The following is a 288,358-nucleotide window of genomic DNA, read 5'->3' on the forward strand; positions in this document are numbered from 1 at the left end:
AAGAGATTAAAAATAACATGGTTAAAATTAAACTCACAAAAACTCTGCTTGTATTTATACTCATGAGCAGATCACCACTGGTCTTATTTTATCCTATTTCTGAACTGCTTTTTAATATGTTATAAGATCATGAAATTCAATGAGACCAAGTGTGAGGTACTGCACCTGGGTCAGAGCAATCCCAAGCACAAATACAGGCTGGATGGATAATGGTTTACGAGCAGCAATAAGGAGAAAGACTTGGGAGTGTTGGCTGATGAGAAGCTCAACATGACCTAGCAATATGGGCTTGCAGCCCAGAAAGCCGACCACATCCTGGGCTGCATCAAAAGAAGTGTGGCCAGCAGGTCAAAAGAACTCTTATGTAACAGAAGCAAGATTTTAAAAAGACTTTCAAAAAGTTTTAGGGGATTGTCTTTTTCTTGCAGGAATATCTATTCAATATTTTTGTGTTTATATGCTGAAAGATGCTAAAAGACCATCTCTTCCTTCTCCTTTGTTAGAAAATAAATATCCATTTAACAAAAAAACCCTTATTTCTCTAATCATCAACTTCATTACTTGCTCTGAGGTAGTATGGAGCTACTGTGATATATTTATTTACATAGTTCTTTCAGATATATCAGAGTGATATCTGAGGTCCTGAATAAAATCATGCTCATGTTTCAACACTATCAGCGTATCAGGTATTTTGCTATTCATAAATTGGATCACTATCTTTACTGGAGGAATATTATATCACATTAGCATTTTCATTCAATGAAAGGTTACTGTTCTTGAGCATGTCTCCCACTTGTTGCCATGTACTGTGCTCATCTTCACATTATGGAACTGGTTTAGAGTGCAAAATCTGCATTATTTTCAGATAAAACTAAGCCAGAAGGTTCCAGAAGCACAGATAATAGTGTCCACTCCTGGCCAGACAACTAGGACAGGGGCCAGACTGCAGCAAGCCCAAAGTAAACCTCCAAAAGTATAAATAGGAACTTAAGACACGCTCACCAGGGCATAAATCTATAGGTTCAACAAGCAAAGCCACTTGCTGATGTGAACACAGCCTTTCTGTCCAGAAAAGCGCTATAGGAGGTTTGATGTTTAAATGTACAAATCACTCAAAACCAAGATTTTTAAGAGAAATCATAAGCACTATGGTGACTGAAACAGATGAAGGAAGTTTTTCTCTTCTTATGAGGTATATAATAATTCAGCGGAACATCAGCCCTTGTCAGTGGTTCACCTTTATGTGTTTCCCAAAATATCCAGTGATAAGCCATCCTTGAGACTTAAGCTTCCAGGTTATCTCTAACAAATCCCTCCTGACAATGCATCTTCACCTCTTAAATAAGAAACTCAACAAGATGATCCATACTCCACTGTTGGCTCCATCTGCAGGGATTTAAACCTCTCCCTCTCAAGAAATATCTATAACCATGAACCTCCGGGTGATCTGGGGGAGAAGGTGCCTTCTATCCATACTACTGACACTGTGACATCATGAAGAAAGGGATTTGTCATAAACTGGATAGGAAAGAGAGACCAACTTCAACTTATTGATTGAAACATTTCTGTTTAAGACAGGAATACTCAATAGCACTGCAGGTAGTTGTATCTGCCATTGCAGAAAATGATCCCAAGCACTGGTTTAGAAAAAACATTATAACTGCATTTTGTCAGGGGCCTAATCCTGTGTGCTCTGAGAATACCTCCCAGATGACATTGCTTAGAGGATTTGGTAGAAAAATAGTTCCCAGATCACTGCCAGACTGAGGCAGAACATAGGAAAACTTCAAGCAGCCTTGGACATGCACAAAAACAACGGTCTAGACACATTTACACATTTAAAAACAAAGAAACAAATAAAGTAGAGAGTATTTAGAATGAAACAGCTACTGAGTAAGCTACTGAGTAAGGTCTTTTTGGATCGTACTTTAGGCTTCATAATCATAAGCCTTTTATTCGATCTACTACGCAAAATTCCTCTGATTTTGAGGTCTATTAGTACTTTTCCTACAAAAGAAACAGCAGGACCTTGAAAAAAGAAAGAAAGGCAACTGCTCTGCAGAAAACAGAGCAGATGAAAAGAAGGAATCGTATATACTGCAAACTGCATGACACAACAGGCTTTATCAAGGCAGCTTGAGCACTGGAGGCAAGGCAGTGAATTGACCCCGAGTGCCCGGCAGCTGCGGTTACAGACCATTTCCAGCCCCTGAGCATACTCCTTTCAGACTAGTTCAGATAGCTCTGTGCTCTGCTGCAGTCAACAGGCACAGCATAAAACCAACCCAGGAAAGAACTTTTGGTATGCACTTAAGTTCATACTTAGGAAAGTGGGTAAGTGGCTTGAAGTTAATCACCCACTTAAGTGCTTTCCTGAATTGGAGCCATATGCTGGCATAACTGATAACTGTATCTTTATGTAGACTTGGTTTTATAATTCTATACAGAAGCAGAGAAGGAAAGTATTCAGGTTAAAGGAAGGGGAATGAAGCTGAGTAAATTCTATTCATGCTAGTTTTGTTGACTTTTTTCAATGCTGTCATACCAGTTTGATCTTTATTTAGAAATCTGTTTGATTTTTGTAATTTGAGATTGATATGTTTCTAAGCAATAGCCTAGTTATAAAAACATATTTCCTCATTTCCCCCTTACTTTTTGTTTTCCCTCATATTATAACAATTTGTACCATTTCTTACCTCTATTGCTAAATAGATATGGTTGTTAGGTTTGCAGTAATTCCAGCCATAACTGTTCAGTGTATACGGCAGAGAGCTGTTTCCTGTCCCTCACCCTGGTGAACAGCATATCTGAGTAAATATTTACAAAGAAATAATTTCAGTGCAGTTTAATTAAAATGTTCATTTTTAAAGAATTGGAAACATATAAAGTTGATATTATTGAAGTAATTTTAAAAAATCAAAACAAATAAGAAAATGAGCTAGAACTAGTATAATCCTATTGTTAATTGTAAACGACAGGACATTTATTCTTGGAAACAATGATTCAGCACAGAATATTTTATGTTCACTGAATTCAGAAGAAAACAGTTCCACACCTTTGTGTTTACTAAACATTTTCCAACATATGTCATAAAGAGTGGAAAAAATATTGTTAGCTATTCTGAAAAACTCCTAGGTTTTCATAAATGTAATTTATTCTGCTCACACAAGAATTGAGCCAGATGCAGTTAGAACATCAGCAAGGGCATCAATCAGTCCAAAGTTTGATCTTTGCTTTCTGAAAATTGTTGTTCATGTTTTTAAATACTCACTCCATTTCATTTCAGGGGTAGGAAACTATCCCTGTGCATATTATATTTCAGATTTGGTGTTACACTTTTTTCCAGAACAAAAAGATACTTTATACAGCTTCAGTCTTGCATAGTTTAAACCAAGCTTTACTAAAAATTCACCTGTGAAAAGTGGCAAAAAATGGTTACAGAACGTTACAGAAATAATTATTTTGCAGATACAGAGATGAGTAATGAAACAAGAATACAAATATCTTCATTTTTTACTTGCAGTCAAGTAAAAAAGATGGAATTTTTTGAATTCTAGGATGGAATTTTTGGACCAGCCAACACTTGTCCACATGAATTTTCTTACAGCATCAAGGCCTTAAGTTACACAAAAAAAAAGAACTCAAATTCAGCCAGAAGCATGACATTAGTTCACTTTCCCCTTTTGTAAAAGATCAGTTCACCCAAAGATGCTATAGATTCGTAATCCCTAGAAAGAAGTTCTTTTGGATAAATAATAAAGCAGAATAAACTATGCCTGTAACTAGAGCAAATTCAGAAATATTGAGACATGTTTATAAAATGACCTGAGAACAAACCTGTCCCCTACCTGCTAAGCCCCTAGAGGCTGTGACTTTCCTTGCAGTTCTTTTTCCTTACCCCAAAATTTCCCAAACTGAATACACCCTGTACAACCTTCTCAACAGAGACAACTTTTCTATTCCCTCCAAGACTTAACTATTTGAGCATTAATGGCACTGTAACTTAATCCTCTTTTATAAATTTGTTTCCTGTAGAAATTCACTATGTCCTCTTCTTCAGACTCTTTCTCAGTCTCCTAAAAAGGCAAGAGTTTTTCTCATCATGTAAGAAATCACTTATTGTAATTATTGTAATAATCCTATTATTTTACACCTACACCTTCTCCCGAGTGAATGTGGTTAACTTTTCCTAGGGCAACTACCTCCCTCTCCCCCGTGGACTTCACCTGAGTAGAGTGCAACACCCAGAGCAGTACACACAGGTAGTTGTTCTCTCTGTGCCCAGTCACAGCTTTATTGACAAAGCATAACATAGAGTAAACTATGTACAAAAACTTCAGTTGACTATCTGATAGACCTGGTTATAGCTCTAAACTTGGGTGATTAGGTTAGCTAAAAATAGCCTTTGTGTTTTATTTTCTAATCTGAAATGTATCTCTTGTAGAAAAAAGGGGAAAAAAAAGAAAAGAGATGTTGATTTATAGCCCTCATTTAGGGAGTGATTAGCTTGTGTTTTGCATTTCTCAGTTCTTGTACTGTGTAATTATTTGAATATACTTTCCTTTGCTCTGATTCTTTTGAAGATGGCATAGTACAGGTGTTTTAATTCTGTTTTGGGTTTGCTTCATTGTTTGTTGGGGTTTTTTGGTGTGGTTTTTTTTTTTTTTAATAAAAGATCTGCTGGTACTGCCAAGAAAGCCCACAGTATGTGCTGAAGACAGAAGCATTGGTTATGTTAGAGGCAAGCCAGCAGATCTTCTAGGAATCTTTCCATAAATTCCATGATCTCCTCAGGGAGAGATGCAAGATGACTACTAGATCAGTTAATATTTTGAGGAAAGATGATTTCTAAGTCATCATTTCTTAAGCAAGCTATATCAAAATTAAATGAAAGCTCTCTAAAATTAAACTTCTAGAAGCTTATGTAGCTCAGAGGTTTGTATAACTCGTACCAAGCAGATTTCCTTACAACCTCTTCCTCTAGCTACTCTTGCCTGTCACTTATACATAGAATCAACATTTCTTCTCAATATGCAGTAGGAAAAACTTGTGGTAATGGCCCTTTCTTCACATATTTTTGCCTCATTGGTAAGACCACATTCACCCATCTCTAATTCTGCCATATTTATATAAGAAGCAATGTGAAGGAAGAAAAATGTGTAACAATATGTTTCAGTTTTGCTTTGCTTGCATGACAAAGGACTGCTACTGGGGTTTGTATATATATATGGCTTTGGTTCTGAGAGAGGAAAATCTGTTGCAGGTGATCTAGATTCTGCACAGAATTGAACTGTTTCTTCACTTTTAAGGTTTGTTTTTTTGTTTTCAATGCTATAAACTGGCATTTTAAGGAAGCATATTGGCTCTAAAAGATTTGGTTTACATGCATTTCCCTGCTCCAAGGCATGTTATTGCTTGGCTGAATACCTCTGTAACCAAGAGGAAATGTCTTTCCAGATAATCAAAAGGGTAATCATCTTCTCATGTCTAGAATCTCCACCATTGTTTAAGTTTCTGTCTTTAGATAAACCTACTACATCATCTTTTCTGCCTCTAGTCAAAGCACAGATGTGCTTCCAAGAGTAAATTCTAGTGTAGATGATACAGCCAATTCCTATGTTGGAATTGTCTGACCATCAGATACTATATGGTAAAAGTCACTATGAGGTGTACAAGAGAAAAAAAAAAATCAAATTAAAAGTGGTGCCTTAAACACCTCAAGTATACCAAAACTTTTTAATAAGTGGTAGAGGAAATAAAGGGAAGAAGAAACTTTACATATCTGTACAGGAGAAGATCTTGACAGATATTGAATTAATTTACCTCCAGAAGCTCAGACTTTCAATGGTGACTGAAATTTTGTGTGTTTTATGTTAAAGTATTTTTGGACTCTTCTACATTTTGGAAATCACTTAATGTTTTTTTAATTACCGTTCTCTCTACATTGAGCCACATAAAAAGTTATTGACTGCTGAAACAATGAGTGAATAATTTATAAATTGTGGCATTCTATAGTTCTGCATTTGATTTTGTCTTGAGTGACATTATTTTATTAGAAATATAACTAAATATTTTTAATCCTTATTTGAAGATGACAATGTAGTGGTCAATAGGGAATCCTTGCTGAATAAGTTTGTTTAGCATGCATCAGAAAATGTCGACAGAAGACTCCAACAGTATTTGGTACTTCTAAAAAATGGTTTACTATTTTGTAGTTTTCTTTAATGATCTGAAAGTAAACAGAAAATCCAAAATATGAAAACCAGTATCTAATGTAAAAATTGCTCCATTTGTCAAGGGCAGTGAGAATGAACTTATTGCATTGCATTCAGTTGATTACATAAAATACGGGTCTTAGTGTAGCCAAATGAAAAGCATTTATAGGAAAAAGAAACAGGTATTTCCTACAAAATACCATATTCTAAGTGACAATTGTCAAAAAAATCTGGAGACAACAGCACAGGCCCAATGAATTCCTCTAGAAAGGCTTCAGAAAGTTATGTTCAAACAGAGAAGAAATTAGCATGCTTTAACTGAAGTGATTTCACTTCCAATATCTCATTTTTGAGATTTTAAAAGCATTCTGCTGCCTGTTCTTGTTTTTCCTTTTTAAGTGCATTGACAAGCCAGAAAACAGGCCAGCAAGAATCATAATAAAATCAAAATCGAACTCTGGAATATGGACGGATTTGTGACTGCAATGTAGAAATACCTCTTTGTTTCCTCTCTCACTTATGATAGGCTCTCACTTATTACTCTCAAAGTATTTCTGAGGCACCTATCAACCCTGACTTTTTTCCTCTCATTCACTTAATAAACATGACTTCAAAATATAAAAAAAATATATTTCATTGTGAAGTACATTTCTTAAAAGAAAGTTGCCATTGCTTACTCATTAAAAGAACATGATTTTGAGGACTATCTGGAAAATCTCACAAATGTTGATCATATCCATTAAGTATTTTTGGCCCAAGTGTGATGATGTTCCTGAAACGATGCCATCATGCAATAATATTGAACACAATGTTGAACTCTCTTCATATCAAGACATCCTTGGGTACCATTGATTTGTCACATGTTGTGTAAGAGTTTATGACAACTCTGACCACAAGTACTCAAATTAAGAAACAACCAGGCCACAGTTGATAGTTAATCTAGTCTTTGACTATATTAACTTGTTTCATACTTGGGTACACATGGAGCTCTTTAAACATTAAGCACAGGGCTCCTGAGGTATCTTTCACGAGAAAAAGAATGGCTGTTTTAACCAAATCTTTTGAGAAGCTGAGAATAACAGGAGAGTGTGTGTCATAGGGAAATAAAACAGAATGCTGTGACTGTATTTTGCTCTGCAGAGACAAGAAACAGCAAGATGAGAATTGGCATGTTTGGTTAAATTTGAAAAATGTTTTTTAACTGCACAGAGGTAGTAACCTTGTTACTGTTATCCCTTCACTGGGTACAGAATTAGCTTAAGTGTTTGAGAGAGAACATGTTTTATCAGTCCCCTACCTTTAACCAACTGATCATCCACGTATGAAAAAAGGGGTAGGAGGAGTTTTAGTTTGTAAATGCGCAACATTTCTTGTGCTGGAGTGTGCAAGTCTTATTGAAGCTCTGACACATCTACCCAGGGACCTTTTGTGGGGAGAATGGTGATAACTGGGGTGAAAACATGACAGCTGTGGTAAGGGAAATCTGATAAGTACCAGGATACCAGTGAGTGGGAATTTTGCACTGGTGAATTTGTACACTAGCATAGCACTCTATACATAAAGATACTTGTGCATCATAGCAAATTGTGCTGACCTGGACTGGTTTTACCTGATGGGCCAAGTCTATCTTAGCTCATCAGGTAGTTTTGGGGAGATAATTTTTCACATATGCACCAGTTTCTGTCTATCAACCTACAGAGCCCTACAGAGCTACACAGGAATTTCCCAGCAGCTGATGAAGCTCCTGTCTTCCAGGTCAGACCTGGTAAGGCTATATCAAACATAAAAGCACCTCCACTAAAAGTCCTAGTATCTCTAAATGCACAGTGAAAATTCTGATACTCAGACTCTACTTTATTCTAGTTAGTGTATTCTTCTTATACTTTCCTTTCCTAGAAAGGAAATGCAAGATGTTTTAAAATATAATATTTTCACTGATAAGAAATACTGATCCTAGCAGTAAAAGGATGTTATTTCCAATAATCTGTTGCTAATAACCATGCAAAACAGTTGTACAAGGTCAATGTTGAAATGAGCTGAGATTTATTTTAGAAGTAGCCCTCCATGCATAAAAGGAGCATTCACAGAGGACAAAGCCACTGCTAAGGAGACTAATGAGTTCTTTGCATCAGTGGTGGAGGTGGGAGAAGACAGGGAGATCCTTATGCTGAGCCCCTTATTCTGGGAGGAGGGAACCTGGCAGAGGCATTGTCTGAAATCAAAGTAGCTATGGAACAAGTTGATAAAATAAACACTAAAAATAAATCATCATGACTTGAATATTTGAGTTCTAAAAGAATTCCAGATTGAAATAGCTCAATTACTAGTGGAAGTGCATGAGCTCTTACAGTTTTTTGGAACCTGATGTAGAAGATCTCTAGGGATGGTATCTTCAAAATAAATAAAAATTGAGAAAATCAAACCAAACAAACGAAACACCAAAAACACCACTAGCCCGAAATCAAGACTTTGGATCATAAAAGCTTATGCCATTTCTACAATGATTTTGTAGCTAAAGCTACTCCACTTTCCTAGTCCTGTAGGCACAGTGATAAAAGACTAGAGCCCACCTAAATCATCAGCAACTGATCCCGTTAGTTTAAGACATTCCTAGCACCTCCTTTGACCCTCTTGTCTAAATGACTAGTTGAATATCACTGGAATCTATATTAAGGCAGCAACACCTGATTGATAAATGTTGAGGAAAAGCTGGTTGTGCAAATACATTAAAGGCTAACAATATGAGAAATAATCTAAATAGGAAGGGCTTATTACAAGAGTATGAAAAGTAATCACTATGAAACCTTGTCAGCCAAATGACAATGAAGTGATGGTACAGCCTTGGCTTATAACAATATTTGTGTAACACTTAAGTCTGTGGTTATTTTTTTTTATTATTTTTAATAGTAAAACACTACTGATAAGATAGAATTTCTATCTTAAAAAACAAAACATTGCTAGCTGTCACACTTGCATTACAAATTTTGCTGTGCCTTTAAGTCCAACAATGTAGAACCCCTGAAGACAGGAGCCTCTTAGGTTTTCTTTGAAAGAAATTGCAAACATAACAGTGCAGAAAAGATTGAAAACATACCTTGATTCAAACCTAAGCAGAAGGGTAAGAAAAAATGCAAAATGGAAAGTAATAGGATAGAGAGACTGAATGAAGAAGGAACAGATGTGAATGACTGTGGCACTATGCCCAAACCAGAAGGAGCAGGATCCCAGCATTGCTCTGAATTGCTCCACACCAGTTTCTTAGCCATCTTGCTCTGCACTGTGGGGAGGTATTGCCAGGGAATATAGATATCTAGCTGTGGAAACATCCTTCAAGGCAAATGGTAGGAACTTAAACACTTAAATTTTTAAACAAGAGGAGGAAAAGGAAGAAACAAATGTTTGGGGTTTTAGAGGAAGCTGCCTTGCTTAAGGTAGAGAAGGAAAATATTAATTCTATTTGCATCTGAACCCTCGTGAATACTTGGAATGAAAAAAGCTTTTCCAAGGATGATCAAATTATGGGAAAGGACAAGAGCAATGTTATGTATTTTCTTATGATGATCTGCAGTAGATCTTCTCTGTTTCCTTTTCTCAGCAGGAGTCCAATGGGGAATTGTTCAGTCTGTCATATTCAGCCTAGTGTGACTTCATTTTTTTATTAGCTGAGAGATTACTTCATGTAGTCCTAAAAAGGAATACTTAATATGAATCTATAACTGTTTTGTTAATTTGTTAGAACTGACCTAATACAAAAATAGTCTTTAAAAAATAATGTGAAAATGGTCAGACAATGTAAGAAAATAATAAAATAAATTTTAAAAAATGACTTGAGAAATAACATGAACAAAAAAATTCCATATGTTTGATTTTAAAATCTAAGTATGAAAAAAAGGGACAATACAAGAATGTCTTGGTTATGTTGAATTAACTGCCTTTGCAAAATAGAAATGTTATCTTCAGTACTTTTGCAGCACTACTGAAATTGATTAAAATCATGTGAAAAGATACCTATTGAGAACCAGAAGACAAAACCCAAACATTTTAAGAATGCAGTTATATGAAGCAACATAATGCCACAGCAAAGTAAACCCCACAACACTGATCTAGCTAGTAAAAGAGTTGCATTTCAATAATAACCAGGTCCTTTTTTCAAATTATTTTGTGTCTGAGAAATCATGTTGCTCTCTATTTTGCTAAAAGGGTGGTGAATTTCATCCACAATGTTTCATCTCTCTTTCTTCTACTTTTTTTCAATTCAAGATGTTTAGCTTGAAAATGGAAGATTGTAGGAAAGGAGGGGAAGGGGAGCTGAGTGGGGGGTTCAGAACATAACCTAAACCAAGTGCAATTCAGCTAAAAGAAAGTTACACATAAAATTGATAACATGTAATAAAAATAGTTGTCCTAAATCAAACCATGAAAAGTTCTACTTCAAGAGGCAATAATTGTGCAAGTGATGTTGCAGGAAATAAACTGCTCTACCCAAGTGACCAATGAGCTGTTCAGTCTTATTTCCCACCACCCATGGTGGATACTGCTTAGGTTGATTAAAAAATTGCAGCCTATACTGGAAATTGCAGCTGGAAAGAGGTGCAAAGGATTCAAAAATATGAATTTCTGCAGTAAAAACAAAAACCTATTACAGGCATATCCCTTCCTCCTCAGAGAATCACACACACATCCTCTCCTGGGGAGATGCTAGAGACCTAGGAGGTGGTACACTATGCTCTGCTTCTTAGGCAATGATTCTCTTGGAGAGCAGAAGTAGCAGTCCTTGTCTTAGCTTTAAAAAGTTCTTAGCTAGTGTAATTGTAAAAGTCATTCATGAAGACAATAAACAGTTCTTTGTCTTTTCAATAATAACATAATTTTGGATTACCAGCGCATGCTCTGATGGCTGGCTCAGTATTTCATGTCTATCTCTAATATTAAGCTGCAATTAGTGATCTATTCTCTCTGGGTTTAATAGCAGTATATTTTCAGCTGCAGAGTTGCTCTGGTGATGGCATACTTAAATTACTTGGCCACATGGGAAACTTTAGAGAGAGTGAGTGACATTACTCAGCTGTGTGGAATATAGGATAACAGTTTAAATGGAAGGAAAAACACAGCCATATTTGATAGATAGCGCTGTGCAGGCATCACTTAGGAGTATATATTGGATTTTACCTTCCCCCGAAATTTAATTTTAATAATGAAATAATGACATGTTAAACCAGTGGTCTAATCTATACAAGAGTAATTTGTTATTTTTTGGCATTTCAAGCTGACTCCTTTCACTTACACACCTTTTTCTGCCAGGCTAGTAGTGTAACATAGGATATATCACCCTCATAAGAACACTTTGAGAAAAATAAATGTTTTAAATTAGTACTGAACAAAAATTGATATTCTACTTGTTTTTTATAAGATAAAACCACAGAGCCTTTCAGATAGTTGCATATTAACATTTGATTTCACCTTACAAGCCTGTATTGTTTAAAGCCCCATTTTTTTCTACCTCACCAAAATGTAGCTCTGCTTTGAGGAGTGATTCTGTTAAGCAAAACGATTTTGCTCTGATCAGATGTGCTCAGCTCACCATAAAAGTTGTGATTGGTTTTCTAGCTCTAAGGGTTTGTCTAAATTTAATGTAGCCTTCATACATCTGTGCTCTTGCACAGCACGACACCCGCGTGCTGAGACCGTGGCCCTTTGGCCCCAGTATCACCAGACTCTTGGTCTCCAAACAGAAGCGATAAACAAAGACCTGAAAACAACCTATGAAAACTTCACTGTGTATTCTGAAATGGTATAAACTGAGAGCTCTATTTATGTTTTAGTTATCCATGTTAAACCAAGAGCATCTATTTTATAAACACTGTAGAGTTTCATTATCATGCTTGCTTGCTACAGACAAGGCTAGTTTGATGTGTGGAAGTGACATCTCTATTTATCTATACTCACTGATATAAGTAGACAGGACATGAAGAATACTGGTGTTCTTGAAAGCCTGCCTGCTTTTCGCTAAGTTAATTAGATGATGTGATAAGAATGCATCCGCTCAGATACGAACTTTGTTTTACCTCTTTAGATGTTCACAGATTTAAGAGCACTAATGGTAGAACACAAGAATCATTCTCCTATCTTTTACCTTCCTATACAAAGGACAAGGATATTTGTAAAAAATGGTCATCTCCTCCAATAGTTATGTTTCATATACTTAGAATTAGGTCAATAACAGGGGCACAGCACTGGCTTGGTTGGCTTAGTGCTGCCTTTCTATCTGAGGATAGCTTCATGTCATGAATTTCCAGGTACTTTTCTCTAGGTAGAGAGATTAAAGGAGGTTTTGGCTAAAAAATGTTATTGTGCACTTAGAAATTCACTTTGTAGAAAGATACAGTTTTACACCTGCATTCAAGGGTACTAGTATCAGCTAATTCTGATGAGATTCATAAAAGCAGCCCCTGCAATTAGGAGACAGCAGTACTTTTAATTGTATATTCTGCTGAAATACGTAGTCACTGAACACTAAATATACACTCTATATGGGTGGTGTGATTTTTGGGGTTGTCCTGTGCAGGGCCAGGGGTTGGACTCAAATATCCTGTGGGTCCCTTCCCACTCATGATATTCTATGTACCCTGAGATTTCAGATGTAAACAAGTGCTATTTCTTTCTTCATCTGTAAGATATTAGACATTAAATTATAGTCTCTCCGCACATCACCATTTGTAAACTGTTTTGAATTTTTTATGAGCACAGGGAGATAAAAAGTCTAAACCTGGAATGCTTGCAAATCTTACTTCTTCCTGGTGATCCAAAAGCTAATGAGCAGACCAGAAGCTGCCTGACTCTTCTAGCCTGTGAAAAAGCTCATCCTTTCACCTGTGTTTGAAAGGGAAACATTTCCAACTGTTTCTATTAGTTTCAGCTTTCATTTTCTCTTTGTTTCCCCTCATTTTCATTTAGAGATTATGACAACGCAAGGAAACGTTTGGGGGTTAAGTTTCCAGGCTCACAGGGCCCCTACTGTAGTTGTCAGCAACATCTGGATTTTAAACATATTTTTGTGTATCTTCACATTGACTGAGGTTGTAATGAAAATTTGAAGTCTAAACTTTGGGATAAGCTTTTCACCCGGGCTGTGCTGCCTGCCACCACAGGCAGGGCTGGCCCACTTCTCACAGCGTTCACAGCTGGTCCAGTTGTTTCTGCTGAAGGAAAAAGAATAATTTGTACATCAAACTTGGAATAGCAGAGGTATCTTCTGTCTGTGTTTGTATTTGCAATCTAATATTCACACTAGTTACTAAATAACCCTTACTTACTTTGTTAGATCCTGCATCTAAATGACCATGTTAGTGTTTATGGTGAAATCTCCTCTAGTGTCATTAATTTTACCCTTCTCTTTTTGATTTTTCAAGTATCAATCATTATCTGCAATACTCATTCATAAAGTTATCACACAATTCATTATTTAACCCTTTCTATTTTACCAAGGCACTGACAATTTCAAGGTTTACAAATTGCATTTTTGTGAGAGAAGGAGCTCATTACCTCAGATAGCATCTGCAGAAGTCTTGCTACAGGGTTCTGTTCAAGTTAGACTGCTTTAATTACACTTTATCCTTGCCCCCAGTTTCCACAAAGCAGTACTTATGTGACAAAGAGCCATGCAAAGCTGTCTGTACTGGAGTGAATTTCACCTTTGGGGATTAATTATAAAGAGGTTTCTGTGATGAACAATTTTGCAATGTTTCAATAAGATAGTTAAATCTCCCCAAAGTGTTCAAAAATTAATTCAAAATGTCAGATTTTGATGGGGTGGTGGTATCAAACCATAAGCATCCATGACTATTTTAATTTCTCTTTACCCACAAACAGATATGAGATAAAACATACAGGAAAAACAGCACTAATAATTCCTGTAGCTTGAAACAAAATTGTACTGGACTTGGCCTCCAGAGCCGTTTCTAAGTAACTGATACTCTGATCCCATAAAAATTAGCTAGGACAGGCAGCTAAGATTAACTAAATCAAAACTATCCCTCGCTGCTCCAGCTTCTGCCCTCAATAAGCTTTGGGGTTTTGATCCAACCCTTGTTCAGAAAAGTGGAAATGTTTCTATAAAATCAAGTACAAGTCCACATCAGAAGTAACCTCTTTTCTGGGAAGTAATTTTCATAGAGAAGAAAAACCAGTACTGTTAACGTAAAAACAACATCTCTGAAGCAGGATCCTTGGGTTACCTGTTTCAGTTTGATGTTTGGAAAAATGAAGCATCTCAAAAGGGAGGGAGTGGTTCAAAACTAGTCTCTACAGCACATCTGATTTCTAGGTAGTATTTTCAAAAGGACTAGGAGTTCAAAATCTAGGCAAGTATAAAAATTCAGTGGGAAATGTTTTCTTTCCCCTTTCCTCCACCCGGTCTCTGAAATCTGCCCACCAGCTCTGTTAGTTTTGTTACTTCTTTTTTCTTTCGTGCCTGGAGAAGTCTCTCAAACAGGAGGAACCTTAAAATCGCAACAAAAAGTATCCTAAATTTGCAAAATGGAGGAGGGTGGAGAGTTATTGCTCCACTCTTTATTTAATCATAGACATCTCAAAATAAAACTCTTCAGACTCAGGGCATTTCTGTCCCTACAAAACTGATTCATGTCACATAACCTCAGGGATTCAGTTAAACACTATTCATTTAAAATTCCTGCGTGTTGAATTCATTAAGCTCAATTAGCTGTTTTACAGAAGTCACATAGTTTATTTTTATGATATTTCTTCACAAAAAAAGATGTGATCTGCCATCTGTTACCAAAGTTTTGTTCATTACAGTGGAAGCAGAACTGATCTTCAGGGCTGTGCTCTACAAGCAACCCCTGAATATATCTGTCACCCACAAAATAAAAGAACATCTTTATGAAGTTCAGAAGGAAATATCCATCATGCAAGGTTTGCAGTAGAAGGCAAGGCATGACAGATTATTTTTTTTAAGCCAGTTTTATGGTCAAAAAAAAAATCACTGGATGGTATTATTAGTTTGAAACCGATGCATTCTATCCAAATAAGGTTACATTTTGGTTTGTGTGGGTTTTGACAGCGACTTCCCAGAGTTACCTTGGGTTTTGCCATTTCTTTGAGGCACAGCTGACCATTTTTGTGGCTATTTGGAAGGCCATTGCAAGTAAGAGACCCAAGGTACTCGTAGTAGATTTGAGGTGAAGAAGGAGGCAGCCAGGAGACTGGTAATCTATGCTTGCTATTTATTGCTGGCTACCATGCTGAAAAGCTAGAGGAAGCAATAGGCTGCCTTTTTACCTGCAGTCTTGCCATTCTCCTGAAATTCTCCAGTGAAAGGTGGTAAGGGCTCCATTCCCAAACAGCTCTGCCTCTGACAGTCTACACAGATACACAGAGGGATGAATGAGTGGGGAATGGCTTCCTATTCATTGTTTAAAGTTGAAGCTCTTCTGCAGCTTTGACACAGTATTGCTGCTGTTAATTCTGCTCATATGCTAGAACAAGAGAAAAAAATGGATATATATGGCCTGACATGGTTCTTTCCACCGTTGTTCCTTCAACCCATATGGGGTAGTAAGGGGAGAAGCAACATTGTCTTGTCTTTTCTATGGCCTTATAAAATCCTGTTTTCTATCACAACCTGCAAATAAGCACACAAAACGTAATTTCTTGCTGAAGCAACACTGCTTACAAAGACTGTTATGAGAAGGGGAGCATGGAGGAGGCACTCAAAGACGCACCAGGATGTGAGAAAACAGCAAGATTTTGTTTTTTCTGTCTGGGCAATTAAAATCTGCTAATTGCTCTTTTGTAAAGCATGGGTAGCAATTGTCACATTAGACTGATGTGGAGGGATGTCTGTCTTGTGCTGGAGGTACAACCCGAAGGGTAACTGTGTGCAGAGCAGCACAACCAACCGTCCAAGGGGTTGTCAAGTGTTCCAAGTAATCCAATGTGACGTTTGTGTGTTAACTTTCTTGCAGTTACCTTAATCTGACTTTAGTTCTGAAGTCATTCGTAGGTTGATAGTAAGTCTTCTCAGGCGTGTTCCCAGATACTGAACTAAACCGACTTGGCTCCCACTTTTCCACGCTAGTCTTTTCCAAAGGGAGGGTGGGGGATGAGGCTGTGTGAGGCCAGTCCCCAGCAAACCTCCCCGTCCCGCTCTACATGATCAACACCCCCATAAAAAGTAGGCTGAAGGCAAAGCCGTGGAAAACAGCCTGGTGAACCGAGCAGGAGCTCGGAGAACTTTGAAAATCTCCGCACAGAGTGAATCTGAGAAGCTGGCTCAGGAGGCACAGCGCTGTGCGGTGGCGGCAGGGCCGGAGGGAAATCGGGCTGGAAGTGGTCCCGGGGGTAGGGTGGGCGAGGGGGGATCTGAGCCAGGAACAAGCCCTGCTCCAAGCAGCGTCCGGGGCAGCCCAGGGGATGAAGAAGAGACCTGCGCCGCTTTTTGCGATGCTCTGAGCGCGAGGCTGTGCGGCGCGGGGCGAGGGCGGCCCTGCAGCGCCGGGGCCTCCGGCAGGGCCGCCGCGCCGCTTTCCCCGGGGAGCAGCCTCGGGGGTGGCGCCGCTCCCCTCCCTCATGAACTACACTTCCCGGCGTGCCTCGCCGCCGCCCGCCCTGCCCGGGCGGGAGCGGGTGGCGCGCTACCCTGCGGGAACTGTAGGCCGGGGGACATCGATGGTCAGCGGGGCGGTGGCAGGCAGGGAGCGGGGGTCGGTTCTCGGCCCGGCGACCGGCCCGGCCCGCGGTCCGCGGTCGAGAAGCGGGTCCCGGGCGGGGCGGGGGCGCCGCGGGGACGCGCGTCAGTCCCCCCGCCAGGCGGCGCGCGCGCTCCCCGCGCCGGATGCTGAGCGGGGGGGGACGGGGGGGCGCGGGCGCGCGCTCAGCGAGGCAGAGGGGGGTGGGGGGGAGGGAGAGGAGCCGGGGGAGCGCGCGCTCGTATGTAAATGAGCGGGCGTGAGGTCAGAGGCAGATGGAAAAGGGAACAGAAGGAATGGCCGCCGCGGCTCCCGCTCCTCCTGCCGCCGCCTCCCAGTGCCGGAGCCCCCGCTGCACGGCGGAGCGCAGGGGAGTCCGCCGAGAACTCGACTCCTGGCGGCACCGGCTCATGCACTGTGTGGGTAAGAGAGGGGGCGGCGGCGGAGTCCCGGCTGCCCGGCGGGACCGGGGGCGGCGGACGGGGCGGCGAGCGGGCTCCGAGAGAGGGACGGGGAGCGGGGGCGGGCGAGGCACCCCGAGCCCGGGGCTGCCGGGTGGGCGGAGGGGGGGAGCGGGGATGGAGGAGCGGCCCCAGCGGCTTTCTTGGAGAGCGGGAGCGGAGACAGGGGCTGCGAGGGGGAATGAAGGTCCTAAGCCGCCCCCGGGCAGCGGAGGGTGGGTGTTACGGCTTTGGCTACGGCCGCTGAGTCTCTCCTTTCGCCGCCGACCGAGACCCGTTCTCAGCTCGGGTCCTTTTGTCTCGGCTCCTCGTCCTTGGCGCGGCGAGCGCCGGTGGCTGCCCCCCTCCTCTCCTCCTCCATCGCCACTGCCTGGGGGGCGGAGGGGGGAAGGGAGCCCGCCTCTGTGTGTCTGTCTGTGTGTGTGCGTGCGCCTTTAAGAGGGAGCCGCTCCTGCACTGACGGTTGGGATTTGAAGTTTTCCCTCCCCCTGGAAGTTGTCATGGCGACGGCAGCTCTCCCCCCGCCCTCCCCGCCCCGGGGCTGTCCCGGTCGCTCTCGTGCCGGGAGCTTCCCGGGCTCACGTGACTCCCCCCGCGCGTGTCCGGCGGGCGGGGGCGCGCGGGCACCGGCGGCGTTCCCGCCCGGAGCAGCCTCGGGAGCGGGTCTGCTCCCGCTCCGCTCCGCCCGGGATAAGGCAGCCTCCCCTCCCCGCCCCTGCCCCTGTAAGCGCTGGCACTCCGTACGTGTGCCGCCTCGATTGGGGTGGGTTTTGTTTGTTTCTTTCTTTGTTTGGTTTTTTTTTTGTGTGTGTGTGTGGGGGTGAACACTGATGCCAGGAACTGCTTTATTTGTATTGTTTCAACAGACGTTTCCCTTCTCGGGGAAGTAGATAAGATCCTTGGTCTCCAAGTAGCGCGTTAGTGTCAGTGCCTATCCTCCCCGATGGCTGAGCAGGGAAGCACATCCAGTGTGGCTGGGAGGGTTCATTCAGTGCTGCTGAGTGCACTCGAGATCAAAGTAAGAAGTGAATATCTAAGTAGATACACTTACAGGCAGTTAGCTTTGTTCGAGTGGGGGTTTTTTTTACATTTTTCAGTAACCTGGTGGCTGCTTCATACACACGAGCTTCTTGATCTTGCTGTGTTGCCCTGATAACTCTTCTAAACACCTGTTATAACACCTGTATGATATCGTACTTGTATATGCTTGCACTGTCCTTTTAATCCTCCAAGTATAATATTGTATAGGAAAGCAATGTTTATGTATTTCCTTACACAACTACACTAGATTATACTTCTTGCTGAAAGAATGCAGTTTAATTGGAATATACAGGGAGAGCCAGTTCATTGGCTTAGATGCTGTGATAAGCTCTTAAATCTCATGGACAGATATCTCTGCCAGTATGTAAGTGGCAATTTCGGTGGTTACCCGTTACTTAATGGCATTTCTCTTACAAATTTAAATTAAATCTCAAAAGTCTGCTTGACACAGTGGATGACTGAAGAAACATTGGGGAGGTAATTGCATACTGCTAGATTTGTTCAGGAAATGCAGTTGTGCAGCACAACCAACAATGAAAAAGAGAGTGCAAAGAAATATCACACCTTGGGTTCTCTGCTGGGCAGATCTGCAGTGTTTGGGGAACTTCTTAGAGTTGCTTCTTTGGTTGTCCTTTCACTGAGAATTGTAAAGTGCAAAACTGTCTCATAATTACTGATATTTTACACTGATTGCACTCTAATGGTGCTTCTCATTCAGCTTTCTCTTCATTGGAATAAAACTTATTTAGGGTATGATATCTTTGTGTGTTCATGATGTAGAATTCAGTTAATTCAGAAGGGAACCCTGACATGATTAGCAACTGCTAAGGAGGAAGGACATTGATTATGGTTTAATAGTTAGTCAAGAGCTGTCTCAGTTAAGAACTGTTACTTGGCATGCCAGTTGAGCAGCTCTTATCAGAAAGTGTCAACAAAGTGGCAAGTGAGTAGTCCTGATAGTGGAGGTAAAGTATGCCTAACAGGTTTGGGCTGGGTTGTTTTTTGTTTGTTTTTTTTTTTACCTCCTTCTTTGAAATCCTGTTGCATTAAGTTCTGTAAAAAAACCTCCCACAATAGCCCAAAATAACTTCCAAAGTAAAAATGGTTCATTGTACTCACTCACCCAAGTATTCCCAAGGATTTGAAGAGTCTAACAAAGTATTAGTGGGAAGGTCTGAGTGAAGGTCTGAACAGTTGCTGGGTTGATGGCTGAAATGGCAACATGGTGGAGGGAGGAGTGATGAGTATGACAGATTTGGCATAACTTACTTTTTCTTTCTCCACTTCTTCTCTAGAATCGTATTTGTAGTAAGGTGAGAAAAACAATGTGGTAAGGCAGTAACCCCCCAATTCTTGAATTAGCTTACTGTCAATCCTAACAAACAAAAAACAAAAAAAAAAAAGCATCACCAACAACAGATCATTCTACCCTTAAAATTCTTTTTAATTTTGAAAAAAAATGTAGAAGGGTGATATGATTCCGTGGACTATCATTTGTGAAGGATTATGGTCAGAGAGCAGAGCAAGAAAGTACAGACTCCTTTAACAAGTCATACTGTTTCTGCTACATTCTTCAGATATTCAGCAGTATTTTGATGTCTTGTGTCATTTACCGTATTGATATTAAATTTTATATTTGCATTTCAGTAGTATAATCCTTTATCTCTCAATGATTCCTCACCCACTTTCTTTATGAAAGTGGTAAACTGAGTCAGGGATAATACCTCCGAGACAGTGATTGAGGCTCACAGTTGACATTTTTATCCACAACAGTAAGACTGAAATAATATTCAGTGGAGGCCAGTGGTGGTTAGGGACCTCTGCTCAAAGAGCTTAATTGCTGAATTGTGTGTTGGTCAAAACCTGGTTGCAGACTTAACTCTAAAGCCCATGCATATATTTAAAAGCTTGGGTTTTACCAGCCTAATATGTTAATTTGTGTCCTGCAGAATATGATTTAAAATCTCATGTCAAAATGTTCAAGTATTTAAAGAATTTGAGAAGAAAAACAGTGATAAAATTTCACCAAAGTTACTGAAAATTTGCTTATTTGATATCTAAACATATTTGAAGGTACAAAAGACTTCACATTGTAAATGAATGGAATATATTAACAGAAATTCGAAATAGGTGTTCAGTACAAAATGTCTGTTGAGCTGGTAATCTTTGTGTGTGTTATGTTGAGCACTAACATTCCTAAGATGCCTAGACTTGTGCTTATTGGATGTTCCTAACTCTTGCATGACTCAATCAGAGTTCAAAACTAGATGCTCTTTAAAGGCACCTAGAGATCTCCATTCTCTTGATGTTCTTACAGCATGCATAACACAAGCTAACAAGTACTGTTTATAGCAGTGCTCACTGCTATGTTTTGCCCTAGGATCAGTCTTTGTGACATAACATCTAAAGTTCTGAGTTTATAGAAAAGTGACAGAAAGCTCAGATTTGAAGTACCTGACTTAGCCAGTAACTGAGTTCTGTGGTGGTTTAAATTGCAAGGTATTTTGTAGATGTGATATCGGAATGGTTAAGAATTGTTCTTTGGTGCTCTTTGATTAAAACTTTGTAATGTGAATTGGTTAATTCTGTTCCATTGGATTGAGAGGCTTTGGCAAGTCTGAGTCTTTTGTAAGTCTAGCTTTGTGGTCAGCCTTAAGAAAAAGGATTTATGCCATTTTTTCCAGCAATCATTGATCCTACTGCCCAGTTTCATTTCAACTTTACAGGTAGAGTGTTGGCAAGTGCATTGAGTTCCCATTACTTTCATGAATAGGCACAGAGGAAAGACCAAATAATTGCTGGGGTGCAAGAAAAAGCTTCAAGCATAACGTTGTGCTTTTACTATATTATCAGAGTATCCTAGGGGTGAAGTTTGGGGCAGTAACACAAGGCTTTTTAATGCGAAGTGCCAGGTAACTCCAGTCATGGATGTTGAAATCTTGCTAGGGCCTTGCAGTGTGTCATGAAAATATAACAGTAAAATTTTCATTTTCAGTGAAAGATTAGATTATTATTGCAACTACTTTTTGGAAAAAAAATACATTGCTATTGGGGGGAAGGGCAGAAGTCTTACTGTTCTGCTGCAGCTCAAGGGCACACATTTCACAGGAAATAGCCTTGGTATTGCTTTCTTATGAAAACTGAAATTTGATCAAAGCAAAAATCCATTTTTGTGAAATCAAGCATACAAATACTCCTTTACTCTTGTTACATTTTTCCAGACTTTTTTTCCTTCAAAACTAGGATATTAGTGCATCTAATTCTATTTTGATAGGTCTAGACCTTAAATTTTTTTTTAAGTGTTTGAACTTCTGCTCCAGCTGACTATTTTTGAACAAGCTGTCTTGCAGGTGCACTTCCAAAGAGGAGGAATTTCCCTCTGAAAAAAGATTTGTAGCAACTGCATTTGGTGGCATCCCCACTCTTGCAACACTCCTGCATTAAGTACTTTGTATCTTTATTCCCACAACACTAGCAGTGTTCTCACTTTCAGTGTGGCTGTAAGTACTTTGCAGCAGGTTAGTGTCACTTATTTTTTTTTGGTAACGCTGCTGCAGTTTTAGGTGATTTTCTATAGTTGCCACAGTAGTAGTGGGAGAACTTTATTTTACTAGACATCTATAATGTTCATGAGTATCTGCTAATGATCTTTCTGGTGGCTCAATGCTCTGTTACTTGTCAGGGTACTAACAAATTGTGCAAGAATGATTTCGATAGGATACCTGCTTTGAACTCTTTTGCTTCCCTGTCACTCCAGCATCTTTAACCAGTGAACAAGCCTGCTGTAGTGCCATCGTCCATGTGATGGACAGTAATACCAGTGTAAGGTGTTCCTGTGGATCTGTTGTGCTTTGAGTTATTCCAGTGTGAAACAGATCAAGGAAGTAATCTCAGTATTACTGCAAATGTTGGAAGAAGAATGGGCATTAAATCTAGATCAGAATCACAGCACAGGTTCACAGGCAGTTTTTGAGGCAATGAGGGTAGATGGTATCATGTAAGGGAACAACTCAAACTAGTATTACAAAGGCAAGTGTGCAAGTCAGCATTAGCATTGAACACTTATTATGAAACCACAGTTTAAGAATGCAGTGAAGTGCCATTTTGCATCATCAAGTCCTGTGGAACTGTTACCAGACTGGAGAAATTGCAATTCTGACTATATGTTCATACTCCTTGGATGCTTGCATCAGCACTCATTGGTCCTTTGTCTGATCTGTTGTAACTCAATAGCTGATCAGCAGGCTGTTGAGAAGTTGGGGGGTTGCAGAAAAAAAATCTGGATGCTGCTGTTAACACAAGGATAAGGATAGGACTGTGTAAAGGAAGCAGGATGGGTGATAGCAGAAAGGAACCATTGGATTGGTTTAACTGCCTGTGGCACTGTCAGCTGCCAGGAATGGAACACAGCCTTAAACATGCAATCCCAATTTCCCCAAACTAAGCAGGTTAACAAAAGAGGAAAAAATGGTCAGTGTGTGTATATAGGTCAGTGGAAGTTGATGTGGTATATGTATCACGTTAACTGTTTTTAGATTGAAATAAGAGAAAACACATGGTGTTTGTTTTGCTTGTGTTGGACTATCTTTGCTTCAAATATGTAGTGTTAAATCGGCTTCTTTTCCGTATTCTCTCACAGTTCGTTTCAACTCATCAGCTTTTTTCTCAGAAAAAAGTAATTGCCTACTGCTGTCATTATGTGTTTTTGGAGGGATGTCTTAAAATTGGCCCTTGAGAGAAATCTTTACATGGGAAACAGTACAAGAAAAGTTAGATAAATGACACCCAGAGGCTTAAGTTTAAAAGACAGAGGGAGGAAATTCTGTGTATTTAGCAGTAGATGCAGCACTAGTTCACTGATCCCTTGTGAATCTGCTATTGCAAGGATGTATGGAGCATAATTTTTATGAAAGACAAAACTGTACCTGCTACACAGACTAATCCATGGATTGTGCCAGATGCAAACAGTGCTTTATTTGAATTCTTTGCACTTGGAACAGAAACATGTTGCAGAGCATGCAAGTAGATACACATATTCAGTAGTGTTGATAAAACCTGTGATTGTTTTTGGTGCTCCCTATGTCTAGATACTGGTATGTGGAAGCAGTTCAATTTTTAAGTGTTCCAGGAACTACTGTAATCTATGTCAGTGTTTTTAGGCATAGCTTGAACTTTCTTATTGTATGTTCTTATATAGTAGCTGTTTACTTTTTGTGTGGCTGATAGTGAGCTGAGAAATTTAAACTCTGAGAGTCTTTCTACACTGAGAGTTTCCTAAGCTGGAACTTGTGTAAACCAAAACCATGGAGTGCAGATAAAGTCACTGCAACTCCATCTCAGTTCTTCCCTTGGTTTGGCATTCAGTAACTGTTTAATATTTGAGGTTGGTAACTTTCAGGGGATTTGTTGTTGTTGTTGATGCATAACACAATTTTATTGTTTTTCTTTCTGGACTCACTGTACCTACCTTCAAGATTTATGTGGACTGGTATAAGCATTCATTTATTAAACAGTTCGATAAACTAGACTGTAAAACTTATCTAGCTTAACACTAACCTAGAAAATAGGAGAGGAGACATGGCAGGAGGATGAATAGGAAAGAAAAAGTCAGATCTAGTCTAACTTGGATCACTTTTCTGATCAGATTTACTACATACCTGCTTTTCCTCCTGAATCAAATGTAAGTAGCTTTACTGATTTTTAGCAATTCCTTATTTTAGCAAACAGTTTTTGTGGATTTGAAGTGAGCTGAAAAGCGCAAGTTGGCTGAAGAGTGTCCTAACCAACAAAACTGTTGATGAGAGAAAGAATACAGTACCACTAACAAGATCTTTCCACTTGATCTCCCTTTGTAGTGGAACTTGTCTGGTGTAACAGTGAACTGCCCTTCTGTTTTAAGTTAGTCTGGGAGACCTACTGTGAATTTTTTGTTGTTGTTGCTCTGGGTTGGTTTTCTGTTAGTTGAACTGTCTTGCTGTGTAAGGGAAATAGTAATATGAATGTGTCATGCTGATCAATTTATCACATCAGTGTAAGCGGTTGAGGAGCTATATTCCAGCTACTAGCAAATAGACAGTGCTTATGCTGCCTACTGCTAAAATGGGAAAAATTAGTGCCTCTTCCCCTTTTCCATGCTTGCCTTTATTTTTCAGCTGTATTATATGGATGTTTTGAATAGATAGTTACAATGGATCCCTTCTTCTTGAATATGACTCAAGTATCAGGGCTTCAAACAAAGTTATTATTCTAACCTTTAGAGTTCAGTGTGTTTATGTAAAGTGTAGAGGTCAGCCAGAGCTTTATAGACTTCACTAACTTAAAATTCTTTGTCCCAGTTAAAACCACTGTCTTTTATGTTATTCTTGAACCTTGCTCTCTTCAATGTGCTTGGTGGGAACTTTGATAAGATAGGTTGGAACATTAATAGAGGTTGGAACAGAACTGAATTAGTGTGACTCACATGTCTAGTATCTAACTTCTGAAAAGTAGGATGGCATTATAAATTTAGCTCCCATACGTTAGGAAGAAAACCCAGAGAGCACAAAAGCAAACAAAACCAAGCACAACCTTGTTGGGGGAGTGATACATCTCTTCTTTTACCACTGCTAATCTATCACTTTATCCTCCCATTCTCTAAAGGTGTAAAGAAGACAGGAAGAAGGGAGGAGAGAGTAGGGAAGGGAAGATGGATGGTAGTGGCTCGTCTGTTTGACAAGCCACTACCCCCCTGTAAGGGGGCAGAAGATGTATTGCAAAGAGCAGGGAACTCTGAATCTGTAGAAATGCCTTGAGTGGTAGAGATTGAATGCCCTTTTGTGGGGTGTGGTCTGCAGCATGTCACTCTGCTGATCAAAGAGCCACGTGTCAGGTTTTTTTTTTGTTTCCACTTTGGCACAGACCAGGTTCCTGCATAGTATCTTGAAAAGCTGGATTAACTCCTTCTTAGATAAACATCCTATTCTTCGCAAAATTCTTGTGGAGTCTCAGCTACCGCTCTTGTGTTTGATTCTCAACATCCATCCAGGCTTATACCTCCATTGAAGCATGTGTTGTATTGCAGGAGTGAGTATTGCGTAAATGTTACTAAATGTGATTTCTTTGGGGTTGTTTTGTTTTTTAAATTAGTTGGTTAATGAAAGCTCGCTGAATTTGTGACCTCTTTAACTATGCTCCTCACTTTCAGTTTCTGTATAAACTTGCTAGGGTCCTGGTATCCAATTATGAGACACCCTAACTTTTGTGGCACCTGGGGATTGATTAATCTATGTTCGAAGTGCTGTTCAGTGGAAAAACAATTTTTGTTTTCAGCGCTTTATTCTAAAATGCTAGTCGTGGCTGGGCTTCGCGAACGAAGATTTGGGAAGGCTCTATCCACATTTGTTACAGGCACATGGGTGACTTATGAGGCCAATACGAGATAGACATATCTGATTGCAAAAGGCACAGTAGAAAGACTCTTTAGATGGTATATTCTGCAGAACGCGGTTCTTTCTGCGCTAGTAACTTCTTTTAAAAATGCTTAATTTTCGGATTAAAAATATTTATCTTCCCTCTTCCACCAATTCTCAACTTTTTTAAATCATCTTAACTATAGGCTAGTTAGTCTTACTTATGAATAATAGTTCTCACTGTCATAATTCCACTGCTTTATAAACTAGCTATAGTGCATTTCTAGTCTACTGAGCCACTAATAGGTCAGAGAGCCGTTTAATTAATCTAGGGTTGAATATGCTACTGCTTTTCGTAATTATTGTCAAAAAGCTTTGCACATCTTATTTAAAAGTTTCACTTACCATTCTAAAGGCACTTCTCCATTTAGGAATGCCAGGTTAAAATATTCCTCATGCAAAACTACTGGATGTCTTTTGATTAACAATGAATTAGTATTGCTGCCATATATAATGTAGATTATAGAAGACTGCTTTAAAGGACTCCTGCTTTAATTCAGCTGTCAGTTTGGCTCACAGGACAGAGACTGTGCTGTAGCAAGGCCAAGTTAAATGCAAAGATCTGACTTTACCTAAGTGTAGCTATTAAGCCCCCTAATCTGAAAATGGGGGAGGATTATCAAATGGCTACTGTTTTGTGACCTATAGTTCAGATGTAGGTCATTCTGGTGTTAGCCATCTGATGAGTGGGGGAAGAAAAACAGGATCGACTTAGGTTGTACTGCTGTCTTAAACTGTTCTGTGTAAGGGTTTAGTGCTAACTGTGACAAACTGTTTCAAACGTTTGCTGTGCTACCAACTGAATAATGCAGTGATGGTGGACTTACCTGTGATTCTGGTACATACTCCTTCAATTTTCTTATTCTTCCTGGACCATCTTCATCCCTTTCTCCATCCTTCAACTTTCATAAGTAGTATTTAACTGACTAAAAAAAAAACTTTAAAGTGATACAGTACAATGGCTATTGGGGAAATATGGTTTATAAACTCACTTCTGCCATCTTGAAAGGTGTGCCTGCCCACAGCAGGGGGACTGGAACTAGATGAGCTTTAAGGTCCCTTTCAACCCAAGCCATTCTATGGTCTTACCTATTTACTTTGGAATTTCACCACCTGTTGCATGTTCCACTCAGTTGTGGTACCTGGCTTGTGAGGTTCAGAGATCTTCTGGTGATGTTTAGAGAGTTTTACCATAAGGAAGAGATTCAGAAGGTTTTGTTTCAAAGCTCTCCTGATTGAAGTCTTGCCATACCTATTTCTGTTGATGCCTAAATCTGAGAAATTATTCATTTGTAGTTGTCCTGTGATCTGTCAGAAAACGAGATTCTTTGGTCAAAGTAATTTCAACGGTGCAGCTCTTGATGGGTTCTTTACTTGTTTACAGGTGTGTTCCTGCACATCATTTAATTCGATGTGAAATGAAATGTCATGTGTTTATCTTTGAGGCCTATATCACATTCTCTGCTGCTGCCATCAGTCAGAACTTCAAGTGTACTTGTATGCTTCTTTTAATTGTTGGTTAAATGTATTTAGCAAAGTAGAACCTACTCTTAAAGAAATTTTGTTCTCCAGGCTGGATCATCTCCTTCAACATTACTTGTTGACTTCCTCCCTTTTTGTCGGTTCCATGCCTATTTTACGTCAGTTGTGCAAATTCCTCTCAGGCTTGACAAAGTTTTGTCTTGAGATGCCAATTCATGTTTAAATTGGTTAAACCACCACAATACATCTGTCCTAACTCCAACTGATAAGTGTGCTATAGGCACTTAATACCAGTCTGCTATAGTGGTGTACTGAAACATGCACTCCTATTCCATGTCACCAGGTCCTCACAGCTTTCTAATGAGGAGCTCAGAAATGTGAGGTGGCTTTTGATTTTTGGCCTTTCCCTTTTTCCTTGGGTGCCTTACTGTAGTTTCTTTTAATCCCTTACTGCTTTTTAAATAGCAACAACAAAATCTCCCTAAACTGATACTGGACTTCTCTTCTGGAATGCCAGATGTTAGTATCTTCTTAGAAAGAGTTTCTTCAGCAGCACCATCAGACTGGTCAGGATGTAGTGAAAAGTACCTTTATTTCCCATCTGCACCCTTGTCAAAGTCTACTGACTCCTGAACAAATGTGTTCTGCCCCAGTGAAATAGTATTTAATAAGAAATGCGCAGTTTAGAATTTTTGATGTGGGTTCTTATCTTGAAATGTTGGAAGTGTCCCGAGTGCCCTGAGCTTAGTGCTGATGTGAAAAACTGCACTTCGGCACTGACCCTAGATCCACTTCTGTGCACAGTCCTCAAAAGCAATGGTAGACAGTTGAATCCTGGATACTTAGTACCTCGCTATGTCACTTGCACAGAACAGGGTGTTTTCTTAAAGATAGGGCTTCCACAAGCCATGAGAGTTTCACTGGAGAATTCACATTGGAGAAACCTTTTAGTAAATCCTAAAATACCAGACTTTTTTTTATGTCTGAATTACTGTTGACATCTCTGGCAAGCACTCTGTCCCTTGGAAGAGTGAAGTGAAAGTTTAAGAGATCATCGATTTCTTATTGACTAGTCAATGCTTTCTGCAGTTATACTGCAGGATAAAAAGCCAAAATCCACTGTAGTGTATCTTGAGGAAACTTGTGTGAAGATTTAGGTTATTGAAGTCTGTGGTGTTACTTGCTACATTTCTGTTAATTGGTGACTTTAAGAATACTTGTCCAGTGGTCCAGGAAGGGGGTTTGCTGGCCCAAGCCTGACTTTGTAAGGCCTTTACTTCAGGTTGTCACATATAGTAATAGTTTGATTGCTGCTACTTGATGTAACTTGAAATCATTTCTGGCTCTTCTATGTCTGAAGAGAGCCTGACATCTTTTCAAAATCTGTCTTCTGAGGAATTAAATCACTTTGAGGAGACCAGTATTAACAGAGCATCTGAAAGGACATAGGGTGACTGCTTGTTTTCTCAAGGCCTTTTTTATTAATTTCCTAGATAGGGACAATAAATTGCTTACCTTGTCTACCTCGTTCAACCACCAGCATCACAAACTCAGAAGAGCCAGAACAGCCTCTTGTACTGTTGTCTGAGAGCATAGTTACTTGGTAGTGATTTGGGTGGTGTGTTTGAAGAGCTGTTAACTGTCCTTGGCTGTGTGCTGCTGCACTTCTCCACCTTGCCCTTAACTGACCTGATTACGTGGTGTACAGGATAGTTGCAAACTGGATATTTGACAGCTTCATGATTTGTACATATTGAGTGGTAATCGGGCATTTTCTCCTCTTTCCTTCTCAACCTTGCTGATAAGTAATAAGTACTGTTTTGCTCTTTGTGTGAGATATGAGTGATCTTGACCTATGAGACTGATAAAGAAGCTTACCAGATAAGTAACTTTATATGAAGTTTTCCAGAATGCTGGAACTGAGATTTATCTGGTTCCTGCAGAAGTTTCCCTCTTGCTGGAAATGCAGACTGTAATCACACCTTTCTTTTAAGAAATTCTATTCATGTATTCTTGACCTTGCAGTTCACTTGGCTTCCCTAAGTGGTTGCTGTTGTCTTTTTAAATTGGTTCATTAGGAGGAAAAAGTACCCTAGTTAGAGATCAGCTCAAAGTACTGAAGTTTCCTGTTTTGTCTTGCTTGAAATTTGTGGGAAGCAATGGAATATGGCTGTCTCGGGTCAAAGAAACTCACTAAAATGTGAATGGAATAGTGAACTCTGGTAAACACTCTACCTTTTCTATTTATAATTCATGGTTCTTGTGAGAAAAAAAGAACAAACCCAAAACAACTGGTTCAAATGCCTTTTTTTTTTTCTGTTTAAACTTAGTACAGAATTTTGCTGAGGAGTTGTTTGTTTTAGGCGCGAAATAGGGACATTAACTTTTTTCCTTTTTTGCACAGTATAAAGTGAAGAGGTATCTCATTGTTTTTAAAGCAGACTAACAAATTTAGAAGCGAGAATCACTGTCTGTCTGGAAATAATGAATGTTTGCTTCTGCTAAGGAAGAGACAGTGCTGGAATACAGAAGGAACAGAGTGTTTCTAAGACAGGATAGCTACTGTTTAAACCCTTCCGCCTTGCGTAAGAGCTCTTGTCTGTTCTCCACATGATTCAAGTATTCAGAATCTTGCCACTACTTAAAAAACGTATCTGGTTTTTCTTTGTGGAGTTCTACGTCCTGCTTGCCAGCTCAGGTTGGACAGTTGATAGTAATGTGAGCTTTGTAGAGGCTAATCAGAAATTCATTACAAAATTGTTACAAAAATCTCCCAGTAAATTCTCAGATCTAGTATATGGTTTCAGTTGAGTACTGTATGAGTTCTTTTTCACAGCAGATCAGAGTGTGAGTCCCACACTTTGAATCTTACCGTTTTGTGCTTTATATTGGGCCTTTTAATGACTGGGAGAAAGTTTATCAAAAGTTTTTACAGATGCATGCTAATTGATTTAACTTCCCCAACTCCCCCCCAAAAAAAAGAAAAAAAACAACGAAAAAGCACCCCTTGACAAACCAGCCAAACAAAGAAAAAACCCACCCAAACACACCTTCTTAATCTTTGAATTGTGACAAATGCTGAAAGCAAAAGCCAGAGACTGTCTAACTTTTTCTTGTTCTCTTCTTATATGTGACATTTTTTATCTAATGAAAGTGCCTAATGTGAGACTAAACTTCGTATATAAAGTCTGCATTTCTATACTTCTACTTTTCCAATCTCCAGTGGGAAATGAGGGAATTCAGCCTCAATCAGATGTTAAACAATTAGAAACCTGTGTCTGTTCTTTCCAGTATATTATGCAGGTTCAACAGATGTTCACTTAATGATGCAGATTCCAGGTGGTTTGTCCATGAAGTGGAAGCTGAGATACACTGCCTACCTACCTTGAGCAATGTCATATTTTCTTTTAAGCACTGAGCATGTTTAAGAACTGATTTGAAATCACAGTTTATCTGAATTTAGAGTTCTTTGAACCTAACTGGAGCATCTGAGGCACTTGCAATTTTAACCTTGAGTACCGGAAAATCTTTTAGAGAAAGTAGGCATAGTTAATAACTTTTATTTGAAGTTTTTGCATAGATGAGATAGTCCATTTATTGTTAACATGTTGCTAGCTCTAAATTTTGTCTAATGTGCCTAGCCAAATGGATTTAAAAATGATGACTGTTAGAGGGGTTTGGGGGTTTTGTTTATTTTTTAAAACAAGGTATTTGTAAAAATAAACTGTAAATTAAAGATGCAAATACATGGTGTAGATATTATAAAGTGCTTAAAAGTGAACTTATGACAAATTTAAGACATTACCTGCTAGTATAAAGGTATGTTCCACTCATTTAATGGTAAAATTGTGGTATTTCTAGGATTATTAAAATGTTTTTTAATAATATGATTTTAGCATTTGTGTTAATGATGTGTTTATAAATATTTTGAAGAATGCGGCATTGAGATTTATAGGGTTGATAGTGTTATTATTTGGCATCTAGACACAAGATGCCTTTCCTTCTGTAGCTTCAACAGATAAGAGAAGTGTAGATTGATTTCAGGAACCCTATATTAGTGAAGTCTAGTTGCAGGATTTCAGTCAAACTTTTTTTTTTTTTTAATGATAGAAACCAGTAAATAGTTTCTGAATAACAAACAGTCTCTGAATATGAAGAAGTTGGATCTACTGGGAGAGAAGAACAACTTTTCTCCAGTTCATAATTTCAGATCCATTTGTGGGGAATAGGCAGGTTGTTTGAGTGACATAGAAATTATAATTGAAAAGAAGCCTTCTGAAAATTCCCATGAAACTCTGATTCTTTTTGGAAATTTCTCATACTTGTAAAACTTAATGTCAGGCATTGGTTTCATGGAGTGCTCTGAAGGCTTGCAACTTCATTAGCTTGCAGTAGACACATAATGTAGTAGAGAATCCTGAGCTTCAGTTTCTCAAAAGCCCATCAGGGTAGGTACGTTTTGAAAATTTTTTCTTGGCTCAATGAACTGGTGTTTTCTGATAACTGCATTTTTCTCTAACAGCTTTTCTGTGCAGAAAGGTAAATGTTCTTCAATTCTGATAACCCAGGAAGTGTGCCAGACCAACTTCATTTGTTAATTGACTGCTAGACTTTCTCCCAGATGCTGGTTAGATGTCTGATACATAGATGTCTGATACTGCATAGTAGTAAAACAGTGTTGTGACCTATTCATTGCTACAGATTCACTGTGGACTTCACTTTTCCATGATGATTTAGTGAACATCTGACTAGGCCTTCATGTAGAAAAGAAGTCTTTGTCTAGCAATTCTAAACCTTTTAGATAAAATAGCCCAAATTTTCAGTCTTCTTGTACATCTTAAAGTTATGATTAAGAAACAAGAACATGCTTCAGGCACATGATCTTCTGAAAGTGACAGTTGTTCCTATGTTTTACTCTTGGGCATTATTTTCCTCATGTTGCAAAACACTTAAATTGATATCAAATGAGGAAGTCGTGAGCATTTTTCCAAGCTGGATGTAATTCTCTTTTACTGTGAGTTCTTCTCCCTGAATTTTCTTCTCTAAGGGTCCAAACTGGTCAAATTATTGCCAGCACTTTCCTGAGTAACAGTTGGTATGTATAGCTAGCTCTGATGTAAGAGTCTGGAAAAAAGAAAGGCAGTAGAATAAGCTTAAGAGCCTGAAGAACACTGATTTTCACACCAACTCCATATTGCATTGTTCCTGTGTGGCAGCTGGGATTGGATCACTGTTCAAAGAAAGAATTTTTTGAGAACAGAAATGAAGTTCTGGTAACTGTCACTTGGAAACGTTTTTCTCTCCCCCTACCACAGAGCAGCATAGTCACTTCTGAAGTGTTTTACTTATGCCTTTTAAATTATAAATAACACAACTCTCTCAAAATATCTTGCCACTACTACATTAGAAATTAAATCTTCTTTTAATTTTGACAGTGTCTGGAAGGTACAGTAAGAGGTGTCATGTGGGCCTTCCTATTTACAGGTCTGCAAGGGCACATTCTTATTGGCATAGATTACTTTAGAGTGTGGAGATGCTTCCTTTCTTATTGAACCTCATTTTTCTTGCTGTGATTTTATAGTACCCGAATGCAGAGTTGATACCAATTGCAATCTTTATTTAACCCACAAATTTTTTTTTCCCTGTTGGCTGCCACCCTTTTCTTTAAAATTGTGAACAACTGGGGGGGAGGCACGACATTTCCTCATTTTGTTTTGCCTCTGAGGTATGGCCAGTGTCAGTCTCCCTCTTTGTATTCTGCTTAATACTTTTAACTGCTTAATGTTATAGCTAGTTCTTTTGATGTACCTATTAGTTTTTGGAAACTGTATTTCATAACTCTTTTAATCCCCACAATAAAGCACAGCATAAAGGGTGAAAACAAAGATTTTTATCCTAAGTGAAAAGTAACCAGTTAAAACTGAAGTTGTTCTGTAGTCTCATTTCAAGTTTTGGTCCTCCTGTCTCATTGGCAGCAGCAGTGTCCTCAACTACATTAGTTCTTGGAGTCGAGATTTGCAGAGAAGGACAAGCATCTTTTTTAGCTATGGTTTGGAATTTGTATTGGAGTCTAAATAGAGGATTTCCTCCCTTTCATTTTGGAATCTCTGGTATGTTGGTTCCTGTTTGCTTAGGGAACTGAAGCAATATGGTAAAGAAAATGAGTGTTTTAAGTTAAATGTTTAGAACTTTCTATTATAAGAATACTTTTCTTTTTAGTGCTGTAAGCAAGAAATGGATTCAAGTTAGACAACATATTCAATAGAAGCTCCCGCCTTACTCCACTCATATGCAAAATTTTCTTAAATTAAGTCTCAAGAATTTTTCTGCAAGGAAAATTGGCTGCTTCTTACCTGAGAATCTGGCCAAGATTCTATCAAATAATGAATTTTAGGAATAGATATTCTGTAGTGATATTACAAACCAGAAAAATAAAATCTTTGAATAAATATATATATTAATTTTTGCTTCTGTTGTCATGCTTCATGTCTTGAGTATTCTGTCTAGCAAGATAGTTTATTTTTTTTCTTGCCACTTCTATAAATGAAAAAAAGGTGATTGAGTGTTTCCTTATTGTTTTGTATATTTTATTGGGTTTTGTTTTTTTTTTTTAATCTCAGTGCTTCATTTGTTTCATACCACGGTCAATCCTTTCCAGATTGTTGTGACAGTAGATTTTTTTAAAAAATTAATAGAACCAAACCAAAACAGACCACATCAATAGCAAAAACTCTGTGACCTGGAGAATTATGTCAATATGTCAAGACTAAAATTATTAATCCATCTGTGGCTGGGGGGCAGAGAGGACAGCTGCTGAACTGTGGAAGGAAGGGAGAGGCAGAAGAAACAGCTAGAGATGTTAACACTTAAATTTTCTCTGTTAAACACACTGCTCCACTCTTATAAAATATTAAAATAACTGTCTTCTTTACAGAATATTCTCCTCTAACAAATTGTACAGGAGTTGCTGCTTGTATCCTAATGGTGGGATAAAGATGACTAGGTGTAGTAAAAAAAAAGGATGTAATTATTTAATACTTTTGATTCAGTGCTACAGAAAGCTCATAAAATTTTTTCTAAATCAATTGAGAGTGGTCTGTTGTATCAAAGGAACTTGGTGATGACTGAGTAATAAACACAGGTCTTCTAAGGGTTTTGACTTTCTGATGCAAATAATTTTATTTTCCTGTCACTTGGAGACAGGAGACCATGTCTTTATTTGGAGACAAAGAAATGCCGTTCAGAGCAGAAAACAATTTTCCAGGAAAACCAATTGCCTTCTGTAGTGGCACATACAGTGGACAACAGATTGCAAGTAGCACCTGTAAAATGAATGTGTATACTTCAGAAGATTGTAAGTTAATATGATTAGAAACTGAAAGATGACTGAACACTAGCTCCAAGTCCTTTTCCTATGAAAGGGATAACCTATAAGAAAGGCAGATGACTTTTGCCTTTTTAAGTAAGACAAAATACTGCTTCCTACTCTTGCCCCTGTATTAATGATAAATAGTATTTATCAATAAATATTGAAGCACTATTCACAGAATAACAGAATATGCCAGTTGCAAGGTACCCACGAGGCTCATTGAGTCCAACCCTTACCCCTGCACAGGACCATCCCCAAGAGTCACACCATGTGCCTGAGAATATTGTCCAAGCCCTTCTTGAACTCTGCCACTTCAAGGCTTGGTGCTGTGACCACTTCCCTGGGCAGCCTCTTTTAGTGCTCAACCACCCTTTGGGTAAAGAACCTTTTTCTAATATCCAAACTAAACCTCCCCTGACACAACTTCAGGCCGTTCCCTCAGGTTCTGGTCACCACAGAGAAAAAATCAGTGTCTGCCCCTCCTCTTCCCCTCACAAGGAAGTTGTAACTGCAGTGAGGTCTCCCCTCAGTCTCCTCCAGCCTGAACAGACCTAGAGAACTCAGGTGCTCCTCCTACGGCTTCCCCTCAAGGCCCTTCACCATCTTTGTTACCCTCCTTTGGAAGCTCTCTAGAGACTTAATGTCTATTTTATATTGTGGTACCCAAAACTGCACACAATACTCAAGGTGAGGCCACACCAGTGCAGAGCACAGTGGGACAATCCCTTCCCTCGACTGCCTGGTGATGCTTTGCCTGATGCTCCCCAGGACATGGTTGGCCCTCCTGGCTGCCAGGGCACTGCTGACTCATATTCAACTTGCTGCTGACCAGGACCTCCACGTCCCTTTCCATGGCACTGCTTCCCAGCATCTCATTCCCCAGCCCATACAAACGTCTGGAACTGCCCCATTCCAGCTGCAGAATGCGGTATTTGCCCTTGTTGAACTTCATATGGTTTGTGATTACCCAGTCCTCTGCTTTGTCAAGGTCTCTCTGCAGGGCCTCCCTGCCTTCAAGGGAGTCAACAGCTCCTCTGAGTTTTGTGTCATCTGCAGACTTACTTAGTATCCCTTCCAGTCCTGCATCCAAGTCATTTATGAAGATGTTGAAGAGCACAGGGCCCAAGATGGAGCCCTGTGGAACCCCACTAGTGACAGGTGGCCAGTGTGATGTTACCCCATTCACCATTACTCTCTGTGCTTGACCCATAAGCCAATGGCTCACTCACCACATGGTGTGTTTATCCAGCTGTGTGCTGGACACTTTGTCCGGAACGATCCTGTGAGAGAAAGTATCAAAACCTTTACTGAAATCCAAAAAGATTATGACTGTCTTCCCTTGATCAGCTAGTTGGGCTACCTTGTCATAAAAGGCAATCTAGTTTGACAAGCAGGACTTTCCTCTCATGAAGCCATGCTGGCTGTGACCAATGACTGCATTTTCTTTCAGATGTTTTTCAATACCTTCCAGAATAATCTTCTTCATAACTTTACCAAGCACTTGAAGAGAAGCAGGTTTTTTTTCAGAGAAACTGTGACTGGTGCTTTGTCTGCCTGGAGTACTTGTTAAAAAAAACCTAAAAGACATCCTAATACTTGATGAACCTAACGAAGCTGAATTTTGTCTGTGGTATGATTGTTTTAATCCAAGTTCTCATAGCTGACTTAGTAGTGCAAACTACAAAACTTCCTTCAGAAGTACTCTTGTACTGGGCCAAACTTAATAATGCAGTAATGAAAATGTATAGAATGGAGAGACGGAGAACTGAAGTTTGTCATTTAGATATAGTAGTTTTCTGAATTACATGTTGTTTTCAGAAGGGATCACTTTTTAGTTAAGCAAAGGAGAGCAAACTGCCAAGGCAAGAGGGGGAAATCTTGTAAGTCGTTGCTCTGGTGCGGAAGAACCAAGCTTAATGTTTTTAATTGCTTATATATTTTCATATATATACATATAAGTAATATATATATATGAAGGGAAATTTTTACTTCTCATGGTATTGTCAGTTATGTCAGTGAGTTTTAGCTCAGAACTGTGTGTTTGTGTGTTGTACCTTGGCATGAAACAAATAAAAGTGTATGAGGGAAAGGATGCTAGTCATTAAGGAGGTTAGCCCACTAGTTAGGGCAGAAACCAGTGTGCAGGATCTGTCTTTCTGTCCTTACTTGTGCATAACCCAATGTGATTTTAGTTTCTGAAACTCCTCATACAATTTATGTAATAGTCCTCGTAGATTAAGAAATACCACCTCAAAATATGGGTTATATGACTTCAGAATGGGAATAGAGTTTATATGAGAACTAGGTAAGTGTTCCTGTGTTCAGAGGCAAGTGCAGAAACAGGAAATCTTAGTTCTTATCAAATCTAACAATTAAGTGAAGTAATGGTAACTATTATCACACCAAAAAATAAAAGAAGGTAGTTTCATTTTAATGCTGTGTCTGGCAGTACTCTGCCCAATCTCATTAAATGTAATCCTGTTCTTTGGATTTTCCTAATTACATTTTAAAGACCATTTATTAAATTTTAGAGCCTTCTAAGAATTGAAATCAGCAGCTCTGAACCTACTTTCATATTAGTTTTGATTTAAAAAGCAGCCTTAATGGGCTAAACTCTACACTACTTAGAATGTGCAATTTTTTTCTGTTTAACTTTACATTGTTTTCTCTGCTAAGATTATTGAATAAACTCAAAAAGCAAGGAAGATACATACAACTTCCTTGCTGATGCTTGTTACTCACCAGCGTCTCAAATAGGAATAGGAGTGAGGACTAATTTTACTTAAGAAGCTAAATAACAAGTGTTTTGGACTTCAGTAAAAAAACTTGAACTACCATAATTCAGATGTGATTGCTGGTATAGTAAGCCACAAACTGGAGGGTGATGAAAGTTTCTGGGATAAGTTAATTTTTGGACATGCAGAAGTTATGAAGATTTCAACAAACGCTTCTGCTAACTTTGTTAGGTGAGTTAACAAAGGTATGTTTTACAGAGTCTCAAGATCCTTTTCTTCATACCTTGCCTCCAGAGGCTGTAGTGCTTAAAGCTTATGTCTTGTTTCATTGTAGCAAAAATACACCTGCGTGCCCTGTCCTTCAAAGTGGTGTGCAGCAGTCTTACCCTGTGCCTAATTCAGGATATGCTGGAAAAGAAGGGAAGAAGCAGAACTTAATTTGCTCTCAGAATTTTCCAAGTTCTTTAACAAGTCTCCAAAAAGTAGTTAGAGAGAACAGTAGGATCTCATCTAAAAGGTAACCTTTCAGCATTAAGATGAAAACTAGAGCAGTAAATATGAATAAGATGAACAGTATTGTTAAGCATTTGCCTCTTCCATTTCAGTTTTTTCTATCTGTGTGAGGAGCATTCATCTACAATTTCTGGTATGCATCCAGAAGTATGAATAAAACAGTCATTATGGCTCAGAAAAATATCAAATCAAAAGTGAATTTATTTAGAAGTATTTTCGCTGAAAGCTTTTATCAGTTCATCTGCTCATACTTTCCTAAACTGGAAAAAGCTGCTGCAGATCAGAGAAAGGGAGAGCAGGTATAAGTGAAAGGTTTTTCTAGGTGGCTTATTGTAAGGTCATTGACGTGATGACAATCTGAATTACAATGCTTTTAATAGGATTTTCCATCACCTTTTTTTTTTCTTATTTTAAACTCAGTGGTTACATGAATTCCCAGTTATCCTGTTACAGGTGCCTAGGCAAGTACTCAATATGGCCCTTACAACAGTTGTCATTATTATAGTTTGCCTAAGTCTTGTGAGGCCCCTCCTTGAGATTTAGTATTATTGTATTCTAGCACTGAGTTAAAGAACAAGTAAAAAGCTTTAAAAAAAAAAAAAAACCCTAAAAATTACTAAATTTTAGTAAAATGTCTCGAATACAGTAGACTTAAAAAAAAAAGTCTGAGAATCGAATTACTTCTGAAATAGAAACATGGAAATGGGAAAGGAAAGAAAAGATTACTTGTGAAAGAACGAAGACTCAAAGGTTAATGAAAATATATTTCCTTTTATGGAATGGACTTGCATTTGAAAAGAACATGCAAATACTGGAGTTAATATGGCCATATACAAGACTAGGAGAATCAAGAAATTAGTATGACGTAGAGTGTACCGAGCCTATCAAAAGCTTTTTAATACAACCTGTGCATATACTACTCTTCTCTTCCCAGCTGTATAGTAATTACCCTTCCTATCTTCAGACCCACCAAGTGGTGCATTTGAAAGCAGTACTCAAATGTCAGCTTGCACTTATGACATGATATTTATTCCTTTTTTGGCTATTCTCCTAACACACAATTTGAGTCATTCAGATTTGTTGAAAACATACTTGCAGTCTCAGTTGTGATCACCTAGAGGATGTGGGGAGGGAAGGAGGAGACAGGCAGTTTGAGAAGGTGTTGAATTCAACTCTGAGGCTGAAGTAACTATTTTGTCTCAGAAACATTATGGAGATAAAGCATTTGGAAAAACAGTAGCCAATGTATAGCTAAACCTGTCTGACCTCAATTTGTATTTTATAATTGTTCAGTTGCTACATCTGTCCAAAATTAACCTAGACCAACCTTGTATTAAAATTTGTAAGTGTACCTCATGATTTTCTCTAGACTCAGTGCAACGTAGAATATCGATAGCTTCTGTGGAGACAGGGACCACTGGGCTATTTACTAGTTTCTGAATGGAAGCAGCTTTCATAATAAACAGCCACACTGCTCCTGCTGCTGAGGAGTAGAATGAAGAATGGCACTATCTGGTCATGCAGTGAGAAAAGAGTCCTTGTGTGTTCCTTGAGTACCTCTAAGTGTGTATAACGTGCACAATCTGGGAAGCTTCCATGGAATGTATACATTTAATTATTACTCTGTTTCAATGAATTTTACAGCCTGTACTGTTTATACATGGCAACATACACTCTAATGCAGACAGACTTTTAGGATGTTTCAGACACTAAACAGTTTACTGTGATAAAACATTAGGGGAAACTTAAATCATAAAGCTCTGTGAGCAGCTGAAAGGTAGCTTCTCTTTAAGAAAATTTTATTTTAAAGTTGTGAAGGCTTCCTTTGGATTTAATAATCATGTTTTAAATCTAAGTAAACTTGTAGAGACACTTAAAATAACATACTGGAATTAATTCACAAAGTATTGGTTTTTAAATTACTCAGCAGTGGTAATTGCTCTTCACTTTGCAATTTCTCTGACTTTATAAAATAGTTAGTAGGATAACTCAGCAAAAATGTTGCCATAGGCCCTTGGCCCATTTAAGGCTTCCCTGGTTTAGACAAGATAGTACAGCATCCTACTTCTAGTTCCACTGCAGTCCCCCTGTCCTGGGGGAGGGTTGTAAATCAGTGACTGCTAAGCCCAGGGAAATTATTCAGCTACTCAGGTTCCTCACTTCCCTTGGGATCTTAAATTCCATCCCATGGTTGCTGTGACCAAGACCACTGTTAACTGTCACATCACTGATTAACTCTTCCTTAATGATGAGCAGCAGCTAGCAGGGCGCATCTCCTGCTGAGCTTGTCCACCCCCTCAGGCAGGTTTGTCCACCAAACACCAGAGAATCTTCTGTGTTGCTGGTGCACTACCATGTTGCATTTCCAACATATGTCTTGGTGACTGATTTTTTTATGGGAGCTAAGGCTGGTGATTGTGGAGCCTTTTTTCTTCTTTACCCTTGATTGGCAGTCTGTAAAGTCTGTAACAGATGTTCACCATGATGTTTGCCGGTTGAATCCTGACTGGTAGATTTTCAACTGTCCTGTAGCCCATTCCACACTAAGGCTCCATTTGTTCAAGTTCTTTGTATAAAGTCTGAGCACTGTCCTTGACTTTCTCACTTCTTTCTTAAACTGCAGTTGAGCAGTTGTGTGAACTGTCTCACTCTACTGTGTACTCCCAGTAAGATCATTATGTGCTCAGTTTTATAATCCCTCATGCTTGCTTCCTGTGCTGAATGCATTCATATAGAGCTGCTTAAGGTGCGTCCCTGCTTATGCCACTTGTTCAGGGGGACTCATTGTGTCTTGTCCTGTGCATTTGCCCTTTCTGCCATTCTCTTCCTTTCTAGGCTTCAGTCTCCACTTTCCTGGCAAACCTAGGTTGAAGACCTCATTATGAGGCAAGCCTGTTAGCAGTGATTTGCACAGTCAAATGGATCCTGTCTTTCTCAAGCTTTCTGTTTCTCAGAGCTGTCTTAAGAGATGAAGTCCCTCCTATAGCCACGTAGTCAGATGTTGATCCATGGGATGTGTTTTCCCTAACAAAGTGTTCCCCCTGGATCAGCACTTGGGCTCTGTTATTTATTATATTGACACCTGGTGTCATTCACCATTGTCCGTGTGCTCCTGTAGTTAGCTCTGATCTGCTGAAGATCACCTTTGGCAGTATCACAGTGGCCAGGTAGATGGGCAACAAATGATAATATTGCAATGGCCAGATGAGCCATAAAAGTTTCTCTGCAACATTCCATGTTTGGACCACAGGCAAACAGCTGAATTTGTGAGACATCCAGTCCAGCTGCTGTGCAGAAGCCTCATGGGATTCTGCAGTTACCGTCACGTGTTGCTTCCTTTTAGTGACCTTGGCTGTTGACCCATGGATCAGGCTTAGATGCCAAACCTGATGGAACTTGTTCCTGGGCTGTTCACCTTTTCAGGCACCTGAATAGCTACCTATGGAAAAAGAGAGCCCCCTTCCTGTTGCTGGAGGTCATAGCTTCATCCTCCCAGCTTCTGGGAGTCCCTGTGAGGAAAGAGTAGAGTGGGTAGAGGGGGTGGTGGGGCAGGGTGAGAGTTAATGTAGAGGATAAAAATCTGTTCACAACTTTGTTCAGAGAAGCAAACTGTGGAAACTTCTAACTGGGTTAAGAGACTAGCTGTATCACAATTTCTGCTTATGAAGACTGTTGCAGGAACCTGTCTTGGATCTTAAAGGGTTTGACTGATCTTCTTTCTATATGAAGATATGAGAAGTGAGACAACAGAAGAAATTTATTAGAGATAGGAGTTGGACAGATTGGAATATTGCAAGTTAATAGAGCCAACAGTGTTGCTTTTCAGTTCAGAGCCAGGAAGTGTAAGATCTCAAGTAACACTTTTGAAAGGCAGTTTGGAATCAGAGAGGCAATCAACCACAAAGAGACAGAAAATTCTGTAAAATTACTTTGGAGAAGATTTTTTTTGTTAGTGAATCATGAGAGGTATAAGCAAAATGTGTTTCTGGCTGGTTTCTGTAGGCTTCTCAGGTTCTGGAGAGTTCCAAAACTGCTACTACTGTTTGCATATGCATATTGACTCAAGAAGGAGAACAAAGGTTTATTGAAATGCCTGTGTTGAGGTGGTTACATTTTATGAAACAGTGCCAGCACACATTTATCAGTAGCTGTACTAGAAACTAAGATTGTATCTTCATGCTTAGGCTAAATTAAACTTGTATCAATCCTACTGAAAGGCAGCAGAAGTACTTTGTGGAGTGTGGAAGTAATACAGGTGTTTTCTGGGAAAATTTTAGAATAAGGTGTGGAAGAAGATTCTCTCGATGTTGTTAGATTGTAAAACTAAATGTTCTTTTAAAAGAAGGCATCCAGTATCCAAAGGTGAGGAAGCAAATGATCATGCAGAGTAAATCTATTGTGGCTCCATGGAGAAGTTCTGTAAGACTTGGAAGAGAAGCAGTTGGGTAGGATGGAACTAAGTTTGGTGAATTAACAGAGAAGTGGGTTGGTGTGTCCTTTGCTCAGGGTAATAAAAAAATAATGTTTTTGCATAGATAGGAGCAGGCAGTAAGGCAGGGAGATAAGGACAAAAGTAAAGGCAGAAACAAGTAACACCCTCCACGGGGTGGGGGGGGGGTGGTAGGTGTCCAATGAGCAAGGAGGTTTTGGATGCTGGCTGGGATGGTAAACAACCTTCCTGTTGTTTGATTGACAAAGTACTAAGAAATACGTGTTGGTGTTTGCTCTTTTGAAATAAGCAGAACTGTCTCTAAGGGATGCTTCATTCATTTCTTTACCCAGTGACAGTAATTTGCCAGAACCTAACTAGCTGCTGACCTAAAGTGGCTTGTAGTTTATAACATTATTGATCATAGCAATGCATAATAGTGTGTATTATATTTCTAATCTGTTATGTCTGGAGAATTGCTATCTTAACTTCAGACTTCACCTCTCTTGCTTTTTTTTTGTCCATAACGCTTTGAAGTCAGAAGAGAGAGGAATTTGTGCAATGCTAATATGATGTGAATTTGTATTACATTGATTCTAAGAGTCTGTGGATAATGCTTTAAGGTAAATTTTAGTATAAGCTTGGGCCTTGGATTTTTGCTTTGTGGGTTTTTTTACTGTTTAAAAAATGTGTGCATATATATTTGTGAGTGGACAGCAGGTTTAACATTTAATTTGTGTCCTCTCATTAATATAATTGTATAATTGAGTATAACTGTAATTGATTGAATTTCATAATATATAGTCCATATGTTAAAATTATTTTATAAAGCAAATTTTAACAAAATCTAACCTGTCAATCTGAGCAGCTCCAATGTGTTAAAATAGCTTCCCTTTTCTACTCAAGATATGGTACTTACTTATTTTTCTTATACTAGTGTGCATATGGCCTAAACCAAAGAGATAATGTAACTTTTGACGAGAGAGCAGGATTTTGTGTTGTCTTAAAAGGCATCACATGATGAGTAAATTTTATGATTCTAAATGTTCTCTGTTGATGGTAGTTGTTTCCTGAAGATTTTGGTGTCTTTTATGTGGTGTGATGATAAAATAGTCTTGCAAAGTTCTGTTAAATAGCTACATATATAATACAGACAGGCTTTTAGTATAAGGAATGAGAACCTTCAAATGCTGCTTTGAATTATCCTCTTATTTTCAAGTAAGCTTATTATTTGGAAGGAGGAGAAAGGGGGGCACTTGGAAACTGTTTCTGTATTGAACAAAACTTCTGTTATATTGATGATGTAAATTCTTACCATATTTCATCAGTTGTCATGCATCTCTTTTTTGGTTTTTTTTTGGTTGTTTTCCATTGTTTTTTTTCCAATCATTTGATTTGCTCTGTGTCTCTTCTCCCTTATTGCAGTATGTGATTTTTACCAAATACCTGAACAGACTAGCTGGTAAATCTGGAAAATAATTGGATTTATCTAATCCTCAATTTTAAAACATTTTTGTATGGATACAGAGGACTAGGGAGTACTGTCATGGTATCAGAAGCAAAATAAGCTTGCTTTTTTATATTTGTAGGAATATTAGCCTACTCAGATTATGTAATTTCAGGAGGTCATAAATGAGAAATTTCTGATATTGAAGGTTTCCTTTTTTTTTCTCTTTCACCTCTCCATGCATGACTCTGATTCCCAGTGTAAGAGAGAGACTACTTCACTTGTATAGAGCTATGAGGCTAATCCTCCCACCTTCAAGATTCTGTGGTAGTTATTTTAAGTCTAATGAGGTTGTTGGGGCACGGCTTAATAGGCTGATTGTGGGCAGATGGCAGTTGCCTTGTCTTATTTTTATCTCCTAATTCTGTTGAGTAGTACTATAGTGGAAGAAGTAAATATTCGTGTCATAAATTTAACAATTTTGGGGATTGCTCTCAGAATTTGAGAATGTTTGTTGCCAGTGCTCTCGAATTTGCTTTATTTGAAGATATTTTGATTGACTGTTTTAAATGTTTCTTTTGTCTCCAGGTTTTGAAAGTATTTTAGAAGGGCTTTATGGACCAAGGCTACGAAGAGACCTCAGTTTATTTGAAGGTAAATGAGTCAGCTTTTAGTGCAATGACCTTAACTTACTGGTTTTTCTTTTAGCTAAAGGTAGTTTAAAGTAGAAATTGAATTCTAAAAAGGAACTCTTCCTATGCTTTTCTTTCCAATGTTCATTTCATGATCTTGTCAGTACTGTGCATAAGCAAAACACTCGGTAAAATGATACCTAGGTTTTGTTCCCGTATAGGGAAATTTAAGATTAGCTAAGTTTTCCTGAGAAGTTCTCATGAGAAAGATTTAGTCTTCTGCAATATTGCTTCTCCTACTTTGTTTTTGAACACCTTTTAGAAAGGGAAGACAAGCTATTCAGCTTCCTATTGACATTAACTGTGAAAAGGAAGGTAGTGGATGCTAGTTTGGTCTTTTAGTGGTCAAGACAGTCTAGGCTTTTTATATATATATATGTGTGTGTGTGTATAAAATGTCTTTGTTACATATAAATCAAAGGTTTTATTTTTATATACTTTATATATATATGAAGTCTTATCTATACTGAAGTGTGTTTATATATATACCTTTACCATTACCCTTATAAGACCTAGTCTTAGGCCAAATGGGTTTGATTTTGCTGGAATAACTGTCAATAACATCTGAGTCCTTGATTAAGTATGAAATGATTTATCTCTCTTTGACAAGATGAGGACTATCCAGCAAAAAATTGCTTTGAAGTGTTGAAAGAAGTGTTTTGTCAAGTTAATTTTTTGGCTTAAAAAAAAGTTCTTTCTGTGTTCATACCTTCAGAATGTTCCATCTCATTTCTTTACAGTTCATTATCTGATAGGGTAATTTGTGAAGTATGTAACTTATGTAGTGCTAGTACATGAGGCAGAGTGGCATGTACTGTATATCTTTCCTTAGAAGAGTTTTGGAATGATTGCTTTAGCTTGGTTATGGTTTTGTCCTCTTCATAATGTGCAAGTTCCTTGGCCTGTATCGTATACATAACACAGTATTTTCAAGGGGAAAGGGAAGAACTTGAAATACTACTTTGCTGATGTTTTCAGAATATTTTTTTCCTGTCTCTAGCTAAGCATGCTGCTAGTAAGACATAAAAACATTTAAGAAATGTATAAATTTGGATTAAAGCTTGTTTTCATGAATAGTACTCCCATCTGCTGTGACAAGCAAGCACATTTGAAAAGGGAACAGAATATTGTTATGTGTGCACTATCTTTTCTCTTTTTTTTCCTGGTTGTATGTATTGGGCTTTAAAGTGATTAGTGATTAAAGTTTTGGGGCTTTTGCATCAAAGGTTTCACATTTTTTTAAAATAGTGTGCTGATTTTTTTTTTTTTTTTTGCAAAATTCAACTGCTACAGCTAAAGGAGCCTGATACACTACACAGTAAAGTGTTATATTGCTCCTTCAGAGCTCATGAATGCTTGTATTTGAGCTGTCTTATGGGAAAAGTTTTAACTTATTTGTCTCACACTGTTGAAGATTTCTTACCTATTTAAAATCTGATATTTCCATTGCTTGCAGATCTGTGATATTCGATGCCCCTGTGACTTTATCCTGCAAATTAAATTCATGTTTATCTAAAATGTAAAGTTTCAAAGCTTTTTTTCTTCCAATTTCTAAGAATGTGTCAGTAATGTGCAAGAGTTTTTTAACAGTTAAAGCCTATTTCTGTGTTTGATGCATCTGTAAAATTGATTTTACTTCTAAAGAAAGTGCAGAGGAGATAGATGGCATGTTAGGTTGGGATGCCCTCCTTACCTTACTATTTTTGGTTCATTTTTATAGATACAGTATCTGTAACTTCAGTAATGCTGTGTGAAATTGTTTGTACAAAACACAGCACAGTAGAGGTCAACTTTATCATCAGTATAGGATGCAATGCTATTTCTGATTTGAGATCTAACTTTTCATATAAAAATTAATATAGAACTCTCAAGTAAAATTTGTATCAATCTTTCCACTGTCATAAGTGCCACTTTTCACTTTACAGATAATGAAACTAAGATACAAAGTAAATAATTTGCCTTGGTTAAAAAATACAGCTGGTAGAATCAGAACCCAAGGTTTTAGACTCTTAGCAATGTGCCTGAATCACTGCATCTTTTAAGATGTTCATTTTTCCTCATCATAACCACTAAACTAATACTGTCAATGTGCAATGTTGTGGCTCATTGGCAAGAGTATGTTTCCTCAAATGTACCTCAAGAAATTATGTGGCTTTCTTGTGCAGAAGTGTGTGAGAATCAGCTGAAATACATGCTACTTAGCTACAATAGCATTTTTTTCTCTTAAATTGTTGGCTTTATCTGTGACATGAAAAAAAATCAATAATGTGCATAAAATGTAACATGACTGATATATTTCTTAGTTTTGTCTTGAAATAGTATTTGATCTATAGATTAAATTATTGTATTGTAGTTTCTCAAAGTTACTTGAGCAAATAATAAATTTTAATGAAAAATTTAAATGGTAAAAGGTACACTTCAGTTTTAATAAGTTTTTATGCTTTTCAAAGAAAATAACCTTTTTTCATATCTTGAAATTCTTGTATATGTAGGATTTATTTTGGTCTTGCTTAAATGGTTCTCGTTGTCACCATTGTTCAGCACCAGGTTTGTCTCCTGACTGCTTTGATAGTGCAGCTTCTGATTGCAGAGGTGTCGAGTTCTATATCTTGGCATCTGACCTTGGTCACGCTCTGAACTGAGGTTTCTTATGTTATTGAATCTTTAGGGCTTTCTAATCCTTTGCTTATACCCATTTTCAGCTAAGTAGATTCACATGTAAATTGTTATTCTTTACATTCTACTTATGGATATTTAGCTAAACTGTTAGAAAGCTTTTCCTCTAATCAGCTGGTATGTGTGTACTTTCTTTTTTTGGGGATTAGGTGCTGGGGTTCTATTCTCTTAACCACAGAGTAGAAGCAGTGTCTAGTGGGAGAAAAGCAGCTCTCATTGTTCTTTCTCTTTTTACAGGATGAAAGGTTTGAGAGTGTGTTTTACCTTTCCATACGTTGATCTGGAGTATTTATAGTAGTGAACAATTATGTTAGAAACACAAATCTAATATAATTTGAGTATTTATGAAATTAAAAATATGAAGGAACATGATAAACACCTCAGATGTTTTAATGTACTTACTAGGAAGCAGTAGTGCTATATAAAAAGAAAGAGGGTATTTTGTTCAGAATTGTCACAAATAGCTGGAAAAATTCTTGGGATATGATTATAATCAGAAAATACTGGAAAGTAAGGGTTGAATTTTTTAAGCTATCTTATGTTCAGATTCACTAGACAACTGTTTCATATTTTAAGAGGTAAACATGGAATCTGTTCAGCATTACAGATGTCTGAATTAATTTGCTTAATTTGGCATGACTCCTTGGGAAAAATGGTTTGGGGAAACAAAGGTTTGAGTGCCCTAAGAAGCGTAAAAAGGTAGTATTTTTTTTGTCAAAATTGTCCATTTTATTCTTAAGAAACGGAAACAGCTTTGTACTAAGTGACTTTGGTTTCAGGTAATAATCTGTGCTGTGTTTAGTATTAAAATGCTCTTTGCACAGTGTTAACTTTTTCTCGTGGGCTGACAAGCACTGTAGGTTGTCTGCACATCTCACATCATTTGACCCCAAGCAAGATAAAATGGGGCAGGATGATCGTCACCCTAAATTGAATGCAGCCAAGGAAAGTTTGTTCTGCTTCAAGTTCTGTCTGTGCCTCTGATCTTTTGAAGATGCCTATCTGTAGTTAAAAACTTAATACTGATCTCAGGATGTTTCCTGTGATGGTGACCTGAGACTGTTAGATGTCTGGCATTTGATATATCTTGTATATATCTGCTGTCTGATGTCAGTTTTGCTTAGCTCACTGGCATACTTGATTTATACTACTACATGATTTATACTACTTTGAATAAGTTTAATGTTATGTAGAGCTGATGTTTCTCAAGGTTTGTTTTTTTGGCAGTACACAAGGATCACTCTTTAGTTTGACTTTTAACAGTGGAAATTCAGGATTCCAAGACAGAAGAATTTCTCTGAAAATATGAAACCTGTCTTAGAGTTATGTGTAGAATCCCAAGGTTCGTAAATAGATTTTTCATGGTTGCAAGGAAAACCCTGAACTTTGTATGAAGGAATAGTGCCGGTTTTTTATCTCTGTACATCTTAAAGGAATAACTCTAACAGGCTGCAACAGCTAGATTAATTCAGCAAAAATAACTCAGTATCTCTTATTACTGTCCAGTCAAGAAAAATCCCATGTCTGTTTCTTGATAATCAGCTGTCCAACCTGTAGAAACTGCTGACTTGCATCCCTGGAAGCATATAACATGTTAAAACAAAATTCTGTTCTTAATTAGTATTTTAGAGTTGAGTAAAATAGATTTTAATAATAATATGGAGTTACTTGGGTTGTGTTCATACTCAGCTGAAGAACCTACTTTTTTCAGGCTCATTTTATTTCTGATGGTGCCTCTGTAATAATATCTTTAAGAAAAAGTAAAAGCTCAGCAGTTGTGAGGGGAAGGTGGGGGATGATGAGCAGTGGGAAACCACCTACCAACAGCAAGGTCAGAGAAGGAAGAGGGGAGAGAATCTGCTCCAGACGCTGGAGCAGAGATTCCCTTGTGGCCCATGGAGAGGACCATGGTGAAGCAGGTAGAGCCTGCAGCCCATGGAGGACCATGTTGGAACAGATATCTGCACTGCAGCCCATGGAGGACCCCACACTGGAGCAGGTGGAGATGCCATGAAGGAAGCTACAGCCTATGGAGAGCCCATGGAGCAGGCTTCTGTTGGGAATTGCAGCCCATAGAGAGAAACCCATGCAGGAGCAGGTTTTCTGGTAGGAACTGTGGGCCTGCAGAGTGATCTCTTCCTGAAGGACTGTGCCCTGTGGAAAAGACATGCTAGAGCAGTTCATGAAGAGCTGCAGTTGTGGGAAGAACACTGGAGCAGTTTGTGAAGGCCTGTAGCCTGTGGGAAGGACCCTAAGCTGGAGCCAGGGAAGAATAATGAGGAAAAGCAATCAGCAGAGAGGAACTGTTATGAGCTGAGGACAGCCTGTTTCCCATCCTCCTTGCACTGTTTGGGATGGGGGAGGAGGGGGAAGACTCAGAAATGAAGGAGTGAAGCTGAAGCCTGGGAAGAAGGGGTGGTTAGGTGGTTTAGTGTTTTCCTTTTCTCATTATGCAATCTATTTTTATGGGCAATAAATGAAATGGATTTTCCCCAAGTTGAGTCTGACTTGCCTGTGACAGTAATTGGTAAGTGTAATCTCCCTGTCTTTATCTTGACCCACAAGTTTTTTTCGTATTATTTTCTTCCTCTTATTTTCTCCCCTACCATCTTATTTCCCCACCCCTGCCCTGTTGAGGAGGGGGAGTGACAGCATCACTGGGTTGGGGGTTGGCAGCCAGCCAAGGTCAGCTTACCATCATGTGCTATTGAAAGCAGATAATCTCAAGAACCTGCCTAACAAAACTGTGATTGTAATTTAGTGGTACAGAGAAAAGGAGGAAACATACTTGGTAATTAATAATGGAGGATGAAAAAGTTGTTTAAGTTGTAAGTGCATGAACTGGAAATGAGCAGGATGGAGAGGACCTTGGTGTATTGGTTAATCATATTTGTATTCACCTGCCAAGACTCTGCAGCAGTGATAAAGACTGCTGCATAACTAGGCTACTGTGGGAAAAGTACTGCCTACAGTTTAAGGAAGTCTGATCTAAATGTAAAAGACATCATCTTGAGATCTTGGTCACCCCTGTTCAGGAAACAGGTGTTCAAGTGAGACTGGTGCAGAAAATATGGAGTTGAATCTCATGAGAGAAAACCAGGTGGACTAGATTAGCTGCAAAATTAAATGTAAAGGGGATAATGGTATTCTCTGTAAATACATCAAGGTTCTAAATGCCTAAAGTTATTGTTCATGGGTATAAGAATAATGTTGCCACAAAACCAAACTGCCATGTGTGTTAATTTTAAACAAGAAATTAGAAACTTAATTTTAACTATTAGCACTGTTCATTTGGGAAAAGCTTTGAAGCAATTCCTGATTGGGAAGAGAAGAGTATAGGTGGAAAACTTCTTTATTTTGAAATGAAGCTCAATAACTTGTTTAAAGGAAGTAGATGATGTGTTTCAATTCAGTAGAAGACTGGATCTGATATAGGCGATGTAGATTTAAGTCCTATATTCCCTCTAGACCATTTCTGACAAAACATATAAAGTTATTTTTTCTAGATAAATCAAGTGCTAGAAGTGAGTATATGGCTTGGGTTTACCTATGGTGATGGTATCAAGTCAATTAAAATATTATAAGTAAAATTCATGTAGCTCAAATGGTGAGGAGTTCATATCCTAATTCCTAGCTTAGTTTACTACAAGTTTGCACGCTTTGTTAAAAAGAATAATGTCTGCAATTCAGCACTTTATTTACAGTATTCAGATGCCTTCAGTAATTATGACAGGTAATCAGTTGAATTGCATGAGTCTGCCTTTCCTTTTAAGAAAGGTGCTCTCTGCTATTTGTAACTTGAGCTGTACAAGTCAGACAAGACTTTGGAAATATCTGAAGAATAGAATAATACTGAATGCATTGTACCAATAATTATACCAGATTATTGACAGAATTTACTTAAGTGAATTGTAGGATGTGTATTTTGTTTTTACTTGTTTAAAACATCTAGCTTTCTTTTCTTCCTTTAAGACTGTGAGCCAGAAGAGCTAACTGACTGGTCTATGGATGAGAAATGTTCCTTTTGTAATTTACACAAAGAAACAGCCAGTGTAAGTATGAACATGATATTAAACATTATTCCCTAACACCCATTTTTTGGTATGAAAGTAAGAATCAGAGAATTTAATTTTGCAGATAAGTTAATTCTGCATTTTGATTCAAGATAGAACCAGTAAAATCAAACTATTTAATTCAATAGCTCAGTAATTCATTGTATGTTGCACTACCAGCAGACTGACTTCTGAGAGATGTCATGATCTTCATATCTTTTCTAGGATCGTGCATCAGTTATCGGTTCTTCACAGTCAACGCCTACAGAGGAACTGTCATCTCAGGGCCAGTCCAACACTGATAAGATTGAATGCCAAGCAGAAAACTATCTAAATGCACTCTTTCGAAAGAAAGGTAATAAAAACATGTCTTTTATATTAAGAAATATGGTGAAAATCTAGAAGAATCAAATTATTCGGGGTTGATTTTGATTCTTAAGTATTTTTTTATTTATCTATTGAAATAAATGTTTCTGCTGTTTCTTTTCCTTATTCCTTTGGTTTTCCCTAATCTTTTTCTTTGCTTACTAGAATCACCAGATGAAATACTACTCTTCCTACTTGCCATTCCTCTTAGTCCTGTTGCATTATGTGTTATTCTCTTGAATCCCTGTTCATCAAATTGTATTGGTTTGGGGTTTTTTACCATGAGCTGCTACTTTGTCCTCATGCCAACTTCAGGTGCCATTCTCTGGAATTTTAAGTATTTAAACATTTTCTGTTCCTAAATTCTCACTTCTGGTTTTCAAAAGGAAAACAGTTTTAGGTGAGAAAATGTGTTTTGCAGATTGCAAAATGGAATTTGGGATCTTCTTGTACAAAAGCTGCTCCTTCAAATACATCCAAGTTGGAGGTTGAAACTTCTTGTCAAAATATGGTTTTTAGTAGCTCATCAATTCTTTGACTGTTCTTGTTCTTTGGAACTCAAAAAGTTATAGAAGTACATGAGTGACTGACAAGTCAGCTTGGTTCATGAAAGTTACTTGGTTATTCACCGTCAGCAGCAGCAGAAATACTCATTTTCTTCCTTAGCTTCCTGTGAATGAAGAAAGGTGAATGAAGCTTTACTCAGTAACTACAATTTTCACAGGTTTTTCTTGGGGTTAGTGGGTGCACTTGGATGTCAGAATAGCTGAGTATGGCTAGGGCGAAAGCCCTCTCTTGCTTTTAACAAAGAATTAGACACACTCTCTTCTTTCACATAAGTGGGAGAAAAAACCAAAGTTGGTTTTCTCCCTTTTACTATGCTGTAGCAGGAGAGATTATTATGCCCTTGAACCTGGGGTGTATGTACTGTGTGTCTATTCAGTCTACATTTTGCTTTTTTGCATTTTAAAGAACTTTATGTGGAGTGCAACAGCATTTTGAGTCTATCTTTGTTCCTTGCCTTTCTTTAAAACAAGCTATTTTCCATTTGAAATAAAATGTCCAGTGAAGATGGCACCTCATTACTTCTGAAATTCTTATTATATTTTCATCACAGGCCCAGTGGCATGGCATCTCCCTAGGCAGGTATTTTAATTCCTTCGTATTTCTGCTTTCTCAGATCTCTTCTTGGTCTTGATGTGTACAGTGTTTTCGAATGTTTGCCTGCTTTATGCTTCTGCTGGAGATGCTGCCTTTTGATACTCCTTGAGAGGAACTTTTATCATAAGAGAAGTGAAACTTGGCATGACCTTGCCTTAGTGAAGTTTTTCACAAAGAACGTTTGGCTTTTAGCATCTTCCTTAGGTGTTTTGATCTGCCAGGTCAATCATGCTACATGAAAAAGGTTTTGTCTATTAAAAAACAAAACCAGTCTTTTCCAGTTATTTTTTTGATTCTCTGGAGGACTTCTGTATTCTTGGTTAGGAATTTTCCAAGAATATTGCTTCAGTTCAAGTCTTAGCAAAGTCTTTTAAGTTGTTTAAGTTACAGGAAGCGAAAAGCAAAAAATATTGTAAAGGGCATGTGAAACCAATTTATGAGGTATTCAAGTAACTGGTTTGGATTTTAGGAAGGAAGATGAAGATTTTTACTAGAGAAAATCTCAGTCTGCTTTCTGAATTTATGCAGGTTTTTGAGTTCAGCTATCAACTTAGGAAAAAAGGAATCAAAAAATTGCCAGTAACTGCTTAGCTAAGGAACAGATCTTATACCTGGTACTAAACCAGATGTCCTTTCATTGTCAAAAAAATTCAGAATTCTTGTTTGGCTGTCTTTAAAATGGAGTGACACTTGTTTGGATTGCAAACTCCTCAAGATGATATACTCTCTTACTATTATAACTACCACAGTTTCATTTAGGCCTCTGTGAACAACTTCTAAGACTAGTGAGCAAATTTAAGAGTTGGATTTGTTGGTCTCATTAACCTTTTATTTTAGAACAAATTAGTATATGACTGGATTTTTTCATTTGCAGACTAGTTTTGGGGCATTTGGTTGTGGTCTTGGTTTAGGGTTTGTTTTTTTTTATATCAGGAAACTAGTTCAGAAGATCTCAGAACATGCAGCCACGTTATATGATTGTCTGCAGCATGTAGGCTTCAGACATTCTTAGATGACAATTTGTCTGTAGAATCTGGGACAAGGGATGGTAGAATTACTGCCAAGATGTGTAAACTCCGGAGATGCTGTAAGTGACAGTGTCTTCCTATTAGCAACCTAACTTCACTGTGTGTTAGTGAAAGTCCAGTTTGGTAGTTAGTTGTCTGTAGAAAAGTCCTATGCTCAGCAGACACCTCAGCAAAGCCAGAATGATTCTTGTCGTCAAACATTGATTGTTCCCATTAAAAAATGTATCTGAAACCCAGATGCTTTCTTCCCAAGTATAACATCTCTTTTTACCCTTTTGGTCATGTAAGCACAGTAGACTGTGATACTTTTCCACTTACATGATGTTAAAATACAACTGTTTTCTTTTGTTAAGGAATACGTATTAGCCTTTTTTTTATAATGAATATTGTAGAATGTGACGTGATCATTGTTTTATAGCAGAACCTTGGTTGTTTAAGTACTTAATCAGACATTTTGTTCATAGACTATTAATTTTCTGGGTTTCTAGTATTCCACATTGTGTGTTCTTAGAAGCTCATTTTTCCATGCAGTATTAATGTGACCTCTTTAAACAAAAACAAATTAAAAAGAAAGGGTTATTTGCATGCATTCATGGTAGTGAATCAGGTTCTACCTTCAGGACATGATCCACCAAGAGAAGACTGAAATATGAGAAGCTCTTGTAGAAGTTAAGGAATTATGGCACAAAATTACAGGGAGAATGTTTGGGATTACTTGAATCTTCCCAGATTCTCTGGGCTGCTCTGTCAAGTATCTTCATTGCCACATTTCCCAGATCAAAATAATTTCCCTGTAAGCTTTATAAAAGTTCTTTATTAATAGTTTCTAGCTATCTATTTCATGTTGCAAAATATTTCCATTAATATATATGACTTTCATACATCATACCATATCCCTGAATTTAACTTTGAGTTCTCCTGTTCTTTGCATAGTTCTGTCTTAGTTGCATAGATGTCATAAACTGGTTATGCTTCTTGGACAATGTATATATAATTTGACAAACCTATGAGAATGTAATTTTGCACACATAATCTCAGATTTGGAAAAAGAAGTGTTACTTTCTGAGTTGGGGTTTTGAGATGTACACACTGCTTCATCCAATGCCTGCAGTTCCTTTTTATTAATAATTTTAAGAAATCTAATTTGTCCTTTCAAAATCTGCAAGGTGTTCTGTAATCTCTGAGAGCTCTGACATAGCTTGTGCAGTAAGCTTATATGACAGCCTTGCTATTCCTCTTAAAGTTCATCAGGAAAGAATGCATAGCAGGGTTTCAGCTGCTTTCATAAGGAAGTAAAGTATAGTTTTTGTGTTGACCACCTGCCTGCCAATGTTACTGTCTTCACTGACTCTGAATTTATTGGTCATTTTCAACTATATTTAAGAATATTCTTAAGAGATATGACTGTATATAGAGTAATGAGAATTGCAACCTGAGCAGAGGAAGGAAAAATGTGGAATGTTTACAAGAGCAGAAAACTAGAGTGGACTTGGCCTTTATTCCTTCTGTTTGTTGATCAGTCAAGTTAACTAATTGTGATACATGGCTCAGAATAAATTGTTGTACTCTGGTTTTAACTTGTCAGTGATCTGACAGTGACATGAACAATTTTATGAGTACAGCTAAGAATATTGCTGGGACAGTTTAGTGGCTGTTGAGGCGGGGTTGTTCTAGAAAACATGACTTTTTTCTGAAAAGAGGAAAGGCGGAGTGAATGCAGGGAACACGCTGATAAACAACCAGGTGTTCTTAGTCCTGCTACTCACACAACAGCCTGGTAAGGTACAAAGAGGATTGTGATTCCCTGCTGCCTTTCACTGCCTTTTGGTGTTGTATCAGGAGAAAAATTAAGTCATTAGTTTGACTTTTTAATGAAAAATTACACATTTTCAATAAATAGAATACTATTGTGGAACACTATTTTGGGAGCTTTTAACTCCTTGTTCGTTGTCCTGCCAAATACACGTGTAACTCTGAACTGTCAGTCACATCAGTCATTATATTGTACATTGCATGCTAATAATCACACATAATGTACGGAGTAGTTAAGATTATGAATTCAGATAGTTACAAGCTGTTGCAGCACATAAACTGAGTAAGTATTAATCCTAAACACGAGCTTTGAATTAAAATAAATCATTGCAATTAGTCATAATTACATGATGTTTATTACTCTTCTCTTGCATTCTGACTGTAATCTTGAAAATCACAAGCAGAAAATATTATAGTGTACAAATGTGTCATTTAGCCATCTTTTATCCTAATAACATCAGGTTACAGTAATCTAAGAGAAAATGGAGGAACATCGGAGCTACTTTTTACTCCAAATCTTTAGAGTAAAAGATCCATGGACTAAATACAGATACCTTGTGTTTTAAATCAGCTATGAAAAATAGGAGTTTAAACAGATGTAGGCATGTAGATTTAAAACTTTTTAAGGACCTATAATCATGACTCCTAATGAAACATCTTAGAATAAAGACTCTTTAGGTCATACAAAGTATATCTGGTGCCATCTGCTGATAATAATTAAGAAATATTTAGTAGTGATACGAAGGCCAGAGATCTAATGCCTCTCTTTCCCCAGAATATGTTTCATTGCATTTAAAAATTTTATATGACTTATTACAAATTTCTCATGTGTAGCGGAACTTTGCCATTGTGAATCACAGAATGGGTATGGTTAAAAAGGACTACAGTGGGTCATCTGGTCCAACTTCCCTGCTCAAACAGGGCCATCCTAGAGCACAATGCCCAGGTTGCATCCAGATGGTACTTGAATATCTCCAGTGAGGGAGACTCCAGAACCTCTCTGGGCAATCTGTTCCAGTGCATGGTCACCTGCACAGTAAGGAAGTTCTTCCTCATATTCAGGTGGAACTTCCTGTGTATCACTTTCTACCCATTGCCTCTTGTCCTTCTGCTTGGCATCACTGAGAAGAGCCTGGCTCCATCCTCTTGACACACTCCCTACCAGACACATATAGATAGTGATGAGGTCCCCTCTGAGGCTGAACAGGCCCAACTCCATGTCCTTGTAAGAGAGATGCTCCAGGTCTGTTTTCATTACAGACTTACAGCCATTGAAGGCAAGTAATTAGACTTTATGTAACCTACTTCAAGTGTGTATCTTTTGATAACTTGAGTGTTACATTGATAAAATATATAAAAGTTGCCTTTACCTTAGTCTTTTTTTTTCAGGAATGTACAGTGTATAAAAAGAATATAGTTATGAAACTGTATAACTTTCTTCTTTCCTTTGAGATCTTACAGCACTCGTTTGTGTTCTGTAACATTTGGAGAGCTGCGGGAAATTATTTCTGACTTCAAACTGCTCTAAATTGCTTCTTCCTCGTAATAAAGTTAAGCATCCACAGCTTCATTCTCCATCAGGAAGCAAACCAGCATTAATAGTAATGGATCAAGAGCAGATTTCCAGCAACTCTGAATATATATGCAGACTGAGGAATGAGAGGCTGGAAAGCAATGCCACGGAAAGGGACCTGGGAGTCCTGGTCAACAGCAAGTTGAATATGAGTCAGCAGTGCCCTGCAGCCAGGAGGGGCAACCATGTCCTGGGGAGCATCACCAGCCGGTCAAGGGAAGGGATTGTCCCACTCTGCTCTGCACTGGTGTGACCTCACCTTGAATATTGTGTGCAGTTTTGGGTGCCACAATATAAAATAGACATTAAGTCTCTAGAGAGCTTCCAAAGGAGGGCAACAAAGATGGTGAAGGGCCTTGAGGGGAAGCCGTATGAGGAGCACCTGAGTTCTCTAGGTCTGTTCAGGCTGGAGGAGACTGAGGGGAGACCTCACTGCAGTTACAACTTCCTTGTGAGGGGAAGAGGAGGGGCAGACACTGATTTTTTCTCTGTGGTGACCAGTTACAGGACCTAAGGGAACGGCCTGAAGTTGTGTCAGGGGAGGTTTAGTTTGGATATCAGAAAATGATTCTTCACCCAGAGGGTGATTAGGCACTGGAACAGTGAAGTGGTCACAGCACCAAGAGTTCAAAAAGCATTTAGACAAACTCTCGGGCTCATGTGATTCTTGGGGTGTCCTGTGCAGGGCTGGGAGTTGGACTCAAGGATCCTGATGGGTCCCTTCCAACACAGAGTATTGAATGATTCTAAGACAGGGTGAAAGCCTTTACAATGGTGCATAGCAGGATAGTGACAGATTACAGACAAGTTGAAATTAGAAGTTCTTTTTTGTGTAAGGAAAAATGAGGCCAGGCAAGCAGTGGAACATGCTACCAAGAGAGGTTGTGCAGTTTCCATCCATGGAAGTACTCCTGACCTAACTACGTAAAATCCAGAGAAACCTGATTTGACCTCATAGTTGACCCTGCTTTGAACAGGCAGTTTTACTAGAGATCTCCCTAGGTACTTCCAACATGGTTTTACTAGAGATCTCCCTAGGTACTTCCATTTAACGATTTACGTTATAGGAACAGTCAATGTGATAGCAACACCATTTGCATTTATGGCAGTTAATCTTAGACTACCTGAGTCTCACCCTGTAGATTGAATTTGCATTAGCAGCAAGACCACTTCAGATGCATCCCTGGAGCATGTCTTTCAGATCATATGCTCAGAGATATACACACATCCCAACTTCTGTATTACCTTTTTAGAGTAAATTAACTTAGAATCTGTAAACTACCAATAGCTATAGCAGTTGAATATATGAGGAATTCTGCTGCATTTATTTTTCCATAGGAAATATTTGGAAGTTAAAAAAAAATAAAACCTAACACTAAAAAACTTGTTATAAGAACAAAAAAAAAAAAATCCTTTCTTATTCCAATTAGGTCAAAAGATGACTTTTCTACTAATGGAAAAGTTGACTTCTCCTTCAAGTGTCTAAAAGCAATATATGCTTGGCTATTACCAGTGTGAGTAGTCTAAACTGGAATAGGAAGGCAGTAGAAGCTTGACAGTTCTGAATGAATTTTGTTATGCAGTTTTATATTAACTGATGTAGGGGTTGGTGATTAATAAGGAGAAATTTGTTCCAGGCTTTTGTGTTTTCCAGCTAATGGCAGGTGTCCCTTGCACTCTATGGTCTTTTGCTTGTTACATCCTGGTATGATCTGTGCCTTTAAAATAACTCTTCTCTCCCATTTGCAGTGATGGTCCCCTGTTATCCAGAAGCCATCAAAGTAGTTTTTCTTGGGTGCATGCAAAAAACTAATTTCTGATATAAGCAAGGGTCATTCCAGACGAGATATCTGGTAGACTATTCAGTATAATAGTGTGATTATATTATTCTATATAATATGATAATGTTTTGTATAATTAATTTTGTATGAGTTTCTTGATTACAGACTGTCAGACTTTTGTTTTTGTTTGTTTTGGTGGGGTTTTTTTAAGCTAAGCTATTGATCAGCAGTTTTCATTGTCTAGAACTACCATTCCCATCATGCAAACACTTTTGTTCCTAGATAATTCAGTTATTCAGTTTTATCTCTTAACTTTCCTTGTTTTTTTGTTATATTTTATATATATACATTAGCACTTTTACACCTATTGCCTTACTGCTTCAATATCTATTGAATTTTTTTCTTTACTTGTGTCTCTAGGATGATAAAATTCCAGTTGAACGTTTTCTGGATTCATTATTTAGGATCAGGAAATAACAATATAAAGAAAGAATACTAATGCCTGGATGTTACATGGCAGGGAGAGATCTTTCTCTTTTCTCCATCTCGAATTTTACCTCATACCTCTCTTAAAGAAACACCTGTCAATTTTAGATACTGTGGTAGAGATCTGGTTGAAAGGTTGTCAGAAGATAGAGCTTTAACCATAAGCAGACTTGTTTTGTTATGCCTTGGATAAGTTCCCTTGAACCCAAGATGTCTAGCATGTACTCAGTCTTTGGAAATCTTGGACCTTCACTTGTACTTCATAAAGCACTACTGAGAGGCCAACCAAAAGGTCTTGAGAGGAAGCATCTGAACAGTCAGCTGCCCTCTCATGTGCTTCACACAGCAGATCTCATAGGTGTGTGTTTGTAATTCCTTGCAATGCTCTGTTGGTGAAAACGATCCTCCAAACTGTCTGTTAGGAAATGTACACTTCACATGCAAACATCTCCCCAGTCCAGGCCTTTCACTTTCTCCATTTCCATGAAAACAAAACTCAACTTATCATCTGTCTTATCTGTTTCAGACTAACTTTAGTATCCCAGTAACTACAGAATCATGTCCTTTGGTATTCCTTTCAGGCAATCAAGATAGACCTAAGAGCTAATTCTCCTGTATCACATTCACACTTTTAAATCTTTAAATCCCTGTCCCTTCTGGATTGAAAACTGCTTCACTCATTACCTGTGAACTCAAGGATGGACAGGGTTAAAACATTGAAAAGGATATTTGGTGTGGGGGGTGTGTAGAGTTGAAGGAAAGAAAGAAGAGTGGGATAGTGAAGTGAGTACTACTACTGCCACTTCAAGGAAGACACAGATCTCTGAGCATGGGCAGTTTTGCTTGTCTTGGGAAATGAAGTATTGCAGTCATCAGTGTAGTAACACAGCTTATTTATGTTAAGTTACACATCTTTGTTTTGTTCTATCTGGTGCTTCTGTTAGGATTCTTTTCGCTGATTCACAAATGTAGTTTCATCTATGTTTGTTAATAAGAGGTTTAACTTTTTTCTAGCTGACAGATAACATTAAAATAAAGTCAGAGGTATCTCATATTTGATCCTTTAATTGTTTTATTGGTTTTGTTTCTAAAATGAAATACTACTTTCCATGGGACTGTTACATACACAAGCAAAAAATAGAGTACACCCAGTGTAGAAGAGGAAATAAAGCTTTTCTTACAAGTGTTTTCATTGATAGCACTTAGGAAATATCCTGAAAATCCTGTAAGATTTTACAATAAAAATTTACAGCTTTATTTTTGTATTCAATTGCTTGTATTACCTTAAATTGTATGGGATATTTTAAGGAGCATCATATCAGTTTTGACATTTCAATCCTGAACCTACAGTGGGTATTATAATCTAATATGAAGGTGAGATAAATCTCTCTTCTTATTTTTTTTTTCTTTTTAAGGTCAATTCCTCAAAAGTCCAAGTGTTCTATGTTATGTTACTCTATAGAACTACACTTTACTACACATTATTTTGTTATGGCTGTTCTTTGAAAGTAACTTCTTTCTGTATTAATTCACAGCTCATTTAACTTTCACTGGTTTTATTCAAAATTCTTTATTTTCAAAACAGGAAACAGTCTGCAAGTGAAAATTCAACTTACTGCCAACAGTAAATGCACATTCTGACTCCCATAAATAATGCAACCCGCATAGTCTTACTTGCATGCTATGATAAAGGAATATGGTAAAAATTGCTGATCTGTGCTAAATATGTTCTTGGAATGCTCATAAGAAAAATTTATTGGGCATCTGAATTATTATGTTCATGACACATGTACTTGTTACGCACATTTGTGTGCTTATGGGAAGTGTTTATTACAAGAAAAGTAATTAAGCTTGACTCTTAACATATCTGTTGCCTGTGTTTTTTTTATTCCTAGATCTTCCTCAGAACTGTGATCCTAACATTCCCCTAGTTGCTCAGGAATTAATGAAAAAAATGATCCGTCAGTTTGCGATTGAGTACATTTCAAAAAGTAGCAAAATTCAAGAGAACAGAAATGGTTCATCGTTTGAACCAAGTCTGATGTGTAAAAGTGTCCAAATGAACCAAACGGAAAACTCCCTTCAGGAAGAACAGGATAGCCCTCTAGACCTCACTGTGAATCGAACTCAAGAGCAGAATACTCAGCAAGGTAAATTTCTATATCTGCTAATCTGTGTTTTGCTGTCATTTGTTACTTAATGCATCTTATTCCCTTAAAAAATAAATGTCAATGTCTAATACGTGTTTTACCTTTCCAAAGTAGTAATCAGTATACAGGAGAAAAAAAATTATCCTATGTGTTTAAAAAAAGGTTGAAGGAAAATTGATATGGCATCAACTTAATGCTGAAAGAAAGTTCATACATTTTTCCCTTAAACACCAGGAAAAGTGTTATAAGAGAACTGTGTTAAAAAAAAAAAACAAAACAAAACAAAACACACTACAAAAAATCTCTCCATTCTTTCTAGAAACATTTTTCATCGTGTGTGTTAGCAGATAAATATTCTCCTTTCTGAGTGCCTGGATTAAATAAGTGGTATTGGAATTTCACAGCTTTGGAATACTGAATCCAAGTCAGCTCACCTGTGGCTGTCACAGGTAACAGTGATTCTGTTAGAAGCCTGAGAAAAGCAAGAAGGATACTAGAATTTCAGAGAGCAGATGTCACTCAGTCTGCATCAGCCCTTGGACACTTTGATTCTTAAATACAGGCTGGTTAGAATGATGGAAAGAGAAGATTAATTTGGAAGGAAATTTCCATACTTCATACTTTAATCATTATAGATCAGTGCAGCTTTCTTAATTGAGAGTAAAGCTAGAGAAATAAAGTCTGTCTCACTATCATTTTCATAAGGGAAATGATTTCTTTGCCTCAAGGAATATTGCTATCCAAAACTGATAACAGTATAATCACAAGATTGTTTTGGACTTTGAACTAGATTTGGATTAGCAGCAGTTTTCAGGAATGGTTGTGACTGTCATGTGCAACTGAAAGCAGTGGCAAAAGCAGCTTTTGTCTTTTACAGATATAAGGGTCTGTGTTAATCCTGTAATACTGCCAACCAAAGGGAAAAGTTGACCTTTTGTCACTTACCATACTAAAAAAGTTGAAAGAAGGCAGAACTAAGTGTTTTGGGTTTCATTTGGTTTGGGGTTTGTTTTTTTTTTTTTTTAATATACATTGTCAGAATGAGAGCAGATCTGGTATGTGTGTGCTGACATGGATTTCTCATGCTAAGTATACCTATTCTAGATGAAATTTCAAACATCCTTTCTCTTTGACAGCAAAATCATTAAGAAATAGTGGAATTCCTGCTTTTATTCTGTGTGGTTGGCAGAAACCCAGTTAATGCCAGGGTTTAGTAAATACCTTATGCAGATTAAATCCTGAGAAAATGTCTGTTGTGCTTTCTGCTGTTGGTGAATTACCAGATTTTAGAGATTTATAATTGGCCAGGTTGAGGCACGTTTCTTTTGCAAGGACAACAAAAAACACTTTCCTGATACCAGCTCTATTGCCTTTTGCTTGCTTCAACAGCTGCTTATAAATAACCGGTTTTAAATGTCCATGAGGGAGCAAAGTCCCCAATGACAGGTTCTGGTTGTTGCTGAGCCCAAATAAATCTTTGAGGAATGAAAGGGAAGGCAGAGAGTGAACAGAGCAGGGACAGGAAGAAGGTTGTGCTGCCACCCTCAGCTGTTTGAAAATCCATTAATCTTTTATCTAAGAAAAACCTGAAATATAGAGAAATTAAGTTATTTAATTTTTTTTTTTAATATCTTTGTAGTTTTTTTTTTACAATCAGACTAAATAACAAGTTTAGAAATGTGCACCTTCAGTGAAACAGCTTAGGCTAGAATAGTTGCTCAGCACACATAGAATACAACTTACACAGTAAACTATATAAGATGCTGTAGATTCTCAGAACTTAAACTACCGTGTTTGCTGGAGCACTTTGCAGATGTTAAAGGTACTGGTCTTGCTGTGAAATTTAGAGCTGCTGATGAAATAAGACTGTAGTTGGAGAAAGGTGGCTTGAACATCATACCTATCAGGAAAGTTGTTTTGTGCTTCCTGTTTCCCATTAATATACCAATTTTGAGCTGTTTTAGCTTTTCACTGTAGTGATGGCAGCACAAGCAAATAAGATCAAGATGAAAAAAGTCAGCTTCCTCGTTTTATTTGCATTGTGTTCTATGTGTAAAGATTAAAGAAAAAGGTATTTCAATTAGCTTTTTTTTGTTATTATTCTGCCTGTCTCTCACTTCTGTATTTGCCTGAAGGAAGCTTGTTTATAATGAAGTGTCACATGTTTACAGTAGGAAATTATGAAGGTTTTTTAATTGGATAATATATTTTTAAAAATATATAGTTCTGTATCTAACATAGTATACTTCTTCAGTCTGGAGACTTATAAAAGCTATACCAGGATGCCCTTCTTAGTAGTATTGTTTAACTGTCATGCAACTCTTTCTACCATTTGCTATTTGTAATTCCTGTTAGGATTTCCAAATGAAGTGGCAATAACAGTAGGAAGTTTAAATTTGTTCAGATTTGGTGGATCCTCAGTGTTAAAGTCTTTTCAATTCAAATCCTGTTAAACAGATAATGACTTAAATATAAATGCTTTAGGTTCATTTTCTGTTTAGGCAGCTGCTTTGTATTTACAGTAGTTGTCTTTGAAATCAATGATCTAAATAGTAAAACAGACAGTCTTGTTTCTTTACTATGGCAGTGATTCTTGCACTTGAGAGGAAGGTGTAAACTGTTTTCCAGATTACTCGAAGCAGTTGCTTTTGCACCAAGCTAAGTGCTAGCTCAACACTGGAAAAAGGTTCTGCCACCAAAGTTCTCCATTGAAGAAAGCTTTTTACTTTCCTCCAGTACCTACAGGCCATCTCTGAAGCACTCCAAAAAAACCTCGCATCTGTCACTTCCGGATCTGATACCCCTGTATGTTGGGCTTATATGACAAAGTTTTAGTAGTTGGGGAGCACTGTAGGGTGGCATCTACAAGAATGTGTCAGGGCTTCCCTGTGCAAGACACAGCCAGCTCTGCAACAAAGACCCAAGTGGAGCACGTCAGGGAGAAAGTGCAAAAATGCTGGACAGGCAGAGGAGTGAGAAACAGCACAGTGAACAACAAGATGAGAGAAAGGGGAAGGGAGGTGCTCCAGAAATCAGAGTGGGTATTTCCATGGAGCACAGCGAGAGGGCCACAGTGAAACGGGTGTTCCACTGCAGCTTATGGAGCAGGTATTCATTCACACTGCAGCCTGTGGAAGACTTCACATTGGAGCAGCTGGATATTTCCTGAAGGATCTGTGGCCTGTGGAGAACCCACAATGGAGGAGGGGAAAAGTGTGACGAGGAAAAGGCAGTAGAGAGGAATTATACCCATTACCAATCCTGCCTATGCCAACTGGGGGTTAGGGAGGTAGAGGAGCTGGGAGTTAAGTTGAGCCTGGGAAAAGGTGGAGTGGGGAAGCACTTTAATTTTTGTCTTTTTCTCATTATCCAAATTAGTTTTAATTTGCAATAAATTAATTTTCCTCAAGTCCATTTTGCCTGTAATGGTCATTGGCAAATGATATCCTGATATTTATCTTGATGACCTTCATCTTATTTCTCCCTCCACTGAGAAGGGGGACAGAGAGGAGCTGAGCTGGGGACTAGCTACTGGCCAAGATCAACCCATTGCACTCCTAGTACTGAAGCATTTAGTACTGAATACTGGTATTTAAGCACTGGTATCCAGGTATGTCAGTTTGGCACCTGACTTGTATTGGAGTCTCCAATTATCCTCTGCTTTCCTCTGCATATGGACGTGGTAATTTAGCAGGAGGCTTTAATTCCTGTGCACCTTAGTGGTAAATAATCAGGCAATCATCTGTAAATTAGCAGCAACTTTCTCCTGTATCTTGCTCTTTTTTTCCTAATCTGTGTAACTCATAAGACTGTCCAGGCCTTGAAAAGAATATTCTGTACAGTGAAAGAAAATTTGTTTTTCATGCACTGCTCCTAACAAAAAAACAAAATTGTGTACTTTTGCAACATTGCTTGTCCTCCAAACTAAGCCAATGAAGAAGCAGTTCACAAAGATAAAAAGCTGTAAATACATTCAAGAAACAGTTTAATACTTCTGCACAAAAAGGGCACCGTAAAGAGGTACATTTTTGAGGCAAGTAGGTGTATATTCCTTGGCTGCCAGGGTGTCTAACAGCCAAATTCCTTGTTAGATGCTCACTTGCTTGCTTCCCACACAATGGCACAGGGGAGAAAATGGGAAGAACAGAAAGGAGAGCGTGTGAGTTAAGAACATGGCCACTGCTTACCACTTGCCATCATGGGCAAAACAGACTCTGTTTGGGTAAAATAACTCAAATTATTGCTTATTAAAATAAATATTTAATTATTAATTCAGGTAGTAGAAACAAAAAGATACATTACAACACTGCCTTTCCTCTCTCCCAGGCTCAGTGTCGCTCCAGGTTCCCTTGTGACCACCACAGCCTGCCCCTCTGGTGCAAGGGTAGTGGGTGTGCAGTGTCCACAGTCTGTACCTAATGGTTTCTCTCTGCCTTTGGGCTTTCCTCTCCTGTTTCTTCATTCTTTTGGTTCCTGTTTTCTCTGTCCATCTGGCACTTTTTCCCCTTTCTTAAATGTGATTTCCCAGAGATTCAGCCCAAATGGCTGCTGGGCTCAGCTGTGCCCTGCAATGGTCTGTTGGAGCCAGCCAGGACTGTCTGTGTCCAGCACAGGGCAGCCCCTCACCTGTCCTGACAGATGCTGCCAAGAGTGTGCTGTGGACACCCAATACTTGGCCATACAGTTTTCATCTAGCAGTTTTTCATGTTACAAGATACCACATCAAGTCAGCAAAAAGGTGTTAGTCAAAGGTGTAGTTAAGAATTAATAAAAGGCTTTGATGTTCTTACTGACAGTTCCATGAAAAGAGTTTCTGTGTGCAGCAGCACAGGAAATAGCCAGCAAAAGGCAAGACACCATCAGGAAAGGTATGGAAGGCAAGACTGTTGTTTTGTTGCTACAAAAACCTTTATGGTGTGTGTGGGCAAGGTAAAGGGAGAGTTGTTATTTACTAAATCTCACTATATTAGAACTAAGGAAGGCTTGCTGAAACTTCTTAGAGGAGGAAGCGGGTTTCTAAACACCTACAGTTTGTAAACACCAGGAACTGCTGTGACAGGAGGTTGTGAAGAGGGACAGTGTCAGTGGGTTCACAAAGAGCCTTAGACAAGTTCACAGCTAACAGAACCCAGGGCAGAAACCAAAGCTAGAGTAGGCAGGGATGTATCTCTGAGATCCCTAAGCCAGTGATAGCAGCTACTAGGAGAGTAGGAGAGGAAGGAACTGCAAGTGGTGACCACACTAGTAGAGTGCTTGCCATGTCTGGATACTGAGAACTCACTAGAGTAGGTTATCTGATCCAATAAGAAAGTTCATAATAGCTAGTGAAAGATCTCCTGAAACCCAGAAATTTGCTGAAATCAGTGCAGAAATACCAATTGTAAGAACTCAAGGTTGACACATATGGTTTCTGTTGCTTCCCCTTCCCCTCCCTGTTTCTCTAGCATCACTAGTCTGGAGGAGTTTCAAATGATTGTGGTCCTGATTTTTTTGAAGATGAACTTTGATCACACTTAGTTATGTGATAATCACACTTAGTTACCTGATAATCTGGTGCTGAGAAACAAAGGGCAGAGGTTGAGCCATTTCTTTGAAGATCAAAATGATTTAATTGGCACAGAAATAGCTTCATTAGAAGATCATGAGTAGCATATCTGAAAAAATCAAAGAATTTTTCTATATTATCCAGTGTTACATAGTATTGTTTATGAAGACTGTCATCTTAGTAGTCATGGCTTTAGCTAAGAGTGGAAGTAATTTCATGTCTTTTATTAAAACCACTTTAGAGAGTGGTTTTTCTGTTCCTGGTATCATTCAGTTCCTATTCAGAATTCTTGTTTTAATACCTATTTTGAGTGATTTGATAAGAAATAGTAAAAAGTTTTGGCTCAGTTTAGAGAAAACTACTCCTACCTTGCAAGTAACAAGTTTTCAAGTTTCATTGTCCACGTGCAGGATGCCCCTTCGCAAACTTTTTGGTCTTGTACCTAATGTACCAAAGTGAACTTTGGTATTACTGTGTATATATACATACATTCCTTTCATTAGGTGGGATTTTATTATATTTTAAGGTTTTGTAGCAAATGCTCTCACTTTCCTACCAATTGGAGGTGGTTTTTTGTGAGGGTTGTTTTGTGATTTGATTTGGTTTGGTTTTTGCTTTCTGTTTGTTTTTGTTTTTTTTTTTAATTCAAGTGAAATCACTGAATAAAAATCTGGAGTGCAGTGACTTTATCTGATATGGATATCAAATTTCTTGCATGGTTCTTTTTACTGAGTATCATCTTTCCATAAAGCATTGTCTTCAGGGAAGTGTCATGTACTTAATTAATGCATTTGCTGAGTTGGAGGAACTGTTTTGAATCTGAAATGACTTCAGTTCTGCTTACCCTTTGGAGGCCCAAAATGTATCTAATTTTTGGTTTCAGAAGCCTGCATTTTCAGTACTGTGTTCTTTTAAGTAAGTTTTCAACTTATTGCTAGCCTTGTATTGTCAAAGCCAATTCTGAAAGATTGGAAATGAAAATTATTTTGGTTAGATTTCATTATGGAATTTTACAAGAGCCTTTGGGTTTTGTTTGTTGGGGCTTTTTTTTTCCTAAAAATCTAGTTAGCTAGAATTTTTTTTTTATAAATTGGTTAGAGATAATTAGCTCTTCATTACTTTATGAGTTGTCAACTTTGAAGTAGTTTTTTCTCCAGTGACTTTCTCCAGTGATCTCTTCTAAACTTTATCATATCGCCAATGAATATGACACTGTAAATGTAATAAGGGGTAGTATGAGGGTGATTGTAGAGTTGAATGTTGAGCTACATGTTGAAACTGAAAATTGAATTCGCAGAGCTCAGGCACACAAAACAGCCCAAGTTTGAAACAGAGAACCAAGGAAGAAAGGTATGAAATTAAATATATTCAGGGGATTTAACTATGATTAAAATGTGATTTTTTTTTTTTTAAAGAAAAACCTTTAAGCTAAAAGTAGTATTTCAAGTGCTAATTAGTTTCTTTAGTTTTCAATGTTTTTAAATACTGATTTTTAAAAAGTATGTTTTCCTGTTTCAGTGCTTCATAGACTTCAACAGCCAGCTATAAATCTTGAATTTAGCGTTTACCAGTGACTTAACAGAGCAGACTTCCACCCCAGACTCCCACCTCTTCCTATTTCTCTAATTTCATTATTGCATATATGTGGAGGCAGCAGGAGGAATCTCTATAAATAAACTGTTAAAACCTTTAATGGCATAGGTCTCATTTTCTTAAAACCCTGTACTGGGCTCAAGCTTGCTTCTCAGTTGCTGGAGTACTACCTGCTTATCCAGTTACCTGGTCTGGTCTCATAGCTGACCCTACTCTGAGCAGGAGGTTGGTCTAGAGGCCTCCTGAGATCCTTATTAACCTGAATTGTCCTGTAAGCCTGGGATTTAGTTAGGTGAATTTTAACTTCACCATCAGACTTGTTTGTTTACAGTATGTAAATATGAATAATAATAATAGTAATATCAAGTGCATTGTTTGGGTTGCCTTGAAAGTAAACAGTGCAATATAGATGCATACGTGTTTTTGAGGAAAGCAGTCAAGTTTCTGTTCAATACAGATTCTTATAGATTTTATTCTCTCTGAATGGGTATATTTTTTATTTTTTTCCGTATTTTAAAAAAGTGGTTTTCCAAATGAAATGTACAAAATCATTTGCTGATGGCTGACATTGTTAACGGAATATGGTGTCAGAAATTTTAAAAAATAAAGTAGCTGCTTGAAAATTGTGCCACAGGTAAAAAATATTTGCTAACAAAATCTTTGAGATCCTTAAACCACTGTTATCATCACTGCTCGTTCTTTGCAGGGGATGGAGTGCTAGATCTCTCTACAAAGAAAAGCGCAAGGTTGGAAGAACCAAAATATGATCCATTGTGTTCTGAAAACTCAGTGTCTGGGTAAGCAACATTTAGGACTCTCTTTGGCTTATCTAAAAGACAATCCGGGTTTCTCTTCTCTGGTCAGGTTTTATGTTCATAACATACTTGTATATACTGGCACACACATGTGGTTCCTATTTTGCTTTCAAAAGAATTTTTGTCACTCATAAGTGTGTGTCTATGTATATATCATATGTTTCATTTGTCTTTTTCCTTTTTTTCTGTTTAAAGAAAAGTTATCAGAACAATCACCAAACTTTAGTTCATGTTACTAAAAATTACCTGAAAATTGATTACATAACACATTAAAAGTAATAGAATAGTAGAAGAAAATGCAAATAATTCTTTTAGAGTTTATTTAGGAAACTTCAATTTTGGACAAAAATGACCATGTTAATAATTAGATGTAAAATGTTCTTCAACTAACATGAACAAGTTAAATGACTATTATCTATAAAACTCCTTAATAAGAGAGAGAGCAAGCGCGTGAGAGAGAGCTCTTAATCATCATACTTAAACTTACATCATGGTTCTGACTATGGTGTGTGGTGGCAAATGGTTAAATGTCTTTATTCAGCATGGAAAATGTTATTGCATCTGCTGAAAGCTACCACCAAATTAGTGAAATGCATTGTTTTGTTGGATTTTATGATCTTGGCATCCTCCCATCCACTAGCCATAGCAGGACCCTTTTTGTCACCTGTACGTCTTACCAAATAACTTACTGCAAATAGGACTACAGTAGCAGTATTTGTTGAATGATGTAGAAGTGCATTTTATTAATTTACTCATACGAAGAAGTTTGAAAATGAGTATGACTTTGTAACTAGTGAGCTGTAAGTAGTGACTAGAAGTTTTTTAAACTGTGTCTTATTTTGCGAAAATGGACTTGATTGTTAACAACAGCACTTTTATCTTACTGTTGTAGAAAGCCTAGTTTTGTGTAAGTCTGGGATGTTTGTGTGTAGTTATGTACTTATTGCTGCAAATTTTCTATGAGGGGGTTGACTCTTTTATTACTTGTTTAGCGGTAACGTCACGTTTCTACTAACAAAAACTCCTTCAGGATTTGGGTATTTAATGGAACGTTAATTGTATAACTAAAATTATAACAGTGTTGCTCTGCAAGCATGTGAACAAGGGAATATAACAAGCACATGAGACTATTATCAAATACTGAGCTAGGATATAAAGTTCTTGGAAGGGCTGCTGTAGAAGCCACCGTATGATTTTTGACGCACTGTCCTACCAGAACTGTAAGTTTGCTAGGATAATCATTTAACTACCACATCTCAAAGACTAAAAAGTATCAGAAGCAGTGATGTTACCGAAGCAAGGAGTATAATAAAGGAGTGGACCCTTCCCTTCCATAGCTGTGTGAGAGTCTCTCATACATCAGTTTACCATCGTTTCATTCCATCCATCCAGGAGACTACACAGAAACAGAGAGGACTATGTGGAAAGAAGTGCTGAGTTTGCAGATGGTTTGCTCTCAAAAGCTTTGAAAGACATTCAGTCTGGAGCACTGGACATAAATAAAGCAGGCATACTTTATGGCATACCTCAAAAAACTTTACTTCTCCACTTAGAAGCCTTACCAGCAGGAAAGCCTGCACCTTTTAAAAATAAAACTCGAGATTTCAATGATAGTTATTCATTTAAAGACAGTAAAGAAACTTGTGCAGTCCTACAAAAAGTAGCCTTGTGGGCAAGAGCTCAAGCAGAGCGCACAGAAAAAAGTAAACTCAGTCTACTTGAAACCTCAGAATTAAAATTCCCAACAGCTTCCAGTTACCTCCACCAGTTAACTCTACAGAGAATGGTCACTCAATTTAAAGAAAAAAGTGAAAATCTACAATATGAAACTTCAAGTCCTACTGTACAATTAAAAATTCCTCAGCTAAGAATAAGTTCTGTGTCCAAACCACAGTCTGATACTGCTGGTCTTCTGGATGTTATGTACCACGTTTCTAAAACCTCCTCAGTCTTAGAAGGATCAGCTCTTCAAAAATTGAAAAATATCCTCCCTAAACAGAACAAAATTGAATGTTCTGGACCTGTAACTCACTCAAGTGTTGACTCCTACTTTCTGCATGGGGACCTCTCTCCTTTGTGTCTTAATGCTAAGAATGGGACAGTAGATGGAACCTCAGAAAATACAGAAGATAGTTTGGATCGTAAAGATAATAAGCAACCAAGAAAAAAACGTGGCCGCTATCGGCAGTATGATCACGAAATAATGGAAGAAGCAATTGCAATGGTAATGAGTGGGAAAATGAGTGTTTCCAAAGCACAAGGAATTTATGGGGTACCTCACAGCACTTTAGAATATAAAGTAAAAGAAAGATCTGGAACATTGAAGACTCCACCGAAGAAGAAACTCCGATTACCAGATACTGGCTTATTTAATATGACAGATTCAGGGACTGGCAGCTGCAAAAATAGTAGCAAGCCTGTGTAGAATAATTGTTAGCGAATTGTTGTGTGTGTGTGTATGTATGTCTGTATACACACACTACGTGAGAAATACATATGCTCACTCTGACAGAAGACGTGAAACTATACAGTTCAAAAACCACATACATGCCTTTTGAAAAATAGTTTTATTCAGGGTTTTCACTGTGGACAGAATTATAGAGTTGCTCACTTAATTCTGATAGTGTGTATTTAATATAATCCTTGTATAAATAGGTGAAAAGATTCAGGTTTTATTTAGTAGTCAATAGCATAAAGATGTTTTGGGAAAAGAAGTATTTGTCATGTGAAGCATAATTTTTAATTGGTGGAGAACCACTTTACCCATTCAATTATCCATCTTATTATGGAAATACACAACCAAGGGTTAGCAGACTTTATAGTTCACAGAATACTTGCAATAAATTGTAAGTAACTCAGATTATACAAAGCAGTGGATTTAAAAAAAAAAAAAGACTAGTTCCTTACAAGGAAGTGGATTTGTGAAGTATTAGTAGGATATAGTACATTCTGTGAAAAAAAAAGTTTATCGTTACTTAAATATCCAATACAAGTAAGAAAAACATTTCATTACTAAAAATGTGTGTTTAGCAGGCATAAACTGCATTTTTTTATCATTTTAAGAAAATTTTGTTGTTTGTTTAGAAAGAAATTGGTGTTTACAAAGTGTACACTTATGAAATCTGAGAAATTACTGTAGTTATAGAATTATTAAATATGAAATAAGATGGAATACTAAGAGCATAAAATAATTTAAACTTTAACATAATTTTCCTTTTTAGTTTGACAATTAAGGTAACTTGTAAGGTTTAAAAAGAAAGTTGGAATGCAACTTAGAGCATGTTCATAATGTGCACAGAATGAGCTTAAGAATGGTTTGGGTTTGTTTGGTTTTTTGTTTAAACGTGCTGGTTAGTTGATGTTATGACTACTTAAAATTTATTTAAGGATTGTGTCACACTCCTATTGAAAAACCTCACTGTAACTGTAATGTATTTGCTGCTGTGACATTTCAAAACATTTTCAGTTTATCAAAATGAATACCAAGTTACATTATCATTTTGCTAATAACCAAATTTGCAGTTCAGGGTCTTGATAGAAATACAAATATTAAACAGTGAAGCTGTTTTGAACTTTCAATAATATAAAGTCTTTATAAATTTGGTAGTTAGAAGTTAGTTCATTTTAAATACGTAACTTTTAATAGAATTTAAGGGAGACCAATTACCTTCATATTGCAGTTTTTACATAAATTTCAAAGTATTTACATTGGACTTTTTATCACACTTAATTTTTTTTATGTAATATCAAAAACATGTCTACATACGAATGGGGGCTTGCTTCATACATTCACTACTGAACATCAATGCCCTTTTCCTCTCAACATGTATTTTTTTCTGTATGCATCTAATTTGGCATAGAAAAAGACTTTTCTCCAACTTTTATACGTGTCGTACACATGCACATATTTTTTTCCCCACTTAAATTTGCATGTGTATGGGTTAATTATATACGTGAATTGGTACATTGGATACATATGGGCCACATCAGGTAATTTTATTTATAGATAAACTTGCCATTAAATTCAGTGGAGAGCATACTGCAATACTAATGGTAAAATCTAGCCCATATCTATTAACACTACTAAAAAATAACACCTTCCATTTTAAAACAGAATAATCCTTTGAAACTGCACAACCAATATCTCAGTTCTTTGGTCTCTCAGATCTACACTGAATCTCCTTCAGTCATTAAGGTTTACTTGCATATTACAGAATGAATCTCTCAGGCACATGGTGTGATTCTTGGGGTGTCCTGTGCAGGGCCAGGAGTTGGACTTGATGATCCTGATGGGTCCCTTCCAACTCAGCAGATTCTATGATTCTAAGATTTTAAGCAGAAGTGTACCTGATAAAGAGTTTGCAGAAGAGCAGGTGTCAGGGTCATCTTTCATTTTAAAAGAATTAAGCCATATTTTGTGAGGACCAGAAGGAATAATTTGTGAATATATCCCCACTGAAAAATGCAGTTGAAAAAACGTAAATGTTTCAACATCTGTCTTTATACAGTTTTACTTGCAAAAATCTGGGGCTTCAATACATTGCCTACTATTTGTACCATACTGATGTTTTCTACTCCTCAGACAATGTTAGAAATTTGAGTCAGAACTTTATATTGAAGGCAAGTAACAGTACTCTTTTTATATCATTTAAAAGATGACCTGACCAAAAATTTAACAGGATTCATAAAATCAGGGATCATTTTACTATTGACTTAACAGTACTCAGTAGTTTTGTATGTAATATTATAATTAATTTTCAACATTTTAGTACTTGTATTTATTTTTTGGTCAGAAATAGTAATTAAAATATTTTTTGATAGTTTATAGATGATACTCAACCTGTAAGTGTTTAAAGGAACAGAATTATTTGTTTCTAATTATTAGGCTAACCTTTAATTACACAACTAAGGAAAGGCAGGGAAATGTGTAAATTCTCCTTCCCCAACCCCTATGTATTTCATTAATTGTCATTTAAATTATACATTTTGAACTGTTTTATAAATTCAGTTACCAGTCACTACTTAGTAATTGACAATTTCTGAAAATTCCTGTTTCAGCAGACTTTTAAATGAAGGCGAAAGCAAGCCCTACATGCTTTCTACTTATTTGAATGTTTCTCAAGTATTTTATATTAAAAAACAGTGCCTCTGTTTTTAGAACTACTGCTCAGTAAAGCTGTTTAAACCATTTCTGGTAGCTAATGACAATTTTATATTAAATTGTATATTAACTTTAGTGAGACTGATTTTTTTAGTTGTTTACAGTACAAATACTTGTATTTGTTTTTTAATTGCAGTATTTCCATTGTCGCAGTAATTTAGTAAAACTCTGTGGCTGCCTTGATTTTTGACAGATTTTTGTTAACAACTGATTTTTAGGCAATTAGTTATATTTATGCATAAATCAATTGCACTATAATTCATGAATTATTTATTACAATATTTTCTAATGAATTCCATGTATTTGTCTTGTGTTGTAAATGTACTGTAATTCTGTTTCTTCTTTGTGTTGTTATATTCCTAAATCTGATTGTATGAATTTAATTGTTTAGTTAACGTGTTTCTACGTTGTAATTTGTAGTAAAGCACTTCAATGCTTTTGCACATAAATTTACAACACTGATGTGTGATTGATTTGCTCATTCAGTAAAAAAAAGAAAGAAACAAAAACCTGTACACTGACTTATTTGACTTATTCCTGAGGCACAAGTTTATTAGCAGTGGCATAAGATCAAGAACTGTACAAATTAAGCACATAATTACTAATTTACTATGAGAATTTCATCAGAAATAGTAGCTTTAAGGAAAGATGCTTTCTTTTCTGATTGATTCATTGTTCATTAAGGAGAAGAAATTCAGAGAACTAATTTTCTAACAGTTACCCCCTTTAGTTTGCAGCTAAAAATTATACATTATGAATAAGATATAGCTTTTTTGAGGTATTTATTTACTTAGTAAAGTCAGAAAACAAACATTTCTGTAAGACAGATTTATATTTCTATAATAGTTTATGCCGTTCATTTGAGTACTTGAAAGTATGTTTTCTGTTCTGGTTTTGTTCCTGTTCCCAGTCTGTAAAGAACTTGCTAGATTGATCTATCTTATCTCTGGCTCGAGATGACAGAAGACAGACCTCTAGGGAAGGACCTCTTTTGGGAGTCATCTGATAGAGCTCTTTGCTGATAGTTTTTGTGGAGCAGGCAAAGTTTTACTTCTTCTATACATAAAATAATACGTTGAAAGGCTGGTAATGAACCTTATCATGTCACCGCCTTTGTGCCAGTTTTGGACTCCAGCCAGTCCCCGCTCCGTGTCACTAACTGCCCCTGTCCTCCAGAAAGGAAATAGTGTCATTCCATGTTAACCCTTGTCTGCAGTGATGCCTTGCACAAAGGTACAGGGGGAGCAGTGCGTATTGGTCCTCTCACCTCAACCCCTCCATTTCCTTCCCACTCTCTCCAGCCATCTTTCTGTCTGTGATTTGGAGGTGTAAGACAGTTCTGTGAAGGAAGCGTGCAGTTGTGAAAGTGATAGCTCTTCCCTATATGAAATTATTGTTTAAGCCTTTTATCCTGAGGATAGTCTAAACTACTGTATGACAACACAAATTTAAAGCGCTGTAGGAAGGAATTACAGGAGACTGAAGTATAATTCCATACTTTTATTGAAAAGCTACTAATAATGAGTTTGTTTAAATATATTGATATCTCTTCAGAAAGACACTTCAAGGAAAATGTATTGCTTTAATGCTTGAACTTGTTTGTGTAGTAAGCTCTGCTCCCAGATGGTGATTGAGTAAGGGCTTGATATGTTTCCACAAACTTGGAAGATCATGTGGAGTGTGGTACTATTGCAATAGAACAGGTGAAGTTAAGTTGTCTGTCAGCTTTAGAAACTAACTCACGCTAAGGGAAAGTAGATCATAGACGTCACACAGGGGTAGATAACCAGGAAAGATTTTGTTTTAGAGAAATGTCCAGTATGTCTGTGATAACCAGGATATTCCTTTATACATACAACAAGTTAATCTTCACATAGCAAATGCAAAACAGTTTTGAGACGTGTGGAAATTTTGGTTACTGACTTTGAGAAGGTTGTAGGGCTCCAGAAGTTTCTTTCACCACTGAACAGACTTTAAGTAGCAGTTATGGATACAGGTTCTCTACAATTAAAGCTCTCCAGTGAAACTATAGACCTACCTTGCAAGTCTAGACAGACAGAAAGGTACCTGTTTAAAGATTCATTTTTAAAAAGACTGTATGGTAGCTGTCTTTAGCAAATTAGTACTTAAAAAATTTAATATTGAAGATGAAGACCTGGTGCCATGTTAATTTTTCTAGCAGGCCTTTCAAAACATTGTTTAATTAAACTCATGGTGGTGGGGAGGGCAATCCTTTTTATCCTTTATTGTATTACTAGAATAAGCTTTGTTTTCACAAGTGTTGATACATTTCAGCACCTTGTGACTCCTGAATTAGTTAAGAGTAAGTCAGACTCTTCTCAGAGTGGTGGTATTTCAAAAACAGTTAAATCCTGACAATGACATTCCCTTGAATAATACTGTTTCTACTTTAGATTGCAGGTGCAAAGAGGATTTTAAGACTTAAGGATTTCAGTTTAAACATAATCGCAATTTCAACTAATACCAGCACAATTATCTTGCACTTTTATGAGTTAGTATCACCTAGATGCTTGATTTTGAATATATACCATTTCATACAGAATATTACAGGAGAAGGAAAAAACACAAAGAATTATTATGTAGTGTTGGCTGGTTTTAAGCTCTAAACTTTAAAATCTGTGTAGGACAATAAAAATACAAATTTGTATGTCATAATTTCTATTAAGATACTTGAAGCTAAAAGTTATTATTGATGTAATAATTCTGGGTATGTGTTAATTAATGAATAGGTAACTTTATATAAATACAGCACATCAAATTTTAAATATGTTTGTTCATTGATCAATATAGTTGTAAACCAAATCAAAACGAATTTTTTTCAAAGTATAGGCTTAAATGCGAAAAAAATTACAGGGGATAATAGGGAAAAAAGTTAGTGTCATGTTCAGAGTTTGGTGATATGTTTAAATAATATATACTTTTCTAAAACAGAATTCTTCTAACATTTTCTGCTCATGCAATTGATTTCAATAAAACATTTGAACTAGGTGTTAACTATCTGTTGATAGTTGCTATCCAGCATAAGGATTTTGTATTTAATTGAAGAAATACTTGTATTAATTTCTACCATGGAAAATTTTCAGCTTTTCAATATAAATGATTGATTAGGTAAGTAGTGACATTAGTTTTAATAATTTATAAGAAATTGATTAAATAGTTAAGATAGTATTTTATAAGTTATTTTATTTTTAGTTAATATCTTTGAGAACAACTGCTCAAAAGTCCTGTCTAGATATAGGCCTACCCTGTATTTGAGATTTAAAGGATATTAACCTTTATCACAGAAGTTACTTATTCTCTGTTTTTGTTTAACGAAGGAATCTGTGTGTGTGTGTGTGTGTGTGTGCACACGTGTGCGTGTGTGTATTATATTACAATTAAGAGCCTGTGATGCACCACTGCAAACTTTTACCTTCAAAGAGCAATAACAGTAGCAAGTGGCTGTTTTTCCCATTTTCTGTTAGCTCGCTAGGTATTCTTTAAAAATAAATAGAGAAATAAAAATGTCCTTAGAAATATCTTCAAGTGTATCCTGAAAAGCACTCAATACACTTGGATATTTAAATATTTGAGAGTGGGATTTGGGAGAGATGGATCCATTCTTTCTTCTGCCACAACCTTGACCTTAGTCATTTACCTTCTCTGTGCCTCAGTTAGTGAAATGGGAGTAATATGAAGCTCACCAGGTTCTTGATAAGGTTTTCCTTCATTAATGGCTAAAATCGTTTGAAATATCAGAAAGTTAACATTATTGTAATTATATATATAGTTCTTTTTGCCCCTAATTTCTTCCTGATTATTTTTCTTAATGGCAGTGCTGTCACTGATAAGGTACACATCATTGCTAGTGACACTTGCAAGTGTGATTGAATAGTGCAAATAGAGCAGAACTGTTTTGTAAACTTCAGGTTTTTAGGTTTGAGTTTAACCATTATAAAAACCATTAGATGTGGTGTTTTACTGTAATTTATATTTTGTTTTGATTTGTTTTCATTTTCAGTTCAAGCTCAACAGCTGATGCAAATTCAGAGGAAACAGCTAATTTGGAGAAAGGAAAATCAACATTAAACAAAGTTTTGGAGTCTTTTTGTTCATATCACTGGCAACAGACTCTGGCTATGTTAAAATTCTTAATACAAGATGAAAATGTTCCTATAGTTTGCAGTTGCAAGCAAACACATTTGGTCCACTCTGAAACTCCCAGTTCCCTTACTGAAGAGGATGTTCACGTTTCATTTTGCAGTTGCGATGGACATGTGCTGACGAAAAGGTGCTGTTTACAAAATCAAAGGCCAAACACTTGTTTACCACCTCTGTCTGTTTGTATTAAAGATTTCCATTCTTTGTCATGCCAAGCTGTAACGATTGGATGTATTAAGACAATGGTGAACAAAGCATGTAGTTCTCCTAAGTATTGTGCTGACCAATTGCAAAATTATAACAGGCATTCTGTGAAAGCAGCAGCATGTACATATTCAGCTAAGGACTGTGATCTCTTAAGCAGCATTAAAAATGCAAATAGATCTCGCAGCCCGTCACCACCTCCACTGTCACCTGTACACAGCAAAGAATTTGAATCACTGGAAGGGTCGGTTATGGATTTTCCAACTTTAGACAACAACAAACTTGAAATATCCATCAACCAGCCTCCAGCCCTCCTGCCAGCTGAAGGAAGCAAAGAAGAATTTGAATATGGAGGTAAAACATTCAAAGGAAAAGAGACCGAATGTTCAGATGGAATATGGATGTCAACAGACACCCAAAGCAGTGATGATTACATTAGTTCTGAGAAGTCTGAGCAGGGTGAACATTCCGCCATTTTTCAAGGTTTAATGGACCGCATTAATGAAAAGCTGAAATCAATAGACACTACAGATATAGCAACAAATCTCGTAAAACTTTCTAGCAGTGACAGGGCACCAGAAAATGATGTCAAATTGGGAGACTTCGTAACGTCTCTTTTGCATAATGCTAAGGCAAGTGATTACAGCTTTATGGAATTACTTCGCCAACACGATAAACAAATGGAAAATAAAATTATCCAGACAAGATTTCGCAAGCGTCAGGAAACTTTATTTGCAACATATAATTCTCCTGATTCACCAGTCATTCGCCGACAGTCTTTGCAAATCAAGAGAGAGCTTGCAAGCCTTGATGAAACTCTTGTAAGGAAAAAGTCAGTTTCTGAGAGAAATGCAAAGAAATCTACAAAAAAATTTGATAAAATACATCCAAATAAAAGACATAGTTTTACTGTGATAGAAGATGAGGCTTTGCAACATCTTGAAAGCAACCCATGTGTGAATTGCCAAACCAAACCAATGTGCTTTCCAGTACACCAAACAGAGTCTTTCAAACTACCTCTTACTAATTTTCAAACCAGCTCTGGCTTTTTAGTTCTTTCAGAAAACAGTGGTATTGCAGCCAGCCAGGCAAAACTCCTAAATACACAAGGAGATGATACACCCTTACAAGAGACTGGTCAGATTCCTCTAAAGGATGAGAGTAATGAAATCTTGGGCAGAACTAAACGTAACATTGTGCCTCCTGGATGGTACTCTGTGTATGTAACAAACAATATCATGTTTAGAAAGTCATCCAGTGCAAAAAAGTCCTTAGAAAGTTTGGAAAACATTAAAATAAATGAAGATGCTGAAAGATGCAGTGACATAAATATAAGCAAAATTGTGAGAGACACAAATCTGCAAGTTGTTGTGGAGCGTTTAGAAGATACATTAAACTTAGCCAGAAAGAGTAACAACTCATTATTGGATAGTTACAAAATAAGCCAAAAATTAAAAGATAATGCATACGAACAGGTTATGAACCCAGCTGCTAGAAGGGGTTTACCCTTCACTCTGAGTGAAATGGGATGCACGGGACAAAGCTTCCTTTCACATTCACATGTGCCAAGCAGCAGTAAAATCAGAGCAATTTGTGTCACAACAAACAAACAAGAAATGGTTATAGATCAAGAAATTAATGATGGCCTTTTGAGATCTCTGACCTTTAATTCATCCAGCTCAAATTCCAATAATGGGGACTTGGATGCAACACCTGAAGCTGGGGAGATCTCATCTCCCTTAAACTACTCTAGTCCTGTTAAGCTTATGTTTGTCTCAGAGGTCAATAGTCATGAAGGAGTCAAATACACTTTGACATCTGCAGCTGCATCTCCTAAAGGAAGCACAGATCTCTGTCTGTTTCAAGGGCACACCAACACTTCGTTAGACAAACAGGCCACAGAAGACCTTTCTCATGCAGTCTGTGTCAAGGACTGTGATTGCAGTGAAAATGATACCAAGGAGGAGTCAAGTTGTGTTTATGCAGAAGCAATTACAAGCTCTTGTCCAGTTGGTCAAACTAACATAAATGACTTGAAAAAAAATGATGAAGTTGTGGAGAAATCAAGCAGTAGCAGTGAATTGGTTTTAAAAAGAAAACCGGGTAGACCAAAGAAAATAGGTCCTCAAGTAGTTAAGCAGGTTAAGAGACCTATTGGACGGCCTCCAAAGCCAAAAATGGATATGAATGAAAGCACAAAAGCTAGACCTGAACTTAGCAGTGGTGGTAAAAGCATCAAGTCTGATGCAGCAGTATTGGAAGAAGCTAACAGCAACAAAAATATTACTGTGACAGTTGTTTTTGGAAGGTCAAGAAGAACAAAGAGACATGTTTCTGAAGGTAATCTAAATGTGATTAGTGTGCTGCCCACACAACATATTGATTCTAATTTTGCCAATGACCCCAGCAAAGTGAGGCACAATACAGAAACTGGAAATGCTTTGACTGAAATAGTAAAAGCCTTTCAGAATCCTGCTACTGAAAAGGAGGAGGTCTCTGGTTATGACTATGTCAGACCTATCAAGAGTAACCCAGCATCGCCACATCCTTGCAGCAATGTCATTCGGCAGATTAAGAAACCATTAACCACCGTTCGAAAACCTGGTAGGCCAGCAAAAGTAAAAATTTCTGGCATATCAGTGACTGTTAGTAGACTTTCACCTCAGGAAAGAAAAGTAAGCATTAGCAACGGTTTGCCTCCTTTACAACAGCAGAATGTGTTAGAAAAAAACATACCACAGGAGAGAAAAAATCAACTCTGCAATAATATGGGTCAAGTAAAGAACATGCAGAAAGATTCTAGAGAGGATGGATCACCCAATGTTACTGCAGCAATGTCAAGAAAACGTGAAATTCCATCAAGACATTCTGCTAGAGACAGAAAACCCTCACTGCATTTTTTACATTCATTAGCATCTTCTAGTGCATTTACTTGTAGAAGTGCCTTACTACATAAGTCTTATAAACTCCATTTGAAAAAAGCTAAAGAGCGAAAGGAAAAACATGCGCAATCAAATCAGAGCACAGCATCCAAAGATACCTCAGAGCTGAGAAATTCGGGAAATGCTAAAAAGGATCTTAAGGATGGTGAATTCGGACGCATTAATGAAGTGTCATCAGATCCCATATTTTCATCAAATCCCTCTCTCAGGTGGTGGCCTACTTCCACTTCGAGTGACACTTTGTTGGAAGAACTAAATAATAGATTTGAACAGATAACTAATACCTGGTTGCGCGTGGGGGGAAGTGAGTCTGATAAATGTGTATGTGAAAAAAGGGATCCCATTGAACAAGACTGTAATACTGAAATGTCAAACCCTTTAGACTCCTGCCTTGTAGAACTTGAAACATCACCTGTAAAAATGCTTTTCCAGAAAAAGTATAATATGAATGAACTCTGCACCTGGTTTATGCAAACTACAGAAACACAGTCTCTCTCTCTAGTGAGAAAGGCAAATGCTCGCAGTCCCTTAGAAGTAGTTAGTACTAGAGAGACAAAGACAGAAACTAAACAATCTGATCTTAGTACTTGCCCTTTCAGAAAGCACTTTAAAAAGTTTGCACTATCCTCCCCTTCAAAACCAGCAGGGAAATTGCAAATATTGCATAACATAGTGAGGTCTCCAGTCTTAAACATGAAAAGTAATTTCACATTAGCCAGATTAAAAAGGAATGAATTTAAAAAGTTGCAGCGTGATAGTTGGGGACAAACAAAAAAGCTCTATAATGCAGCTCCTGGAGGCTGGAAATCAAAAAAGAAAAATTTGCAGTTATTTTGCCAAAGCCAATTGTTTAAAAGTACAAGTGGGGAAACCAATGATGAAACACCCAAGCTCCAGGAAAAAAATATGCTAGAAATCCAGCCCGCTCAGACTTTGTTAGAGTCTCAGAAAAGCCTCTTGCCAACTGAAAATGAAGCCAGAGATGCATTTGTTCAACAGATGATGGGATCTTCTGACTTTAACCCACATCCTGGTATAGCAAGTATACTTAAGTCACATCCAGAGACGAATGGAACAATTTGTTGCCAGCAAAATGTTAGAAAAGAACAAAGCCAAGATAAACTGTTTCAAAATACTTGGAAAGCTAAAACTTTTAAAGACTGTAGGATATTTCTGAGAAAAATCAACCATATTGAGCAGCACAATTCATTTAAGCTAAATAATGTCATTTATTCTCCTGAAGCTGTTGAGAGTAAAAGCACTCAGGCTTATATGGAAGAAAAAAGACATCCTCTTTTAAGGTCCCATTCTACTAAGCAAAATGCATTAAAGAAACAAGAAAATGAAATGGAAACATCTAAAGGATCTAATTCCTCTAAGGTGACTGAAAGGCTGGATGACCAGTTTCACAGCAGAAAGTTAAATAGCAGTGTAAACCAGGACGATAATCCTGCTGGTAGTTCTGAAGTTCTTATCAGAATAAACAAAAGAAAAAGTCCACAATGGGAGACCACTGATACAAATTTAAGAAAAAGGCATAAGAGACAATCATGCAATAGTGGACAAATGGCACCTTATTACCCAAAGTACCAAGTAGGTAAGTTCCTGTTCCCCGCTTCATCTTGAAATTGAAATCTTAAGGAATTGGAGAAGTCAAACAACTAAGCACTTTAATTTTTTTTTTTATTGCATGTCATTCATTTGAATTTCAGATAAGCCATGAAATTAAACATTATATAACATCAGAATAATGCAGAAAGTGCAATTTTAAAACGTGCATAGTATTTTATACCACTCTTTCAGCTCCAATAAGCTAACTAGTATAGTTCAGACAGAAGGAAATCAAGCTCTGACATTCTGAAGTCAGTCAAAACTGGCTATTGCTTTCAAAAGGAGCAGAATTTCATTCCATTGTGTCGTTTCTCATATTGTGAGGAAGGGTAAATTCTGAAATGTAGCATAAATTCAGTGTTATTAGCATATAGCTGTTTTTTAAAAAATTGTCATTGAATGATTTCAATTGCAAATCTGTAATGGTTTTATAATTATACAGTAAAAGATAGTACTTTGTACTTTTGGGAATTATTCATTCAGAGATCCGTTTTAGTATCTATTCAATGCCAGATGAAATCTGCTGACTCTAAGGAGTTTGCACATTGAATCTTTACAGAACTATTTCAAATGCAAAATTATTCTTGACAAGTACAATATACAGTTACTATGCTGAATACCTTGGCTTGGACCCTTTTTAGGCTAGTGTGAAATAAAATCAATTTTTAAAGCTAGATATTTATAATACAACTGTGATCTCAGAAAGGCCATTATATTACTCAGAAAGAGGGTACTATTATTTCTTCTGTTGGGTGAAGAGATCTTAAACAGAAGTCTCAACTCATTTCAACAAAATAAGGTGTGAAATATTCACAAAATAAAACTTTTGCAATGTGATGTAAACGACTGCAGAAGTTTTCATTTGTAGAAACAATATTATATTAGCTAGTCTGATACACTGCTCAAAAAAACCCCCCTATTCAAAATATCAAAGTCACAAGTCCCCCTTTGTATTCTATATTGTAGAAAAGGATCTCTGATAATAAATGGAAAAGTTAATTTAAGTTGTAGTATAAACAGTATTATGGCTCTTGTATGCGTTATTTCTTTTGTACTTCATGTAATAATATAGAATTCTTCATATTTAGCTCATTTGGTGTAACCCTGCTTTCCCAAAATACAGCATTCTTTTATCTTTAGACTACTATTTTGTATTTTAATTCACTGATTTGGGGCCAAGCTCAACATAAATAACTTGTTTTGAAGAAGATCAAGCCTTGACACAAGATTGCTGTAAAAAAAACAGAACTAGAAAAGGAAATGGGTAGCATGTATCTGTTTCTATTTTGCAAATGAAGAAAGAGCTCTCTCATACTTGTAACTCATTGAGAAAATGTTACATTCCAATTCTATTTATCTGTAAACATTTTGTTTCTACAGCAGTGTAAGACCTATTACTGTGATTGGTCTCATGTTAGTTTTAATTGGGACTCAATTTTATTTACCTGATAACTTTCCTCCTTTAGTTTTGGATCTTTAGGAAATCTGATAACTATTTTGATATTTTACATTATTTCATTTACAGTTTTTGTTATTTTCCCTTTTGCTCATAGTTTCTCATATCTATCATTGTCTTTAGAAAGGGTATGACAGAAAGTTCATTGATAAAGGAAATGTTAAAAGACAAAGAATGATGATTTTCTCCACGCTTGTAACCCCAAATCTTTTTTAGGGGTACTGTTGCATTACCAGGGGATTGTCTGATACAGAAATGATGTCTTGTTTTGGCATGTTGATTCAACATTGTGTATTCTTCACACCAGCCAAGGAAATCATACAACCATTTTTAGTTGGAGTACAGCTACTGCCCAAAAAGAAGGAACATGATTTCCAGCTGTGCGTGCGTGTGACTTTAAACATAATTCCTGCATCTGGAACTTTAATGCATATGAAAACATCATTATTTGTTCATATGTTCTTTGGATTGTATTTTTGTTGATGTGGTACCATAAACTATATCATTGTTCTGTTGTCATGCTTGAAATGTTGTTATATACACATTTATGGTTAATATTTGAAGTTTTTCTTCAAGTTTTACTGATCTTGGGGTCTTACCAAATGTTCTTGAAAAAGACAGGGTTTGTGATGATGTTTTATTGTGAAGCATTGTGGCAGGTAGGCAGAATGTTGTTACCAAATTTTTATATATACTCAGTTTTCGTTGTCATGTACAAGTGGGAATAAAGCAATTGAGTTCTTACAGGTCAGGGCAGTATCAAGCAACCATGTACTCATTGTAGCAACAGAAGAGAGTTAATCACTTTTTCACATTGCCTGTTGTGTTCAAGATAAGGTGGCTGGTAGATACATACGATATTTGTTACTACTTGACTTCTGAACCGTTGCTTCAACAATGCATTTGATGTGTTGAGGAGCAGTTCCCTTTTACTGTAAATCTATGTTCTGGCCATTTTAATCTCTTCAGCAACACTGAAACACTGTTATTCTCTATGGTGGCAAAGAAAATTACGTAAGCATGTTTTTAGGAAAGCATCTATGTCTTCTTTTCATGAGAGCAGTTCACTCTTTTTCCTTGTAACACTAAAGGTCACATTCATGTGCTTTGGACTGGGCCAAAAGGCTTCAAGAAAGCCAAGCTAAAATAAGAGAAACTGTTATCCAACAATAAAACTGGGACACTGTAAAATACTTCATTTTATGATCTTACAATGTACTGAATAGTTTAAAAATCTGCTTCAGGGGATGTGGACTTTAAACAGATGCACAGGAGGCTGTGGACCTTCTATGGTAGCAGGCAGTGCTGTGCTGACATCACCTACCTGTTCACTTGCCCTTCGTATCAGGGTGGGACTTTTGCATAGAAAAGCTTTTAAAAATAATTCCATTCACTTGAAGTTAGGCTATTTTCTTCATCTAAAATGAACTTTTTCATTTTCTCCCTTACATTTTGGCTTTTCTTCAAGTAGTCTGGAGTTTTAGAACAGAAACCTGTAAGATTTGTCAGCAGAGAATACGAATTTTCAGTTTTAATTTTTCATCATGTTTAAATGTGGTTTTTAAATGCTATCTTAATGAAATCAAATTAGTGCAGTACTTGAAATGAGAATTTGCTGATTTTTATAGTCATTTCAAAGTTGACTGCAAGAGTTAAGAATCTTAACTATGAAACTTCGTGAGTCTAATTGATCTCTTCATTGTGCACATAAAATAACAAGGATGTTAATATTACAGACAAACCTTTTCTTGAGCTTGACTCCCATTACCATAAATTTTCTTAAAATTGGGGGGGGGGGGAAATTTTGTGAACTCTTTTTTACACATCTATATTAGTATAGCTTTAATATTCCAGTATTGTTGAGTATTTGTCACAGGGTAGTGCAATCCAGTAGTGATAAGGCTACAAATGGGAATCACTTCTCTGCTACTGTGGAAGACAGCCTCACACCAATGATCTTGTGACAAAATTGATTGTCTTTAGCAGGGCTGTTCAGCTTTCGCTTTCATGAAAGGAGCATGTTCTACAGTCCTAATTAGGGACAAATTTAAAATAATAGGTAAATTGCAAAAGAGACATTGTAACAGCCTTTAAATCTGTTGATTTTGAGAAAGCTCTTTTCACAAAGGCTCTTCATTGGAGGGTTACTTGGCTCTAAAATAAATTTCACCTGTGATGCAGAGTAAGCAAATAGAAATTTTCAGAACTGTAGTTGCCGGACAAGAGGTTACTTTTTCACAGTCAGGCATTAAACAAACTAAGAACATTAATAGAAATGTAGGAAGAGTATGAAATGAATGACTGTTCTCATAAGTGGGCCATTTTTAATGCAGATGTATAAGAGCAGAAAGGTAGACTTGATAAATAGTTGACTATACATGTACAATAAATCCTGACTCATTTAATGAACTCATTTAATAAGGTCTATTGCCTTATTCCCCATAATGCAACAACAGCAGCTTCAATACCACAGGTTAATGCTCCATTTTCTTTTACACTCTGGAATTCTACTTGCCAAATGCAATTACATAGAGTCTTTTCTTCCCTTTTCTTTTTCTCACATCATGTGATCTAGTGTAGAGTGTAAAAGTTTTGGATGCTATTTACCTTTAAACTGTAGTTATTTACATATTGCCTTAGGCTATGCTGTTCCTTATGTTCTTTTGAGGGTTCTGAGCTAAGGATTTTTACTTTTGCTTCTTTGAATGATAGACTTCTTTCAAAGAACTCAACTCTGAAATCTTTCATTTCCTTTGCCTGCTAGGAACTGTCTGTAGTTTAGTGCCATGATCAGTAAGCCTTTGTGTAGCATTTATATACCTAGTTTTATACCCAAGTTGGGGCTTTTTTGTCATTTTATTCAGTATTGTTTTGTTATCATCTTTTAATTTTTTCTCTTCAAAAACTGAGGAACTCATACTCACGCTTTCCCATTTGTCCTCAGTCTTGAGGAAATGAGCAAAATTTTCAGCTTTCTTTAGGGAACTGGTAATACTATATAAATAAAGACCAGCTTCCATCTTTCTGCTTAAGTCTTTCTCTAGAAGAGAAAATAGCAGTTTTTCAAGGCCTGCTCAGCACTTTTGAAAACCTGACAATACGTATCCTTTTTAAAATCCTCTTTTCTCTTAAGAGTTTACAGCCTTAAAGCAGAGCTTCAGTTGCTGTTAGATAGAAAAGGATAGAGGTCAATCAACACAGCCTGTGAAGATGTAACTTGTAAATTAAGTATTAATGTAGTCTGACTGTCACAGAGCAGGTTAATTATGCTGAGACACTTCCGCATTTTGGTGTTGAGCTCTGGGAAAATAGTCCTATTCAAGAAAGGTGCTTTAATTCATAGAGACCTGTGCACTGTGCCTTAGTTTGCACTCCTCTATTGTTTATATACTAAAGCTAATGCTGCTTTTTTTCTTTCATCACATATTTGTCAGTGTCTTAAACTAGAATCATCAGTTAGTTACATTCAAAAAGTGCAGATTCTGATTCCAGAATTGAGGGGGGGAATTCAAATGACTGAGCTGTTGTTTGCATGTATTCTTGGGTAGATTTTCCTTCCCTAATTCCTTCTTCGTTCATCAAAGGATAGTTTTAGTCTGACCTTTGATGATTTGAAACCTTCTACAGATTTTCAAGCCAAATATAATGCCATGTATTTATTCACTGTTTATCCTTTCACAGCAGGGTCCTTTAAGCTTGCTATGATTACACAATTGTGCCTTAAAGGTATTGTTTAATACCTTTGAGACTAATAGAAGTGTTTTTTGTTATTTTAAAGTATCTTGGGAAAAAGCCTAAACATTTGTTTTCAGGGCTATACAGAGTGGTGCTATTTCTTACTAAGTTACCTAAAATTCTCTTTCAAATGTAGGTTAACATTTGGTGGCTGTTAGAAATCATATTTCATTTTTTATGTTCCTTTTTCCTTGTGTTCATTTGGTAACTGTATATTAATTTAATAGAAATATGATTTTTGCCATGTTTTAAGGGCACCATTTTCTTTTCATAAGCCTTTTTTTCTCTGGTGTTTCCTGTGGTCAACATGAAAATGAAAGGCCCTCTAAAATGGCCTTGAGCCTTGGGTGTTCCCAAGCATAACTGAGTGTTTCTGAAAGCTGTTGACAGCCTTCAGGTTCTAATTAAGACAGATATTTTTGCAGTAATCAACAACTAGTTAGATGGATGTATCTGAATGGAAAATGCTTTATATGGGAAGCTCAAGATTTTAAGAGCAGCATTTTGCATTCACATGCACACAGCACAACATCACAGCTTGGTGTCGTGCTTCATGTTTTCAATGAAATATAAAATATGATGGTGTTCTTGGTGTGTAATGCAGTAAAGCAAATTTATGGAGTCCTCATTAACAATGTTTACTTCATACTTATTTAAAAGATTTTATTATATATTTTAAAATAAATCAGAAGAAAATGTTTGGAAATCAACATTATGGTTTTTACCAAATACAATTTTATGGAAACGTATGATTTATAGACCTGTACCTGAATGTATTTGTAAGGGATATGTGCTACCAATGAACTGTGAACCTTTCTAAGGTACAACTTTAAGAGAAAATCACTTCTTTGAAATACTGCAAATAGAACTGAGATTGAGATCCCAATTGAGAAGTTATTTGGAATTTTTTAATTACTTTATTGTTCACAGGAGTTTTTTAATAGTGCTTTATAAAAAGCTAGAAAAGAAAATATTAATTATTTCACTGCTAGTAAAAGAAAAGATTGAAATTACTGTAACTTAGCAATAATTAAAATGTGCTCCACACATTTTATTCCTAACCAGGTTATGACTTGATGTTTTTGATTAGTTGCAGTATACCTTGATAAAATAATGCTGTTCTTGAGACACATCTCTCTCCATCTTCTTATTTTAATGCATAAAGTATCACTTTGAATTGCTGCAGTTTTCTTATCTCCTCTGTCTGTTATTTCTTTTTTCCCCTTGTTGGATTGCCAGCTTTCAGCTGAATTGTTTTCTCGTCTAAGTGCTCACTTTATATTTCATTCTCAGTGTATGATTTTTCATGAACTTTATTAATTACTCACTTTAATAAGTCAGATGATCTATGTTGTCCCTGCAGTTTCCTACCTTTTTTCCTTTCTCACAGAAGCACGGGAAGTGTGCACACTTTTTGATGAGCCCAAACAGGATGTCAAGCCACTTCATATCGACTTAGCTCCTGTAATGAAAATTACACCATTGCCATTGGCTGTCTCTTCCAATATTAGCTATCCCACTGCTTTTTGTATATCATGATACTTGTATTTTTACAGCAGTATAGCATTGACTTGTGCTTCATCTGTGATCCCCAGTAGCTGCCCACCCTTTGTTACAGAAGTGCCCAACCTGCCCTGCTGCAGCACCACGGTCCTGCAGAGCTGCTGTTTATTCCACACCATTGCTTTTATTCTTTTAGTTTATTCAGAGCCATGTCTGAACCACTGTTCAGACCATTTAGACCATTACACTCTGGTTTTTGCACATTTATCTGCATCCTCTCTTCATACTTTGCTCTCCCTTAGTACCAAACTGTAACTAATTCTCAGATCACTCATCAGCTTTCCTTTTATTTCAATTATAAGTTTGTGAGTGCCAGAGGATGCTCTGCAGAAAGTGAGTGCAGCCTAGTTTTATTCCTGTTTTGGTTTTTACTGCATATTTCCCATTGTGTACTAGTGGTGGTCCATACTGTCTCTTACACCTGATAAGAGATTTATAATACTGTGAGCAAGATGTCAATGAGCCTTTGTCAGATTTCTTCAAACCCAGATGTGGAAAATCCTTTATAAGTAGCCATACCTACTTTGCAATCCTCTTTTTCTTACTGAAGACCAGGTAACTCAGTTTTTTTCCTACAATGTAAAGATACATGTTTTTTCCAAGATCAGGATATTTAAACAGATTTTGTCTTCCCAGCTCCATGCTTTTGGGCCAGCAGCTCTGGATGCTTTATAACTCTAGACAAGTTACTGTTTCCTCTGGCAACTTACACATTCTGTTCTTGTGAAACAGGTCAAGCAAATTTTGTTTCTTTGCATTTTTTTCATAACTCAAAAATGGTTTTCATGACCATTTTCTGATGCTGATTCCTCTCATGTTCTAGGCATCAGTAAAGGCTGCTTAGATTATTCTTCAACTTCTTTAGTGTACAAATAAGGGTTTCTCTTGCTATGTGAGAAACTTCCTGATTTATGGAGATCTAGGTGAGGCACTTTTTGCTGTATTCTTTTGTTTAGTTTTGTCAATCTGACAGATTATACTGTTTGATTTTTTTCTTTCAGCAGCAGAAATTCACCCGACTTATGTCTGCATTCAGATTTATTGGTTCCTTACCACAAATTAAACTTAGACAGGCATTCCACAAACTTTTCTTTCAGTGGCTGTGCCAGCTCACCTACTCTCAATCCTCCACTTCCTGCCACATTCTCCTTTTTTTTCTCCATGTCAAGGCATCCATAAAAGGAATCAGTGCTTCTGTCTTTTATCGTGGTTTGTCTGTAAGGGGCAGGTATCTTAACTTGGCTGTAGCTCTTTCTTCAGTGATCAGCTTTAGATCTGCTTCACGCTTACTGGTAGAAATGGCCTCAAGATTACCTTAGGACTTAAAATCCTTTCAAAAGCATAAGTCTATGCATTTCTACTTGGTTTGGAATGTTTTATGTCAGTTGTCAAGCCATCACTGAGTAATGTGACTATATTCATGTTTTTTATGTATTTCATGTTTTTCCAAGCAGGTCTTATGTAGGTGTTATTCTTTGTTTTCACTTCGTGGCTCAGGGAAGAATATTTCTAAATTGAGGTCCTGCTAGGAATTAGAATAATGAGACTTTTACATTTCATATTGAAATACATGCATACATGAAAATTCAGATGCTTAGAGAAGTTAGTCTTTTCAAATGGATCTTGTCACAGGTTCCTATTACCTAAGGTGTGGATTTCACAAATATGCAGAGGTTATACTTGATGTTTTACTGACACAGGCTTGCCCTCAAAGCTCTCTTATTTACAAATGTTGAAATCTTTGTTTAAACAATGGATTATTTCTCTGTACGTGAAATGGAAGCAGAGCTGAAAAATTCTTGTCTAGAAGCTGTAAGAATGCCTTAAGACGTTTTTCTTAATTAAAAAAAGTTCTTGTTCTCACTTAGGTCGTGCTCTTTTATCTATATGTGAAGTTTTCCATTTGGAATAAAGGGTAAATTTTAGGGGGGGAAAAAGAGACTTAAAATTAGGTTTCAGTACTTTTATTGGGGAACTTAGCATAAACTTCAAACAGTTCAGTAACAATAATTTAGTTTTAAAATTTAAGAAATTGCAAGTAAATAATTAAGAGCTATACTCAAATTATCAATTCTTGAAATTGTGCATTTTGTTACCTGTCTTTCTAGTTTAAAGTTCTAGAGATGTGTGTTTGAAGAAATTCCCTTGTGTATCATATTTGTTGCTGACATTTCCTATTTATCAGTTTACTACTCACAGCTGGTTTTAAATTTTATTTAAGTAGTCGAAATCTCAGAAAAGGAAATTACTTATTTGCAAATTGCTGTTTGACCTTCCTTAATTCAGAAGTCTGGTGGGTTATAAACCACCCAGGGACTGTCTCATCATATTTCTGAGATGATCTCTCTCCATAACATAATTGCATTTATAATGTGAAAAAACTATTATGGATTAAAGATTTGAGCTTAAATGACAAGATTTCCATAGCTGCATTCATCACAGCACTGAGATGGGGGCATTCTGCTTCCTCTGAGAGCAGCCTGAACCAGCAGCATGCGTAGTTCTGAACCTCCAACCTTTGTCTTACTGTGCCTCATTCAAAACCATTTTTAATTATGATTAGGTAGAATAAAGATAGCAAAACCTTTTTTTTCTGTTGTGGTATACTTCTAATGCTAATACAACAGTACTCATCTGCACTACAGATGTTTAGGGGATTTTTAATTTGTTTGTATGCTTCTAACTTCTAGTAATGACTGGAAATTAGGTAGTTTCCTTTCATGGAACTGATGGTCAGAGGCAGACTTGTTTCACTAGATGCTAAGAATTCATTATGTCTATCATAAAATGAATGATGCTTCCTTTCAACTGTTAGACTCTTAGCTGCTTTCTGTTTCCAAGATCTTTTAAGACAGAGTACTATGAATGATTTGAGGGATAGAATTATTATTTTCTCTATCAGATTATATACTATCATCACTAGTAAATTATGCTTCAAAATTTTATGGCTTCTTCATGCCCAATTCAGTGACAGTTTACAGTAATATTTTACTTCCTTGTTCTTCAAGAAGCCTGTGCCTTCTGTGGACTGCTAAATAATCTATATTAACACAAAACATGAGTGATTCTTGTCAAAAAGATCACTGTTCCATATAACTTTCTCAGGCTGCTTCAAATAATTATAACTTTTAAAGGGGGAAGCAATGTTGTCTATATTTAAACTTGTCAACATATTCCAATCTGTCCTGTATTTCAGGGAGCCATCCGGACAAAGCTCTGTACTTCCATGGCTGCACAAGTCTGATAAATTTCTTTTGTAAAACAGTTTTAGTTCCCAATTTTTGCAATGAAATTGGAATTTAAACCTTTTATGTTCTCTATGATCTGTTACATGTAAGGAAGTGAGAACATTTTCTGAGGCTGACTGGTTTTGGGCAGAAAGTCATGTTATTTCTGTAACTGTACTCTGAAACTGTTGCCATCCATTCCACTTGCCAAAAGTTTACCTGAAAATGCAACCATCTGCTGGTTGGTTTATAATTTTGTCTCTGTGCAAGTTAAACTTAAAGCTTGAACAGTGTGTGGATATCTCAATATATAGATTCAGAAAATAGCAACCACTAAGTAATTCTCTTTCACTGATGTGCCACAAGTGCTCTCCAATTCCTGCTTGCCTCATTTTAGCTCTCTTTCTCATATGTTTTGTATTTCATTCCTATTTTCTTTCTTCCTATCCCTTTTATTTTTCCTCAGACACTTCTGAGTTTGTCTGAAGAGCAAAATAAACTTTCCACCGTAACTTCAGTCTGGGATTATGGCTGGTTCTGATTTCCATCCCTGTCTTTCTGTCTCTATTTAGTTCACCACCTGTCTTGGTACTCTGCTGTTTTATTTGTCTTAGTATTCCAGCTTTGTTAAACTCAGCTCTTATGTCTAATTTTTAAGACTCCCTGAATCTTGCTTATCTGCCCAGCTTGCTTTGATCGATTTCCAGGGCATTTCTTTCTCTCTCTCAGATTTCCAGATGGGATTCCATCCACTCAGCTGAAATATATTATTACAATGAGAATCCATTTGGTAAATGGAAATGAGACACTAAAATTTTCCTTTGTAGATTTTTTTGTTATTGCATTTTGGCATTGTGGAAAGAGCTTAAATTTTAGAGACAATCAATCAGACTCTGCGTGCTTGGATTACTTTCCTTTCAATATATGTTGCATTATCAAATCAATCTCTGTTAGAAATCATGCTGAGACTACTCTAGTCATTGTAGGTTTTTACCTGATGTATTCCACTATTTCTGGTTTTGGGAAATGTTAGAGTACTCTACAGAGAAAATTTTTTTATGCTCCTAAAGTTTTACTGTTTCTACTCAGTATTTTGAAACCTGTAAAAGCCTCAAATCAGTGCTGTGTATCATGGATGCTCTTATGCTTTCCAAGCTATCGATTTACACATCACTGTTGGTGGCCTTTAGCAAGTACAGTTTGCAGAATTTTTGTCAGACAGGAGGGTATAAGAACCAGTTTGACCTTGCTTTCAGCTTGTTCAGCAGGAGACGTTTTTATCTGTAAGTGTTGCAAAAGATTTAGAGAAACAGAACCCTACAGTGATACTTTCATAGCCGTTTTACAGCATACAAAGACACAGCAGTAATGGTAATCTCTGATGGGAAATGCTGAGGGATCACCTAACAGATAAGAGACATTTTTCCCTATTCCCACTTTTTATTTTTCCTACTTTTTCCTTTTTTCTTTTTTTGACATGCTGTGACATGTCGTAGACACAGATTAACTCAGCAAATGTATGGATTCAAGCTAGCCAGATTTTTTAAAAATTCCTGGTTTTCCTGAACAATGTGGCTCCAAACTGCACAGAAAGTACACAGCTCAAAGAAAATTATTTTCATTTTGTGCTTGGCAGCCTGTCAGCTTCTCCTGTGTTGTTCTCCCATCCTGTATTAAAAATCTATTTCTATTAACACGATGATTTGGGTAAAACTAAATAAAGAAATGCAAAATTTCCCAAAGAAATATTTGTATTTGTACAGCTTTAGCAGGAAGTGTAGAAAAGAGCAGGGTTTTCTTTTGCACTTAGGAGCATGGGAAGGCCACTTGTTGCTTGCTTTAGTAGAAGGTTGAATTCAAAGACCTTTCTATTAAATTCTTTTTGCTTTAATGATAGCAGGAAATTTTTGAAGGGAGAGATGATCCTTTAAGGCCCTAGTGGGCCTGGAAACACAACCACAGACAGGGTTGTCTGCTTAGCCAGGGAGACCGGATAGGACTTCAGAGGCCATCGGCAGTACTCTGATCTGGCTGCTGTGATTTGTTAGAGTAACAGGCAATTAACTCTTTCTTCAGCACTGTTGAAACAGAGTAAATTCAGAGGTGATTCGGTTCTGGTGATATGGGAACTTACAGTTGGAACACACAAAAAAAGACCCCCATGGAGTCATCAATGACAGTTTTCTGGACCCACTGGTTTAGCGTGCAGCAGCATCCAAAGAGAGCCAAGGGCACAGGAGGGCATCCTCAGCTTGCATTTTTTTGATTGCTCTTCTTTCAGATTAAAAAATATAGTCACATTTCCATATTCTTTTTTCTCTTTACTTTCTAAGAAGAGACAAGAATGATCAGGTGAAATACGAAATCTTTAAAATGAATCAGTAAATATGTGACCAGCACTTTAAGACTAGAGGCAAGGGCTAGTAGAGAATAGTGCAACTAAAGATGGAGAAAAACATGTGAATTTTCAAGAAACCTCACTAGTTTGTCATACAAAGATTTATGAAAAAATGGAGCCTGTTTTCTTTTTTACTGGGCTTTTAGCTCAGTTGGCCTGTCTTCAAATTCCCTAGTGAAAACAAAGCTATTGGATATGCTGTGGCTGGAGTTGATGTTCCATGTCACAGGAGCACCTGTAGCTGACTTCCAAAAATCACATGCATGGAAGCTGATTAACTGAGTCAGTCTCAAGTGAATAAAACCAAAAAAAGATAATCATTGCTGGAATGGTAAACAGATGGCTTCAGAATTGGAAATTCTAACCTTTTCAGAGACCATTATATAAGATCAGTAAATGTCTGCCGTATTGGAAGTCGGAGACCTCCATCCTCTTACTGGTACAGGCTTTGGTAAAGAGAACTCCAGGGAGAGGTAGAGTAGGGATACTCTACAGCCTTATTCCAAGCTCTACTGAAATAGGCTTCATGGCTTCTGGTAGCATCAGGCTGTAACCTGCAGTTCTTCCTGAGAGGAGGGTTGCTGTGTGTAACATCTCTTTCTTTTACAAGGAATGCTTCGTGCACTGTGGAGCTTTTGCAAGCAGAGTGGAATAAAATTTAGAGTAGAATCTATTGATGGATTTGGCTGGAGAAATTTAACTGCTTCTGTTTAACTGTATTCCTTTAACTACATTCTCTGATTTCAAAAAGGTTTTCTTACCTTGTTACGTCAACAACTAGAAAATAAATCACTACAGGTAAAAGAATGAAAAGCAAAATGAAAAACTAGGTTCTTCTCAGTTAACAAATATCTTAATGCAGATCTCTGACCATATTTTCCACTTCATTTTTATCAAGGTAAAATTTTCTAAAACAGTTAAGCTTTTTGTATTGTACTGGGAACTGAAAAAAAAATAACATTTTTCTATTCCTGTTTTTATGCATTCTTTTCAAAAGCAAAGTCAAAAGAGTTCTTCTATGAGAGGTAAATAAATCACTGCATGACAATTATCAGCACATACTTCAGTTTAATTTTTGCAAATTCAGTCCAGCCTTTTACACCTTGTACAGAACCCTGTAAAAAACTCTAAAAGATGGAGAGTAGGACAGTCCCTCACAGAGTTGACTGCTTGGAAAGTGCTGTTTGGTACTATTATAGCACTCAGCATTTTCTTGGGAAAGAATGATGGTCCAAATTCCACCAAATCCTGGTAATACACCAAGTTGGTACAATTCCCAGTTTATATACAGAAGTAACATGCCAGGTCATATGAGAAGCCCAAACCTTTCGGTTTTTCTGTCTGGCATTTTCCCAGCATTAAACAGAGATTATCTGCCTACTGCTTTAAAGACAGTAGAAATAAAACCAAAGAACACCACATACCAAAACCACCCCAACCCTCAAAAAACCCCAAACCAAACACCACCATTCATGCCCTTCTCGCCATTTAGCTATTGATTAGTTGTTAGGAGTTTACGTTTTGCTGGAAAGTACAAAATCAGTAGGGATGAGCAAAGCTGCAAACTTGAGAAGTCAGCTTGAACACAATCTCACATATGCACTCAATCCCATGGTCTTAACAAAAAGCTTTGAGCTTCTAAGGGCAAATATTCAAGTCCGAAGAGGTTGTAAGTTCAAGAAAGCAACCTTGCTGGCTGAAGTCGTCTCCATCACTTACGCTTGCATTCCATTTCCTACAGGAAGGAAAAGATCAGAGCAACCAGAGGAAAAGAGTACAAGGCAAAAATGAGACAAAAGATAGAGGCTGAAGAACAACACAAGGAAATGCAGGGAATGGGAGCCATACACCAGTTACAGAGTGTTGGGAACTAGGGTTAGGAAATGAGAAATGCCTCTTCCACTGCCATGTCAGAAAGGCAAGGACACAAGCCTTCTGGAGAGCATACATCAAAATGTAAAAGAATTAAAACCATGTTTCAGATGATCTGTGAAAAATATCATTGAATTGTCACTTTAGCTGTTACATAAGCTGTCTTTCCCTCTTGCCAGGACAGAGGAAAAGATTTAATCAGTCAGTCCATGGTATTTAGCAATGCAAGCCAATATGTTTTAGGTTATAGCCCTATACTGACTGTCTGTCCTCAGCTACCCTGCACACTCATGTGAGCGCTACACTACAGCAGATTCAGTCCTTCAGAATTTGCACTCGAGTCCTGTTTCCTTAAATGCAGCAAGTAAAAGCCATTAAGAGATATTTTTTCTGTTTAAATATTCCTTTGATAGGAAACTGTGTTTGGACAGTTTTTAGCATGGTGCTTACCTCCTACCCCTAATTACAGTACTTAGGACATTATTTTTTAGTATCTCAGTAATTAGAAATATTTTCAATTTTGTATCATTCTTGAAATCTTTGAAAAGGATGGTGAAAAACGATGAATTGCACGCAGCAGGTAAATCACTGCAGGAGGTAGACAATTAAAAAAAATGTAGGGATGGAGGGGTTTGAAATTAGGATTGAAATTGTCTTCTGATTGTGCTTTATATGTGAAGAAAGACATTCTTTATGATGAAGATGGTGAAACACTGGAACAGGCTGCCCAGAAACATTCAAGGTCAGGCTGGACGGGGGTCTGAGCATCCTTATCTAGTTGAAGATGTCCCTGCTCATTGCAGGGGGAGGTTGCACTGGATGGCCTTTAAAGGTCCCTTTCAACCCAAACTATTCAATGATTTGATCCACATGTCTCTCCTAGTCTGTTTAGTGACCCCTACAAAGGGCGGCGTTTCTTTCCCTTCTTGTATTACTTATTTTCCTAAATTTGAAACAAAATACTGTCTATGTGTTAGACCTTTCATGGCTGTACCAAATGAACATTGTCAGCGAAAAAACAAGCCCCAAACTTTTGCCCAGGTCCTGCTCTATGCCTTTACAGTGCCAGCTGGAGATAATTTAAGCAACAAAACCCTGTTATTGCACTTCTGCAAAGGAACAGTGTGAGCAGAAGACTGACGTGGGAGGGGCTCTGAGATCCCAACACAAACAAGCCCAGTCTACTTTACAACACAGAGCACAGCACAGTCAGGTTCTAATCTCAGTGTTTCTGGAACATAGTGCAGTAAAACAACAAAAAAACCTCCACCAGAATGCACAATCTGCCACCACCTCATCTTGCCTCTTATCAGCTTGTTTGCAGGGGAAGAGGAAAGTGTACTAAACTTTTTGTCATTTTTTTCCCCCCTCTCCCACCCCCACTTCTTTTCTCACAGCACACTACAAGTGAAAGTCTCGGAGCCGCAGAATTCAATAGACATGAACACAGAAAATGAACATTTGAAGTCCATAAAGATGTGCCTTAATCAGCCCACTGAGTGGAATCTGAGTTTTTCAGCAGCATCTCTCGCCAGCTGTAAAGTTTTTAACCAAAATCTCAAAACTGATGAGAACAAATAGATTGCAGCTGTTCTTGCACTATTATTTTGTACATTGTTTCTGATTTTTTTTCTGCAAAATAATAAGCGTTTATTACATTGATCTTGAAATGATCTTGTGTGATTTGGCTTTATATACTACTAGCATTATTCAGTTTGATGTACTTTTTCTTTTTTTAAATACAAAGTTTCACATCTGACCATCATGAAATTCTTGCAGTACAAATTTATATCAGAATCGGATGTTCCCCTTTAATAGTATTGTGATTTTTCTATGTTCTTTAAAGTTAATTATTTCCCAATTTTATTTTTGTGCACGAAAGTTAATATATTATGTAATTTGTGGCATAGGTCACCATGTAAAGATTTATGGTATTAATTCAAACAAATCTGTAACAAGTGGAGACCGACTACCTCGAAGCAAAGCAGTACAAAGGTAAATTATCTGAGGAGATCTCCGTTACCAATGGATTGAAATGTCTGGAAGCACCAGTTTGTTTCTGCAGTAGGCTTTCATCTTCACTTCCCTTGAGAACTTCTGTGTGACAGTGTTTAATGACCGTGATGTCTAAAAGACCAAGCCTGGTGGAGAATCTCATGAGATTGTCATTCAACAAATCTGTATCTGCACTTTTTGAGGTTTCTGCTAAATGGTCTTTCTTTCCCATTCGTTTTTATGAATTCATGCCTGCCACCAATTAAAATGGATGTAAATGCTCTTCCTATTTCATTTTTTCTGTGTACTTTGGAAATGCAATGTAAAATCAAAGTTTTAAACTCTACTCAAAGAAGTAGTAAATGGTTGTAGCTGACTACATTGTAGACATTCCATGCTTAGATGATCTTTAGCAAGGTTCATGTACTTCATTCATCAAAACTTTATTATTAATAGAGCTATAACAAAAGTGTTAGAATAAAACCATATGATATATTTCTCTTTTCTGGAGTCATACATTCAATAGCTAGAGTAGAGGTTTCTTAATTCAACTTTGTAATAAGTTCTCTGTCCTTTGCTTGCCAAGAACAAATCTTCCAGAAGGAAATTTCCTTGGAAGACACTATATTTTATAAAACAAAGGTTTTAAGGATTCACCTGAAAGTGAAGATGCAGCTCCTCTTTACAGAGGTTTCTTGGTTTGCAGTACAATCCAGTAACTGAAATAAAAAGATTGTTACGAATTCTGGTAAGTCTCCCAAAGATCCTAACAGGATATTGAGGCACTGAAGTATCACACAGTGCAGAACATGATTAAAAGAATAAACATTCATCATCACACTGCACCGTCTAGCGGGTCTTTATGTATCTCAGCTATTTAATGTGTGTGGATTCTATGTGGCAAGAAAGCCAAAAGGGGAATTAAACTTCCCAGGGGAGAGGCACTGACTCAGTGCAGCCCCACCAAAGCACAAGGAACAGTAAGGAGTGAGGAGGGACATCAGAGCCAATGCAGCCGGTATCTTATTCATGTACCCACAGGAGGAGATGCCATGTGGATTTTCTCATTTCAAAGACCCAGTAAATACCAGAACTTTTCTGTTTTGGACATGTCTCCCTCAGCTCCAAGCAGCAGCCCGGTTTTGTTAACTATCAGCAATTATTATTATTTGAATCACATTGACTTTTAATTGGCTGATGACACAAAAGTGGTCAGAGGGGAGTTGGTTCAGGCACAACCCAAGCTCCCCAGGTGCTGCTGGAAGTCAGACAAAAAACAACACCACTACAAAAACAAACGTTCTCAGTGCAGCCCTTACCCTTCAGCTTGGGAGAGTGACCAGCCAAAGGCCTGTTCTCAAGAGAAAGTGTTTTAGGGTGTAGTCTGAAGAGACAATCACAAAACTGGTTTTAAGAAACAGAAACCAGTGTGGGAATAAACAGGATCGCTTTAAGTTTGACAAGTGACCACTACCATTTTATCATTAATAGGGAATCAAGTCTAGGTCTAGTGTGGCCATGTTTCACACCCTGTTGTGTTTAGCCAGCAAAAAGAGAGAAGTCACACTGTAATTGGTCCAGAGCAACAAAGAGGCTGTTTTTAAACCAATTAGAATATTTTAGGGATTAAAATTTTACTCTTTAATTAAGCAGCCAGGAAGTTAGGTACTCAACCCATAGAATTAAAGTAAATAACATTATTTTAGTAAAAGGAGTAATGCATATGAAGTCAAGATTTTTTTCAATGCAAGTAGTAAGATACTTCCAGACTTGGGTCCTTGTCACCTTTGGATGTACTTTTGCTACCATGTGACTTTCTCCGAAAGTCAGCTGCATGCATTTAAACTGTGATTATCAGTTATCGTGAGCTTTGAAGAAGACAGCAAACATCTGATCATCCCATCCTGCAATTATGCAGCTACCCTCTCCTCAGTAAGTGAAGTAATTTTGCAAGAGCACACCACATTTTCCATCGCAGAGAAATCCCTTCCCTTTACAGGGAGCTGGGCGGGTGAATCACCCAGAGAGGCTGGAAATTCAGTGCCAGTTGCTGGTCAGGTTTCCAACCTGAAAGGATCACAGGGTAATTCAGGCATAAAAGGACATCACAAAGATCCTGCTAAAAAGGCAGACAGTTGTGATGACTTCATTCAGTCATGTCTTAAACTAGGACAGAGCCTACATGGCCTTTCCAGGCAACCTGTTCCAGCAGTTCTCAACCTGTTTCACTGCCTTTTTCACCTTATATTCTGGTCAGAGTTTCAGTCTACACCCACTGTTTTTTATCCTCCCACCATATGCAACAACGAGCCCAATTCCATCTCTTCATCAGACTCCTTGCCAAGTAACTGAGGTTCCTCCCAGAGTGAACAAACCCAGCTCCCTCAGCCTCTCCCCATAGGGCAGGCACTACAGCCCCACACCAGCCCAGGTGTTTGCTGTTTGCCAAAGGCAAACTCTGTTTCCTATTAACACACACCAGTGAAGCCACATCCACAGCACCTATGGATAATGCAGGCACCAGATGTTGAAAGTGTATTAGTGGCTGAAGAGCAAACCACTCAAGAGAATGAGGATGAGAGAGAACTTGTAACTGAAAAAAAAAACAAACCAAACAAAAACCCCAAAACAAGCAACCAAAAAACCAACCAACAACACTTGAAAGCCCCAGGGAAGCTCTGATTGACAATCAACTGAGAAAAACTGAACTATATACTTTGCCCATTTGAATTATGTTCAGGCAGCATTCAAGGGGGGAGAGAGCATCTCTGATCTCAAGTGCCTGCATGTACACAAACACCCTACAACACAATTTGGGGATTTGAAAAGAATTATCAAAAGAGGGAGTTCAGGGCCTCAAAATTCTGTTTAAAATTACAAATATAAATAATTTATCACAGTTACAGAAGCTTCTGAATAGCAAATGTCAGCAGAAAAGCATGTTGTGGCATTTTGCAGGTTGACAAGTTTCCAACAAAATCTGCAAAGGAAGAAAAGCAACACAATCCTGTTTGTTTCCTATAAGCAAGCTTGGAAATAACATAATAGTTTGGGCATTACACTTTGGGAATGCTACTCTTCACTTGTGTTCCTAAGTAATTTTTGAGAATCACCAAAGATCTTTTATAGTATATTTACCTATTTCAAATGCAAGTTCCACAGAAAGCTGCATTTGGCATCAGTAGTTGAGATGCACCTGTCAAGCAATCAACATTAAGATTTCTCCCACTGCCTCTGAAATTATCCGTAATGGAACACAGACAGACATGACCAACCAAGTGTTTCCATCTCCAGAGTGAATCTGCTCAGCCACCAGCGACTACTACGTGCAGTGTAATCTTCTGTTGTCCTGTAAAACTCACGACCATTCCTAGATATGTCATTAGAAAAAGCTTTTGAACTGCAAAGCTACAAAGAACCCATAATTGGATGCTACTTTAAAAAGACAGAACATGGACCTTAAGAGTATTTCATTTTTTACACCTCTCTGTACTTAACTATTCCTTTCCTTACTGGATCTTATTTTGTACAACAAATGTTTTTATGCTTTTCTAAAAGTACATCACTGATTTTATATAACAAGGTGAAGATCAGTAGGAGACTTCCAGAGTTCAGTTTATAAAATCAGTTACTCAGTTTTACCACTTTCACATTTTTCAATAAAGTGGACACATATCTGCAGGAAGCAGAATTCACAACTAAGATCAACTCTATCTTACATTAACATGAACAGTAAATATGTGCATCTGCTGACCAGGTTTTATTGTTATAAAACCTTATAAAAATTAAGAAAGTGGGTGCCACAAAGGTATGTACATTCAAAATTGCTGCCATCACAAGCAACCACTACAGGTCAAACCCTCTGCTAATGTTAAACACCAAAACAGCTTTAACTATTGAGTAACTATTGAGTACTTAGCACCAACAGCAATTTTATCTGCAGATAAGAAGCAGCATTCTCTTTAAAGTAAAAGAAAAAAACCTCCAAGTTTTGTTCAGGTAATACTTTATTATGTTTTTAATACATGAATGAGGGACTTATTGGGAAAATAATAAAAAAAAAATAAAAAGCATTGTTTAAAAAAAACTAATCTAGAAATCTAAAGGGACTTCATATTGGGAAAATAATAAAAAGCATTGTTTAAAAAAAACTAATCTAGAAATCTAGAGGGACTTCATATTGGGAAAATAATAAAAAGCATTGCTTAAAAAAAACTAATCTAGAAATCTAGAATTATCAAAGGAGTTAAATATGACTAACAAGAAAAAAAAAAAAAAATCTCATTTTTCAAGTCTGATGTTAACTACCAGCATTGGCAAAGGGCACTTTCTTTCCTTTTGTCTTCAATTCTCCACTTCCTCATTCAAAAGTCTTGAAAGATTCATTCTGGTTTTTTCAAGTGCCAATGTTTTTGCTCGTCTTGGAGGCCTTGAACTTGACACTGGGACCGATTCTGGAACTTCATCACAACTGAAATGCAGAATATTTAAAAGTAAGGCCAAAAAGACTAACCAAACTCAAGAGTTTTTATATTAACAAACTTGAAACATGGTCTTAAAGAACAAAAAAACTTCTTACCAATTTTAAACTTTTTATTTTTTGAAAAGAATATATTGTTTTCCAAGTGATATAGCAGTTGCAAAATAAGCATAACTCCCAAAAATTAGGTGAAATCAAAATAAATACACCAAATAGGCAAAAGGGAGTGGACTGACCCTAGTGACCCTGAAGTCCATAGATTACTTGCTTGAGAAAGAGTGAGCACAGCTAAAAATTACAAAGATAATGCTGTTTTAATTCTCATAACCTATGAGATCACACAAGAAGAAATCCATTGTCTATATTCACTTCTCAGAAGTTTATCAACACATGTGGGGAAAAAAGCAACAAAACTGTGGAGAGGGAAAAAGAAATAAAATTTACTCCTCCACAGAACATATTAAAAAAGCAGAAAAAGTGACTGGAAGAAGAGCAATAATGTAAACCAAAAATCTAACGTCAGCTAGAATATATGTTGACCTTACACCCCAAAGGTATGCTACAGAAAGGCTACAGGCTCTTTGACAAAACCTGCCACTGTTTCAAAAGTACTAGTTCAAAGAAATTTTTTTTCTAAAATATTTATCTGTGTTTTAGGAACAGAGGATATCAAAGGTAAAAGTCTGGGAAAGAAAAGCATTTGAATTAAATTTCCTTGCTGGAAGGAACATCATGGTGTTGATGGTGAAGAGTCAAGGACCTACCTTTCAGCACCACGTTTTACACTTGTGCCAGCTTTTCTTCTGCTCACAGACCTCCCTTCTGCTGCTGCTTTGCGCTGTCCTAAGTATAAGCAAAAGTCTCTTTTCATATCATGATACCATTTGTTTTCTTAAGCTAGTTTTGTATCTTTCTTCAGTGTTTGATATTGCATTGCAACACAGAAATATGCAGTCAGCACAGACAGAATGTGATTACAACACAAAAGCAACAATAAAAACCCCACAATTTACCACTTCTCACAGAAACAACTGTTTGTTACTGTCAATGGCTGTGACCAGGTTCTCTGGAAATCCTGTAGTCAGTCTTTCCTTCTTTTTTTTTTAAATCTGTGTTACTGGGAGAGGCTGACAGCAGAAAAATTTCCACAGAACAGACTACTTTAATCTTTTAACAAATAAAACTGTAAAAACTACAACGGAGTATGAATGGCTTTTATATCAATACATTCATAAAAAGCATGAAATTTTTTTATTAAAAGCAACTAATATTGTTGCCCATGTACCTTTGCCAGTTTTGTTCCTTGTGGATTTTAATTTTGCCGTTTCTTTAACTTCATTAACTGGAGTATGAAGAGCATCTGTGTTATTTTCTGTTAAAGAGAATAGCACAAACAGAAGTCATAGAAGTTAATTATCTTAAGTACTAATATTTTAAATTTTGGCGTTATATAAAAAAGCCACACAATCTAACCCCACTTTATCTTTAAACCAGAAACTACATATTAAGGCATGCACTCCCACTTTTCTGGGAGAAGAGGCCAACCCCCACCTTGCCTTTCAGGGAGCTGTAGAGAGCAATAAGGTCCCCCCTGAGCCTCCTCCAGGCTGAACAACCCCAGCTCCCTCAGCCACTCCTCATAGGACTTATGTTCCAGACTCTTTGAAAATTTGAAATCTCGCAGATTTGAAGCGGTAAATGCTGCTTAGTTTTTAATGATCCCAAATGTATTGAGGGAGGGAGTGGGAGAAGGAAAGGGAACAATGCTTTTCTCCTAGAGTCTGCTTTTAAAAAGTGCTCAAAAATTCTTTTGCATAACAATTTCACACCAAAAAGGATTATCAGATGTTAGCCAAAAACATTGCAACCATTTGCTCAAAGCATACTTCCAACTTCCCATCCAAGAAGTATTTGAAGACATAAACATAGAAGATAAAAGAAATTAAACTATTTGGCACTTCTGGAAAAAAAACAGTTAAAGCCTTTAAATAACCTGCTAAAAATATAAATAATTAAAAGAATGTAAAAGAGTACATGATCTACTTCAAACAACTGCCTGTCAATACTTTTGCTTTGCTTCTGGCAAGCAAACTTAGTAAGTTTCATCCAACTGCTTTTCTGCTGAATAAAATATTCTCCTTTGTGAGCCCCCAGCACACCGTACACTGCTGAGGCACGTGCAGCTGTGCACACTCTGCTAGAAGGGCAGAGTCTCCCAGCTACTTCCACTTCAAACTCTTAAATAGCAATAGAAGGAAATGTGGCTCCCACAGATGAGTTGGCAACAAGGACAGACTGGAGTGAACACTGAAGGTATCAGCTCTATCCTGCTGTAACACAGCCTGCAAGAACCACGGGCATGATTCTTATACTCCAAAGTATAAGAACCCCACCCAGCACTTCTTTCTTCCTCCAAGTTAGCAACTCTTGTTCTAAAGATGAGTTAGTCAGCATCAGTATTTCGCAGGCACAGGAGTGTGTCAGACATTTAAAACAAACCAAAACATCTTAATACTGTTTTTGGTAAAAAGAAAGAGCTGCAGGGCAGAGCTTAGGATGCAGAATACAGCACTATTCATACCAGAGTAATATGACAGAATTTGGTCAAAAAGCACTACAAAATGTAAAATATTTCAGTACAAATATTTTAAACTGCCTGCATATTTATTACTACATGTTACCTTTTCCTGTTTTTTTCCAAAAAGTAGATTAATTTAATAAAGGAAAACTAAAACTCATTTTCGTAACATCCAAACAATTCACTGAACTGTACACCTGCTACTGTACTACATGTCTTCCGAATTACCTTCTTCATTGTGAACACTGTTTTCAGGCAGTGGGATGTCAGTGTCCTGTGTCCTTCCAGAGAGACCTGTTTCCTCGGTTTGTCTAGAGTGGTTTTTGCCCACATTAGGATCCTTGGTCAAGTTCATCTTGATCTTCTCAATAGTTTTTTGACACAGTTTATCTTCCACTTTCTGGAGAAAAAACATTTAATGTTAAATGCTACTTAATTTTACAACTATTTATTTTATCCATTAAATTTACCTACTAACAGGATTATTTAAATTTACTGCACAAAGGATACAATGTGTGACATGAAAATGATCAGTCAAGCTGAAAGTAGAAACTTTCTCCATCAACATCAGGCACTGAAATCCCACATTTTTAAATTTTTAATAATTTTTTAAAGGAAACCTGAAAAACATTAAAGCAACTGGACCTGAAGTGTAGCTACCTCTGGATGATATACCCATAGTGGATTTGGCATTCTTTTCAACATTTCTATATACCATGGTGTTCATCTGTCATACTCCCAAATGTTAATTTTTTTCCATATTAATAAAAGCACCGAAGTAAAAATTCTTGTAATCAATCCCTTCCCACTTCATCTTAAATCAAACACCCTTTTCATGTTGGCTAATGATCATTTGTAAGTGTATCAGAATATTAGATTGCTAATGAATAAAAAGGTAAGAACCACGTTATTTATGTACTACCTCTAGAATCTCATTGAGCAACACCAGAAGATTCTCTGTGGAAGAATTACTGAGTTCTAGTGAACTTAAAGCTTTTGCATAAATACGGACATCTGGTGCAGTTGGGTCTGTCAGGATTTCATTGCAAATCTTCATGGCTAAACTATCATGCACTGTTAACTCCTGTAAAGGAAAGAAATTAGATATCAGACATTTTGTTGGGAACTATTTACAAGAGACAGCAGTGAGAACATTCCAATTTAAGCCGTTAATTGTCTTATTTTACAGAGTAAACATCTTCCTAAAATGCAGTATTTTTAGTATGTACACCAAATGATTTTTATAAATACTTTTCCCAGTATAGACAATTAGCCATGGTGCAAGGTCCTAGTAGCATTTTTTAATTGTAAGAGGGAGGGTAGACTGGGGGGGAAGGAAGTGGGAGGGAAAGTGTCAAGCTATAAGATTTCATTACCTCATTTAATCCAACTGCTGGGAGTCTCAGAGGCCCAGACAGGTAGCAGTAAGCAAGAGGGAGGGGCAGTTCTTAATCTCTAGACACAAATACTATTTTCCTACAGTTTAACACACTGTACCTGGTAGTCCTGAGACTTTTTAGACTGAAGTTTCAGTCCACTTGGTCTTGTCAGGTCCACTAACAGCTCAGAAACATTAGTGATATCTACTTCAGACAAAGGTGACGTTGCAGGAGCATTTAACAGTGTTTGCAGAGTTGGAAGATAAGCTTCTTCAAAGCATTCTTGGTTAGACCTGTTTCAGTGGTGTCAAATATTAGTAGCATAACAAGACAAAACTGTTTTCTCTTCCAGGATGAAAGTTCTCCGACCCATTGCAAAACATCAGTCAAAGCAAAGTGGGAGCAGCCAACCTTAGTAGCAACAGCCAGCAAGATCAAGATATCAAAACTTGCTTCACAGAACTGATTAAAGTTTTAGCACATGGTATTTCAAGCAAGTTTTAAGTAACACTTCCTGCCTCTGAAGAGTTTGAACATTCAAACTTACTACTGAAAACCTAACTGATATGTCTGATATATACAGACATATTTGCTCTTAAGGACAAGAGAATACATTTACATAAATACATTTCTCTCAGGTTTTTTTTTGATTAATCTTGTCTTCTGCTCATTCCTCCTTCCCGCTAGCCTTTTTCTTTGTGGGTACTTTTCATTGTGTAAGAAAGCAAGGAAGCCTGGCAAAAAAAATATGCAGTGGCTAACAAGATTTTTGGAAGAAATACTCATGCTTTTTTCTCAGAAGAGTTCATCATTCCTGCTAAGCAAGCCTAAAAAAACCATGCTGCACTCGGTTCTGCAGCAAGTTGTCTGAAAGTGTAGTTCCACAACATTTTTCAAAACAATTTGAAAGACAAGGTGTTGCAAAGTACAGGGTACTAACTGAAGTGAAGCCTTTGCTGTTTCTGATATTTATTAACTTTTGCATCTCCAACAACTCCCGTTTGAACTACACCCCTTAATGTAGCAATGTACTGGCCACAAAAATTTAATTCAATTTGGCTGGAAAAATAGATGAGGTAACATATAATAGAAGTAAATTAAATATTAACCATAAAAACAACCAGATAAATACTCAGTTCGTTCTAACTCGCTCAAACCACTGCCAGCAAATGTTAAACAATTTAACAAAATTTAACAAAAAGTTAAACAACTTTTTCATTCAGCAGGTGAAAGGAGATGAGAGTTGCTCCTTTGTCCACTACCAAAATAAACAGGAGATTTTCAATCTGCTGTGAATTTAAATTGGAGTATTCTTTGGTTCAAAAACAAAACAAAAACAAACCCCAAGCCACAGCCCACCAACCTGCTTCTTTGATATCTGCTGGGCACTGATTATTTTCTTTTGAAGCATTCCTGCTAGCTACTTTTTAGTGACACTTCAAAGCCTACCTGTAGTGCTCAACAGCATAAATAAGTAAAGCACATCTTTTTAAATTAATATTTTATTCAGTATCTTGGAGAATAGTTTCAATTATAGGCTTAGGAAAGAAAAAAAAAAGTGGAAGGCCACAGGGGTAAAAGGGAAATAATGGAAAGGCGTCAGAATAGTCACAGGTTGAGATTATGTACTTTCAAAAGCAATAGGCATAGGAGGCTGAATTAAACCTTTAGGTCTAACTTGCATTTCTGCAATTTCTACTTGTGCAAGACCAAAAAAGGTTCCTAAAGCTGCTAGATAGATATATATTGTCACATAACAAATTACAAAGACCATTACCTGTTTGCATATGCAAATAAAGGGAAGAACACTCCTAGACAGTGTCGAAGCCGAGTATCCTCTTCAGTCACGGGGTTGTACCACAACAAAACAAGGCGAGAAAGGAGCTTGGCACTGATCAGCCTCCCAGAGAACATCAGTTTGGCAATGCCTTCTGCAGCTTCTGTCCTAAGCTCTGAAAACTGAAGGAAGAACTCATCACAAACACAACGCACCAACCACAGCCTTTTGCACTAATACTTGAGTAATAGTCTACACCCTATCTTGCCAATCAATTCTCTACATTCATATATTTGCACGTGCACAGAATTCAAAGCCAGCTCAAGAGTATCGTTAGTCTGTATCAGTGAAAAACTTGCAGTCATTTTCTAGGACTATTTTAACATAAGACTATTGATTTCAGTTACATATCACGTAGTAGTCACATACAACCTAATGGGATGGTAAGCCATCTGCAATAATAATTTTAAAACAAAACTAAGGCATATTTTATAGTATTCCTTACCTCACTGTCTAAGAAACCAGAAAGTAGCTTCAGAAGGCTGTGAACTGTGGCAGCGTCTTCTTCATCCTCTATTGTTTTGCTTTCATCCTCACCATTTTCAGTTCTAATGTGTGCACTTTCACTTTGAGAGTCATTGTCTCTTCTGCTTTTAAAAGGCTCAATTCCAAACAGCATTAGTTGATCAAAGATTGCCTTTAAAGCACTGAGCTTTATCTTCATATTATCTATTTGTAAAACCTAGATTTAATACGGAAAATACATCATCTTCCAGTAGATCACCAATGTTAAAATTCAGCATAAGATTTTTTGCTCTAAGACAACTATTAATTTGGGAAACTTTCTATTGTACTTGAGACAACTTTCAGATTTTAGGAAGATGTGATACAATTTTAAACCTGGATTTATAATACAGTCTGGGAAATAGTTTATCAAGGTATCTATGCAATTTGCATTACATAAAATCAACTGAAGTTCACTCACAGAGGAAGCATGCATGTGTGAGATGTAATTTTATTGTTCAACTCGTAAAGAGACACTGGACAAACAAAGTCTGTTTGCCTGTAGTAGTTCCAGAGTGTTAGGCACTACAGAAACACAGCTTAAAAAAAGTACAGCTTAATTAAAATCAACAGTATTTAAAAAGACAGCAGGAAGCAAGATAACAAAGTCAAAGTTGCATAGGTTACTGCATGTATTAGAGTTCAAATTAGCATTCAAGTAAAACCATACATCATGGGTGGGTTAACCTAGAGATTCTAGATCTGTTTAGCCCCACACCCTGCTTCTGATAGCAGCCTACAGAAAGATTGTGGGGGTTAGCACCTATAGAAATAAGTACTCAAGTCTAAAATCTAAGTTACTAAAACAACTGTAATCTTCCCTAAACAAACTTGTTTTCTAATGAGACATACTCAAAGGCAAATTAAAAACAATAATATATGCTAACTTTTTAGTAACCCAAAGTTCTCCTACTATGGTGCCTGACAGCTCTACCATCTTGTCTGAGCCCAGCATCTCAGCTCAGCCTCTGCTGACATTTCTCAAGTGCCTACATGAACACACCTTTAATAAAGCACAATGGCCACCTACACGACTCTCAAAGCCAGGGTCAAAAAAGTTAACAGGTGTGATCTTTGATACAATTAGCTCATCACGAGAACATGTACCACAAGGGTGGGAGATGCGGGTGTTATGGCATCCAACATGTTCTATATCCATAGATGTTTGGCCATGCTACTGTTTCTTGGCTTTAATGTTGCTTTATCCTCTACTTAACAACTCTTTCTTAATCCATTAAAAAAAAATAGTAATTCAGAAATTATATCAGACACCCAAGATCACAGGTAAGTGTGTAACAGAAATATGAAAACAATCACAGTCCCATTTTTACTTTGGTTTCCCAAGGAAGGCTTAAAGGATACTATACCTTCTCTTTTCTATACCAGATAACAAATACATGACTGATTATAACCAGATTTGGAAAAGAAAGTGAGACCTTTCAGATAAGGAATTCCTAGAAACTTTCAAGACAACAGATGACCTTACAAAGGAAAGGCATGCTACTACCAAGATAAAATATAAGCTTGAATATTATTAGACATCAGAAAAACCTAAATGAAACCACACTCTCCAGAAAATCAGGAACCACTGGTTCTCAAAGACCATTACTACATATAATAGCTTGTTATGGATACAAGACTAGTTTTATTTACTAAGTTACAAAGACCATTTCCGATCAGACATTTTACCTGTAACAGCAGTGGAAGATGGTTTTGGGCAAATTCTTTGTTCTGAAGGGTACAGCAACCCAAACACAGAACTGCCATATTTCTCACAGCTGGATGAACATTAGTTACGCCAGGAAGTATCTGGAAAGAAAAATATTACACTTTATGGTTGAAATATATCAATTGAAAATAAAAAACTGACTACTAAAGTGTGTTTACCCTGAAAATAAAAATAATTTAGTTTGATACAGGTTTGGAAAGTGGCAACTACCAAATACTCTGTTTATCTAAACAGAAGCAGATTGGGTATGCTGTTCGAAATCAGCAATAAAATAACGGCAAAAGTCACATGAGTGTTTTCCTTTGTGGGTGTTCTTAATAAATATTTGTTTTCAAACAAAATGGAGTTGATCACTCTGAGATAAAAAGACAACACACAACAACAACAAACCTACATATTTCTTTATAAAAGACATTAGCATTCTTGCAGAGAAACCATACCCAAGTTACCAAATACAGATGCCACTTCGATGTACTTGGAATAGCTTTGAGAAGACAATTGTAAAACTCTACACAATAAAAAAGCCTGACTAGATTCAGTGGGAACACCACATTGGCATCTTTTTATATTTTTGCATTTAGTAAAACACAAATAAGTATCCCAAATCACTTAATACATGACAATCCAGCAGGAAAATCAATACAAAAGCATGATCTTGGACAAAGAAAAGTGGAATAAACAACAAATGTGAAAATTAAAGAAAGATCAAGTTAAAAAAAAAAAAAGGTTTCTGGGATGCACAACATTAATTAGGACTTCTAAGAATACTTCTATACATCTGCAACAAATCAGGTGTGGTCGCACTACATTTCAGCAAGTTTCATTGCAGGCTGAATTCTAAGAATTCCCATTCTGAGGTTGTCCAGTCCATTTTCTCCTTATCAAAAGACCAAGTTCAAATTCCTATGAAGTATTACATAAACAGACTAAATAGATATGTCCTAAGAATTCTTGTCAAGGTCCCAAGAATTTGCAGCTGAGATAGGAATAACCAAATCATTCCGTAATATTTATTTTTCTTGAACTGGCTCAGTCTTCCTTGAAATTTGTACAAGTGTTCACCATCCCACGACAAGGAATTCCACAGATCACACTTAGGTGACGAAGCAACACATTAGTTTTTCAAACTATGAGTGTCTTCAAAATGGAAACTAGGAAGTATACCTTGTAGACTACAAGAGGCCAATAATGCCACTGCTTTATTTTTCAACAAAAATATTTTGCTCTTCAAAGGTGCTAAGAAAACAGAGTGGGGAATCTTTTCTTGTACATGGAAGGAAAGAAAGAAAGGTCTACATGAGTTCCAGTCTTTCCGAGATAAAAAGCTTTTGACTAGAAACAAACTAAAAGCCAAAACAACATCAACAAAAAAAGCCCCAAAACATTAAAAGTTCTCTATTAGAGCTCTCATAACTTTGGCTGATAGAAAATCCAAGTAATTAGAGGCAGTAAGTAGACATCTAAGCACTCCACTTGGCACAGTACACCTCAGCCCTGTCCAGCATTGTCATACACAGTAGTCAAATATTTATTATATTCTTATTGTATTTTAGTATCTCTCTGCCATAACCAGTTCTGGCATAGGAGCTCAGAACAGCATTATCTGCACTCACCTCCAAGACACTGGATTCTCAAAAGGCTTAAAAGCACCAAGCACAGCACTACAGATACAGCAAAGTGATTGTGAAATAATCACAAACCACCCTGCCAGCATCCAAGGGCCAGCTACAATGTATCCATTTTCATTATAATGTAAACAGTATTTTTATTCCTACATACCAGAGATTGAATGATTTCAGTTATGGTTGGACTGAGTCCTTTAGAAAGGGACATGACCTTCAGAAGCTCATAACACATCATCAGACACTTCAATAGTGTTTCAGGATCACTCTGCAAGTGGGTCAGGGAAAAGAGAAACATTATCAATACAAATGGTGGGTGTAATAAGAAGAATGCGGCCATTAATCATAGTTTGTCCCTACCCAAATAAACATGTCCACTACACATTTGTTGTGCAAGAATATTAATCATCATCTGATGATGAAAATAGATCCCTTTTCATGTTTTCACCTAGTCAAGAGTAAAAGCAGTAAGAACATGACCCTTTTAGAATTCTTTAGTTATTTAAGGACAAAAGAACAGTTTAACTGCAATTAATTTTTTTGCTAGGGTATACCATCAGCTTCTATACTTGCAGAAAGAAAATACTAATACCATAAATGTTTGTTTTCAATATTAAAAATGTAGATGAGACAAGGCCAAGCTACACTTTCATTTAAAACTAAGAATAAATGTTAAAACATAACCAGCACTTAGGAATACAGGAAGGGAAGAGACCTTCTCCACATGCATTTCTTGAATTTCACATTGCTCTCCTGCTTTTATCAGATCATTTTTTGTGTGTTCCAACTCAGTTATTTGCTCTTTTAATACTGATGCTCTATTAAAATCCTGCAGAGTAATGCATTCTTCCAAAGCTTGCTTTGCTTCAAAAAGCTTCACTTTTATTTCAGCCAACTGAAATACAAAGTAAAAAGAAAATTAATATAATAACCTTTGTGGTATTAGCCAACAACACTCTATTGACACTACTATATAAAACTCTAGATGCATAAGCTTAAAATAATATTTTTTTTATTAACTAGCTTACCTTAAGCTCCCTCCTTCTTATTTCATCAGCACTAACAGGCTGCTCAACTGCAACCATTGGCTCACGAACTTCTGATATAATTTCTGCAATCTGTTGGTACAAACAGTGTATTAGTGCCACTAATTTCAGCTCAGCTGTCATATACTAAGCATTTAACTTTTCCAAATTTAAAACACTATCCTTCTGAAAAAGTATTGCACATCTGTGCAGCTTCTCTTAACAGCTCATATTCCCTGCAAATAAACCCTCAATTTGACAATACATAGTGTGACCATAAGTCTGGTGTTTTCTTCCAGTCAGCTGGGAAAGCAAAGAATGAGAAGACCACATTATCCATGAAGTCCAGCTGTTTCTACACCAACAGTTCTCTGGCACTATCTTTCTCCTCTAGATATGAACACAAGCTTTAAAAAGAATTGCTGGTAACAAGAGTAAGGCTTTTCATCAGCCAAAATAGAACACCATCATTTAAAGGTCTATAAACCACCATTTGAAGTAGAAGAAGGAACATTAGCTATTTAATTTCAAGCCAAATATGCACACAGAAGTAGAAGCAGAACTAGGCTGAGAGTTTTTCAGTGGGTTAGGGGCTTCCTTCAAAGTCAGTCCCATTATGTAAATACAAAATGAGATGAAACATGATGAAAACTAAAGACTGAATGAGACAGGATAGTCTTAATTTGATTTATCTTGTATCGGATCACCTAAGTTTAACCTTCTCTCAAGCTGTACTAAATCAATGGAATGTATCAAATCAGTTTATTTCACAAGGATATCAGAAATGCACACATTTACCATTACAATTGTATCATAATGCTACAATTACCATAGTTCTTCCATCGTAACCATGGAACAGACCTGTATCCAGATTTACCCACTGGGCTGAGGTTTTTCCAGAAATTATCTCTGTCCTCAAGTCCCAAGTTCATTTAAAATATTTGAGTAAAATCAAGGGTCCACTTTTCCAGTGTCAAGTTTAAATAATTGCACTACATTTAAAGAGACTACTATATAAAATACTTTTGTTATATGGGTTTTTAGTACCTATCTAAACTACCAGGAGGGAAGAGAAATACAAAACCGGAAAATCTACATTATCCTCACTTTGAACGTTTTAGTCAAAACCCTTTGGATCTAAATACAATAAGGTATTATGGAACAGGCTGTTGAAGTGTAACACTTTTCTAGTTAGAGCATTACATTTACAACAACAGTCAAATTTCCAAAGATAAAGATCTCGAGACAACCACAAAATGCAGGTATGCTAAAAAAAAGAAAAAAAAAAGACAAGGGGGAGGGAGACATAAATGCTTTTCCAAGCCAAAATATTTGAGCTCCCAATATTTCTGTTACAATGCTTCATAAAAGCTGTTTGATATATGGGAAGACAGAGCCTAGAACAGTATAAGCTTTTAGAATTACTTACTATTTGAATCCTTTTGTCATCATCCTTAATGATACTGAGCAATCTTTCAACAAGCAGAGGTATAAGTGCTGCTGAAGTTGCAGGTAGAATGAGAATCTTTTGTAAAATAACTAACAGATGCTTTCTGCATTAGAGAAAAAAAAGCACAAACAATGTTTGCTTATTCAAGAAAATGGAAGACATGAGTTAATATTACCAACTTCAAGCTAGTGTGATGAAAACTTTATAATACATTATGAAACTTCTCCATAGCTATATCAGCTGCTAAATATATTTTTTTGCTTAGCAATGTTTGTCTTTTCCTGATTTTACCTAATTTTTCTTGATTAGAAAATGTTGGATTTTTTAATCAGGTGTCACTACTGTTCAAAAAAACAGCAGAAAACAGTCAGAATCAATACTGTAGAATGCTTTCATAGAAATTTTCTGTCTGAAAACTCAAAAAAAATTACAAGTTAAACTATCCTGCCAGTCTGGCACACATATATGCATTCCACTGAGAGCTTGGAATTATTGCTGTGTTTATACTATCACAACTGCAATTTTTCACAAAATGCCTGTGATGGTATGAATTTCCAAACTTATTCACTCTTCTTACCTCACAGCAAAAGGCTGTTCAATTATAGAAATGACTCAGTTAACAGTCCAATTTAGCCTGGCATCTAAGACCCTTTAGGCCTTAGCAGAATAAAGCTTAAAAACATGAAACAAACAGGCTACTTGCTACAAGTCATCTGTTGCAAAGTAATCCATTTTTATCCTTTATTTTTTTATACACTATGCTCCAAATAAACAGTCTTGTAACTTCATAATCTCAAGAACACTTTATGAAAACAACTGAATTTGTTCTCCACAAACAATGTCGAATCTGCATTAAAACTTACTTTTCCATAAAAGTAAGCAGATACCTTTTGACCAATTCCATTAGAGAGACTGTGCTTTTTTTCCAGCTAGCATTAGGACTGTATTTTGTCTGACTGATCATGTTCATTTCCCAGAGGTTCTATGCTTGTACACAGGCATGAGTGTCATAAGCTTAATAACACAGATTCAATATTTAAGTTTACCTTCCTCCCTCTTCCATGGTATCCATGCAGCCAATGATAAGAATCAGTTGCTGGCCTATAAATTCTTTTGTCATCAGGTTTTCAAAACAATTAAAGTCTTCTTTTTGTTCTTCAGTAAGAACTGGCATAGTTTCAAGATAACTGAATCCAAACAGAATAGATATACTTACGTTCAGAATCACTGTTGGACAGTAAAAAATTTAAAAAAAAAAAACCACCCCAAACAAATCAAAACCAAATACCCAAAACCACTCCTCTCCCTCCCAAAAAAGTCCCACCACTTTCTTGTCCTGTATGAACAAGTGGTTACATTAGTTACAAACCTTAAAACTTAATGTTTGTGTTCTTCTCCTCGATTACTATTTTCAGAAAGCTATTTATACCAAATAATTTACAGTTTAAAAATAAAGCACTTCATTAAAAAAAAATCCCATTTGTCAATGTTAAACAGTAAAAAACATAAAATGACAAGTTATGCTTCTATGTGTGATTTCAGTTCTGTACTAAAGCATAAAGCCAGCATCTTGGGAATAAATGTACAGATGTAGCATTTTTCTTATTATTTTTCTGCATATTTAGATACTATGTATTTTTTTGCAAGTTCAGAAGTGTTATATTGCCTGCAAGACCAAATACAAGAAAATCATGAAAGCATACATGATCAAATATGTCATCCCAGAAGAACAATCTGTTATCATATACACTCAGCCTTATAGCATGGAAGTGTAACCAGTTTGTTCCATTTCTTTATTTTTCTAGAATCATTGTTCTCTTATCAAAATTCTATCTGAGTTATTCAAACCACCACAGTTATGCACGTTCAGAAAATCAGGAGTGAAACATATAATGTAGAAAATCCAGTAACGAATAGAACGTAATAAAATGAAATTTAAATATTGATATGAGCTGAGGAAAAGATGCTTTTTTCTACCCCAGCTTTACAGATACTTTTCAGCAGCAGCTCATTATTTTTAGCAAATTGTAAAAATTTCTTCAAAGTTAGGACATCTGAAATGAAAGTAAGTGTTTCTGATCACTTAACAGTAATGTCACCTGCACCAGATCACACTCAAATACCTAAGGCAACTTGCAATCCTGCATTTTTTCCTAAGTACCAGTGACTTGCATTTTCTTGCTCCTTCTGATACTCACAGTGCACTGCACAACTGGACACCAGAGGACTGCAGAATTGCAAATCTTACCTGAAACAACTAGTAGCAAAGCTCAACAATGAACAGTTTTTCAGTTGATACCACAAACAAGTTCTAGCAAACCTAATTAATCTTACTCAGCCTCACCCTGAAGAGGAAGGTAACTGAAGGCATTTTAAGTAAGATCAGATGGAAAGAGAACAAATGTTCTCTCTTGAAGAACAAATTTTTTGGAGAACAAATATTTTACGGACTGTTAAATTAATTATGAATGAATTTACACCCACCAGACTGGATACACATTTCAAAATGAAGCAAGCACAGATGCTTCATTTATCAAATATTTATGAAACATGTTAACACATTCCCCATTGAAAAGTAGCAATGATTTCTGTAAGTACCAGTAGTATATACTACATCCAGTGAAGTGAGAAAAGAATATGCACATTTTTAACTGCAAACATCTATCAATACAATGCATTTTTCAGCAGATACGATTTTTAATCATTTCAGGAAGCTTCACTCAACGTTTCACAAGTACAATACCTCAGTTAAGATTTCTCAGCATTCTCCATGCTCACAAATGTGAAGTCTGTTCAAAATTTATGTTAATACCATCCTTCACTTTGGGGAAAAGACTGACTTCACAAAACATTCATTTCCCCACACACACCCCCCTCAATGAAATAAATGTTCTGTAACTGGTTCATTTAGCAGCTCTGCCACTGCCTTCAAACATAAGTTTTTGGGAAGCATTCCTGCCTGAGCAGGCAAAAAAGAAGGGAGGTTTCAATTACAAAACTACTTCTCCTGGAGAGAGCAGACAAATTTTACTTTATTTTCACAAATTACAACGAAAAAAGTATCAGTTTCTGCAGCCTCTAAAAATCTTTCTGCAAACACAGTGACCTTGATAATAACACGTACACAAAGGATAGCTGCATATTTCAGAACAATGATTTTATTATCTTAAATAACACAGAATTATGTGCTATTGATCTAACAGTCCCATCTTGCTGATAATTCAGGAGAAAGGGCATTCCAAACATTGTTTTTAGGCTACAAATTTGCTGTTTACAGGTTTTGTTTAAAAGAAGTAAATCCTCTCAAAAGTCTTTTTTAAAAAGGGAAGAAAAATTAAAATCATTGTTCAAGCATGAATTTGGGTTTGGAGGACACCTGAACACTTTGAATAAAAGAAATATTCTTTGCTTAAAAAAAAAAATAAATCAATTTTAGCAGCAAACAATTTATTTTTAAATGCAACATACCTTAATAAATAATCTGCATATACAGCTGGTTCTGGCAACATCTCCTCTAGTAAATCTTCACCTTCTTCACCTTTTGATTTTAGATTTTCACAAAGACATCTCCAATGTAACACATTCTCAGCTGTTAAGTCTTCCAGTGGAATCAGTTTTCTAAACAAAAATCAACAAACAAATACAAAGAGATAAATAAAATAGGGTCAAGGACAACAAATGCCCAGAAATATTAGAAAACTAGAAATAAAGATTACTTCCTAAGATGAAAATAAAACCCTGTCAAAGGTATTTCCCACAGAATTACTTATAGATTGACAAAAAACTTCCTCTCTTAAGTGAGGACACAGAGCTCCCCAAACCTCTTAGTACATTGCCCTTCTCAGTATTTTAACTCAAGACTATTCACATCAGTTTGCATAAACATTCTGCTCAACCCTTCAGACCTCCTAGAGCAACTACCCAGTACTTTAACTCTAGGAAACATTTTTATCACTGTACAAGTCTGGAAAACTGAACACCATTTATCTGCAGAAATGCAAGGACTGCATTAAAATATTTTTCAGCTTCTGTTTATGAATTGCTTCTTCCATTCTTAATACAAGACCTTCACTCAATATTTGAGTAGCAAACATAGTATATCAAACACAAAAAGTAATACAAGTGCTTCTCAGCATATCTCTAAGCTCATCCTCCATTTACTAGTCACAGGACCCCCACTGCTCTTTAGGTTCAAGTCTTTTCCATGCCAAACATGGCAATTAGTCTTCATTTTCCAAAGCAGAGCATTAAGTTGTGCACTAATTCTATCTCAAAATGGAAAGGACAGTATCACTGCAGTGGTACTTTTCACTCTCTTGAATCCCATTTTACTGGCAAACTATGAACAAAAATTTTGGTTTTGTTTTAGGTCCCTCACATACAAAACAAACAAACCCGTGCAACATGTAGATGAAAACTGATCATTTGATGGCTTCTCATTAATCTGAGAGGTCTTTATTTAACATACAGAAATCACAGAACTTCAAAAATCTAACCATTTATCATACTGATACTGCATCACTCAAGCTATTTTCAGGAACATCACACAAGAACAACCCTAATATTTTCCATAAATTAAATAACTTCATTATGAGCTGAATAATTTAACTTCTCAAATTGTCAATAGTCTAACAGACCTACAACTTAAAATTCTCAGACACCAGTTTTTCAGAATGGAAGCCTCATTTTGTGCAGGATCAAAGTCAGCCCGAGAAGCCCATAACTATATGTAAGTTCTCCTTTGAACCTCTTAAGACACTGGCACATTTCCAGAGGCTGTAAGAAAGTTATTTCATCATCATTGATTCTTTTAAAGGCAAACAGGCCCACATCTATAGCTTTGGAGTGCAATGCATAGAGCATCTACTGATTTCAAAACATCTGTCATGCTACTACTAGAATGCAAGACACTTCATACGATCATATTATACATTTAATCCCAAAGTACAAAGATTTTGTTATCACTTTTTAATCAGTAACAATTTCTCATTTAATTTTATCATCTGACACTAGACTCCTACCACTGTTCATTCCACTCTCATTGCCTCAATTAACACAAGACATTTCTTCTCACACCTTTTTGCCCCCCTTAGCAATTTCCTACAACTTAAATTTCTAGTTTTCTTCCCTCTTCATTTTTGCTTTACAGATCTTAATATGCATCACACTATCTTCTTCAAGGCTTAGGATCTCAGCCAAATTCTACCAAAAAGAAGACCAAGCAAATTCTGTCAAGCTGTTAAAACAAGTAAAATACCTCCAAAACAAGACTGACACACAAGTCCAGTAACTCCATTCCGATTGATTTGCCAAACAGGTCATGGATAACTGAACCGGTCCCAAATTGTGCTGCCTCTTAGCTCAGCAAAAAAGCATAGCAGGAAGTCAAAGAGTAGGAAATGTGGGAGAAAGACTAGAAGCATTACTAAGAGGGAGAAAGGAAACAAAGGAGCTTTTCAGTATCCCAAGCTAAATGAAGAGAGGAAATCAGAGTTGTGGGTGTAAACTGGAGCACTTAAAACAAATTAGACTCTAAGCTGTTACTCATAAAAGCTTTTTTAACTGATTAATTTACTGCCTACTTTTAGAATTTAACAATGTGACTTTTGGGGTATTCTGGAATTGAGAAGTCAAATATATTTTTCTCTTTTTTTTTCCCTCTTGCTTATCTGGGCACAGATAAGCTGGTGAACACAGCTGGTGTTTACAGATCTTTTTTTCAAAGAAAAAAAGCATATCCAAAACACTTAAGCATACCAACAGAGCTTACACCACAGTATCAGTCTTTATCACAGGCAGTAGTTACTCCGCTCCCCATTTAGATATAATCTTTTATATTGTTATGCAAAATATTCATCTTTTGGATACCTGCTGTCAAGGTATTTACATTCCTGAACAACATCATGAAGTGGAGATAATGAAAACAGAGCATTTAGTACTGGGATGGCCACTTCTGGGCAGTTTTCTACATCCAGCCGATGAAGCAATTCTAAAACATCCCCTTCAGTGACTCGTAACCAGACTTGAAGTAGCTTCTTCATTACCTCCTTAACAGCATCTAATAATACAGGAATTTAAATGGTTTAAAACAGAGGTCAAAAAATATCAAGTTTTCAACATATTTTCACAAAACAATTTTCTATAGAAGTCCTTTTGCAAAGAAGTTATTATACAGTTGAATGTAACATTACCTTAAAAAAAAACCCAAAAAACCAAACAAGAGGTTAACAAGAACTACCTACAGCACACCACATTTTTCAGGCAATATAATTTTCCCTCTCACAGGGAACTAAAAAAACCTCTCAAAAAAACTTGTACACCTAAAGACAGCATCTCAACTCAGAAAACCTACAAATCACAAACTCTTGTAGAACAAGGAAATATTCACAGAATCAGAACTATCAAATGGGTCAGGCTGGAAGGGACCACATTGGGTCATCTGGTCCAATCTCCCTGTACAAGCAGAGTCATCCCAGAGCACATTGCACAGGATGGCATCCAGATAATTCTTGAATATCTCCAGTGAGGGAGACTCCACAACCTCTCTGGGCAATCCAGTGTGTGGTCACCTGCACAGTAAAGAAGTTGTTCCTCATATTCAGGTGGAACTTCCTGTGCATCACTTTCTGCCCATTGCCTCTTGCCCTATTGCTTGGCACCACTGAGAAGAGCCTGGCTCCATCCTCTTGACACCCTCCCTTCAGATACTTATAGACACTGCTCTCAGTTTTCTTGAGGCTGAATAGGCCCAGTTCTCTCAGCCTGTCCTCGTAGGAGAGATACTCCAGTCCCAAACATTCTAAGTAAGCATTGTTATAAACTTGCTCTGTTTCAGGAATTGGCCACTTTTGGAGTCAGGATACTACAACTGAATTGACACAGAATTTTTGCACTAATTCAGTTATGCATATGGATTATGACATTTACATAATGATACTTTAACTCCCTCCTCCCCACAGCCACAAGGAACAAATAGTTCCTGGATCAATGAAGTACTATTTAATGAAAGCAAAAAGTATTTATGGCAACATCCAAAATACACACCATTACTACATTCACACAGACTTAAGCAGGGAAGTTGAAAGGCTAAATAGTCTGGTGGAAGTAAAAACATAACTCAGGAACAATACAAGTATGTTCTAAGGATCTTTTAGAAAAGAATATCCAATATAAGGGAAACAAAATCCACATACACTGACAAGATTCATCTTTCCTTTATATGTAACTTATGATAATAAATACAGCACTTAAATATAGTCAAGAGTTCAAAAAGAGCTGCAAAAAGGCCTTGAAAGAGCTAAATTAAGATCCTAAGAACAAGAAACCGCTCCAAGAAAGTGAAAAGCATAAACTAGTAGAACACAGTAGAACGAGAGTGGAGAATTGCCAGCTGAATGCGCCCTGAAAAGTAGAACTAAGCAGAATCTGGAGTATGTATTCCAGATCACAATTATAAGCCCCCGTTCTGAAGTCAATATGGAAAGACATTCAAAATTTCAATGCAGAAATTGTGAATGAGCAGGTTCCTCACTTCTTAGCTTGGGAGTTACTCAGATAAGCAAATTCAATAAAGATACACATAATCAAAGCTATAGCATGTGCCATATTTGTAATATTGAATAGCCAATCTGGAACATAAACCCATTTTACCCAGCAAAGATCACAACATCCATTACACCAGTCAAACTACATACCCTGGCAGATGTTTTTCCCTGTGATTCTAGGTGTCAACAAAAAGAGCAAGTTCTCAATAGCTGGGATGCAGAATCATCCTAAGGAAGAGACTGACACTAACCCAGAAAGTATCTGTCCTGGATCATAAAAGGCGGCACTTTTTTAAGGTTGAACACCTTGATGTCTTTGAAAAACAGGCCATGTAGAAAGGCTGTACTTTCTCTTTTAAGGGAATACAACAAATCCTTGTTCCTGACAAATGAAGGATCACAGGAAAAATTAGTGCAGGTAGCTTCCTCCCCAGTTTGGAAAGATTACTAAAACAGGAGCACATTCACCCTAAGAAAAAGAAGTATTTGTCAAGACCAAGCATTACTGAGTGAGGTGGCAACCAGCAACTAGTTAGGCCAAACAACAAACTAATATGATAATAGTAAGTCATAACTTGGTTTTTCAGGGCTAGACTTGAGAAACAGAACATGACAAACTTCGTAAGACTCCTACAGAACAATTTAGAGTAGGTGGGCAAAGTGCTAACTCAAACATACAGAATGAGAGCTTCTTCTTAAGTGTAGGTCTATCCAGCGTAAGAAAGCACTCAGCTGATTCTCTCTCCCTTTCCCATCAAGAACATACTAACATGTTCTCCAACTAGCCAATAAAAAAATAAGGTAGATCAACAAAAACACATGCATGCATAATACACCTTGAAGAGCTCTAGTTAGTAATTAACACATTCTTGTTTTCTAAGTGAACATCCACATAGATCATAATTCTTACCATTCCCAAGCAGTACATCACTCAGCAAGTAACTTTCTCAGAGTAAAATTCAACAGGGCTTAGTACAGACTTCCCGAAGAAAGTATATGGATTACACATCAGCATTTAGCAAAACTGGCAGCTTTACCGTGAAGTTCATCTATATAATTGCTCCTTCTATGTAGGCAGGCCAAAATTGTCTCACTCAGATGCATATGACCTTTGATCTTTTGGCAACAACCCCACACCCAGTTATAGGTACATTCTGAATGATACAACACAAAAGATGTTAAAAAGAATAAAGTTGCTTCATGATGAAATGCATAAGGGTCAATTGAAGATTCATTAAAAGAAAATTCAAGCTAGTTAAAGGAAAAACTAACCAGCTGAGCTTTCTCTCTGAAGCACAAGGGAAACATATTGATGTTCACATTTAAATTCTTTAATGTATTAGTTACAAAAATATCTATAATGAAAAGCTTCCAAATACACCAAATTAATTACATTTTTCTACTTCTGTGTTTAATTACATTGTTTTTTAATTTTAATAGCATTTTGCCCTATTTTAAAACTCAGTGGTTTTCAGGTTTTTTTAAAAGTGCAATCCTTTTCTGGTTTGTCCACTATAAGGAGACTGGAAAAATCAAAGCAGCAAGCAAATTTCATGTGCTTAAAGATTTCCTGGTATCTCACTACTCCCTCTGAGCTCCTATTATTGCCATCACAGCTTCCACATAAATTGCATGAAAACATTAGAAAGTATTCTCTCAAATATTTGTATCAAGATGTCAAAAAAGATGATCTCTTACCAGATCTGTCATTAAGTCCTTGTTGCAACAATTTTACTCTCTGTGCTATTGACAGAGCTCTCATGTGAACTTTTTCTGCCAAAACCTTAAAAAGAATTAAGATACGAAAATACATTTCTATGAATGATAACAACTGAATCCACTAACTACATGTTGTTTTATATTCTCACTTTTATCCACCCACAGAAATCCTAAGTCAATAAAAGTCTGTAACAATATATTAACAAGCAGACCCTTGTGCATGGAAAAAAATGTAAAATAAAATAAAAAGTTAACACACAGCTTAGAAGCTTGTCAGCTCTGTTTGAATGCAACACCTGGATACAAAACCTATCCTCTCTCTTTAAAGCACCAAGCGCAATCAATACCTGCAATAAATTACTGAAGTATGTACTTTTCTTAAATCCTAATAACACGGATTCAGTTAAAAAACATAATTTAACCTAAATTAAGAAAGAGCAGAAGATTGTTCTGTGTGAAAAAGTTGAACATTTTGTTTCAAGATCTTGCCTAAGATGCCTGCACAAGAAACAGACAGGTTAGCACACCTTCTTGCCCCTACTCTACATATAAACAAGTAACGGTTGATACTTCTCAAAATGGGAATAGCAAAAATATGTAATTTTTTACTACTGCTGTGACCTTATCTTTACTTAATATCTATTATGTAATAACAGAGAAGAAAATTTGTTTCATAAACATCACAAAAAGCATAGATAGAAAACAACAGATTGCATACATAAGTTATACTTTTACTGTCTGATCCTCGAGAGATGAGTTCTATCACAAAAGTAATTTTTATCAAACAAGTTCTGCAGTCAAGTTCAGGGGTTTTAACTAGAAAACTTGTATTAGATCACTGCCCCTCCAAATTTTTGCAAATGAAAATAAGTTATCTAACTGTTCTTAGTGTTTAACCAGTAAAATACAAAAAAAGGCTTTAAAACTTTTATTAAGTCAGCCCTTGAAATGAACGTTAAGTGATCCAATTTACCTCATATGCCAGCTTCCTGACAGCTTCCTTTACATCCATAGTGCGCCCTACAATCACTGGCAAAGTCCTTGCTGAGGGAGCAATACATGACAGCACTGCACGTCTCACTTCTGAGTTTGAATCATTTTCAAGCAATGTGGTGTAAACTGAAAATAAAATAGTAATAATAATGTTTTCCTAAGAGTTTGAAACATTATAGGAAAACAGAAAATACTAACAAAACAAAACAAAAAATCAGCAGCTGTTATTAAAATGCCTCTCCTGCCCCTGCAGAGCTGATAATTTAGGAAACAGTTCAGGGTCACAACCCCAAGATTTCAGGGCAATAACATGCTGAGCTATGATCTCAAAAGAAATAACGTTTACAATTTTAAGAAGGAACCTCAGTTAATAACTCCAAAAATTGCTACTCCAGATCCCATCCATAAATAACCATTTTGTCATTTACTGGGGAACAAAATTTTCCAAATGCTGGCGCTTTAAGATCTCTACCGATTAGCTGTATATCCTCATTACCTTTGAGGCAGTTGCTCAAATTTTCCTATAAATGGAAAACTGCAACCTCCATTAAGCCTACCAAAACTCATAGAGTAAATCCCCCTTGCAACTTTCTTTTACTATATTCTTGACCCTTCCTCAAAATTAAAAGCAACTATAAAATTAATTTACTCAGAGTATATATGAATTCATCTTCTTGCTCTGTGAGACAACGATTGACTATGAAATTTAGGTACTCCTAAATGAGCAACCTATAAATAAACACTTAGAAAATAAAATATCAAAGAACGTACCTTAACAACAGAAAACCTCGTCTAACTAAATTGTCACAAAAGACAGCATGTGAAGTTTAATGGGGGCACAATTTACATAACAGCTGTGCTGGTACAAACCTACACTCTGTCTACCTGGAGGCAACAGAAGTAGCAGCTTAGTCAAGAATCACACCATATACAAAGAAACCCACACACAGCATCAAGTCACCTGTGCTGCAGAGGTGCTGATCTCTTACAGAAAGTGATGATAATTAGAGGTAATAATAGTTTTTCTTTACCATCCCTACTGCTTCTTAGAGCTTCTTTACTAATTCAGTTCAATTAATAGTACCAAAGGGTCCTTAGAGGGCAAGAACTGAACACACTACTTTCACTATCCTATTTCTACATTTAGTTCACAGAGCAGCCCAAGCCCAATACAATTGTCTAGAAAATATCTCCTTCAAGCAGTTCTGTCTTTTCCCCTTGAACGTATGCAACTCTTGCATGTACAACCTCCTCTGGCAAAGAGTTCCAGTTTATGAATTATTACAAGAATACTCTCTAATATTCATTTACTTGATGCTTAAAAAAAAGAAGCTTAAAAATGCTTTAAAGTAATGTAAATAAACAAATGTTCTTAGAGAAAAGAAAAAGACCATTACTACTTACTATTAACAACAGGACAGTCTTCATCCTTAGGATCCTGAAGTCTCGCCAGGGCCAAGACAGCTTGAATTCTCACATTTGAAAATTTATCTTTAAGTCTAATCAGCATAGCTTCATTAATTTTATCAAATAGGTCATCATCAATCTGGGCATTTTCTGGCATATTTCCCAAAATCTTACTAACAAGCTGACATGTTCGAAATCTAACTGCGTGGCTGTTCACATCATGAGACTTAGGAAAAGAAAAAAAAAAGTATTCTCATAATCACTCTTTCTCACATCCGACATAAAGGTCCTAATACACACATGTAAGTAGCTAATATTTTAATAAAGTAAATGAAATATGCACTTCTATGTTTCAAAAGCTTTTCCTACTCATTTTTAATAAGATTAAAAAGTCACATAACCGGAAAAAAATTATGGCCCATCACCTGTATCAGTGGCCCTTTAGAAAATCAGCACTTCCTTCACAAAGGAAGCAGCATGTTTACCATTCCATGAAACCTGCAGTGCACTAGCCAACTTACTGCTTTGCCTCCATAAACATTAGAAGGAAAAAAAGATGTTAGCAACGATAACTAGTGAACTTGGCCCAATCAGTAATCTTTCCATGACAAAACATTAGTCTAAGAAAATGTAATTTTCTTAATTACATTTCTATTTCTCACATTTCTTAATTTTCTATTTCTGTGTTCATGCTATTGGAACCATTGATTTTTCTATGTAACACTTCCACTAAGCAGAAAGGAATGAATACATGTCAGCCTACTTGTATGGAAGATCTTTTAATATTTTTTGTTATCAAAGAAACAGTATAAACTCGTTTCCACACCACCTCCCCGATTTCATGCTTATAAATGCACCTATGGTGGATTTTTTAGGGTTGAGGGAGTGGTGGTGGTGTTACTCATATAGCACTATCTTTGCCTTGCTTTCACTTTCTAAGTTCCAGTTTGTATCACCTCGAGCACCAGCAAATTTTCCCTACTGCAGGAAGTTTGTTTGTTATGTCAAAGATTTAATAATAACCATTACTGTACCTCAAGCAGAAATTTAAACACATAATTCAGAAGTAAATTATCTTCTTCTCCTTCCTCACTATCATCTTCTTTCTCGGTCTGATAGAATGAAGTAACAAATTTAGCCACAAAATTGATCACTTGCTCCACTGCTGGTTCCCGTCTGTAGATTATCATAGCATACTTGAGGAAATGAATGAATTTTTCATGAAAGTCTTCTTTATCATCCATCTGGGGAAAAAAAAAATCAAACCACAACAAAAGATAACTGCCCGTTTCATCTTTCAAAAGCTGTACCACAGAAAAATAAAATAAATGTGCTTATACCTGACAGCTTCCACTTAAATTTTTAAAGGGCTGCAGCCAGCAGTTAGGGCACACCCGCTGTCGTGCGCCCCTCACTGAGGATTTTCCTTTAAGTGCACAGCAGGCACGTCCCGACCACTGGGCTCCACCCTGGAGTTTACATTTACCTGCTGACAGGTTTCAGGATGGCAATCGACACCCCCATCTACTACCACCCACATCTCGGGGGTCACATCCACATCTCGAGGATCCAAACACCATCAATTCCTGACGCGGGCAGTTCTCACAGCCGCCTTCGCGGGAGGCAAATGCGTAGAATAATTCAGCGGCTTGGTTTGGGTGGGGGGTTTTGTGAGGATTGGGGGGGGGGGGGGGGTATTCCGGTTTTTTAAGTGGCAGGGCTCTCCTTAGGCACACGGGCTTCAGTTTCAGTGGAGCACTGCGGAGAAGGCCCTCGCGGGAGCAGCGGAGCAGCCGCGGAGCATCCCCAGCTCCCCCCGGCCCGGGGCCGCCCCAGGGCAGCCGTACCTGAGTATAGGTGCCCTTCAGAGCCACCACGAGCTTCGCGTGGTTCTGGTGAGGCTTCTGGGCCAGCTGGAAGGCCTCCTGGACCTGCAGCGACTTCTTTCTCACGCCCATGGCCGGGTGGAGGCTGCGAGCGGAGGCCCCGGGACCGGCCCCTCACACACAACGGCCGCGGCGCCCGCGCGCGCGGGGCTTCAAACCAGGCGCGGGAGGCGCTCCCGATCTCGCGAGAAACGCGGGCGCGCGCTCGTGGCCGCGCCGCTGGCGGGCGCGGCGGGAGGCGGTGGTGAGAGGTCGTCGCCATCTTCGCACAAACGCGGAGCTCGTCAGGCTGGGAAAGAGCCCCGAGATCATCGAGTCCAACCCGCAGCCAAAGCCCACTATGTCAGCTATACCGTGGCACTGAGTGGCACGGCCAGTCTTTCCTTAAACACCTCCAGGGACGGTGACTCCACCACCTCCCTGGGCAGCCCATGCCAGTGTCTAATCACCCTTTCTGTGAAGAAATCCTTCCGAATGTCCGAACTAAACCTCCCCTGGAGCAGCTTAAGACTATGTTCTCTTGTTACTTTTTACCTGGGAGAAAAGGCCAATCCCCACCTGGCTATAACCTCCTGTCAGGGAGTTGTAGGGAGCGATAAGGTCTCCCCTGAGCCTCCCCCAGGCTGAACGCCGCCAGCTCCCTCAGCTGCTCTCGTAGGACGTGTGCTCCAGACCCTTCACCAGCTTCATTGCCCTCCTCTGGACTCGCCCCAGTTGAATAAGCCTGACAAGCCGTGGTACTGCCTTCAGCCACTCTCCCAAAGTCCTCTCCGGGCGCGAGTATCTGCGAGAATGAGTACAGTCGCATTTTGTAAACAGGAGCCTTACACCACAGCATGTGGGGCATCAACCCGGAAAAGCTCAGCCGGTGTCAGTAAGAAAAAATAACTAAAACAGCCTTCTTTTTGTATCCGCAGTGAGGGGGGCTGAAAAGACAGATAGTATGGATAGCTGACTTGTTGGAATGTCTATTTGGGCTCCTTCCAGACTGAATCCCTTACTAGTGTAAATTTTTTTCCCAAATTTTCAAGCATTTGTTGTGAACCTGATGTTTTTTTCCCCGGATATTCTTTAACTGGAGACTAGTAATAAATTCTGAATCTCATTAAAAACTGGCAAGATAACTAAGCTCAAACTCCAGAGCTGTGTCACTGCTTACAGAATGTATGAAGAGCATTTAATGACACTTTTAATGAGAAGCAAGGCCACAGATGATTAGCTGAGGGGAAACGTTCTGAGCATATAGTAACTACAGAGTTATAGACAGTATTCAAAAATGTTAATAGAAGTAAGCTGTGGACAGTAGGAACTTAAGGTGTTTGTCGTCCATGTGTGTTTGGCCTTTAAAAAAATAAGGTGTCTGATTACCTCAATTGATGAAAGCTATTTAGTAAGGACAGGTGACAAACCATCAAATGACAGTAGGTCAAATAGGCAGGACCCGTGCTGAAGAAGGGTTATTTTTTCTAAGAAAAATAAATAAAGACACATAAAATAGCAAAACACTAGAGGTCAGTCTTGTTTCAGATCTAAGTTTTCCCAGTGTTTTCTTTAAGAAGCAGATTTTTATCAACGAAATAATAGAATTATTTTCTCCTTACAATGGTGTCAAGGATTATGGGATATAAGAGCTGGATGTGAAGGATGGAGGGCAGCAGCAGGAGACAAATTATTATATTTTATAGATAAAAATAAATTTTAAAATAATTTAAACATGAGGCAGAGGGGTTTTTTCCTGACACATTATACTACCATACATCTGTGTATGTTTAAAACAGATACCTGCTTTTTAAGGGTGAATCGTTTGTATTTTGTATTAAGTTTTAAAACATATAGATGTGGCCTAATCCCTTTCTGCTCCTAGACAGTGGGAAAGGGATTCTATATGCACAAGTAGAATAGTAACATAGAATCTTACATGTTAACATTTTCCTAAAAGTTTTCATTTTATGTTAAAAAAATAGTCACTCTACAAAACCACTGTAATCAACAGCAAATCTTCAGTGAGTCTGCATTTTTTAAGGTTATATTTTCTAGGGAAATACAATGTGTAATAATTTTTCTATTTAATATATTTTTACTGGAAAGTTAACTTCATCTAGATTTTTTCTGCAATAGGACCCTGTTTGTGGAGAAGAAGATGGAAACAGCAAGACAAGAGCAAATAAAACTTTGTGATTCTTGTGGCATTAAAAACCCAGGACTTTTATTTTAAGTGAAACTAATAATGCAAACTGAACTATTTTTGATTCACATATGTTTAGTAGCCCATTTGTACCTGCTTGTGTCTCAGGTCTACAGATGAGGATCTTTCCTGGTGAATACCTTATAGTCCCTTAAATTGGATTTCAGCTAGGATATGAGATTTATTTCTTCCAGCTGCTTTAAATATTTCTGCTGGGCTTTGTATTTATATGTAGAAATAAAAGATTCCTAGTATAATCGATATTTAATGTGTAGGTAAATAACATGCTGAAGTAGGATCACAAATGCTGGCCATCTCTTTGTGATACCAGATACCTTGTTCAACTGATAGAAGTGTTGCTGTCATAGTTTTTACAGCTTATGTTTCAATGCCTTGACTGCACTAATCAACCTTAATGAGCCCTGACCAGCCTCACCTGGGCCTCCAGCCTCCAGGAGCTCCATTCCAGCTCAGCCCTGAGCTTTCAGTCCTTTGCTGAGCTAATCTCAGGGCTCAGTAAGGGCCAGCTACTTCCTGAGGGATGGATATGATGACTGACTAGAGGAGCAAGGCTCTCTCCACCAGTGTAGGCCCAGAAGTTGTGGCTAGTGGGTTTCACAGTTCTATCTGAAAAGGAGAAGAGTGATGAAACTCAGAACTTTGGATGGTGCTCCAGGCTCTGGAGGGAAGTGCACTCTACTAATTAAAGCTTTTTTACTTGTCCTTGGAAGTAGTGACTTTATCTGCTATGGTCTACTTCTGAATCACTGTTCACTTCTCTTTCCTTTGTCAGTCCTGTTATGTGAGCAAATACAGTGGCACTGGGTAAGCCAAGCTTGCTGCATGCCAGTTCCTTTGTGGAAATATTGGATGTAGGTCACTGGATAAAAAACAGGTTACAAGAAATAGAAGATGTTGCTAGCCCATTTGTTAGGTGTTCAAGGGCTTTTATATCTGATGCATTTTGTTGGTTCCAGTTTCCATATTTAAAATACAAGCGTAGTAATGTTTCATCCATAATTAGGCCATCGTTATGCAGTAGTAATTAGAGGTTCTCTTCACCACGTTACTCCAAAACTTGCAGTTATATAAGTCAGCTGGAAAATTGTATATACAGTTTTGAATAGTTACTGTTTTCAGTGAATGAGGAAATTGGCAGCAATTCTAGTGGTTTTGGAATCCTGTTTGCTTTATGAGGTGAGAAGAAATTAAAATTATAAAGTAGTTATATATAACATTTTTATATATAATTATATGTAACACAGGTAATTACCAAGGATGTAGCAGTGGTAGCACTTTATACTTGTCATTTTTCTTGTGTTCAATCCCAAATTAAGTTTTATTGGAAGTAGGATAGTGAATTAGGTGAGCAGGATAACTCTTACGAGTCTTCTGACTACATTTTTTTATCCTTATTTCCTTTTTTTTTTCCTCCTCTAAGAAGGAAAAAAAGTTCCAGAATTCTCTATTCTGGGGTCAAAAAGCTACTCTGGGACCAAAGTGAGTGTAAGTGGAAATCAATGAGGGTAGTAATTTATGAATTAAATTAGAATCTCACTTAGGATTGCATCTTCCTTTGTTGACACACCAACTTGAGAAGTTTTAAATCAATTTTAGTAATAAGGCTTTGTCATTTGAAACATAGAATTGTTGGAAGGTTTGGGTTGGAAGGACCGTTGAATATCGTCTAGTTCCAACCCCCAGCCCGGTGCCACCATGGGCAGGGATGCCACCCTCTAGATCAGGTTGCCCAGTGCCCTATCCACTCAGTTCTGACATAACATGACAGTTAATGACTTACTGTATTGTTCTGCCATTTCCAAATGCAAATTTTATTGGACTGTAAAACAGCAGTAGAGTGTAATCTGGGAGACAAGTTTAACTTTGTGCTCATGTATTAAAAAAGAAAAAATCCCACTGACCTTGGTAGTACTGGTATTCAGACAGAGTAAAAGAATTGGGCTGTATTAATTGTTTTGGGAAAGCTGTTTGTAATGTGTTAAATAAAGGTGCAAACTTAGGTATTAAACATTTGCAACAGAAATATCTTTTTTATGACTTGGAATTTTGGGGGAAGGGGGTGACTTTTAATAGTAGCTAGTCTGAAGATTTCAGAAGTTATATAGTCTGCATATTCAGCAAACAGGAGGCACCAAAAATGGGAGGCTTATAGTCTTTTATGTATGTATGTCTTATCATGTATGATTTGTCTTTTGTAATAAAAAGGTTAATGCACCTGAGCAGCAAAGCTATATAGAGTTACTCACAGACTTTTAGAAAGATGGTAGTGACATGACCACCTTCTCTCATAGTTTAGTGAAAACTAGTGCAGTAATAATAATTCAAGCAGAAGTTTATGTATTTTCTGTTTAGACTTCTAATTTTTATTTTAAACTGTCTTTCCTGTTTACTGCCCCAAGTTTATAAACATTCTGTAATCCACCTATGTGTTCCATGTCATTCTCACAAACCCCTCATTTGTGTACTACACATTTATATTATGGTTTGTGATGTCCTTGCTTTGTCATCTTATGTATAGGTGATCCTTAGATCAATGAGAAGAAAAAAAAGATGTTAAATGCTCATTGAAATGCTCTGGCATTATCTGCTGAAATTCTGTTATTGAAACCAAGTGGAGTTTTTGAATAATGAGACTAATGAACTTGAGTCATCCATGAATTTATGTTCTGTGGCTGCATTTTCTGGTGCATGAGAACTGACTGAAACTTTTCCAGTGTTTGAAGTATTGTCTGAAAAGTCTTGTCTGGACTCAAAATACTTTACCAGTGACAAATTATGTTCTGCTAAAACACCATCTTGTACCAAAGCCTCAAGTTTTTCCCTCTAATCCCCCAAAATACAAAAACAGCTTGAGATATCTCAGTGGTTTATTCCATTTACACTGTCCCTGATGGTCTGTGCTCCTCTGCTCTGCCTGTGCCCATGTATGGGTCTCAAGTCTCTCTCCACCTGTGCTTCCAGGTCCAGTGTGTCCTGTGCTGTTCAGCCGAACAACCATACACAAGTAGACTATAAACCTTCCACTTTTGGTGCCATGTTACTGTCCACATAGTGGAGTGATAACACAGGTAACTTATTGTGAGTACTTTTAAAACATTTTGCATTTTCCTGATTTGCTTTCTATTTTCACTTAATTTTGGTGTTTTTTTTTTTCCCCCTGAGGAAACAGGGTGCTAGGATATTGCTGCAGCTCTTGCTATTCTCTTGATTGTCCTAATAAGCTTGCCAATTTAATCAAAATTTTACATATAATTAAATTTCTACACTTTTTCTCAAATTGATGACTGTGTAGAGAAGATATAACCATATTAACTGAGTTAAATTTAAGTGTCTTATCAGATATCAGACAATTGACAATGCCATGTGCCTGTGCCCTAGTCACAGAAGAAGTTCCAGCAGCATCTTGGACATTTGTGTCAGTGAGTGAAGAAATTGTACTTTGGTGTTCCTTTGTGCAGGGATCTGTTTCTTACCTGTTCTTACTAATGTTCTGTCTGGGCTAAACTTCTTTTGCCTACTTAGAATCTCCCAGCAACTGTGATTATCTTTGTTTTCTATTCTACATTGCATTCCTAAGTCCTCATTTCCTCTCATTCTGGAGTGAAGATTCTTTCTGCCTCTGGATATTTACAGTCTCACCTTTTCTCCCAGCAATTCAAGGGTTTGGTTTCCCTGTCCCGAGGTCTTCTTACTTCTCCCCACCGCCTGCAGGCATTCTTCTTCTGCCCTGATCCTTTTCTTCTGTGTTATTCTTAAAAGTGCTTTATCTCTCCTCGACCTCATCAAGGCTTTCCCATTTTCCTTTTATCCTGCCCTTAGCCGACACCACATAATCCTCCTTTCCAATTCTGATAGTCCTCAGGAAGCTCTTTTTTCAAACCCACCACTAGCAAAGCAGAAGCTTCTTGCCCAAGAAGGATGGCAAGTACTACCAGGTGGTGAGACTGGAAAGCTGCCTTAGCTCCATGGGGCAGGAGGAGGGAACAGGCTCACGAGTCCCTCTGGCTGCAAGACAGTGTGAGCTGAGGTGGAGCCCTTGACCTGCTCCGTAGGGTCTTGTGTACTGGCTAGTGACACATCAAAGGGGTGTTGAGCAGCTCTCAGCTTCTCTTACCTGTTCTTTCTCACTTTTCCTTTTCTCCGCCTCTCTGATTTCACCCTGTTTCGCCTTCTCCTCCTTCCTGTTTCTCTTCTAGACTTGTTTAAACGTGTTCACTAACCAGTTTATTCTCATGTAACAGTTGAATCATTCTTTTTTAAAATCCCATTATCTTAATAGCTTGCCTTTTTTTTTTTTGTGCCCCTTTTTCTGCCTTTTCTATCCTTTTATTTATTTTACATGTATAGACCTGATCTCTTTGAAACAATGTGCACATTAAAAAAAAAAAAAGACCTGCAATATTGTCAGTTTTCTTCAAGCACCTTTCCACTGCATTTAGTGTAACTGAGGGGAACTGAGTCGCTTTGGATAAAGCAGGCAGACCGGATCCTGGACACAGCTCCAGGGCTCAGCTGTTCTTGTGTGCCTCTTGGCTCCGTTCTTTTTTCAGTGTGGCAGCAAAAACTGAGCAAAGGTTTTCTTCATCACTTAAGTGGTCTATCCAGACTTAAGAGAGGATTGCCAGAATAACAGAGCTTATGAAAGGTGCCAACACTGCCTTCTCTGATGACTTCGCAATGCTCTGGCAGCCCAAGAAGGCAGCATGATTTAATCTTCAGGCGATCTATGCTCTAACAGATCCCCGGCAATGCCTGTGCTGCTGCCTGTATGGCTGGCTCAGTGTCCCCGCTGGGAAATTTGTAGCACCCAGCCGCTGGCATCTTCTCCTGGCGGAAGCTCAACCATTTGAAGAGAAGGGGAGGGAAAAAAATATCCCCATCAGGCTGTTTGCACATGTTGTTCTCTGCCTGCTCGCCTGGGTGTTTTGCTGAAGGACTGGGACATCTGCAGAGAAGGGAGAGCGGCGGCGGCTGGAGCGTGCCCTGTTTGGGGCTGAAGTTCCTCCAGCGCCGGGGGCGGCGAGCAGCGGGGACGGGATCGCGCTACCCGAGGCGTACACACAGACCTGATTAAAATTCAAGCCTAATGGCCTCTGGCATAAACAACGTTCATCAGCCCGGGACTTGCAATGGATCTAAAGCCTCTCGCAGCGGCTCGGCAGAGGAATGCAATCGGGATATGCACATGAAAATGTGCAAGAAGATTGCCCAGCTCACTAAGGTAAGTCTCGCTGTTGCAGCCTTCCCAGGGAGGTGAGGCTGCCCTGGCCGGGGCGGCGGGGGTGCCTCGGAACTGTCTCTCTTGATGGCCCCCGTCTGACAGGAGGGAAGGGAAACGGGTCCTCTCTCTTAGGGCGGCTACTGAGAACATCAGCGTGCTCAAACTTCCTTCCAAGCATTTCCCCGCGAGGGTGCAGCCCAACCTTGGGGGCTGCCTTTATGGCAGACGATAGACGCCTCGCAGTTAACTGCTCTAATTACCGTGCGACCATAACGAGAAGAGCTCCAGCTCTGCGAAGCCACGGGGTTTGCCCCTGAGCTGTTCGGAGGGATTGACAGTATCCGGGTTTTCCCCTAGAATTACGAAGACGGCAAGTAGTTTGCATTTTATAGGTTCGCGAATAATATTGTTGCAAAGCTGCAGCCGAAGCGAGGTACTACAGTACAACAGTACTTTGACTCGTAGTTAATTGTCCGTGATGTGCCTAAGTAGCGACACTTCAAATGACGTTCGTAAAAGGTAGGAGTTGGAGAAGAGGCAGGACTAAATTGCGTAGTATATTGTACCTAAACTTTTGGTCAATACTGAGCTGCACTATATTTCCCACACCATGTTAAGAAATAAGAGAAAATATGTAGGAGATGGCAGTTTACCTTTTAACATATGTGTCTTTGTCAGCGAGAAAAACCTATTTACTACCCTTGTTTACTAACACAGCTTTTGCACGTCCTGTAACCTCACTGCAATTGATAGAGACGTTTTAACAATGAAAAAACACTGACAAAATACAGGTCAAACAATAGGAAGTCATTCAGATGTTCAAGTTAGAATGGCTTAGTAGTTACAGTGCCATCATTTTCATCTCACGATAACTGTATGTGATAATGTACATCATGTGTATCAATACATACAGAAGGGCTACTATATATGCTATAGTATACTCACTGTACTATACCAATACTTACTTTACAGGTGCTTTGTTTCTATCTTTGTTAAATAGGATTTGTACACAATATGATCCTTACTTTTTGCCTGTGTTGAAAAATTTTGTTGCAGTGTTTTTTCAAATTTTTTTTTGCTAAATTTCTACTGTTAAAATGTGAGAGGGTTGATTTCTTTACTTTTAATAGAATTTCTCCTCTAGACACTTTTCAGTCATCTGAAAAAAAAAAGATTATTTATATCTGGAGCTCAAAAAAATATGTACAGAAAGCAAATAATTCTGTTTTGGAATGTGGCCTTTAAGAACCAATTTTCTCTGCAATAACACTGCACTTATAGAGAACTCACGGTAGAATTGGAATTTAAATCATATGCTTTCCCTTCTGAATTCTGGGTAGACTAAATCTGAACCAACAGTAAACAGTAAGAAGCAAAATATGACACCAGATTAGCTGAAAAATGGCTATATGGAAAATTTGTTGTAATCATTTTTGGCCTAGGAACTTTGAGAGCTGCCTTTCAAATCACTGTTTTCTTGGCTATATTGCAGTCGAGATGATGATAATAAAATCCCTCCTAAGTTTAAATGGCTCATAGTGCTTTCCTTTCTTGTTTCTAACCTAGTATGCAGTAATGCTGTTTGTTGTTGCACAGCTGCAGCTTCCTGTCTCAGTGACTTTAGATTTTCATTGATGAGGAGATGATGATCTCATTACTCATCCACTCAGTGTTGTGCCAGGTGAGATGAATACATAATGTGTAAATTAGGTGTAGGATACAGATCTTGACTTCCATTCTGTTTCTTTGTTACATAGTCAGTAGTGTTCTCCTCCTACTCTCAAAGGCAAAGCAGGGGTGTGCAGAGGTATCAATGGAAACCAAACTGGGTGAGATTTCCATTGTTGCATGTAGTGGTGATTATGTTTTAAAGGCATTGGTTGGTGCAGGGAGTCTCCACAGGTAATCTGGAGCCAGAGATCTTGACAGCTGCTCCCATTCTACTGCCCTGGTATTTCTGCTTTTGGGAATAGGATATAGGAAGGTTTCATACCTTCAGTCATGCATTTTTCTGTTCTGCATATTTTTGGCTGTAGCAGCAAAAGTAATGTTTTGTTTGCTTTGAGCAGCAAACTACTGGTTTTTGTAGCCCATTTGTTTTGAAGTCACTCTTCATATGATTGAAGCAGCATGTATGCCTTTCCACTAGTAATTCAGTGTTTGATGGAGAAGTTTAAACTTGACTCTTGGAGTGCTGTTTTCTGCTTGACGGTTCTTCATAGAGCATAATGTGGAGTTAAAGTGCATGGTGATTTTTATAAGACACTTTGGGTTTCACTCCCTAGTGCCTCAAGCTACAGATTTCTAACAACCATTGGCTATTGCAGGATATGCATGTGCTTATGGATTCTTAGGACAGTCCTTTTTATTTGAAATAGGATGAAAAATACAAATGAACTTTTGATGAATGTTGAGGAAAGTGGATCAACTTTCATTGCCGAGGTGGTTCGGGAAGTGCTGGCAAGAACTAGATATGCTGCAGATATCCATGTTATTCAGGCTTCTTTTCAAACCTCTGGCAATGGGACTCAAAGTAAATCTGCTGTTCTGGACTGCAGTTCTGGAATCAAGCCTAATATGAATAACTGGGAAGGTGACATTACCTGGTGATCAGAGAGCTACCTAAGCCACAAAACATTTCTGTTTCCTTCTTAGAGACAAATTCCTGGATACCAATTGAGGGATTTTTTTTTTTTTTACCTTCGAACCCTTCTTTTTCCCGAGGGGTTCATCTGACTCTATATTGTGAATTTGAGAGCCTTATTGTAAGAAGCATGTTTTAAATTGCAGCATTATGGGTCAAGTAGATTGTTAGTAAAAAAAAAAATCAAGCAGTTTGGCAAGAATTTTGTGTGTATATGTTGGATACCATGAGTCAACAAAGGAGGAGAGTGCTGATGCAAGGAAAAGTTAATTGCTGGTAAAATGCACTTATGAACCCTTTTTATTCCTTCAGGGGAAAGAAATGTCAAAGGGAAGCAAGTGTGTTCCTCTTCTAGAAGCAGCAGCATAGGCAGATGTTCCTGAATGACTCTGTGTGGAGCAGTTAAAAATGTTACACTCTGACTGCTTATCACCACCAGTCTTTAGAAGCTTTAGCCCCTCAGCTCAGTCAGCAAGGTAGAAAATATGAACTTTATATAATAAGCTTTGGTGGAAAATCAGCAAGATAAGCAAAACCCACTTTCCTTAGTTATTTAAGGAGGGATGGCTGACTTTTGCATAAAAAATGTGTGCTCATATTGATTCTATGAGCTTTCACTCAGTGGGTGGAAATTTACCGAAGAATTAGCAAATGACCTGGCATGTGTGTGAGGGCATAGGCTTTTTACACCACTCCAGTGTCTGTAGCATGGCTATATATTAGATCTTTTAACCTTTGCTGTTTTATTTGCCATAAACATATCAGCTGATTTTTGTTTATAGGAATGAAATATGATCAAATTCTAATAGTTTATTCTGGAAGCACCTAACAGCTGAGCAACTGTAACAGAGCACTTCTGTGGTCTGCTCATGTTCCTGTTGAAATATGTTGCCTTTTTCACATTGTTTAAGATAAGTTTATTGACCTTATTTACTGTGATGTGTTAGCTTAGAGTGGTTCAGCTGTTGTGGATTAGTTATTATGCTGCCTTGGCTCTCCTGTGTGCTTGAGGCTTTTTGATCTCAGTTCTCTAGAGAGGTATTCAATATTCTACAGAAATTAAGCAAAATAGAATAGCATAAAAACTAGGATCATGCTTTTGGAGCAGCAATATTTTTCCTTTGGGCAAGGAGTATAAAAAATATTTCTATATAGGTGAAGAAAGAGACTTTTTATAAAACTGCTTAAATTATGTGCTAACGAGACTAATAAAACCAGCTACCAGTAACTCCATGTGCTTTATGATGTATTTGTTTTCATGATTTTTGAATACAATTTTCTATCAGGATTTAAAAACTAGCATTATCTTTGCCTATGAGCTGACAAGAATGTGCAGGCTGAGATTTCTTAACCTGTCCTCACTATGTTTTCCTTGCAAAACTAAAAGGGAACTTCTGGATCATTAAGTATATGAGCAATGTTGTATAATTGTGTTGATGAACTAGCCAAAAGCAGTATTAAAGCCACTACTTCTATTAGGAAGGAACCTAGAATCTTATATTTTAATAGATAGAAGTTATCATTTAAATTAATTCAAGGTATAAGAATGATATCTCTGTGTTGGAATTACCTCCTTACCGTACAAATTTGTCACTGATTATACCAATTTGCAGAAAATCTGACAGCCTTAGTAATCAACAACTCAAAACTACTTTATAATGGAAAGTACATAATAAATTCAAGTCTCTTTATCAAGGAACCCTAGATAATGTTTTTATACAAAATGTTATGTATGTTATTAATATGCATATTTTAGGCAGTAGATAATAAAATATCTTATGATTGTGTAATTTTTATATTTTTTTATGATCTGTCTTTTGTTTGTGGGTAATATTTAAAAATATCTTTTTCAGTGACACTATAACTGTACCTCTCTCTTAACATTTCCTTTAACCAGTATGTAGATGCCAATGTTTTACAAATGTGTAAAATTATCCCCCAATTAGAAGTCAATGCCAACTCAGCTGAAGACATTCTCACGTAAATATTCTAAAGCTGTGTATTTTAGATTTTTGAACGCTTCATCATTGTGTTTTATATATAAAATACTTTTTTTCCACAAAGTTTCATGTTCTTTTCCCCCAGTCACATTTTCATTAGATAAAACAGCGTTTATGTTTTATTAAAATATCTGTAACACTAAGGTAGAACTCCCTCTGTTGCCACCTTTATAGTCACATCTTAAACACATTAACTGGCTCACTGTAACAATTCCTTTGTTTTTCCTGCCTTTACACAACCAGTCTGACTTTATGTGGTGCCAAAGAGCACTTAACCTAAACTTTTAGTAGACACAGATAAGGCATATGAGGGTTTTGTTTTGCTTGTGCTTAAAGCCATCAGGGAGTGTGAGAATGTAGTTAGTACAGTAACAAGACTGAGTTAATTTATCCTACCTCCCGGTGAGGCACAGGAGCTCAAACTTTGCTGTGCTGGTTCAAACTTGGCATTTTACTTAATATGTATTCATTTGTCTTCCAAAGGATTTGGAGACAGCAGAATACACATAACCCTATTACTGAGGAAATACTACCTTTATTTTATAACGAAACTACAAACTGACTGACTTTTCAAATAGAGATTTTTTTTTTTCTTAAGTTAATAACCTTGATGAAATTCCTCTGAAGTAACATTGCAGCTTTTTAATGCAGTAGTCATTCAAAACTTTGTATGACTTGGTTCTTAGGAACCTAAACACAATTTGAAGTTAAAACAGTTTACTGCCAAAGAAGTCTTCTGTTTTAATTATCTTCGGAAGCTACAGCATCTGGTTTTGACTATGCACGACTAGTTGTAACTATATAACCCTCTTAGAGGATTATAGAAGAGCTACCTTTAGATGTAAATATGAGATTACAGTTGAATATATTTTGCTTTTTTCATTCAGGAAGAGAGAACTACTAGAATTTGATAACAAGACTGTTAACAACTATAGCTGGTAATTGTAAATATTTTTACAGTGTTGAAATATTTTTACTAAGACACTGATATGCCTTAGTATTTCGTAAAAATATTGAATTGTCTCAAGACTATGGGACATTACAATGCAACTACAGTGCATTGCCACTGCAGTCATCACAGACTGTTTGCACTTTTTCTGGCAATAAATGCTAGTTAAGTTTTCTTGGGTTTGTGATCATTGATACAATCCCAGGAGATATCCAGCATATGCTTAATAAGAATGCCTTCCTGAAAAGGGAATGGGAGTAATGGCTGTATTCAGTCTAGTTCTACTTTACAGTTAGGTGTATTTGGGTAAAAATTTCATGGATATATGAGTAATAGTGTAGTATTATAATGCGTACTGTTATGTAGTCCTGTAACTACATAATAATATGTTGACTCTGGCTCCAACAATGCTGCTTTGAAAGTGAGGGGGGAAGCTGAAAGAAAAATATCTTTTAAAAAACACTGTATGCTGAGGTCCATCTGGGCCAGTAGCTTGGTTCTGATTGTGCCCAGTGAGTTACAGGAATATGATGTGCCTCTAGTGCACTTGTGTAAAGCATTCTCACTTCCTTCAGTGATCTGTGAGATTTTCCAGAGGCAGGTGAAGTATCTTAGTATTTAATATCTCTGAGTGGATTTTTATTCAGTATGTTTCTCCAGTCACTTCTTGAATTCATGTGACCTTTTAGTTGAATTTGCTTACAGCAGCAAGAACTTAAATTTTGGTGCATGCAGTAGTAGAAATTGGCATTATTAATTCATGGACACCTGAGGGTTCTGATGGTTTCTTTTCTTAATTAGCAAAGTATCTAGAATATATAAAGAAGTCTTATTAAATTTTCAGAAGTCCTTTATGTGATTTTTACCTGCAAACTACAGGATAGTAAGAATTTGATTCAGTCTTAATGATCCTTTGTAAGGTCTTTGTCAACTCAGAAGAAACAGAGCTCATCTATGCCTATCACAGATCTACACTGAAGGCAAAACATAGAGATCAAGCTTCTAGGATACAGACCTATGAGTTTTAGATATGTAACAAAAACCCAGCCAGCTAAATTATCAGTGAATTACATGGAAATAAGGCTTTTTTCCCCGTTCTATTCACACAGAATTGTTGACTTGACTTCTGTATTAAAAATTCTCCTGGACTACAATAGCAACAATGCACAGACAGGACACAGGTAAAAATGTGGCTCGTGTCAAACAGATTTTCTATTTTTTGCACATCATCCATCTGAAAGAGCTTCATGAGATAGAATTGAACTCATATAAGACTGTAATAGCCTAAGATTTGTGGGGATATTTGAGACTTTAAGCAGTTATGCAAGAATTTCACCAAGACAGATTGCAAAATGTGGAGAGAAAGTACTCTGAAATCAAATAATTTGGCATTTCTGCTTGCCTACATATGTGTGTTAATTTACATTAATTGTCAATGTTTAAGCATAATGTTTTAAAGTATTTTCATCTAGTTCTGTGGTTTTTAAGAAGCAGAAATTTTACCTAATCTAATTTTTACTGAAAAGTAACGTGATCCTCTGGCAATATTTTAATACAGCTTAACCTGATAAATATGCTCAAGATGGATTTGAATCACCTCAGGGAGAACAAAGAAATAGAAATGTATTTCATGTAAATGTCATGCTGACTGATTTTATTTATTCTAGTTCTTAATTGCACACAAAATGTAAAAAAAAAAAAAAGTAATAGTGCTTTTGCTATTTAAGCTTTGCAGAATTATTTCTAAGTTATGTAGAAAAAGGTTTTGACAGATAAGATACAACATGAGTCAGGAACCGTAAAAAAAATTTTAAAACATCCTGTTGTGGGGAGTCAAATGCTTCAAAGATCTGGGATAGATCTTGCGTTATTTTGCGTATTAAGTAATGACCTGGAAGTAAAAATAAACAAGTTATTATAATCTAATCTATTATAATAGATTATATCTAATTATATCTTATTATATCTAATAATATAATCTATTAACATATTAAAGTTAATAGATTATACTGATTCAAAGAGAGTCATAAACATCTAAAAAAAATGGAGATAAATAAGGAATATAGATGGAACATTAACTGCATTCAGTTAATAATCACCTAATATCTGTTTTGGTTTGTAAAGTGTTGGTAAAACAGGATGAAGTGGGTGTATAGATATGGAGTCAATATGAAGTTTGGATGTTCAGAGTGCCAATTTTTTTAAAGCTTCTCTCATACTACCCATTTATATGTTTATGTTATCAACAGTTGCTGAAACTATTTGGACACATAAAATTATTCTTGAACTTTCAGGAAGCAAAGGACAGTTCATATGTTAGAGCAGTATCATTCAGCTGAAATCAGCATAGGTGTAGAACAGGATGAGTACTGTAGGTAATCATAGCCTAGGCTATTACCTCAATTAAAAGACATTCTTCTTCAGTGATAGAAAAAAAAAGAGAGACTTGTTAGAGTATTAATTAATAAATTGTGGGGGGTGGTTTTATTTTCTAGAGTTAGTGACAGAGGAGGCTGAGGGATAGAGGAACCAACTATTCATTTAAATAACTGAAATTACTTGTAATAATTTCTCTACCCTTTGCTTTTAAAGAGACCCTTTTAAGACTGGCATGTTTATAGATACCTTACTCTGCTCTCATCTGCTTGGGAAATAGATGAGTTCAAAGAAACAAATTCACGTGCCAGTGAAGACAAGATGCTGCTACCACTGGTGAAAAGGAGATGACACAGTCACCAGTCACCAGTCATCTAGCAAACTATAAATGAAAGCTTGTCTCCTCCACTGCTTTGTTTAGAGTGCTGTCAGGAGAACCCTGTTTGGCACCCCCATCTGGGGCTTTTTCTCCATCTTGTGTTTCTTCTTTTTTACTTCTAGCCCCTTCTCCATCAGGAAGGATTTTTGTCCACTAGCTTGGGCCTGAGAAAAGAACACTTATGATCTTTTGCTTTTCTTTGATTCACCTTAGCATCCTCTCTCCTCACCTTCCATACCAAATTGTCTTCCTTCTTATTCAGCTAGTAAAGCAACCTGCTAGAAGAATTTTTTTCATTATGATAGTCAGGTTCCTATAAGAGTAGTATTTAACACTACTGTAGGAACAGAGAACTGTCTTTTTTGGTTTGAGTACTTTAGCTTTTTTTTCACTGATGAGGTGCAGTTGAATGGTTTTGGGGTTTCTTTTTGTTGTTCTATATCACTGTAAATAAAAGGAGAAAGGAAATGCCATTTATATTTACAGCATTTGGAGGATAGAATAGGGCAAATAAGATGTATTCATATTCACTGCACTATTAATACTCAAGTGTATGTGTGTAATAGTGTTTATATCAATCTGCCATACAACTCTCAGGTGCTATAAATTCAGTACAGTGTTTCCCAATCCATTTAGTTTTGGAGAATTGTAAGAAGACAGTAGCTATTGGTATTATGCTGGCAACTCCAATAGTATTGAAGTACTCTTTTAATTTGAAAGAAAATCTGTCTGTATTGTCATATGGTCAGTTTTAGAGCTGCTTTTAAAAAGCTGTTTATCAACACAACTGTTAAGGGATTTATACCACATTACCCAGCTGTGTGTACACTCACAAGGTACAGATGCTGAAATAATTTTTCAGTATTTTTCCTTTCAGCACATAAAGACCCAGATTTGTCCCATATAACTCCAGTCTCTAAAATGAGGTATCTTGAATAGGAATATAGTAGCTATATTCAGTAATCTGAACAGCTTAAATTTCATGAAGTACAGAGCATCAGCCATGTAAAAATTAAATCTCTTAAGAAGGTTAAGATACTGAGGAGTCAGTTTCAGCACTCAAGCTTGAAGATTAAATTTAAGGTCATGCAAGTTAAAGTTCTTCATTGTGGTTCTAGCCACTATTGAACAGAAGTGTAGGAATCATAGATAGAGCAGAGAGGCCAGTTTCTTCCATTCTTTTAGATAACTCCCTTAAGGTGATGGTGGTGGTCAAATGCTTAGTGGATTTTGGGAAATCTCTATGATTAAATCAGACTGTAGAGGAACCCAGATTCCATTGTCAGCCTGAACACAAAATAATATGAGACAGGCCGTGGTGATTGACTAGATAAATTAACCAATAAGAGCAGAAGACTGAGTCACAAAGGTGATGGATGTTCGTTTCTGTTTTATGGATGGAATGAAATACAGAAATATGATCATCAGCATCTGACCTAGCTAATTGAAGAATTGCCCAACCTAATTACTGGTCATTCAGTGTATAGAATGTGGGCAAAATTAATCTTCTCCTTGTAGTTTTTATGTCTGTCTCCTGAACAGTTAAGAAGTACTGCTAATAGTTAAGAAATCACTGCTCATGGAGTGATTTTAGTTAGTGAAGGAAACTGCTCAGTATACTACAACTATTTCAATTTCAAGGAAAAGTGGTTAAAAATAACAGAGAATAATTAACACCTTGTAATCTAAGGTCCAAAAATATACATATCTAAATGTAGACAATGACTTCTTGTCTGACATTTTTCAGGAATATAATGCTGTTATTCTCTTTCGTGACATATTTATCCAGAAATATATCCAGACCACATTTTTCATTTGTGACTTTTTAAGGCTTCTCTACTTAATTCATTACTGCCAGGGAGAAAGTTGACTACATATGAGATGTATTTGTTTGTTTGCTTTCATTTATGGTTGACTGAAATTCAATATGTTATTCATATACAGATAGCACAAAATGTGGTTAGACATAGATATGCCAATTCAGTAGTTCTGGAGACATCTTTGGGGCTTATACAACATGTTAGAGGCTTGTGACACTTAGTGTGGTCAAGATACTTATTGGACTCTCAATTGAGGCTTGCCCTGAGGAAGGCTTGAAGATTATAGGGCCAAAATTCTAGCATAATTAAAGAATTAGCTGTGACCTTTTTCCTGTATTCATTTATTTATTTATTTACTTAAGGCTATGATTTTCTCAAACATTGTCTAATCTTTTGATTGACCTCTGTGGGCTCAGGCCAGACTGAATATACCTATCATAACTTGTGTACAAATTCCAAACCTAGTTTTGTAGACCAGTAATTTATCCCTAAAAAAAAATGTAACCAAGCAAATAAGTGGAAAACCTTCACACATGTTAATACACAATGTGTAGTTCTCCTTGAGTTAGATAACTATGTTCAGCAGAAACTGGATTAGTCCCTGCATGTCCTAATGAAGGTCTGAGAAGACAAATGTATCTTTTCAAGGCAGTTACTATGTTGTGCAATTATATGTAACTGTCTTGTAAGCTTAACTGCTCATTTACTCTTCATTTCAGGCCACTCTGGGCTTCTAATAGCATTTTCTTTTCAAAACAATAGTAGTGTGCTTGTACACCAGCTTCCATGAGAGGTCTTTGGTGTATGTTATGGGTAACAAAGCCTGCTATGGGTCATAACTTGTCTTACAGCCAAAAGAATTATTATTCTGCATTTTGTAGAAAAAAATAAAACATCAAAGGATTTAAAACAGTTGTTTGGAAAAATTACTTCTTGTCATCAGAGGGGCACTTGCATCTGTTAAAAGCTGTTTTCTGAGATTTATGACTATTGCTGAAATGTGTGGTAAAAAAAAATACATTGCCTAAACACTTCTCAGAATCAAGCCAAAAGAGGCTTGCAGTTGAGTAATGCTTACCATACAATGCTGACCAAACTAACTTGCAAGGCATGTGGCTTCCAGGAATGCATCTTCCATGGTGTTTTAGTTGGAGTGCGGAATTTAATCCACCTTTCATACTTTACTTTCATTTACATCACAAAGTGATTTTGGTCCACATGAACTAGATATCAGGACCTCAGATTTCACTGCACAGATCTGCCACTACTGGTCCCCAGCACTTCCTAATGCTAAAGGCAATGTGGCAGGTAGCCCTCCTGCACTGAAGACCAGGTGAACTGGACCACAGATAAGAAGTCATTTAGCTTAAGAAGGGGCCTGATTCCCTTCCTTGCGTTAGAGATCCAACTACAGGCATGAATTGACAAGTTGCCAAGAATAAAAAGGAAATTTCTGACAAAAAGTAAAAAAATTATTTCCTGTCACAGTATTGTCTTCCTTTCCTATAAGGTTTTGCAGTGTAAAACTGTCCCTTCTGTTCCTAGTGAAAAAAAAATGAAACAAATAACCACCACACACACACAAAATATTGATCTATTGTAGTAATTCTCTTTTATTGTTTAACACCTTGATAAATATAGTAACTGGATGCATGGCTACCATTCACTAGCTACTTTAATTTTCTATTTTTCTATAGGTGATATATGCCCTAAACACTAAGAATGATGAACATGAGGCCAGTATAGAGGCTCTGAGAGAGGCTCACGAAGAAGAAATTCAGCACATTCTTGCTGAGACAAGGGAAACGATTCTCCAGTGTAAAAGCAAAGCTGAAGAAGAACAGTTACTGAGAAAACATATTCAGGCCCTTGAAATTGCAGTAGAACAACACAAGAGATTGAAGGAAGAAGCCTTGGCAGAGTTAACATTGTGCAAAAAGCAGACGGAAGAAAAGGAGTTGAGAACAGAAGTGAAACAAGCACAGGCAGTCCTCTCTAAAGACATGGTAGATACCAATGCAGGCTTTGAAAACAAGCTTCCACATTTAAATCAGGAGTTTGATGAACTGCTAAATGAATGCAAAGCATCTAGAAGAGAAAATCTGGGTAAAAAGGTACATTTAGATGAGAAATGCAGTGTGGAAGGACACGCTCTAATAAATGAGGTGGGAAACCTGAAGAACAAGAACCAGAGAGCAACTGAAGAAACTACTCAGAAAACATACAAACTGCAAGTCCCTTATGAGAGAGAAAAAGAGACTTTGAGGAAAGCTATGCATCAGTCTGTGATAGAAACAGTGATGAATTGTCAGCAAAGAGAAACAGAGCAAAGGAAGAGATCAGAGACTGAGGAAGGTTTTTTGCTGCAGCAGGTAAAGAAGCTGGAGGCAGACCTAGAGGAGAAAAGCCAGAAGATAAATGAGAGGAAGAAGCATTCCCAGAAGCTGAAGGAGAGAATACAGGTAGAGTATGAGATTGTGATCCCTATCTCTACCTATAAAAGTATAAATCATCAATTCTTTAAAATTTGTGACAGGAGGGGTCTTTTACATATCGAGTCAAATGCTTTTTAAGCAGTAAAACAGTTTTAGAGACTTAGAATGGAAATAGGAGAGATATAGTGCTGAGAATTTTAAAGACAGAGTTAAGATGATTAGTAACTCATTAGGAGAACACTTTGAACACAGACTTTGTATTCTGTGAGGGAGGAGTAAGGTCCTGAACAGAATTTTACCTTTCCTGCCCAGAAATGTGAAAAGAATAGCAAACAGGCACTACTGCTAGCCATGAGTGTTTACACAGTATATTCTCCTTTTCCCTTCTAGTTGTCAATAGCTCAGTGCATGGATATGAACAGGATTAGATAAGAGACCTGAGCTGGCAGGTTGGGAATCAAGTGCCTTGTATGGCTCTTGCAGCAGTGGCTTGTACCAAGTGCCATTTAATAAAGTGTCCTTTACACCCATGAAGTTTTATGTGCTGAGCAGTGAGACTTTCACCACTAGTTCTCACCTCACACTTTGCCTGTCTACCCTCACTGCTGTGTATCTCCTACATTTGCAGCACAGCTCTGCAGCCCCTTTTAATTTCTGTGTAATTGCATCATGTATCAGATGCAGTTTGAGAGGCTGGCATGTCATGGGCAATCTGCCAACCAGCTGGATGTGCTACATAAGGTCAGAGTGCAGGAGAGACACTGATGAGCTGTGCTGAAGTTGAAGTACCCAGCCATGCTCTGTGCTCAGCAGTTCGACTTCCTTCTAATGGTGTTGGTCCTTCACGTCACATAAACTCACCTACCAGACCTGCCCCCAGTCCTATGACAGCAGTCCTGCATATTAGATAAGAAAACACCATGAAGGTCTAGACTTGGAATATTACAGAATAACAAGAATTGTTTCCTAGTGGGAAAGATTTATTTCTTTTAGAGTAAGAGAACCTCGGAATTCTGTAGAGAGCAGGGTCAGCCCCATCAGCTACGTTCTTCCAAGACAGCTCTTTACTGGTTTTGCCATCTGCCCTCACATCTTGCTTGCTGGTATCATTTTGCTGATGGTGGAGAGTACTGGGCCTCTTCTTTGAGCATGATCTTTGAGGGAGTTCAGCCTTCAATAGTCACTACCTTTTTGTTTTGCAAGATCAGAGGACTACTTGAATAAACCTTCCCCCACATTATTCAGATTTCGTTCTCTCAGTGTATAGATCGGTAGCAGAACAACCTCTACTACAGAAAAGTGGAGAGGATATAATGAATGACAGAGATGCAAATAAGCCATTTTTTTAAATTGAGTCAGAGAAATCTGTAATACCTGTTTCAATAACAAAAAGTGTCCTGGCTCATAGAAGTTAGAAGTGATAGAGGGGGAGAGGGAAAGCAAGATCCTGATTTTTTTGTGGGTACTTGAAATAACATCCAGGAAAAATGAAGAATGGACACACAAAAATTTATGCACATGGCTTACTCCTGATTTATTGCATAAGAAAGGCAATCTTTTAGAAATAAATAATGTAAAATATGATAGGAAACAGAAATAAGAAGGTGGTGTCATTAGCAATTTATTTTCTAAATTCAGTATCGGCTGGATAAAACTGAAATATTTTCTGAAGGACATATGCTCAACTCATACATTACAGATCCTCTAAGTCTGTGGAATGAGGCTGATTTACATACCGCTGGAGCATATTGCCTTGAACCTGTGAAGAGATAGCCTCAGACTGGGATAAATCTGGAAGAAGGGAAAGAGACATGATGTTATTTTCTGTTTCTTTACAGTTTAAATAAATAAGTAAAAGTTTCTCCTTTCTAAGTTGGGTATTTCTTATGCCACCATTAAACACTGCATTTTTTTTCAGACTCATGTAGACAGTGCCAGACTGGGAAATAGAAACATGTTTTTAATCTGCAATACCTCTGAGCATTGGTAAATACTAGCAACAAAATCTATTATAAGGCTTGAAAGGTGTAAGGACTGTTGTTTAAGCAAGATGAATTTTCTGTTTTCTCCTTAGTGTATGCCTAGAGGTTTGAGGCTTTTAGATGAAAAGCGTCACGTTAGTGCACATTTATTGTTATTACTGTAGAAGAGACAATGCAAAGGCTGACAAGTCATTAAGTCTGAGCTGTTCAGTTTAGTTTCAAAAGAATTTTGGCATATGCCAGAGGTAAAAGAAACAAGCTTATCTTGAAGTTCTGAGCTACAGAGAGTGTTAAATATGAGTTAGTTTTAACCTGTAAGGTTTCACTCAGCATTCATCTAGGAACAAATGGCAATTATAACTGAGCAAATATTGCAGTATTATGCTACACATCTGAAAACTGAAACTAGAACCTCCAGAAATAGAACATTAAATATGGTTCAAATTCTTGCCTTTAGTTATGGACAATCAATTCCCAGCAAAGTTCATAGGAGCCAATTTTTTCCGAGTTTAGGCATTATGGATTATGTTACAAACTGTTGTATTCCAGCAACTTAAAAAATTTCCAAACTAATATACATTAACTTTTAGCATACATTGTCATGAAATTACTGGAAGTATAACCTCTTTCAAGTTTAGGGTAATCTCAGACATCTTTTAGATGGTAACTCTTGATGAGTGTTCACTTTACAATGACGCTTACTACGTGGGAGGGAATGGTTCCACATTACAAATATTCTGGCAGCAGAGACAGTTGAAGGGTATGGAAGAGCCAAAAATGCATTTAAATCAGCTCTCTAGGTGAAAGATTTATGTCATGGAACTACACCAAGAGAGAAAATGACCATTTATTTCTTGTGACAAGAAAAGGACATATGTAATGAACGTGGAAGTAATGTCATGCATATTTTAGGATTTGGAAGTGTAGCTTAAGCGAACACAGCAAGAAATTCTGGGATCAAAAGGTATAGTGAAAAAAGTGGAAGAAGATCTAAGTGTAGTCAAAGGCAGAAATACACATCAAGAAAAGGAAATCCTGCATAAAGCAGGTAAGATGCTCATTAATGTCATTCTAAAGTATTTCCCCTGTTAGTAGTCACTTATACTGGAAATTCTGCAAGTTATTTATGCTATTTGAAATGTAAATTTTGATACTGCAGAAGATGTGGAAACTATGTTGAATTTCCAAAGCAAAGCTGTTAATACAGTAGATGAACTGAAACATCAAATAACACAGCTGCAGCAAATGACTTGTCCCAAACAGAGTCGTAAAAAGAGCAGCTCTGAAGATGTGCAGGAGCTTTAACAGGTGTTTTGCTCTCAAATATTCAAAGGCATGGCATACCAAAAGTACTGAAATCAGTGTAATTTTTCTTTTAAAATTAATGGCTTTTGGATTATTATACAGTAGTCAATCCTGTAAGATTCCCAGATCTCTGAGCTCATTCAGTGGCACAGTGACTCGTATTCATAACCTGAAGTACATGAGTTGCTGCAAAGACAGCAAAGAAACTATGAACATCCTTGAGCTATACCAGGGCTGAGTGTTCAACTGGTGCTATAACAAAAACCTTAAAGAGAACAATGTCCAAGGCAGACTTTCTCTGTTGAGGTCCAGTTGGAATACTGATTTATTTATTTTTAAATATATAAAACAGTTTTTCTGAAAAGCAATGCAGAAATAGTACCAGGAATAAACTCAGTACAATGAGGAATGTGGGTATCTAGAGAGTTCCCTCTGTATGATGTCTCCCCTTAAGCAACTGTCCAGCCCTGAATCTTTTCTATACTTTTTAGTTCTCTAAAACTATTGTTATGCTACCATTCCAGAAAATATGACCTGGCCTCAGAGACATAAGAAAAAACAAATTGTCTACTGTACTTTTCCACAGGACTAAGGTTGTCCTTGAGGAAGCCTGCATGATTGGAAGCGAGTTACATAGCCAAGATCAAACCAGAACAGCAAAAAAACCCAAACTATTACTAGACTAACAGAGAGGCTTATCGTCCTGGATCAATACAGTTCTGTATTGCTAAGTAAAATAAAGCCAGTATTTTTCAATGGAGTATTTCCACCTAAATAGCATATTCACTACAAAATAGACTACTGCCACCCCAGAATTCTACCCTCTTGGGGATTTTTTTCATATCTATATGATATGAAATAGGATATTCACTACCAAATAGACTATGGAAACTGTAGCTATTTACAAAGAGGGTATGAATAAAAAAGAGAACTGTCTTTGTAAAATCAAGCATTAGTCCCATAAGGAAAAGGCTTGTCTGAAGGAATAGCTGTTAAAAGGGCTGGTAGATCTTGTAATGAAGGATACAAAGGAAATCAGGCCAGTCTAAAACTTCATAGAATCTGAAATAAAAAAATGCAGAAGGTAGGAATGTTCTTTTATTTATAGATGCTTTATTTCATCTAGTTTTAATCTTTTTGGTCACAGTGACATCATTTGAATTATGCTCACTGTGGGCACTTTGAATTAACATAAAATGCCAGGATTTTATTGCTATGGTCTTACTGAAGAAAAAAAAATTAAAAGAGGTCAGACTGATGTATTTCTGTGAAAAGCTCCACAGACAGGAAGGTGAATTTATCCTTGATGTGATAAACGGCCTTCTTAGCAACACTTATCCTTGCATGCTTTGCATGTGGCAGTTGGAGTGATTTATATAAGAACCCTCCTGGAGAAAAATGTATTGTGGGTGTTATTGTAATTTCTGACTTAAATTTTCATGAATCACTGCTGTGAAACATTCAATAAATTGACTTAATCAAAATTTTGCATTGTTTAGCCAGAGGATCTAATTCTGCAAAGAGTTGGTAAATTAATTCAGAGTGCATGTGTTACCAATGAAATTACAACTATTTACAAACAAATGCATGCACACACACACACATATGCATATATATGTATGTCCTTATTTAACTTTAGTCAGAAAGAATCCTCATCTTCTCATGGATCCAGACAGCTTACCTGAGCAATACCTTTTTTCAACATGCTTTAAGTGGCTGGGCTGTAATTCTTGTTGTTGATATGCATTAGCAGCAATTGGCTTAAGAGATTTCTCAAAGAATTTCACTTTCATGAGAACTGCTATCTGTGACTGAATCCTTTGGCTTTAGGAAGTTTGCAGTCTCTAATGTTTCTGTGCAGTAAGAACCTGAATGTGAGCTGAAATCTATTCAAACAGAGGAGAACCTTGAAACACGTTTGCCTTTAAGCATGTGCTTTAGTGCTTAGTGAAGCTTACAGCCCAGTGCATGTCCAAGTGGTTTGCCAAATTTGGGCATAAACTAAGGAGGAATTTAGTTTCTGACTCCTAATGTACTTGTGGGTTTGTCAGACATCTTCTAGACAGAAAAAAAGATTAATTGGAGCAGTATGTAGAATTGGACAATCAGACTACTGGTCGAGTGTTCTTTAGACCCTTCTTGGTGCTAAAAATATACTTTTACCCATTTTTTGCAGTTAAGACTAATATAACTTTCCGAGTTCAACATTGACTTGAGAATAATCAAACCAATTGCTGTCAAGTTGTGAAGTCATAAAAAGCACGCAGCTGCTGTCACTAAATGTTGAGCTTCATAGTACTGTCCTGATTTTGGACACCAGAAATTGTGTTTACTGCTCATCAGAAGAATTAATTTCCTTGAAATTGTTGGAGTTTATACATTTTTGCAATCTTATTTCTCAAAATGGAGCCCGTGTGAGTAAATTATTTTATCTCCTTGTGAAAGGGCTCATGTTTGATCAGTATGTGAAGATGCAGTGCTTCAAGGTACACAGTTACATCATGAAAATGATATTGCCTTTTTTATAGTGTATTCTTCTTATTATAAGTTTGTACAGGTATACTTAAAATTATGCCAGGATGAAGCTCTTCATGTGAGTCAAATCAAATTTAAATATCAAACATTCATACTTTAGAAAAAAGGCATAGTAGTAGTTATTTATTGCTTATAGGGAATAAATACTGTTGCTTGTAATCTTCTCTTCTTAGAGGTTCGTATTAATTAAATTAGAAAAATCTTGAGTTAGTAAAACTTAAATACAATGACAATATTTTTCATTATTAATGCTATTTGTACCCTCTGATTCAATTAAGGTCTGTAGCAGCTGCTTGAGAAGTATTATATCTATTTTCCAGATAGAAAAATTAAGATGTAGAGAAGAAAGTAAGTTGCCAGAGTTGTAGTGGGAATGTTGCACCTGATCTTCAGGTTTTAATCAAAAAAACTGTTATATGCTCTTCTTTTTGTGCAGGCAAAAGTAAAGCTAATTTCTCCCTTGCAGTACTCACGCATCTGTTTAATTTCATCCTTTAATTGCTACCTGGATTTTAAACAGAGTGGGATGTGTGAAAAGGGGTTGTACAGGATGGGAGAGGTGTTAAATTGCTATTTTTTTCTCTGTTTCCTCCATTTGTAGTGTCTGAAGTTAAAGAATATTTTTTTGAGTCAGGAAATTGGCACAAATAGGAAGAGCAAGTGCACTAATAAGCTTGTAATGCATATCACTTCAGGAGGTTTCTAGAAGTTGCACATTCTGTCTTTCTACAATAAACAATTGCTCACACTTGCTGCAAACAATTGATACAAGCTCTTGGTCACTGTCTTGCAACTGGGGTTATCAGTGATTTTTCAACTATTTCCAGCAATAAGGTGGAATATTGTCCTCAATTCTTTTTCCAATTTAATTTTATTTTAATTTAATTTATTTTATTTTTACTTACTCATTGTGATTTTCTTTATGGATGCTAGCAGGTAGTGCTTCCTTTGATTCTCTTTCCCATTAATTGCCCATTAGTTAATCATCTTGTTATTTATATGGCCAAGGTATATTTATGTTTTTTCAGGTCTTGTGGGTGACTCTTACATACTAAATTATTTTTGAACACTAACACCACTTGAGGTGTTAGTACTATTGTGTAAACTGCTCTGTTATCTAGGATGATGTAGATGAAATATGTTCTTTCTTTTTCATGCTGTTTATTTTATTCCAGCTGTTGCTTCTTTCTTTTCTTTTTTTTTTTTTTTTTTTTTTTTAATTTTAGGAGCTCCAGACACAGCTAGATGAATTTCAAAGAAAATCAGAGTGTGAACTAAAGCAACTAGAGAGAGAGAAAGAAGTACTAACTGGGAAACTTCAGAACTCTTCACTTGAGGTAAACTGAGCATAAATGTAACCCAGTAATAAAAGGGCGCTTCATTTTTCATCCCATCTGAGTGATTCTGGATTAGATTTTAATAGTATTTGTTGTGACTTTCATTCAAGAAAACATGCAGGGACTCCAGAGAGAAATAACAGAAATAACTGCTTCTAAACATCTATGAAGATTTTGACAAGCCTATTTATTTTGATAAATTTCATATATCACCTTTTGGAGATATACTAAGGCTTCTGGTGAGGACTTCGGCTATACCAGGGTTGCATGGTGACTGACTGTACAGTACTAAGTGAGATTAGAATCTTCCTTACAGCTCTTGTTGACTTTCTGATTTTTTTTTCTTAATGCTTAGAGATCTAGAAGGGGCTGCTTGTTTGCTTGTCTGCAAGAGAATTCAGTGGTAAAAAGGTCAAACAGATCATTGTTTCTGTTCTGCCTGCTTACTGGTAAGGTTGCTAACTGAAGGAGATTTGAATGTGCAATAATTGAGTCTATATTAGTAGTTAGGTATGCCTCCCTCTGTGTTCTGAAGGTCAAGAGTGAAATAGGGAAAACATTGTGACCCTAAAGTAGGTTTGAGGGTGTCATGGTTTATCCACTGTTCTGCACTCTGGTTACACCTAAGCTGTAGCACAAATCTACAGACATGGATTAATCTGGAAATAAATAACTGAGCTGTGTTATTAGATTATCCACCTGTAACATCTGTAATGTATAGTCAGTTGCAGGCCAAGTCATGCAAATTTTCCAGATTAGTACATCTGCCAAGATATTTTTACAGGTAAGTGTCATTATTTTAAAAGCCAAAAAGCAGATTGGCTAAACAATTTTATGCCAAAAAAACCCCAGAACACCTACAAGGCAATTATTTACCCAGGCAAGCAGTTCACCTTTAAAATTTCTGACAGCTGTGAATATGTTTTCTTCCTCTCAGATGTTCCCCTTTTGTGTTGTTCAATTCTTTTTGGCAAATACTATCTGCTTTAAAATGTTATATACAGGATATTTCCCTTTCTTCAGTGTGATCATGTGAAGTTTTTACCTCTGAACATTTTGATACTATTATCTCATGGATAAGTTACAAAACAACTGCTTTAACAGCACTGAAGTCAGTGCCTTGGTGAAAAGTTCTGATGATGCTCCGTGCTGCATGTATTTTTCTACTCCCAGTATAAAAGTGCATTTGGTACCTTTTTCAGGAAAAAAATGAAAATATTTGTGATTGTCCATTCTGGGAGATTATGGGTTAATGGAAATGTTTCCATCATGAGAATTTGTCATCTTTTTTTTTTTTCTTTATCTGCTGATGCAGGTTTTGAGGCTCCAAGGTTTTATTAAGCAAAATGAGAATATTCCCAAACACAAAAAATTTCTTCAGTCTAGCTCAAGAAAAAGTAATGAGCCATGAGAATTAGGTAGGTCACACTGTGGAACTACTGAATTACAGGTAGCCACTGATGTTCTAAGTGGCTGTCTGTAATTTGCATTGCTAATTCTAACCAGTTTCACTACCAGCAAGTTCAGCAGGAGTTTGCATGGTGACATCTCCACAAAAGCTCAAGACCTAGATCTTCCTCAGCTGATATTTGTAGACTCTGAGTGGCCATAATAACCTCTTGTTTAGTTTTTGAAGACAGAGAAATGAGAGATAGGCTCATCAGGGGGCTACACAGGTTGTTGTTCTCCCTCTACTGCCTGTTTTCAGTTTCCCACATGCCATCACTACTGTTTGGTGTCCATGGTCCAGCAATCGAGGCATGTGTTGTGCACATTTACTATATGTAACGCCTGCTTTTTCTCCCATCTGTGCTATACTAGCTGTACAAGTTCTGAATGCAGCATGGCCTTTTCTCTTTCATTTCTCCCGTAAAACAGATTTGTACATTCTGTTATCAAACAGTGGCATTCTGACTCCATTTCCCAGTCTTAAACATACAGAATTTAAGTGTAGTTCTTAATGTTCTGAAAGTTCTGGCTAAATCCCGTTTTTAGGTTTCATTACACATTTCTGCATGCCACTGTTTTCTCCAGGTTCTTGTCTGAGAGAATTTCAGGTCAATCCAACATCTTTTGACCTATCTGGAGTGACTTCTACACATGTATTGCAAAACATGGGTTCTCAAAAAGCAGTTGTCTTTATTAATTTTCATATTTTCTGAAATATACTTTTTTTCTGACCAAATATCATAATCTATTCAAAGATGAAAATTTACCATGATATTCTGACATCCCTGGGTAATGCCTGAAAGTTTACACTGATTTGAGGCGTGAGGAAAAGAGATGAAAGGGAGGAGTCCTGGCACACTGTATGATCTCACAGTATTGTATATATTCATGCAGGTGGTGCATTCCACTGAAAGGTCTCAAAGAAATCGAAAGGTTTATAGCATGAAGCAATTACTCTTCAGGTTTTTGCAGATAAAAAAAGTAAGGCAGTGAGTCATCAAATTACTTTTCTTGAAGTCATGTGTTCAGGACAGAAAAATATGAAAGAAACCTGTGTTATCTAACTGCTCATCCTCTCGTATCAGAAGACCATGGTAAATTAGCAAAGAGTAGTAGGAAATTATTGCCACTATAAACATAAACATAAATAAATAACATAAAATATAAAATAGTATGTATGTGTTATGTTCACAACACCATGTTACATATAAACAGATACATTAAGAAACATTTTATTGTGTCTTAGAATCTAACAGTGCTCCCAAAAAGGAGGAAATGCTCCATCTGAAGAGAAATTTTACATTTTTCTTGATACTCCAAAAGTTACTTTCTGAACTAATTACTTGGCAGTATTGCCAGGGAAGGGAAGTAATTTCAGCTTGTAATAGTTTCCTGCTATAAGTACATGAATATTCACAGCCAAGAAAGAACCATTTACTACACAACATTATGTTTCACTGAGGGCATGATTGCCAGCTGGGAACCTTTGCAATGCCTCAGCCCAGAACTTCCGCCTCAAAGGTTAGGCAATGTGCTGTTACTAATCTAGTTCTAACCTGGATACAATTTCAGATCTAAAAATAGCTTCCTTGGCTACATAAGACCCATTTTTAGTTGGGCAGACATAGCTAGAGCACTATGCAGAGTAGGCAGAAGCATGATAATTTCATCTCTCTGGTGTTGCACTTCTAAGTGGCAGTATTTCTGTATTAATCATTAATACAGATTCACATCTGTTTGGTCCTTTGGAAGGAAGAATGGGAGATCCTGTGTGGGTCGAATGCTAATTCATCGAGGCCCTCCAGTTCCTTGCTTTTGCACTACAGGATCTCTTCAACATGTGTTAAAGGGTCTTGGCACCACAATATAGGAAAGATATAAAGCTCTTAGAGAGCTTCCAAAGGAAGGTCACAAAGGTGGTGAAGGGCCTTGAGGGGAAGCTGTATGATGAGCAGCTGAGGGCACTGTTCAGCCTGGAGAAGGGGAGACTGAGGGGGGACCTCATTTCAGTTACAACTTCCTTGTGAGGGGAAGAGGAGGGGCAGGCACTGATCTTTTCTCTGTGGTGACCAGTGACAGAACCTGAGAGAACAGCCTGAAGTTGTGTCAGAGGAGGTTTAGGTGGAATATTAGAAAGAGGCTCTTCCCTCAGAGGGTGGTTAGGCACTGGAACAGCTCCCAAGCAAGTGATCACAGCCCCAAGCCTGACAGAGTTCAAGAAGCATTTGGACAACCCTCTCGGGCACATGGTGTGACTCTTGGGGATGGTCCTGTGCAGGGTCAGAAGTGGGACTCAATGATCCTTGTGGGTCCCTTCCAACTCGGCATATTCTGTGATTCTGTGCTTCTATTCTGGAATTACAAAATACATAAAATGGAAGTGCAGGCATCACCTTGTCATACAGATCTTTGAACAATGCTAACACAGCAATGCCCAGAGTTTTGATGGGTCTTGGAGGTACCACCAAATAGCAGAGTACCACCAAATAGTAGAGTGTGTTCACACCCTTCCATCTGATCAAGAATTGCCACAAGTTTAGGAAGAATGGAAGGCTGTTTAGGAAGGCTCTTGCCTGTGAACTTAATTGAAGTAACTGTGAAAAAAAGCCTAAAAAACCCAGTAAAATGCAATTTCTTTATTTTGTTTTTACTTCTTATACCATATTACTGTTATGATGTAATAGCATCATAGTAGGAGTGAAACCCTGGAGCATTTGGGGGCCTTATGTTGACTATGAACAACTTCTCAATTGCAGTGGTTTTTCTATGCACCAAAAGACAATTTTAAGCCTTTTATAAAAATCTATTCCCTACAAATGCACTGAGAAACTGTGCTTGCAAGCACAGTGAATTAAAATAGTCGAAGTAGAAGTCAAACAGGGGAGCCAATTGTGATGGCATTCAGAGCCTTATACTTACCAAGTGTTTTTATCCACGGACTATCAAAGTCTGAGAAGTACTTCTTCAAAAGAATCAAGCAATCCTTCCCAGAAGAGGGACAGTAATTATGGTTAGAAAATAACGAAACTTGGAAGACTTTTGAAATATTTCAAAACTCATCAGTCATCTTTTAGTAAGAATTGTTCATTTCTTTCTTTACATGGAAGACAGTTGGAAGCAAATTCAGCTGTTGTAAGAAAGATCAAATGCAAATGTAACCCTGAAATTTTAAAAGAATTCGGCAGAGCCTAAAAAGATACTGTTTCCTTGAGTTTATACTGTATTGTTTGCATCTTTAAGATCACTTTATGCAATTCTGGTGGATAAAATTGAATCAGTAATGCAGAAGTGAAATTTTTTCAAGAAATTTTGTTTTGCAGCAGGAAGACATTATAAAACACAAAATCCCAGAGTGTTGTTGGTTTGTTAATAATAGAAGTATCCAAATAGATTCTGGACTGATGTGAGTTGGTATAGTTTCATTGGCTTAAATATTGCTTTACCAATTTAAACAAATTGAGGGTCTGGCTGTCTGTTTTGAATTAATGAAGCACAATAAAATACTTGGGCACTACAAATCATTCCAGAGAAGGATTTTCACTGGTGGATTTGAAAGCCCTTTTAATTGAAAGATTTCATTTCCATCCTGATGGGATGGAAACGTTTGTTTCTTAGCCTCTAATGTTCTCTTCATGAGAAAGAATGTGTTTCTGTGCCTGATAATTTCTGTAGGGTTTTTCCCCTTAATCACTGAAAAACAATGTTTCTAAGACTACTTTTCCATCTGATTTCTTACTACATGGTGTTCTCTTTGTTATCAATTTACTGCTTCGCTTATTTTTAGTTAGTATGATCTTTTTGTTTCATGTTAGAAGTGCTTTGAGCCAATAATTGTCTGCGAAGAGTCTGGAAGGTTTATAATGTTGTAACTGCAGATGAAGTTTATATGTGCCTCTTTTCATCCTCCTGCTGAGATGACTGTTTAATTTGCTTAAGAAGTATTCCCAGTGACATTTTTCCTGTGTCCAGTTTTTCTATTAGAAAATATACAGCCTACTCCTCTGGCACATTCTTTTTACTCACTTTACTTTAAGGAAGCAAAGAAAAAAAAGTGTACTTGAGTGTAATAATGCTAATGCATACTTCATCAGCTGATAGGGGTGACTCTGCAGCATTAAGTGTTTCACGTCAAAGATTAGTTTTATAAGGACCTGCAGTACCAAAAGACTTCAGTGTTTCCTTTCTTTATATAGGAAAACACTGGCCTGAGTTCAATAGGTGTGAAGACAAAGTAATTTTTTTACCTGCAACTAGAAGCCAAAGTGCCCCTTTTCATTGAATCTTATGATTTACCATATATTAAAAAAAAAAAAATAAAAATTGCAGCAGCTCTGAAACAAAAGTATGATTGGCAAGTGGCTCTGGCATTTGCCTGTTCTTGGAATGTATCCAGGCCACAGATAGATTCCATCACACAGCCACAGTAAAGACAATTAATATTTTTCATAAAGAATAGTATTTGGCAATTATTCTTCGCTAGCTTTTTCAGACAAATATTTTTTGTGTGTTTAATTGGACGACACAACAGAAGAAGCCAAGAAACAACTGGATGACTAGTTAACTGAAACTCAGAGTGGAGGCAGCTGAAGCTATGTACTCTTTGAAATTAAATAAATCAATTTGGTTGGATAGCTTCAGTGAAATTCAAACATACCATGTTGGTTTGAAGTTGTTTAAGAAGTGCTTTCCAGCACTTAGAACAAAATAAAGAACTTTATTCGCAAAGCACTGGAGGAAGGAATTTTTATTTTATTCTTATCTACCAACCTGGCATTCCCATGATTTGTGAGAGGTCTGGGCTTGTTTTGGTTTGTTTCTTTGTTTGTGTTTCTTCTGTCAGCTTTCTCACTTATTTAAAGAGTTTATAGGATAAAATAGAGTAAGCTACAGTGTCTCCTGTTGCCATTTTTCACTTGTATATAAAGTTGTCATTGGACACCTTAGGCCTTCATCAATCGGGTAAGTGTCCCAATTACCTTCATATGCTCATGCATGTACTCTTGTTGGCTTCTTTTTTCTGTGCCTTTGTGCTTCCTTTCTTTCTTACAGAAACAAAACAGAACTATCACTGCTACCTCTTCTTTCCCTGTGTTCTATGAATAAAGCGATTTTTCTTCTTACAAATTTTTAAATAATTTAAGTTTTAAAACCTCCAAATTAATATTTGAGGAAAAATGTTAAGTTTTCAATTTGACGTGTACATTTAAAAATGTCTCCTTTGGATTATTTGACCGGAAGTTTTATTGATGGCTTGGTTTGGCCATCAAGAAGGAGGCAGTCAACTACCTAAACTGGTAGATCTGCTAAAGAGTTTTTTAACAAGGTTTTTCTCTGTTTGCAGATTTCTGTCATGTCTAAGTTACAAATGCTGCTGTAGATCTCAGAACATGTGAAACATCACTAATAAAGCTGAGGAACTTTGAAATTCAAACATAACACACTATCTCATCTGGTAAAGGAAATCCATAGTAATGTGGCCCTTTATGAGCAAGCTGTTGGAAAGGGTTCAGAGGGAAACTGAAGTACAAGATCAGTGATGATAAGTTATGGCTGCCACCAATTAATTGGAAAAAAGGAATTTGCCTTGTGGATTTTCAGTGAAGAACAAACTGTTATGTAAATGGAAGGAATGCAATATATTGACTTGTGTATAGGAACAGCAGTTCTAATAAAAAATGAAACAATAATTCATTTTTGTAGCTGCTCAGAGGTATAGAATCCAGATTTAGTAAAGGAAGTTCTATTGTTCTCATGATATATGTGTTTGTTCAAGTAATAGGTTTTGAGCTATCTCCAAAGCATATGAAGTTCATAAACATTTGTGTTTCAAATGAACAGTGCTTACACAGAAAGAAATCATCTTCATCTGATAGTCTGGAAATGCAAACTTTTTACTCAATATTATAAGCTACCAACAGACCAAACACAACAAGTTTCTCCAATGTTTTTGGGGGCCTACATAGTTGCAGTGTAGAAAAAAACCAATTAAAATAGGACAAATTTATCAAGTAGAAATAATTCTTTCTAAGCTGTATCTCAAAAGGAAAAAAGGGTTTAAATTATTTTTTCTTCTTTAATATCAGGATTCATTTCTGGGACATAAAGACTTGTACAAATTCTAGAGAGAACGGAGCAGATGCCAAGAAACAATAAAAGCAGAAATCAGGACTAGAAGTGAAGACAAGGGACAATGTATTTGGAAGTACAGAATGTCCTTTCTCCAAAAGGAGTTGAAACCCTGGGAACTGATTCAAGCTTTGTGGTTTGCAGCATTATGAGCCTTCAGAGCACAGTTCTGTGCTAGAAACCTATGAGAATACTAGAGGCTTAGAGAGTACTTGAGTAAGGGTTGTGATCCATCTGGGAATGGAGAAGGGCCTCAGGAGAAGGAAAGGAGAAAATGCATCATTTGGAGGAGAGGAGCCAACATGCTCAACAAATGTGAGAAAGAACAGTGCCCTGAGCTAGCAGGAGTACACCATCAGAAAGGCTTACTGTGATTTGGAGAGATCTGGCATAGTTCACCAGTATCTCCATTTGGACAGTGCAGCACTGACTGTGCCCAGGTAGTTAATAAGAAGCAAGGTCTTTGCATATCATGCCTTCTTTTCTCCTGTGTAGCTCAAAATATACTGGAAGGTGCAATGTGAATAAACCGTGGAATGAGAGAGACACCTTAGCCCATTTAGTAAATCTTCATACAGCTTTTGTGGTGCTGCATCAAAAGGGGCCACAAACAAATATTTATCTAGCTAAAGCTACAGTGATCCTTAGCTAATAGTCTGTCTACATTATGCATGGAAAAAAATTAAGGCAACACGGAAGAGAAAAAGAACATGTATTAGTGTACAGGTAAGAATAGGACACAGGCATAGGTTATAATCCATATTGCATCCAAATTGCAGATGTGAGTAACATCACTTCAATCTTTTTAAGTCACATGAAATCATAAGGATGCGAATTACTTCCTTTCATATTTTGATTAAGACTGAAAAGTACAAGTATATAAAAATGAAAAACAGGCCATCCTCTTTCACATGTTCCCCAAAAGGCAAGAGACATAAGGGCATTCTGACTTGGAACTCAGATACAGCAGCAAAACCACTGATTGGCCTTATTGAGTATGCATGTTCCTATGCGGAAGGCAATTTTTCAGAATTTCAAATACAAATTTTTGCTGAAAGTTGAGAAAACCTACCTACTAGAAAAGACAACAGACTACTCCCTCCTTCCCCACCAAAACAAGCCCCACTAATTTATTCTTACAGATGAGTATTTTTTTGTTACTTTTCCATCAGCCATTATACACATCTACTGTGTTTAGTAATTAAGATAGTAGAAAAGATAAATCTGAAGCTTGATGTGCAGAATTCTTGTTTCCATTGGTTCTAATCTACTGCTTTATGTAAATGGATTCTGCAGTGTTACATCTCCAGGACAGCAAGAAGCACAGTCTTAGGCCTGCCTCCAAGTTTGTGACATAATAATTGTGCAAGTTGAACTATGGATTGCATGTATGAAGTGGAGGTGATTTGAAAAGAAATAATTTTTAAAAAATACTTGATAAGCAACAGACAGTATATACAAAAAGGTTGTTATTCTTCACTGAAAAAACAGTTCCTTGCACAAAATGCACATCTTTCTATTTTTTCATGTTCGTAAAGTTTTCACTGTTCAAGTTCAGTTTTCGTGTTCACAAAATATGTTCAATTTTACGTAATTCCTCTCTGTTGTGAATGCAGCCATTAATCCAACTCTGCTGACTTACTTTTCTGGAAGGTAGCTCAGCTGAAGCAAATATTAGACCAACAAGCAAATAATTTCAAGGAGTCACTGAAGAAACATAATCTGCAGTCCAACAAAGAAAAAGAGAAGCTTTTGCAGGATCTTCAAAACACCATTAAAGAAAACCAAAATGTTAAACTGCAGTTGGAGGCATCACATCAAAAAGTCTTAAAAATGTTGGAGAAAAGCAAAAATCAGGAACTAAAGGTCAGTTTACTACATACTAATGTAAATATATATATATTTATGACATAAACCATTTTAATGACAGCTGATTATTAAAACTCAGTTATCTCCAGTTTAGTGATGGGTTGCTATTGTTGCACATAATGAACTATTCTGTGATTTTGGAACCTCATCATCATCAGACTGCATTATTTGTATGGGGTTTTTAAAATAATTTTAACTTTTTAACTTGGACCACAGTGAGAATTAATGCTTCATAAAATAAAATACTCTACAGTTAGGCTGTAATGAATACAAGCACCTTTATCTGTGCTGCTGCTTCAGAATTTCAAAGGAATTCCTAAGTATATTAATAATAGCACTCAGTTTTATTATTTTTCATCCATTATTAATTTACACATAAATACTTCAAAAGCATAATAGACATGTATAATGATGTGTATTGCCTTATATACCTTCAATCAATTCAGTAAGTGGATAACCAAAGCTTTTAAAGGTTTGAGTGGATTTATTTCAGTGACAAAATGTTAATACAATATACTAATGTTCTAAAGACTTTTGCTGTTTGAGAAAAAATCAATTTTAAAATGTAAATGTAATTGTGACATGGAGTTCAGATGTCCCTGTTGATTCACACAGCTTAGAGAACCTTATAAAACATTGGTAATAAAACCACCCTAAGAAGAATTTAATATCTTGTTTATATATTCAGAATAAAATTCCAGTTTAAACAAAACCAAGCTGAAGGCAGTAAGTTGGTAAGAATGAAACTGAGGACAGGATTTTGCTTTCGGAGCCACTGCAGGGCAACTGCTCCCTCCATTATTTACAGCATGACAGCAGTACTTCTAATGACAGTGGAAGTTTTAGCCAAGAATGATACAAGGGAAGATAGAAGACTTTATCTGATACACTGTGATAAGTAATGAAAAACAGGTCAAATCTGGGGGCTTTGTATGTTAGATAATAAAACATCTTTCTAATGTCAAATAGTGCAAAGATGTCAGTGTTATTATTTCATCATGTACACCAAATCTAAGAGGTGATATCTTGATAATTTATCTTGTATGTATTAAGTCTTAAATTTTAACTTTGGCTCATTTTTATGCTGTCATTGATAAACTGTCTTGTAAAGTGGTGATAAAAATAAAAGTTGTACAGTGGAAGGCCATATTCATCCTGGCATTACAAGTAAAACAACAAGCTGATAAATAGGCTCCAACTGCTTTGTTGGGGGGGGACTTTTGCTTACAGGAGGCAGAAGAACGCTTGAAAAAGGAATTTAATGAGACTTTCAAGATCCAACTTCAGTCTCATAGGCTGGAAATACAAACCTTGGAAGAGAAAGCAAAGAAAGAACTACAAGATGAACTTGAGCAGATACAGAAGCAGCAAACCCTGTTGCTAGGTATAGTGTCTCATGTCATGCACAGCTCCTACTGCTTGATTAAATATATGCTGAGAAGCACTGACTTTCATCCTATTCATTTTCTTTCTCATCTTCTGGGAAAACTCAGGTCTTTGTGAATCTCCTTTTTCATACCCTGAAATTTCAGCAATACAGTCAATATTCTTTGTTAACTTGGCCCTCAACTGTCAGCAGCAGAATGTTGCTGAGAGCGTGGTCTGCTGTACAACATTCAAGTATGCATTATCAGGTATATTAAATTGGAAAAATGTAGTTAGTGTGTATGAATTTCCTCTTTTTTTTTCTATGAGAACAAGAATTATTCTATGTTGTTCAAGTCTGCTCTGTTGAGTCTAGCAATGGAGATCAGTTGTTCCCTATGTATTGTTTAGGCAGTTTCAAAAGTGCCCTAAATTGTTCAGAACTAAACACAACACTGCATTAGGAAGATGTGTAATATCTCCAGGTTTAATCTCATGTTATTAAAGCTCGTCTATAAAAGGTTTTTTAATTTAAGAATAATTTGAAAGTATTTTAAGTACAGACTGGATTCTCTTCTTGCTTGTTTTTTTTTTTTTTAGAAATTCAAATTTGCTAGAAAGATTTCTTGCTCTCTAAAGTTTGTGTGTTCAATAGACCCATTCTGTTCTTCTTCAAGAATAATTGTAGGGAGACCATAGAGAGAGAGAAAAACTTTTCTCCTTGTACTTGATCCGTCCCAAAACTTGTACCCAATATACACAAAAGTTGCAGTACATGACAGGTGAGCTTACATAAGTGTTTTACTTCTTTAACACAACCAGAGCTCTCCTCAGTCTGTCTTATGATCCTCTATAAAACACCAGTGGACTTAACAGGGAAGCTCAGGGGTGCTCCAATAAAGTTCAAGATGAGAAGAAGCAATTACAGTGGTGTAGTCTGCAATACAACTGCCACAGAATTGCCTCTCTGATTCTGACATGGAATCATTGTTACTGTAGCTCCATATCATCTTACTATTGCTCAAGTGAGTTACCTCTCTAGTAATAGAAGGCCATTATGCCTAATGGGGAAGGAGTTGAGGAACAAAGCAAAATGTAATAGATCAATGTTTTCATCTACATTGCCCGTGTCTACCTTCCCCATCCAGCTCTCCTCTGACTGCCCAAGTGATTGTCTGTCTGATTGTTACTAGGATCTCTAAGGATGGAACTCTCTGAGCAACAAACATCATGCACTAACCTCAAGAAACAAATAGAAGAACTACAAATGGAGCTGAGGAGTGTGAGGACACTGAAGAAGCAACAGGCAAGAGACCAGTTCCTACTTCATTGCCATGTTGTGTTTAGCAAAAGCAATAGTATCACATTTGTCTCTTTAGGGATAATAAAAGTGTGCTGTCTCTTACAGAAATTGAATGTGTTTCCTTCCCTTATTTCTCACTTTAAGTGATAGCATTGTTTATAATTTTCCCCCTATGGGCAGGCTTTTTTTTTCCATTTAAAGATCAGAATCTACAACAGAAATAAATGAATGTTACAATAAAATAAATTCTATGGAGACTAAGTATATTCAAGAAGTTTTGATCACAGGTTTTGTCTTGCACACATCATGGCACATATAATTGATAAATCAGATCACAAAAATTCAATGCACACAATTCTAGCAAGATCTTAACATTAAAAAATAAGAGTCTGTGAATAAATAAATGTGACCTTTTTCTTAGGAAGGAAGTAGCCAAAGCCAGATCAGATCTCTTCATGATGAACTGGAAAAATGTCAGAGTGAAATTTCTGAACTCAAGAAAGAGAATTTACTTTTGAAGGACACAATGGAGCTACTCAGTGCTGAGCTGGAGTCGCAGAAGCAAGAAGCTGCACAGCTTCAGGATAGAGATAAACAGCACAGAAGGTTTGCCTTAAATTCAAACTTCACAGTGCTATCTAGAGATTCAATAATAATGTCAGCATCAGAGGTGTTCTAAGTGCAATGCATGTCAGAATCTTTCCTTTCTAAAGTACTAATTTTAGAGGCTAGGAGTTTTGTAAAAGCAGTAGTTCATTTCACATTTCCCTCCAGCCATAATAGAAGCATTTGAACTAATTGCTCATTATATGTCTCAGAAAAATATGTCTAGTGTATCCCCAAAGGAGCAACCTGAGAAAATCTGCATAATGTCAGCCTTAGAAAGGCACTGGAAGACATAAACAAATCCTACACTCACCCAAGAACTATTAAAAAAATAGAGAAGTCTCTGAGAATAAATATCAAGTTTTTATACATACTCTCTGTAGCTGAAACCAATGTTAACTCCAATGGGGACAGTTGGGAATACTGTGTATACTCCATGAGAGTTTGCTTTGGTTGTAGCAGTCAGCTTTGCACTGAGGGAATAAGGGCAGTGACAGTGGACACTGACAGCATCTCTGGGCTGATGGAAGCCTGGAGCTGTGAGATACTGTCAGGGCACAGGAGGGACAAGATGACTTGTAGTCTTGTAGAAGGTGGACCACATCTTCTTAGTGTAGCCACAGGCTCGGCACACATGGTGCATTGCAGTAAAAGCAGTCCTCCCATTTATGTACAGAAAAAGTGCAGAATCACAGAATCACAGAATCAATTAGGTTAGAAAAGACCTCTGAGACCATTGAGTCCAACCTATGACCACCTTGTCAACTAGACCATGACACTAAGTGCCTCCAGGGGTGGTGACTCCACCACCTCCCTGGACAGTCCATTCCAACGTCTAATCATCCTTTCTGTGAAGAAGTTCTTCCTAATGTCCAACCTATACCTCCCCTGGTGCAGTTTACATGGGAGACAAGACTGAGTTCACTGCCCACTGCATTTTTATGGTTTTGAATACTTGGAAATTTCTGGATGAACATACTTAACACATTCTCTTGGCAGAGGGATATGGTGTGTGGGTACCTTTCAATTCTTATTTGCAATGATGTAGAATGTATGCTCCTAACTGCACAAGTTGTATATATAAAAGGATTTCTGAAAAGTATGCCCTTAAAAGAATCTTTAAAATTATGACCCGTATAGTCTAGGGAAAAGCACTCAGTGGACAGAATGTCTCTCTGCAGACTGTCAGAGTGGTCAGAGTAATTCCATTCCTGTCTACCAGTCAGCAGATATTCAAAGAATGAGAAACTTTTTTTTTTGCCCTTGCACTCTTTTGAGAGTTACTTCAAAGTGAATTTCATTTCAAGCTTTTGAAGCAAGATCAACAGAAAGAACTGCAAACCAGAGTGTTTCATCAGTGCCCTCCAGCTACCTTGAAGGAATTTATAGCCTCTCTTCATGAAGAGAAGAATTATTCACGTGTCAGTGATGAGGTCTAAAGGGCCTCAGATGCTACCGCTGGAGGATTTGCTTTACAGGGAATAAATGGTGTAGCTCTACTACAGTAAGCATTTGAGAAGGAAGCATTAATGGAAATTATGTAAGCAGAAATCCTTCAGATAACAGGAGGTAGGACCAGAGAGCTGAAGTGGACACAGGCACCTGCTATAGGCTGCTCTAAAATTAACCCATGGAAGACCCGGAACATTAACTTGCAGCTCTTGTTTTGCTTTTGCAGGACTAATAGTTTGTGTAAGGGAATAGCTAAGTTGGTGACTGCATATAAATAAGTGCTATTTTTACTTTAACAACACTGACCCTGTCTTACACCATATAGTTTTTTCTGATTTTAAAGCTGATAGTGGCTTGTTATTTGCATGTGACAAATTTTTTAACAAATTATTTAAAATTACTAGTTCTACTGTTGCCAAGTAAGTGAAACCAGTAATCTGCTGGAAGTAATAATTCACATTTCCATTCTCTTGAATTGTGTGAATTCCACCTCCCGTATGGCAAGCTTTTGCAAGGATTAGGATGAGAGCAAAGGTATTTTTATGGGAAGAGTGGACAATTTCCAAAATGGCTATTCTGAAAGAGAACTTTTATTCTACCCCTAAAGATCTATTTCAGGGATTTTGCTCCCTTTTTTACCCTTATTCTTCTGCTTCTTATCTTATGCCAGTCACTTGCATGGCTGTGCTCTAATTTCAAGGTATAAACCTTTTGTGGGCCTTTTGGCCTTTCCTGAAGCCTTTCAGAAACGAGTGAAACAGGTTTGGGAGTACATTAAAAAAATAGGGGAAAAAAAATTTAAACTGAATATCTTTTGTGAAAATTACAATTGTTAATCTGCTGAGTTGAGCATCTCTATTTTAATCAGTAAACCATAGATCATGGACTCTCCATTGAGTTAATGAAAAAGTTTCTCCAAGGTTTAACAAAGCATTAGCAAACAAAAGACAACAAACTAACTATGATTCTTCAGAAGATGTCTATTGCTTTTGGAGTTGGTGTTAGAAAGCAATGTTCTGGTTAGGCTTGAAAAAAAACGTTAAGGATTTTTTAGTTTTCAATTTTTAAAAAAAAAAAAGCAGTTTTAGGATGATGTTATGCAGTATTAAATGTTCTGATGCCATGATGTGGTAAAATAAATCATCAGAGCCTCATGTTAAAATCCCAGAGATTTCAACATAATTTTGCTTAATGTGAGTGAGGTATTTTATTGTCATGTTTTATCATTAAGATTAGTGCACAAACTAACCCTAGACAGAATAGCAATAGCATCATTATATGGAATATTCCATTTCCTGAAGGGTGAAGGTCACATACTTTTCAAAAAATTTTCCTCTTCGTCAGCGTTAGGATGGTTCTGCTCAGATTGCTACCAAAATGTCAGTCAAATCAGCAGGGAGAAGCCAGCTCTGTGCCCAGTTAACTACCTTTGTAGTCAATAAAAGACCTCAAAACTGCATGCTTTGATCAATGAAAATAAACTAGTATTGAAACATGATAATTCAGACATATTTTAATACCAGTGGAAGGCTACTGGTAGAAGACCTCAGTATCAAGCATAAAAAAGAACTGGACATACTGAAACAAGATCACCGGAAGGAAATTGAAAAGATATTATCTGATTTCAGCAGCACTCAGGCACATCTTCTAGCAAAGATTTTCTCCTTAGAAACTGCGTAAGTAATTTAAATGAACTCATATTGGCAGTGAGTTCTGTTTGAATTTATGGTTCTTAGTATGTATAATTTTTGTATTAATCATACATAGAGTATTGTAAGGATTGAAATACAAGTGTATTTCCTTTGCAAACCAAAATGGCCCAAAGCCATTATAATAAATTCTGAATATTGGTTAATCTAAAGCACTATACATAAAGTTTTACAATGCTAAATTAAAACTTGCATGTAGTATCTAGCAATTTTATGAAGTGTAAAATAATCTTTGTCACAGATAATACCAGAGGCCTTGATCCATGATCTTGTACTTAATTTTGTTCAGCAGAGCAGCATCTTTGAGGTTAAGAAGTTCTTGATCATTCTTACTCCATTGAAAATTTCCCAGGACAGCCCCCACTAACTCATATAAATAAATGCACTTTGCAGCCCCCTGTGGAGTTAAGTTGTGGTGCTTCAGATTGTACAGGAGAGGCCACTTAGAATTATCCCCTTTGATTATATATCCTTTTCCCTTATCTCAACTGTGCAGCAGAGGACCAGAAGAGAGACCTTGCATGTAAGCAGGCCTCAAACCTTTCAGATGTTAAGATTTATCTTTTTATTAAAACTCTGACATGATAAGGTCCGAGGGTGGTCCTCTAAAAAATACTTACCCCCCCACAAACAAAAAAACCAAACAAGAAAAAGGTTGTTTGTATTCTGTAATGCATTGCTCAGTATGGGTCCTGGTTATGGCAGGTGAACTTCATAGAACTCAGTTTCTCAAACAGCAAAATTCATGCACTTGGCTGATTGAAAGAATGATTTGTGTTCTCATGAGTCAATCAAATGTATGTTCCCACACCATATCTAAGAATGTGTAATTCGCATTTGAATCTTTTCCCCTGATTAAGGAATTTAAAAAGCTGAACTCAGACTACAGGTTTTGACTTAGAGAGTTCATTAAAGCAGCATGTATATCCAAGCTTCTCTTCATGAAAGTTATAGTAATTGAGTGTTTCTGAGGATTCTAAAGTTACTGGGTCAGAAAAGAGAACAAATAGATTAATACAGGTATGTATAGATACTGTGATGCAGATTTTTTTCTTTAGGAAACTAGACTAGCCATGCAATGTGCAAGCTTCTTATTTTACACCAGGGGCTGGATTTTATGCAGACAGGTGTTGTGGATTAACTCTGGTGGCAATTTATTTTGGAATTCCACAAGATTCTATCCTTCTATGTAAACCATGTATAGATGCCTATTTTTTTTAAAAAAAAAAGGATGTTTTATCAGAAAGGCCTGGTTATGCCCCTGTATTTTAGGTTTGGAATTTAGGGCAGAGTACAGCCCAGGTATCTCTTGAACCTGATCTGAGGAAGTTTTTTTCCAGTCTGCATTTTCTTTGGTACAGACTTAAAGAGTTAGAAGAAAAGTCAAGAAAATGGGAGTCCAGGTCAGAAGATACACACCTTGTAAACTGTCTGCAAGACAAATTAAGTGAGAGAGAAGAAATCATCAAGCAGCTGGTGGTAAGACTGCCTTTTATATGCAGTTATGTATTTTGGAATCTATTGAAAGGCTCTATTCAGTTTTTTGCACATTGCTTCAGACTGGTTGCTTCTTTCTGTTCTGGAATACTTTGACAAATGTGTGTTTCCCTATCAGCTTCCAATAAATACATGTTTCTATACATGCAACTTTCTTTCCCCTCAGGAAGGAAGAAAATGTCAGCATTCACTTTCAGCCAACACTGAATCCTCCAGGAATCGGTCATTTTCTTTCAACCCTAATACAGCAGGCTTGACTCCTTCCATCAAGGTAAGATGGGCAATGCAATTAAAATCACAAATCATGAAGTTTTGTTACTATTTGAATCATACAGGTGATCAGGACAGTAAAAGTGCTATTAATTTTTTATGATAATGTTATTCAGTAGAATTCTTTCCAGTAAGCCAACTTAGTCAGGTGTTGAGTATAACATAAATTCAGTAGAAGTATATGTGCAACATGAATACAGGTTTTTAAGCAGATGTAAAACACTAAAATTCCAAAGGCATGAGTCTTCCACTGCGATAAGCACAGCCATTGTTTGCAGATTTGGGAGTTGCTAATTGGGATATTGCATGCATTAAGGAAAATTATGAATCTGTTTGGGTTGCTCGGTATTTGCTCTTTGCCATTCCAGCCCCTCTGCATGATACTGTCTATAAATAGCCATGAAAAGAGGGGAGGTCAAGTTGGTGGAAAGCACCTTGATGTGTCTAAAACCCCAAGATCAAATACACAAGTTGTTTTAATTAGATGAGACCAAATCCATGGATCCTCACAGCATACTGTCAGAATCTAAATGCCTACAGAAAAAGACGGGACCCCTCCTATCTGAGGGTTCCTCACAAGACATCTAGGAATGAGGTATTGTTGAGGTTTTATAGTATAAATTGAAAAAAATGTGTATGTAATGAAGTTTTCTGTTACAATAAAAAGCAGAAGAAGAAAACACTTGAGGTGCCCAGTCGTGTTGTCAGTGTTCCGAATTTAGCTTCCTATGCAAAGAGCTTTTTGAGCTGTGACTCGAGATCAAAAAGAAGTGCTCCTCAAATAACAAAATCTACAAGCTTAGACCGGAGTCCTGGCTGCCTCAGGGTGGGCTCTCCATCAGCACAGTCCTCAGACAGCAGTGCCTCCACAAGGTATTTATCTATTTTCTAAGACAATAAATGAATTTATGTTCAGAATCTTGTAGGCAAATCAAAATCATTATACATTTGGAAATACACAACAATGTGAGGTTTCTGCAGTGCAGTGAACTCCGTGTGTTCAGTTCTCTGCAGACAGACTCAGAACTCTACTGCAGGTGTAGGCTATAATCCCTGCCCAGCAGAGCTTACACTTGCAACCCCTTCTGGTGCTAAAAAACAAGAAGAGTTGCAAGTACTTAACTAAGAATGCAGTTAATAGTGAATATGGCTGTTTAAAACCTTGAGCATCTACCAGTGGTTCTAATAAGGATGTGTCTTCTCTCTTATTTTTCTTTCTTCACCTTGCACTTGGTAGATGTCGATGACATTTTTATTTTAGGAGGTATTTCGATGAATCTAGGCTAATCGTTTCACAAAGGGTTTAGAGACTTAAAAATTGATTAGCAGACACTTAAGTAAAAACTTCGTTTCATGTTTTCTCTCTGAAGAACTTGCATTCTTCAAATTTAGGAGTTATTTGAACAATGTTTGGTATTTTATAAACATAGCTGAACTCTCTCTTCAAGAAATAATTAAAAATACATGTAGCTAACATACAGTTATAATGATAAATATTAAAAAAAAAACCAACAAAAAAACCAAAACCACAACAAAAAACCAACAAACCCTACCACTATGTTTCAGGACCAAATCCAGCCTTCTCACCTATCTCCTGGTGGAGATTATTTATCCTGTAAATTATGTGCTAGAGTTCTTTATTTGAGGGCAGATGGTGCTGACTGCCAACAAAAACAATAACCTGGGACTCAGGGTTGGATCCAGTTTGGCAATTCCCACATCTAAAAGCTAAAAACGTGCTGTGTCATGCCAGATGACTGCCAAGGCAAATCAGATTTCTGTTTTAAAGGGAAACAAATGCACAAGGAGACTGAGGGTAGCTTGGCTGCTACTTACTTAACTCTTTTAGGTCAGTCAATCATAAGTCAAGTCTTATTTGCTATCATTTGTTAAAAAAAATCCTGAATGATGGAAAAGAGACAATGTAATAGGGTTGATTATAAATGCCAGTTAATGTTCAAAATAATCTTTCAGTGTCAAATAAAACTTTTACCCAACATTTTAAATACATGTCATATTTCATATTTTGAAGAGTGAATTGCAGCTGCCATTCTTTGATTTTCAAGACTTCTTATCCTTGAAGCATCCTTTTATTTTTCAAAATGTCAAGTTAAGAATTATGTTCAAACAGTTCTCCATAGCTGTTTAGCTCTGCGTGTTACGACCAGGCAACTGTTCAAGTTACCTGACTAGCACAGATCCCACTAGTGTTTTGTAGCTGGCACCTTTTGGCCTTCTCCATTCATGTGAGCACAGAACCATGCATAGGATCAGGATTTTTTCTGGGAAAAGAAGTATTACATATTAATGAGATTGTAAGTAAGTAGGCAAGTCATGCTAATGCTTATTTGTTTGTACAGGGCACATGGCAGTGAACCACCACAAACCAAAGATGACCAAAAACAAGACCCTCAGCATCAAGAATGGTTTACTAAGTATTTTTCATTTTAAAGCAAACTATTTCCATATTTCTCAGAATCACTAGAAAAGCCATTCCTGTTTTCTTTCAGGGAATGATAATCCAATATATGATTTAAGGAAAGAAAATAATAAAAGTAATTTCTAAGTAAATGATTAGGAACACCTGCACTCTTACATCTATTAACTATGGAGTTACAGGCATGGATTTCAAAAAAATGCATTTTTTTAACAACCTCTGTAAAAAATGAAGAAAAAGCAAAAATACTGTTATAGGACTTTTTATAATCAAGAGACTCTACCACTCCACCATTTCATTAAATATGCAATTTGGACTCTGATACATCCTATCAATCTGGTACCAGCTGAAGAAAGGTCTTACTTCTCTACATTTATACATTTGATTCATCAGCTGTTTAAAGTAAGTTATGCATATAATGATGTGATTTTTTAAGTTTTTAACGGTTTTTGTTAAACTAATCTTAAGCTGTACAGCATGTGGTATACCTTCAAGAATAGCATGTTTATAGGAGGCTGGTTTAGAAATAGTTTTGGGTTTGCTTAATAAACTGTTTTGTATAGTCAGCATTGCAATATCCCTATTGCATTTCAATACATGTATCAGCCTGATAAAGTAGGATGATGTGTAAGTACGAACATTAAAGCTTGTAAATGATCCATTTCTGTGTTTTACAAAAGACTGCTATGTTATGCTGAAGTGTGAGTCAGATTGATACACTGAATTCCAGAGTGATGGGAACTGCGCACATGTACCTTTTATGCCCACCTAAATGTAAATTACTACATTTATTAGATCATGCTAACTCACTGCTGGGAGGAAAGACACCTATAAAGAAATTAACCCTCAGGTAATTAACTCATCAGTAACTGTGGAAGGCAGGGAGGGAACTGTGCAACCAGCAGCCTGGTGTTTAAGATAGGATAGCTCCTCTTCAATTGCTGTACGGCTTGAATTCCCGTTTAATTTTGACCAGCAGGGCCCAGCTACGTTAGAAATTTTCTGTGAGCAAGGTGTACCTCCAGCCTAACCTTATCCTCTCTCCAACAGCCAGCAAGAGCTGTTCCAACAGATGCAAATAATTAATACAAAACAGCTGCTGCACCTCACTGGTGGTGAAAAGGTAGCAAAAAGGGCAGAATGCTTCTACAGGCTAATACTTTTCATCCCTGCTATCTAGCATTTTCTCCAAAAGGAACTGCTTGATTTGGAAAGTGACTTTGGCATTAGATTTGACAAAAAGACACTTTTTATATATGTAATTAAAAGTAACATTGAGTGCCTTGGTATCTATGAGCAGATCATCCTATAATAACCAAATTTGTATATCCCAAGACTCCTTCTGTGAGCTGAACAAAAGTCTGGTGAAGAATGACAATTCCCTTCAAAAAAGTACAGTCAAATCTAAGGGTGTTTCTACAGTGGTCCTCGTGGATAATTACTGGATCACAAAACATTCAAATCTTCCAGTAAAATCAAACACTAATCTTTGCAAGTATTTTCATCATACCAGCAAAGACAGAGGGAAAACTAGGGCCACCCTCTCTAGAAGGAACAGGATGCATTCTAGGAGACACACGTCTTCCAGAAAGCATCATGAACAGCAACTCTGAATATCTTCCATTGAAATATAAAACCAGTTCATACTTTTGGGAAAAAAAAAGAAGATAATTTATTTGGCTTATCTTAAGTATTTATATTTGTAGTACAAATTACATTATACAAAAAGCATACAAAGCAAGAACACCACTGCTTTGCACCGTTGAAAATACTGAGCTATGTAAAACTGAAGATTATGTTTGCTTCATTGGAGCAGGAATATTCGCAGAGGCTTGTTCCAGGTAAGCTAAGGGACCTTGAGGCATTTCTGCAGGCTTTTTGTGCTGTACACTGATGTCTTCCAGGACCTGTTGCCAGTGTCGCAGTTTACTCAAATGCTTCTGAATTAATGCTTCTTTTCTCTGCAATTCATTTCTTAATTCTGAAACATCCTATGGATGAAAAAAAGCATATTAGTAAATAGATGGTATTCATATGAGCAATCACCTCACATAAAGAGCATCTAATTTTTTTAGCTTGAGTTTTCAAGCTGGTCTTATAGTGGAATAATGGAAAAGTGTCCAATGAAACTGCAAATGTACTAGTGCCATTCCCCTAAATCCCATATTTCAGAGATCACTACTGCCAACAAAATCTGACTAACTGGTTTGTCTCTTCCAATGAAACTACCAGCTGTGTTCCAATACTCTACAGAGCAGCAGGCATCCACCTTCTCCAGGATCACAGTGAGAGTTACGTTAGAAGTCAAGTTCTACCAACTTAAGGTACAGCATCATGTTGAGAAACCCAAAATTAATGTGAACAAGGTGACTGACATGCACAGTTTATCTCATCTAGCACAAGACAGGTGAATTAATTTAAACATACCTCTTTAATTACTTGTTCTGGTTTCTGAACTGATAGTTGCAGTCTTTTTTGTAGAAAAAAGCATTCAGTTTGTCTTGCAACATCCAGAAACTTTTGGATACACTGATCGACACCTAAACATATATAGCAAAATAGAAAGAACAGATTCAAAAAAAATAAGATATCAGGCTGATAATAGTAGTGGTCTGCATGCTATTAAAAACACTTTTCACAGTACTTACTAGAAAGAAAATCTTCAGAATATCTAAAATGACTTATTTGTAAAATATATTTATTAATGACATATTTATAAAACCAGGATGTGCATTAAGTCTCCATATAAGACACTGCTCTGCAAACTTTCAGAACTTCTTTTAAAGCTGCAAGACAACAAGACTTCCAGGTTTTATTACATGTCTGACAATAACAAGGAATAATAAAATAATTCATGGAACTTGGCTGAATAAAGAAAACATTTCTGCATGCTCAAGCAACAAGCTCAACGCAGGGTTCTCAACTATGAGCATATTGAGGAGAATTCCTATATCACACACTGCTGATTTAGTAATGAAAGCTGTTCCATCCCAGCATACGAATATGACCCAACATCCAGAAAGGAGTTTTCAGAAGTATTTATGCCGTTTTCGACACAGCACTTAAGAGTCAAGCTTCAAAAAATTTTCAGGGACAAGCACACTTCCAAGCAGTCAAGGCCACTTTCCAATCTCTGTTCACACCAGTTCAGTATTTATTCCGCCTCCACGAAGGTGCGTCAGTCAAGCCTTAAAGCACCGCTACGGAGCAGCCTGGGCCGTCCCTTCCCATCTTCTGTTACTGCTCCATACAGCTTCTCAATGCATCACCCGAGCTCCCTGCATTTGGAACCATGCACTTCACTGTCCGTCAGCCTAATCCCACCCGACCCCCGGAGCCAGCCGGCACTCGGATCTCCCCACCAGACCCCGCTCCTTCCCTTCCCGGTGGGTTCCTTTCCTCCCACTCCTGTGAGCAGCGTTCCACCGGGGAAGGGGCGACCCTCAGCTCCCCCCCGGGGCTCACCGGTGCGGATCTCCTCCTGGTCCGTGCCGTTCACGTAGTCCTGGCTCACCAGCGAGGCGAAGCAGGCCTGCGGGACAGGGAAGCACCGTGCTCAGCGCCTGCAGGGGGGCGGCGCCCGCCCGCCCGCGGCTCCCCCGCCCGCGGCTCCCCCCGCTCACCTCAAAGGACGCTTCCAGCTCGTCCACCAGCGTGTTGTTGGGGTTGCGCGGCCCCGCGGGCGGCGGGATAAGGCCGGGCGGGCCGGGCGGCCCCGGCGGCGGAGGCGGCCCCGGGGCCTGGGAGCCGAACATGCCGCCCAGCGCGCCCGCCATGGCGGCAGCGGCGCATGCGGCGGGGGCGGGCCCGGCGCTGCCACGCCCGCGGAGCGACCCGGCCCGGGCAGCGGGGCAGCCCCGGCGGGGGCGGGTGGAACCCGCTCGTGTTAATCACAGAGTCATCAGGGTTGGAAGGGACCTCTGGAGATCATTCAGTCCAAGCCCTCTGCCAAGGAAGGGACACCTAGAGCAGGTGACACAAGAACGCGTCCAGGCCGGTTTCGAGTGTCTCCAGAGCGGGAGATTCCACAACCTCCCTGGGCAGCCTGTTCCAGTGCCCTGCCACTCTCAGCGTAAAGTTCTTCTTAAGGTTGAGGTGACACTTCTTGTGTTTTAGTTTATGTCCATTACTCCTCATCCTGTTGCCAGGTACGACTGGAAAGAGCCTGACTCCATCCTCTTGGCACCCGCTTTTGAGATGTTTATATGCATTAATGAGATCCCCTCTCAGTCTTCTCCAGACTAAACAGGCCCAGCTCCCACAGTCTCCCCTCATAAGAGATGCTCCAGACCCCTCATCATCTTTGTGGCCTCCGCTGGACCCTCTCCAGTAGCTCCTTGTCTTTCTTGTACTGAGGAGCCCAGAGCTGGACACAGTACTGCAGATGTGGCCTCACTAGGGCTGAGTAGAGAGTGAAGATCACCTCCCTTGACCCGGTGGCCACACTCTTCCCAGCAGACCCCAGGATACTGCTTGCCTTCCTAGTAACAAAGAGAGCAGAGACAGCAAAGCCATCCTTCCCAGCAAGACCCTCCTCCTCCAGTCTCTGCCCTGCCCACACCTCACTGCCTCCAGCCTGGGTAAGCACCGGTTCCACATCACTTGTTACAGACCACTGTTTAACAAAAAAACCTGAAAAAACACCCTAAACCAAAACAACCTCCCACCCTCTGGGCCTGAATGCCCCAAATTGTCAAGAAAACATCACCCCATGATTATAAGTGTCAAGCCTGTTTGATGTTTGAACTGATTCTGGGAATACTGTACCTGCTGGGAACCCAACAGTCTCACACCAGGAAAGGGGGGAAGCAATAAGATGACAAAAAGTATGTGAGATGGGGGCAGGTTCCCATAAAAAACCCATGAAACACTAACTTGCATTCATTAATTTTTTTGAAAAACAGTTACAAGACACACTCTTGCTGACATGTTTAGAACTAACTATATAATTTTGTGCTGAAGTCATGCTAATCATGCTAATTGCAACAGCTTAAAATGTCTGATGCAGCATCACTTCTGCCTCAATACACACCAAGAGCAGGTTTAATTTTTCTAAGGAAAAATGGCAAAATGGCATTTTTATGAACAACTCTGCAGAGCTACCTTTCACATCACCCAGAGTGTACCCAAAACTGAGGCACAGCTATGATCTCCTATTGTGCATCCTCTCTCGATCAAAACACATATCCAAATAAGGTATTTATTGTTTACAATAATTATGCTTACTTTATATATAAAGTAGGAGTCCCAATGTTTTCCATTATCATGTTTTGGTATTAAATATCTCAATAGTTCAAACAGAGTATTTTTTATTTTAAGATGCATAACATGGGATGACAAATCTCAAAGCTGAGATAATCTTACCCAAGTAATAATTTATAAAATGCATTTTTAGTTAATTAACATAATGAAAATATGCTTGGGGCATTCGTTTATGAATAGTACCTTTTAAGATTTTTTTCTTAAGGCAGAGTGGATGATTTTAGAACAAGTATTTTTATTTGGCATTGTGACTGTCTTGACTTAACCGAGCTGCAAACTCTACGAGGGTTCTCGTGGGCCGCCCTGCCATGCCCTTCCGAAGGTAGGGCACCTCATCTTTATTCGACATCACACCAGCAATATCCAAATGAGCCCAGTGAGAGGCAGTCACAAATTCCTTCAGGAATGCAGCAGCTGTGCATGCTCCTCCAGCTCTGTGGGAAGTAGAAAAATGTATTGTTTTTAACAGCAACTCCAACAGCACACATATTAAATAAATACACTCAAAGAAAGGGGCACATAAAAGATATTGGTTCACCTTACCTGCTGTACTTTCCAATGTTACTCACATCTGCAAGAGGACAGTCTGTTACTTGTTTTGTGTAATGTTCAAAAAGAGGCATTCTCCAAACTCTGTCTCCTGTCAAAATGCTGGCCTGAAAACGGAACAGTGATAGTTTGGGCAAAATTCTTTTTGCTTAGGTTTGACCAGTCTAAAAATCTTCAGTCCAATATAATATTAGGTATTTGGGAATACACTGCAAAACAAAACAGGAAGTCTTACTTTTTAGGTAATCTAGTGTCAGTCAAAAGGTGACGTCAAAAGGTGACATCCAAAGACCACATTTTTTTATCTGTTTTTTCTTTTTCCTGACAACACAAATCTTTCCCCTCAGAGGCTTCCTTGATCCATCACACTTCAGTTACCCACAAGGCCTCTTTGCATTTCTGTCTCAGTGTTGTTAAGCAAGATCAATTATCTTTTTAACATGAACTAATTACTGTCAGTAGTCCAGAGCTTATGCATATGCAGTAAGTTATCAGAACATGCAGATCCTTGAGATGATCTGCATGCTGTTTGGTGTATGATATCACACCTCACTGAAGAGATAGTAATTAATAGTCAACATTAATTATTTTCAATTAAATACAGTACTGACACCATTCCTACGAAATTTCAAAATGTAATAATATCTCTTTTAGATTTGCATAAAGCCTTTCAGTAATGTACTAACTTTTCAATAACATATATCACTGAATTATTACTACTATGATTTAATAACAACGGAGATGGCCTACCTCATAGAGGTGAGTCCAAAGCCAAGATGAATTTGTGAACACTCCAGTTGCAGCAGATCCCAATGCAACATCCATGGCACCTACAGAAACATACCTTCAAGTTTATATGACAAAGGCAAAGGTGGACCTGAGTTATTCCCTCCATCCTGACTCCTCACAGAACTTCCCCTTTTCAATTCCCATTATCAGTAATGGGAATTAATCAGACTGCGAAACCTAAAGATTTTAGTACACTTATATTTTTAAAAGTTTGAACATTTTTAAAACATTTATATAATCTCACAGAAAAAGAAATCATAAAAATTTTGTTTCTCATGAAACTAGATTTTTTATTTCAGCTTGATGTTTCTTAGCAATATTTCTAAGATAATGTATTAAACAACAATATCCTCTAAAAAAAAAAATCTAGATATTATTTCCATCTAGAAACTGAGTGGATTTTTTCCAGTTTATAGACCTTTACAATTTTCGAGCTGATACCTTCCCTTTGTGAATTTCATTTGCATAGATTTTTACACAGTGTGTATGAATTTACTTTAAACTAAAATAATCCTTATCAAAGTACTAAACCATGCCTAAAACTGAGGGATTACATGCATATTTGTCTATTTGATGCCACAGAACTGCTTCTCTAATACCAACACTCAATCCTCAGTGAGGTAAAAAAAAGAAAAAAAGTAGTTTAACAAAATGATATGTCAAAGAAATTTCTACAGGAGCTCTCCTCCTTCCTGCTTGGTGCACAAGGATCCCAAACCGGAATACTTTTATACAAGGCAACAATCTTAAAATCAGTTTCCCTTCCATCTACTGAAATTTTCCACAGAATTTGAACTGGTAGAACTGATGGAACATAATTTAAAGCACTAGCAAAGAATTTATATAAAGAATTATTTTGCTTAGCATATTCATTAAGTAACACAGTGGACTCATATCTGAACTACTCTTCTATGTTTTCTCTCATTTCAGCTACAGTCACCTCACCCATGACAGCCTGTTACTGTGTGCATGAGATGCATACACAATGCTCTTTTAAAATTTAAATTTATAATTTCACTATTATGCAACTGTAGAGACAAAACAATTAAAACACATTTCATAGTGCCTAAAAAGCGTGCAAACTGAACACAAAATAAGAGATACTTCAGTCAAACATGTTCTTGGGAAGATGGCGACTCTCCTGTTATCTACCATCACAGAGACCTGAGCTAGCTCTCGTAGTGGGAGAACTGGTGCTGGCAAGGTCAGAACTCAGGCACTCAGCAGGCCACTCACAAAGAAGCCATTTGGACTGTTTGGGCTCCAGCATGGCCCTGACATGTGGACAAAGCAGGATCTTCCTCAATGCCACTGTCTCTGCATCACACAGCCCTGGGAGCTGGGAGGGCTTAGCTCAGAAATGGAAGCACAGGGAAACATTGAGCAGAAACATTAAAGTCTGTGTAGGGTTTCCCACTTTTAGTTCCAGTTGGGCTGAGCCAGCTGAGCCCAACTTCATAGACACTGCTGAGCACATCCCCTCCGTGCCAGTCCCCTCCCACTCCCAGAGACACGGTGCAGGTTGTTAGAGCACAAGCTGTGAGCGCTGTTGTCCTGCAACATGTAAAATCATTTCAGTCGCCTTTGAATTAAGGCTGGGTTTATGTACACAGTGCAACTAATCCACAGCCCACCTAATATGTAGCAAAGAACTGATAGCAAAATGAGCAGGGAAGGGAAACTGCTTACCTGTTAAAGTTGCAGCATTCACAATAGCCCTTGCATTAAAATTGTGGGCGTAACAGAGAGCATCAGCTAACAGCAATCTTCCTTCTGCATCTGTGTTATCTACCTTCAGAGGTAAAATTAATAAAAAACAGAAAAACTACTGTTAACATTCCTTTCACTGATGTATTTCTTACATATTATCTTAAATAGCTATAGTGGATACAGGCTCTAGGAAATTCAGGTAATCAAAATTTACTCAAACTACACTAAAAAAAAGAAAAAGTGTTGATATACAGTTATGTTTACAAAATAAAAGCAGATCTGTAGCTGAGGTCAAGTCATCTTTCAGCACTGCAACCTGCTCTGTGTGCTGGGCCTCTGTGCTGCTGACTCCTCAGAGGAGCCTGGAGAGGTACCCCAGTGGAACACACAGGCTGGCACGCCCAGCAAAGCCCCAGGAATCCCAGGGGCTGAGGTATTGCCAATGAAAACCACAAAGGAGGAGAGGGTACCACAAAAAAGCACCGAGACATGACTGGAAACAGTTCCTTGTTATACTGCTTTCTCTTTGGATCTCATAACTTCTTCCCTCTAAAAAAAATAATCAATTTGCTCCTTTCCCCTTTCACGAAAACTTCATGATGAATTCTGCAAGATTAATTACACGATGTGCTCTGAGCTACTACCACTTTCTTGCAAATTTTTTCCTGGTTGGGGAATACATGCCCAGTCTTTTTCCCTCAGAGCAGAGGGTGACTGAACTCAGTTTTGGGAGATGAACCTCAAAGAACTGGAAGGTTCAGCAAGTCAGGAGGGGCAGAATCACAGAAATCCAGACAGAAAGAAATATTTCTAAATTAAATCAGTGATCTACAGCACAGTGACTTTCAGTGCAATTTAATCTATTAGATGAGTATGGAACTGTTGGTAATAAATATGAAATATGTATTTTGGGTAAGCTCCGTTGAACCAACAGCCCCTATGACTCAGAGTCTCAATGTACAGAGCAGCTTGGCAGTGTAAAGACCTTGGTTACATCAGCAGGAAACTAATAATCTTATGTCTTATACAGATAGCAAGGAATTGTCCTGAAAGGTCTGTTGGAAGCAATTAATGTTATTAATTTAAACTGAGAGCCTATATTTACAAGCATTGTAAAAACCTCTTGTGCTAAAATGAGATTTTCCAGCATGCTCAGTAAATGACCTTACTTTGCAGCTTTTCCTAGCAATTTATAAAACATGTCTCATCTCTTCAATCTAAATTTATATTTGAAAGAATCCTATGATAGCAATTTCTAGTTAATAACATGTTTCTTACATTTTTAAAAAACTGTATATTTGCACTACTTGTCTTTTGAAAGGGTTTTTTCAAACGTGCTCTGATCGCAGTCATATAACTCAGTTGATTAAACCAATTCACTAAAAGTATTCAAAATCCAAGTTTCTCATGCATACCTGTATTGTTTTTCCATTTTTGGCTCTAACCACATCCCCAGGCTTGTTTGCCTTACCACTGGGCATATTTTCACAGAGGGGTGCCAAACCTCAGAGACAAAAAGAAAACTACATTACTTGTTTCCTTCTCAGAAAAGATGTAGAAAAAACCCCACTCAGATAAACCCCAAACACCTCTTTAAGAAAACAATACTAGTCTTATCTTGAATTTATGCTCAAAAATTATGCTCCAAGTTTTTTCTGGTTACTGAAAGACAAATGGGGTCTGGTTTTCAATCAGGAAAATTCCTCTGCATGATGCACTACCACACTCTCCCACCTACACCATTTTAACACTAGGATTTACTTCTACTTTATGCTGTGACAAGTGACATTAGAGAAACAATAAATATCATTTTATGTCTCCCACATATAAATAATAGGTCACATGTAAAGGGATTTCTTTCTGAAATGAAAATTAGCACTTCTCAAATTAACACTGTGAGCCATTCAAGCTCTGCTCATTATAAATAAACACTGTGTAATGTCCAGAGTGGTCCAAGGAGTTGTCGTGTAACTCCAACTGTAACAAGAGCAACTAGAGATGAGCAAAAAAGAGGGTCAGTGTCAAAACTCCAACTGCAAATGGGATCATGGGACGAAATGCACCCCACCACATGGTCCACAAGTGGACCACCTCTCTCGAGCTGATTTACTACAGACTTGCTCCACTGACAGCCCTTCCCATCACACTTCAAGTGAGGAATGCCGCGAGGATGTGTGTGTGCACCGCTGCCCTCTACTGGTTGAAACATAGAAGTAACTAAAATATCAAAGTCGAGTTTTTCAAACGTAAAACTCATCCCAGATCTGGTTACATGTCATCACCACCTGGTTTTGCCACGATTCCTGAATAAGCTCATTTAATTTTAGCTCTGCAGGAAAAATAAGCCTTTTTTCCCGAAAAAAAAATAAGCATTGCTCATACTTAACAGTATCAGCTGACTGGGTTTTTTTGTTTTAGTTTTCTGCTGAGATATTCACCTGACAAAATACGAGCTCACCCCTCTTCCTGTTCAACTGTGGCAAACACTCATGGAGGTAGCTCAGCTAACTCCTTTTAATTTTAATTGCTTATACAGACATTCACATTCCTTCTTGTAATGAAGGATCAAGACTTTGAAAAACTCATTGAGAATATGTTTATTGACAATCATTTCTCTAAGGTCTAAAAATCCTGCCTTCAAAATCTTAATTCAGTGTTGCAATATTTTATTCAAGCAAAGCTAGTTTTTGATTCAAGCAAAGATATATTTTTTTGATATGCCAATAAAAATGGAAAAGAGGCTGAGCAAGGGAATGAGAGAAGTAGGTCTGCAAGAGCCCAGGATGTTTCTACAAGGCCGTCACCACTGCTGATACTAGAAAATTACAAAATGTTGTAAAATTAAGATTTTTGGGTTCTCTGACAAACACACTTACCAATTATGTTTAGAGGTAGATTTAAAGTGGCTGCTGTCACAATGGCTGAGCAGATAGTTGCTGCCCCCCCCATATCTGCTCTCATGGCATCCATTCCCGATGACGGCTTCAGTGAGATGCCACCACTGGAAACAGAGCACAAGTGTCACCCAACGTGTACAAGTTTGATGTTGCATATTGATATAATAATATTGATAATATTCTGTCCACCAGTATGCTTTAACACCAAGTATCAGTAAATGCTAGACCTGGTGTTTGCAAATACTCCTGCAACCCTAGTAAGCATACTGAAAGCAAGGTATCTGGGTTTTCATTTCAATGTCCCTGAGTTATTTCCTCATAATTAGGAGATTATAAAAATCCATGTAACCTGCAGTGGACTAACTCAATGGTCTTCATAATAGCAGAAGTGCACAAAACAAGGACAAAACAGTGCACTTGGTAAAATCAATCTACGGAAGGGGAATAGACTGGTAAATTCTTCAGTAATATGTGGCATGGAAAGCAGTTATAAGGAACTATTTCCTATTTCCTTAAGCATCACCTAGATGTCCAGTGGCATAGTGCAATTCCAAACATGTAAATTCTGTATCCAGATATTTGCTCAGGACAACAAAAAATAGCATGTTCTTTGGTTTTTTTTCCCCTGAATTTCCATTTTCCCTTTACAAGATGATGGCATATCAATTGCTACAATTCCTTTGTACAACCAATCTTGTTTCATCCCCAGAAAAGGCAGCACAAGCTACTATCTGAGGCAAGTTCAATGGAATGGCATGGAAGATGTGCTGAGCAAAGAAAAAGCGTCTCCCTGTTGAACATGAATAGTACGAAAGCATTTCCTCCCTCTAGTCATTAAAATATTAGCATACATACCTGTCAAATGTAACTCCTTTTCCTACAAATACTAATGGGGAGTCATCTGTATTAGCAGCCCCTAAATAGTGAATCTCCAGAAAGATGGGAGGTTCACTTGAACCCTTAGCTACACTCAGGAATGCTCCCATCTGTTCTGTTGTTATCCAAGACTCCGGCCTGGAACAGAAATATATATTAATTTATTTTTTTTTTGTAGTTGGACACTTTGACCAAGGTGATTGTTTTTAAGACATAACAAATCTTGAAGGTTCATACACAAACCATTTCATTTTAGTTAGTTATTTTGGAAACTGTAATTTAAATCCTATTATTATTACCTTTTGTGTGAGGCAGAAAAATACTTCCTCAAAGTTGCTCCTCGATCTTTGTTTTGCCTTGTTTAAAAAGCAGCCAAAACAAAACAGCAGAACAACAGCTTGTCTACAGCTGCTGCATCAGAAACTTTAAACTTCCACTTGCCTGGGAGGCTCTCGATAGCAGGTGAAGCAACAGTATCACAGGAAGTTACAGTTTAGCTTTCTACTAGCAACACAGTTAGCTATAGGCAATGTTGATTTCCCTCAGCCTTTCGCTTGTCAACAAAACAGCCTCTAAGACCTGCACAACCACTTTCATTTCCACTGAAGAGCAGAAAGTAGAAATTTAGGGGCAAGAAGCACTAGCTGTGCAAATCCAATTGCAAGGGCTTTTACGGCTCCAACTCAACATTTTTAAATCTTTACCCCCAACAGTAACAACAGTAAATAGAAGATGTTTCATTGCCACAAAAAAAAAGCAAAGGTATGTTTAAAACCTAATTGGGAAGAAAACAAAAGGTACCTAATATTTGCCCTCTATTCACTGAGTCTTTATCAGGCTGCCTTTCACAACACACATGTTAATTAAGCAGTAATTGACTGCATGAATAATTGACAGTTAATCATTTTACTGCATTACAGTATTGCTTCCTCTGCAAACTAGCATCTCACCTTCTAATCCTGAGAGTAGATTGCAGTCTGGGCACCCCTCATGCTTTTTTCCCAAACCCTCACTGCTTTTGTCATTTGAAGTAGCAGAGGGAAAATGAGAGACAACTGCAGACCTGAGTAACCTGGAAGGTATCTCATCTTACAGTCATGGTTCTCTACCCTGTAAAGGCGTCATTTCAGTGGAACTTACCTTATATGGACCTTCACATTGCTGAAACTTCTGAGCTTCTGTTCAATATGTTCAGCAAATTTGATTGGAGTTATATAATTAGCTGGAGCCTCCATAAGGTATCGAGCAAGGTTCTGACCCTCAGCATAGATAACCCCTTTTTGCCAGGCTTCACTTTCAGCACTAAACAACAACACACAATAATCAGGATTATACACATTTGCAAAAGTAAGATGTTGTCCGCATTCATATATTCTCTCCTTTCTGAAAATGCAGTATCATTAATTTGGAGCAATTAAGAATATCATAGTTATCTTACTACAAGGAATTTAGTATGAGATTCAAGGTACATCTAGCCCAGTAACTCATCTGTGGTTCTAGTCAGTGCCAAATGCTTCAGAAAAAAGTAGAAAAATCCTAGAGCAGACAGATGTAAAATTATCTGTCTGATACATTAGGTCTTGTCCTAATCCTCAGTATTTAGAGATAGGCTTAAATCCTTAAGCATGAAGATTAACACACCTTCCAAAATTTGTAATCACATTATTTGTAACAGCCCTAAAAGTTTTTATTTACCATATAAAGCCTCCAATTCTAGTTTTCCATTTTTTGAAATATGATTATGCAATAAGAGTGGAATTTGGATCTCATTTCACAGCACTCAAGGCATTTCACTAACGAATGACAGAGCAAACGTTCACAAAGTTGCCTGTGTAGGAAAATGGGAAAGTCACTCTGGTTACTTTGCAAGACAATCAGTACAAAACCTCTCATTTTACTGAGACAGAACTGAAAACCTGACTTGCTTTACAGGACATCACAAAGCAGGACATTCAGCTGGATTCCACCTCTCAAAAGAGCAGGACAGTGATGGAGGAAACCAGGAGGAATATGGAAGTATTGCCTGGATATGGAGGTATGGAATTAAGAAGCCAAATCTCAGCTGGCAATTGAAATTGGGAAGAAGTGGGAAAGGTAACAAGGGGACTTCAACAGGTACACCATCAGCAAACATGGCATTATGGGGAGCACCTGAAATGGGGAAGGTAAACCACCATTCACAGGGGCCATGACAAGGTGGAGTAACGCCCCAAGGGGAACACTGAGAAGTCTAACAAAGACTGGGGTAAAGTCCTGTACCTGGGACAGGACAGCTCTACACAACAGTCAGGCTGGACACTGACTAAGCAGAAAGCAAAACCGCAGAAAAGAACCTGGGGGTCCTGACAGACAAGTTGAACAGGAATAAGCAGTGCATAACTGCAGCAAAAAAGGCCAACCACATGCTGGGGATTAGAGCAGAGCCAGCATGTTAAGGGAAATAATTATTTACTTCCTTAGCATTTGTGAGGCTGCATCCAGCTATGTCCACTTTTGAGTTCCAGAATACAAACCCAACACTGATAAACTGGAGAAAGTGCAAAGGAGGGCCTCTAAGAAGGGTAGGGAGCAGCAGCACATGGCATATGAGGAGAAGCTAAGGGAACTGTGTTTGTTTCACCTAAAGAAGAAAAATTCAGGAAAGAGCTAATTGCAGTCTTTCCTATAATCTTAAATAGGATTCATAGAAAAGATGAAGACAGACACATCTGAGTTGCACATTAAGACAGTAACAGACAATGGTCTCTAGATTCAACATGGAAAACTGCAACAGCACATAAAGAAAAAAAATCACCGTGAGTGTATTTAAGCACTAGAACAGATGGCCTAGTGAGGTTGTGGAAATTTCATCTCTGGAGATAATAAAATATGGACTAAACAAAAGCCTGATCAACCTGACTGAGCTTTAAAGTTGTATGTAATGTCCAGGTTATCCCTAATTCGAGTAGGAGCTGGACTGGATGACCTCCAGAAGTCCTTTCCAACCTAAATTACTATATACAAAAATTACTTCCAGTGTCTTAAGTGGTGATAGGACCATCTATGTTTTCAGGCAATGTTTCTTTGATATAAACATAATTGGCTACCAAACTATCTGCTGTGTTACAAAATGGGAATAGTGTTGGATGTAGCTTATCAAGACAGCCTTAAATCAAGACATTTTTATTTTAATTCACTAACTTTTTCATAAGGAAGGACTTGCTCCTGTTTAAAGTATACATAGGAAACACCTCTCCTCTGCATGACAGAATATCCAATACAGAATGTCCAAAGTCCACTCTGACAACTGTTCTAAACCCAAAAGCTCTGATTCTACTTTCTGCTATGAAGTAACAGTGATGCCTGTTTAGAGACCAGAAGCGTCCAAGCTTCTCGCATTGTAGTCTGTGAACAGAAATATAACAATTGAACTATGTAAAATATCCATCGTGACATGGCCTGGTGTCAATTAGCATTTCCCGAGTCTCAAAAGGATTTATCCATTTATGGGCTTTAAAATACCTCTGCTCCACAATTTGGGCACAGAGTACCAACAAAAGTCCTTGTATGTTACAACTATGCTTTGAGCAATATTTTACTTTTATTTTTATCCTGGGCCTTCTTTTCTACGAAGCAGCATTTATATACCCTTAACCTTGCAGCATGACATACTAACAAAACACACAGAACAAATACTATAAATATACTTGAGATGTTAAATACTTCAGGCAACTCAAATGAGTAGGAAGAGTTAAGAGGGAAACTGTTGCTGGTCTTATTCTTTCAGTTTTGTTTTTCTCCTGCACAAGCATGCCATGCATACAGTTCTATAAATAAACAAATAAACAGATAAATAAATAGGCAAGCTTTCCTTTGCCATCACCTTCCATGAAGCTGAGGAGTAACTATAGGTTTCTTTTTTTGCTTCAGCTCATTATATTCATGCAATCCAAGGACAGCACCTTCTGCAGCCGATTGTGCATCTCCACAGGGGTCTACTTCAACACAAGGGATCTCCAGGTCTTGGATCTGCCTACAGCCAACTGAAAAATACATTACAGAACTAGTAGTCCAAGTATTGCACAGAACAGCAAAATGGTGTCCGAGACGATCATTATGACATTTCAAGGAAAAAAATAATTTTAACTCAAGATAGCTGAGTTTGTAAGTCAGTCAATTAAAGAGATCGTGCAGTAGAATAATTGAAAATGCTAATGACATATACTGACAAATATGACAAAATATCTGATGAATTATAATGATTCAAGCATTTCACAAGAATAAAAAAGAAAGTTCACAGTTGTTCACAGCTCATTCTATAGCAAAACAAAGCTCTATCATTCTGGAGTACTATGAATTATGACTACCTACAGGTAGCAGAAATTTGCCATAACTTATATTTTTGCCAAGAATATGACTACTCTTCCTTCCAGATGAGTTTACACACATTTTTATAAACAAACAGATTCCATAAATTCTGTTTTGTACCCAAATAATTTAACAGTCTTTTGGCAGCTACTGGCTAGTGATTAGGACATAAAGCCTTCATCCAGTCAGAGATTATAAACTCTGTAGTGAGAACTCTTTTTATTCTTGTTTTATACACGCTTAGATGCAGCAGTCATCCTTGATTAAAATAAAGGCCTCCTCTGCCTATGACAGATAACATACTGAACCATACTGCTGCTGTTGTGAAAGATATTAGCTTAAAACACAAATATCTTAGTTATGGACTAAGCAGCAGAAGTAAATGTATGTGCATATTTAAGTACAGAGTGAGCACAAAGTGAATCGGTGATGCTCTCAGGCTTCAAAGTAGTAATTAGACAAGTGCCTTTTCAGTATCACACTGTTTAGAAAAGTTATTTGATACAAATAACTGCAGTTACCTGTCTGCAGATTTGATTTACATGTGCCATAATTCTTTGCTCACTAAGGAAAAATTTACATGAATATCAGTGATAAGTAAATGCATTTACCAAACGAGGCAGTAAGTTGTGCAGTTCAAAACAAAGGCATATCTAGACTGGCTCTTCAAAAATGGAGCATGCTGCACCACTGCAATTGTTTTATAGACAAAATGCTTCAGAAAATTTAATAGTTAACCTGCAACAGCAGCACGAATATTTTCTTTGCCTTCATTCCAGTTTTCTTGGTCATTTACTCCAGCATTCTTCTTACCCAAGCCAACTACCACCACACTCGGAAAGTCCTAGATGAAGCCAACACACAAACAGATTTGCTTTCCTCATTGTTACAGCAGAGTTGTTATAAAGACTTTACTTTCCAAATCAAACCAAGCACAGCATTAAAATACATTCAGTACTTTTTCTACAGTAGGTGCGTTTCATTAAGAGTGCCCATATGGTGCCACTGTCCTGTGCTCCCAATCATTTTCCACAGGCATGCAGCCAGTTACTCTGTTATCCAGTTAATAATTATGTGCATTGCAGCAGACTGGGCTTTATGCTCAACATGTAGTAAATTTGGTACTCATAAAAGTAAGCAAGCTCAAGAGTCCTTGGAAAGCAGATCCAGCTTTCCAGCTGCAACAAAGGCCAGAACTGAGCTGGAGAATTGTAACCTTTCTGGCATAGTACTATGTTCAAGGAAATAAAACCACTTTGAAAGCTGAGTCTGTTAGCTCATCTCAGGAGCTGTGCTGGCATGATTTGACAGGGAGCAAACCAAAGCTGCACAGAGGTACACCTCTTCGGAACTCAGGAAAACAATGTAGCATAGAAGACTAAATGCTTGCCTTATAAGCTGCTAGCGGAAGGCAAAAAGGAAGAAGTAGCAAAGATAAAAGGAGCCTTATAAGAAGGAAGTCAAATCTATACAAAACTCAAATTTGTATTAAAAGTTTTATATATGAACATATATATATATATATTTCCACAGCTCTGAAGAGAAATGAAGTTAATCTTAGTCTTTCCCTTCCATCTCTGTCAGCCTCTAACAATGAGCTTTCAAACTACTACACGATAGTAAAATCTTTTAGTCCACAAGATGCCAAAACTCATGTTAGCTTTCCAGAAGGTCAGTGATTCCAGTTAACACTGTTTTAGTTACCACTATTTTACAACACACTTAGAAGAGTGTGTAAGGCCAAATTCTCCTGTCTTCTCTTGCAGATTCACTACCCACTTCAGAGCCTCTCCAGTATGCAGAACAGGCATAATGGGATCCTTAGTGCACTCACTCAACTTCCAAATTTCTGAGAGCCTTTTTACTGAGTCCAGTGTCAGCTGCATGGGGTGTCCGCACAGGAATTTCTACACGGTAAGTAATACTCCCTACAAATGAATTTATTTAAGGTTATTTAAGTAGCCCTAATGTAAGATTCAGGTACTTAGACAGGGACACATAGTGTCATTACATGCCTGCCTAGGCCTAGCTACTACTCTAAAAAGGCACAAATAGTATCATATTGGCCAGCTTCACATGCGTGCAGTAGATGTATTAGGGCTTCTCAAATGGCACCAAAAGCCTGATTCTGAGCAGATGACTCCCCATCTCATACCTCTGTGATCTACTATGTCTGTGCAGCCAAAGTCCTGCTTGAAGAACACTCCCATGTCTTGTTTTCAGAGGTTTCAAGCACACAGCTTTGACACCTCCAATGAAAGCTTATGATGGGACTACCTTGAGTTAGAACTGTCATGTATGGAAGGTCTTTGCAGCTATTGGTACACCTTCAGGCACTCACTCCTCCCGGATGCGGGAAGCACAGTACAATCATAGAGTATCCTGAGTTGGAAGGGACCCACAAGGATCATTGAGTCCAAATCTTGACCCTACACAGGACATCCCAAGAATCACATGATGTGCCTGAGAACATTGTCCAAATGCTCCTTGAACTCTGGGAGGCTTGATTCTGTGACTACTTCCCTGGGGAGCCTGTAGAAGTCAGATCCAAAACTGCTGTGTTTCAGCTCATTCAGTAAGCAGTTATTCAGAGTTGAGCACCTTTGGAGCAGACTCGTTTACATCCTCTCAATTTGCAACACACCAGAGGGAGTACAGGACTTTGCAAAAGGCCATGCAAACATGGGTAGTGCAGAACAGGAGGCTTCAATAAGAACTACATTTTTGTTGAAAGAGGCAAGAGGGGGGAAGAAGAGCAGGCCATTTATAAAAGCACAGCAGTGAACTTCGCTTAAAATTAGATGTAAGGGCAAACTTCACACATTAATCAACTAGCACACAAAAATGCTAAGTTCATACCTGATGCAAACCATGAAATATGCGTGTTTTGCCTTTCTTCAAAGGTGGCCCACATCTAGGACACAAAAAGATTCCTTCAATATGAAAGTCCTTACTGGTGATAAATCTTATGGTACTACATTCACTCCACAACTACACAGTATGCCACACAAATGTACTGGGATGCTTGGCTCAGTGCTCATTCATAGTCAGGTTCCTACAGAGGACAGGTCCCCTGAAACATCTTGCACATTTCCTCAGCGCTTAGTTTTATCATGGGAATTCACCTCCAAACTGTTTGGCCTGGTAGAAGCAAATATCAGCCTGACAGTTATACGGACACAAACACTAATAACGAAAAAAAAAAGATCATTCCTATTGGTGTTTGTAAGTACTTTAATCCATTTCAGAAGCTTATCACACACTTACAGGGACAGAAGTTCTCTCAGCTTTCCAGATACGAGTCTATCAAAAGCATCTCCTGCACTAGTGAATTGGGCAGCACCATCATCCTTTTCACTTGAGTAGACTCCCAGAACAAGACCCTAGAAAAGGACACACATTAACGTAAACAACACAAAATTTGGAGACCCATCAGAGGCAGCAAGCACACTGTTCAAATCATTGCTACTTCTGCATATATTTATCTCATGTTATCTATTTATCTAACACGATGCACAGAGCAACACCGGGTAAACCAGGATCAACTACTACAACTACTTTCGAGTGTGAAAAAAGAAACTAGATACAACATAACTAAAGTTATAATAATTTTTCCGAACACATAGAGATAAATAAAGACAAAAACTCTTCTAATCGGTAATTTTAAGTGCAAAAGGGTTTCTCCGCCCCGCTCCCCCCAAAGCAGATCTCCATCCAGGTGCACTCAGGAGAAGCACAGGGAGTCGCACCCTTCCTGGCTCAGCTCCGGGGGGCACAGCGACCCCGCTCAACCGTGAGCCGCAGGACCGAGCGGGAGGAAGGGACCCGCTCCCACCGCCGCCTCCTCCTGCCCCGGCTCAGCCCCTCACCTTCCCGCCGGCCCCTCGGCTGTAGCCCCGCGGAGCGGGACCCTGCGCCGGGCAGCTGCAGGCCAGGGGCAGGTCCCGGCTGAGGCGGCGCGCAGCCACCCTCCGCACACAGGGCAGCAGCATGGCAGGGAGCAGAAAGGGAAAGGAAAGGAGGTAAGCAGGAAGGCAGGAGCACCGCCCGGCCCCGGCGCGCCCAGCGCCTCATCAGCCGGCGCCGCGCGGGGCGGTGCCCGCGGCAGGGAAGGGCCGGGATTGAGAGCGGGAGGCGGGAGCGCTTCCCGAGTTAGTACCGTGAGCGGCGGGAGCTGAGGTTTCCTGCTTGTGTACGGGAGGTGATCCGGATTCTCATAGCATGCTCTAGATGGGTATGCGCACTTCTCTTTGGGGTTTATCACAGAGTTAAAAAAATCAGCCCTGGTCTGCTTACTGCACGTTTAATTTGTGTACTGAAGATTAAAATGTAAATTACTTAGGAAAAAAATAAAGCTTTATTGCAAATGCACATTGTTTTCTAAGACAAAGCAGTACAATCCCAGATTAAAATTACAAGGGGAAAAAAAGAAGAGTGGTAAGTGAAAATAAAATAAAAAAAACAAACAGTAAGAATGACTTTGGTTATATTTTATCAGGAAAAATTACACTGGAATGCTCGGTCATCACTGTAATGTCAGAAGTGGATTTATGCTTCTCTAGTAAAAGCACTGTATGGAAAAGAACTGTTTGGAGTTTGCTGATCATTATCGTATTGTCAGTCTGAAAGGCAATGAACACGCACTGGACTTTAACTTTAGGTGATCCGGATTTCTTTTTGTTTCTTTCTTTCTTTCCCTGCCGCCGAAGTGTGTTTTGTAATTGTACATCTTAAACATGTATGATTGCATTTAACCTCTTTTCCCCAGACAAAATTTCCCAGAGCAAATATTCTATGCATTGTCCTCTCAGTGCGTCTTAGCTTGAACTGAGACAACCTGTGAAGCTGAAAGGTTAGTTTGGCCTTACATCTCTTACATTTGGTTTAATTAATGCATGGCAATACTTCTGCTCACTCTGAAGTGAAAATAGTATCTTCTCATAAGTTACAACACAGTCATTAGGTGATAATGGTATTCGGTCATTCAGCTCGTGCAGCTGCAGTATCCCATAATCATACTTCCTCATATCTGCTGTGAGAAATCTTTTTGAAGTATATCTCATTGAATTCATTCAAACCAAGAAATTACAAAGCTGATCAGCCCAGCCATTCCTTTTTAACTTCATGTACACAGTGTACTCTATGGGTTCTTTCAGGGCTACCGTGACCTACCTAGGAATCCACTCCAACAAATCTTTAATCTTGTCCTCACCTAAGTAGTTCCATGGGTCTTATTCAATAACTAGGTTGGGTGTGGGGGGCAGTTTGGGGGGCATTAAGAAGTTCATTATCAGGATGAAAAATATGTTGTAATACATGCAATATTAACACTACTGAAAAGCATTTTCGAAGCGATCACTTGAGGATTTAAAGATCTGCTTTCTTTTCACTTCCTAAAGAGAATTATATTTAGTAAATGTTAAGTTACATTTCACAATATAATTCTTTGTGTAAAACAATTACTTCTAAATTATATATGTTCATAGAACAATTACAAACTATAAGTATTACATTTTCTGCTTGCATAATTATGCTGCACTCTTAAGTTCTTCTGTTTCAGAGCCACTCAGAGTTTTCTGGAAGAGGAAAGTGGTGGTACCCCAGAGGCCTCTGTGGGCAGTTTTCTGGGCAATACTGTGCTGTTACCATCTAAGGCACCTTCGTAGACTGGGTTTGTCTGCTGCCTATCCATGTACTGGGTGTTGTACCATCTTCCTGGAGTTGTGGCCCAGGGTATAGACTGAGTGAAAGCACCAGTAAAATTAGAGCAGTGAAGTAAGTAGTTGTTATAAACTAGGAATTACTTTTTCTGCTTTATTGAGCCTCCTTTATGCTAAAATTGTAACAGTGCCGTAGACTTATCATAACTGTCCATCCATCTCTTGAATTTTATGTGACTTTAAAAAAAATAAATCAGTGCTCCTAAAAGTCTCATGGGTAATGCTGTCTTGAAGAAGACAGGTTATTAGGGACTATTGCAGAGGCACCCTCACAAATTTCTGCTTCACTCATAATCCTGCTAGCCTTGAAGAGCCAAAACCAAAGATGGTAGAGGCCACTGTAACCATGCTTAATGGTGTGTTCTTTACTCAAATATATTCTTTCCTCATAACCCATGAACTGGTCGAATCCCTGTCAAAATTATGGTACTTCCTAAGAAAGTAACCTTTCCATCTATTTAACCATTTTTATTCATTTTAATACTGTTTCATCATACATCACTTTTACCTGATTTCAGACAAACCTAAGAATTGACAAGGTTCTGAAGATAATTGAAGATAATTAATCTGTCAGATCATTATTTTCTATGTTATCTAAAAGCACTATTACTTAAAACCTGTTTACTTTTCTTCCAAAAGCTGCCTTGAAACCTTTATCTAGCAGCTAATAATTTTTTTTCGTAGACTAAAAGCATCCCATAAACTTTACATTTCTCACTTCTTTGCCTTATGGGGTTGGATAATTTCTGTTTTAAAAACATTTCATGCATACTTTGCCTCTCCTGCCTCTTAGCTTTAGCCTCACGGATGATGTTTTCTTTTTCAATATGATATAGCATCATAAAATATGTTTTATGTGTCCTTCTCAGCATTTTCTAGATAATTAGGTGAAAGTAGTTGGCAAATGTCTATTCTTTCTGTTTTGAAACAACCTTTCAGAGACTTGTGATAACAAATTTTCTTCTAAACAAAGAAGAGACTTGGTTTTGATGAAATCATATTTTACCTTAATTTTCTAAAGGTTTAAAAGTGTGAATTTTCTAAAATCTGAGAAACAGCATATATTTACTGCAGATAGCAGTCAGTTTTGAGAATAACAATATTTATAGTATTTGTGTTTTTCTTTTTTCACAGACATGTTAATTGCTGGTATTGTAGACTGGCATCTTTACTAAGTTGATAACTAAACCATCCATCCAAATCAAAGGTTGAAGAGCCAAGAAGCTGTTTCTTTTACAACAGTTCATTTAACTGAAGTAGTTTTGTATAGATTTATTAGTACATGATATCTTCTGCTGTAACATTCACTTCTTCTGTTTTAGGCTTAATTTTAGGAAAATTAATCCCACTGATGGCTATTAGCAGCAAATTCACTGCGTGTGCTGTGGCACTTGCCACGCAAATCCAAAAACAGTCTTCAAAGCGTTCTTCTAAGATAACAAATCGAAAAACATTTTCCCGAAAATTGGCAATTCTTTCTGTGAGGTGATGAAGTTTCACAGCAGCCATAAAGCTGGTGACTGCAAGTACTACAAATCCACCTGCAACAAAATGAAAGAAGTATTCACCCTTGTTATATAATCAAAACAAGACAGACATTTTGATTGTGCTTCAAAAGACTTACTGAATACCACAGTGAGCAATATACAGAGTAGGGATAGACACAGGCATGGCTTAAACACCTTATTGTATGGGCAGACATGACACCAATGTTTGTAATAACATCCTTTTATCAGTGACATGGAACCTAAAGGCTGGCATTCATAGCTCCTGTTAAATGTTGACTAGACACCATAAACAAAGATGCCACCTGGCAGTTCTGTTTAGATAGATGAGAATTCACTGTTAACTTCATTTTATTTACAAGTATTCGAGTCAACAAGATATTTAATAAGGCAAGAGAAGGAACTTTTACCATTTTGTATGAATGTGACTAGTAAAAAGTGCTGGTAAATAACTTTACCTGCAAGGAAGTTCCAAAGGCATACTCCTGCTGGACCTTTAATAGCTCGGTAAGGAACTTTTATTGCATTAAGAATGCAGAATCCAAAACTGACCAGAGAAAAGCAAATGGCCACACAGAGGAACATTATGATCATCACATGCAAGCCTGTATTCAACTTTTTCACCATGTGTGGGAAAACTGTCAAGAAAAAAGAATCACACATTAAGTATTTAGTTTTTCTTGATGACGGTAAACATCACACTGTGCTGGTGCTTCAAACTCAAATTATACTACTTTATATTTTTTACAGAGGTGTTCAATTCAGCTAGTTACACATATCTTAGTTCATGATGTTTTATTTTTCAGTGTATCAGACAAACCAGGGATATTCTGCTACAGGTATAATCCTTTACATAGGGTCTGTGAATAAGGATTCAGGCTTAAGTCTTGTTTATTTATCTAGCTGTGTTAATGTCTTTATCACCACTACTGTATTGTCTGCTCTTTTTCATCTCTGTTCCTCAAACCAAACTCATGGTTTTGAGCTTCCCATTCCTGTCCCATGCTTTCAGTCTTATCCCTTTGAAGTCTGGCAGTCCCAGTTTCCTTGTCCAGGCCCTTGCTGCCTTAAATAGTGTGACTTCTTTCTGTGTTTATTTTCTCATGTTCTTTCTCTCTCTCCCTTTCTTCACTGCAGCTCGAGTGAGATCTGCCCTAATTTCACATTTCTAATCCCACAGGTTTTCACTTTAAGATTCCGATTCCCTTCTTGGTTTCTCATCTAGTGTTTATGACTCCTTTATGCCTTTCTGGGTGTCTGGCAGAGCTTTAGCTACATCTGTAGGAAGCTTGTAAAGTACTGAACTCAGATGGGCTTTCAGTGAAGTGCTCACATGTTCTGCTATAGGCATGAGCTCTCCCTCAGCAGCCTGTCACTCATCTGTCTCTAAAGAGTGATAACTTTCTTGGTTTTGTCTTCACAGACTCAATTACTTAATTGGGGGGCCAGATTGGCCAGCAGCAGGGAAATGTGCACCTGAGTATTTAGTTTATCCTGCAGCCCTTTAGTAAGAGAATCAGAAGAAATGTGAGTAGGGAATTGTAGGTGACATGCTGACTGACAAGAAAGAGAGAGGCTGATCGAGAGGAACCCTAAAATACAAGGTGATCGAGAAGAGACCTTCAGGTGGTGTAGCACTGCACACTCATACATGTTTTGAAGAATTTACTGCTTAATTACTAAAAAGCTACTAAAAGGAAGGTACATTGTGTTATAAACCAATAAACAAATTGCTTCCTGTGCTTCATAACTGAAAAAAAAGTCTAAACAAGCCACATAAAAAGTAGGCAGTAATAACTGGTAGATGTAACAGTGAGCATCAGGCATACAATCTGGTCATGACATGACGGAATTCTAGTAGATTATGTAGAAAAATTCATACTGTACATATTCCATACAAAAATTCAACAGTTCTACCTCTTCAGTGGCTCATTCTGGGGTCGTAGGTGGGCCTGGTATACATATGAGCTACGGAAGAGACTCCAACAAGAAGAAGGGAGGGAAATAAATGAGAATCAGAAGTACATATGAGAAATGGGAAGCCAAAAATTAGCTTCCTATCTGACGAAAATAACTGGCAGTGTAACAACAAGGCACATAGATTAAGCCTTCCTACAAACCAGCAGAGATTTTTGAGTAATTGTAAGGATTATTTGGTCTCTTTTCTGAGGCTCTCAGCCAAATCCCAAAGACCTAACCAGGGAGTCTGGCTTAGCATGCAGAAATAAGAATCCTCAGGAAGGATATTGCCATAGAGGCTCCTGATACATTCCAGCAGTGTTTGCCATGCATAGGCAAAATGCCTGGCTTCCCCAGCTCGTTCTCAGAGCTTGATTCAGCTGTCAAAACATAACATTTTATGCCAACTTAGATGCCTTAGGACTATCATAACAACCACGTGGGTCTAACATACATGCTGCATTATGCATGGGACACCTTCAGAAGTAGTAGCTGGAGACCAGATGATACACCTTGAGGAGTACAAAATAGTACTGGATACCTATTATGGCAATTGAGTCATGCTGTCACTGTCCCAGCTAAAAAAGAGTGTGCCAGCCATAAGCCTACTCTAGTTAACACAGTGAAAGGCATTGTACTAGTAACAGTAAATTATTGCAAATTCCAAAGTGTCAGAGCTACTGCAGTACTGCAGTGTTTGAGGTGCTAGCCTTGTTTTGCTCTATGTGATGTCCATTTATGTTAACTCATTCCACAAGAAAAGTCTCACAGTTCTTGCTCCCCAGTAAATTCAGAATGCTTGTAGATTAAGGGGGATATTCAAAGCGAAAACTCAGAACCCCCAGAGTGAGTTCTGCTCACCCTTGTGCAAAAGTATTTACCAGCTTTGTGTACTGTTGTTTGAAACCAGCACTGTGAAAATATCAAACCTGATAGTTATTAGAATATTTAAAAGGGAAAATCTCTGAGCTACTTGTTGACCTAAATGCATCTTTGTACCCATTGCACTTAATGACCCAATTTTAGAGTTCTAACAGGGAAAATTCTTACTAGCTTCAGTGACAGCTTTATTAAGGAGTATAGGATCATGTACTCCAAATATGAATCGATATAGTCGAGAGTGATGGTGGAACCTTAGGCCTTCCTCTCAGGTTACAGAGTAAAAAATCGGAAAGTTTATTAAAGAGTCCAGAAGGTTGTACAGAGATTTTTTTTCTTATTCTCTTTGACAGGACAGGATGAAAGAACTGAGATTGGGTGACCATGACTGCTATATCCATGTCATGAAGTTGCAGCTGCAGTCAGAGCTTGAGCAAGAACTTGGTTATTGCAAAAGCAGCAAGTCCAAATTTATCCAGCTTAACAACTGGTCATGCTGATCTAAGCAGAGGTTGCTCTGGTTCTTTTCTCCATTCCTTCTGAAGTCCCACAGTCCTACCTGCCTTCAAGTTTTTATAGAGGTGCTTGTGCAGTTGTGTAGTCAGCTGCAATCCTATAGGAAAACAACTATTTTTTGGTAGGTTAATTTTTTTGGCTACCTTAACTTCTGAACTACACCACCATAACTACCAGAGACATTGCAAAGGATAGGGCAGGATAGCACTGCTGTGGGCTAGGGAGAGGGTGAGACTGCAGCAGCTTCAACTCATATTGGTTTAAGTTGCAGTCAATCTGCACACTGAACTAAAAATCTTCAATGCAAATTATCATTTTCTCTACGGCACAGAATGAGTGAAATTTGGAAATCATCCAGAGTACAGCTGAATGCTTTTGAGACCTCAAGAAAATCTTTTATGTTAAAAGGAATAAATTTATAAGAGTTTCTACATTTTTTAAGAGTTCAGCATTTTTTTTCTCTCCAAAGTTAGCAGAAAAGAAGGTAAAAATTTCTTCAACATGTTAATAAACTTAGCAGTATCTGCTATGGCAGACATTTGCATTAGGACAGCTAGAGAAATACAGTGATGTGGCCAAGTAAATAAATCTCTGCTTCCTAAAGGGAAAAAACCTCAGAGAAGTTCAACAGAGAAGGTAAGGACAGACAGATGGCAGAGAAACACTTGGCATGGAAAGAGTCAATCAAGGGGAAAGTGTGATTTACAGGGTCATCTCCAGATGCCTTTCACTCCCTTCATGAGGCTAAAAGGAAACTCTCCATCTAGCCTTAGGGATTTTTTCCCCATCTTGATTCCAGGATTATAGAACATAACTGGGAGCAAAAAGTGTGCTTGAAATGATAGGGATTTTATATTCACACTCAGACACCAAACCATAATGACCACAAGTCAGCCACAAATTTATTTAATAATAACAATTAGCATTCTACAAGGTCTGTAAGCAAAAAGAATAGAGTGCTATATTTGAACTAGACATCAGACAAAAGATTCAACCAAAATTGTACTTACTTGTGAATTTGGAACGCCTCCCGCCCAACCCACACTGGCGTATTTTGCCGCCCCGAAAGAGTCCATAGTAAATTTCTCCAATGAACTTGACCAGCTCTGGATCTGTGGCATTGACCAAATCAGCTCCTGTTTTGCAAAGAATCTTTCCTGTCATCCACTTTGGGGTCCCCATTGCAACAACAATTAAGATAAAAGACACAAAACTTATTAGAGAAGCCAAGGCAAATAACGTCTTTTTAAAGCAGCCAGGCATCCTGGTGCTTTCAAGGGATCATCTCCAAGGCCTCTCTGCAGCAGCCAGGCATATTTCCCATTTTTTCTCATGCTCCGAAATCCACAGCTGAATAGCAGGCATTTTAAAATACTTCTTTTTGTATTTTGAAGTTCCAGCAATTAATCTGTACTGTTAAAAATCAAAGTCTAAAATAGGTTTTGCTGCGACATCCTGAAATGGCTGCAAGTAACAGCTTCATTATGCTGTAGTGCAGTGATGCTTCTTTCTGCAGCAAGTAATCCTATCTCTATCGCCTGGCTAATGTTTCATCTGAGGCTTAATTGTCATGTTCAAATGACATCAAGTTCTTTATTGTAACCTCATGTAAAGAAAACTAAAAGAATCCAGTTTTTTAGATTGTTTAAAAAAGCGAGTAAACAGCCGTGTGCAAGGTGCAAAGCATTAAAACCAGATAATTTGGCCGGAGGATTGGGCTGGCACCTCAGCCATGCTGAGCTACTTCTCCCGGCCCTTGCTCCCACCCAGCCTCTAAATGTCACAGCTGTCACAGCTCCCGCGGCCGTCCATACGCTCGGAGCGGTGCCTTCCATCGCTAAAGCCTGTTAGCTGAGGGACAGAAGTGATGTGTATGGAGTGCTCTGAATGACAGCGGGGCGCGCAGAGCCCCCCGCAGCCGGGGAGGCCCGGCCAGCCGTGCCGTAGCCCAGGTGGTCGGGGGCTGCAGCGGCGTAACTCAAGCTACAGGTGCGATAAAGGAGTGCTGAAGGAAACCGGCCATAATTGCCAGCACTTCTACGGTTACCGCTACTCAAGCCCTGTGGGGACCTTCACAACCACTAATTAATTAATTAACCCCCGCAGTAGCCCGGGGGGCGGGTAACAGAGTCCGTCGCTGTGGCTTGGACGAGGTCCCGGGATTGTTGCTCCCGGCTCGGCACAGTCCCGGGCGGGCAGAGCCGGACCCGCCCCTCGCACCACCCCCGGCCGGCGCTGCCGCCCCTCTCCCGCCCCTTGGGGCGGCCGCATCCGCGGGCGGGGCCGGGCCGGGCCGGGCCGCGGCGACGGAGCCGGAGCCGGGTGTGACAGCGGGCATGGCGGCGGGCAGGGTGCTGGTGTACGGGGGCAAAGGGGCGCTGGGCTCCCAGTGCGTGCGGTACTTCAAGGCCAAGAACTGGGTAAGCGCCGGGCCGGGGGGTGGCGAGGCGGGGGAGCCCCGCCGGGGGGAGCGCCCCTGCCCCGCCGGGCCGGGCGCTGCGGGGCCGATAACGCGCCTTCCTCTCCCGCCGCAGTGGGTCGCCAGCATCGACCTGGCCGAGAACGCGGATGCCAGCGCCAACGTGGTGGTGAGGGCCACCGACTCCTTCCCCGAGCAGGCCGAGCAGGTGGGTCGGCGGCGGGCGCGGGGCTGGCAATGCTGAGTGAGGAGGTGGAGCGATGCACTCAGCCTACCCCCGAGTGTGTGCATCCCTTCTCCCGAGCGATGCTCTCAGCCTCCCCTCAGGTGTGTGCATCCCTTCTCCCGCGGCTACGGGAGTGCGTCCGGCCTCATGCAGGAAGCAGGAGCCCAGCCGGTAGCGGTTCTGCAGCCGTACTGCAAGCCCCAAGGTCCTTATGCTTCTGCTTGTCGTTTCTTTTCCTTTTCCTTTTCCTTTTCCTTTTCCTTTTCCTTTTCCTTTTCCTTTTCCTTTTCCTTTTCCTTTTCCTTTTCCTTTTCCTTTTCCTTTTCCTTTTCCTTTTCCTTTCTTTTTTCTTTTAAACTGCACGTATATGCAGAAAGATCCTGGATATTGGAGGTTCAGCGCATAAGGCAGTTTGGTTTGGTTTTGTCTTTGTGACTTTAAAAGTTTCAGACTGAACCAGGTGACTGTAATGAAGATGGATAAGGACATCCTAAAATGCAGTGCTTCTTTTAGATATCCTATCTTATAAATGCACTGTGTATAGGTAGATGATGTGCTCAAAGCACCGAGGGATTCCTAGGGAATGCACAAAGGTAAATATGGGAGACTCTGAGCTAGCCTAAAAACTGTTTTGCTTTTTTTCTCAACATATAGGATCTGTTTTTTGAATTTTAACTTTTGAACCTATTTCTCTTACTGATAAACTGAATCTCTAGACAATATGTTTTCATTATAGCTATACAACTCTTAAGGCTTTTAAAGAGTATTGTAGAATATTTGCAACACAATTGTCTATGCACTTTTTTGAAAACCAGTGGATTTTTGTTCTTTTGTTGAGAGATGAATTGTTTGCTGTCCACTTAGGCAGAGAAAATTCATGGCCAACAAATTCATTACCAGTTTTGAGGTCTTATATTAGAAAGAGAAAAAGATATAGGATATCTAAAACCATACAAACTCAAATTTAGAGGCCAGACTCAAACTGGTGGTTGTGGTCTAGATAGAAGCAATAAGAAGGCTAATCTTTAGTTCTTCATCTCTGGCACTGTCATCAAAAGTGACACCAGTAGTCCTGACCAGACCTGGAGTTTCATTTCCCATGTTAAACAGCACCATACCCAGAAGAGAACTGGTCAAAAGTAAGTCAGTAATAATTTCTAACGATATTGATAAAAGTCAGATGTTTCAATCCTGCTCAGGTTAGTTATTTCCAGTGGCATCACACACTGTATGGTCTGACTTTCATTGGCCTGACAGTCATCTATAGTTATCTTTCAACATAATTATTTTGTTTTGAGTTCGTGGCTCATAAATATTAATTTTCTATAGCTGTTTAAATTGCTGTGTGTTGTTTTACTTAATTATATGGGTGGAAAAAAGTAACTTTAAGGCACTTGTGATATTTACTCCTTTCTCTTATTGATTCAGTGTTTTCAGTATGTTTTTGTTCTATGTATTGAAGGTGACAGCAGAGATTGGAAAACTTCTTGGTGAAGAAAAGGTGGATGCGATCTTGTGTGTAGCAGGAGGATGGGCTGGAGGCAGCGCCAAAGCCAAATGTAAGATTTTGGTAGATGTGTGCTGATGAAAACATGAATGATATCTGAAAGGAATCCTTAAAAATCGTGGTAATAAAGGTATTTGAGATTATCTTTCTTTCCAAGTTCAGAAGAGGACAAGAGCATAAAAGTACAAAATAGCTTAGTCACAGTGCTGCTTAGTGCTTCTCTGAATTTTCTTTGCCTGTTAAATTTGCACAGCACTTCGTTTCCTTAGTGGTGTTTGTTGACACACCAATTTTTATTAAAATGGAGGAGTTTCAGCACTGTTAAGCTGACTTTGCCAAGGTTACCTGTGACAGGCAAGTTGCGAAAGACAGTGCTGAGTAGAAACATCGATGTTTCCCGATTAATTCCTTTATGAATAGAAGCTCAGTTGCCTCCTGCAGTTCTCTGAGCTGTTGCTGTGCAATACAATATTGGAAGGCACTGCCTAGTGACCCAAAATCATGCTACAGTCAAAGCCCTTCAGATTAAAAAAGGCTTTTAAACATGTAATGTTCAGAGTGAAATTTTATACTTTACCCACTAGTGTAGAGATACAGGAAGAAAAATAGCCTTGTTTTCTGTCTGGAGTAAATCTGGTAAAATGTGTCCTTCTCTTCTCCCTTCCGGTTCAGACATTACAGGCTCAAAGCAAAAGAAGATACAAAAGACATAAATGGATATTTTACAATGTGAAAGTAGAAAATGGTAGAAAGCATGTTGTCATAGTGCTTTTGCACTCTGTGGGACGCTAAGAAAAGTGGAATTAGAGGTCTTCCACCTTTTAGCTAATTTCACTAATTCTCTTTCTAATCAGCTTTATACAAAAACTGTGATCTGATGTGGAAGCAGAGTGTTTGGACATCGACTATTTCCAGCCACCTAGCAACAAAACATCTGAAGGAAGGCGGTCTCTTGACTCTCACAGGAGCTCAAGCTGCTTTATCTGGAACCCCAGGTAAAATGCAATGCATGATATCCCTGCACTGTGGCTGCAGGGACAACAGCAGTTAGAGATGTCTGTTCGTCTGAGCATTCTTGTTTGTGAAGCAAAATGACCAGCTGCTGACCAGTTGTTTGACTTCTAGTACAAATGGAAAATTGCTGCTGAAATAGGTAGGGAAAGTGTAATTTTATAGTTAGCAATACTGAATTTCTCAAAGCTGGAGTGCAAACACATAAAATCAGTATTTAAATAATATTTTACATGATTTGGTGAAATGTACTTGGCTAATATATGATATAGGAAAAAAAGTCTGGAAATGAAGACTAGAAGCACCAGCAATCTGTAAGTCTTTAGTTTAAGTTAATTTTCCTATTTGTGTTCTGAAAGGCAGAGTCCTTATTTGACCAATTTTTCTGTCGGTGATGACTCAACTGATTCTGATTACTGTGCTTGTCCTGTTCATGTTCTGATTCCAGTCTACCTTTGCTTCAGACATAGATAAGCTTGTTGACTGTTGGCTTTGCCCTCTGCTAGCTATTTAATATGAACTTTATTGGATTTTTAATCTCACTCCTTAACTGTGTTGATCTGCATGGAGGAAGAAATCTGAGAGCAATTTAAAATCAGAAAAAAAAAAGGCACTGACACACAAGCCCACAGGCAGAAAGAGGAAAGTTTGAGACAAATACTCCTATTTCCCAGTCTTTTATTAGTGTCACTTCAACAATATTTTTATGAGACACAAATACTAAGATTTTAAAACATATGCAGTATATGAATATAAAACTGTTCAGGAAAACTGAATTTATGAATATAAAACTTTTCAGGAAAAATATGGTATATTTTCTAGTTAATGGTTTATCTTCTGTGTTTACAGCTGCATCTGTTATAGTCCAAAGATAAAAGGCGTAATTTACAATGTACTGCTGACTGACCACATAAAAATGAAAAAATGTTAATTCTGGCAAACATTCATGGTTTTTGTTTGTGTGGTTTTGGGAGGTAGGGACCACAACACAGGAATCAAAGTGATTTGCTTTCCTGTTTTGAACTAGCTGGTTTCAGCTAGTCTGGATTTTTCTAAAAATCACAGCAGTGCTTAGGGCAAACACATGCAACTTATTAACTTCAGGAAGAATTGGGAAAGAGTTGTTACTCAATTTCTGCAAATATGCCTTGCTAGGCTAGTTACTACCAGCCCTTTTGGAAGAAACAATGTTTTTCTTGTTTGCTGTTAGTGTTACCTTTCTTTTCCTATGAGAAAATGTTGTCTCAGGTAATGCAAGCTGAAGAACGCTGAAAATCGCATTAATAGTTACAGCAGCAGTGTGATAGTGATGGCTAAGAAATGTATTAAGCATGAAAAGATTTAAGAAGACTTAGAGTGCTTGGTTTAGACAAGACGAGAATATGATAGAGATGCAAATATTTTTATCATGACAATAAAATAAGTTAGCTAGTGCTGTCCATGATTCCTCCTAGCAGAAACGGGTCCTATACAATTTGTCTAAGTGAATATAACAGAAATATTTCTACAATGCAAAATGCGTCTACAGGAACACTGGAAAGGGGCTGTATAGCTATATGGATTGGTAGAAAGAAAGATAGAAAGTACCTGACCTGTGTGCCTTATGGTCTCATTGCTGTTGCTCTTACACTGCTAAATACCATCTGCCTAGGAAACAACAGTGTTTAGGAAGAAGTTTGCTTTCCCTGCAGGTTATTTAGTAATTTTTCTACCATGAGGGTTGTTTTGACTTTTCCCTGAAGGCCCTGTCAGACCTGGGATTCTGACCAAGTGAATTACAGTTCAGGAGAGAAGTGAACTGTATATATTTGGATCCAAACCTGCAAATACTTCAGTCATATGATAAAAATTAATGGATGATCACTTTAATAAAGTCTATAAGCACCTTCGCACTTACTGTTACATTTGTAAGCTCAGCCCTGTAGGTCACATCCTTCAAAGCATGTTTTGGTGCATAACTAAATGTGCTTAACTCAGTAAGCTGCTTATTTCTATAGTGCTGAGTAAACTGAGTTTTATGACAGTTCCTGGATGTCTAATGAAAGCTTTTGTGGTTTTTTTTCTTCCATTTTTTTGCTTTTAATATATATGTTTTAATATGTTTTGAAGTCTGATTCTGTTCTGGCTGTGGTAAGTGGCCTTAATATTCGCTAAACAGTCTTGAGTTTCTATCATGTTACTGATGATATTGAGAGCTGTTTTGATTGTGCTCTAATTTGCCTGTTTTAAATTGTTAGGGATGATTGCCTATGGCATGGCCAAAGGAGCAGTGCATCAGCTTTGTCAGAGTTTAGCTGGTGCCAGTAGTGGCTTGCCATCTGGTTCTGCTGCTGTTGCCATTTTACCGTAAGTAGTTGCTTAGTTGTCTCTGCCTGTGTTGTTTTATTTAATTACTGCTGTAACCTAGAGCCACATAGATATGCTTGTAGTGTCCTGTTCACAGTACACAAACAGCTTCTCAGACCTCCTTACAGTTTCACAGAGAAAGGGGGTAATCTTGAAAGTGTGAACAAAATGATATCCAAGAAACCCTAAATACGATTACCTTCCTCTCCTTTCCTTTGCAAAACTGTAGGGGATGTTGGGATTAAATTTTAATTCATTTTCAACCAGTTTGACTGTAGCCATGCATTAAAGTGTGATTTCTCTTTTTTTCAGTATAAACAGAACTCTAAAAATGATATGAGCTATTCAGCACAGTTTTAGACTTAGCTGTGTGATAGCAGTAAAGCAAAGGATTACTTGGCACATTTTCACTTGGTTAAAGATGCTTCTTCATAAGGTGCTGCATATCTATGCGTGATTAGTAAAATTAGGTCACTTTGAGGATCTGTGAAAAGAAAAAGTTTAGCTTGTATTTGCCTGTCACAGTTTTCTTTTTGACGAGGAAAGCTGGTAAGAAGTGGATGGCTTAGTAAGTCTTCACTATGTCTAATTTTATCAATTCTGCTGCAAAAATTAGAAGTATTTTTCTTGCTAGGTCTGTTTCTAAATCAGGACCCAAAAATAAAGAGTCCTGTAGGGGAATTTCGAACACTACCTGAATTCTCCCTGCTTTTGTTTTCCTCACACACACGCACACTCTTAGTGCACATGTCTTTAGGTCAGAGAGGACTGGCATTAAATGTGTTTGGATAATGGACAGCACCTTCCACTGGCATGCAGACTCCAAGATCACTGGATTTGTGCGCATGCTGCACTTGTGTAGTTCTCATGCAAAATTCTGCCCTTGAGTGAATTTTTTCAGAGTAAATATATCTTGGATTGTCAACAGCATCTCAGTGAGGGAGTTGTGAAAAGTTCACCCCTTAATATCATTGTGTGTAGTGTAAATATATATAATCAAAGTCAAAACTTCTGATGTTTGTGCACTTAATCGCTGCATTTGCAGCTGGCATGAGGCTGTCTGAAAACACGGATGTAGTGCACATATGCTGTGCAGTGCATGTGAACAAGCATATTACTGCCATTCCCTGTCTGCATGAGAGAGGTGGGAAGGGAGCTGCGGACTAAGTGATTGCCCTAATGGGCAACTCCTCTGTGAGCCGGAAAGGTGAGAAATTATAGGTTGGAGCCTTGGATAAATGTTGAAACTGATGACTATATGCTGGTAACACACTGGGAGGATGCAAGAGAAATCCATACCACGTGGTGTAAAAGTCAAGCATATGTTACAGCAATGATTTGAAGCAGGTGGTGCTCATCAGGAAAATGATTGTGTAAAGAAAAGGTTTGTCTTATCTTTTTTAATCACAGGGTTACCTTAGATACACCAGCAAACAGGAAATCAATGCCTGATGCAGATTTCAGCTCCTGGACACCCTTAGAATTCATTGCAGAGTGAGTATCCATGAGCAATTCCTCACTGAACCTCTTGAGGCTGCACCTTAGTGCATGTTCTTTTTAAATAGCTGCCTTGGATTTGAGTGGGTTTTTTCCCTCCATTGTCTCCTCATTGTGTATGTTTCTAAATCACATTGGGTTTTATTGCACAGGCTTCTGAACTGGAGAAAATTAGCCCAACTCCATCAAACTCAACTTCTCTACACGAGTTATTTCAGCAAGGGAGATAGCCTTAAGGAGTTGGAAGCCAGAGAATCTCATAAAGCCTGTAAACAAATTAAATTGCAGACAGCAGGTGCAGGAGACACCTGGCTTAAAGATAAACTGCAAATAGGCATGTAAACTTGGGTGGGATTCTTTTTCTTTTAAACACTCTTTACTGCCTGGTTTACAGTGTGTTAGTTCAGTTCTCTCAACTGGCAAAATTCCTACTCTTGTTTAGAAAAATTCAATAAAGATTTTTTTTTCATCATCTAAAAAGGCTTGTCTTGAATGATGTTGCAAAATGCTGAAACTTCAACTGTAGCTTATCTAATGGCAGACTGCAATTATCTGCTTTACTGTTCTCATTCATTGTTAGAGAAGGTGCAGCATGAGTACTGCCTTCTGCCCTGTGATGGGGAGTAGCACACATTCCACTGAGGGTAAACTGTCAAAAGGAAGAAAATAAGGGTACAACTGTCTTGCCCCTTTGAGGAAAAACAAAGTTGGATATATGTTCATTTTTTGCAAAGGGATTTACTCTTACACATTTTTAAAGTCTTTTAAAACTGATGCTGAAATTGGATTTACCTATTGCTAATTGTTCAGAGAGTAGTTTAGTTCTGACATTTGATTTCCTGCTTTATGTGAACTTTTTTAAGGTGGATGCCAGAGTCAGAAATGGTTTTGGTTGCAGCTGCTTAGTTGCAGCCTATGCAGCTGTCTGATGTGGCTCTTTAAAAGGACCCATCAATTGAATTTAGTTAGCCTAAAAATGTTCATAAAAAGATCATTAATTTATTGTGCTTTAGAAAGTGGAGCAGAGTCTCTGAGAGACTGCTTAGCCAGATGTTGTAGTTCTGCAAATTAATTTTTTTAAGTTTAACTTTTAAGTATTTTAACCTTGTAGGAGAATTAGGTTGATTGATTTGTTTTGTTTCTAATTCCCTAAACTTTAACCCCAGCTTTGAAAACTGAAAATCTCATTGTCTGTGCATCAGAAAACATCCAATGTTGTTAAAGTGTTGGCAACATCTGCATCCTGGGTAGGATGCAGGAAATCCTTTCCATCATGGCATTTGAATTTTGTGCCCTGGAAGCTGTTGTCAGATAGTGGAATGTTCCAACATGGCAGTTGCTATGTCTGCATTATTGCAAGGGTTGATGGACCTTTAGAATATACTGCACTTTCTGTATTGCATTTTGATAAGAAGTGTTCTGTGTTCTACCTAAAATGAATCCATCTTACTCAGCACTATTTTGGATGTCTTAAGACTTTTTGTGCTTCTGCTGCGACCACTTTCATAGTTAATATCGAAGTGTTATAATGGCCTGTTGGCAGAGTAATGGGTTTAGCAACTCTATCCTAGCCACAAAACTGTGTTTCTAATATATGTGTTATAAAGTCAACTAAAGCGGCACATCTTCGGCTTTCAATTTTTTTTTATCTTGGAAAAAACCTCACCACTCTGACATTTTATACTCCTGGTCTTTTCCTCTGAGATATTCTGAAAATCCCCTGTGTGTGCTATAAAGCCCTAGGGTTTTCCCTGCACCTCTGCTCAGCTTTGAGGGTCTGAATCCAGTGATCGCATCACTGGTTTACAGAATGCAGAGAAATCACTAGAGAGCAGTAGGAAAAGAAGGAAAAGTAAATAGGCTTTTATTTTATTTTATGCTTCCTGTCACTATACTTGATAGTAGTAGGGATTTTTTTATCCTCCTCAGCCTATTGTATCCATTTATTTTAAAACAGAACCTTTTATGACTGGATAACAGGAAAGAATCGACCAAACTCTGGGAGTCTAATCCAGTTGATAACTACAGGTGGGAAGACGGAACTAGTTTCAGCAGCACATCTTTGATGTCAATCACTTAAGGTGATGGAACTTCAGTGAAGGAGAAGCTGTGGAAAATCTGTCTACCAGTATAATTGGATGGTCTTCTGTATCCAGTGATTATAGTTATGCCATTAATGGAACCAGATTTCACATAATATTTCAGTGCTGTCAGTTGTGAGCTATCACCTTTGGTTTACCAAATAATATCAAGTACTTGTCTCCAAATGAAAGTTGCAGGCTTTAAAGTCTGTAGATGTCGTAATTCTGAGCATTATATGTCAACTTACCTGTTTTCTGTGAAATGGGAATAATGCTTAATGATGTCATGTGATCACATACATGGTTGGATTTTTTTTGCTCTGTCAGTAAGTGTTTTTGGTAACTTACTGTGAATCTTTTAGTGCTCTGTCTTTTTCTGTCTGACAATATAATGCCACCGCTGCGTATTATGTTGGCTGTAAACCATAGGAAACATTGGAGTCATATATCGTGTCCTAGTTGTGAAACATTTTTCTTGTGAATGTTCCACTTGAGTTAATGGAACTGCATAGAGATTAGTCACTTGAGAAGGAGTTCCTAGTTTGCCTTACAGTTCATAAGCTGCTCTCAGGCCTACAGTTGTAGGATAAAACAGTCATTCTGTCAAATGATTAGTATGTCTTTCTGTTAGTCATGATGATTCTTCACTTTTTTAGAAACCAAAGTGCTGTAAAGTTGTAGAAAAAAAGCATGCATGCACTTCTATTTGAATATGAAACTTTTTGTGCTAAATAAATGTATATTGTTTTATATACTGGGCCGTCTCTGTCACTGTAATCCCAATATCTAGATAACATTTTAATCAGTTTAATTGAACGTAGAGTTCAGTTATGACAAAGGACTTAAGTTTTTACTTATTTCATTCTGATCATGGTGCATAAAATATATTTCTGTGGTAATGATACCAAATATCTACTAGCCATGCATAAATGTGTTCTTAAATTCAGCTACGTTACATGGAAATACAGTTCAGACACAGAGTGAAAGCATTGCCTGCTCTAAGCCTAGACTTACATGGAACCAGTACTGTCAGATTTTTTGGAACATCTTGAAAACAATTGAATATACAAAATTGTGTGTATGTTCTTTCTTTGCACTTTTTTGTTTCTCAACTGCAGGGTTGTGTTGGGGAAGGATTTACTGGCATGAGTCAGGAAACCTTTTGCCTCTGGGAAGGTTTATGTACCTGTGTCAATTTTAACATGGCATGATTGCCTGTTTTGGTATGACTGTCACTTTGCTTATTTTGTTTTGCTGGATGCAGAGGTGGAGAGGGAGATTTTTCTGTCCTATCAAACCAGTCCAGGACTGTCAATTTGTAAATGTGCTTTTGATTTTAAATGTAAAACTCTCAGCCATGCTATTGAACCAGCAGTTTCTATTGGCTGAGAGTACAGACAGAAACTGCAAGGCACTGGTAAGGAATGAAACACTGAGGTGTTGCTTGATTATCCTGGAAAAGGGGATAGCTACATACTACATGCTAACATGATTTGAAGGCTTCCCTTTGCCAAGCTAGCTGAAGCAGTGAATAGTGTTAAAACATAATTGTGAATGGAAGACTTGACTGGATTAACTTTCATCAGTTGCAGGTATGAGCAGAAAGGTACAAAACCAACATTATTGAAGCTTGAGACTGAGGATGAACGCGAGTGTATGACAATGAGGCAAGCGTATGTCAAGCTTGCAGATAAGGGTGAGAGATTTAACCTGAGGAGTTTGATGGAAAAGAGGCTTTATGTGACCAGTTTCATCCTGTATTTCTACAAACTTTATTTCAGTTAATTGTCTAGGAGAAGAAGCTGCCCCAACACTGCAAACATCAGGGTTGCCTGGGACCTTCAGCAGGCCCAGAGATATGGTGGTGCTGCAATGAGGAGGAGAGGTGTGGCCTGTGGGAACTGCAAGGAGTTAATCCATGCTGAACACACACAGAGACACAACTGGAGACTGCAGGCCTGTTGTGAAGATTTTCACAGAATTACAGCATAGTTTGGGCTGGAAAGGACCTCTGAAGATTATCTAGTCCAACCCCCTGGTCAGGCAGGGATAACTTAACTGCTTCTTACAGAAACAGAGCACCTGATGAGTTTCTACTCCAGTGTTGATGAAAATCCCTGAATTGTTCATATTTTGTTATTTATATGGCACAATTAACAACAATGTAATACTGCAGATGTTAGAAGCTTATCTTCCTTTAATTTAAGGAATGGAATATTTATTAATTTCTTATATATATATATTAAACACCTGGATTTATCTCATTTTTTTATTTAGAACTGTACAAGTTTTATACTAGTTTAGTAAGGCACTTTTCTATACAATCTCCTCTCAAAGATGCATACTACTATTTTTGAAAGAATGAAGTTGGTTAGCTCTGGGGAAAATTAAAACACAAATTGTGCCAGATCAGTCTTGCTCTTACACTCCAATCTGTTTGTGCTTGGTGTTCTGGGTTTCACAGGGGTAATATTGTTTGTCAAGGGATATTTCCAGCCCTGAACCAACGGGCCCTTGAAAAGATGATGCAATTGCATGGTATATCCATACACGCCGTTACAGTCTCCCCAGACTGGGGTGGCTCTTGCACATGGCATCACATACAAATTTGCAGAGACAAAAACATGGCTTTGTCAGAATATCAGGGCATGAACATTTTTTTATTCTGTACAAATACTTTTTTCTTACAGAGTTAGAGAAATATTTTAATAAAACACAAATAAGTGTGAAAGAGATTTTTACAATAGGATATCAGTAGTATCATTACAAATCCAAAGACAAGAAGCTGGTTTTGACATTCCAGGTGTTAAGTGGGTGAGAACCTGAGCTGCAGTCTGGAAAGAGGATGTTCTGTGGAGCCTGACCCATGCAGCGTCCTGTTGCTGTTCCTTTGGTTCATTGCAAGACTGAGTCTGAAATCTTTTTGGAGTTCACTGGGAAGTGAAATTCACATATTTTACCAACAGGTTTAATTTGTCTTTCAAAGTTATATTTTCATGGGAAAATTAGTTTTCTACCAATTATTTAATAACAATTGCCACAAAATATAGAATCATGCCCTGCATCCAAAGAAAAGAGATTGAAAGGTTTCCACATACTATGGTAACTGAGTCATTCAGCAAATTGCACTTTGAAAACTTTTGTTGAAATAATTAGTTATGCTAAACAAGCATGATTTTTTTTTTTTTTAATGTAGTGGAATGAAAACCAACACCACAACAAAAAGTAACATTTATTATCTTTCTTCTTCCTTGTATTGGCTCACTGGAAGAAAACAGATGGGGACTGTGGAGATGCTTCAGACTAACCCTCACAGTGTTGAACAAGGTGAGAAGTAGGCAGACATCTGAAAAGCATTGCAGAAGTCAATAGCAAATGTCACTTGAGATTTAGATCCCTTGTCAGACACTGTCATTCTTGCACTTCCTGAAACACCATGTTCTGAAGGATTTGCTCTATAAATATGGCCAGTCTCAACGTGGTCTGTGAGGACTCTCGGGGGTATGATCACGGACTCCCACGGCTGAGCCAGGCTGATCTTCAGGAATGCCAGTAGAGGGCAGAGTCTTCCAATGCATTGGGAAGATTTCTCTACTACTAAGGAATATCTATGTTCTTTTTATCAGTGAGGATTTTAGTTGTGCCCACAGCCTCTATTGAGAGGCTCATTCCCCTTTCTTGCTTTATTGCTCCCAGTCCAAGCTTTCTGGCCTTTCCTACACCAAGCACATGCAGCCTATTCCATATACCACTTCCAGAAACAATTCCATCAGCTTCAAACAAAACAATCCAAAAAATGACAACAAACCCCAACAAACAACAGCAGCAACAACAACACACAGACACATAGAAAAAAAATACAAAAAAAGAAGCCAGTGCTGTGATGAGAGTCCCGCTGCAGGGTGTAGCATTACTATTGACGTGTTATCGGCAAGTGGAGTGTCAATCAATATTCTGTAACAGAGATTTAAGGGCTTGGACACAATAGGAAAAGAAAGAGATTATTTAATTGCTGTACTGCACATAAGGATTATACGAATTTCCTAACCATACCAAAAGAACCAGTATCTGTTCAGGCTGGACTGGTATTAACAAAGAGGCAGAATTTGGAGACGAGGGATTTTGAGTATAAAAGTTTTAAGTCCTTTGCCCGTGAAATGAAGGAATAGATAATATTTTTAAAAAATGCTATTTAGGAGGTTAAAAGAAGTAGCAAGCCCCACGACTCATTTCTATATTCATTATCCAGTACCTTCTGTAGATAAAAACTAGACCACTAATCGTAGTATTTTCCTTGTATGAACTTCTTCCTGAACACTGTTATTAAATAAAAATTACAACATTCTTGCAAATGGAAAGCGTAGAAAAGCCTTAAGATTGGAGGCCTTGGTTTCTATTTCTATTCCTGCTTTGACTAGTGGTCTGGTGGAAGAGTTTGAATACATCTCTGCATCTGCACCTCATATCTCAAGTATATATGGGACCATTTTAAAGTGCTTTGAGATCTGCTGATGAAAATCAGAACATTTGAATGAAATGCAGTTATCTCAGTGAGTACGATAATAGAAGCTCAAAATACCTCTTTTGTTCATTGAAGTTAATGTAAAATTTTGACCTCAAGCCAAAGTCATATCACTTTGCTACCAGTCATATTTGGTGATTTGCAGGAGAAATACTATACCAAGGACTGTCTCAGCCAGGAAGTTTGTCCAAACTGTGTAACTGGTAGTAGACAGTTGTATTTTCTCTCCAGTACAACAGGTGTTAATTTTTAATGACTATCACAACTGGAATTTAAAAATACAGTGTTGATTTTCATTTTGAACAAACCAATTGCTCTTTCTATCAATGTACCTCAGTGAGACAGGACTGAGGAAATTATACAAATCAGCCCCATATTAATTCTGGATCCACATGAATTAGTGTGATGGTTAACTTTTTTATTTAAGCCAATACACAAATATTACCTGAAAGAAAAGAGTGTCTTTGGCCCCCAAGAAGTTATTTTTCCCCATTGTTGCGGTTCTTCTCTTATGCTCAGACACACAGATTTTTCTCCATCCTCCATGTGAAGAATGACCAGGCTTTTAAAATGCCAGCTGCTAGTTATCAAAATCAGTGCACACTATCCCAGGCAGCAGGGTATAGCTATGTATGTCCTAAGTAAGTGCCTCATGCATACAATTTTGCACCAATCAAACAAAGCAGCCCATAATCCAGCAGGGGTTAATCATCTACTTTATCCACCTTACCTGATAAATATCTTTCACATGGCTAAATTTTGTTAATAACAAATTTTCTTTCTTCTTACAACCCCCCAAAAAACTTCCTATAGGCTTCACAGACGTGTAAAAACATGTATCCTACCCCCTCCCCAGTCTCAGCTTCCCTTGTTTTTCCTGTGGATTACAGTCTCTCAGCCCAAATTTGCTCAGAGAGGTGTCAGGCAGTGTAGGAGGTTGAAGTGCTGTGCTCCTAATGGTTTTCTCCTCCACTTTGCCTCCTGGTTTTCCTACTACTCTGTCCGCTGGGGCTCCTGCTTTTGCCACCTTGCCAGGGGGTGGGTTGAAAGACTTGTCTGATGCAATTGCAGGCACGCACCAAGTTCCTGCTGTTGGAGGGGGTTTGTCATTGTGCTGGTAGGGAAGAAGAGCATAAGCCATGCTTAGCATACAAATATCTTGAGTGCTGTAGAAAAAGGCATGAAAATTATGTGCAAGATACATGGAGCAGGGAGGACAGGTTATTAATGATGTTTAGCTGGCATGCAGTCATGAATTCACTTAAACATTTTTTTCGTGGTGGCTATTAGGAAGGGCCAAGTGGTGTTTGCCCTTATAGTCATCAGATGGTATAAAATACTGTTTGAAGGGGCAAGGACAGTTTCCCAGCTCTTTCTGTGGCTGCTCACTGGGCACTGAGTACAGCAGGCACCTGGGCAGCCCTGCAACATGACCAGACATGTGACTTCTGTAGACCCTGGTCACCAGGGCTAAACAAACAGGTGATTTCAAAACAACAGAGGTGGATAAAAGTATCTTTCTGAGAGCAAGAGTTGAATTTTCAGACATGGGAATAGTTAATTGTTTCATGAGGATCTTATTTGAAACACTGTTTAAAATTGAAACAAAACAAGAGTTGTCACTCTTGAAGTGTCCACTATTAATTTCCAACTGGGAGCTGAGTTTTCAAATTAACATCTTCTCCTTAACTCTTGTGCCTTTAATTAGTAACTTGCTAAACCCACTGGATTTCAGATAAGGGGATACACCTGTTTTTTTAGCATCTGATTTTACAATTCTTAAATGGTTTAAGTCAATACTTTCTATTCAGAAAAAAGATATTAGGTTCATCTGCTGTTACAAACATCTGCTACAACAAAATTTCTTGGTAAACACCTTCAGGATTAAGGCTTTCTTAAAGCTGTAGCATATTTGAGCTACATTTCATCATTTCATGTATTAATTTCACCTGAACCATAGTCAACAGGGAACAGATGAAGACAGAGCAATTGCTTTGTGCATGGCTGCATTATGTGGATTTCGTGCAGAGAGCCTGAATGTAGCTAAACATGTCATAATTAGGAAAATTCCTAATGTTTAGGGGTTTTTTCCTATAATGATTTTTCACCGAGGGTGGTATTTACAGGGTAATTTTGAAGTTCAGCAGGAAAAAAGAGGGATTGATCTTGAGTAGTTTTGTTCCACTTACTCTTTGTTAAACTTATTATTCTTTGTTCTATTTTTTTTTTTTGGGATCTCAATCAAAACCAATTTAAATGAGGCATGATTACAGCCACTGTGATTATAGGTTCTTTGGATTGCTGAACAAAGTGGGAGTGTTAATAAAAGATGGTCTCTGATGAGGGTGAACTCATGCTAGAGCTTTATACTACAGTCTATTCTGGTGCAGAACAAGTGGGAACAGTAGTGGAGGATCATGGTGATACTGAATACTGGGATAAAACGAACGAGTGAAATGAGAAGAACACATAAGGATATGAGGAAGAGGGGGTTGCTCTTCAAACTAAAAGTAAAGATACAAGCCCATAACACCAGCAAATAGCAAGAAGTGGAGCTGTGCAACACTCCTGTTCTTATGCTGAATAACAAAGCAAAACTAGCATTGTACTAACACTAATTGGCACCACTCATTTGGTGTGGTGGTATCAACATCATACTGAAGAATCAGCATTCTAGACAAAGAAGCAAATCATGGATTTATGACCAAGAGGGGAAAAACACTTGAGAGGTGAATTCGAGTTAAGAATTAGCTATAGCAGACATGAATATTAACAAGGTATTTTTTTCTGTTTCTTGACTCTTTCCATATTCAGGGAATGTGTTCTTTATGCAGTCATGAAAAATATAAACTAACTTGGAAATGTCCATTATAGGAGAAATTATCAACCAGGTGAAAGAAATGTATCTGTTCCATCAAAAAAGATGAAATTTTAACCCCTGAATTGTATTTCCTGAACAAACAAGTCTATTCTGTGTTGCTAACCTCAGAAAACAACCCTCTGCTAGACTGTTAGATAGATAAGAAAGTGGTTAGATGGTTATATCCAGAGGGAAAAGTGATGGCTTTGGGGTGACCTAATTGCGGTCTTCCAGTAGCTGAAGGAGTGTACAAGTAAGATGGAGAGAGACTGTTTTCAAGAACATGTAAAGGACATGTAAATAGAACAAGGGAGAACGGATTCAAATTGAAAGAGATTAGGTTTAGATATTCTTCCCTATAAGGGTGATGAGGCACTGGGACAGGTTGTCTAGAGAAGTTGTGGATGCCCCAGCCCTGGAAGTGTTCAAGGCCAGGCTGGATGAAGCTCTGAGCAACCTGGTCTAGTGGAAGGTGTCCCTGCCCGTGGCTGGGATGTTAGAACTGTGATTCTGTGATTCTGCAACTGTATGATCTTTAAGACCCCTTCCAACCCAGGCTGTTCCATGATTCTATGATTCTCGTTGTGGTAATGCAGATCTCCTAAATGTGTGTCATGAATTACACTGTCTGTTTTTCATACATAGGCAGAACAGCCCACTATTTTGATGGGAGTCTTTGTCAACCATACAAAATTAATATTAAAAGACTATCAGGTGCTTAAAGGTGGCACAAGTTGCGATTTGGATGAAAACATATAATATGGTTTAACTGAACCCAAGGGAAACAAATAGGTTTTCGTTCTATGTCCTTCTGCTTGTACCAGGAAATGGAACATCTGTAACACCACTTCAGAAATTAAAAATGTGGTTGTTTTCACTGTCAGCCTCTTCTGTTTCTCTGAGCAGTTACAATTTCTGTGGGGAAACTAGAGGCAAAAGAACAACTTAGTGGAAGGAGTGGGTAAGACAGAAGATAATGCCTAAGATTGGGACATTGTGACCTATAAAGTTAATTGGCTAGTGGGAGGGATGTAGAAAATGGAAAACAAAGTCTAGGATCATTCTACAGCTGGAAGTCAAGTCCACCTCTACAATTTTCCACCACAGCCTTTTACCACTCTTCTTGTTCTCAGTTACCTCCAGGCTAATTTCAATAATAGCAGCCTCCCCACTAGGTTTCCTGCTATTGCCCTGCTTCTCTGCATCCCTCTTTTATTTTAAGGAGTGTAAGAGATGAAGTTCAGTCTCCATTCAGTTCTTTCCACTTTTCAGAAGTGTCTCAGTCTGAAGAGACTAGAATGTTTGCTAAAGAGGATGAGTTATGAGATAGACCAAACTCCTCTCTCTCAGCAATTGTAAATTCAAAATTAAGGGGCTTTAATTGAGGAACTGTGGAAAAAAACAGAAGAAATAACAACCCTTTATTAAAAGATATATGTATGTTGGCAAAAACAGTAACAGAACACAAAAAAACTAGACAGTAGTCCTAGAAAAAAAAAAAAGTCTGGATGAATACTTCTCTGTCCTTTAGCGCAGTCCTAATCGTGGCCAGCAGGGGGCGCTGTTGGGCTCTGGTGGTCACCACGCAGGGAGAGGGGCCCGGGGGGGAAGGGAGGGCGGTCCTGGAACGCGGGAGAAGCCGAGAAAGAAATGGGGGACCCTTCCCACAGTGGGAGGAAAAAGGGAAGGGAAGCAGTTCACTCCCACGGGACTCACCGCTGTCCCAGGTGATGGCATCTCAAAACTCCTCCCTTCTCTCCCGCGGGCACGCAAACTCTCCAATGAAACACAGCAGATCCGGGGAGCGGGACAGCCAGGCAAGTTGAAGCCAGCAGTCCGAGCTGATCAGGATAAGAAGCCAAAAAAAAACAACCAGACCCCCAGTCTCTCTCCCCAAATGCCTGCACACAGACCCCCGTTTCCCTCTGAGAGCCAACTCCGCAGTCTGACCCTCCCCTCTCCAAGCAGAGCCAGCCACCTCCCAGCCTCTCCGATGGGCCATCAGCGAGGAATGCAGTCTGGCGAGCTAGTTCTTTTGTAAAGCTAATTACCTCTCTTTCCCCTTTTCCACTCAAACTTCGTCTTTCCTACAGTGGGGGGGTGGGGGGGCAGGGGAAAGAAAAATTCTCCTGAATTTCTAACCTATAATAAGAAGACATTCAGATAGCTTGCCATAACCAGTATGAAATATCACAAGGGGGAAGACTCTGAATGTAGCTATCAATGCTTCAGTGCTTGCCACTGGTCATGAAACTGGCCTTTTGAGTTTTAGTGCCCTGAGGAGAATGTTCTCCACTGTTTCCAGCTTAATAACCTGAAGTTGTAAAATGTTTCACGGCAAGTGCAGTGAAAATGAAACTACAAAATGTCCAGTTCATTGTTACTCACAATCGATCTCACCCTGTCGAGAGCCCCATCTCTGTAGCCATTTGAAGCCATTATTTGAAAGACAAGTTGTCTTCCATTCACTGAAAAGTTAGTGTTGGAAAACTAAACATTTCATTGGTAAATTTTTGGCTAATCAGATGTTCCTTGTCAAGTGAACTAGTGTAAGACAAAGTTGGTCTTACAAGTTCCAAATCAGATTTTTGCTGTGTTAGTGTAACATGTGTGATTCTTTTTAACACTGATTTTAGGCATGCCAAAGTGAAACACCTTAAAAAAGGTATGCTTCTACCTTTACAAAGTCCTGAAATCCCTATAGATCCTAACCCTGAATATGGTTTAGTGGTCTCCACTGTCACCCAGTCCAGCCAGATATTTCTGACTGTAATACAGACTAGTTTTAAATTAACCCAGGTATGGCAAAAGTGCAGGCATCATAGGTCAAGGTTCAGCCTGAGCTATTTATTCTGCTTTAAAACAGTTAAAAAGAAGTCACAAAAATGCACCTGTCATCATCATGGCTAGGCTTCATGAACGAAGATTTGGGAAGGTCTCTACCCACAAGCACGCTGGTGGCTAAAAAGGCCAGTACGAGACAGGCACGTCCAGTTGCAAAAGGCACAGCAGAAAGACTCCTTAGGTGGTATATTCTGCAAGACATGATTCTTTCTGCGTTGTCTTTTCTCCTCAACAGTGATCCTGCGGGCGTTCTCAAAAGCATCAGCAGCGTTATAGATGGTGTGTCTCCAGGCCTCCCAATTGGAGGCCAGAGTAGACCAGTTATGTTGATCAATATGGTCAAGGTTGAGATGTTGTTTCAGGGAGTCCTTGTATCCTTGTATCTTCTCTTCGGGGCTCTTCTCATGTGGCAGCCAGTGGTAATGCACCTGGAATCTTCTTACCTAAAATGTCTCTCAGAGGCTCGGACTGGTCAGAAAGGAATAGGACCAAAAAAAAATATGCTTATTCAGTTCATTTTTATTTTGGGTACAGTTGGACAACAGTGTCTCAATTAGTGTCTCAAGTTAGCATGCCTGTTTCTGTCCCGCTGTACCTCTTCCTTGCTCTTCTAGTGCTTGATTCTAAAATTCTTTCCCAAAATGCTCTGTACTGCTCACTGTTGGAAACAGAACACCAAGACAGATGGACTTTGGCTGTGGTGTAATACACTAGTTCTTATATTTTTTTGCATTTTTACAGCTTGCTACTATACAGACAGGTTTAACCTGGACATTAGAATAAGGTTCCAATCATTAGATCTATGACATTTTGGAAAGCCTTCTCAGTGGGATTAGAGAAAGGCAGAATACTGTCCTGTCTTCTAGATGGAACTTGTTAAATTTATAAGTATTGTGTGATGTGACATGTGACATGAGGGGTAAGCCTTGCTAATCATAGGAACTTTCTTCATTCCAATGCTTTTTTTATTTAAAACACCCACAATATTCTGCTCCTTAGGAGTCTCTTTTGCACCTCTGGAAACCAGGAATAAGGCTGTTTAAAGATGATGAGATGAGTGCTGGCAGTGGAGATAGCAACAATCTGCCTTTCTCTTGAGAGTAAAACAACAGGATATATTGCCATTTGATGGCAGATGTCAAGAGTCATGGAAATTACAGATTAAAAATAATTTATGTAGGAAACAGATTTTACATCTCCCGACTTCTATTTTGAAAGAGTGTCACATTAAAGTACCATCACATAAATGCATCATGGGAACAAAGAATATGAGAAAGGCTGTGCACTAACAGTGACCTACATCCTGGGGCATACCAAAGCCTCAGCAACATCAGACAACATCTTCAGAGTGGCCATTTAACTGTCAGCCACATGATTTGTAGCTGGATGCAGTAAGGACTGAAAATGCAGTATGTTAGGCACACATATAGAGGGGGAAAAAAGCAAAATAAATTGGCATCACTGAAGTTTTAATTCAGATTTGAACTTGAAAAGGGGGAATTCCCACTCACACCACTCATTTCTCTAATTGTGAGTTGTTTGTTAGGAAGGGCTTGTTTTTTTTTCTCCTTCCACTGAAGGAAAAAAAAGTACAGATATGAAACACAAGTTCAAAATAAGTGCCACATAAAGGGGAGCACAGTATCTCTGTTGCCTGTAGACTATCAACTTAAACAGACAGAGATTAACTCTGAGCTAAGGCAGGAGTCACAGCCTATGAACCAGTCCCGGCCCTCGAGAAACAGCAGTTTTTTTATAATTAGTGTCTCTTCCATCTTTAAACTATTTGAGGTTCTTCTTGCTGATTCTGCTCAACTGCATCAGTATAAGCCCTATCATCACTGGCTTTCAGGTGTCTCTTCAAGCCTATCCCTGCAGTGCCTTTCTTTTTGTGGTTCTGCTCTTGCCTTGTGGAGTGCAGGACAGAGTTGTGCAGGGAGGGGGAACCAGCAGCATGGAAATGTGTTTCTGGCTCTGCCTGCTGAGGAGAGGGAAACTGAAATTCTGATGTGATGTAACATCACATCTGATGTGAAATCAGTACTGTTTTTATCTTTTCAAAGGACACCTGCTCTGTGTTCAAGAATGGTGGGGGAGCAGCCACCCGTATGCGGGCAGACACTTAAGAGTTGGGAGCACAAACAGCTGTTATGTTGAAGATATCTGTGGGAGAACTTGAAGACCACTGATTCTTGTAGACTACTCTATGACATTTCTATGATATTTCTGTTGCTGCAATTGTTGTGGCTGGTCATGTAGTATCTGATTGTAACAGCATGTCTGCTGTGCCCATGGAGTAAACAGCTGTATTGTATTTGGGTAGCATGTCTTGTCCTTGAAAAAACACTGGTTGAATTAGTTGTTTCTCTAAGGTCAGGAGATAGGATTCAGAAAAAAAAAAAAGAAGAAAAGAAAAACTTCAGCACTTAGAAAAATCCAAGCAGATGTTATTGCATTTCTCCATGAAATAGATCTGCTGTTGCTGGTGTTCTGAATGATGGCTTACAATCATGAAGAAAACTGTTTAGTTTCGATCACAGGTGAAGAGTGTCTAAGTTCCCTACCTTTAGTCCTTAAAGCCAGGAGCTGCTCTGTTACTTTACTGGCAATTTTTTAACCATCCCTCCTATTATCAATAACCTGAGAGACAAGCAGCAAGCATTTTCTTCCCTCTGCCATTCACAGTTTTTTCAGACACAGATAAATGTAAATTATAACCTGTTCTGTGAGCCTAAAATTTCCCTCTAGCATGGCCCTTTAAACCTTTATTCCCCCTCAAACTGAGATCCCTAAAACACATGTATAGAAATGAAACTGCTGAGGTGACAAAACCACAGTTCCAAACAGCCTTTACGTTTACTTAATGATCTGAAAATCTTGCTTATTGTCTCTTCAGGTGAATAGAAGGAGTGCTAGTGTGAAGACAGGATGAGTCTGAGGATGCAATGAGCTTGAGGAGTGCAGGAGGCACCATCAATAGCTCTTCTGTTTAATGATCAGCTAGCACCAATTTCTTTTCATGGAGTTCAACAGTAACTTCCTCTCTTGTTCCAGATTAATCATTTCAAAAAACTGCTTGGTGGGAAAATATAGGATTGGTGGTGGGTAGATATTAATCTTGGAATTTTTTCTTACGGACTTACATGGCTTCACTATTCCATCCACCATGTACTTTTTCTTCTAGGTGTACTTTGTAATATTTGCATGGACACAGTTTTTACTATAAACCTTCTTGAAATGATGCAGAGGCCAAATCCTATTTGGATACTATAACTTTGTGGGAAACTTAAATTTTTCATTACCTTCACAGAATCACAGAGTCGTTAGGGTTGGGAGGGACCTCTGGAGATCTAGTCCAACTCCCCTGCCAAGGCAGGATCACCTAGAGCAGATTACACAGGAACATGTCCAGGTGGGTTTTGGATGACTCCAGAGAGAGAGACTCCATGACCTCCCTGGGCAGCCTTTTCCAGTGCTCTGCCACTCTCATTGTAGAAGTTCTTCTTCATGTTGAGATGGAATTCTTGTGTTCTAATTTATGGCCATTGCTCCTTGTTGCCTTTTTTGAAGATGGGAGTAAACTTGGCATTCCTCCAGTTGTCAGACATCTCTCCTGTTCTCCATGATTTTTCAGAGATGATGGAGAGTGGCTTAACAACAACATCTCCAGCTTCCTCAGCACCCATGGGTGCATCCCATCAGGGCCCATTGATTTACAGATGTTAAGTCTATCTAGGTAATCTCTAATCCAGCCATCTACAACTGAGGGGAAGTATTCCTTTCTCCAGCATTCCTCTCTTGCCTCCAAGGTCTAGGATGACTCAGGCCTGGCCTCAGCAGTGAAGACCGAGGCAAAGAAGGAATTCAGCAATTTCACCTTCTCTGTGTCTTCCAGAACACCCTTTTGATTCAGCAGCAGCCCCATGTTTTTGCTCTTCTTCCTTTTGCTGCTGATGTACTTGTAGAAGCCCTTCTTGTTGTCCTTGATATCCCTTGCCAGACTCAATTCCAAGTGGGCCTTGACCTTCCTCATAACATCCTTGAATACTCCGATGTTCCTACAGTTTTCCCTTGTGGGCTGTCCCTTCTTCTACATCCTATACATTTCTTTCTTCCCTTTGAGATTTGCTAGAAGCTCCTTGCTCACCCATGCAGGTCTCCTACCCCCATTGCTCAATTCCTTTGTCATGGGAGTACCCTGGTCTTAAACTCTGAGGAAGTGATGTTTAAATACTGACCAGCTCTCTCTGACCCCTGTTATCTTCTAGAGCCCTAACCCATGGGATTCCTCTAGGGGTACTTGTTATTTAGTTACTGATGACTAAAATGAGCTTTCATAGAATCATACAATGGTTTGGGTTGGAAGGGATGTTAAAGCCCATCCAGTTCCAGTCCCCAGCCATGGGCAGGAACTACCACACAGCATAAGGAAACTATGGATTTCATCTGCTAATGATCAGATGTTACTGTGTAGACATGTATTTATCAATTAAAAAAACCCAAGGCACCAATTTATATATCATGGCAGTAAAAATATGTGGGGAGACAAATAAAGCAGGAACAGGGATGTTGAGTTAAGGGTTAAGAGGGAACTTCATTTACATACACTAGGACAAATATACTGTATTTCAAAGCAATAATTCATGACTGAAGGTTCACTGGTTATCTATATGAGAATCAAAGCAAGAAGCTTTCTTCAAAGGTATCTTAGAAGTCCAAGACAAGAAGTCTTTGGGAAGGATTTAATCAGATCCTACAGCAGGGTGGTTCTGGTCCAAGTACAAAAATAAAATCACTAATTTTCATATAAACAGACACTCTCTAAATAATTTTAACATAATAGCAGAGTCTCACATGTATTGAAAAATTTCAAAAGTGAGATGGATCCATGCACACAAATTGACACAAAAAATTTCAAGTTTTATTTTGAAGATTTGATTATTTATCTCAAATGCACAATGGAGGTTCTGCTTTGGACATCTCTTTTCTGCAATTGTGTTCAGTAGTTAACTTGATCTACCAAAACCAGTTATCTTTTTAGAGGTATTGCAAAACAGTCTATTTTAAGAAAGAGAGAAAGAAAAGGCAAGAGTAGGATCAGATGCTTTTTAAAAGCTCATTTAGGGAAAAGAAAAGGTAATTTAATACTTTGTAATGTCTAAAAGGCTTGATTTAAGGCAAAATTACTAGCCAGTTTAGATTATTTTAGCACTAATGGAATGAAATTCTCCTTTTTTTTTTATAGTTAAGTCTGTAATGAGGAGATTCAAGCTGACTTAAAGTAGTAAATAGATTATAAGTGCATTTTGTGAAATTAGAGAAAAGATACTTTATTTTTATGTATATTACATTTAACTATCAAACTGCTTTCAAAAATTCTTCTTTCAGATAAGGAAAAACCCGTCCTCTGCCTTTACTTCTACATAATCTTTTTGATGCGTAAATGTACATAAAAATTGGACAACAATACGAATGTATGTGTGAGGAAATTTTGTTGTACACTCTTTTCTTCCTTTATAAAAAGAGAGGAAATGGGGAAAATGCAGTAAAAAAATGCAAATAGTTAATGGGAAATTTAATCGTGACTAAACCAAATTTGGTTTCCTATAAGAAGCATAGACGGAAAAAATTACCATCTGTTTCACTGAGAAGTGCTGAAACTTGTCTTTTTAGCTAGTTGAAAAAATAGCTTGAAATAGTTGAAAAATTATAAAATAGTCATCTTCTTTATTTCAAAAGAGTAATCATCTTTAGGATGTGGTTTCCTCCTTTCATGGCATAGGAGGAAAACAGTGATACTGCTTAATGTCAATACATAGGATCCAAATGCTCTTCTAGTCTACTGTGTCTTTGAAAATACACTTTATCTGAATGTTGGCAGTCCAAAGATTGCATGAAATATTAAGTTAATGTGGATTTACAGTCTGCCAAGTATAAAATAGAAGAAAAAAATACTGAATAAACATTTTTGTTTGCATAATAGAAGTACTGTGCCAAATTACAGCAAACTTGAGAAAGTCATTTAGTCACACTAGATAAAAGAATTATTTTTCTTATATTCACCCAGTGGCAAAATGATATGTAATCTCTGTCTCTGTCTATCAGCTTGTGTTCCAACTCTATGCATTCCTTTTCAGTACTTTGTACTAAACTCCTGTGAGTGTTTATGTGAACCTTTTCCAGTATCATCAACATCAGTGACATTGTTCAAATGGCAGCAATATCAGTACAGTTATTAGCACGTTCCTTATATTCACTACATACACATAATTTTCTTTGCTGTTCAGTGCTGTCAGCCATAATCTGGCAAAGATTGCAGATTGATGCCACAGAGTTTCATGAGACATGTTTTTTATTTCACTGATTATAAAATCATTTGTCTTCTCATTGACTTGTGTTTTCTTTTTGACTATGCAGTTAGGATTAAGGAACGCGACAAAAGGAGAAGAGAGGAAAGAATGGATGGGAGTGGATACTGGGGGGTTGTTTTTCAAGTGGGACGGATTAGTGGAGTAAAACCTCTTGTAGAATCTCCCTAAACAAAAAAGGATTCATCCACATTACACCACAAGAATTTCCTCCCCACTCGGCCTTTCACTCCCCTACAAATCTTCCTTCAGTTTGCTTAAGAAAGGAATGGTTTTTTGCTTTTCATGTGGTAGATATGTGGATCTATCTATGTATGGACAGCACTATTTTATACTAAATTTCAAAAAGCTTTGGAATAGGAAAAGAGGGATTTTAACCAGACTTAACAGGCACCATTCAGCCAACAATAGAAAACAGTGGTTTAGAATATGAACAAGGCTGTGCCTGTCCAGCACATGGTCACAGAACAAGTAAAGTGCACCAAGGAGTCCTGATTCTTCACAGGGAGTCTTGATTCTTCATTAGCCTTCATTTAGGCATAAACACTACTTCTGCACTTATAGAGCAAGAGGTGTTAAATTGCTAAGGATCATGTTGGGACACTGTATTTTATGGGCTTTAACTGGCTTTGCTGGGAGTCTGTATGTGTACAACCAAAAATAACCTTGCACCCTAAACTCTTAATTTAAAAGGTTTTCTATGCATGATAAAGAGAAAATAATTCCTGAAATATTTAATTAGAATAATATATTTTAAGAAAACAAAACCAAAATATTTATGGCATTTTCTTGTTCCTCACAACCTGTAGGCAATGTGCAAGTAGTACGTGACTGGATATTTAATTGCTGGCATATTAAAAAACTTTGAAAAAGTAGAGCTTATCAGGGAATGGTCTAAAAAATTAGTTTAATTTGTGCAAATGCAAGGATTTTTTTAACTGTTTAATAGGATAGATTGGAGTTTAATAGAGAGAAAATGCTATTTTCATTCTCCCTTGTTATTAAATGGTGTTGTCACCCTTCCCATTAAGCTTAGTATGTTATTCTCTGTTATATTGTAGAAATCATGAAAATATCCTACTGAAACTACTCCAACTACACCAAAAACCTGTTCAGTGAGCAATATGAAAACCTGTTAACATTAATTCAACGAGACAGTTTAGCCTGAAATGTATGAGACAAAACCATTCATTTTGCCACTCTAAAAATTGCACATTTTACTTGTTAATGTACTATATGCAGGAGATGTAGCTATAGAAGTGTTCAAATTCTTAATACTCTTTCTGGCTTTGAAATGTAATTGATTGTTTATTAATAATTAGGCACCCAAAATAAAGTAAAGGCATAACAACATGTACAGAAATCTGAGAATCTTAAAATAATCACAAGTAATAAATTAATTTGATAGAACATCTTTCCAGACTTTTAATTACGTTTATAACCTGTTTACAACAAAGGTATAATGTTTACTCAAACAATGGCAGCAAAATCGCAATGCTGATTTCACAAACATGGGAAAGGTAAAACTTGGTTTTTTCCCTTGGCTGCCACTTGGGCTTGTCTGCTCTTCTGCTCAGTTTGGGGAACAACCGGTGGTGTGCTACCATAAATGTCTGAAGGAACAGCAATGGTGCAGGTTGGATCTGTTACATACATAAAGGGAAGTTATTTTCTTTAAATTTGACAGTCTTTGAGGTCATTATGGGAACACGTGTGTGCCGGTCTGCCAGTACCGTGCTAACACTTTTCCTGTAGTATCACCAACCTTTATTTTTTCCCTCTTAGGTATACCTTTGATTTATGATTTTTCAGTGTTATGTCAAAATTATTTCAATAAAAGATCCTGCTGGGTCCAGATTGCTTGCACTGTGCTCCTCTGATTTGACATAAACAGACATTCAGGACTGAATAGCTGTCTTGCCATCACTGCAGGCTTTCACTGTAAATATAACAATTTCAACAAGGGCTGAATTACTCTTCCTTTAAGCACGCCTGCTTTCTATTTCATGTATTACTGACAATCTACTAAGGAAGAAAATTGCAGTCAAAAATCATGGCAATTCAGGTTGCCACAGGATAGAGAAAGCAACCATATAAAACGTTAATTATCACAGTACGTGGAAGAAAAATTTACTCAAATTTCTCTCAAACTGAAGAGTAATGCCTTGCACAGTGTTACTTCTGGGCTAATGCTGAAATGAGCTTTGGAAAGTAAATCAATGAGTAAAGACATAATACAGTAGATTTATGTATGCTGTCAGTTTCTAGGCAATATAATTATTGTCAGTTTTCTGCCTCTAGCTACTTTCTTAGCTTCTGGGAATAATGAGAGAATGTGTTCAGCCATGTGACATTCTTTCCTTTGCTGAGCTAACCGCTGTTTCCCTTGTGGTGAATCTTGCATTTTAAAGAGCTCTCACACATTCTTCCTTGAGAATTTTGTAAAATACCATGTGACAAAAACCCATTTTACAATATTGTAGCTAAAGTGGTTTTCCATATCACATAGGTTGCTGAGAAATCAATGTCAAGCTTGGATCCACAGCAATGCATCGCCTTAAATAAACTGCAAGTCAAAAGATGCAATCCCTAACTTTACAGAAAGCTTCAGAACGACCATATGATAGATGGTTTTGATTCATCATGACAATGTACTGCACAGTCAATCCCTTGTGAATATTATTTATTAGGAATGTTTTTGCTTTATTCCCTTTCTGCTTATTGTCCTCTCTTTACACCGTTAGCCCAGAATGATCCCAAATCCCACAGTTTAAATGACTCTCCTTAACATCAGTCTTAATCTGACTATGAGAGCTGATGAAATACCATAATGTGAAGTCTGTAAGGTTAGCAGTTGTTTAGTCTGTAACTGTTTCAGAGAAGAAAGAGTGTTTTTTCCAGTTTGTAGACTTGATCTTGGACAAGAGAAGCGACATTTTCTGAAGCTTTTTTTTATGCTTCTTTTAAATGAAATGACAGTGAGGATTGCTCTTGTTTTGTAATTCTGTGGCACTGTGAGATATGACTGGTTAAACCCGTGGCACTGCAATTTGAATGTCCAGAGTCATATTGGTAAAAATGATAAGTAGCTTTCATTATCACTGCTATGTTCTGTCTTGCCTTTCTTATAGGTCCATGCATTTTGGATCAAAGTATTCACAGAGGTGTATGCCTAACTAAAAATGCATCTTTGTATTAGGAAAAATGTTCAGGCCTGACTGCTGATTCTTAGTAAGAAAGGAAAAGCAATATATCTTTTGTAGTCTGGGGTTTACTGAGCACAAGGGATGTGATCAGTAACATCTGAGGTCAGACTAACTGGTTTCAGCTGCTGACTGTAGAATTAATGATGTCCCTGTTTCATTGGAGGGAGGCAGGGGAAAACCAACAAAATTACTTGTTATCTCTAAGAACTGTATCTGAGAGAATTTTATTTGAATCTGGATTTTTTGTTTGTTTGTGTGTAAAAGAGATTGACTTGTCCCCTTTCATTCCTGCTAAGAAGTGACTCTATTGTCATTTTAGTTAATTTATGTCACAAACTAGGAATGCAATGAAAACACTTTGGGAAATGGAAATGTGATCTTAAAACTTTCTTTCAAATTTTGTGAAAAAGAGATTATATCTCATTAACATTTTTCATATTTGTGACTTTGTGGGAATTAATAATAATTTCTATAAATGATAGAACTTAATGAAAGTTAAGTGCTAAAATACAGAAATTTTCCAGAATTTTTCCTGTTGTTTTAATAAGAGCTGGCTGGAAATTAAAAAGCTAGGTCAAAATCAGACAAAGTACCCCAAAGATTTATTTAAGCTATAAAGTTATCATTCTGTAGGATAAATGTGCAGAAAAGTAGTCAGTTGGTAGAAATAAATCTTTTACGCTTTACAGACTAAATGAGAAATAGTTTTACCTATGGTATACCTGTAACACGCTCTTGGGGTGCAAACATGGCATCAATGCTCAAAAAGTCTGTGATAGCTTAACACAGCAAATGTAAAGTTAATGTTGTGGGGTAACATTCCACAGAAGTACTTGATGTGTCAGTGGATTACTGCATTGGAGATTAGACAAGGTTCTTAATTCTGGCTAACAAAGTAATTAATAGACTTTATTTTCCTTGGTAAAAGGGTATGTTAAATCAGGATTAAAATGTGCTATATGGAGTAATTTTAAGATATTTGTGCAGTAGTATTAGAGAGAATAAGAATAATAATAAAAGGATAAGTTTCATTTTGTCAGCCACACAAGATGAAGTGTGGGTTCATGTGTTTTCATGAGAAATAGACAAAGGTTTCAAGGGACTATAAACCAACATTTAGGTGACTACTGTAATGAGCAGTGCATAAACAGCCCAAAAACTCAAGACATATCTAACCTGGGCAGAAGTTAGCTTATAAACTCTCTGAATTTACTCATCCCCGTGAGTTGTCTATATCAGAAGAAGGTTTTCAGGAAAAAAAGAGGAAAAACTATTTAAAGAACAACAAGCTTTTTAAATACCTTTCTTACATATAAAATACACAGAATATATATATTTATTTAAAGAAACATGGAAAACTGAGAAAAGATTGGGGTTTTTTTGAGGACTTTCGAAATTTAGCTCTGATGCAACATGCACCCTTGCTATAAATATGGCAAAAGGAGAATTTGTGGGCCTGATTTAGCTTTAGCACCTCATTTGCTTATTTCTTCAATTTCATTCAGGCTGCATCAGTTTCCTGATCTAGTTCCAAATGTGGCCCACAGAAGATGGTGCTGGTCAAACTGAGATGGACCATATCCTGCAGGACAAGAGTATTTTAAATCATTGCTGCTGCTCTATTTTGTGAATAACACAACATTTATAACAAGAACTGTTTTCCATGATAATTGATACAGTGTGTCTCACTGAAATTGAGAATTTCATTGCAGTTCAGGTTCAGAGTGGAATATCCCTGTGCTACATTTCTTCAAATACCTCCAGTAGATAGTATTTGACACTGGCTGCTGGAACCAGGAGATGATAGAAATTTTAGTGGCAAATGCAAAGGTTGATCAAGGCACAGAATAAACTGGAAACAAGCAACCACTGCCACTCTTTTCCCACATTCCCATGGCAGCTGAATAATCTTGTGATATAGCACTGACTTTCCCCATTCTTCCTTTTCTCTTTTAACATATAAAATTGTTAGCTGCTGTACCTGTGGAGGAAAAACCTCCAAATTTGAATCTAAATTGAACTGAAGTTAAATAGAGGTCAGAAGGAAGCCTAGAATAGTAGGTCTGAGAAGAGTGAATTGCCTGATCCCTGTGGACTCTGCCTGGAATAGCTTCACCACCCTTCTGGGATTCTTTTGGGTATACCTGTGCAGCACAGGTAACATGGCACTGAAGAGTTGATTTTTGTCTGCCTTGAGAGTGTTATCAGAAACAGTGGAGAATTAAGTAGCTGTCAAGGTCCTTTGTTCACCTTAAATAACCCACCACAGCAACTCATAACTGGTTGCAAAAGCCAGCCTACAGTGTGTGTTCTTTTCTTTTGTCAGTGTAACCCAGGGAGCTTACAGAAAAACGAGAAATAGTGAGGAGTACATTATGGTATTAGACAATAAGCTGCTGAAAATTGTTGAGCTAATTAAAACTTCACAAAGTTTTTTAAATATCTGATAAGGCTATTTTTGTATGTCATATTAACATAGTAACAAATTATTTGAAAACCATAAAATTAAGAAAAATTTACGTTTTCAGATTTTTTTTTCAGTTCCTTACTATTTTTTTTTGTTAACATAAAAAGGCAATTGATAGAAATCCAAGAATTTTAGACTCCAAAATTAAATTACATCACCTGTTGAAGTTTTTATGCAATATTATTCTACCATTACTGCTTAGAAGTTTTACTGTAATAATAAATTTCATGTGTATCAGTCCAAGATGCTCCTATGTTTGTTTGATTACTACTGATGCAAAGGGTTTGTGGATTATTATCCTTTCATTTTTATTATTTATTATTCTGAACATGCGGTGTACTGTTTTGTTTTTGGAAATTAGTTATGAAAAGTGTTTGTCATGCACCTAGAACAATTAATTCTCTAATAAAGCTACTCACATATCTTTAACTATGCTAAAATGTTAGCTTATTTCTTGCACATGTTTTTTTCTTTATATATTCCTACTGTGATTGCAGTAGCCACTGGCACCTACCATGTATGGCAAAGTCCCCCTGTAAGAAATGTCACACTCATCCATTTTTAGGATGGGCTAAAGTTCCTTGCAATGTCAAATCTAATAATTTCACCCAATTTTTGTTGCTAGCTCACGTTAAATCATAACCTTTATGATTTGTACTTTTAAATGCAGGCTTCCTGCTTGTACGGCCATATCATTTGTTTTAGATACCAGTTTGAGTTCTCCCAGAAGAATCTATGATCCTCTGAACTTCGTCTTTGAGAAACTTGTCTTCAGTCTTATCCAAACCTGATTTTTATGTAAGTGTCTCTGGAGACAGTTCCATAATGTCAGCTGTCTTATTGTAGGACATGCAATTTTATATAGTTACAGAAAAGTATTTTTGGTAAATAAAAAACAGTGTATGTCATTTGGAAGATAAGAAATCTAGAAAACTCATAAGGAATCCAAGGACAATAGGGGAGAAACTCAAAGCTAATGATAATGAGGGGTTAGAGAAATCCTAGTGGTGCTATAGATCTATTACCAACTGGAGATAATTTAATCATTAATAATTATATAGAAGATGTAGAAATATTCAGAAAGACTTTCTGTTCTGCACTTGGAAAGCCATCTGTTTGCATTCCATGAGGATAAGAAAGTACTTTCCAAGGCACATATAGTCATTAAAGGATAAACGCTTTTAGAGTTGCAGATCATTTGTACCAAACAGTCTTTAAAGAACTAAAAAAACATCTGGCATGCTGGTAAGATATTTAATAAATCTTGAAGTACTACACAAAATTCAGAAAAGCCGAAGGGAGAAAATGTAAATATTAAAAGAAAAAGGACAAGTTAGATAAGGTAGCCTATGGTACTGTGTTTAGATAGATGGAAAAGTGGATACAGAAACGTAACCGTCTTTAATTTTGTTTTTCTCCATGAATCAAAAGGTTTCATCATCTGGAAGTAGAAACTGGAAGATTAATATTAGAAAAAATTTTAATAGGAGAAGTGATCAAGCCATTGCAAAACAAATACGAAGAGAAGGTGTGGATATTGCATGAGCTGAAGTCCTCAGATCAAAGTCATATACCTTTTTGGGAGGTATGTTTGAGTCAACAACAGCTTAAGGATTCCATATTAAATTTGGTACATGTACTGTACATCACAGAGATCAAACTGGCTGATAACTCTCCTGGGTTTTGACTTTAACAGTATATCAAGAGCTTCCACTGTATTTCAGGCTGGGAAACTGATCTGAGCATTATGTGAACATGATGTGTCTGTTCATGCTGGGGGTAATAAAGGTAGATACCCAGTTTATCTTAAAATAACCTTTGCATCATATTCTTCAATTATAATTTTCATAATGTTTCTCATCAGACAAGAAATTTTCTTTTCCTGAAAATATGTAAATATATATGTGCATGTATGTATACTTGTATATATGCATTTCTTCACATAAAAAATACAGCATGGAAAACTGTTAAAAAATTAAAAAGAGAAAAAGCTTTCAGGGGAAATATTTCTGACTTTCTACAGAGCGCTGTGACACACAGAGCACTGAAATAATACCTCCAGTATACGTTTCCCTTTAAAGTGGGAGATTGATGCAACATCTACTCACTGCAACAGGATGGTGGGGTTTTGAAAGTTTACAGACCACATCTGACAATCACCAAATAAATATTAAATGTTGGGAGAAAGGGAATATATGGTTTTAATACATGGGATAGTATTTGAAGAAGGTCTTGTGTACCCCAAATTTTTTCCAATGGTGCTGAAATTATGATATATGTATTATTACATTACCTCATTGTAATATGTGCAGTAATGTATAATATATTTAATACCTTTAATTGCTGGCAAATCAATTGGTTCTAAAAAGTATTAACTCTTGTCACAATCCTTGTCTTACTTATATTCTTAACCTTCCTTGGTTACAACAACTCTATTCCTAAGCACCAGTTCTGTAAGCATCAGAGTTCAAAGAAAGGGGAGATAAGATGTATAATATTTTACAGTGACCACATTCTAGTGTGAGACTATTCAACTCAGTAAATTGTTTCAAATATATTGTAGATGGATATATTCTTGCCTACATTTTTTGGTTCAGTTTTGGCTTCTCTTTCATAACACAACTGTTCTCCCTAGTTTATAAAATGTCAAGGTCAAAGAGAGGTGAAGCTGAATGGTGCTGGGAATCTGAGATGCAAATAAGTTTCAGATAATCCATGTGATGCTCAGAGGCCATCTAGTTTCACAGAGCCATTAGCATTCAGGGACGCTCATTAGCACTCAGGCAGCCAGTCAGGATGCATTAGCAAAATGAGATGTGTTGATTAAAGTTACAAATTATGTGTTGAATGTTTAGACTTCAAGCCATGGTAGCTTAACATTTAAGAGAGTATCTTTCTGTATTTTCACAATAAAAAATGTTGTCTCCTGATTTTCAGTGGATTTTTTTTGTATGTGTGAGAATGTTTGCATGTTTGTGTGTATAGGAGGAGAAAAAAATGAAAGCAACGATGGGAAGAGAAGGTGAAAAGTTAATGCAATTTCAGTATTTGATGTTTTTGTGTAAATATCTGAAAATCTTACAGTTAGTACTGCCACTGCTCCAATAGTAAAGAAAAAGTGAAATAAGATTAAAAGTACTAAAGCGACTAGGAAGATTCTAACCTATGTTACCCTATGTAGTGCCCTGAAAGAGAGACCTAACATTGTTTAAACACAAGTATCCCATTGATTTAATGAGATGTAGAAACTAACAATTCAAAAAATTTTGACTCAGCATGTATTATCTGATAATATTTCAGAGTTTCAAGTGAGATCTAGTTAAAATCATAAGATTATGTGGAAAACAATAGTATACTAGTTTATCGTCTATATTATTATTTAATTTTTATCACAGTGTGTCCTGCTTATATTAGATATTATGTTTTATAAACATAAGAAGGAGGAATACTGTACTTACCATTAGGCTATCAGCATTTTGGATAGTATTAGTAAAATTTATCATCCTTATTTTGCAATTTGCATTATTGCAGATATTCTAGAATGTGTACCTTAAGCAAACATAGCATGCCACTCTAACACTTGTTCTTATTCTGTGATTCTGTGGAAGAGTCTGGGATGAACAATTATTATGCAGATGACTATTAGATGCAAACCAGTTATGCAAGGCTGATATTGTGAAAGTGACTTATTTTCAGGACTAATAATAAAGTACTTTATTTGTCTTTTATCTCCAGAAACATTGTCTAAATATCTGCATCTGAAAGGAATCATGGAGAAGGCAAGAATTATTCTGAGCATGACTCAGCAAAGAATTTCTTTTTTTTTCCCGGGTCTAGTTTGAATAGATATACTAAATCCAGACATTGCTTTTAGAAGGAGAAAGATCTTGTAATGTTACTTAACACAAAGGTCCTTGTGAGGAAAGCCTTGCTGTTTCTGCAGATCAACTTCAAACACAAGATACTGTATTGAAAAACTGCACAGTGTAACTTCTGCTTTTCTTTTCCTGATAACGTTTCCTTAAGAACTTTCTTAGTGGGTTAGCTGGAAGTGCCAGCTCAATATCAGATGTTGAGTCCAGCTCAGTATCTTGCTTCTGACAGTGATGTCTCTGTTCCTGGGCAGACCACCACTTGGCAGCATCCATCAGCTATGTGGGCTGCTGTCAGGAATGCTCTGTGTTACATTCCTTGCCAGTTCCCTGGCTTTTCCACTTTTCATGTTTTGGCCTCTTCCTTTATCTCATTTGTTGCAGTCTGGGATCACTTACTTTCTCTGTTTTGTTTTCTGCAACCCTCTTACTCCCTGTAAGGCGTTTGAGTTTGGGAGAAATCCTCATTGGCAGTAAATGGGGTAGTCTTTGAGATGTGAGGGCCAGAATGCTTAGTCCACCGTTCATGTTTTGCTTCTATGTGTTGTTTCCTCCTCGAAGTAGCCTTTTACCTTTTATGTTTACAGTGATAACAGAATCTGTTTCCTACTTGGGACCTTTTTCTTGAATCCTTCATTTTTAAATCATCATTCCTGTTTTGTTTTGTGTTTGGCCGTTGCTTTGTTTTGGTTTTTTTTCATCACTTGCATCTGAATTAATTGAACTCCAGATTCTATGCTTCAGAGAGAAGGTAGTTTGTTTCAAGCTGGTTTATACTTTGGGTAATCCAATGAAGATATCTGCCAAAGTGGTGCTGAAAACATAGAAAGACAGAAAGAACATAGACAGAAAGTATAGCGCAAGCCTGGCGGGTTTTAGTATATCCATCTGACATGGAGGCTACACTTGTACCACCAGTCCAATAGGTATCAATGGATTTCTCGTTTAGTTAACATAATTTAATTTCAGTTCTATTTATATTTTTGGGCTCCATGATATTTTGTGACACTGAGTTTTATAATCTGATTTATATAGTTCATACTACATAAAAAAAACAACCGCAAAACTCGTTCCTATGGCTTTGAATCTTTTTTTCTTGTTTTGTCTTAAAAAATTGCCAGCTTTTGTTTTTGTCTCTGACCACGAGAGCCAGTTATGATTCCTTCAGAAGAAATCACAGGTTGTTCTATCAGACGGTATTCAAAACATTAGAACCAAGACTGTTTTAAATTAAATTGTTTATAATTATAAAGTATGGTTTCTTCACAGCAGCAAGGTCCTTCAGACATTGCTCTGACTGAATTATTTTCCAGCTAGTTATTAATAGCATTAACAAATCATGTTCTTACAAAGCTAAAATTTGTGTGAAATGGTATTCCTTTCTGTATTTTGGAATCTAGATCCAATCATTAAATAAAAAGCTGGAAAATTATCCAAGTGACACTTCAGGCTCATTTCAAGTCTTTGAATGTTCAGTTCTAGCTTCATAGTCATTGGGATAAGCCTTGTGATTATTACCAAATGAATGAAAAATAAGACTATTAGAAAGACACACTTTGATGTGTTAAATGTTAATATATTTTTATTTGAATTCCTATTTTTTGATGTTACCAGACAGCAAAAGACTTTGTTTTCACAGTAAATGTACATGTGAACTTAGTATTAGACATTTTTCTGTAAGATTTTCAGTAGAAATAGTAACTTGGTTTACCCCGTTGCTGGGAAAGTGTGCTTTTAACTGAAGTAAGTAAAAGTAGTGAATTTTCAGTGTGTTTAAAAATATGTTTTTCTCTACCCAGATGTGATTTAGGCATTTTCCAGGGTGTGCCACTCTCAGTGAAGATTTCTGAGAGAAGAAATAGCATGTTTGGGGTGAATCCCTGTTGTTATCCATCTTTACAGAAGGAGATTTGTCACTGATGCAGGGGAGCACAGGTAGGCTCTGTTACAACAGCCAGAGTGCAGGATTTTTGAAACTGGAGAACAAATAAAACTATCTAAGTTTGCTTTCTGAAGCTTTCAAAATTGGATGGGAAGTAAGACACGTAACTAGTTTTCCTCTCTCCTGTTTGGTCACTTTTTATCATGTTTCAAATATACAGAAATATTTCACAGAAAAAAAAAATTCATCAGGGTCAGAAGTGCTTCCATACTTGGGAGTTCTGCGAGGTATATTTAAGCCCTGGCAGACTTTTAACCTTTTCTAGCTTACAATAAGTTTGTCATCCTCTTAAAACCCTTTGATTGTATGGCTTTTGTTCCCCTGAAAGCGGGACAGGGTTGCCTGGTTAGTCAAGCAGATGCCAGGCTTCTGATTTGCATCTGATGAAAGCCACTTGTGAAAGCAGAATCAATGCTCAGATTTACAAACAGTAAATGTGGGTATTGGCTTGTCATTTCTTCCTAGGTTGTTGTCCTATAAAGCTGCTCAAGTTCCTCTCTTCACAAGAACATCTTTCTGCTCTCCCTGCTGCCCATAAACATTATGTTAGATCGAGATGAAGGGTGAGTAATTCTTTTTACTTCTTCCATTATCTGATTTTTTTCTTTTTTATTTAACAGCAAAAAAATAAAAGGAAAAAAAGAGAATGAAAATGCAGCTATTTAGAATAATGTATTATAAGCTGATGAACCATAATAACCAAACTGTATGTCTGAAGGGGCCTAATTACAGAACCAAAGGCACAAGAGGGAGCTTATTGTGGACAACAAAATAGTGCTCTAATAATCCTGTCACTGTACTGAGTAAGCATCAGCATTAATTTGTTTGGTTATATCCAGGTAGAGACTAGAACAGAATGCATCAAGAAGAACAACAGTCTGAAAGGCTTATATATCAAATCAAATCTAGCAGGGAGAGTGGCTTTATTCTGAATGAGGTTAACTGAAAACAAGATGCCAGTGATTGAACTAGTGTTTCTAAAATAAGGGTGTTTATGACCCATCTGTGTGTAAACTCCTTGTGATTAATATTTAAGATGTGTATGTATGTGGAGGAGTAAAAGAATCAGCAAGGGTGAGTATTTGAAGCACAAAAATCTGAATCTTTTTATACCATGATATCAGCTGTTATAGACTGTATCAAGACCAGTGCCCAGTAAGAAGAGATGTAGATGTATCTTTTCTCCTGTTAAAGAGTGTCTATGCTTTTTATTCTGGATATGTGATATAATATTATTGTTTCGTGCCTAAGACATCAGTAGAAAAAACATATTGTCAGTAATGTGACCTAACAAAAGGAATATAGGAGAGATGTTGCCATTTCCCTTTAACATGAACTTGAATAAATCTAACTTATTTTGGCTTGGGTGTCCTACTTCTCTGGGCTTGCTCCATAAAACCTTTTTCACTGTGATAAAACACAGCCATTCTAACAGAAAAGCTGCAAGTTTCACAGGTACCAGATGAAGACTTTTTATAGTGCAGGAGGTCAGATAGAAAAATTACCCACAAACTATGGGACTGAATATAAATCTCAAGGTGTTCAAAATCTCATTCCTTTGTCTTAGCTATTTCTGTTTTTCTGTGCTGTGCAGGCCAGGGTAGTGCATGGGCTCATGAACTGGACTTGAATGAGCTGCTGCAAACATAACTGTTACTGCAGTGTAGGTGTATGTTGGTCCTCTTGGGATAACTTAGCTTTCTTCCTGCAATATAGCTGCTCTGCTCAGCATAGGTCAGCTTTAGTAGATTCATACAACACTAGCATCATTGAACTGCTTCCAGGGTCTGATCAAGCTTGGCTGGTGCCACTTTGGATATCTCTGAAAGTAATTCTAGATGGCTGTATATATGGGAAGTTTTACAGATTTATAAATTATTATTATTACTTGTGTCAGCTTTTACTCTCACTCTTAGTTTCCAAACTCATGTGTTCATCAAATATGCCAAAACATTTTTTAGATGTGATATTACAGCTAAAATGTTAGTTTTTACTCTTGTTTTTACAGTGCAAATATTTAATGCATTTATTTTTTTTAGAATCATAGTTTTCCGTTAAAAAAATATTATTGCTGTAGTACCACACATCCTTAGCAAACAAACAAACAAAAGAAACCAACAAAATTTCCTTATTTAGTGGCTACTTGCCATTTAATACATAGGGAGATCAGGTAGGATGGTATATGGGGTAGATATCCATATTCGGAAGCTTAAGGTAAGAATACCCCCACAGAAGCTCCAGGTTTAAATATTGTCATTGTTGTGATTTTTTTTTGCTTCTTGACGTGTAGAATAAGAGGTAAGGTTGTGTTACTTGATCTCTCTAGGCCTGGCTTTTAGTCCCGAAGTGCAATTCTGTTTTAAAGCCTGACTGCAGGTGTTAGGACATGAATTTGATTGGCTCAATCACATGAAACTTCATGCTTTGTCTGGTTGTTTTATTTCAGAGAGTATAAAATGGAAAGTTTTCATCTTGAAGTCAGGTATTATGCTGTATTTATATCCATTGCAATGCTGGAGTACATGACCTGTTGTAGCGATAGCCAAGTGAAACCTGTGGTGAGAATTGGGCTGGTGTGTGGAAATCTGACTCGATATATGTCAATATGAACAGTTAGTGTGAGTAGTTGTAGTGAACACTCTTGGCTCAAGGTGTTACTGTTGCCTTCTCCAGTGAGATTTGAATCTACTTATGTTGATTTGTTTGAGGGTCAGATCATTCTCTACTGTCTTCCAGTTGCACCAAGTAGCTGAATTTTCTTTTCAGTTAACACATTCTGCTACACACTTTATTCTCTTACAGTTCTCTCTTTTTTCTGCCATTGACTACAAAACACCTATAATATAATGGAAAAAAATTAAATTAAAGACTCAGAACATCATCCTGAAAATAAAATTCTTCTGTAGTGATCTGTATGCTTCCTCATGCTGTAATCACTCATCATTTCTTCATTATTACCTTGCCAAGATTCCTCACTGTTCAGATTGGAGACCTGACTTTCTGAGTCATCCACAAAGTGTAATCTTTTCCAACATTTTGTGAAAACCAACAAATTCGTTTTGTTGAGAATCTAGTTGTTTGTCTGTGTATTCAGAAGGAGAGTTAGAGTGGGAGTTCATTTTCTGTGATCTCTTTTGTGTTCCAGATGGAACAGATGGCTGAGCAAAACAAACATCTGTATGTGAACTGTAACATGTTCATATGTTAGTGTGTGGCAGTGTAAAGGGAAACCTGGACATCAATATTTATTCACAAACTATTTTTAAGGGAAGATTCAGAAAATTTCGATTTAACATATAAATCAGTAGAAATACACTGAGATCTAGCAAAATTTCTGTAGCATCAGCAGTTTGCTTGGCCCCATGCTACACAAAACAGCTATAGGCATCTCTGTTCAGGATCATAGGATTTCTTTTATAACAATTTTACTGTAAGCATGCCTGTAAGCTAAGGCAAAGTGGAAGTCAAGGGCACTGTCTGTTAGCTGCTGATCATCTGTTACCCTTGTCTCTATTTTCTTTGATGCGTGAAAATTACAATACAGCTATCTGAAACATGCTAATAGTTGCATTAGCTGATATTTGTGTGATAATGCCTGAGTATTTCTGCTGCACTAAATATTTGAGCTATGACTTCTCTTCTGAAACTGGGCTGTCCAGCTTTACTTTGATTCCCTCCTCTCTGGTTTAGGGAACAGTTCATGCAGCATGCAGATATTTCAGTTAGACAGTTTTCTGTAGTCCTTCTACTGAAACCATGTTTTAAAAAGGAACAATTTCTGTTTAATACTGAATAACATAGGTAAGGTTTATAAGGGAAGATAATATATTCTATTAGACCAGCTGATACCTTGGCAGGGGTGTGGATGAGATATAGGCAAGTTTTTGGATGCAGAGGCTGCTCTGCTATAATGTGTTCAGTAGTTATTCCCCATTCTTTCCATTTCTCCATACTACGCCTGAGGTTTTGTTCTGCTGTATCTGTTTTTTGACTATGGTGGAAATTGTTACAAGTTGAGAAGACAGATTTGACATCTGGATGTGGAATAATTGATGTTTTTGATTCTTGGAAAAATGTTGGAGGCTATTTACTCTTATTTGGTGATTGTTACTTGGATGATGGGGAGGAAGTTATTTACTTGTTCTAAGCACACTGGCAGGAACAGAAGGTTTTTTTCTTTTTCTTTTCTTTCTCTCTATTTTTCTAGTGCATGTAATCTGAACTCTTAGTCTCTTATTCAACAAAGATGACAGTCTGTAAGCCTGGAGTCTCTACTTCTGTAACTGTTGTTTCATTCAACAGTTATAGATGTACACAATAATAAAAATCGTTAGCAGTGAAAAATAAAGTAACTTGTATAACCTCACTTTCTATATTTTCAAGATAAAACTATGTTGTGATAAATGGGGCAGCTGAAACTTCTCAGAACTTGTTTTAGATTGTAGTGTCTTGGATGAAATCCCAATTCTACAAAAGCCAACAGCAGAGTGCCAGTTTACATTGACAGAGCTGGGAATTAAATTGGGCTTCATTTTCTAGCACACTTAATGACCAATTTTAGGCACAGATATATTTAACTGAGGACCCTAAAATGGAAAGTTTTATATGCTTGTTTAATGTACATATTCCAAGTTGAACTTAAGCAGAAGTATAATGTGTCCTTAATTTTTACAAGATTAAGTTTTTTTTTACCAAGGTGGGCTGAATTGAGAAGTCATTTCAATTGCAGACCTACTCCTACTATTCATATCGGTTGAGTCTGGTTGAAGAGTTTTGTTTCAATGGTAAGACCAAGAATCCAAGATTTTAGAAAGTAAGAGACCCCAATATCAAATCTAAAGATCTCAAGGTTTTTGTTTGTAGAGAGAGTTCAATTTTTTCAAACAACTTACCTTGTTCTATTGCAGTAAATTGAAATTCTAAAATGGTGTTAAAACTGCAGTAATAAATCAGTCTTGCCTTGCAGTATCGATGAATAAAGAACAAATTATGGCACTAAAAGTCCCTTAGATAATACCAGAGCAGTCAAACTCCTGTTCTTGAAATCTTTGGTACTTTACTTATCTCCCATTTACCTTGGACTCATTTCCAACTTTATCTAGTTCATTTGCAACAGACAACAAACTTAGTTTGACCCTCTCTACTAATTTAAGATTTCTGGAAAAAATTTATATGGAACTTCAGTATCCTTAGTGCTCTTATTTCTTTTTCCTTCAGGTCCTTGAAAAAGCTGAGTGCTAAATTATCCTGTTGTATGGAGCAGAAAAAAATGAGGAGTAAATGAATGAAAGTTCACTTTGGTGCACTCAACATACCTACTTCTCTTTTTCAAAACTTTTTATCTGTTTCTGATTAAAGCCACCCAGCCAAACCTGCTTGTTTAAATTCTGTATTCAAAGAAGAAATTAAAACATACAAGTCATTCTAGGTGGATGCTGTTTAAAATTGAAGTCAGCTTTAGAAAGAATAAGAGGCATGAATTCAGGACTTGGAAAGGAGTCATTCAGGCACAGAAAGTACTTTTCTTTAAACCTTAACGAGCAAAGCTGGAATCTGTCTCTAATTTTTCCTAAGTCAGGTTTTTCCTTCTTTAGCTGTTCTTGACTAAATTGCATTAAACAGTTATATTGCTTGTCTGCACACGGCTGCAATTTTAGCAGGCACTTATTTTCCGTAGTGTATAAATAGCACAAGGAGGACTTCCTGTTTCATGGGAGGTTGTGAGCATCTCCCCATTCCCTAGCTGTCAAAAATAAGAAAAGACTAAAGAATACAAAAATTTCTAACAAAGCAAGAAGGATAAAATTAAATGTTGTGTTCTTGTGGGTGCACTTCTCTGGAACAAATCAATATTCATCATACTTTTACTTGAAGTGGAAATTGAAAAATATAGATGAACACAACCCAAAAATTTAAATGGAAAATATTATTTTATTTTGAAAAATATAGTGTTAATTTCAAAATTTCAGCTGCCTATGCTTCTTAATAATACTTTCTATTTCAGTCTTCTGTATAAATTTTTTTATCCTGTACTTCTCTCAACGTACTTGATTGTATTTAGGGTGGACATAAATTGTAAAAATTACAAGAACCAGGATTTATGCAAAATACTTGTGAAATGAGCTTGGCCCAAAACAGTACTAGAAGCAGATATACAAAAGTCTACATTTTAGAGCTTGTCTGGTAGTCTACCTCTCTGAAAAACAGAACAAAGTGTAGGATCAGAAGCCAAATTTATTCTCCCTCCAAAAGTAGTTAAATCTGAGGGTTGCAAGCTTGAGGACTCCCCCTTTCCTCAGCTACTTGAGTGGATCACAGTGATATAACTAGCTGCTAAGCACAGGATCAGAATTTTTCTTAATCCAAACTAATCCAAGACCACAGCAGATGTGAGAAGCACAAGTACCTTTTGTTGCATGTGAGAATTATATGAAGAGGGCAGCTGTAGAAGCTGCAGTTTTGAACGGACAGGAGTAGTGTGTTGCAATCTGTTCCAGGAGTGAGGAAGGAATGGATTACAGCAGTCTGAACTGCAGCTGAAAGGAGAGGCCTTGGCCTTGCAAAGCAGACAGAGGAGGAAAAAAATTCACCCATCTTCAGGTATCTGTAGACAGCCATATGTCTGACTCCCCCTCAGTCATGTGAATCTATTTAAACTAAACACAGAAGTAGCTCCTAATTTGAAATTGGAGGCAACTTTGTGGTTTCTTCGTAATGTTTCCTGCAGGCGAAAATATTACTTACAAATGATATTAATGGGAAGCAGAAAGTTAGACCTCATTCAAGGTTTGCTTGTGAGTGGTTAACTAGGCACAGGTGCTTTGTTTTAAATCCGTGGAAAGCAGATCTACTTGTAAGCTGGCAGAAGTTCATTTTAAAACCTTTATAGTGGATTTTCAGGCATAGTTTAGTCAAAAGTGGTCCTGTCACTGCAATTCACAGGATCCGACCAGGATTCCCTGAGGCACAAGATATGTTATTCTAAAGGTCTGAAAATTTCTGACAATTTTTCTTTTTCCCATACAAATTAAAGATTGCTTCAATGCTAAGAGAAGGTCTGTGAGCAAAGCCCTAATAATCTAAGAGGTCTTGGTACCTTGGTTTTCTATGAGTAAATTATGCTGAACATTCACATTTTGACAGATGTGAGGGACTAGTGTCAGTTTTGAAAGTCCCTGTTTGAAGCTGGGCACAATCAATCCATCAAGCTTAGAGATCTGGTTGGAGTGGAGCTTGAAGGGGACTGCTAAAGAAAGGTTTGGGCTACTAAAGAACTACTAAAAAACTTCTGTCTTGAAGCTTTTCGTGTGCACAGTTGCTGATGAGTTTGAGTGAAGAATTCATCTTTGACTCCTTTTAGGACAAGTGTAAGGATTTGATTTGGAAGAGAAAGTGTATAGTCCTGATTCTGGTGGGACTGAAAAAGGGCTGAGGAGGATCAGGTATAAAAAAAGGTAAATGAACAGGATTTAATATTTTCATTATAATTGTAATGTACAAATCAGCTTTCTCAATTTTTAGGTTCCTTATTTTCTAATTGGTAAAATAATCTTTTGACTTGTGTAACATATATAACAAATGGCAGAGCCTTGGATATTTTACACTGGGAGCCTAAATTAATGCATAGATAGTTATGCATTAATTAAACTGTATTTTTGTGTGTAGTATGTAACATTCAAAGTTTTTATTGGATTATTAATATTTAACTTTTTTAAAATTAATTAAGTGTTGAACAACTTTTGAGTTGTTTCTGAGAGCTGGTACAGACTGTGTTGGATATAACTTGATATAGCCCTGGAAACACAGACAGCATCAGGGAGGGCAATTCTGCTAGTTGTTAAATAGGCTTAAGCATTTCCTTCCCTTGATCTATTCAGTCATTTCTGCCCAAATTTAACTCCTTCACTTGTGCTTATATGACTACTTACAGGCCTATTTGTTGAAATGGATCACCAAATATCTTTTTGGATAGATTTGGTTGTCAGTCTAATCCCATAAAGTGTTGCCATGGTCATGGGAATTACAGTTAGCACAGACTGGCTTGGTAGAATTTTGCTGCTTAGAAATATGGTCTTGAAATTCTGGATTTAGGTAATGTATCATCTTTCTTCTTGGCTTTTTGTTCACAGTTCTTCATGCCTACCCTCTGCTGCACCACTGCTGCTGCCGGAGCAGCTGGTTTGGGGTCATGTGGTGAATTAGATCTTTTAGTGGCTTATCAGTGAAAAAAAATCTGTGCAGCAACCTCTGCATTTAGTACTATGTCTAGCAGTGATTACACCACTAAAACAAAAGCGTGATTTTTTTGCTGATGTTTCTGCTGCTCCTGTATGTCCCAGAAAATGTTTTTAAGAAAACCTCACTTCCCTGATACAAAAATAGAGTTATGACCTTAGTTTGTCAGTGATATTCTCTAGAACTCCATGAAATATTTTTATTTTTACCTTTGTACCTAGATACTATTAACAAATTGGAATTTACATCAAAGAGGAAAACTGCTAAAAGAGTCTGAATCATGATTAATGAAGTGTATTCCTGAGCATGACCTTTCTTTTCAACCAGCAAGCAATAAAGGTGTTTGTTTGCAAAGCCACATGTTGAAACAAAAGAGTAATAAAATAAGAGGCAATAGAGAACTTGTCAGTTTTGTCAATTTTAACAGGCCTACACTCCTCATCAACAAGTTCAATATAAGTTTACTCTATTTTCAGTACACTGCACTCAATTTTGTTGAACCTAATTGTAAGATCATTAGGTAAAAAAACCACCTAGGAAAGAATCTGGGGATTGATGCAAAGAAATAATAGATCTACCTACAAGGTTATGTTCTTGAATCTTAATGTTCTGTTTTATTTTGAGGAAAAGTTGAATTTTTACATGGAGGTGAGGGCTTTCTTATTAAACTATTTCTTATTAAACTACATTTCATGTTATGAAACATTGAGTCTCTCTCCCCACCCTAGTGCATTTGAATGTAGTTTCTTTTGCAATTCAGCATTTCAGATCACAAAACTGAAAAACCGCAAAGGCATTTCAGATATTTTTATAACCTCTCTATATTTCAGGTATTCACACTGATATCATAGGAGTGGCACAACAATATGCTAAACACCTATTTAATACCTACAGTACCTATTCTGTACTATAAAGTTATGATTAATGATTTTTCTATTGTCATTAGAGCTAACAAGTGTGTGATCACCTCACTTCAGATGTAATCTACAGTAATTAGCAAATACATAAATTATGCTGTGAATAGACATTGATCATTCTTTCACTATTTATAAAGGAAGACACTACATGAAGAAGGCTGCAAATCTTAATACAAGTTAAAATTAAGTTCACTTCAATTTAAGATATAAATAAGAGATGTTACAACATACAGCTGATTATTTTAATGTCGAACATGTCCTACTGAACTTTCTGTAAGGTCACAGAAAACCCACATTAGAGACAGGAACAAAACTGAAGACCTGCTAATTTAGGGCAACGGTTGGCATTGTTTTTCCTTTTTGTGGACCCTTAAAGGTTTTCCAGCAGTGATTCTGACTCTTACAAATTTCACAAAGGTCAAATAATGGCTGTTTTTCACTTCCCATGGATCTCTTAGTGGTACTACACAACTCAGAGAGAAGGTGAAAGCTGCTTATCAAAGAGCAGTCACACAGAGAACAGTTTTCCAGAGTTCTGAAGTCTATGCTGTTTCTCCATTTAAAAGTAACGACTGTCTTGCTGGATTAAATCAACAAAAACTTTTCTTCCTCTTTAAACTTACCTATATATTGTACAAAACAGGTTAAGGTAACTGGTTAGTCTCATGAATTATCTTGCAGTCAGTGAGAAAAAGACATAATGGGTGAAATATGGGACCTCTTCCTTTCTCTGATCTTGGTGCAGTGTAGCTTGTTTTGATTACTTTTCCAAGGTTGTTTGATTGGAATAATCAATTGGTCTCTGTTGGAATTTTTTCCTCTCTCTCTGAGGGGATCTCATACAAGGCTGTGGTACAGATAGGAGCATAAGTGAAGTCTCATGGGTTATGTGGCAAATTGCTTGTAGTGAGAGGAAGTGTTGGCTGGATTTATTTTTGGGTGTAACAAGACACACATTTCTGACACTGCCAGTCATCGTGCAAGACATTTTTTCATCAGTCAAAGATGAAGTTGTTTTTTGGTGAGACAAAATTCTTAAACTTTTCATCAGTCCCCACTATTCCTTATCTTAGAAATTCAAAGAGAAAGTAGCATTCTTTTGTATTTCTGAACACTTTTTCTAATGCACCTGTCTTGAAAACTCCCAGAACACGTATAGGTTCATGATCTGTTTGCTGGTGGTCATGGATGTCTCTCCTTTCACCCAACTCTGTTATCAACTACTTTATCCGTCCGTGATTTCAAGTGTTTTGTGCGAGCAACCTTGCACAAATCAGCATGGTTTCTCCAGTTTGGACATTACGAGCCTGAGTCTCTACTGCGTTGTGACTTGGAGTTACTTTCTCTGTGTAATGGATACTAAGTGAAGATAGGGGAGACTGATTAGGCCTTCAATGTCCACTTGTTCCCATGACACTATTAAAAAAAAATTATTCTACCATAAGTATAATCTGAGATATATTGCATGAGGAATTAGTGGCTCCACTTTTGAACTGTAGATTTGTCTTTTGATCTAGAGTGTATATCTTCCGCTACTCTTCTACTATAGAGTTTGCCCAGATTTTTCTTGCTTAAAGTCTTTTTTTTTCTATTTTGATTAATCTCTTCCTCTGGAAACTCTCTTGACGTTACTCCTGGGCATCTTTTTAACTTTTTATGTTTCAAGTGCAGTGCAGAACATTTTGCAAATCTTAAACCTGTTGAAAAGCGGGGAGAAAAAGAGTGATTTTCAGGATGAATGGAGCATCCTTTCCCCGAGGAGCAAAGCCTACTTCCATAACACTCAAGCCTGCCAGAGTTCAAGAAGCATTTGGATGATACTCTCAGGCACATGGTGTGACTCTTGGGGGTGGTCCTGTACAGGGCTAAGGGTTGGACTCAATGATCTTTGTGAGTCACTTCCAGCTCAGCGGACTCTGTGATTCCGTGATTAGCATCACTGCAGCTTGCCGAGCTTCTATGTTACTGCCTCTTGGGAAAAGGTTACTATATGGATAGTATGTTACAAAGTAGAGGCGACTTAGAGGTTGGAGCTAACAACCTGTTTGTGGAACATATGCATAGCTCCTCCCCCGTCATATAATACAGGATGTACGACCAGTACAGGACAAGGCCTATGAGAAGATTGCAGTCTTTTCAGCATTGCCCTGCAACCACAAGTCATTGATCCAAGTAATGATCAATAACCAAATAAATTTTATTCTAGAGTCGCATGGCCAGATAGAGATCTGCTCTGGTGTAGGTTAAGTGGAATAACACTGTAATACAGCTATGTTGGTGAGACTTATCTATATAAGCAAGAACTTGACCAGAATAAGGAGCAATTGCACTCTGTTCTGATAGTTATTCTTTTCAGATGAGTTGGGAAAATGACATTTTTAGGACTTGGGATTGTTCCCTACACAACATTCATGTATAGGAACGCTCTGCCCCAGAGCCTTCCAGGTTTCCCTGGGTAGTTACGTTCTACTTGTCCAAATGGTTTCTTTCCTGCTTATGAAAATATCCTTTCCTTTATTTTTGATTTGCAGAATATTTTTCTTTAAAGCAGATGTAGCGTTTCTGTGTAAATTTAAATCACCTCATAGCCAATGTTAGTATTTATTTGGTTTATGCTCTCCTGCCACACCCTACAGTTTTTGTAATGTAATCCAGGCCAGTGCAAATCGGTTCCTCTTCAACCGTGGTTCCTCTAGTCCTTGGTCACTAGGTGTCACTACTGATCTAGGAGAGAAGCAGAGCTTTGTTCCTAATTCTGTTTTAAATTTGTACAAAGGAGAAAATCATTTGTGTGAAAGAACTTTGTATTATCGTCTATAAAAACTCATACCTACAGATTCCACAGCAGGGTCAGTAAGGAGTCATTGTTTCCCCCAAATTCAGCAAGAAGTCTGCTATGCAATCTCCTTAAAACTACACGAGAAAGAGTTAGTAAATTTTTCTCCCTAGTATGTTAGCTGTTTTGAATACAGAATGATTTTAACTGTTGTTCAAATCTAGGACCATAACTGTGACAGGGAAAATGTATTCCTTTTTCTGAAAGGAGTACAGCAAACTAGGTTGTAATAGATTAAAAAGTCAGACTATAGATGCAAAAGTCAATTGTCAAAGTACACTTCCTGCTGGAATCTCATTTGGGGCTCCTAGATTCCTGTTCATGTGTTAGAATTAGAAGTTAGAAGGATTAATCAGCCTGCACACGATATGTGGTGATCTCAGGCAAGGCTGGAAAAATCAGACTCCAAACCTGATTAAGTATTGAATGGTCTGGCCTTTTACTATTGTATGTAGGAGAACTAAATTTGAATCTGGACATAAATCTTGTTCACTTGTTCCCTGATAGCTCTTGGTATACGCAAGGCACCATTTTGGAATGTATGCTGCTATTCTAAGAAAATGAACTTTGGCCTTTTAGTGAAGGAAAACCTGCTTCCTTTGCTGCAGTGCTGTAAAAACATCTCCTACTCGTGTCTATTCTCTGCTCTTGGGATTCAACAGAGCTTAAGGAAAATATTTTAATGGAGACTGATTTCTAACCCCTGCTGAACAACTCAAGAGAAAAATGGCTAATGATTACATTCACATCTCTTCTAATAATTTAATGGTTGACTGTTGGCAGCAAAGTGCCCCACTTGAAGGGGAAGGAAGGCCAAGGGAAGGTTAAGAGATCTCTTCATAGAAGAAACTAATTGTGTGGTTTGGTGATCTCCCTTTTTTTGTTTGTTTGGGTTTTTTTGTTGGGTTTTTTTGGGGGAGTGGTGGTGGTTGTTTGTTTGTTTATTTGGTTTGGGGTTTTTTGTGGAGAAAAGCTAAATTCTCTATGCCTGAGACACCTTGGGCTGATCCTATATGAAGGTGACTGTGTAAGCTGTCAGTGGTTTCATTTTCTCTACCTGGGAGTGGCAAGTTTTTCAACAGATGCAAGTGGTGGTTTAGCCTGCCTGTTGCAGATGCTTTTGAATACAGAGGTATTATCAAGGCACAGAGGAAAGAGCTCAGATGTCAGCTCATCATGTGGTACCTGCAATGTATGGCTATAGTGCTTTAGGTACTTTGTTTTGGTTATTCAGGAAAATTATCCCCAAGCATTGCTGCAGCAGTGCTGCAGGATTCAAAAGATTTTTTCTGTGTAAAGCCTTACCAGAAATCATCACTTTATTTGCCTTGCTACTTCATCAGCTACCTCAGAGATGATGACTGCTAACAGACTTGTGATTACACTGTTAATAAAACACTTTCTGGGTAAAGTTTTTCCTCTCTTGTCACTGCATAAATCTGTGGGTGCCTAATGGGTACTTTTGCTTGTGCATGGAGTCCTTGCTGATTGATTTTAGAGGGCATCACCCAGCTTCCCTATTGTGACATGAAAGCTGGAAAGAACAATTTAACACTACAACTCTCCAAATGTTAAAATGTAGAGTTTCCTTCTAGAATCACAGGTTCATATTCTCAGAGGCTGACTCAGCCCCTTTTCTGGCAGAGGCACGTAAACTTAGAATTGAGGGAATCTTTGTGTTACTCTTCTGAAAATAACCATAATAACAGAAGTCTTGTGTCCATACTGAGCAAGCTAACAGTTCTAGGTACTCAAAGTAGCTCCTCTTTCTTCCTGTTTGTCATCTTCTTCTAATAATGATCATTATTTGCAAGTTTAGTTCCCTCATTGTGGGTGATGTTCCTTCAAGAAGTCTCAGGCAATATTACAACCTCCAAAGTAAAATCTGTCCTCACATGCTAAAACATGAAAACACCAAGAAAGAGAGAAATCAGATTCGCTGATAGGAAAGGGAGGGAGACAGAAGGATGTAAGAACAGTCCAAAAATGATTTTGTGAACTACAGTCTATGGTGCTTCAGCTGGATCACACGCCAATAGCTTCAAATTTATGGTCTTTTAAAGGTATTTGCTCCACTTCTTCTTCCTCGAGTTTCATATGTCCTATGTACATAAAAAATGCTGAATTACCTCCCCTAGGAGCCAAGAAAATGTTTCCTTTAAATCTGTGACAGCACCAGTACCGTTGTTGTCCACGTGTTTAATAAGTGCGGAATTACAGTAATGTTCCTCTAACATGTGAGCAAATATAGTAAGTATTTCCACAATGTCTACAGCTGGAATTTTGTAATACTCACTTCTTTAACCAGTTTACATAGAGCAAGGCAAGCCTGAACCTAAAAACCCCAAATCTGATTTGCTAAACAAGTTCTGTCCTGACTCTTTGTGTATATCCTAAATCTTCCTCCAGCTGTTAGTCAAAACAAATGCATAATTAAGAAGAACTACCCCTTATTACTGCTTAATTTCCTGATAAAGACATTAAATTAAATTAAAAGGAATTTCCCAAAAAACCTCCATTCAAAACTGAATCCCTGAACTGACAAGCTATTAGAATTTTTTTTTTAAATAGAATAGCAAACAAAACAACAACAACAAAAATAAGAATCTACTTTTGGGCTTTTAGATTTGGGCAGTTTAATTGTTGGTCTGTTTCCCTGATAAGGTGAGACTAGTCCCGTGTCACTAGGGGAATGGTATCCTGCTGTGTTTTTCCATCCTCATTTACAATGATTATGTTATCAGGCTAGCCAGGCAAAAGGGTGGAGCAACTATAATTTCAAAGCAGGATTAGGTTGAAATAACGAGGTCACCAAGTTGTGGTTGTCATGGCAACGTCACATCTAAGAATATGGGATGCTTCTAGGAGATGAGGCAAGCCTAGAGTCTCTCTCCCTTTGCACAAAATCCCAGACTATTTCTGTAAAATTCCTTAATTGCTTTTAAACGTTTTTTTTTTTTTCAAAGAGTCTTTTGCTACAACAATGAATCCAAATTGTACTTCTTTTTATTGACAGTGTCTTAAGGATGTGTTTATCTCTGATCTGCTATTGATCCCGTTTTCTTGTCATCTTCTGACTATGTATTTTAGCTGTCTTTAGAAGGTCTTTTGTTTTAAATGCAGTACAAAAGCTTTAGGTATTTCAACTACTACTCAGGTGCTTTGATTCTCCTTGAGACTTTGCAATCTTTAAGGTCTCTCTCAGGTCATATGCTGCCCTGAGACCTCTCCCACACCCACAAATAAGAAACAGTATTTTGTTGTTAACTCTTGAATTAATGTGCTAGTGGTAATTTGTATCCACTTTTCAGTACTGTTTTATGTTTTTTAAAATAGGTGTTAACTTTTTTTTCTCATAGTGCCTGAAAATTATTATTTTTAAATCCATTATTTGTCACTGTTTCAAGTTTTAATTTGAGTGGCTGTAGAGCCTTACTTCACCCTGTCACTGCTCATCACAGTCTTTCATGGAAACTTTATGGTACAAACTTCTGACAACCACATTAGGAAGCAGCTGTGTGGTTCTGTGTGGTTTTATTTTATTACGTAAAATCACACCAAAAAGATTTTCTTTCGCAGCTCTTACATCTGTTTTAATAATGGGCAACATTATGATATAAATTGCACAACACAAATTTCAATTGAAAGTAGTTTGATTTTTGTGCTTTTTCTTTTCCTAGCTATACATCAGTATAATGTAGTGTTGAAGTGCGCCAGGCTAAGGGATCTGTGGAATAAGGGAGTAAATTACAAACAGGATAAAGGAGGTGGGGTAAATTGTAATGGGAAACCCTGGGGTTTACTGTTTAGTTTGGGGGCATTGAAGCCTTAATTGTCTCATAACATCTTGTGAAAAAAACGAATTTTTTTTTGGTGGCTTGGGCACTCTTGTCTCTGGGAATCTGAGCTCTGCACTCTTGGCAGTCTCTGTGCTCTACAACTCTTCCTGATGGTCTAAGTTTCATCCCACTATTTCTGTACCAGCCTGGTTACATGGAGCTTACCACAGTGAATGGATCTAGAGACCACTGCCTTTTCTCAGATTTTGGTTGAAAGGAGCAGGTGGACCTTCAGACAAACACCTAGATACAGAGAATGATCACATGAGGCTCATTGCTACACAGCTGATATGCAACCATAGGATGAAAGATCCTACAAAAAGGAAACAGATAAAAAAAGCTGGGGGTTTATAATGCTGTGAGAAAGTTATCAGGCCTATCGTATATGGTTTCTTTGATAGGGCTGTGAATTAAAACAAGACAAAAAAAATTAAAGAAAATAGACAGAAAATACCATATTCAGCTTCTTGTTTCAGATGGACCTCAACAGGCTTGAGGGTTGGGCAGAGGAGAATCATCTGAAATTCAACAAAGGTAAATTCAGGGTCCTGTACCTGGGGAGGAATAAACCCATGCACCAGGACAGACTGGGGGCCAACCTGCTGAAAAGCAGCTCTGTGGAGAAGGATCTGGAGGTCCTGGTGACGACAAGCTGTCCAGGAGCCAGCAGTGTGCCCTGTGGCCAAGAAGGCCAATAGTATTCTGGGATGCATTAGGGAGATAATCCTGACCCCTCTAACCAGCCCTGGTGAGTAACATCTGGAGAGCTGTGTCAGTTCTGGGCTCCTCAGTACAAGAGAGACATGGAGCTCCTGGAGTGGGTCCAATGGAGGGCAACAAAGATGATTAAGGTACTGGAGCATCTGGCTGAGGAAAGACTGAGGGAGTTGGACCTGTTCTACCTGGGGAAGAGGTGACTGAGAGGCGACCTCATCGATGTCTATAAGTATCTGAAGAGAGGGTGTCAAGAGGATGGAGCCAGGCTCTTCTCAGTGGTGCCAAGCAATAGGACAAGAGGCAATGGACAGAAACTGATGCACAGGAAGTTCCACCTGAATATGAGGAAGAACTTTACTGTGTGAGTGACCATGCATGTAATAAATTGCTCAGAGAGGTTGTGGAGTTTCCCTCACTGGAGATATTCAAGAAGTATCTGCATGCAATCCTGTGCAATGTGCTCTAGGATGGCCCTGCTTGAGCAGGGTCCACACAAAGAGGACCTGTTGTGATCCCTTGCAGCCTTACACTTTTTGTGATTCTGTGACATGAGATGCCAGGTCTAAGAGAAGACGGTGCTTTTAGGCAACACAATTTTCAACTGACAGAATTCCTTCATAGATGATATGGATGTTTTTTGCTTCCCTTCCTCCCTTTTTACTCCACTATCCAGTTAGAGCTTGTGAAAAGTGTGGCATCTTGCACTTTGCTGACATGCTGGGGAGTAGGGACTACGCAAAGCAGACGATTTCCATCAACAGTGAGACTAATTGCTCAGTTCTTTGAGTAAAAGGAAAAAGAAATCTCACCTTTGGTGTGGATTGTGCTGTTTAACAAATTGGTAGCAGAGTACTATTTGCTCTCTGACTTTGGAGGAGGTATGTGCTATTTTTCACAAAGGATAGGATCAGCAGCCTGGAAGAGTTGTAGATTAACCTCACCCGTCTGAACTTCACAGATCTGCCACCATACCACATGATGGTATGTGAAAATAAGAATTCTCCTGCCCCAACTCCTTTTTACAGGTTTGTATCTTGTCCCGAGAAGAAGTTATAGATTACCAATAAATGCATTGCATGTATTTTTTTCTGTGACTTTATGATGTAATATTCTTCAGTGAGCTGAAGAACTACCAGGGAAATGAAAAAAAAGATTAAAACCAAATTGTCAATGGGTGTATCCACCAGATGGTGATGTTCTACCAAATTATTTGCGCATTGATCTTGCAGTAAAAATCTTGTCATTCAAGGGAATTCTGATTACTTCTTAAATTTCAGATGAGAGAGTCTTCCTGTTGCTTCACTGATAATTACATTTGGAAAGAGAATATGTTTCTGCCTGTACTGAAGAGTCTACCCTGTTTGTGTCCAGCACAGTGGACATGGTGAGGAATGGGTAAGAAAAATCTGTAGCTTCTACCATATTAAAACAGGACAAATGCTGGCATGCTAGAAGCCAGGTTTACATGGCTACTTTGCACTTATGGAGGACCATGAGCCTGACAGCTTTGTTTACCATTTAGGGCTGTTTATTTCTGTGAGAAAGCAAGCACCAGAATGAGAAGGGTGAGGAGGGCTTGTACGGCTTTATTGTTCCATGGCTCCTCTTTCCTTAGCCTGGAGGAGCACGTGGATGAATGCCAAAGGTTTGGTTTGCTGGGTGGGGCCTCATCTGCATCTCAAGCTGGAAAGGAACAGATCTGCTGCACTCACCCTCCCTTTTCCTTGGCTGCTTGTTGAGCTGAACAGCCCTCAGGAAAACTGTGTTATGGAAAGTTACACAATTTAAAGTCTAGCTTTTCCATCTTGGTATACAATAAACATTACTGCAGTTTATGCACATGCACTGCAGCCACTCAGATGGAAAGAGCTTGGCTATTAAAAATTGTTAGTTATTGATTTAGTTTGAGGAGTAACTGCCAGAAAAATTGGATCCTTCAAAAGCCTTCACCAATTTTACCTAACAAAATAAAAGTTTCTCAGAAAACACAAGGAATGATTTTTTTTTCTGTTTAGTCCTAAACAGAGAAATCAAAATGATTTGTTGGTCTGTTTTGTATTTGTTTGTTTCTCACTGTCAGCGACACTTTTCCACACAAAGAACTTCAGTGAAGCTATTCTGCAGGATATCAAGCACCTGTAAATTTAAACTGTGCTGTATTTGATCCAACAAGGTCAAAAGGGCCAATAAATATACCTGCAAAATTCACCATTTGTAATGAGAATCCTCTTCCCAGGATAGAATATCAGTGACAATAATGATCATGTTAAAGTTAGGTTTGCCAAAGAAAATGTTTGTTATTATTTAAAAGAAAAAAAAAAGGAAATGAAAAAATGGAATCAAAATGCTATTGTACAAAATGGCAGTTTCAAATGAGGTTTTCAGTAAAGATTATTTATCTTAACTAATTCTGAATTGTGGGGAGGGTCTGCATTTTCTGACAGCAACATCCTATTTTGGGAGGGTTCCAGTGTAGGGCAGGATCTCATGGTAAAAACACTGATACTCTTGATGTCAATATGGTTCAGACAACCAGATTAAATTCTGCTTCTCACTACACACTTATTGGTGGAGGTGGATCATCTGAAAGGCCTCAACTGAGGCCACAGTGCATTTGAAAGGAGATGGGATGTTCTTTCTTCTTGCCAGTATTACATTAATTCCATGCTGTGGGTGCAGGCCATCTCACTGAGTATGGTTAATCCAGTTCTCTTCATGTCCTTTGCCTCCTTGTTCTTAGGCAGGACAGCTGGGACACTACAAGCACAATTGTGGCAGTTCTCCATATCCCTTACCACACTAGCTGCTTTTGTAGAGCTCACCTATGTATGCTGAGAGTTTTGTAAATTTGATTTTCTTTTGAAGCTGAAAAGATAAAAAAGCATTGGTCCAGTATGCATTGGTCACTTTTTGTTATTACTCTAGTTGGAAACTAGCCTGTATTTCCTCGTTCCATTCTGCAATGTCATTCGTTGAGGCTGAAAACCAGCTCAGTTTGCTGGTCTTTTGAGTTCAACATGTCTTTAACTGAGAGTTTTTAATGGTGTACCTCTGTGAGTATCCTTATCAACGAAATGGCTCAAGGTTCTTGGACCGGACAGCACCAGCTAGGGGGAGCCGTCATGCAGGCCTTTCTTTTGTGCTGTACAAGTCTGTGGATAGCTTGCTCATTGAATTGGTTTTCTCTGTGGCCAAGTTTTTTATGGATGACACTGAACATTCAGAAAAGTGTGAGAGGGCTTACAAGAGTTTTTCAAGTTCTGCAATATTCAGTAGGAAATTACTGAGGAACTTGCAAAATCTGAAAAACTCAACAGATACTCTGATGCACTCTTGCTACGTGTAGGTGGATGGCACTGTGCTTGCCCTGTGCAAGCTGAGAGTATGCTGCCAATTTGTTCTGCTACACACATGGAGTATTTGAGTGTTGGCCAGAAATGTTTGTGAATTCTTTGGGATTCTTCAGTATTTGCCTTCAGGTATTTGGTATGGTTGTATACTTTGATGCGAAGTGTGATCAAAATCAAGTTGCTCTGTGAGCAGCTGTCCTCCTTATTATGGATTGTGACTAATGGTTGGATTCCCTTCTGTCTGGTGCCCGTGAAATTCTACCAGTAGCTTTTTCCATAGGTAAGACAGCATTCACCTGTGGAGATTTTCTCTTGTCTGGTAAGAATTTAGTTCACACAGCTGAACATTGGTCTCCTCTAACTAGCCATTCATTTTAATAAAATGTATAGAAAAATAGTAACTTTGAAACCATTGCCCTTCTGTCAAATCTGATTGAGATTTGCCAAACTTCTGTATGAAAGAGGATGGGTTGACAGATGAGGAGTCACTCTGCGATTGCGTAACCTTGTTTCCTATGAAACTAGGCTAGCAGGGAAGCATTAGATGGCTAATCTTCAAACCTGTCCCAGACAAGGGAATCTTGCAAATGAAACAGTGCTTGTAATGTCATACAGACTTATCTTTGTGAAACGTATGCTGGTTTGGCACCTAGACTTCAGTGAAACTGCCCAACTAAATTGTTAGTGGGAGCTGTGCCATCTGAACAGATGGGTATGTGTAGGCAGTCAGTAGTCATGTTTGTTCTTCATTTATGGGAATTTAGACCAGGATTTGAATTAACATGATGCATAAAAAGCAAAATCCCTGTGTAGGTTATCCTCAGGTTTACATTCAAACTAAGTGTCTTTGCCCTGTTGCAGAGCAAACATCCTTTCAGTAAGCTAGTCTAGGACAGGACATCTGACAAAAATAGGTTTTGGCTCTGATACTTAACCCAACTCAATATTCAGATTTTTCAATTTAATCCGTCCTACCAATCCAATCTCTTTTCTCTGTGACTCTTTAGACCGTGTTTTTGCTTTTGAATCCTTTTAACGACTTTCCCATATCTGTCATGTTCATTTCCAGCTTCCTTGCAGTCATAACTGAGTGATTCCAGCTGTGCCTGGAATTCTGCTCACTTCTTTCCACATCATCTTTGTGCCCATTTGCTGGGGTAGAGTTACTTCTCAAAGCATGTGGGTATATACACGAGGCAGGCTGCACTGGAAACCTACAGTGTATCAGCTGCACCCCAATAACTAGCCAACTGCATTCTCTTCCTGGTTGTAAAAACAAGTAATTTTCCTCCAAATTCTTACTCTTTTAAGTGTGTGAATTCTGAGCATGTCCAGGCACAGAAGTAGTTACTGAGTAGTAGATATCTATGTGCAACCTTATGGTAACTTCCACATGCATTCAGTCCAAACTTTCTTTAAAACATTTAGCCATCACTGCCAGTATAGTGTCTGGTGATTTTGTTTCATCTATGCAAAGGTTTGGGACAGAATGATTATGTCAAACAGGTCTGATTTTTATCACTTTCCATCTTGATGAAGGTAATATAAAAAAATCTTTACATGCACACCTGGCCTTACTGAAAGAACACGTGTTCTGCAATAATGTTAGATAATAGCAGAGCTGAGTGATGAAATTCTGAGCTTGACCTTTCATCTGTTCATGCCATGGGGTATTACTTTGAATGTCTGCACTAAGCATTCTATCTTATCTAAATTAAGTCTTATGAGACAGGGACCATGTCTGTTCTTCTGTGTCACACAACCTCAGATACCTTGATGCCTCTAAAGAAATAATAAATAATTTAAGGCCAATACTGTTGAGAGATCAGCCACATGGAGTGTTTCTGGCCCATTTGATGCAGAGGAAATTCTGTGCAGGAAGTTAAAGAGGTGGCTAAGGTCAGAGATGGGGTTTACAGAGTCTCTGGCAACTTTCTTAGGCACATGTTAAAATAAGTGTTCTTCAGATTCCAGAGGAAACCAACAGGCAATATGCAACACCTGCCACACACCTACATGTGTATAGAGACCTTTTCTCAGATACAGCTTTCCATGCTTATTTTTGTGTCTACCTGTTTAGGAACTTTTTCTCTAATTTATGGGAAATTATGCTAGACTAGGGGATAACCATGTGTTTCGTGACTTAAAAGGGACCTATATAAGTATGCTTTTCTTGACTCCTTTCTAATAAATGAATGGATGTACACTTGCACAAGTGCAGTATATGCACAGAACAGCTTTTCTGTTACAAGTAAGGGGAGGGGAGAGAGGCCCAGATGTCCAGAAGAGGGTAGTCTGAGCAGTCAGTCAACAGACTTAATCATTTGCTAGGGAGGGACAACTTGAGATCTGCCAGAATAACTGCCCGTGGATCTCGCCAAGGAGCCAAATACCCTGGCTGAGACTATAATATACAGAGTGGCATCTGGGCTCTCTGTTATCAGTCCATGAGCATGAAAGAGGAGGCAGTGGATAATAGTAATTGAAATGCTCATGGCAGCATTTTTAAATTAATTATTTTAAAATTAATTATTTTAAAATTAATTATTTTAAAATTAATTATTTTAAAATTAATTATTTTAAATATTTTCAAAAAAAATTCCAACTGTTGAGAAAACAATTAAACATGGTTTTTGAGAGGTCAAAGGCAGTGCTATCAAAACATTGCAAGACCCCTTTTAAGGGGTTGTGGTTAAAATGTCTGAGTATTGTTTCCTTTGCTTAGATGTTTCACTTCACACTGCACTCACTCCTACTATTCAGTTAGGCACCAAGATCATTTCCATTTATTCTCATAGTCTAAGTCATTGTATGGAGAGAGGTGTAATACAGCCAAAGACAAAATGTGGATGCATGTGACTACACTTCAGCTATCTCTTATGTATCCTGGGATACTCTTGTGTAACATGCTGATGTATCCATAGGTTATATCTTCAAGAATGTTGTTATTTTATTTATGTTTGTTATTTCCCTTTTGTGGACAGTCTTGTATGATGTGAAAGCCAGAAGTCTTAAAGTGACATGAGAGGAATCAGCTCTACCCAGCATCTTTAACTTCTCTTGTGTTATAAAGCGGAACATATGTTATATTAGAGAGTAGGATGCATAGCCATATATCTACCATGAAGTAATGTAAAATATCTGAACCTTGCCATCCCTGTATGCTTCTAGGTATCATACATGGACATATGTGGCACTTCTTACTAGTTTCAACTGAGAATCTGAAAAAGGCTAGCCAAGAAAAGGACAGAACCCCACATTCCAAAAAGCTGATCTATGCTTGTCTGCTTTCCATTTTATGCTCCTGTCACTGGACAGTATCTAAGCCTGCACAGAGGTTTCTGATTCTGCTGTTGGGAAGGTGGGGAGAGCTTGGACAGTCTTGGCCATACATATAGAAGCTTACACATGCCGCTTCAACCAGATTGGGAATGGTGATATTTTTTTCTATCTAAGGGCCTGGAGTTCTGTCTTTTGTCATCCAAAACCAAACATTTTTTTATTTTCTTCTAATGTCTGTAAACATACTACAATTTCTTCCTAAGAAGAAAAGGAAGAGAAATTGAGAAGCTGCAGTCCCTAGCACTGCTGTGCTACTGTGCAATCCATCAGCAAAGACGATCTGAAGATGTAGGGACAGATCTCTTCTATATGAACTAGGCCACAGAGACGTGGTAACTCCTTTTTCTCTATTTTTTTTTTTTTAATTGAGATGAAAGAGGTGGTAGTTGTGATTAGTCAGTTTTTGAGCTAAATACCTGACTTTTGTTATGGCCAGAGGAGATGAAGTATGAAAAACAGTAACAGCATGCTACAGAAGAGTCATTGAAAGGATCACTGGAATAATTCTTTGAATGGCTTCCTACTGCTAGATCTTCTACTTAAAAAATAATTTAACCCTTGCAGTAATATTTGGTTTGCAGTGTGTTTTTTCCAAACTGTTTGTATTTTGTTTAATGTTTATACTTTCAAATGTACACAGTTAGGGTGCTGCAGGGTTAGTAGGTTCAACAAGCAGAGCAGTATAAAAGACAAAGTTTTGTCACTTCAAGAAGAGAATGGACACTCTTACCTCTTTGAGTTCTCCAAAGGCCAAAAATGTTCAATATTTAATGATTAAATGCCTTCTCTTTCCAGAGAGTAAGGTCTTTTTAATCTTAAAGTTAGTGCTTACATAACAAGACACTACTAATGAGCTGTAAAGCCTTTCACCTCTCTGTCCACATATAAGAATATGAGAAAAAATTCACGGAGTGAGACTAGAGATCCATTTCCTTGTCTGATATCCCTCATAATATGGAGGTATAGATGATTAAGAAATAAACACAAAATAATATTTAATAGTAATTAGACAGTATAGATTTAATAGATCACTAAGAAATAAACACAACAGGTCAGTCTGTTATAATATTTCTTCTCCATATCTTCTCCATTTCTATTGTACAGCAGCTTAGGAACTTCTTGAACCTAAGTTATATTCACTTGTTTTAGTTTAATGTTCTTAATACATTTGCTTTTGTTAATTAGTCTGATCACTATTTGAATGTATTCATATTTCTGAAATCCAGAGCATCCATTTGCATTGAATTCCTTGCCTATTTAAGCAGTAGGTAGATATCTGTTTCTTTTTAATTCTGCCTAGTTTAGTAGGGATTAATATTCTTGCTGTTAAATGAGAAGTTCTGGCAATGTCAGTCCCTTGTAACATTGCTGTTAAAGCTGTATCAGTTCTGTTAAGTTTAAGACAGGAAGAGGGGGGGACATGGTGAGCTCAGTTAGTGAGAAGATGCTTGTGTTTATGGATTCTTCTGAACTATCTATTATGTATTACCTGTCACTGTGAAGACTTGGATCCAGTGACATATGTATTCTAGATTTCCCATAAAATATATATATACAATTACAGAATTTTCAAGTCTGATTGTTAAATTTTTTTCAGCTTGGCAGCCCCAGGAAATGTTCATCTTTGCTCTTTGGATTGTTAAATGTTTCCTCTGGCCCTTAGCTCTGACTGCAGTTTTTCAGGAACAAAGACTCCAGATCATTGTTCTTCTGTACTGGATTCTTCTGCCCAACTACTCCAGAACTTTGGCCACTGTATTTCCCTAGGCAGCTGTTCATCTTTCAGCTTCTAAAAGGCTTCTATCAAATCTGTCTTCACAGACTAGGAAAACAGTTAATTCTGTAGTAAGCACCATTGCTAGCCTGCTGTCCTTTTCTGCCTCAGAGATTAGGAAGACTTTACCCTCTGATTATGGGATTCAGCTTGGAGAAACTCCAGACTCTGATTTGGGTGAAAGCTGACCAAAGAACACTTGAGCACAAACTGCTTTTGGTGGTTCACCAAGAGATCACATTTCATGCTCAGAGACCCATCAAAATTCTTTGTCGTGTAATAAATACAATATAAATCTACTGCATCGAAGTGTCATGGAAGTGTAAACTAACTAAAGATTTCCTTATTCCAACTGGATCCTCTTCTGCTTCTTGTAGTAGAATGTGATCTGTGTCGGTAGAGCTTGATTCGTAGGAAAAAAACTTCTGTATGACTGTGTCCAAGCTCAGTCTTTCTGTTTGACTGTTTGGGGCTCAACTCAGAACAGCAGTCATGTGGTGAGAAGAGACAGTATTCTTGTCTTCTCTGTCTAGAAAAGTACTGACTTTCCCCTCCCTCCCTGCCCCAACCTGTTAGGTTAGATTAAGTTAATAAGGGTGAGATATTCGTAGTAACCTTTTAGGTGTTGAGAATAGAATGTACTCAGAACATATTTTAAACTTTTCTCTGCCAAAAAGAATAGCTTCCCCCTTTTTATATTTAATGAAAGTTCAAATTTCCTCAAAATAACAGATCTTAAGCAGATAATATCTAATATCTTAACTGGTACAAAATCACAAGGATTTTCAGTATCATTTAGGCTTTTTTTTTAGTCCTCAGAAGGAACAACAGATGCCAAATCTATATTTCTCAGAGTGGGAACTGGAGCATGCATGGAGTGAGATGGGCAGGTGTGGTGTTGGGCTTAGAAATGATGGGCTGGGATGTAGAACAAGGGCAGTGATTCAAAGAAAGGGCCAGGATGATGAAGAGAATGAGTATATTTCAGTTTAATTAACTATGCCAATATAAGCTCCTTTCAGGTGGAGAGGAACTTGGCATTATATTCCTTACCTCTAAGAAGTTAAATTTTGGCCAGACTAGGGTTGGAAATGCTGTGCTACCACAACAAGCAATAGTTGACACAGTTTGTTTTTCACATGCTACCTCTGAGACTCCTTAAAACATCATGGGAGGTTCTGCTTGGAGTTCTGTCAGCTTCCTTTGGTACAAATCCTGACACAAATGCACAGCACTAGGAAATCTGCTGGGAGGAAAGGTTATAGCAGTACAAAACTGCTGCAACATCCCTTGCACCAAAGGCTGTTCCAAGAGGTCACTGCAAAACAAAGGGTGGACAGTTTTAAAGGTGGGCAAGCTTGACTTGCAGGTGTGCAGAATCCAAAAACATTCAAGGTTGGAAAGGATCTACGGAGATCATCTTGTAAAACTCCCCTGCAAGAGCAGGGTCAACTAGAGCAGGCTGCCCAATGTTATGTCCAGATGAATTTTGATTATCTCCAAGAGTGGAGACTCCACAACCTACCTTGACCACCTGTTCCAGTGCTCAGTCACCCTCACAGTAAAAAATGTGTTTCCTGATGCACAGTGTTTGTGCGCATTACCTTATTTCCTGTCACTGGGCACCACTGGCTCGTTCTTCTTTATACTCTCCTTTTGATATTTGTATACACTGATGAAATTCCCTCTGAGCCTTCTTTTCTACAGTCTAAACAGTCCCAGCTGTTTTAGCCTTTCCTCACAGGAGGAATGCTCCAGTGCCTTCATCATCTTTGCGTTCCTTCCCTTGACTCTCTCCAGTAGCTCCATGTCTTTCCTGTACTGAGGAGCACAGAAACAGACACAGCACTCGGTTGTGGCCTCTCCAGGGCAGAACAGAGCAGAAGGATCACCTCCCTTGACCTGCTGGCAACATTTCTCCTAACGCATGAAGGACCTGTAACAGTTCTTTGCTTCAAGGGCATGTTGCTGGCTCATGTTCAACTCAGTGTCCCCCACGACCTTCTGGTCCTTTTCTGCAAAGTTTTTGTCCAGCCACTTGACCCCTGGCATATACTCGTGTAGCTCTTGCTGGTAGTGCTCTGCTGGAACAGCTGAGTTCTCATCAGTCTATTTATCCTGCCATACCATCTGAGAGGGGTGCAGCACTGACATAACCTTCGCTTATCCTGTGGCTCTGTTGGAGGGAGTTGTAATTCCCTTGTCAATGCACCTCCTTTAAAAAATTACCTCTGTTCTTGGAGGCAGAGTTTTACTGGTCTTTATAGTCCATAAAATGATGAAAGATCAGAGGCTTTTTACCTTTTCTGAATAAGCTACTTGGCAGATGTTCCCACTGAATTCTGAGTCCTGGGCCTAAGAATGCCATGGATAGTTTTGCAATGCCTAGGACAGAAAACTGAAGTAAGATGAACAAGTCTTCAACTCAGTTGCCAAGTAGAGAAACTTTGCCCAGGACAAAAAGAAAACATAGTCTTTAAGAGAAGCAAGACTAATGAAGTAGGTCATGGAATGGAAATGTGAGTGGTCTTTTGCAATGTTGCACAAAACGGGGCTTTGCAAAGATGATGCAATCTGAGAAAAGTGGAAGAATGGAGATGTACAGTCTGCTTGGAGACTTTGATAGAAATCCTCATTCTAAATCAGACAGAGAGAATTTGAATCTGTGTCATTGCTCAGCACAGACCTAGACTTGAAGGTATCAGAGGTAACAAAAGTCCAATCCAGGTTTTTTATCAAATTGTTTGCAAAAACCAAAGAAAGAAAAAGAGACTACAGTTATGGTTGCATAATTGTTAATACCAGATCTATGTTCTGGAGAATCATTCAGCAAGACAAATTAGATCTGGATCAGTCACAAGCACACAAGTGCATTTCTGTCTATTTAATCAGAACATAGTATTAGGTTTGTGCCAGCTTTTTTACTTTTACACTGATTTTATGATGATTGCAGAAAGGAAGGCAATATCTAATCCATAATAAAACCTGGTAATAAAAAGGTTTTTGAATATGAACAAGAGTGAGTTTAAGTTCTTATGAAAGATGTGTAGACACAGTGGTTTTTATCTGGTTACTTATGAATCCGTAATTTACATTTATTGTCTCATATAACTGTTGTAACATATAACAGTATGGTTTGTTTTTTTTTTTCCAAAACAAAGGTCTTACTGACAGACCTACAAGTTGTATTACATGCACTTCTGGTAAAAAGAAAGGTCATCTCTTGGTACTGCCATGTGCAGGCAGGAAGTTCTGTTCACAGGACCAGATGCAGGCATGCAAATGAAAAGCTCATTGCAACATCTAGACTAGTGCTGGGTTTACTACAACAGCCAGACTGAACTAAGAGGGCTCAGTCATCACAGCTGCACCTTGCCACTTAGAATACTTACTAGTAAGATGCCTTACTGCAAAGAGCAGTTATCATGGTTATACAAAATGGCTTAACCAGAAGAAGCATCTTGGCTGTGGTATTTAGTTCTCCTATTATTGTTGTCTGGCTTGGCCTTACCCCTTTGCCCCTTGTTCTCTGCCTTCTGTTTTGACATTTATGGCTAAAAAGGCCTCTTTTGTGACACTGCCATGGAGTCATAATTTAGAAAGCAATTAAAATCAATGTCTTGAGCAGGCTGATGTTGGTGCAGTTCACTCAAGTCCCGTTGTAGCAGTAGTAGTCCCTTGTGCAGTGTCTGTCTTTGTCACCAGGGTGGTTGTCAACAAAATCTGCATTTTCTACCTGTGTTTGCTGTGCTTTTGCCTCACCTTAAGGTGTGTGTTTTTCTTGTTTTGTTTTCAAGGAAGCAACACAAATTTAACAGCAATTCTCACCCATGTCAACTGTTGCTAAAAGGACAGTTCTTACCATCTTTAATATCACCTGAAAGATTACCAGGACTGTTCCCTTTATAGATATCTCTATAAGTAAAGGGCAGAGGAATAAGGGGTAGTTACTATGAAAGAATGAGTTAATACTTTAAAATTTCAGTTCTTTGACTGTTTTTCCATTTTAGCTTTAAGAAAAGGTTAAAATGATTCTTAATAGTTCCTGTTACTGGGACTAAGAAGTTGAAGATCAGAATCTTCTTTGCTTAGTGTTAGAAAGCAACAAGAGAGGCAGTACCCAGGTCTCTTTCTTCCAGGAAAAATAATCCAAAATAATTTGTTTAAATGCTGGACTTCAGGGCATAAGCAGGTCTTCTTAGTTCCATTTTTCATTAACAATCCATGTCAACGTGGATTGTCATAGATTAAAAACCTCCATATTTTGCTTAACCTGAAATGAATGTTTAAAGTAAAAAAAAACTTCCCGAAATTCTAGTTTCAGGTTGGCCTTTAACTCCTTTCTCTCCCCATTCCCCCACCCCCAGCTTGATCTATGTAACAAACCCCCAGATGATGCTTTCCAAGAGCATAAATCATAATCCAAACCCTTAATATTCTTTCTCTCAGTGTTGCAGCTGACAACAAAAAGTCTCTCAGTAGTGTATTTTCTCTCCTTGCAACTAGGGAAAAGCAGAGGGAAAAAAACCCATGCAGCCAGTCTCAATATTAGTTGTGCATCTGTAACTAACTTGCTTAACTTCATCATTATTAGTTAGATCTATTCTGATTCTTGTCATGTTGACATGGTAATCAGAAGAAAAAATCCAACTAAATGAAGCATAAGAGAAGTGGCGAATGCTTATTGTTATGTCTTAGCATTAGCCTAAACATGAGAGAACTGCAATGAAGAAAAAATTGCCTTGTTATCAATATTTTATTTTGTGGCAATGCAATATAAACAAAGATGTAAACTTGCCCCTGTATAGCAGTCTATAGAATGAAATTACAGAGAAAACAAAGACGGCACTAGAAAGGAGTTGATAGGCTATACAGAATGCCTTATTAGTGAGAATTAGTTGTCTGACAACTTTGTGCCAGTCTTATCTCTTTTATGCCCATTTATCTCCAGATAGCAAAGGTTCAGATCTATAAAGAAAATCCCAAAATCTCATGCTTTTTCTTTTTAGCTCTTTCCTTTCTCTCTTCCTCATTTCTAACTTTAAGTAGGCCTTTGGCTCCACCCTTTGACCATTTAAGAGAGAAAAGGGTCTTTATGTTAGAAATGTTTGGCCTTCCTCAGTTTTAGAGAAAATACCTATAGATGATTGAGAATCTTGAAATACCCTTAGTATAAACTGGCCAAGTTATAAAATCTTCTGTAACTAGCAGCATATGAGAACAGGCCTATCAACATCATCAGCCATCAGAGAGCAATTTCTGATTCCTAGCCCAAATTATGAGATATTGGTTCACAGTGGAGCAGACTGGGTAGGGGAGAGCCTTCTCTTCTTAACTGGCTGGTCTCTGTTTATCATGAAATATGTAGCCAGAAGTGAAATACTGAAAATTTAACAAAGACTTCATTTATCAAAAGCATTCACTTGTCATTGTAGACAAGTAGGTGCTAATAAGTACCAGAAAAACACCAATAGTTTAAATAGCATTAACAAATATCCCTTCCTTCCTTAATTGGTGTATGCTACAAAGGAACTGAATTTCAAATGTACAACCAAATGTTAAAAGTTGTTTCCAAGCCTTACTCTCTCCTCAATGAGACATCAAACCGTTGTCACCCAATCCTTTTTACTTTATTTTTTAGTTCAATACTTTGATCATTCTCCTCTGACATGGTTCCTGCTGTACCAGATTAGCTAGCAGCAAGTTGCTAGCTAGATGAAAAAACCCTTTAATGGGGTCTGTTTAGTACTTCATCTGTAAATCATTTTATGTAAAGAAAATGTAACCAAGTCACAAATTGGCAGATAATTTCTTAGACATTTTTGTTGCTTATGAAATTATTACCCAGCTTTCCCTTATGCTAAATACTCTTTAAAATGTTGATGTAAACATTTTGTTTGAAGGAAAACATATAGAAGAAATTGGAGCAAGCTATTTTTTCTCTGAGAAAATAGTATATATCTTAAACAAAGGAAATGCACTCCCTCTGACCTGCTGGAAAAAGTAAAGCAACTGATGTAATGAAATAAGGAAAAAGACCATTTGAGTTGGAAAGACGGAAGTTGGTACAAGTAGTAGTGGAGCTGTTAGAAGAGAAAAAGTAAGAGATGAAAGGAGGGGCTAGGAAAATTGTTAGGATTGTAGCAAGAGACCTCTAAGAAAAGCATCTTGCAATACACAAATGATTTGGGAAAGGAAACCATGGGTATTAACACTTGAGACTATTTCTACATTACTTTTTGTTGGTACAAAAAGTACCAACAGAGACCTGGAGGGAAAGAGAGTTGGGGTTATTGAAGAAACAAGAGGAAAGGTCCTTCTGAGGACTCAAATCTGATTGAGTTTTCAGGTCACTTCAGGAAGGAAAAAGAGTCAGTAGTGGAGACTCCCAGAGATCAGTGCCAGTACCATTCTTATTCAGCACCTTCATTAGTGACCTGGAGAAGGGACTGTGCAATGAAATCTCCAAGTTCATGGACTTTCAGGTTTTCAAATGTCACACTGATGAAGAAGAACTCTGAGAAAACCTTGAAAAACTGAGTGAGGGGACAAAAATATGTCAGATGAACTTCATTGTAGATAAATGTAGAATAATGCAGCTGCAGAAAACTGAATTAAAATATACATATTGCTGGTCTTGTAATTGCAACATGAAGAAGAGATCTTGAGAGTTATCACTGATTTCAATTCTCTGAAGCAATTTGCTCAATGCAGTGTCAGCCAGAAAAGCAAAACTTGTCAGGCATGATCAGGAAGAGTTTTGAGATCAAGACAGGTATCATTTTGCTGCTATGCTAAAGAACTCACATCTGAAGTATAGTGTGCCATTCTGGTCTCTGTAGAGGACACAGCACAATTTTTTACGTGGTGGATGGTGAAGTCAATAATCTGTTGTCACAGGAGGTTGTGCAGAGGAGACAGATGGTATCATCAGGTGGAAAAGATGCTTGGAGAAATTCCAACAAGGCCAAGGCAGATGCTAAACACAGAGACAGGGATGAACCTCTGAGATCCCTAATCCAAAGACAGCATCTGCTGAGAGATCAGGGGAGGAATGAGCTGCAGGCAGTGGCCAGCCTGATGTGCTCACCTGTACTCAGAACAGAGTCTCTGATGTGGCTGCAGACAGGATGACCAGACAGTCTGACCCAGCAGGACATGTCCAGTTCTTTTGTGTTAGACTGGGTGTAAGGGAGGTTTCTCCTGGCTATTCTTTGAGGTTTTGCTCTGGTTACAATCTAGACAACACATATGATAGTCTTGTCATAGTTCTCTAGCTGAAAGCACAGGGGATGTAGTACTTCTGAGGTTATAGAATGACTGTATTTGATTATGAGCAGGAAGGAATGCCTTTAGCATTGCAAAGACCAGGGTGATTTTGGTTGTAAAATGGCAGGTAAACAGTTCCAATGAGTGCTTTAAACTCAGTAGGTTTTAAAGTTCAAAGCAAAAAGTTTTCCCTTGTTTATATGGGTTATATACATATTTCTGTCTCTCATGTATCCACTGACACTGTCACATTTTTATTCAGAAAGTTATTTACTATCTTTCGTGGTTTGAGCTGCATGGATGTATTTGTTTTCCTGAATATTTTCAGGTCTGTATTTTGTTGTTTTGAATGTGTACTTTGTTACTGTGGCTTTCAGTAACTAAATGACACCATATAAAGTGGCTCGAAATGAGAGTGTTTTATAAATTAAAAATATAAAATTTAGTTTGGAATTTTATTTATCCCAGTCCCCAAAGTAGTCATGCCTTGCTACAGCCCTAATGTTCCTTTCTATTCTTGATATTTTTGCCTTTCAGATAGTTTGTTTTGCTGTATGAAACATTCTCTTTAGTGCTACACTTGATGCGCTACTGCTGGGCCAAAAAAAGGTATTTTCACATCTTCTACATTTGCAGATGACTTGGTGCCAAAGAATTTCACTATTTTATAGCTGTGCAGATCCCAGGGGTTGCCACAGGGTTGCATAAAAGTGTATTTTAGTTTATTAACATTTACATTTGATTCAAGATATTGATGATTTGGTTAGTCACTAAGGAACTCCTACCTTGAAAGGTAAAGACAGATCAGTTTTTTACTTTGTTTATGTGCAACTTGCAGCATATCAGTTCCATTGTTAATTGAGTTGTAACTATCTAAGAAATGTTCTGGATTGGTTGAGTGCATGTTTATCTGATGGACTTTCACTGGCATAGCTCTGATAACCAGTTAAATTGTGTTCTGCTGGCTGATCCCACTCCAGCTCTCTGAAATGAGACAAGATGCTACTGGCCTTAATGTTTTACATTACCCCATTGCTATTGGTGAGCAGAGGGAGATTAAAGGAACATGGATCCTTGTTATGGGTGTTCCAGTTCACATTCTGCTATATTTGCTTAAATTGCTAGTAGGACAGGCTTGTGAACTAGAGTTTGCTTTTGTTGTCTCTGCTGTGGGACCACTTCCCTCTGTCAGGTGGGTGAGATAAAGAACTGCAGGCAATGATGTTTTAAATCATTGCAGCAGCTTTGTTTGCCTGAGCATCAGTCTGTGATACCTAATAGAAAAAGATATTTTTATTAATGCTACTTGTTTAACTCTTGTGAGAATGAGGCTGTGCTAGATTTGGTCTGTCAATGTAGCAACATGCATTTTAGAAGCGTTACAGCGGTATAGAGCAGGTTATACTTTATAGTATGCAGGCACACATAACCTGTTTATATAACACTAATGTGATACTATGTGGTGGGTCTGGCTGAGCCGGAATTTATTTCCCCATAGTAGCTCTGCGTTGGTAGCTAGAGGAGTGTTGATAACACACCCATGTTTTGGCTACTGCTGAGCACATCACTGTAACATTCAATCAAGGGTGAGATCCTGGGAGGGGGCACAAGTAGGCCAGCTGGCCCACACTGACCAAGGGGATATTCCATACCATATGATGTCAACCCAGATATAAGAGCTGGAGCAGGAGCAGGACCGGAGGCACTCATTGTCTCTGATGGCTGCCTGCTGACAACGTTGCTCGTGCTGGAGCCCTGCTTCTCAGAGAAGTGGCCGACCATCGCTGCTGATGGGAAGTAGAGATTAACTGCTGGCTTCTGCCTTGTGCATGCACAGCTGCTTTTGCTTTCTTTTTTTTGCATAAATATAAACTGCCTTATTGCAACCCATGATTTGTGTTGTTTTCTTTTCCCGCCTTACTGTCTCCCTGTCCGGCTGGGAAGGGGAGGGATAGAGTGGCTGGGTGGGCACCTGGTCTGTCAATGTAGCAATATCTGCTTTAGAAGCATTACAGCGGTATAGAGCAGGTTATACTTTATATAGTATACAGGCCTACATAACCTGTTTATATAACACTAATGTGAGACTAATATAGATATGGTCTAATTGAGGTGTAGATATACTCTGAATTAGCTGCATCCAGGATAGGAGAGCAGGGATTATTGACTGGATTATTTCTCACTTTAATTATTCTTACTTTTAGGAATTGCAAGCTGCTAATACTACCTTAAAATCTCAGGATTCTATTTGACATAATTCTCCTTCATCTAGCAGCCAGAAAAAGTGGAATCCCCTTCAAAAGATGTTTATCAAGTGCTCCTGTACACTAAAAAGTCTTGGAGAAAATGTCAAAATATTGGGCAGAAGCAAAAACTCGTTGCATCCTTTTCTGATTCTTGTGAAAGTTTTCTGTGTCATGTAGTGTGAATGGAAGAACCAGACTGCTATTGTCATATTATGTCTCCACCTTCAAAGGTTACATGCCTGCACTACCTTTCTGTAGAAAGGCATAATAATGGCAGCTCACATCAAGGCTCACCTTTTAGGTGCTGGCTACGTAAGTAGGTAGGTGGTGTCACACTGTGTTGCTGCAGCTATGCTACCAGTGACACCTGCACTATCTAGTTTTGATCTAGCTTATGGTTGCTTATGGAAGCTATCAAGCAATCAGACCTTGAGTCAGATTCAGTTGGAGGTCTAAGAGTCTGGGGAACTGTTTGTTTTTGCAGCATTCCTCTACAAATGAAACCAGAAAGGTGTTGCATAAATTTTGCCTGTAAATGTCCTTAAATTCCTAGATCTTTAGATGTTTTGGCACTAATCCTGGATATGCACCCTTCCAGCCCCTGGAATATGGTTTTACCCTTGGGGAAGTGCCTAACAGAAAAGAGACGGTGACAAAAAATGGCAATGGGCGTCCTATGAATTCTTTGTAGGAACACAGTGTAGTTACTAAAGCAAAGCACATATAACTAGACTGACTATGCAGACTTATAGTGTACTGCACAGGGTTAAACTTCTAGTCCAATATGGTTTGTCTGCTTTCCCTCTATGCTTTCTGTAGAGCTGTACAGTGCAATGATAAACCAGAGAAAGCTGTTGTTTCTTTTTGATTGGCCTTATTTTTATTCTTTATGGTGCTGTTCAGTAATGCCTGTTTTAAAAAGACTACCATTAATACAACACGGAGTCACTGCAGGTTTCCATCTCTGTGCCCAACCTCTGCATTGATCGTTTTTTCTCACATCCATAGAAGAGACATTTCTGTTTGTCCTTTATTGCTGCTTTAGTACATAGGTATCAGTGAAGAAATTAATTACTAACCATGAATCAGAGTACTTTTCTTATTTCAGGTTTGTCTCTTATCTGGTTATTTATGATCAGTGTTTAATTTTCTTTCTTAATTGATGCACTTGTAATACCAAGAAAATTCATGTGGACCCCTTCCCCTTTTGATAAACCAGGAACAAAGAAGTAAAGTTACTAAATATGTACAGGGTCACAGTTATAAGGCATGTGGTTTTAATTAAGATTTAACTAATTCCCTTTATCTTGTCATAGTAATTATGACTGTACAAGTCATGTCACATTAATATGTGAAAGCAGCACTTTGGCATAGCTGGTCAAGGAACAAAGCCTTTATGACCTCCCTTGTTAAATCAAACCAGAGAGACTGATCAACTTGCATTTTGCTTCCTCCTTTGATAAATTATGGTAAAGATGAAGAAAAATGCCAAAGGGCCAGCACAAGTTGCTGCTAAATATTGCTGAACTACAGCAGCAAACAAATTGAGAGAAGAGTTCTTGTAGACCTTTTAATGGCCCTGGGCTTTGATAATGAAAAATGAAAGGATACGTAACTCTGAAGTAGCTCAAGCGAATTGATAATGCTTGAACAAATCTAAACTTTATCCTTTCTTTTATGATACACTTGGGGACCCTGGAGTTCCAACTAATTTTGCTACCTTCTGTTTAAGCAGAGGATGTCTTATACTGAATATAACTCTGAAGTTAGCTAGGAGGTGGCTCCACAATACATTTGCTACTCTCTACTACCAAACCATCCAGATACTTATTGAGGAGAACAAGTGCAATGTAGTCTTCTCAGACTTTAGTAGGGCATAAGGTCTGGTCCTTTCAGAGAAAGCTACTTTTCACAATCACAGGAAAATTGTTTGAAAGGAATAACTTAATATAAATTTGTGTTCTAGCTCACTTTGCAGTAAATTTCCTCTATAGGCAAGCTCTACCAGCAACCTTGTAGCTTAGCTAAGTCAGTTTTGGCTTCTGTACTGACTTATGCATGTTTGAACTATAGCAGTTCATTTCTTTATTACAATGTGAAGTCGTGTTCATAAAAACTAGAAAAAAAATGAATACCTTGTGTCAAATTTTTCATGGTGATAGTCTGCTTCATCCCCTTACCTCCCCACCCCCCACCTCCCATGCACACTTTGAAGGAGAAAAAGAGAAGTGCCATTTTTTTCATGCTAGGCACTGGAGGGGTGCCTCACAACCCTTCTGACTGCTGTGTCAGTCTTTATCTTTTTGAGTCATTTTTCATTATAAATAACTGTAGTGTCTGCTTCTGCTGTTTATGCATTAAGCTGCTGCAGGGACAATTTTTGAAGACTCCTGGCTGGATTCTTAGCTGGGGTCTCTGGCCTTTTCATAGCAGAGACTTTAATCAGTTTTGAAATTCAGCCCCCTGTTCCACAAGAATATGCTGAGTAATAGCAGCATATCATTGTCACAACAGCTTGCAGGCAGATTCAGAAAGACAGCCCTGTTTTTGCATATCTGCATTTATTTCTTTCCAATATGTTGGGACCAAAAGGGACAAAAACAAATTTATTTTCCTTTTTCAGACAAAGATATCTAGGAAGAGAGTATGTCTTAGGTCCTTCTATCTGTATGAACAGTCACTGTTGGATGGTGTTCTTCAAAAAAGAGAAGATAGATTGTGTAGGAAATTACGACATTACTCCATTTCGGTACATATAAATTTTGACACTGTGTACTTAAGTTTTACACACTTATAGAAAAGCATTGCAGGCAAAGATGGACTGAATTTGGAAAATAAGTAACCAGGAAAATGACAAATAATAATCAGAGGCCTATTTATTACTGTGAAAAAGAAGTTTGATGTGGTCATCTGTTTGTCCACACCAAGACAGGGAAGTTGCCTCTAGTTACTATGACACTGAAAGGAAACACAACAGTAAGATGTTTTGAGGTCCCCAAGAGTGTTCAAGACTTGCAAGAGTATTTTTTTAAAAGACAGCAAATACCATAGAATTCAAATAAAGGAAAATATAGTAATTTAGAGGCACTTGGATTAAACTTCTCAAACACCCTGAGAAACCAAGTAGCTTCCAAAAAGTTCCATTTTACCATCATTTCAATCAGCATTTCCTAAATCATAAGACATATCTTTTGGTTGCAAAAAAAGACACCAAGATCTGATCTAGAAAATCTGTTTTACTAAATTAATTATACAGTAAAATATGCATACACTTACTTTGACAAGAGACCTATTTTACAGGCACGTGTATGTTGGGCTTTTAAAAAACTGTCTGCTCAAGAAACATTTAATCAGGATCTGCTATATTTTCTTTGTACTTCGATTGGAAGTTAAGTGGCCCAAGGGCAACTTTTGCGTAGTCAACAGAATGACTGTTTTTTGAAAATTAGCTCAGGAGTATTTACAAATCTCCATGAAAGAAGTGTCTGTAAAGGCATTTTCTACTGAATTCAAATATAATTGTAGCTCTTTACTAAGTTTTTGGAACAATGTGCAAAAATATCATCCTCCTTCTCTCAGACCTGTTCTCTACTTCCAGATTCATGACTAGCAAGACACAGCAAACCTGAATACTTACTGATGTTGCTGTTTATTGCTGCACAATCTGGAAACAGGAAGCACCTGGGAGATTAAATCCCAGAGTGCGTTGTTAAAAGGGCAAGAAACCTAAGACCATGGCAATTTAGATCTCAGAAAGTGACTGCTGATATGCTGAGACCGTACAAAGTATCAGAATTATGAATCAAGTTAGTGATTGGCAGGTTTCTTTCTTGACTAGAGGATTGTGATGAATATTAGTGGGAAGTAGGGATTCAGAAAATGTGAAAGTTCTGTTTCTCCCCATGAAAAGGGAAAGCCTGACTATACCCAGGATGTGTCCTAGAATGCATCCTCTAGACTTTCATAAATCAAACTTTTAATGTTTTTATACTTGCTTATTGTTAATTGCTAGGGAAAAGTACGGAAGCTGCTTTTTGATCTCCAGATAATTATCCTCCATTAATTATTGAAATGTGAAGGTTTGTGGTTATAATATGGACACCTTTTTGCTGTTGGGGGAAAAAAATACATTTTAGGACAGTTTTCAAAAGCATCCATATAATTGTTAGGATTTCTTTTCTTTTTTTCCCCCTTGTTCTTGAGTTTTAAGTGCATAGGGGTTTTAGGTTTGTTTCAGCTTGCTTTCTATTAAAGAAAGAATTTTCACCATCTGACCCTGCATTAATCTCAGCAATGAAGGACTATAATCAGATGCTGCAGTGTGCCCATTTCCTGCAGGCTTCTAACATGAATTGGAACCTGCTGGAAACACAAGCTGACTTTCTCGGTAAGTCGTTGTTCAAAGTGAGCAGGAGATCTCAGGAGGAGCACCTTTTATTCCCCAGCAGGAGCTGAACCCCTACTTTACTGGAGCAAAAAAAAAATGATGTAGAAACACTAAGAGTGAAATCAAAGGTTAAGGAAATAAGGCCTGAAAGTGAGAAGGGGGGTAGGGAGGGGTATTAATGCAGGTCTGATGGAGCCTGCTCTTCACGATCATGCCTTTTACTTCAGACACTCCTACTTGCTTGCAGAGCTTGTCAATGTAGAGGGTCTGCAGTGAAAGGTGCGCCAGTATTCCCCTGCTTCCACCTTGACAGCCAAAATAGGTTTTTTGCCATAATGTTAATCTTGTTTCCATCTGCTCAGTCTTACCTATTCCCAAGTAAATGATTAAATTCATCATCTAAGTCAATATAAGAACCCAAATTCATCTCTGGAAGTTAAAAAATCTGAATATTGAATAATCTACATTCCTATCAGTATTATTTCCTGATATTTAACATTTTCTGCCCATCCCCCATAAAATCAGTGAACATTTTTCTCTGTAATGTATTCCAAGGAAAAAAAGCCTACATTTTGGAGGGTTTCCTGAGCTAGTGACTTTACAAGAATTTTTTTTTTTTTGGAAGAAGAAGAAAAACAATATGCAGTTGCCTAATGTTAGCTTTATCCCAGTGCATTTCACTCATCCCCAACAGGGAAAAGATTTGTATTTCCAGTCCCCTAGTTAAAGCAATATTTGCTCAATAACACCGCATCATCCCTCCAAAACAAAAACTAACACAAAACAAACCCAACAAGAAAGAAACCACAGATTTTACAGCTTGGAGAATAGGAAATATAAAATTCACATTGCAGAGCCTAACCAGTATGAGACAAAAACAATGGAACCAAGAGTAAGACATACAAAAAGAACACTTGTTTCTGTACATTCAGTGGAAAGGAAATAGCAATAACAATATTCTAATTGTAAGATGTTCGTTCTAATTTCTAAGTGTTAGCAGGGATGCTGGTCAAAGACTAGCCTAGAAACAGCCCCTCCCTACATGTCCTGCTTACTCAGCTCAGTGCAGCAGCTGTTCCAATAAGCAATTTGATGTTTAGCACCTGAGAATTTGCTCTCTCCTTCAGCCAGGATTGCAAGCTCAACAAAATTTATAAAAGCATGAAGTTTCATAACTCTTTCTCCCTAATGCAATAGCCATAGAAAATCTGGGTTATGGTGCATTCATTAACTTTCTAGTAAAATTAGTTTTTATATTTTAAAGCTTTACCTTCTTTCTCAACACAATGGAAATCTCTCCTAAGTGTTCAGAAGGAAGGATTTAAAAGAAAAAGAAGGGATGGGAGGAGAGTACAAAAAAAAGATGGTGCTGGTTCTTACCTTCAAATAGTTTGATAAACATTCTTCGCTTGTAGCCCGCAACTAGCAGTTGACTATTATTTGTGGATAAAAATGATGAAATCGAAAATTCATCCTGGTTATCTTTTTCAGATTTATTTAAAAAATAAAAAGTATTTATTTCTCACATTCTTAGAATTTAAGTTCACATAAGTTATACCTATTCTTGAGTGGACTTTTCTTCAAACTGCTGGGTTTATTCTTCTGCTTTTGTCAGCCTCAGCAGTTTTCATATGAATCTCACTATATTTATCTCAAATTCCTCGAGTCATGGGTCTTATTGTTACTGCTTTCTCATAATTGCATCAGAAAAGTCGGCTTAAACATACCCAAAGATTTCAGAAACAAGAATCAAAAAAAAAAAATCCTTATACTTATTTGTATTAAAATCAAACCCACAAAACTTTAAACCCATTTAGGAAAAGACTTACTTCTGTTCTAAAGAGATATTTATATGTTTTTCTATATTGCATTGATTCTTCCCAAAGAGTGACATTGCTTCCTTGGGTCTGAAAAACTGTTTACCAATCTTTCCCTGGTTTTGGTTCTAGGTCAGTTCTTGGCTGCTTTTATTTAGGCTTCTCAGTAATTGTAATAGCTCAGCATGGCTCTTGGGAGCTGAGATCTATGGGAGTTGGGTACATGGAGGATGTAGTCTGAGAAACAAGAAAGGTTTTGTGAAAGCAAGAGATGTCAGAGCAGTTTCACCTAAGAGCCCCTCAAAGTGTAGTTAGATCCTTCTTTTCAAGTGGATGTCCTGCTAAGTCTGAGCACAAAAGAGAACTCCGTGTTTGTTGCCAAGCATTAAACTTCTGTGGAATGGGCAGGGGCTGGAGGAGGAAAACGGAAATGGGGAGGGAAAGGAGTGTGTTAAAATATTCTTTCACTGGATGCAGCAATTTTTTCTCAAATGTTGCACTGCTTTTTTTTTTAAGTGTTTAGCAGTCACCAAAAGTGCAAAGTTACATGGTGAAAAAAATCTGATGGGTATAAGAGCATAAAAAAAGTAGCAATGTATCATCAGTTTCTTTTATGATTTTCTGTTAGAAAGGCATATTTCATCAGCTGTACGAGCAAGAAGATACAGGTGACAGCTCTGTAGCTGTTGCTCTCAGAAAAATCTTAGTGCGCACCAGAACAGATCAAAGCGAACCCATCCTGTATTGGAATAAAAAGGTGGATTTGTAGCTGGCTAACTGGTTTACCAGGATTAGTAAGATTTTCTGGGCCTGTTTCTTGTGACACTAAGTCACTGAGGAGAAAGAATTTGGAAGCTGAAGGCAAGTTTATCAGTGATTGTTGGGTGGATGCAGGTGGATAATGGAAACCAAGGAGAAGGTGGAAAGGGACCTGACTATGCAGGGTCTCCTCTCTGAAGACAGATGAAACTCTCTATTCTCATCAAGCACAGCATGGTATGAAGATAATTTTGCAGGATTATGAACTTTCCTAATATTCATGAGGAAATCTATATTCATTTCCTCGAGACAAAGACAACTTGGCTACTTTTTCAACAGAAATAAATTGCAAAATGCATATAGAGCTCTTTCTCCATTGTTCCTATTGTAAGATACCAAAAATCTGTAATTTGCTTAAAATTACAGAGGAAAGACAGAGTATACTTCAGTGAGAGTTTGCTTTTATAATTGTTTTGGTCATAGCAGACACTTAATGTCATGACTCATATAGCAAAAGACTACTGTCTGAAAGGTGGGTAATTCTGAGAGAGAACTTGGAAGTCAAGATTTTTTGTGTTTGGCATTCTGTTAGAACAAAAGGGTTGAAGTTAAAGTGAAAATTATTGTCTTTGGTACTTGTGCACTTTTAAGCATGATGTTCCTAAATGTTGTTGCTTGGATGGAGGAAGATGATCCTTAAACAAGAATCAGTAACAATATGTGTTAGTACACTGCTTATATGTGTAGTAGTGTTGTCTGAGTATTGATGACTATGGTATTAGAATAGAATTTGACAGGCCCTCTCCTATCTAAATCTGGACATTTAATTTTTCTTTCGTGACTTGTTTCATTCTTCCCCTTTTTGTCTTGTCTATTCAGACTATAATTTTCTTGGAGTAAGGGGACTATCTTTTATTATAGTGATTGCACAGTGATGAAGCTATCACAAATCTATTTCTTCAGAGGGTTTTATAGACAGTGCTATTATATATGAAGTCGTCTAGCATTCAGGGACAGTCTGGTTTCACTTCTTCAGTGTCTTTGGAGACAAAACCATTTTGTAACTATATGCAGATAATAGTCTTTAAAATTTTTTGGATCTCGTTATTAATTCTGTGGGCATGTCTGCTGTCTGTATGTTCGGTGTTTTGTGATCATGCTACAATATTGAAAATACAGACAGTTGCAGAGAGGGCTGTTAGTTGAGGCAGGCAACGCAAACAACACAAGCAGTGCATTTACCAAGCTTGGCATGATCATTATTCAGGGTGGGATTTTAGTTAAATTAGTTGAAGTGACAACATGTTTGGAATGAAATGAGATTCAATGGCAAATTGAGATTAATCAAATGAGTACGACATGCCTTCAACTGATAATGAGGTTTATGCAAACGTGCACTGTTTTCTCTCTTCCAGTGATCCCAAGAACACAAAACCAGCTGAAATGTCTGAAGTGTCATGTTAAAATTAACTGTAACTTCAGTGATCTGTTGTAACAAGAGGTTCATTTGTCTGAAACTCAGCAACTACTCAAATTTCAGCTAAGAATTGCTATTTAGCTTAGGAATCTCCTTTCTTTTTCTGTCTCTTCCAGTTCTAAACTTGAAGTTCTCTATGTGTGCACATGGTGCCACCTGACACAGGTTAAATGTCATCACTGTGGCCTCTAGTTTCCTTTAGAGGACCTCTACTAATGGTAGCTATTGATCCAGTGGTCAGCATGGCTCAAAGGCAAGATCACCTTTATTGCTTTTCCCTTCTCCTGCCCTCTCATTTACAGTGAAGTTGCCCTCAGATATGGCTTTTATGCTTGGGGATGAAACCCACTTATTGGTGAAGTACCCTGTGCATTAATTTATCAGATTTAGCTGCTACATTATTGTTACATGTTCACAGCTAGAACTTTCCACAAGAAGAAATCTTTATTATGGCATGAAAATATCTACAGGCATCATTCATATCACTTCACGTGTGAAGATCTTGCCCATCAGTACAATGTTGTGTAGAGCTAAGGTGCTTCTGCGCCCAGCATGAGGTAAAGAAGTTTTAGAGTGTTAGTACAGAATAATGACTATCTAGTTACTCTGTATAGCCTCTCAGTATTTCTGTTGATTATCATACTAAAAGGATACTAAAAAAATTGTAACTTCAAATGATAGTTTTCTAAGGGGAATTTACAATTTGGTGAATTTGTATTTTTGAATATGATTATGAATAAACTCAAATTGATATTTGGCTTTTAAGGAATTCAGAGTAATCCTAAATAAACCTTTATGCTTTGATTTTTCATTTTATGGGGTAGATTAATACTCAAGTAAAAGCAATGCATAGTATCTGTGAAATGCCTTGCCTTGAATTTTCATATCTGTATGCTTGTGTATGTATACATTATGTATTATGCATATATCAAAAAATGTGCACTTAATGGGTTTAAATAATGACTGGAGAAATTAATGGGAAAACCAACCCAAATCCACCATCAATTCAAGGTGCTCTGTCTCTTGGTAGCAAAAACATGGAGGGTTGAGAGTATCCCGGGAAAGTAACAGTGTTTTCATGCTGTTGGCTACAGTCAGAATATGGTAGGACTAAATGGACCTCTGCTGTAAGTGCTTGTCACCATTATTCTGTAAGGCGAGATACAACCCCCTCATCCAGTGGATGGAAATTAGGTCCAACTAACATAGTTTCAATGAACACCAACTCTTTCCTAATGAATGGAGAAATGGAAAATTCTACAACATATTGGAGTTCCAAGACATTTGCTTGTTAGACTAGGGAAAAAAATCTGAGAAAACATAACTCCTGTTTCTTTTTTTCTGCCTTCTAAAACTGAAAGAAAACAAGACATATGAAAATCTGAGTCAATCTAAGTCAGTATTTTTATTTTCTACCTGTAAAATAATTTTCATCATGGAGAGAAATCTGCATGTGGTACTATAGAGACAGAAACTAGTCACTGCTGAATGATTTTAATCTTGAATGCTTATTATACAGTTTGAAATTTAAAACATTTGAACCGTATTTTTGCTGATAAGTCCTGCTGAATAACAAATGTTGTATATAAAATCGTTGTGCTAAATAGTTTGTTGGAAAAAAACCCAAGAATATCCATCAAACAGTAATAAAATGTAACCTGTTAATTTCAAAAGGTTCCCACACAGAACTGCCTGGAATGTTGTGTAACATCTGTAAATGCTTCAGATGCCTGGGACTATGTTCTTCTTAGCACAGGCATGGGCTTCATCCTGAAAGAGCCTTTTTTATTTGAAATGTGACACAGAGAGATAAACCAAGGGAGAGAGAGGGAGATGACTGGTGATTTTGAACCATTAATATGTTAGGCATGTCAAAATGCCCCATGGAGC

At 37.7% G+C, this 288,358-nt stretch overlaps 7 protein-coding genes and 2 long non-coding RNA genes across 25 annotated transcripts; 5 read left to right on the top strand and 4 right to left on the bottom strand.

The window, feature by feature from the left end:
• The first annotated feature begins 17,133 nt into the window (after positions 1–17,133).
• Positions 17,134–100,396, top strand: LCORL (ligand dependent nuclear receptor corepressor like). 9 transcript variants are annotated; one of them, XM_064653133.1, is made up of 8 exons: positions 17,134–17,344; positions 44,435–44,500; positions 51,187–51,266; positions 51,492–51,621; positions 61,369–61,623; positions 69,468–69,558; positions 78,759–83,641; positions 97,776–98,020. In XM_064653133.1, the coding sequence occupies exons 1-8, from the start codon at positions 17,197–17,199 to the stop codon at positions 97,823–97,825; spliced, it is 5,703 nt and encodes a 1,900-aa protein (XP_064509203.1). In that variant the 5' UTR covers positions 17,134–17,196; the 3' UTR covers positions 97,826–98,020. The 9 variants fall into 9 exon arrangements, with proteins under 9 accessions (XP_064509203.1, XP_064509204.1, XP_064509205.1 ...); XM_064653134.1 differs by lacking the exon at positions 97,776–98,020 and adding an exon at positions 85,328–86,304; XM_064653135.1 differs by lacking the exon at positions 97,776–98,020 and adding an exon at positions 99,304–99,508 and having other exon boundaries at positions 17,135–17,344.
• On the top strand, positions 62,696–68,576 carry LOC135413440 (uncharacterized). The gene is made up of 2 exons (XR_010430234.1): positions 62,696–66,491; positions 68,466–68,576. It is a non-coding gene; the product is annotated as an uncharacterized LOC135413440 (long non-coding RNA).
• On the top strand, positions 83,648–84,677 carry LOC135413439 (uncharacterized). Its single transcript, XR_010430233.1, has 2 exons — positions 83,648–84,361; positions 84,430–84,677. It is a non-coding gene; the product is annotated as an uncharacterized LOC135413439 (long non-coding RNA).
• Positions 97,709–130,192, bottom strand: NCAPG (non-SMC condensin I complex subunit G). 2 transcript variants are annotated; one of them, XR_010430232.1, is made up of 22 exons: positions 130,016–130,192; positions 129,203–129,412; positions 128,166–128,394; positions 126,742–126,887; positions 125,748–125,832; positions 122,374–122,563; positions 119,974–120,123; positions 117,552–117,692; positions 116,485–116,608; positions 115,059–115,148; positions 114,746–114,925; positions 114,188–114,298; positions 112,369–112,488; positions 110,621–110,857; positions 110,116–110,297; positions 108,457–108,631; positions 107,882–108,043; positions 107,188–107,359; positions 105,667–105,753; positions 105,146–105,224; positions 104,118–104,372; positions 97,709–104,052 (listed from the first exon to the last, which is right to left on the bottom strand). XR_010430232.1 is itself a non-coding variant. In XM_064653143.1 (21 exons), exons 1-21 carry the CDS (start codon positions 130,124–130,126, stop codon positions 104,246–104,248), a joined length of 3,108 nt encoding a protein of 1,035 aa, XP_064509213.1. In that variant the 5' UTR covers positions 130,127–130,192; the 3' UTR covers positions 97,709–104,245. The 2 variants fall into 2 exon arrangements, 1 of the variants encoding a protein (XP_064509213.1); XM_064653143.1 differs by having other exon boundaries at positions 97,709–104,372.
• Positions 130,193–136,663: 6,471 nt separating this feature from the next.
• Positions 136,664–177,987, top strand: FAM184B (family with sequence similarity 184 member B). 7 transcript variants are annotated; one of them, XM_064653144.1, is made up of 12 exons: positions 136,712–137,481; positions 149,347–150,111; positions 157,133–157,243; positions 166,472–166,684; positions 167,918–168,071; positions 169,246–169,358; positions 169,777–169,961; positions 172,937–173,089; positions 174,484–174,601; positions 174,786–174,890; positions 175,557–175,762; positions 177,250–177,987. In XM_064653144.1, the coding sequence occupies exons 1-12, from the start codon at positions 137,347–137,349 to the stop codon at positions 177,338–177,340; spliced, it is 2,349 nt and encodes a 782-aa protein (XP_064509214.1). In that variant the 5' UTR covers positions 136,712–137,346; the 3' UTR covers positions 177,341–177,987. The 7 variants fall into 7 exon arrangements, with proteins under 7 accessions (XP_064509221.1, XP_064509214.1, XP_064509217.1 ...); XM_064653147.1 differs by having other exon boundaries at positions 172,943–173,089; XM_064653145.1 differs by having other exon boundaries at positions 136,713–137,481; positions 175,560–175,762.
• Positions 177,988–178,973: 986 nt separating this feature from the next.
• On the bottom strand, positions 178,974–181,128 carry MED28 (mediator complex subunit 28). The gene is made up of 4 exons (XM_064653154.1): positions 180,950–181,128; positions 180,792–180,858; positions 179,754–179,866; positions 178,974–179,317 (listed from the first exon to the last, which is right to left on the bottom strand). The coding sequence occupies exons 1-4, from the start codon at positions 181,100–181,102 to the stop codon at positions 179,120–179,122; spliced, it is 531 nt and encodes a 176-aa protein (XP_064509224.1). The 5' UTR covers positions 181,103–181,128; the 3' UTR covers positions 178,974–179,119.
• A 1,490-nt stretch (positions 181,129–182,618) lies between these two features.
• LAP3 (leucine aminopeptidase 3) lies at positions 182,619–197,845 on the bottom strand. Of its 2 annotated transcripts, XM_064653152.1 has the most exons (13): positions 197,626–197,845; positions 197,024–197,139; positions 196,616–196,670; positions 194,495–194,600; positions 193,272–193,431; positions 190,550–190,711; positions 189,389–189,547; positions 188,513–188,637; positions 187,052–187,140; positions 185,616–185,718; positions 183,888–183,967; positions 183,132–183,244; positions 182,619–183,022 (listed from the first exon to the last, which is right to left on the bottom strand). In XM_064653152.1, exons 1-13 carry the CDS (start codon positions 197,746–197,748, stop codon positions 182,824–182,826), a joined length of 1,590 nt encoding a protein of 529 aa, XP_064509222.1. In that variant the 5' UTR covers positions 197,749–197,845; the 3' UTR covers positions 182,619–182,823. The 2 variants fall into 2 exon arrangements, with proteins under 2 accessions (XP_064509222.1, XP_064509223.1); XM_064653153.1 differs by lacking the exon at positions 182,619–183,022 and having other exon boundaries at positions 183,213–183,346; positions 197,626–197,827.
• A 2,888-nt stretch (positions 197,846–200,733) lies between these two features.
• CLRN2 (clarin 2) lies at positions 200,734–206,508 on the bottom strand. Its single transcript, XM_064653132.1, has 3 exons — positions 205,346–206,508; positions 201,440–201,619; positions 200,734–201,017 (listed from the first exon to the last, which is right to left on the bottom strand). Exons 1-3 carry the CDS (start codon positions 205,596–205,598, stop codon positions 200,752–200,754), a joined length of 699 nt encoding a protein of 232 aa, XP_064509202.1. The 5' UTR covers positions 205,599–206,508; the 3' UTR covers positions 200,734–200,751.
• Positions 206,509–206,604: 96 nt separating this feature from the next.
• Positions 206,605–216,172, top strand: QDPR (quinoid dihydropteridine reductase). The gene is made up of 7 exons (XM_064653131.1): positions 206,605–206,755; positions 206,870–206,962; positions 208,443–208,539; positions 209,342–209,482; positions 211,736–211,844; positions 213,255–213,338; positions 215,299–216,172. Exons 1-7 carry the CDS (start codon positions 206,672–206,674, stop codon positions 215,405–215,407), a joined length of 717 nt encoding a protein of 238 aa, XP_064509201.1. The 5' UTR covers positions 206,605–206,671; the 3' UTR covers positions 215,408–216,172.
• Positions 216,173–288,358: the final 72,186 nt, after the last annotated feature.

This window comes from Pseudopipra pipra, chromosome 4 (genome assembly GCF_036250125.1).
Source record: "Pseudopipra pipra isolate bDixPip1 chromosome 4, bDixPip1.hap1, whole genome shotgun sequence".
NCBI classification, from domain to species: domain Eukaryota; kingdom Metazoa; phylum Chordata; class Aves; order Passeriformes; family Pipridae; genus Pseudopipra; species Pseudopipra pipra.

What these genes read in the sequence shown, in the direction of transcription:
- FAM184B (XM_064653144.1), top strand. Translation starts at nt 137,347, where the DNA reads ATGGCCTCTGGCATAAACAACGTTCATCAGCCCGGGACTTGCAATGGA. An exon ending in AGATTGCCCAGCTCACTAAG is followed by an intron (nt 137,482 to 149,346) that starts GTAAGTCTCGCT and finishes ATTTTTCTATAG; the next exon opens with GTGATATATGCCCTAAACAC. An exon ending in AGCTGAAGGAGAGAATACAG is followed by an intron (nt 150,112 to 157,132) that starts GTAGAGTATGAG and finishes TTTTAATTTTAG; the next exon opens with GAGCTCCAGACACAGCTAGA.
- LAP3 (XM_064653152.1), bottom strand. Translation starts at nt 197,748, where the DNA reads ATGCTGCTGCCCTGTGTGCGGAGGGTGGCTGCGCGCCGCCTCAGCCGG. An exon ending in TATTTCATGGTTTGCATCAG is followed by an intron (nt 194,601 to 196,615) that starts GTATGAACTTAG and finishes GGCTTCATCTAG; the next exon opens with GACTTTCCGAGTGTGGTGGT. An exon ending in AATGTGAAGGTCCATATAAG is followed by an intron (nt 189,548 to 190,549) that starts GTAAGTTCCACT and finishes TTTCTGTTCCAG; the next exon opens with GCCGGAGTCTTGGATAACAA.
- NCAPG (XM_064653143.1), bottom strand. Translation starts at nt 130,126, where the DNA reads ATGGGCGTGAGAAAGAAGTCGCTGCAGGTCCAGGAGGCCTTCCAGCTG. An exon ending in TATGCAGATTATTTATTAAG is followed by an intron (nt 117,693 to 119,973) that starts GTATGTTGCATT and finishes GTTTGGATTCAG; the next exon opens with TTATCTTGAAACTATGCCAG. An exon ending in AAGAAATGCATGTGGAGAAG is followed by an intron (nt 114,299 to 114,745) that starts GTCTCTTCCCTT and finishes ACCCACTTGCAG; the next exon opens with AGTGATCCTGAAACACTATT.
- CLRN2 (XM_064653132.1), bottom strand. Translation starts at nt 205,598, where the DNA reads ATGCCTGGCTGCTTTAAAAAGACGTTATTTGCCTTGGCTTCTCTAATA. An exon ending in GAGGCGTTCCAAATTCACAA is followed by an intron (nt 201,620 to 205,345) that starts GTAAGTACAATT and finishes TTTTCTTGACAG; the next exon opens with TTTTCCCACACATGGTGAAA. An exon ending in CCTTTGGAACTTCCTTGCAG is followed by an intron (nt 201,018 to 201,439) that starts GTAAAGTTATTT and finishes ATTTTGTTGCAG; the next exon opens with GTGGATTTGTAGTACTTGCA.
- MED28 (XM_064653154.1), bottom strand. Translation starts at nt 181,102, where the DNA reads ATGGCGGGCGCGCTGGGCGGCATGTTCGGCTCCCAGGCCCCGGGGCCG. An exon ending in AGCTGGAAGCGTCCTTTGAG is followed by an intron (nt 180,859 to 180,949) that starts GTGAGCGGGGGG and finishes CCTGTCCCGCAG; the next exon opens with GCCTGCTTCGCCTCGCTGGT. An exon ending in CCAGGAGGAGATCCGCACCG is followed by an intron (nt 179,867 to 180,791) that starts GTGAGCCCCGGG and finishes ATATATGTTTAG; the next exon opens with GTGTCGATCAGTGTATCCAA.
- QDPR (XM_064653131.1), top strand. Translation starts at nt 206,672, where the DNA reads ATGGCGGCGGGCAGGGTGCTGGTGTACGGGGGCAAAGGGGCGCTGGGC. An exon ending in AGGCAGCGCCAAAGCCAAAT is followed by an intron (nt 208,540 to 209,341) that starts GTAAGATTTTGG and finishes CTTTCTAATCAG; the next exon opens with CTTTATACAAAAACTGTGAT. An exon ending in GCTGCTGTTGCCATTTTACC is followed by an intron (nt 211,845 to 213,254) that starts GTAAGTAGTTGC and finishes TTTTAATCACAG; the next exon opens with GGTTACCTTAGATACACCAG.
- LCORL (XM_064653133.1), top strand. Translation starts at nt 17,197, where the DNA reads ATGGAAAAGGGAACAGAAGGAATGGCCGCCGCGGCTCCCGCTCCTCCT. An exon ending in TGCACTCTTTCGAAAGAAAG is followed by an intron (nt 51,622 to 61,368) that starts GTAATAAAAACA and finishes TTTTATTCCTAG; the next exon opens with ATCTTCCTCAGAACTGTGAT. An exon ending in TCTGAAAACTCAGTGTCTGG is followed by an intron (nt 69,559 to 78,758) that starts GTAAGCAACATT and finishes TTTCATTTTCAG; the next exon opens with TTCAAGCTCAACAGCTGATG.